Source organism: Rhipicephalus sanguineus, chromosome 4 (genome assembly GCF_013339695.2).
Source record: "Rhipicephalus sanguineus isolate Rsan-2018 chromosome 4, BIME_Rsan_1.4, whole genome shotgun sequence".
NCBI classification, from domain to species: Eukaryota; Metazoa; Arthropoda; class Arachnida; order Ixodida; family Ixodidae; genus Rhipicephalus; species Rhipicephalus sanguineus.
In genome coordinates this window covers 122,540,799-122,829,156 of record NC_051179.1, presented here as the reverse complement: position 1 = coordinate 122,829,156, position 288,358 = coordinate 122,540,799, and the positions used below count along the sequence as shown (strand labels likewise).

General features: G+C 46.6%; 1 protein-coding gene and 3 pseudogenes across 1 annotated transcript; 1 reads left to right on the top strand and 3 right to left on the bottom strand.

The window, feature by feature from the left end:
* Nucleotides 1–4,108: 4,108 nt before the first annotated feature.
* Nucleotides 4,109–5,207, bottom strand: LOC119388979 (uncharacterized; annotated as a pseudogene).
* Nucleotides 5,208–53,492: 48,285 nt separating this feature from the next.
* Nucleotides 53,493–54,512, bottom strand: LOC125758292 (uncharacterized; annotated as a pseudogene).
* Nucleotides 54,513–59,966: 5,454 nt separating this feature from the next.
* Nucleotides 59,967–64,102, bottom strand: LOC119391570 (uncharacterized; annotated as a pseudogene).
* A 62,345-nt stretch (nucleotides 64,103–126,447) lies between these two features.
* LOC119390629 (uncharacterized) lies at nucleotides 126,448–238,198 on the top strand. Its single transcript, XM_037658238.2, has 6 exons — nucleotides 126,448–126,647; nucleotides 212,100–212,200; nucleotides 220,036–220,098; nucleotides 223,050–223,124; nucleotides 227,100–227,153; nucleotides 238,092–238,198. The coding sequence occupies exons 1-6, from the start codon at nucleotides 126,545–126,547 to the stop codon at nucleotides 238,173–238,175; spliced, it is 480 nt and encodes a 159-aa protein (XP_037514166.2). The 5' UTR covers nucleotides 126,448–126,544; the 3' UTR covers nucleotides 238,176–238,198.
* Nucleotides 238,199–288,358: the final 50,160 nt, after the last annotated feature.

Here is a 288,358-nt window from a genome sequence, read left to right as displayed (position 1 = left end):
CCGCAGTACACACTGACGATGAATGGCATTCATATCTTAATTAGCTAAAGTGGTTGCTTGGGCGAGTTGGTACGACATACTTGTCTGTGTCCTTCTTTCTCTTGTCCGCCGTTTTTTAGCGCTGTTTTTTATGTGAAGTCATATCTTAACGTTTGTGAGACATTGAAGTATATAAACTATAAACAGAAATGGATCTGTTGGTGCTGCGCATGGCAGTGCATTGATAAAACTTGAGAAAATACCACATCCATACTGTTCAGTACTGATGCAAGTGTTCACTGTGCAATGAATTTCAGTGACTTCATCAGGTACGACTGTTGTGTCGCCGCCGGAGGTACCGTCCGGCGGAACCAAGAAGACGGCTCCGCTGCTCACGTCAGGACAGGTCGGGAACGGGGAGGGGACTCATGTTTATTCACAGAGAGTGTATAACATTGGTTATCGGAGTTGGTAGATGAAATGCCCGTGGTGTGGCGCTCTGCACCGCACTTGCGAAAGCGAAACTGGTAATGCCCAACACCACATCATCTCCCCCTGAAAAGGAAAGGAGTTGTACTCTGTATATAACAATATACAGTGGCAAGGCACTGAAAAGTTCGCATTAAGTCACACGTTGGCACACAATCATTGAAAATATTGGAGCAAAATTTGCAAAAATAAGTAACATCATTATACAATAGTTATCATTTTATGTTCTCCGAAAACAGCATTATGCAGTAAGTAGTATATGAAAGTAGTATATAAAAATGAGTATTATGAAGAAAACGTGTATATGATCAAGGAACATAGTCCTTGTACCGTGTCGGCTTTTTTCGGTGCCGTTTGGGACGAAGGAGACCGTTAGCTGAAGGATTTGAGCCTTGGTGCTCGCCTACACGCTCGTCGGAGAGTGAATGCAGCAGAGTTTCACGATTTTCCGTAGTTGACATATCTATCCCCCCTTCGATAAGTTTTGCATTGGGGCTGGGCACATGAGCCGATTGTTGTGAAGGTGCCTGCAAGGTGGTTAGTAGAAGTCGCACTAACTGCGGAGCTGCAGAACAACATGGAGGTGGGGAGGAATTATGTTGGTGCATGGACGATGCATTAAGTGGAGGACATGAATTCTGCTGCGGAGTTGCGTTCTGCTCAGCATGAACAATTACTAGCTTTGATGCATTCCAGATGTTGCCATCAATAAGGCGGAAGGAATTGAATTAGGTTTGACTAAGGATTGTATAGGGACCTCTGTATCGGCTGGCCGCCGGAGCGCACGCTGCTCACGTCAGGACAGGTAGGGAACGGGGAGGGGACTCATGTTTATTCACAGAGAGTGTATAACATTGGTTATCGGAGTTGGTAGATGAAATGCCCGTGGTGTGGCGCTCTGCACCACACTTGCGCAATTGAAACTGGTAATGCGCGACACCACAACGACATAACATGAAACTTGACAATAAAAACAATTGCAGAGCAAGCTTACACAACAGCTACGTATGGGCAACCAGGAGTGCCTCACTTATTGTGTGGCACTAAGTGCTCTTCTAAAAATGGTGCTGAAGCACAAAACACATACCAGTTTGGCTCCCGTACAAACATGTGTGGCAGTTCGCAAGTATAGTTGCCACGCGATACATTTGGCCAACATTTTGGAGAAGGATCTTCTGATTCTTTTTGAAGTCAACGAATGCAAACTCTGAAGACATGCCAAACCCTTACTCAACAGCTTGTCAAACTCAGTTCATGCCTGTATTGAGGAGCTGTTGCTGCACTGCGAGGGCAGCACCTCCATAAGGTCGCATCAGCATGAGCTGCAGAGGATAGGCTGGATCGCCATAGATTCAGTACAAGCAGCTGCTTGGGAGCTGCTGCAGTTTGGCATACAGGCCTTTGTTGCTCAGGGTGTCTGCAAACACACCCATGCTTTGGGGTCCATTGGATGGTCGTTGGTGCAGGTGGATGCACAACACTGTGACCATAGTGCATACTTTGTGTGCAAATTCAGTATTTTCTAACTGAAAGTTAATTACATGTGTTGGATTTTGTTCGCCTTTCAAGTTGTTAAACAGAACCGCTTGTAGTGATAGGCAAAGCGGTGACCTGTTTGAGGCATAGCCTGCAAACCTTAAAAGTTTCAAGCGAACAACGCACACTACTCAGTTATGAGGCAGTTGAATATGTGGTTACTTTCACAATGGTTCATTGTATTCGAGTTGGGGCCATTTCGTTCTCTCAGAGCACTGCCAAAGCTTCAGTGCTCTGAAATGAAGAGACCGCTGACCTGCATCATGTCTTTAGCCAGGGAAGAATCCATTCAGCTCGCACACAATACCATTGTCGTCCCTTACCGCCTCATATTTTAAAGTGTCCATTCGTTTGCACCTCAGATTGAGGAACATCGCCGTGTGTGTTGTGTGGCAATTCATGTATGGGGAGGTCAGCTGCCAGGTGGATGCCAACCAGCTTGGCTGGGGTAGATTGTGCAAGGATATATACATGAGGAAACTTGTGGCACACAAAAAAGACACGGACAAAGAAAGTGACGACGTGACATGTCCTGTCGTCACTTTCTTTTTCCGTGTCTTTTTTGTGCGCCCCAAGTTTCACGATGTTTCACCACCAATAAGCCCATTACGTCCTTTCACGATATATAAACTACACATAGATGTATACATCTATACACGAACAAATGCTTTGTGTAGACCTTGCTTATACAAAGACAGTTATGTTGTCCGCCTGGATGCGTTTTCTCCTCTGACGAGAAAGTGCAACCTCGTGATGTCGAAAAACCATATCACTTCATTGGTGATTACTATGCTATGTTTCGCATAGCCAAACATATTCAGCCTATTTATTGATAAGCAGGATATGAGGTCCATAATGCTTCCAGTCTTCAGTTTTTTAAAGCTGAAACAATGTGTGAAGGCTTCTCCTATTGCAGCAATTCTATGCGAGTAGCAAGAGATGGCACACATCATCGTAGAGGTTCCGCCGCATCTGGTGTGTGATCCCGTCCGATCCCAGTGCACTGCAGGGTCTCCTGCGGTCCAGGAGACGAGCGAGTTCGTGTGCTCGGAAGTTTTCATCACACAGGCACATGATCTCCTGCACAAGAACTGCGTCCGCTGGGGCGCGAAGTGACTGGTCGGGCAGTAGCCTCCAAGAGCAGCAGCAGCGAGGCACGGAGGATCGGCAGGCGGCGGTTCAGACACATTGTCAAGCAGCTCGGAAAGTTAAAGGGAGACGCTCCTCGAAACAACTTTTTAACAGCGAAGCTGTTTAAGTTCGCTGTAATTCGTCTGTCGGAAATAGAAATGATGATCATCAGGAACCGTCAAGCACTCTCTACATCCTCTCCTTCATCTTTGTAATCTTCTGCTTCACTCCCAGAATATGTGCACAGATTTCTCTGGCATGGCCTCTAATAATCCTGATGGGTGAGAAAACGAGTACAGAAAGAGAGAAAGAGAAATTCTTCACGAGGTGGGATTCAAACCCGCGTACCTTCGATCCGAAGGCGAACTTTTAACCACTCGGTTATCCAGGCATGCTACCAGAACATAGCATACATAGCCTTGTATAGTATAGTGTAGCAAGGGGTTGGGAAAGGGAAGCGAGCATGAGGAGGAGAAATGAGATGGCGAGAAGGGAAAGGAGGGGAGAGAGAAAAGCATAACATAGAAAGAATGTGAAAGGGAGAAATAGAAAGAAATGCAGGAAGAGAGACTCAAAGAGAGAGATATAGAGAAAAGAATAGAAAGAAGGAAACAACCGAAAAATAGAGAGAAAGAAAGGGATGCAAGAGGAACATAGAAAGAGCAAGGAAGACAAAGAAATGGAGAGGGAGAAATAAATAAATAGAAATAAACAGAGGGAAAAAGACAGAAAGAACAGACAGAAGGGAGAAGAAGAAAAGAAATAGAGGAAGAGAAAATTTGCAAAACTTAACAAATGCAGCAAAAGCCAGGACGACATAGGTGCCCATCAGCTCCGCTGTCTCTTTACCATTGTGCCTCCAGTGCAAGGTATGCTAATTCTCTTTAAAAGTTCTTGTAATGGAGACTTGACAATTCTATTTGTATAGTTTTTCATGCAGATTTCAAATATGTAATCAATCTAAGATTCTCCATCAAAATAACATTATCCTCCACGGCTCTTGTGGTTGGTGTCCTCAATGCAAGCCCACTTCACTGTGTTGCGATGGTGCGCCCTCGCTTGTGCTGTTTGCTTGATGTTCATCTTCGTGACGTGCATGTCATCACATTGACCACCCTGTGTGGCCAAATCTTGTGAAGGAAGAATTCCAATTTCTTCCAGCACTCGTCCAAAGCCCTCGTGGCCTTTATTGTACCAAAGTACAGCTAGAGTGGTGGCCGTCTCCGCAGTAGTTCTGGAGGCAAACTTGCTTTTGGGACATAGCAGCCATATTTTGCTGTTCAACGACTCAACTGCGTTTTGAGTCTTGCCATGAAGGCACCGATTCAGGAGTTTCTCCTCAGTGAAGTGCTTATAAATGGGCATAATTGCCTATCCCTGGGCTTTTGTCAACAGTGGGGTGTGGCGTGGTGCAGACTCGGAGCCCCAGTGCTTCCGCATGCTTGTGCTTGCACCACGAATTCGGTCCCGCAGGGCAAGAGTTGTGGTTGCTGGCGCCATTACTAGAGCAGCAATGAAAATATGAGGCCCATACGGCAGTGTACATGCTTCGGACGCTGGCCTTGCTACTCGTGATGGCCATCTTGTAGTATGTCTGTAGTTTCAGTATAGTCACATGTTTGAGTTTTTTGCCTCGCGGCAGTGGCGTTGCCAATTTCTGCAGGGCAGTTCCTAAGAGCTTTGAAACATGGTTAGTGCATTCTTCTTTCTCGATGGTTGTGTCACCGTATACATTTGCCTCACACACTGCGGTGTAGGCCTTGCTGTTGCCATTGCTTAGGAAGCAGGGGAAGCGCAGTGGAGTCTCGTATGACCGTCCTCTGCCATATATTCACTGCTGCGGCATGTTCCATTGCGTGGGATGAGCAGTCAGTGCTCTTTTCGCAAACTGGAAGATGGAAAGCATGCCACACGTCATCGCCATCCCCAGTCTTCTTGCGGATGCTGCAAGCATGGCAGTAATTGAAAAGAACTTCAATATTGAGGCAGAGCCCAGTGTCCAGGGACACGACTGTGCCCACTCCATTGTGGCTTTTATGGCCCCTTTTTTGCCAGGTGCTGTCAGACATGACTGGCACATCCCTGCTGTCGACTACGTCGTTCGTGATATTTCGTGCCAAGTCCAAGTTTTGGCTTACTACCCTCATCGCTACACCATAAAGCTTTTTAGAAATGCCTTTGAATGTTTTGTGATGCATTGGACTTGGAAGTCTGAGAATCAGCTGGACACACAGCTGCAGATTGTCAGCTGCGTGTCCCCCTCCGCAGTTGATGCAGTCCTCGAGGACTGCAGCTGTCAGCAGCCTGATGTCAGCCACATCTGATGCAGTTGCCAACGTGCTGGCATGCTTCGGCAACGTGCCCGAAGCGGCCACATAGACGGCATTGCAGTGGCCACTGTCTGGCGTGCTGCACTTGTAACTGAAGATCATAGAGGGAGACACGCTTGCGTGGAACGCTGCTGGCAAACCAGAGCTTCACCGTTCTACCTTCTCTGCTCGCCGAAAGCACCATGACACTCAACGAGATGCCCTTGAGCAGCTCAGAGTCCGTTGGCTCTCCGTTGGTGCCGTGCAGGAAGCCGACGCTCGCGCGCTGAACGTCAGGCTCCCTGGCGGTGACGGCAACGCTGTTGAGCTCCTTGATCGTCAGGAGCTCTGACAAACACGTCAGCGTCGACATGTCCACAGCCACGGTGTTGCGCCGATGGTTGATCCATGTATCTTCTGTAGTACTGATTTGCATACCAACCATCTCTTTCGTCGGTAGTAGACAACGGTACATCAGGTAAGTCGGGAAGGACGGATGCGGGGTTAATGCTTGAGAAGTGTTGCGTCTAGATACAGTGAAATCTCGGTATAACGAACTTCAGGGGACCGCGGAAAAAAAGTTCGTTATTCTGAAAGGTCGTTGTAGTGAAAGCCCAAAAACTTACCATAACAATAGAATTTCAGTAACGCAAACGTCCTACCTTTGCAACGGTACGGCCTTGAATTCGTTTCTCACAACAATGCACATGTGAACGTCAGACAAGGCACGTTTATTTGAATTAGTCCGTGATCGTTTTTTGACGGGTGCAGCACAAACTATGCGTCACGAACGATTCTAGACCGTCCGCATTTTTATGCGCCGCTTCGGACGCTGTGCCGCTTTTTTCTATGCATATGCGGAGTTTCCTCAAGTAGTCCAACGCATCTGTGGCCGACACGGACTCGTCGCGATCTTCGGGTGCTACCATGACATCGTCGTCCATGTCATCGCTGCAATCCTTTATCTTTGAGAATCATGGCGATCGTCGCCCGCGCAACTCCACGTTCTTTAGCCACGACAGCTTGTTTCTTCCCGTCTTCTATTTCACGAAGAATGTCTAGTTTCTCACTCAAAGAAAACTGCTTCCGCTTCTTCGCCGTAGGAGGAGTTGAGCTCATGGCAGCACGAACGCCGGGATGCACTTCAAACGCAATAAAATACGCAGAAGAGGGAGGCGAATCCACTTGCTATGCCCCTCAGTCGACTACGGGGTATGAGAAATGGTTTAGAACACTTAGGGTCCTCCAATGAGCTTCGAAATATAGTTTGCGGCTGTTGTCTCATCATTGCCATAAATGTTACTGCCTCGCACGCTGTTCCCGACGGCGCAGCGTGTTAGCATCTGAACCTCAGCGGCAGCCGAGTGATCCAGTCGAAATTATTTGAAAAAGTAAAACAACCGCGCCTACTCAAAGGAAGCTAATGAGCACATTAGTTCGCAGCACAGAACAGGGTTATTCTAAGGCAGGGCTTACCGCTTCCGACCGCCGAAATACAGGGCCTCGCGCACCGTCGACCCTCGAGGTCCCAGTCAACTGCAAGATGCGGCCGCGGTAGCCGGACAGCTGGCCCCCTCCGGTGCCCCTGTAAAGCGCAAACGGGATGTGTAAGATGACCCACTGAGATACAATTGTGCTCGCACTCACCTCTGTTCTTCCCGGAGTCATATGAGGCTTCATGCCGAGGCCATGCTGTGGCTTCATGCTGCTCCCTGCTTCATGCTGCTTCATGCTGAAGCTTCATGTATGAGGCTTCAGTCGTATCAGGCTTCAAGGCGTTATAGCGCTCCTTCCACCAGAACGCCTGCCAATGCGCGAGAGAACTATGCGCAGGGCCTGCCTGGTTTAGGAGCGCTTTAAGCTGATGCCAGAGCTCCTACCGGTCCTCCCTTGTGAACGAGGGGTCTAGTGGGTACAAAGGCGTTGCAAGCTGCGGGTGCTCCTCCATAAAAGCCAAGAGGAGCTCCCTTTGACGCGCCGACACCCGAGGACCAACAGGCTCATTCTGTCTCGACGACATTTTGAAAATATGCGCCACACGCAACTTCCTTTGTTTGTTTTTAGTGTGCGCGACACCACCTAGCGATCACGTTAGAAAAAACTAACACTAATAAATACCAGTACTCAAGCCTATTGCTGTTTGAGCTTGAGAAGAAAAAACAATATTTTTCTGTAAAGTAATATCTATTAAAAGGCGAGAAACGCTTCGTTTGAGAGTATACGGTCCCCGTGCCGATGACACAGGATGCGCGTCTACGTCCGGAAAGATCTCCGCTTCACGATTGGCTGTCCTTTTCCTCTCGGCTGTTCTCGGCAGGAGAGCTGCGACCCTCCTCTCACTTTGGTGACGTAGGCACCATAGAACGAACACGAACGAACAGAGATCTCCGATCGCCTCCCGGCACTCCGCTTACAAAACCTGATGCGTCGTCGCCTCCGCAGCGGAGGGGAAAAAAAGAGTCCTCCGCCCGCGTCTGTCTCCTTTCACGCCATCTCAGTTTTTTGCGGGAGGGTGTCCGCTCTTCGCGCTGCGTTGTCTGCTAGCTTACAACTCTGACTGCCAGGGGCGTAGCCAAGGGGGGGGGGGTTGGGGGGGTTCAAACCCCCCCCCGAAATTTTTGAGTTTTGCTTGCGTATATATACACGCACACATACAAACGCACGCACGAACATACATGAAGTATGGTTGAACCCCCCCCGAAAAAAATTTCTGGCTACGCCCCTGCTGACTGCCATGACCGGTACACGAAATCTAAGAATCCTCGCATTTCGGGATGTAAGTTCGTAGTACTGAGGTGTTGTTAAGATGACACGGGAATTAAATAATGATCGTTATTCTGAAATGTTCGTTACTCTGAAGTTCGTAGTAGTGAAATATTTTTGCATTGAAACTATTGGCAATCGGCACGGGATTTCTTACATGTTCGTTAATCTGAAATGTTCGTTAATGTGGTGTTCGTTGTAATGAGGTTTGACTGTACTATTTACATGCAAAACGTGCATATGTATACACACACACACACACGGCCGGTGGAGTGAGACCATCGGCAGTGCCTTCCCCATCTGCACCACTTGAGAGTAGGTGCCCTGTTGGAAAAACGCCATACGCTTGCGAGGTTCATGATGCGGTGTGTTCTCTTTTGTTTTGAGTGCAAGTATGTTCTTTTCTTTTATCTATTCTGGACAGGAGTATGAATAAGCTGCATGGGGTCCCTTGCAGTTGACCCAGTTCAATGTGTTAGTGCATTCTGCTTCATCATGTTCTTTCTGGCCACATTTTATGGAAGTTGGATTACCACGGGATGACCTTGGTCCATGGCCAAATCTCTGGCACCGGAAGCACCTGCAAAGGTTCAGTATGTAGGGCCTCACCCGAAGGTATAAGTACTACTAAGTGGTTATGTGAGGAAATAAGAAGAGAAAAGTGCCGACTCGTAACTGTCAGTTACGAGGATACCTCAACAAGTCGGCACAGGGATGGGAATAGGGGAATAAAAGATAAGGAATACTGGAAATAAGTGAGAAGTTCTCGTCTAGCCTCCGCCGGAGTCGTTGCGAAGACGACTCGCAGCGGCGGCCCCCAGTTTGTGAGCTCGGGTTTGGATTGCCGCCGGCGATTCGCGAGGCACGATGGGGCGGCTCTTTTTGGTTGCACTTGCTTTAGTGCGTACGGTGCTTGCGTCAGGGTCAGATTCATGAGGAAGATCCTCGGAGTGGGTGTCGGCCATGACTGGCGAAGGTTATGGCCACGTAGGGCAGATAAAACAAAAACAAAAGGAACAAGACAAGGGGGCTACATTTTCTTTTTATTGCTTGATAGCCCTGACAAAGGCTGCACGCAAGGCGCTGTTCAAGTAGTAGAAAAAAAGGACACACGGTTGTGCGGAAATTTCACTAGGAAAAAGAAAGGACTAGGGGACGAGAATAAGGGACGCGTTGACGGTGCGAAGATCAGAAAGGGACTCCGGGAAGAGTCGTGCTTCTGAAGGTTATCACATTCTTCGTCCGTATTCCCTTGTTATCTCTGCGGATGGTGATTGCTCATGTGGCAAGTGCGCCTTGATCCACTAGAGCTTCCTCAATTTCAGCGTCAGTGCACTTGAGCAGTTCTGTGTCTGATATTACCCCTCGTGTGTCACTGAGTGATCAATGAGCCATTATAGAGACTTCATGTTGTCTGATTTTGTCACTTTGTTCTTTGTTTTTGACTTCTGTTTAGAGATCTCCTGAGTTCATTTTTTTTTTGGCACTATAGTTGCTTCCGATGCATCCTTAAATTGCTTTTGCGAACGGGAATGGCGACATATCCTACATTTTAGTTTCAGTCAGAGACGTTACAACAAAAAATTTTGTGCAGACATTTTCTTTGGTGAAAAATTTTTCGGTTGCTACGGTGCAGCCCCTCTTTAGGTGAGCCTGGATAGCGGCGGAGGGTGATGTGACGCCACCCCCTGACACGACGCATCAGCATAGGTTGGGCCGTGAAAAGCCGAACACCTCCTACTTGCTTCTTTAAAGGAGATGTTTTCGCAGACCTTCAGTGAAATTATCTCTCTCCCAGTTCGGACAAGAATGAGAGTATGCAGCATAGTCTCCATCACAGTTCGCGCAATGCGGCGTTTCATTAAGAGGTGTCCGAAGCATGGCCTTTGACACGGCATTATTGTGCAGGTAGGTTGAGCACGGCAGCTCTGAGAGCCATTGCCAAATCTTTGACATTGGAAACGTCTGCGAGGGTTCGGGATATATGGTCTGATTGGTGTCTTTGTGTAGCCAGTTTCAATGCTTTGTGGTAGTTCACTAGCGGCAAAGGTCAGTATCAAGTGTTTAGTTGAGATTTCCTGATTGTTTCTTCGGATGACAATTTGCTTTACATTTATGGCGTTCTGATCCTTCCACCCTTCGAGGAGTTCAGTCTCGGATAGGTCAAGGAGACCTGTGTCTGATAAGACTCCACGTGCGGAGTTCATGGATCGATGTGGTGTTACAGTGATCACATCACATATCACTGCCATAATTTTTTACTTTATACACATACTTTATAATTTTATACGTAATTTTATACTCTATACTGAGAGGTGAATAAGGGTGCAGAAGTCTAGCATGAAACCAATCATATTAGAGGAAGTTGTTCCATTTAAACAGCAATTCCGTTTACTGGGAGTCTACTGTATATGAAATGCACAAGGCAACTGGCATTTCTATTCCCTGTGACAGCTGCTATGTTGACTAGGAATAAACATGTTCGGTCGTGTGCATGGGCACCTCAACGATGCATGCGGTATGTAATAGCAAGCCATGTTTTCACTGGTATTTTATCTGTGCTGCTCTTTTCATTCCTTTGTTGTTTAATGCGATGTGCATATATTTCTCATTAGTAATTAAGACATTAAGTAGAAAGCTAGTTGTTGACTTGTCTGCTATGCTATTCCTGATCCGAAGGCACGGTGTCACGTTTGAGGTAGTGTTCAAGATGTTACGTACATCTTTTGATGCCTCATGCAGCGCAAGAGCAGGCAGCTTGGAGTGACTTCTTCCAACTTTTCAATAAGCTTTGTCGGGTCAGCAGGCAACAGTCCTGGTCCAGGATTGTGCTGCCGATTCCTTTTCCTGCTCCACTCAAACTGAATTTCCGAAAGCGGCAGGTTTCCTTCTAACTTTTTGGTTAAAAAGACAGGTATGAAACAGCTTAATCACTAAAATTGTCATGGTGTGCTCAGCTACCACGTGATTGTTAACAACTGCTGTTTTAGCTAAGCATTTATTATTCCTACTGATGGTGTATTTAACTGTGAGCTAAGCGCTGTCCCTGCCACAGCATTTCTATCTTGATGAATTCACTCAGGAAGTGCACTTTTCAAAGGCACACAGGTGAACATCACTTTTAAGCATTTGCCTGTCACTTTGCTGAACAAAGCCGCGCAAGCTCTCGCAGTGATCGCTTGGTAGTGTGTACATTGATCCTATCGTGAGAGGGCACAATCCATGCACAGGGCACATGTGTGCACATAATGCCCTTGCACACTGTGAGAAGCAAGGCAAATGCATGCTGGCAGCTTCCACTGAGGCTGTAGAAATCATAGTTAAGGTCATAGAGAAGTGTGCAAGGGAGCACACACGAGCATGGCATCCCTTCTTTTCACAGCATTTCACCACTAGTTCATTAACTGCAGTGCAAGTGTTTGGCAAAAGCATTCCTTACAGCAACACCTGACAGTTCCACCTGTCTCGTTGTGCAAACTGGCTGAGGTCGTCTTCTGTCTTCATTTATGACATCATCAAGTGATGTGACACGACATAGATCATTTAGCTGCTCACAAATGTTATGCAGCACACAACATGCACGAATGATGTTATTCACATTCTCAATGTCACATTCGAGGTTATACAAGATGCGAAAGCATGCCTTCAGCCGGCCAAATATATTTTCAACCACACGCCTGGCACTCGGCAGATGGTAGTTGAACATCTGTGTAGGGAAACGAGTTGGGCAAGGGTGTGGATAAGGTTTCATTGTGGTAGACTGTAACACGAAAGCCTCATCGGGGCGCAGCGCAGGGGTGGAAACCGAGTGGGCGGGTTCGGAGATGTGTGATGGCAGTGTGCAGAGAATACAGTGACCTTCAGTTGCCAGGCTGTGTAACAGGAGGGCTTTGCATCGTTTGGGCAGAAAGTGATGCTCTGGAGGCCAAAAAAATGGTTTCCAACGTGCGAGATCATTGCGGCCACGGAACTGGTGGACGGCCCTGCGCGGGCAAGAACGGTGCCGGTGGAGTGAGGTCGGAGAAGCTCATAACGGGGCTGGTGTGGCTACAGGCAAGGTAGCTCTTTCATTAAAAAATTAGGACCCTCTTCGCCATTGTGGCCGCGAAGAAGATAGCCGACCAGCAACCATAACTCAACAAAACAGAATGATACTTTGACGACACCCAAATATATACATGGGAACACCAGCGCTACCGATGTTCACAGGCTTTCCAGACGGTGCATTAAAACCAAAACTGTCACGACAAATTCCTTAGCCAGTGTCATGTGGGTGGACTTCACAGTAATATTCAGTCATTGCCACTACTTGGCGTGCCCATCTGCTTTGCCAAAAACTTGTCGCTGGCATATAGGTTTTGAAAGATTTACAATCCTAGCGATCACTTACAGAATGTCATGAATGTAAGAGAACAGTTCAGTGCCTAAGTTACTTGTCAGAATCTTTTACTCCTTCATGCGCTGAATAGCCCAACATGCACACATGCAGCTGCTGCACTTTGATTTCTTTCGGCATCATGCCTTGACAGTTGCTTGCTTTTACGCAAGAACGGTGGCCTGACCATTTCCATGTGGTAATCAAGGCAGAGCTGGTCAATGAAAAAACCGTTGTCTGCCATCACACTGTCGATGGATGGGAGAAACTTCTCCACGATTTTGCTCTCTTTTGTTATAAAAGATCAATACCTTTCCTGTATACATGCCCTAGTACTAGCTGTAAGTTAACAACTGAGACTCTAGGTCTCTTCGCTGCTGCAGTGGTATCTTGGTGTAATCTAGCCCCGCCCTCACACTAGTGTACTCCTTGAAAGTGCACAGTTAAATTGTCCACAACAGCTTCTTTCCTCGGCCTTGTTTCTGGCTTTGTGTGACTCCCACACAAATTGTCTTTGGCTTGAGAAAAGCTAAAGAGCCCTTCCAATACCACTCACACTGATGCCTACTCGGGAAGTCTCTATGACTCGACACCCCCTGTGAGATCTCTTGAAAAGAGATGACACAAGCTGGTCACAGAAGGTACGTAGATACAACATCACGTTAGCCGATATTTCTTGCAGGGTAGGTGTTGGCAGTCTCTTCACCTCTTTCCACTTCAGTTGGAGGAGTTTTTGAAAAGTGCCGGAAAATGCCCCCCTGAATGCACAGAAACTTCACGTACTCTTGGCTGCTTCTGGCTCTCTCGCATACATACCCCTAATATATTCGTGCACACCTGCTTCTGAGACATCCAAGGTTCATAAATGTCACAAATCACCATACATATATCCCATTTAGGGACAACGTTTCTGCCATGTTACAAGTATGCCACGCTCGCAGCTTCCACCATTTGCAACTGCCTGGAAGTTTGAAAACGAAAGCAGAACTTGTCACTGTGTTCAATTGTGCAATTTATGTACTCATTGTTAGTGCAAAGAGCTTGCCTTTTGCAATAAATATTGACTCAGGTCTGTGAAATTTTGAACCTCTATTTGTTTCACAAGGGTGCTTCCATATCTATTCCTGTGATGATCAAGGGTTGCACAGAGCACTTGATGGGCTGTTGTTGGCATGACCTCCCCTGCACATTCTGGAAAAGTGTCCCACGCAACTTGCTTGCTCTGTACTGTCAAAAGTATTTGGCCTGATTTGGCCCTTGCACCACAAAACACCAATACATCATCATCATGTACTGTCCAAAAATCCGCATACAGCTGATAGCTGTGCAGTTGGTAACATGTCCTCAGCCGGTGCCACATGCAAAGTGTAAATGTCAGGTTCCTGAAGTTCTTTGCAGACCTGGCCAGCTTCTTAAACTGTGGGTGCTTTGCCTCTAACCTCATTGGCCACAGGTGTTTAAGAGGTCCCATCTTAGGCAAGTTGTCTTTGTAAGTCCATCATACAGCTGATAGCTGTGCAGTTGGTAGCTTTGCTTCAGCTGCTGCAGCATGGAAAATGTAAATGTCATGTTCCTGAAGTTCTTTATGGTGTTCAAGAGGTCCCATCTTGTGCATAAATCTTGGATAATGCACAAGGAAATGTAACGTCAGTGTTATTTAACTTCGGCTATAATGCTGCACAAATCTACTCTAGGGACGTTTGCAGCAGAACTCTTGGGTATGTGACATGTTCAGCTGGGATTTCTGATCCAAACACTATCAACAATTTCTCTGAACTGCAGCAGCAGCTCCCACTCTTTATTGCTTTCAGGTATTCTTCCTTCCAGTAGGAGTGCAATCAACCCGAGGATGCACCTGTTGACGCTTTTCCTGTCAGCATGACATGAATAAATCGATGCTGACGCGTGACAGGCTTGTTTTTCAAGCCATCACGGCTGTAATAAATTCAGATAGGTCTGACAAGTCTTGTGTGGAGAGCAAGCTGGAAGAAGCCAGTCTTCTAAAAACTCGAAAAACCACGCACTCTGCTCCACGTCTGGAGGTAGCTGACAGGTCACATCAAAGTATTGAAGTTGCAAAAGTGGGGATACATTGTTTACGTCATAGAGGGCGCCTGTTAATGACGCTGTTTAGAGTTACTGTATATGCTACCTTTAGGTAGCAGAGTTGCGCCTCTGATAGAACTCGCCGCTCGCGCCACCATTCGCCCAGCGCGCTCACGTGCGCAAAAAGCATCCGTTTTAGGGAAAGCCAACTTCACGGCCGCGTGGGTGCTGGCGATCGCCGCGCCACCACCGCTGTATCAAGCCAAATCAAGCCGTCCGGCGAAGCGCAAGCAAGACGCAGACGGTCCAGCTGAATTCGGATTGTTTGTCGTTGTTGTGGTGGTGTCTTCTGCTGTCCGTTTTTGCGAACGTCTGCGCGGCGCAGCGCCCCGACTCAGTGTTGCGAAGTTGCGACAATGACAGGATGCTGCGCTCCCCACTGCACGAACCGAGAAGAGCACGGAAAGGCCTTCTTCTCGATTCCATGTGGCAAGTCTGTCTCCGTCGCCGTCTCAAGTGGCTGCTGCGCATGAGGCGTCAGAAGCCGGCGATAACGAACAGGATATATATCGCTTCTCTTTCACTGGTCAAAGGTTGATTAAAAGTCGAACGGGACAAGACGGTAAAAATATGCGCGAGCGACTGTGTGAAGGAGGCGATGTGTGTGAATATGAACCTTACAGGTCTATCAAAACAGCATGATTCATTCTGAGCACTGTGCGGCATAAAAGTTTGAAGCATGACCGAGTGTTTATTATATGCCACATCTACCTAGACGTACGCGAAATTCTCGTTAGCGTGCGCTATTTGTAAAACACAGTGATAATTTTTGCACTTATTTTCTCGAGCTATTCACTTAATCTTTTGAAGCGCTGCATCAAAAACTACGTGAAACGAATAACTAGACTGAATTTAATTGGTCCAGAATCGTGGCCGTCGCATTATTCCTATTTGCCATAAAAAAAAAAATATTACTTGCGATAGTGTTTCATCTCCACCTGTTCCATCTCAAATTAAATTATTGTTTCTCCGAGCTTTCCATTCTTTTTTTTTTCTTCGAATCGAAAGTCATTGCGCCAGCGACGCGTTATGAACGAACGAGAAAGTACACGGAACCGCTGGGCCGAGAGAACAGCAGCAACAACAGCAGCCGCGTCGGCTCTTACATTCCAGAAAGGTGGCTTTCCTGCTTAGCGTGGATGCCATGGAGGGCAAGATGGCGGACCTATGCGCAACTCTGCTACCTAAAGGTAGCATATACAGTAACTCTAACGCTGTTAACAGCAGTCGCTGTGAGATGCGTCATTCTTGTGTCCCTGTGCATTGCGCAATCTGCACGTGTCTTATGCTTCGTCTGCCGGGTCGTTCTTGAGCACCACACAATATCTACATGCCCTGTCGCTGCTGAAGCAGCAAGAGAAACAGCCAAGACAACTGAGTGACAAATTGTCACCACGGAATCCCGAAACGAGCATTTGAGCACATTTTTGTGATGCACTCAAAGCTGAGGCCATGCTCATACAGATTGTTCAAAACGTCTGATGATGGCTGTCAAGCAATCAGTCTTCACTTAAGTGTAGTGCACAAGCAGTAATAACTAAATGTTCTGCAGTTGTAACCTGTACTTCGAGATTCAGTAACCTGCTGTACACAGCCATTAGCTTGCGAACACGCAGCTGAGGTCCTAAAGGGTTAGAAACCTGAGCCTCATCTGTGTAGAGAAGTAGCAATACGGTGTAACCACTTCCTTCTCGTATTACGTCTTTGGGGTGCTCTATGTACACGATGTCATCAGTACACAGTAGGTATTGTGTACATAATCTGTACACAACAGGTAACGAAACCGTGACCTGTGGGGTGCTGAAATGAGACAAAATGACTGGTGTGTTGCACAATGTGCTCAGCAGCTTTGGTACAGGCATATACGGTCAACTGCATTCTGACCACCCACTTGCTTCTATGGCTTATCATAGGGGAATACTCTCTGGCGTACTTTTCCTTTTGTCGTCTGCTCTTGAGACCTTTAAACAATTGGGGCACAAATGAGCACTGCAGTAGACAATCGAGGTCAGCTGCTACTACTGGTGCTTTAACTGCATACAAGATTTCCTCAGAGTAGGCTTTGAGCATCAAGTTTCATCACAACATGCGAGGCAAACTGTGTTGCTCAGTTAAGGGGGCATGGTAGGGTAAATGCTATATGTCAGTTTTAAAGTACTATTTTAGAAATGGCTAAAAGTATTCACATAAAATTTTATGTGCTGACAAAGGATGCCAGTGCGTACCACGTGACACCCTTTTTTATGCCTAGGTTGCTTATCCTTCCTGTGGCCTACTGCCAAATTTTAAAGTGTGTTCAATTATTCAATGTACCTTTTCTCTGCAGCCACCGAAAAGAATCGAATTATATAAAGCAGTGTTATTTTAGAGACCCATACGGTATATCTGAACTAAAAAAATAGGACATCATATGGAGTTTTTGTGCAAAAGAAACAACAAAATCACTAGATGCACAAAGCCACAGAGGGTGCATGTTGTTGTGCAATTTTTTTAGTTCAGATTATTTCCACCTTGTTGTAACACATGCATGCAATGTCTCATCGCAATCGATTCAATACTTTTGGAGAAAAGGTACATTGAAGTTGAGAAGTTTATAAAAAAACACAATTTGAAAAAAATGAAGTTTTTTGTGCGCATAGTTCTTACGCTTGCACGAAATGCCTCAGGAGAATACAAGTTACTGTTGGCTTTTTTCGTGCTGTCTCCAAAACCCTTTGTGGTGTTCCTTTTTTTTCCGTCGCGTTTCCTTGCTTTCGAGAGAGTCTTAGAACTCTGCCCTGTCCACACGCTCTTTGGCCATCCTGTTCAGGGGATTATCACAATACACACCTGGAACAACTCCAAGGGCTTCCAGAACAGCTTTTTGTGCTGAATTACCATCATTGTAGTAGGCTACAACATCATTAATAGCAGTCTTCAGTTTGTCAGCACTGACAAATGTCGTCTTAGGGCAGCGACACCAATTGAGTTGGTTGAGGGACTCGGCTAAAAAGTCCTGGATCAGACAACGGCGTCCTGATGACGTCCATTATAGCTTCAGGAATTCAGTTTTTGTGGCGGTAAGTCTCGTGGTTTCCCTCAACAAGGCTGCGGTTATAGCCACACCATGAAGATGACCCCTTTGGGCAAAGTCCATGGTTTGGCTTGGCGTCTTTTGATAACTTATGTCTGCATTTTCCTGAATAGCTTTGTCATAGTAAATCCGATGTATGTAGTGTTGATGTCTGTTGATGCTTTTCAACAGAGCGTCGAAAGATTTTTACAGCGCCTGCAGATTCCATTTCGCCAGATGGTTCATTGTAGGTAATTTTACATTCACTCATGTTAACATCTCTGTGAAGGTTGCGGGCACAGAAGTGGCGAAACATAAATTCTACTTCAAAGTCGAGCGCTTTCCTGTGTCAGCCGATATTGCTGCTACGACACCACGCAGTGAAGAATAACCTCGCTTCATCCATGTGCCATCCACTACAGTTTCCAGTTCCCCATCAGGGGTGGATGCCTCTTTCCTCAGTTCTTCGGCAGCTTTTACCATACTGTTTTGCCAAAATGTTCATGGCGGTTGTGGATGCACCAAGGAGTCTCGCATTGTACGACGCAAACTGTTGGCGGTGGCAGCATATTGAGCACAGCACACATGATGCGACCAGATGTCAATCCTTTTCCGCAAGTGCGAAGGCCATAAACGAACCTTTGGTTTACTTCAAATACGTTGCTGGCACTGCGCCTGCATGTCTCGAACACATTGAGAGCATCGCACTCGCTGCAAGTAGTGTTTATGAAAGATGCCAGACTATTTCGCCTGTCAGTAGCTTCTTTCAATGCTATTGCTTCCTTCTTGCACCTTTTACGCACTAAGGAAGCTGCAGAGAAGATCCAAGTCGGTTAGACGGTAGCCAGTCGTACTTGCGTCTGCTACATTGAAGTTTGCAACACCGATTCTTTCACCAAGTTTCGTTCGGCTAGCGCTTCGCCGTGCCGGTTTCTCGGTGCTCTTTTTCCTAGTGAAGCTATTACCTTTAAATGTTCTCTTTCTGCTCCATTTCATGGATGATCGTGCCATCTCCGCAGTGCTACTTTTGAAAAACGAGGCAGAGCTGACCGCAACCGGGTTATTGTGCAAAACGCAACAAGCTATTATGACTTGTTCATCTGGTCCACAAACAGAAAGTCCAAGTGCAGCAGCTGGAAGAACCTCGCCTTGAGATCTCCAAAAGCATTCTCAATTTTCACTCTTGTTGACAAAAAATGGTAATTGAAGGCACGCTGCCTTGCATCAAGGTGACCATAATTTCTGAATGGTGTTATTAGGTGATCCCAAAGCGGGTAGGCAGCGTCCCCGAGAACGTGATACTTCCCGGAAGAGCACACACAAGGCAACTTTACAGCAAGCCTGGACGTCCTGAAGGTTCTCGAATTTTGAATCTTGCTGGGGTGTCCAGTCGTGACACCCCGAAACTTCTTTGTGTGGTCACACACAGCTCTGAGCGTAAGCTGTGTGTACTCATCTCGAAAGGTGGCCCCACAAGGTTCTGTAAAGGCCCCTGGGCGCTCCTTAACCCGCCACAGCCTTGGGGAAATAGTCGAGCATCCGCCGCTGCTGTGGGAGGCAGAGAACTGCTGCCGACGGGTACCTACCGGTAAACTAGGGACAAGCTCACTTCCGGCCTGGTTGTCAGTAGAACGAAGTTCATAGTCGCTTGGGAGGGCACCCACCCTGTGAGAAATTGGCGGCATGGGACCGCCAGACCTAAAAATAAGGTCCTCTTTTTTTTCCCTAACAGAACAAAAAAAATTCTAGCGCACATATAGGGCAGTATCGTACGCAGTGGCAAAACCAGCTGATCCCGAAGGCTTCCTTCCTTTTGCTTCGATGCAACAAAATGTCTGTCTTGTGCAACTGCCTGGTATCTGCCTGTTTAATTAGGTGGAACACACCTTTTTTGCCAGGCAACTTATGTAGGATCCGTCAATGCACCTGATCATGTTGGGCACTCCCGACACCTGTGATAGCGAGAGAAAAAGAACACACTTGTAATGAACATCATCTTAATAGTAATTAATGTTAACACCTCGATGAGTGGTACATTGGTCTTAGTGGAGCTCGGGTTATGTCAAATATGTTTTTACGTGCCAAAACCATGAAATGATTGTGCGGAACATCACAGCGAAGGGCACCAGAAATTTCAACCACCTGCGGTACGTTTAGGTACACTGCAAATGAACAATATACGTTCCTCTAGCATTTCTCATTTGATCATGTGACTTCTGTGACTGAGATAGTACCCATATCTTTTGGAGGAGCAGCTGAGCACCACATCCACTGCGCCCCACGGCAGCTTCACATGCTACTATCAATGAACTACGTGAATATCTTCAAAAGGGAGCTGCAATTTGGCAACTCCTTTGTTTTGTGTGCCATGAAACAGCAAAAAACAACTAAAATTCTTACTTTCCAGGCAGCACGCTGGTATTGGACTGATCTCGGCCCAAGGTTGGCAAACATTTGCAGAAATATTGGTGCTACGTTGTCTTTTGGTGATTTGCTACACCTAAATGTGCATTGGCCCACTAGTGGAAGCCAATGATGGCCCCATGTTCGCAAAAATGGCTCTAGCCAATATTTTCCGTCCAACATATCGCCAATAATGGCAAAGATGGCTGTAGCCAACATTGTCCGTTGTACGTGTCGCCAACATTGTATAAATATTGGCAGCTCCAATATTTTTTGCCAGCCTTTATCGTTGGCTTCGCTATCGTTCTTTCTTTCCCAACGCCGGTTCTTGCCAGCCTTTTCGTTAGCTTTGTCAATATCTATACGACGTTTTCCACTGAATGTGTAGGTTAACATGAGGTAGATTTTTGTGCATATAAATGAATACATGTTGCCCACGCTTTTGCTTTTGGGCAAGCAGCAGGGATCATCAGCGTAGAAAAGCTGTAAGTAAAAGTAAACACAAGTTTATTCTGCATGTATACATATGGTAAAAAGATGCTGCTACTTTTGAAAAGAATTTCGCATTTCGTGCTTTGTTCTGCTGACTGCTTGCTTGCAGACAACTGCATAGAGCCGACACTAATTATTTTGAATAAAGCTCTTATATTACGAATCGCGGAAAAGGCACCACTCTCAAATAAACAGAGCCAAAATGTCTCCCTGTTAGCACCTATTTGAGTTGTCATTCACCGAAGGTTCAAAAGGAAGTGAGTGAAAAGCAAAGTGTGATAAAAAGCGAGTTAGTGAAGTCGGGCTTTTTGGCGCAAAAGCAACTCAGGCTATGTTGCGCCAGCCACAAGGTTTTGAGAGATGACTCTTAACAGCGATCTTGAGCTAGATGTTCATGATGACATTACAGCGAGTGTGAGCGATGGTTATGTGAGGTGGCTGTAAGGGGGCCTAAAATTCCACGCGAAAAAGGCGGGTAAAACATATATGAATAATAAAATCATGAGTGCGACGTGAAATGTGTCTCCTGACAATAAGTGACAAGGTGGTCGTGATTATAAAACTACATAACTGACACCAATATGGTGCTACAAATTGCTTAAAAAACCACATTCTTTCAGAAAATTGAGCACATCAGAAAACGGCACAAGTGAGTCATCTCCTAGAAGAAGGGATGACTGTGGTTAAACCTTGTAAGAATGCAACAACTTCACAACTAACAAAAATTTGAGTGTTACAAATCAATCATTTTTTTGCGAAAACCAGCGGCGAAGGGCAAATGAAGAATAGATGTTTCGCTGGCGCACGACAGCGCGACAAAAGAACAAGACATGCTGGCAACGTCGTTAAAGGCGAGGGCTTAATAACCTACTTCGATGCGCACAGCAAAGCCCACCACATAGGTATTCACAAACAAATGTGAAGAAAATATGTGGTAATGTAGACAGTGATCAATGCAGCACATATTTCACATACGAAAAACACGGAAAGCTAACATTCGATGAAGGCAAGAAATGACTTACTGAACGCGATGCGAACACAAAAATCCAGCGGAAAGTTTGCGAGTTGTCGGAACACATCGGCACTCATCTGCGGATCGCTCGTCAAAAGTGAAAACAATCAGGTCTGAAGAAGCACAGGGCAGCTGCTTTCTCACAGTGGCATCGCCGTAGAATCTCATCCTGTCTCGATATCCGACTCCGTTGTTTCCCTATGACTCCACACTGAATACTGAAGGGCGCTCGCCTGCCGATGCCGGGAGGCGCCTTTACAATTGCTCTTAGCTGCTGCCAGTGACTGCAGGGCCGCGGTGAGTCATGGCGCGAACTAATACGAGTGGCCGAGCGCTAGGTGACCAGTGGTGAGTAGTTGGATTTGCCCAATCTCTGTGGCACATGCCCGTTTATGATGATGATGATGATAGTTTCCTGTTAGGTCACACACACAAATTACGGCTAGCTATACCAGCTTTGCTGTTAAATAGTAACATTGAGCAAAATAAAGTTAATGAGATTTGGCACTTGGAACATTGTCGCAAATGCTCTTTCTCAGTGAGTGTGCTCGTTTTGTTTTTTTTACTGGTCGTCCAGCTGGCATTCTGCTTGAACCGCGTGGCAAGCCAAGCTTTTCGGCTGTACTTTAATTGTTTTGCCACGCCACTTGTGCGCGACAGCAGAAGCCTTCACCCTCAAAAGTGAATCCCGTAGGGCACTTGTGGTTGTGACTCCGCGTAGCTCTGCATTAAGCGAGCTCAGAAGGGCAGCACATGTAGCATCTGTTTCCGCCATTGCACACAGTCGTTTCAGCTATCTATTGTGCACTTGATGCTTGGGTTGTTCTTCCAGGTTCTGCAGAAAAAAAGATAGAAAACATCAGTGGCATCACACACTTGCTAAGTACCCATTCATTGTAGGAGAAAAGTGCCATTTATTAATTTGCCTTTTGTCTAAAATTGTGACATTTTAAAGCACTCGGAAAAAAATGTTTTAAAGGGATCAAGTGATGCTGATAAATTATTCGGGAACAGCGTTTTGCTAATTTTGCCGTTATAGCTTTATTATTTGAAGAGAATAATGGAAATAAAAGTTTCATTTCTGATATGTAAACACCTGAATGTCAGTATGCTGTCACTGGCTTCACAGTCTTTCTATACATAGTTTTCATTGACGTCACCGTGGTCGCCATCTTGGAGTACTATCTGGTTGGGTACTAGATGAGATGCTGCTTGGACTCTTACTCGAACACACGGAGAAAGAAACGATGACATCGGATTAGTGCCGGTTTCCCCTTGGCGTGGATGGTGAACAAAAGAAAACGGGGAGAGCACAAAAGAACTCGGGGACGGAACGACAGTGTCCTCCCCCGCACTGACACTCTCTAATGAGGTAAAAAGTCACGGTGGCCGCCATGTTGGGTACCCAGCACAGAGAACCTGTGTGTGACGTTACATGAAAACTATGTATTGGGTGTTTTGGCAAGATTGGCTCAAACTTGTGATGTTAAGCCTCTGGCTCTTTACAATCTAATTAACTTTTACCAATAAAGAGTTTTGTAGGTTTGGTCAGAAGCCATCAAAATAAATGAAAAAAGCAATTTAGTGCAGGAGCCTTCAAACGACCTCGCCAGCTGCATTTTGTGTCGCTGCTAGTGGTATTTTTTTACTGTTAAGGGGTAATTTGCACGTTGGTCATCATAATCAGGCTATTCTATGTTCATATCAGGATGGAGGCCTTTCCCAATTTCCTACAATTTACCCTGTCCTGTACGAGAAAAATCAATTTTTTTTTTAATGTCCCATTGAAAGAGTCATGGCACAATATTTTCTAGTCCTCATTTTGTGTACATGCAAGCAGTATTTGCTGATCTTTGTTTTTTGTATCACTCACTGCGTGAAGCAGTTCCTGCAAGCTTGGGAAGCACATGCTATAACAACCATGAAAGCTTCTGTTCACACGCATACATGTTATTTAATTCACTGATTCTTAGGACTCTCCTCATATTTTGTGGGACTGAACTGGAACATGAAATACCTCTTGCAGTAAACTGTTGTTGGAAGGCACTTCTGTTATTTCTATTGCTTCAATGGAGATGGGGGCTTGCTTGTGTTGCTGCCATGCTGGTGGGCCCATGATGAGTGGAGGGTGCATACCGTTAAGAAGATCCAAAAGGACCGAAAAACTCTGCTGGAGGGCACTTTTCGCCAAGTGCCAGGTGGCCCAAGTCACTGCAATCTGTCGGCATGAGGGCAGGGCTGTTGGGGAAAGGGCCTCACCAGTTTTGCTGAACAAGAGCTTGATGTTTGCAGAAGGCCTTCCTACCCAACAGGTGCACAGTCCTACATCAGTCCTTACCTCATACGTCCCAGTGCCAGAAGAGCTTGGCACACTGTTAGCATTTTCTTCAATTTTGAATACAGAATTTGGGGAAATCCTTGAGGTTTTTGGAGCTGGTGCTCAAAGTCAATTCTGTGTGAAGGCTCCTGATTATGTGCATGGCGCAGAAGCCTCATTTCAAAATATTTTTTCCATTTGGTAACTTCACGCCTCGACACCCTAAAGTCTTGACGGAACTGCAGAGAAGGAAATAATACAAAGATAAAATTAGGTATCTGTGGTATTATGAAAATAGGGTGTCCCGTGCTTACCTCCTCATCTGTGTACAGCCGTACAACATTCTCGATGAACCCGATAATTTTGGGACATTCGCGGTGGGGCTGGAAGAAAGCTTCCCGAAAGAAGGCTTCGCACAGCATCTGCGTCTCTTCATAGACTTCTTTGTCTGAGCTGGACGAGCTGCTGCTTGAACTGCTCTCGTTGCTAGATAGAAGTTCCACCACAGCAGCAAACGCAGCCATCTTGCGAAGCTCAGCCCATGCAGAATGATGGATGTGATGTATGCTGCCTATCGTGTTTCCACCCGAATCCGTGACTTAGCGGCAGAGCAGTGAGAGCAATCCGCCTCGGAGCGAGTTGCCCCGAATCTACTAGTGAAACGCACGGACCCGCTCCGAATCTACCAGTGAAAAACGCCATAACTCCTCGTCACTGAAAAGGACACGTAGTAGACCCCTTCCATATTTGCAAGCCGCCTCGCAAAAGTTCTCTTCCCCTTGTCATCGTGGCATTTGAAAGCATGGCACCACCGCAAATATGTTGGTGCTGCGGTAACAAAGTAGTGTCATGCTCTCTTTAATTAAACGGTAAATAAACCGGTGGTACTCAATTTGCAACCTTTGCTGCACACCACAAATGCATTGAGCAACTTTTTCGAGTAAACGAACTCTTGCGGTGTTCTCTTCAGTTTCTGCAGGCGTTGCTTGCTCAGCATCTGTAAGCTTATTTCCTAGTCGCTGAAGCTTCTTCAGGATTCTGCAGGTATCTGAAAGATAATGGTTTAAGAAGCGTAAGAGCGAGCATTTCTGCCATGGCGTATGATGTACAGAAGCACCGACTGCTGATGAAAGCTTCTATTGGTGAGAGTCGCAAAGTAATGGTAGGTCATTAGAGGAATTGGTTGCAGCGCGAACTCGACACAAGGGCAAAAGAAAAAAGACAACATACGCAGCACTACTAGCAACACCATTTTTTTTCGACACCCCTACCGCCCTAATTATGCCACCACAACAGCAAACAAAGGTCACGTGGTGATAATGACAGACATGCGCGAGGGAGTCACCCATACAACAGCATTGTAACAGGTGATAACCGGACAGTACCAAGATGTCGGCGTTTTCGCAGCAAAACTTAACTCTTGTTGACAATGATACAGATGGCTAACTAACGCAGGTATCACCAAGAGCGTCGATATGCTCAGCTTCTACAACGGAGTGGCTGATCTCGTCCTTGTGATGACCCAAAACGATAGTCTGGTCAAAGTTTGGCCGACAACCACACGACAGTATGGAGGGCGTGGAAACAGTCAGGTTCCAGCTTAGTCTTGTTGTCGCGTTCTCTTAGCCGCACGCTTACACACCTGCTTGTCTGTCGAACGTAGTATTTTCCACAGGGCAGAAAAAAACAGTGTGGCATCAAGCATTACTTCAGATTCATAGAATGCAAGGCATTCGGCATCTATCGCATCCCGCTGTCCCTTTTTGTTTAGCAGGGACTGCTTATGAATTTCCGTGTGAAACTCTTCTATAGTAGAATAGGAAGGTGAAATGAACAGCACAAGGTATTTTGGCCATCGGTGATATGTATGACTAATGAAAAGGCACATACCAACTCGATCTTTTTGCGCATCAAGCGACTGCTTGAGAGCAGCATTTTCTTGCTGTAGCTGTTCAATTTAGAATAGATGATCATAGCATGGATTTATCTGGGAAAAATTTTGTTGAATTGTAAAAAGGCAACATCAATTCATCCTGAAGGTATGAAAATTACACGTGCATTCTGCAAGAGTGACTCTGTAAGCCAGCTGCTCAACAAAACTTGCCTCGCTGGGGGTACGGTCGCTGGGGGTAAGTCTTCAGGGGAAAGGCTTCATCCCCTACCATTACGTAAGGTATGGGTCCTACAGTTCCCACATTTGCTGGCGGAGGAATTCCAAACAGTCGCCCGTTGAGGCATTTCAGCAAACGAGACCTTAAAAACATTCCACTGTCTCCTTCGCCTCCGTAGTGGCCCATGTCAATGTATGTAAACCTGGAATACAGTGATAGGTAAGATTCTATGGAGTACTCAAATTGTTCCCTCTGTGCAAAGGGCTGGTTTTGCATAGTGAGTTCAGTAGTACATGTACTGGTTATCTGTGTTGCATAATGTGCGAATATAGCTACAACACTTCATGGTACATACAAAGATTTTTTTGCGAAGAAGCTCTGTTAGAAAACATTACTAGATACGTTAATTATGACCATAGGTCGGAAAAAAATGTGGAGCTTGCTCAGACTCACTCATGCAATATATTTCTTCCTTGGAACTCACTCGAACTAGATTCATCAAAATTTTCCTCAAGTGGACTCACTAAAATTTTTCTCAACCGGACTCACTCAGACTCGTTCCTCAATCTGAGTGAATCTGGTGAGTCGACTCATGAGCAAGTTTGCCAACCTGTGATCATGACACAATGATGATTAATAAAAACAATACAGTTGGTACGTGGGCGTCACACGCCTATTCTTCGAAGATAGTGACATTTTCTGTCCTGACCAGTTTCTTAACAGTTCTACAGACAATCATAGAAATCTTATGCTTGCAGTGAAGTAAGCTGTCTACTTATTATCGCCAGTAAAGCAAAAGTGATTCATTTACATCCCTGTAGAGAATATACAGAGACAGAAAAACACTTGGGATCCTGTCGTGCAAACAGCTAGCTGGTATTTCCAAGCAAGCGATCGCTAAAGCATGGGAGGGGGATCGAGGGCACCCTCCATCATGCGCTGTGTATGGGCGCTCGCAACAATCACTCACAAATAAGAAACAATATGTGATGTGTCCCGCGACAGCTGGTGGGCCCTCACCGTTATTTGCAAGCCTCACCGCATCGATAAATGTACGCGCAACGCTTCGTAAAAGCACTTTTCATGGCCTGCGGTGTGAAAACGGCAGCTACATGGAAAGCCTGCGCTGCAGTACGACGTGAAAAGCAAAAAAAAAAAAGGAACGCTTGTCTATGAGTAGTAAAAAGTTTTCTTTTCGCGGCAGCTAGGGGCCGTCCACGCACAAGCAGGAGGGTCGGTCAGTACTCAGGAGTCCCAACAAAATCGAGAGAGTTGGCAGACATGAAACAGGTATCGTGCGTGCGCTGCAATATGAGACGGCAGGTCACTCACTTCTCTGCATAGTGCCCCGCAGGGGCGTCTGTGGAAGCAGGCGTTTGGTGTGTAGCGACACCACGGACCCGAGCTAACGGGGGGGTTTCGACCCCCTCCCACGCCTAGCCGTGCGTGGCTGTGCCGTGTCCGGGGAAAAGGGGATCCTGGGGTTGAGCCGACGCCGGGTGCTTGGACCTTTAAGGCCCCCCGGCTGAGGCAACACACCCCTTTGGCCCTTGCTTCACGTAGACGGCACCCCTGGGCTGACCCACCCAGGGGAAATCGGCGGTCGCCTTTTCCTATCCCTCCCTCTGATCTTTTTCTTTCCTAGTTTCTTTCCTCTCTGTCCTGTCTCCTACTCCCTTCAGTTACTTCCCTGTTTTCGTAGGCGGCCTGGGTTAACCTTGTGCAAATAGCCAACCTCGGTCTATGCGCATTTGGTTATAGTAGCGGTGTACGGCTGGCGTCTGCATGTTTTCGATTCAATGAATCTTGTAGCGTCCCCATGTTGGGCTCCGTGGTGGGTGGCCGCCATCGCTGCCGAATCCAATTCCATTAGTATGCATAGAGCATTTCCCCTCATTAGTGATCGTGCCGCTTCAAAGCGCGTACGCACCGAAGACCTGACTTTCCTTAGCCGACCCATAGAAGTATTCCCACACTATCATGTGGTACACAGCGAGAAGACCGACAAAACAGCAAGAACCATGTCCCCTTTCATAGTATCAAGATCACTGACAGCCACCTTAGGTGCTGGCTATAAAGTTACAAAAATGGCAAGTGGAGACCTCCTTCTAGAACTCCGTGACAAGGCACAATTTGAGAAATTACACAACCTCGTAACCTTTGGCGACATTCCAATCACTGTAACACCTCATAGATCCATGAATTCAGCACGTGGAGTTGTATCCGACACTGATCTGCTTGACCTCACCGAGGCTGAACTACTGGAAGGATGGAAGGAACAAAATGTCACAAATGTAAAGCGAATCATCATCCGACGAAATAACCAGGAAATCCCCACCAAACACCTGATCCTTACCTTTTCCACAAGCGAACTACCGCAGACTATAGAAACTGGCTACACAAAGACACCTGTAAGACCTTACATCCCCAACCCTCGCCGATGCTTTCAGTGTCAAAGATTTGGCCATGGCTCGCAGAGCTGCCGTGGTCGACCTACATGCGCAAAATGTGGTGTTGAAGGCCATGCCTCGGACACCTGCAATGACACACCACACTGCGTGAACTGCGACGACGACCACGCTGCGTACTCACGCTCTTGTCCAAATTGGAAAAAAGAAAAAGATATCATAGCACTGAAGGTCCGAGAGAACATATCTTTCAAAGAAGCACGCAGAAGGTGTTCGGTCTTTCACGGCCCAAGCTATGCTGATGCGACGCGTCAGGGGGCAGCGTCGCGTCGGCCACCGCCACTGTCCCAGCTCACGCAAAGTGAGCCACCGACCGTGGCGGCTGCCCCCACGGTGGCAGCAGTTAAGTCTGCTCCACCAACTAAGCCAGAGATCCCGGCTACTCCAGGAACGTCGGGTCTCACGACCACGCCTCGCCAGGCGAGGTCGGAAAAACAAACCAGCAGCTCGCGTACGCGGGCGTCCAGTGCCTCACACGAGGCAATGGACACAACTCCGGTACCCCTGGTACCGAAAGAGAGGCGTAGCTCCCTGGAGCGCGCCAAGAAAACTAAAAAGCCGATAACAGGGCCCAACGACGGCCCTACTACTTGAGTTCTAACTTTCCGATTAAACAACAGCCACTTCCTTTTCGTACACACAGCACTACACTACCTCCATAATGGAAACACAAATTATACAATGGAACGTCAGAGGACTGCTCAGAAACCTCGACGATATCCAAGAACTTTTACACAAACATTCACCAAAAGTGCTGTGTGTACAAGAAACACACTTAAAATCCAAACACACGAACTTTCTACGCAGTTACATCATTTTCCGTAAGGACCGGGATGATGCCATGGCGTCATCCGGTGGTGTAGCCGTTGTAGTTAGTCAAGGAATAGCATGTACACACTTACCTCTCCAAACGTCCCTTGAGGCAGTGGCTGTTCGAGCGGTTCTGCTGAACAAACTCGTCACCATTTGTTCTCTTTACATACCCCCACACTACCACCTGCAAAAACATGAATTCCAGTCCTTAATAGATGAGCTACCAGAACCTTATCTGGTCCTTGGGGACCTGAATGCACATAGCAGTCTGTGGGGCGATTCTCGCTGTGATGCGCGAGGTCGTCTGGTTGAACAGTTCCTTTTTTCTTCCGGTGCGTGTCTGTTGAATCAGAAAGAGCCAACATATTATAACCTGGCTAACAATACCTATTCCTCCATAGATCTCAGCATTATATCCCCATCGCTTCTACCCTTACTCAATTGGAAAGTAATTATTAATCCTTACGGAAGTGACCACTTTCCGATAGTTCTGAGTGCACCAACAATTAATGAATCTCCTCCACAAGTTCCCAAATGGAACATTGACAACGCCGATTGGGAAGAGTTCCGTAAAGTTGCCTGCTTAAGTTGGACTGATATGTGTGGTTTAAGTACAGATGCAGCAGTAGATTACTTTACAGCTTTTCTCATCGATGCTGCAACTAAGTGCATCCCACAAACAACTGGACTGCCCGGCAAAAGACGTGTGCCGTGGTGGAACAATGATTGTCGAAATGCGCGCAAAAAACAAAACAAAGCATGGAGGGTGCTTCGAGACTCTCCAACAGCCGAGAATCTTGACAATTTTAAAAACATAAAGTCTCAAGGCAGGAGAACGCGCCGACAAGCAAGAAAGGAAAGTTGGCAGAGGTTTTTATCGGGCATCAATACATATACACAGGAGGCTAAAGTCTGGAACATGGTCGGTAGGGTAGCAGGTCGGCAAGCACATTCACTTCCTTTAGTTAACACACAAGGCGACAGCTTGGAAGACCAGGCAAACTTCCTCGGCGAACATTTCGAACAGGTGTCCAGCTCGTCGCACTATACTAAAGCTTTCCAGCGATACAAAACAAGAATCGAAAGACAGAAATTAGATCGCAAGTCCGGAAAACACGAAGCGTACAATGAACCTTTCTGCATGGCTGAGCTACAAGCATCGCTTAATAGCTGCAATAATTCTGCCCCAGGCTCCGACCGTGTTGTGTATGAAATGTTGAAACACCTTCCATCTGAAACGCAAAAAGCCCTCCTTTCCCTGTATAATGCGGTCTGGTTCTCCGGCGAGATCCCCTCGGCCTGGAAAGAAGCCATCATTATTCCTATTCTAAAACAAGACAAGGACCCATCCTCCGTTGCGAGCTATAGGCCCATCGCACTAACAAGCTGCCTCTGTAAACTCTTTGAAAAGATGATAAACCGCCGACTTATACATTTCCTCGAAGCAAACAAATTACTTGACCCATACCAGTGCGGTTTTCGAGAAGGCAGATCTACCTCTGACCACCTTGTACGTATCGAGGCACAAATTCGCGACGCTTTTATCCACAAGCAATTCTTCCTTTCGGTGTTCCTCGATATGGAAAGGGCCTACGACACCACATGGCGCTTTGGAATATTAAGATACCTGTCCCACTTAGGTGTACGTGGAAGAATGTTAGATATAATAGAAAGTTACTTATCCTATAGAACATTCCGTGTTCGAGTGGGCAATGTCTTGTCCCGAACATTTGTCCAAGAAACAGGAGTGCCGCAAGGTGGCGTGCTGAGTTGTACACTTTTTATTATCAAAATGAATTCTTTGCGTTTGTGCATCCCGCGTAACATGTTTTATTGCATATATGTCGATGACGTTCAAATCGGTTTTAAATCTTGCAATCTTACAATGTGCGAGCGGCAGGTTCAACTTAGTTTGAAAAAGTTAACCAAATGGGCAGACGACAACGGGTTCAGCCTTAACCCGCAAAAAAGCACCTGCGTCTTATTTTCAAGAAGGAGAGGCCTCCATCCCGATCCGGACATTCACCTACACGGCCAGCGGCTACCTGTAAAAACCGAACACAAATTTTTAGGCATAATTTTAGACATGAAATTGACCTTTGTACCTCACATCAAAAATCTCAAATACAGGTGTCTGAAAGCTATGAATATCCTCAAGGTTTTGTCGCGAACATCATGGGGCAGTGATACAAAATGTCTGATGAATCTGTATAGAAGCCTAATACGCACGCGCCTAGATTATGGGGCGATAATCTATCAATCTGCGACACCAAGCGCCTTGAAAATGCTCGACCCGGTCCACCACTTGGGCATTCGTCTTTCTACGGGTGCTTTTCGCACCAGCCCCGTAGAAAGCCTCTACGTCGTCTCGAACGAGTGGTCGCTCCACCTGCAGAGATCTTACATGTCCTTTCTATATTACCTCAAAGTGAACGCAGACAAAGAGAACCCGTCACACTCCACAATTAATGATTTGTCCAGTTCTGCCCTGTTTTACAACCGTCCTTCGGTGAGGCAGCCCTACTCACTTCTCGTGAGGAGCTTAGCTGAGGAAATGTGTGTGCCGCTTCTCGAACACTGTTTGATGGCCCCTGCCGCACATCTCCCGCCGTGGCAGTGGCAGCTCATAGAATGTGATGTATCCTTCGTGGAAGTTACAAAACACGCGCCTATAGCACATATCCGTACATATTTCCTCGAACTACAGCACAAATACAGTTGCCAAGAATTCTTTACCGATGCCTCAAAGTCCAATACTTCTGTGTCTTACGCAGCTGTTGGTCCATCTTTTTCCGATGCCGGCATTCTGCACCCGAATACGAGCATCTTCACAGCAGAAGCATACGCCATACTTGCGGCCGTCAAACACATAAAACAATTAAACCTCCAAAGCGCAGTAATATACACCGATTCCCTAAGCGTGGTAACAGCCCTCAAAACACTGAACAAACACAAAAACCCCGTCCTCGTCTCCCTGTACTCACTCCTATGCACAGTCTGCGCACTCAAACAGCGCGTCGTAGTGTGCTGGGTGCCAGGTCACCGCGAGATCCAAGGCAACGTGTTGGCTGACCAGCTAGCAGCCTCCGCCCATGAAAATGCTGCCGCCAATACACTCCTTTCCGTTCCTCCACTGGACTTAAAACATTTCATTAAAAGCAAGCTCAGGGCTTATTGGCAGAACACATGGGACACACACACACAAAACAAACTACATGTTATCAAGCCGCATCTGGGTAATTGGCCGCCAGTAACAAAATCACGCCACACAGAAGTAATACTTACAAGGCTAAGAACAGGACACACACACAGTACACACTCACACCTTCTATCCGGTGGTGAACCACCCATGTGTGAGAAATGTGGTGAACCACTCACCGTGCTTCACATTTTAATTCAATGTACAGAATTAGACACACTACGAAGAAAACATTTTATATTACCCTACCGACAACAATTACCATTACACCCAGCTATGTTCATCGGTAGGGAACCTGTTTTTAAACATCAGTCGCTCTTCGCGTTTTTAAAGGAAGTCCACAGCTTTCACGTCACATACCCAGGCAGTCCGTAGCACGACCTCTGAAAAGAGGTTGGTGCTACGGGAGCTACATTGGAGGAAGCACCTGCCTCCCTGCCTTTGGCCTCAAAGGCCCTGAGGAGGTATTCGTGCTCACAACATACGCTCATTGTTTTATCGTCACAATCACTTGTCATTCATTCTATATGCATATGCCTCACGTCATCTCATAATTTTACTACGTATATGTTTTACCCGCCTTTAGCGCGAGGAATTTTAGGCCCCTTTACAGCCACCTAACATAACCATTGTTCACTTTAGCTATCATGTCCTGGCGCTCTTTGGCCATCACATGGCCCTTGCGCCAATAAACAACATACATCATCATCTCTGCATAGTGGGGTGTGCGCCTCAGCATGTTAAAAATAATGGCAAACAGGGGCTACTTTATTTTGCCTGCATTGCCTGGCGCGCCGCTCCTCGTTGACGATTCAGTGCCGGACACGATCTTCATCCACCTGTCCCTTATGTTTTTAAACTTCAACATGGCCTGCATTCCTGCACGAATCACATACAATTCATTCGCTCTCAACATGCAACAAACGACTCAACGGTCAGTCCAAACAGGGCTCCAATAAGGTCCCACCGGTTCATTTTCTCTTCCTTATCCTTATAGTTGGGGAGTGTCTTATCGTACAGGAAGGGATACAGCCGAACTTCTTCAAGAAAAGCTTTGACGTCCATGTCAACAGCAGAGCACACACGTTTTGAGCACAACGACGGCGCCAAAAAAAGAAAGAAAACGAGCCCTGTGCGTTGCTATGGCGACTACCACGCAGGTCGCTGATTGGCGCTTTGCTTGGGCGGCAGCGGCAGAAATAGCGCAGCGAACGATAGGGTCGGCGGGAAGAAATCCTTCCCGCTCAGCGGGAAAACGAGCAGAAAGAGGCGTCTCGCGCGCGGCGCGCGGGAGAGTGCCGCGCCGCTAGTGTGTTCGTACACTTATGCTCCTACTCAACAGAGGTGTGGATCCACAGTTGCAGTGCTTGCTTTCGAGGTGCAGCTTCTTATTTATACCTGCATAAAACAATAATATAACTATTTCTCTGAAACCTTTACAAACAAAATAACTTCAACATCTAAATGTACCTTTTTTGGTTGCTTGTTCAACGATAGTTTCCATAAATGATGAGCAATAGTAGATGTTTTGTAAGATATACAGAAAAGCTGTGGAGTAATTTTGACCATTCTTATAATCCACCTTTTGCATTGTGCAGTGGCGCCATCTAAGTGCGTGCTGTGAGAAGCAAAATGGGCGGCGTTGGGTGCGCACTGCAGGAAGGGAGTTGTAGTGTTTTTCTTTTTCTGTTTAAAATAGAGCAATGCCTGTACATCCATAAACTTTGACACAGAGTGCAGGCACCTGTGTCTGTTGAACCTGAAGTAACTTTAATATGGAGGTTAATGATAAAAATCGTAGTTATTGTTGAGTTATTTTTCTAAATACATTTAATGCGTGATAACGCATGCGGAGGCCTTCACAGCATTATAGAAGAGTAACACATTTGTTTACATCGGCATGTACTACAGCACATACACGTCACAGTATCTGCACATGCGCGAGGGGGGTAGCTTCCCTTCGCGCGCATCATGTCACCGGAGTGCTTGTGTGTCGTCTGCTAGCTGTTTTTCGGTCTCGGTGGTGATCGTATTTTGATGGCAACTAAAATATAGATGCATTCAGTTCAAACGGTGTGCTTATGCTTGATGTCTCACCTAGTTTTCTTCCTTTTCTTCCTCCTGTGTTCTTTTGGTCGAACAACGAACAGGCAAAGAAACAGAAACATCTGAACTGTTAATTGGCGCACGTTTCACAAATGATTGATACGTTTGAAGAAGTACCGTATTTACTCGAATCTAGGCCGGCCCCGATTCTAAGCCGACCCCCGAAATTCGCAAGACCAGAAAAGTAAAAAACCTATTCATTGTACTCGAATCTAAGCCGACCCCCCCACTTTCGCACATCGTTTTTTCGAAAAAAACATCGGCTTAGATTCGAGTAAATACGGTAGTATAAGTAAACTGAAATATTTTTTTTTGATGTTATATTAGTATTTTTTATTGTCCCCGTTTGCAAGAAACACTGCTGGAATTCAGAGGGTAGTGACGATACAGCGCTGGCACAAAGTTATGCACTCGAAGGTTCTCGCACTCTTAGCAAACGGCTACCTAAGCTCGTCCGCAGTCACCGGGTAAACAGAATATCATACCATGGCTAACATGGCTATTTCATGTATATTGCCACATATTTTCACAAATTTCGTAAAGCACAGCGATCCTACAATTGTCTATGCATTTTCACAACTTTTGCAGTGTGTACCAACGCCACATCACGCTGCACTCTAAGCCAAAAGAGAGCAACGGGGGTATAGGGGTTGCTCCTTTGAGGGAGCAACTGCAAGGGGACGAACCGTTACTCTCCTATCAGTTACTCCTTTAGAGAGATTAAGCCAGTCCCTCCAGTTGCTCCCCGAGGACCAATTGTTACTCTCACCAGTTGATCCCCGAGGACTATAAGGGTTGGTCTTACCAGCTGCTCCTCAAGGGCTAAATGTTTGTCGTTGCATTTACTCCCAGAGACGAACTGCTGATCCTTCTGTTACTCTCCAGGGGATGAATTGTTCAGTCCTCAATGCATATCTGCAGTTACTCGAAATCGCTTTTTTGACAACTGACAAACGAGCAGAGGTGCTTTGCCAAGCTGCTTGTAACAGAAAATATAGAAAAATTTTGAACACCTTATTTTTTGTTTACCGCAGCAGTGTCTGTGCCACACACACTAGAGGTGTTGGCTGCATACCGTTGGAAACTCCAACCATTCAGTACAACAAATCGAAAGTTCTTTGTGCCTTTAATGGAAGTACAATATCGAAGCCCTAGTACAGGGAAATCTGAGATGCCAGGGCGGACACAAGGTCATTTTCGGCAACGGCGACTTTATCAAGCTGTACATGGAGGCCTGTTGATTCAAGCAGGCTGGTGCCCTCAAATGTCACCATAGGCACAGGGTGCAAAACATCTGGCTGCTGCAAAAAGAAAACTAAATTGCGGGGTGCTACATATCAAAATCACGGTAAGATTATAAGGCATGCTGTAGTGAAGGACTTCCCATTAATTTAGGCAACCTCTTGTTCCTTAATGAATTGCTGCAAGGAGATAAGTGAATCCTTCCCAATGTTGAGTCAAACCTTTTCAACACAGTAATTTGTCTTTGTCAGCGAGCAAGTTTTCAAACATCCTCCTAAGTACGAGTACTGTTAATACAATGTTTCTAGGGGTGTGCAAATGGTGAAATTTGTAACCGAGTTGAATACGAACACTAATAAAATACTGTTTGAATGGTTTCCGAATAGTAAGACAACCATTTTCAGAACAGTCTAGAACAAGATATCTTTTTTAAACAAATGTTCACAAACTTTACTGAAGAACATTACGGTTAGTTTTAACCTACAGAAAATACCACAATTATGAAAACTGAAGTAAGCTCATATACAGCAGTGACCAGAGCCTTCGAAATACTTTGTAACTGTAGGTTGAAATACAGCAGTGACTAAGCAATCAAGGCGATACTTTGTCACCTACTTTTAAATAAGATTTACACATCAAAACTAAACAATTTTGAACCGAACACCACGCATTCAGCTAAAGGTATAATGAAACAGATCACCCTGTCATGACAACATGAGCCTCGGCACCGGAAAAAGCATGTAAGCCTCAGTGTTGAAAGCTGCATCTGCAAGAACAGTTTACGCAAACACAACCCTTAAGTCTTGTTATGCATGAAGCTGAATGGAGCCGTACTCCCCACCTCAATTTATTACAACCCCGCAGGGGCGTCTGCGCAAGCAGGCGTTTGGTGTGTAGCGACACCACGGACCCGAGCTAACGGGGGGGTTTCGACCCTCTCCCACGCCTAGCCGTGCGTGGCTTTGCCGTGTCCGGGGAAAAGGGGATCCTGGGGGTTGAGCCGACGCCGGGTGATTGGACCTTTAAGGCCCCCCGGCAGAGGCAACACACCCCTTTGGCCCCGGCTTCACGTAGACGGCACCCTGGGCTGACCCACCCAGGGGAAATCGGCAGTCGCCTTTTCCTGTCTCTCTCTCCCGTCACATCTTCGTCTGTCTCTCTCACTTTGCATCTTTTCTGTCCTCTCCTCTCTTCCATTTACTTCCGATTTTTCTTGGCGGCGAGGGTTAACCTTGTGTATGTGCCCTCTCTTGGGCACATTATATTTGGTTATAGTAGCTGTGTACAGCTGGCGTTGGCATGCCTTCTATTAATATAAGTGCTGTCGCGTCCCCGTGTTGGGCTCCATGGTGGGCGGCTGACATGGCTGCCGAAATTATACGCAATCTATGGCCTCATTCTCCTTTCCACGATTGAATGATCGCCCTGTCACAAAGAGAGGGCGCACCGAAGACACTTTGAATGCCTTGCTGAAACCAAAAGAAATATTTCCACGCTTTCACGTCATCCACTGCCAAACACTCGAAAAGAATGCCAGAACAATCTCTCCCTTTGTTGTGTCCAAATGCCTCACCGAAACTCTCGGCCACGGTTACCAGGCAACTAGAATGGCTAGCGGAGACCTTCTCCTTGAAGTACAAAGTAAACTCCAATATGAAAAACTGTCCAAACTTGTTTCGTTGGGAACCACGCCTGTCTCAGTCACCCCGCATCGCTTTCTGAACAGCTCGCGAGGTGTGGTGTCAGACCAAGACTTGCTCGACCTGACAGAAAGTGAACTCCTCGAGGGCTGGAGCGACCAGCATGTGATCAATGTGCAGAGAATTAAAATCAGGCGTGACGATAAAGAAATCCACACAAAACACCTCATTCTCACATTTGCCACCCCCGCAGGGGCGTCTGCGAGAGCAGGCGTTTGGTGTGTAGCGACACCACGGACCCGAGCTAACGGGGGGGTTTCGACCCCCTCCCACGCCTAGCCGTGCGTGGCTTTGCCGTGTCCGGGGAAAAGGGGATCCTGGGGGTTGAGCCGACGCCGGGTGATTGGACCTTTAAGGCCCCCCGGCAGAGGCAACACACCTCTTTGGCCCCGGCTTCACGTAGACGGCACCCCTGGGCTGACCCACCCAGGGGAAACCGGCAGTCGCCTTTTCCTGTCTCTCTCGCCTCATCTTCGTCTTTCTCTCTCTTTTGAACTTTCCTGTCTACTTCTCCCTTCTCGTTACTTCCGATTTTTCCTGGCGGCAAGGGTTAACCGTGTGTGGCTCCCAACCTTGGGTAGACCATATTAGGTTATAGTGACGGCGTACTGCTGGCGTTGCGCAGACTTTTCGCATGTTCTGCCACGTCCCCCTGTTGGGCTCCGTGGTGGGTGGTAGGCGCCGTTGCCGAACAAGCGACTTTTTCCATGGGACCCTCGAACCCCTCTTCCACCGATCGTGCCCCAAAAAGGGTACGCACCGATGCATCTCAATTCTTTTGGCCCAAAAACAACGACAATTTTCCGAAATACCACGTGGTTCACTGTGAACAATCATCTGAAAAAGCTAGAGCCATTTCACCTTTTCTTGTTGCTAAGTGCTTGAAAGACACCATAGGAACGGGATATAAGGCCACAAGGATGGCAAGCGGGGACCTACTCCTCGAATTAAAAGACAAGGAACAGTACCTTAATTTGTCACATCTAGTCGCGTTTGGAAACATCCCCGTCTCTGTGAGCGCGCACAGGACCATGAACACTGTCAAAGGTGTAGTGTCCGATGAGGACCTGATTGGCCTCAGCGAGGAAGAACTACTCGATGGATGGAAAGATTCAAATGTCACTCATGTCCAAAGGATCAAGATAAGGCGCGACAACACCGAAATACTGACCAAGCATTTGATACTTACTTTTGCCTCCAGCACACTACCCGAAAACATTGAAACCGGCTACGTCAAGCTTGCTGTACGACCTTTTATACCAAACCCGCGGCGATGCTTCAAATGTCAAAGATTTGGTCACGCGTCTCAAAGCTGCCGAGGGCAGCTCACCTGTGCAAAATGCGGAACGACGGGTCATTCTGTTGATGACTGCGCTGGTGATGGGACTCACTGCGCGAACTGTGAAGGTGATCACCCTGCGTACTCGAGGGCCTGCCCGGCCTGGAAGAAAGAGAAAGAAATACTCACGATAAAAGTAAAAGAAAACGTAACGTTCCGCGAAGCACGACAGCGAGTTTCATCATCATTTCCAGCAAGGACATCTTTTGCCGAAGTGGTGCGACGGGGGGCAGCACCTCAACGGCCTATCGCGTTTGCCCGGACCACTCGCAGCGTGCCCAGGCAAACGCCACCCGCCCCCATGGTGGGAGCAGCGAAGGCTGCCCCGCCTACTCTGAATCTGACCACACCGGCGGCCACTACAAGCTCCGGCACCGTAGAGGCCAAGGAGAGCACATCGCCCTCCGGCTCGGTGGCGTCCAAGACTTCGTCACACCAGGCGAAGTCCCCACCTGCCAAGCCAGAGATCCCGGCGACTCCAGGGTCGTCGGGTCTCACGACCACGCCTCGCCAGGCGAGGTCGGACAAACAAGCCAGCAGCTCGCATACGCGGGCGTCCAGTGCCTTAAACGAGGCAATGGACACAACTCCGGTGCCTCTGGTACCGAAAGAGCGGCGTAGCTCCCTGGAGCGCGCTAAGAAAACCAAAAAGCCGATAATGGGGCCCGACGACGGCCCTGCTGCTTGAGCTCCAAATTTCGGCCTAAACAACACCCACTTCCTTCTCGTACACACAGCACTACCTGACATCCAATATGGAAGCACAAATTATACAATGGAACGTGAGAGGACTGCTTAGAATCTCGACGATGTCCAAGAACTCTTACACAAACATACACCAAAGGTGCTGTGTGTACAAGAAACACACTTAAAATCCAAACACACGAACTTTCTACGCAGCTACATTATTTTCCGGAAGGACCGGGATGATGCCATCGCGCCATCCGGAGGTGTAGCGGTTATAGTCAATCAAGGAGTAGCATGCACACATTTACCACTTCGAACTTCCCTTGAGGCAGTGGCTGTTCGAGCGGTTCTTTTGAACAAACTCGTCACCATTTGCTCTCTATATATACCTCCACATTACCAACTGCAAAAACATGAATTTCAGTCTTTAATAGATGAGCTCCCGGAACCTTACCTCGTACTTGGGGACTTTAATGCGCATAGCTGTCTATGGGGTGACTCCCGCTGCGATGCGCGAGGTCGTCTAATTGAACAGTTCCTTTTCTCCTCTGGCACGTGTCTCTTGAATAAAAAAGAGCCAACATACTATAGCCTTGCGAACAATACCTACTCGTCCATAGACCTCAGCATCACATCTCCATCACTTCTGCCCCTTCTAACATGGAAAGTCATTAATAATCCCTATGGAAGTGACCATTTTCCTATAGTTCTGAGCACCCCAATAGTTAACGAATGTCCTCCACAGGTTCCCAAATGGCAAATTGACAAAGCCGATTGGGAACAGTTTCGTAAAATGGCTCTCTTAAGTTGGACCAACATGCGTGCTTTAAGCATAGATGAAACTGTAGACTACTTTACAGCTTTTTTGATTGATGCCGCAATGAAGTGTATCCCACAAACAGCTGGACTGCCCGGCAAACGACGTGTGCCGTGGTGGAACACTGAGTGTCGAAACGCGCGCAAAAAACAAAATAAAGCATGGAGGCTGCTTCGGGACTCGCCGACAGCCGAGAATCTGGACAGTTTTAAAAGCATAAAGTCACAAGGCAGGAGAACTCGCCGACAGGCAAGAAGACAAAGTTGGCAGAAATTTTTATCGGGAATTAACTCATATACACAGGAGGCTAAAGTCTGGAACATAGTTAGTAGGGTAGCAGGCCGACAAGCGCATTCACTTCCCCTAGTAACACACAAGGTGACAGCTTGGAAGACCAGGCGAACTTCCTAGGTGCACACTTCGAACAGGTGTCCAGCTCGTCACACTACACGGAAGCTTTCCAACGACACAAAGCAAAAATCGAACAACAGAAACTAGAGCGCAAATCCACAAAACACGAGGAAGCATACAATGAACCTTTCGGCTTAGCTGAGCTACAGACGTCGCTGAACTCATGCAATAAATCCGCCCCAGGTTCCGACCGTGTTGTATATGAAATGTTGAAACACCTGCCTACTGAAACCCAAAAAACCCTCCTTTCCCTGTACAATGCTGTTTGGTTTTCCGGCGAGATCCCCTCGGCCTGGAAAGAAGCCATCATAATTCCGATTCTGAAGCAGGGTAAGGACCCATCCTCAGTATCCAGTTACAGGCCAATAGCCCTAACAAGTTGTCTGTGCAAGGTTTTTGAAAAAATGATAAATCGGCGGCTTCTACATTTCCTCGAAGCCAGCAACTCACTTGACCCATACCAGTGCGGTTTTCGAGAGGGTAGATCTACCTCTGACCACCTTATCCGTATCGAGGCACAAATTCGCGACGCTTTTGTTCACAAGCAATTCTTCCTTTCGGTGTTCCTCGATATGGAAAAGGCCTACGACACCACATGGCGATTTGGAATATTAAGAGACCTATCCCACTTAGGTGTCCGAGGAAAGATGTTGACCATAATCGAAAGCTATTTGTCCAATCGCACGTTCCGTGTTCGAGTGGGTAATGTCTTGTCCCGAATATTTGTCCAGGAAACTGGAGTGCCGCAAGGTGGTGTTCTGAGTTGCACACTTTTTATTATAAAATGAATTCCCTACGTCTGTGTATTCCAAGGAATATGTTTTATTGCACATATGTTGACGACGTGCAGATCGGTTATAAATCTTGCAACCTTTCAATGTGCGAACGGCAGGTGCAACTTGGTTTAAACAAGGTAACCAAGTGGGCAGACGAGAACGGGTTCAGCCTTAACCCGCAAAAAAGTACTTGCGTATTATTCTCAAGAAAGAGAGGCCTCCATCCCGATCCGGACATTGAGCTGCATGGTCAGCGGCTACCTGTGAAAACGGAGTATAAATTCCTCGGCGTAATTCTAGACACGAAACTAAACTTCATATCACACATAAAGTATATAAAGAACAAGTGCTTAAAAACCATGAATATTTTAAAGGTATTGTCACGCACTACGTGGGGTAGTGACAAGAAGTGTCTGATGAATCTTTATAAAAGCCTCATACGCACGCGCCTAGATTATGGGGCGATAATATATCAGTCTGCGACACCAAGCGCGTTGAAGATGCTTGACCCTGTCCACCACTCGGGTATTCGTCTTTCTACGGGTGCTTTTCGCACCAGCCCCGTGGAAAGCCTCTACGTCGAATCGAACGAGTGGTCGCTCCACCTGCAGCGATCCTACATGTCGTTTCTATACTATCTCAAAGTGAACGCAGACAAGGAACACCCCTCACACCCCACAATAAATGATTTATCTAGTTCTGCCCTTTTCGACCACCGTCCCTCGGTGCGACAGCCCTACTCACTTCGTGTGAGGGGCTTAGCTGTGGAAACGGGTGTGCCACTTTTCGAACACTGTCTATTGGCTCCCGCTGCACAACTACCGCCGTGGCGGTGGCAGCTTATAGACTGCGATCTTTCCTTCATGGAAGTAACGAAACACGCGCCTATTGCACATATCCGTACATACTTCCTTGAACTGCAACACAAATACACTTGTGCAGAATTCTTTACAGACGCCTCAAAGTCCGATACTTCTGTGTCTTACGCAGCCGTTGGGCCATCCTTTACGGATTCCGGTATTCTACACCCTGAATCAAGTATCTTCACGGCAGAAGCTTACGCGATACTTGCGGCCGTTAAACACATTCATCAATTAAAACTACAAAAGGCAGTTATTTACACAGATTCTCTAAGCGTGGTAAAAGCTTTAAAAACTCTGAAAAGACACAAAAACCCCGTCTTTGTCTCGCTGTATTCTCTTTTAAGCACGATCTACGCACTTGAACAACATGTCGTAGTGTGCTGGGTGCCAGGGCACCGCGAGATTCAAGGCAACGTGTTAGCGGACCAGCTAGCAGCATCTGCCCACGAAAACAGGCACAATACATCCTTAGCTATTCCCCCATTAGACCTAAAACACTTCCTGAAAAGAAAGCTCAGAGCCTTTTGGCAGACCACATGGGATACGCATACACGAAATAAGCTACACGTTGTCAAACCGCATCTGGGTAATTGGCCGCCAGTATCGAAATCACGCCACACAGAAGTTACACTCTGCAGACTTAGGATTGGTCACACATACAGTACACACACACACCTTCTGTCCGGTGGCGAGCCACCTTTGTGTGATAGATGTGGCCAGCCACTCACTGTCCTTCACATCCTTATCCAGTGCAAGGAACTCGACGCTATCAGAAAAAAGCACTTTTCATTTCCCTACCAACAGCAGTTTCCACTTCATCCTTCAATGTTCATCGGTAGGGACCCGCTTTTTACATACCAGTCATTGTCTGCCTTTTTAAACGATGTACAGAGTTTTCATGTTATATATCAAGGTGATCCGTAGCACGGCCTCTAAACAGAGGTCGCTGCTGCGGTGAATACGTTAAAGATAGCACTTGCCTCGCGGCCCTTGGACTCAAGGGCATTGACGAGGCAGTGGTGCTGATGTCATATCTTCATAGTTTTATTCTTGCGACCACTTGTCATTAATTCCACTGCACATATTTCACGTCACCCTCATGATTTTAATATATATATATGTTTTACCCGCCTTTAGCGCGAGGAACTTTAAGGCCCCTTTACAGCTACTTACCGCAACCATTGTTCATATCATTGTCTCATGAACTGGCGCTCTTTGGCCATCAATTGGCCCTTGCGCCATTAAACACCACATATCATCACATTTGCCACAAGCACACTACCAGAACATGTCGAAACCGGATACTTGAAACTAAAGGTCAGACCCTACATCCCCAACCCGCGACGCTGCTTCAAGTGCCAGCGTTTCGGTCACGGCTCTCAGAGTTGCCGTGGCCGTCAAACCTGCGTCAAGTGCAGTTCACATGAACACCCTGCTGACAACTGTGTCGAATCTCCACACTGCGCAAACTGCGACGGTGGGCACCCCGCCTACTCTCGTGCATGTCCTTCGTGGAAAAAAGAAAAAGAAGTGATCACACTCAAGATAACTGAAAATATCTCGTTCAAGGAGGCGCGCAAACGCCTTTCCTTCGCACAGGGTCCTACATTCGCGGACGTGGCACGCAAGGGGGCAGTGCCACAAAGGTTCGTGGCGGCCGCGCGTACCACGCAAAGTGGACGGGCGGCAGCGCCATCCGCCCCCTCAGCGGAAGCAGCCCGTGCTGCTCCGCAACCAAAGGGCATGCAGGCCTCCGGATCTGCAGGCCCAGGGCCTTCTGCTCAGGCAGAAAGCCCCAAAACTCTGACACCCGTGCGCGTTAGCCGCGAGCGGACATCCAGCGCCTCTGCAGAGGCGATGGACACAATGGCAAGTCCAACGGCGTCTCAAGCGCCGAAGGAACGGCGCAGCTCGTTGGAGCGCGCCAAAAAAGAAAAAGCCCGCATCACAGGGCCTGGAAAGGGCTCTGTGACATAAGGCAACAGTTCTTCCAGTACACACAGCACTAATTTACACTCAAAATGGATACACAAATTATACAGTGGAACGTGAGAGGTCTTTTAAGAAACCTCGACGATATCCAAGAACTTTTACACAAACATTCACCAAAAGTGCTGTGTGTACAAGAAACACACTTAAAATCCAAGAACACAAATTTTCTACGCCAATATGTCATATTCCGAAAGGACCGGGATGACGCTGTGGCGTCATCTGGTGGCGTAGCTGTTATAGTTAATCAAGGAATAGCATGTACCCATTTACCACTCCAAACGTCCCTTGAGGCAGTGGCTGTCCGAGCCGTTCTCTTCAACAACCTGATCACAATCTGCTCACTTTACGTACCCCCGCACTACCAGCTCCAAAAACATGAATTCGAGTCCCTAATAGAAGAACTTCCAGAACCATATCTGGTCCTTGGAGACTTAAATGCACACAACACTCTATGGGGAGACTCTCGTTGCGATGCGCGAGGTCGCCTGATTGAACAGTTCCTTTTCTCTTCTGGTGCATGTCTCTTGAATAAAAAACAACCAACATATTATAGCCTTGCAAACGGAACATTCTCGTCCATAGACCTCAGCATAACATCTCCATCACTTCTGCCCCTAGTTAAATGGAAAGTTATCAATAATCCTTATGGAAGTGATCACTTTCCAATACTTCTGAACACACCGATAACAAATGAATGTCCCCCTCAGGTTCCAAAATGGCAGATTGAGAAAGCCGATTGGGAACAGTTTCAGAAAGTGACACTCCTAAGTTGGATGGACATGTCTTCCTTAAGCATAGATGCAGCTGTAGAATACTTTACTGCCTTTTTGATTGATGCTTCAACTAAGTGTATACCACAAACAAGTGGACTGCCCGGCAAACGACGGGTGCCGTGGTGGAACACCGAGTGTCGAAATGCGCGCAAAAAACAAAACAAAGCATGGAGGCTGCTTCGCGACTCGCCGACAGCCGAGAATCTGGACAGTTTTAAGAACATTAAGTCCCAAGGCAGGAGAACGCGCCGACAAGCAAGAAGGGAAAGTTGGCAGAAGTTTTTATCGGGCATCAATTCATATACGCAGGAGGCTAAAGTCTGGAACATGGTTAGTAGGGTAGCAGGTAGACAAGCACATTCACTTCCTCTAGTTAACACACAAGGCGATAGCTTGGAAGACCAGGCAAACTTCCTCGGCGCACACTTCGAAGAAGTGTCCAGCTCGTCGCACTATTCCGAGGCCTTCCAACGCTACAAAACAAGAATTGAAAAGCAGAAACTAGAGTGTAAAAGCACAAAAGACGAGGAGGGATACAATGAACCTTTTCGCTTAGCTGAGCTAAAGGCATCGCTGAACTGCTGTAATAAGTCCTCACCAGGCAGTGACCGTTTAGTATACGAAATGCTGAAACACCTGCCCTACGAAACGCAAAAAACCCTCCTTTCCTTGTATAATGCGGTTTGGTTTTCCGGCGGGATCCCCTCTGCCTGGAAAGAAGCCATTATTATTCCCATTCTAAAAGAGGGCAAGGACCCATCCTCAGTTTCCAATTATAGGCCTATAGCCCTAACAAGCTGTCTATGCAAGGTTTTTGAAAAGATGATAAACAGGCGACTCGTACACCTCCTTGAAACAAACAATCTACTCGACCCCTACCAGTGTGGGTTCCGAGAAGGTAGATCCACGACCGACCACCTCTTACGTATCGAGGCACAAATTCGTGACGCTTTCATCCATAAACAGTTCTTCCTTTCTGTGTTCCTCGACATGGAAAAGGCCTATGACACTACATGGCGCTTTGGAATATTGAAAGACCTGTCACACTTAGGTGTGCGGGGAAGAATGTTAACTATTATAGAGAGCTATTTGTCCGACCGTACATTCCGTGTTCGAGTAGGCAATGTCTTGTCCCGAGCATTTGTCCAAGAAACAGGAGTGCCGCAAGGAGGTGTACTAAGTTGTACACTTTTCATTATCAAAATGAATTCCCTGCGTCTGTGCATCCCACGTAACATGTTTTATTGCGCATATGTCGACGATGTACAGATCGGCTTTAAATCCTGCAACCTTTCAATGTGTGAGCGGCAGGTCCAGCTGGGCCTGAACAAGGTCTCTAAATGGGCAGATGAGAACGGGTTTATACTGAATGCACAAAAAAGCACTTGTGTCTTATTCTCCAGAAAGAGAGGCCTTCATCCCGATCCAGACATTGGCCTACACGGTCAGCGTCTGTCGGTAAAAACGGAGCACAAGTTTTTAGGGCTAATTCTAGACACAAAACTTACGTTTATACCACACATTAAGTACATAAAAAGAAAGTGCATAAAAACCATGAACATTCTAAAAGTGTTGTCACGCACTATGTGGGGTAGTGACAGGAAATCCCTGATGAACCTTTATAAAAGCCTTGTACGCACGCGCCTAGATTACGGGGCGATAATCTATCACTCTGCGACACCAAGTGCTTTGAAGATGCTTGACCCAGTCCACCATTTGGGCATTCGTCTTTCTACGGGTGCCTTTCGTACTAGCCCCATAGAAAGCCTTTACGTTGAATCGAACGAGTGGTCGTTACACCTCCAGAGATCTTACCTTTCGTTCGTATATTTCCTCAAGGTAAACGCAAACAAGGAACACCCCTCACACACCACAATCAGTGAGTTGTCCGCTTCTGAACTCTTTCACAACCGCCCTTCGATGAGACAGCCGTACTCACTTCGTGTGAGGAGCCTAGCTGAAGAAATGGGTGTGCCACTTCTCGAACACTGTCTAATGGCTCCCGCTGCCTATCTCCCGCCGTGGCAGTGGCAGCTTATAGATTGCGATGTTTCTTTCGTCGAAGTTACCAAGCATGCGCCACTTGCACATATCCGTACACACTTCCTTGAATTACAATACAAGTACCCACACCCTGAGTTCTTTACAGATGCCTCAAAGTCTAACACTTCTGTGTCGTACGCAGCCGTTGGTCCATCCTTTTCCGATTCCGGTATTCTGCACCCTGATTCCAGTATCTTCACGGCAGAAGCCTACGCGATACTTGCGGCAGTTAAACACATAAAACAGTTAAAACTACAAAAGGCAGTGATATACACGGATTCATTAAGTGTAGTGAAAGCTTTAAAAACTATGACAAAACACACAAATCCGGTCCTTGTCTCGCTCTACTCTATTTTATGCACGATCTACTCACTTAAACAACACGTCGTAGTGTGCTGGGTGCCAGGGCACCGCGAGATACAAGGCAACGTGTTGGCGGATCAGCTAGCAGCATCCGCCCACGAAAACAGTCCCAATACATCTGTAGCTATCCCTCCAATAGACTTAAAACCATTCCTCAAAAGAAAGCTCAGGACCTTTTGGCAGAGCACATGGGATAGGCACACACAAAATAAACTGCACGCTATCAAGCCGCAACTAGGTAACTGGCCGCCAGTATCAAAATCACGCCACACAGAAGTTATACTCTGCAGACTTAGGATTGGCCACACATACAGTACACATTCATACATTTTGTCCGGAGGCGATCCACCTGTGTGTGACCATTGTGGCGACCCCCTCACTGTACTCCACACCTTACTGCAATGCAGGGAACTAGACGCTCTCAGAAAAAAGCATTTTTCATCTGTATACCTGCAGTACCCTCTTCATCCTGCTATGTTCATTGGCAGAGAACCCCTTTTTAAATATCAGTCCCTCTTTGAATTTTTAAAAAGTGTACATAATTTCAACGTTATCTTTCCAGGCGCTCCGTAGCGCTGCCTCATGACTGAGGCTGCTGCTACGGTTTCCATCAAAGGAAGCACCTGCCTCCCGGCCTTTGGGATCAAAGGCCTTGAGGAGACACTCGTGCTCTTATCCCGTTTTTCACTTGTAAATATCATGATCACTCGTCATTTATCCCACAACCATAGATCACACCACTTGTCACTGCCATTATTTTAGACTGTATACACATTTTTTACGCTTCTTTATAGCGCGTGATTTTAGGCCTCTATACAGCCACAATACACCCTATCATCGTATCACTGGTCATCGCTAACACCACATAAAAGACATGGCGCTCTTTGGCCACCCATGGCCCTTGCGCCAAAAAACCCCACTAATCAATCAATCAATCAATTTATTACAAGATGAAGACAGGAACTGATTATTGTGATGCAGCTACAGCGTAGTAAAAACTGAGAAAGGGTGGAATTTTCACAATCAACTCCATTCTTACTAATTCCATCGGGTAATCAATATAGCGTCGGTCGTCTCATAAATGCTTGGGCTGCATTCATGTTGGTAATTTAGTGATTCGTTTGTTTGGGGTTCTCCCGTCGGAGATGATTATTCGAAAACTATTCGGTATTTCGAATATGTACTATTCGATTCAAGTACCGAATCTAGTAGCATGCTATTCGATTCGTTATTCGAAATTTTCGAATATTCGCACACCCCTAAATGTTGCCATAGTCCATCCAGCTTGTCATAGCTAGTTGAACTGCCAATGTGTAACATGCACATCTTAAATATGTGACATATTTGATGCATAGTTTAAGAGACAGGGTAACGAGTCTAGATATTTATACCTATTTTATAGACAGTAGTTCACTTATCTAGGAATGCAAATTTAATAATGAAAGGTCCACTCAAGCACTCAACCTTTCTCCAAATACACACAACAATAAGTGTGCGCCACAACTTGACTCATTGTCTTCATAATGGGCTGCTGAAGTGTCGTCTTTGCTTAGCACGTACTGATGATTATGTTTTTTCGCCAAGAACTAATTAGTTCTCTGTTATATGACAGCACCAAAGCCATCAGAACTCCAATGCACTGTTCTTTCAGGTGTACATTTTTTCGTGAAAATTGGCCGATTTACACGCACTGCAGGTGGCTTCTGCATGCATTACGTGGCCTAATATAGAGTACAAATAAATTTTGCCAGCCACTCCCGAAGCTTATGGGAAGATGAGTCCATCATGCCAAAAGCCTTATCACTATGAAAGTTCCAGGTCATCTTACATAGGGGTGAAAAAAGCCCCATTCCCTCTTTTACAAGGCTTGGCAGAACGCAAATTGAAGCTGTGAGCTCCAGGTGTGAAACGAAAACTTTTCACTGATAAGGATTGAACACCCCAACATCTTAAGCGCAAAGCTCCAGGCAGGAACTTGCAGTGCAATTTATAAGGTACACTGCAATTATAAGTTTACACTGCGATTATAAAGTAACTATATAATCGCCAGTAGTGGCATCCTTTGAGTTATTTTTCTATACAGCTATGCACAGCTAACCTCCTGGTGAGCTCATTGGGTAAAGCAACTGACATGGCAAGTCAGCGGTGCCATGCTGGAACCTCCTGACGAAAAGCAAGTTTTCTCTTTAAAGTAATGAAAGTAGACAGTCAACACACACAAAAGAAACATTACAAAACTTAGCTTAAGCCTATAAAATTCAAAGGTGATCTGTAAGCACTAGCAGGCAAACCTCGCTTCAGAATAAAAAAAATTCAACCAAGTGCATTTTTACCAAGTGAAGCAGGCATTTTAGACAAACGATAAATTCACACCCAGCACCGTGTAAATACACAGGTTCACCTCGTGGAACCTCTCACTATTGAGAAGAAGATCGAATTCTTTTTAACCTGTTGGCATCTTCGGGGGCTCTTGCCCAGAGAAGGACTCAGCGAGGCATTCCTACATAGTTCTCTTAGAACTATACCATGCGTTTGGTGCATAATTGCGTAAGTTGCTTATGCAACATTAAAACCAACCAAACCAAACCAACTTTTCCTGATGAACCATACAAGTTGTGACATATTGAGTGCTGCTCAATCTGAAATGGCATGAAAGGTAAACTGACTTGGAGTGATGCAGTTAATAAAGCACAGTAATACAGTACTCACGCATTCTAAGTGAAAATTTAGAGCTAAGTAATGCACATGCGTTGCAGCTCATAGCGTTTGCGGACCAATGCTGCACATGCTACATAACTGCGCGAAAAAAGTTTGTGTCGTGAACAACAAATCTGGAAGCTCTTTTCAAGTTGTAGAACTTGAAGATGAGTTTGAAAAAAATCGATTTCTCACCACCAGTTTGGAACCAGATTTTATAAGAGGCTCTGTTGGTGTGGTGTCACAAAAGACAACAACATCAGCAAAAACAAATTAACATTCTGAAACGCTGAGTCTCTTAGCCCTTCGCCGTCTACTGGACAGAAGGATGGTGAGTGTCCAGAGAAAGAAAACAAGCGAAAAGGAAGCGCAAGTGGTACGGAAATGTTCATTGACAAGCTCGAAGAAACTGAAAACCGAAACACAGAGAAAAAAGTGACCAGAGAACAGGGTAAGCAGAGGCACAGAGGTGAAAAAGCGAAAAGATGCGGAGAGGCATGAAAAAAAAAAAAATGGATCTCCTATGAGTTGCACTTGGTTTGAATGCTAAGGACAAATAAATCGTTCTTCCTTTCTACCCTCCGCTGCGCAAATGCAGTCTACAAATTCAAGTTTTATTTAACACGTCTTCCGTGCAATTCCTTGTTGCGCGGTCTTACGCGGTGCAGCCGTAGGGAAGGGCCTAAGGTCACTTGGAACAATTCGGCTCGGAGAAGCAGTTGACGTCGAGGCTGATTCATCGACAGTGGGCGTGAAGATATCTGCAGAGGCACTGCGAGCTCTGTTAGTGTTTACCTCGGCGTTTGAAACATTTTCCAGAAGGCTTGCGCTGCTCGTTTCACTGACGATGGTGGCTGTTTGCCGGGACACCTCTCCGCAAGGGGAAGCTACGGGTCTGTCAGTGACTGGCGACATCATGTAGTCATCCACAGTGAAAGGCTCGCTATTGAAAGGCCAAATGCCCGTTTTTTGAAAGCCTGAGATTATGTTCTTTTGCGTCACCGTTAGTACATAGGCGGATCCCACAAGTTCTGCAGCGTTGTAGATGGAGATGGCCTTCCCTGGGTTGTTTGTGAGCCAATCGTTGCAAGCAGCGTTGTACCGCGATTTAAATGGTCCGTATACGTATACATCAAGTGGCTGCAGGCAGTGGCTACAGCGTGGAGGAAAGGTGAGCAATATGACGCCACTCCCTTTGGCCTTGTTAATGGTGCTGACGCTGACGTGGCTTTCATGATTGTCAAGAATTAAAAGAATGGGTTCTTCCGTCGAGCACTTTGTGTGTCTTACAAGGTGTTCTAAAGCCAGTAAAAACAATTCACTGGACATCCATCCTGACCTGTTTGCCAAACCAAGACTTCCGGCTGGGGCACCTTTCAGAAAAAAATCTTTGAATCTCACCCGAGAAAAATTAACACCGGCGGTAGAGCGTTTCCTATCGCATTGACAGTGCACAAAACGGTCTCTAATTCGCCGCGATCTGCTGATGTGACCTGACCAATTTGCTTCTCTCCACGTGCTGCTACTACCTTTGGTGGATTGTGTGCAGTTGTGAAGCCCGTGTCATCACAATTGTAGAGCGGTCTGGAGTAAGCTGGTATTGGCCGTAGACACTCTTCAGGTTTGAAAGAAAGGCATCGACATTGTGCTTGTTGAAGCTTGTTGCCCTACCGAGACTAGTCGCTTCTGGCGATCGAAGGGAGAGCTCAGGATAGCGGTCCATAAAACCCATAAACCAGTCTCTTCCAGCTAAATTGTTGGCTTCCCACGGCGCTGGGCACTTCCGGTTTAAGGCTTTTGCATATTGGTACGCCAGTGAGCGAACCTGCATCCTCATAAGTCCGTAATGCATTTTGCTAGCCTTCAGCAGATATTCCTTCATGAACACTTCATCTTCTGCGGTGAAAATCATTCCGCAAACCAAATTGGACTTGAACAAGATGTTAGCTTATCATGTGAAATAAATAAAAATAACTGCTTGCTGGGCTAATTCAGCTCAACCTTGAAGCTTCATTACTGCTCACAGCAGGAACTTTACTGTGGGGAGGACTGGGACAAAGTCCCGTTCCACCCGCACCTCAGCTGTCCCACTCCTCCCTAGGTACATTACCCAAGGTAAACAACGTTCATCGGCAAAAGTTCGAGCGTTAGGCCTAGAGTTGTTCTTGCAAAAAGTACGACGATGATGCGTGTTTTGGGAGACAAATTGGTACTAGCGACTAAAAAGCAGTTCGTCTCAGATAGCAGATACTCAGATAGCAGAAACTTACTTTTGGCACGTGAAAAAGACGATTTCCTGTCACAGAAAGCGGCACGCGCCGGAGATGTCCACCATTACAGCCAGGCCGTCCGTATGTTAGCGCCATCTAGTGAGTATTTCGCGAGTGTCCCAGAAATAACTGTAGGAGAGATACACGAGTTGTCCCATTCCTCCAACTGTCCCAAACCTTCCGACTCTCCCCTACACAGCACTCAACGAGCTGAAGCATGTGTGCCTGCCAGCCACATCAGGGTGGTGACAAACCAAGAAGGTTTTCATCTGGGTTAGCTTGTGCACATACTGACTGACTGTTTCAGTTGGCTTTGCACTGCTTTCCTCACTCTAGAACTAGAGATTGACACCGTGCTCGAACTTGCATACCCACGCAAGCAGCAATGACACGATCTCCTCCAGAAAGACAAAAATGCCATTCAACGTGGTCTTGCTACATTCACGGGCGGCGTAGAAAACAATCAACAGGTTATTTGCACGGGTGTGAAAAAGGCTGTGCCCTCTTGTGGTAGTGGCTGCCACCAAGTTTTTTATGCAGCCAGTTTATAGTACTAGCCTCACCTTCTGTCTTGCGGAAGAGATCTGAGCCGCCTGACCCAACACAAGCCTTGTTCCCTTCCGTTCCATGGCCACCTGTGATCCTAAAACAATGTTGAATACCAATAATATCAGTGTCATTGAACTTTTTAGAAAAGCATTCTGCATTTTTTCTTGAGAAGTAACAAAGAAATGGATATGTTAAGCATCATGAATGAAGAGATTCGGCGTCCCCTATTTTACTACTATGACTGCCTGCAACTTGATTACAGGGCCAACAATAAAAGAACTATATTTAAGGTGCGAAATGGCAGTGCCTCTACGTAGCAATGACATGTCCTCGTTTGTAGCACAGGCTCAGGCTCTGAGATGCGTTCTGGAGGTGTTCAAGGGGCCACACCTTAGTTCTATTACATAAGGTGTCACAGCGCCAGTTTGATGTCAAGCTGAGAAGACCTGAGAGGAACCTCAAAATGTCCCTGGCATGTGGCAGAATTGCTCCCTTGAACTGGTCTCGCATAACTTCTTGAACAAGAGGTCCGTCCTCAATCAGGAAGCAGTCTCCAGGCTGCACTTGTTGCTGTTTCTTCTTTGCATGGTTCTGGGATGGGTATCTCAGTTCTGAGATCCTCCTGCTTAACTGCGAAAGTGGCTTGTTGGTAGATCGCAGCAACTTTTTCATTCGTCCAAGGTAGCTTTCCAACGGAAATGCACTGAACTTATCTAACGGGCCATGCTCCCGGCACTGGTCAGCAAAGTGAACAACTGTGTGTACATTGTGCACAAGCTCCCTTTTCCCATATAGCTCGCCAAATTCTTGTACAAAGTACATTAGCACCTCTTTAGCAAAATCATTTTACTCAATGTAGAGCTTTGGCGACACTAAAATTCCGGGGGCTAAAATAAACATTAAAAAATGCTTGTAGTGTGACAGAGGCAGAAGAGGCTTCAAGACAATAAAGGCCCCACATAAAGGAGAAATGTGCGAAACTCTGTTGCCTTCCACCGATCAAGTTCTCATGTGCCCCTTGGCTTTCGCTCGAAATTCAGTGGAAAGGCCTTGGATACTTCTCGCAGGCTCTCATTTAGTTGGCAACGATGAGCTCTGCTCAGCCTGTTGCTGTGGCCTTGGCATATCCAGTTTCTGAGAAGCCGTCGCATGACTCCCAGGCAGACAAGGTGCATGTATTCTGTTGGGAAGAACGCAACCATGTCGACATCAGGTGTGACAGAAAAGGTGAAGCAGCATTATGAGGGCATTTGTTCTCTTGAGAACGAAACGATGCATCTCTCCATGCTGGTGCATGAAGTCCGGGAAATGTGACCCTGTTTTCAACGTGCTTTCCTTTTTGGCTGCACCGCTCACAGGCATAATAGCCAGTGTGGCCAAATACACTTGATGTAGCTTCTTGCAGGGGCGTCACACACCGTGGCTCCAATGATCACTTGTACATGAACATCTCCTATGCTCATCCCCTCAGAGTTTAGCTTGGAGACTTCTTGCAATAATGGTAGGAAGTAATCACCTAGACACAGTGGCTTCGCTGCGACACAGTACACACTGATATCAAATGGCGCCGATGCCTGCACATTTGTTATACAGCACAAAATGGGCCGGAAGGCAAGCTGGCTGCTTCTGAACAGTGGCACTCCGTCAATGTTGCCTTGCAGTTTCAGTTCAGAAGGAGCGGTTTGCACCTGACGCAACACTTGACGAATACCTTCTTCTAGGCCGAAGTGGAAAAACGAACCATATTGCTCCACCTGAGCTTTACGCTCGGTTTTCAAAACGGTCCTTGCGTCCTTTGGGAAGGTCAGCGATGTCTCTGCGCCGACAGAAGTCGAGGATATCGTTAATGCAGCCATGCGTCATGTTATGCTTGCCAGCAATGGCTGCGAACTCTTCACTTGCAGGCACTTTCGCAGTTTCAACAGAAAGAGTTGTGCTACAGGTGAGCGCTGCTTCTTCATCTGGCCCTGTGCAGCTGTCTGAAGTGGCACAGTCATCACTCGATACGCGACTGAGATGACTATCTTCGTCACTTGAGCTACACTCATAGCCGCTTTGCACAAGGGGCATCTCTGCAGACCCTTCGTCGCACTCGACAAGAAAAGCATCTTATTCGCAGATGCGGTCGTCTTCACTCTCTGAAACCGCACTGAACCGCTTGGACACAGGCTCACCCGCGTCATCCATGAAAGAGAGAGTAAAACGTTTATTTCTAACAAGTTGAGTCTCTAGTGGCTGGACGTCCTAGTCCGGAAGACCATTGGCTCTTGCCGCCGTCCGGGCTCGGTCGACCAGGGCTTGTTGCTGCCATGGGTCAGAGCTGGACAGGGTCGCTTCCCACTCGACTAATGTAGGTTTATGTTTGGCGGATATATTGGGATTGTGTTGGCACTCCCAGATCACGTGGAACAAGGTGGCCGTCTGGGGACAGAATTTACATAGCGGATTGTAGGCCAAGGGAGTCATCCATGAAAGCTTGACTTGCGAGCCTCCTGCTGCGCAGGGAATCCGAACAAGGCCTCGCGACAAACTGCGTGAGGCCCAGTTCGCTTAGCACCTCGTCGTACTCCTTTCCTCACAGTGCGACATGTCCTCCACTTGGAGGGTATTATGAGCGAACGCGATGACTCAGGAGCCCAGAACCGCAGCGTTTGCAACCCACAACCCGAGCTAACAATTCGACAGCGAGGTCTGGACCAGTGATGCCAACCTAAGACAATGTTTTATCCCTAGATTAACCCCCGGAAATTCCCTAGATTGTAAGACAAATCCCTAGATTGCCTGTTTAATGTCTTTATTGAGGCTAATTCATATTTACCAAAGCATTAAGGTAGTGCGCTCTTTGACCAAATTGTTCTGAATCTTGTTTACCACCTTCGAGAAAAAATTTTACAGTTGCAGTCCGAAAGTTTTAATTATGGTTTTGGCTTGTAGGGCTTAGGTAAAGTGAAACTTTAGAATGATGAAACTGCTAAAAATGTAAAACACAATATTTATAAAAATTAAAATCTGCCAAAATATGCATGTTGCGCCAACAGTCATAACTACAAAATGGTTAGTGCGATTGCAACGCGACTTAGGAGGTACGTAGTGAGGACACTATCCTGTGCATCTAACCTCCACGATCACCCCATTTCTAATCTAAGGCGCGTTATCGTAAAAAGAATGGAAAAGTTTATATTTGACAGGTTTATTTTGCAGACAGTTGTCCATAGTACCGAATGTTCCTGCTTATTTTCAATAATTCTGCTGGATGCACTACTCAACCTATAAAGAAATAGCACGAAAAATTGTATGTAAAAATGTTTATGAGAAGGAAGTTTCGCGTAAGTGTAGGATGCAAAAAATTATGTTTTGAGAAAAAGGACTTTAAAGATTTCAGTTGAATATAATTTAATAAAAAAACATTCAATATGTCTGAAATTCTCCAGGATCATAGCTTGCGACTTCTTCCAAAGCGGCGCATTCTCCTTTTGAGAGAGCTGAATCACATATTTTTTCTAGCTCATTTTGCGTCTCCAGCTGTCTCCCATCTATGTGCACCACAGCGGGTCTACGCTTGGTATATTGATTTCATAGCTTGCGTTGATGCTTCTTTTTTGTCCTATACTTTGCCATATTTCGTGGAGTACTATAACTTTCTCCTTGAAAGGCCACAACTAAGTCCAAGAGCTCGAAGTGGTGTATGAAAAAGCACAGACAGCCGTGCGAAAACGTGCACAATTTAAACAACGGAGTGCCGCAGCCATGTACTAAAAATTTTGAAATAAATCGAAAACATAAGGCGCCACAAGCTTTAGAATGTACTTACACACTTATCATTTCAAAATATGGATAAGGAAAAACATTTATGACGACATGGTAGATGTTGTGGAATCAGAAACCTTCAGTTTCGGTTTCGAATGTGTCTTAGAAGGGTTGCAAAAATTGTCAGAACTGTCGAAGGGCTCAAGATAACTACATAATTCTTTTTGCTAAATACTCTTGAATAGACAAGGAGCTTGAAGATGTCGAATTAAAAAAATCATTTTTTTATCAAAAAATTCGTTTTTGAAGGTGGTGACCTACCTTAACAAACAGTTAATGTCATTTTTTCGACATGTTCTGTGGAGTTGCATATAAACAGCTTGCAGCTGGCTCCATGGCAACTGCAGTTGCTACAGGGACATATTTTACAGTCAAGTTCACTGCGCACTCACGGAAGGCATAGACGTGATCGTTCGAGTCAAGTCTGTAGCGCCTTTCTTGTACTTGCAGCCAGCGAGCTGGCGGTCAATTTCTAATTTTTCGCATTTCCAATCAGTGTTGCACGATTTGCCGTAGATGTACATGGGCCCTTTTTTACTACTGATAGCTATGCCATCCTTGTATACTTTCGATCAGCTTTCCGTATGGCCAAATATTCAGTCCTACTTTCGCTCTGTTTCTCTGTAAGCCTCCTGGTTCGGTGTTATTTCACATGCAGACTGCGCGGCGAAGGCACGCAGCGCACTACAAAGCAAAATTTATCTATTTCACAGAGCAGCAATCACTGAGGGCGCTCATGATGCTATGCGCGTGCATGCTGAACACGTACGACGATGAAATTTCATTTCCTCCAAGTATGCCTCGAAGTCTCAGTACTGTGTCGTAAGCAGCGGTTGGCGCATCCTTTTCGGATGCCGGCGCTCTGAATCCTAATACAAGTATATTCATAGCAGAGGCCTACGCGATACTTGCGGCTCTCAAACACATGAAACAATTAAAACTACAAAGTGCAGTAATATACACAGATTCCTTAAGCGTGGTAAAAGCCCTCAAAACCCCGAAAAAACACAAAAACACTGTCCTTGTATCTCTCTACTCACTCCTATGCACAGTCTACTAACTAAAGCAGCATGTTGTAGTATGCTGGGTTCCAGGACACCGCGAGATACACGGAAACGTGCTGACAGACCAGCTTGCTGCATCTGTCAACGCAACCACTACCAATACATTCATGGCTATCCCGGCACTTGACCTCAAACCTCTCCTGAAACGAAAGCTCAGGGCTTATTGGCAGAGCACGAGGATAGGCAGACAGAAAATAAGCTGCACATTATTAAGATGGAGGAAATAATGTCACATATAACACACCAGCGACACTATGCAAAAAATGTGTCAAAACGAAATGTTGCACTGAGTTGAGAAATGACTAATATAATCTTAATATACAAAAAAGGAGACATCTATAAAAGAGGTAAATGACATAGGCCGATCAGCCTACTTTCAGTGATATGCGAAGTATTCATGAAATAATTTCTAATAGCACAAGGGAAACACCTCACTATATCCACCCTATATAGAGCAACTTGGCTTCAAGAAAAGACATTTCACAATATATCACAGCCATACTGTCAGTCTAGTAATTGAGAAATTTTCTATGTGTAACAAACACCTTTATGTGTCGACGATGTGGGTGCGCTTTGAAGACGCAGACAGCGAAGAGACAGGACACAATGCGCAGTGTGTGTCCCGTCTCTTCCCTGTCCGCGTCTTCAAAGCGCACCCATATCGTCGACATGCAGAACCAACTGGTCCAATTAAGTGCGCTGACAACCTTTATGTAGCTTTCATCGTAAAATGCTTTTTCATAGTCTAAGTAAAAATATTGTGAGGCTATGCATTGCCAAGGGATACCCAAGAAAAAGCTATTATCTACAAAGATTCTACAGCTGGTTCTCCACATGAAGTGCACAAAAAAGGTTCAGTCAAGAAAGGGGCCATTTTGTGCAGCCGGCCTTTAGAATGAGTAAAAGAGTATGCATATCTAGGACAATTACTGAGATGGGTGCATACACGTGAAAAGAAAATTCAACGGAGAACAAAAATGTGCTCAAGTGTGCTTGCAGCAGACATTCCAAAATCAAGACCGAAAACTTGTCACTGTTTAAGATGAAAAGTATACAGTTACTGCATTCTCTCAGTACTAGCACGGAGTGCAGAAACTTGGAGAATAACAAAAAACTACAAGTTAAGGACCATGCAGTGTGCATCAGAATAACAAATGATAAATGTAACAGAGATAGAAAGCAAGCACGATAGATCAGGGGACACATAGCATCAAGTCATATCCTGGTGACAGTAGGCACACTTAAATTGTAAATTGCATTAGTCTGCACATCAACACCATGGAAAGCTTGTAGTGAGATGGTCAACATTAGAGGTGACACAATCAGTCGTGATAGATGACAACTGGACTTCTCAAATAAAAGTTGCTTGATTATGAACATTCACCGCATCCAATACCTTGACTTCATTCGTTTGACATCGCAATGAAGTTTTGGTGCAGTTGAAATCGTCCTTGCAGGCTGTGCGATGCTGTAAACAGTTCTTCCAGTAAACAGTTTGCAGTGTAACACATCACTGATGTCAAGTACCCCGAATATTTCCCACTGCATGGAGTGCTGAGCACCACTGTTATGACTCGACATACAGAGTGCTGTCAAACGTGGTGGGTAAGCAGTCAGGGAGATGCAGCAGAGGAAAGGGGTTAGCACCATGTGGTGAAATACATATGCTCATTAATGTTAGGTGGCCACTGGCTGATCATCGCTGCAATGGTTTGGCTTTGTGAGGCTGTTGTCGACACCAGGTAGGTCTGTGACTAGGATCATTTTTCAGTGATCCTGCGTCCTCTTGCTTCAAAGAAGGGTGCATATGGCAACTGTGGCATAGTGAGGTAAGAGCACTTCAAGGATCTGACGGACAGGTGCTGTCAACACGGTGAGTAGGTGTTGAGGGGAGTGAATTAAAGGAGGAGGTTCAGCCCGGATCATGGTTGACTAGTGGCTGCGGAGCACAACGTTGAAACACATGTGGCACTGGCTGCATATCGATAAATACAAAATGAACAAAAACCACACAGAATTTCCTATGGCAGTTGTCTAAGTAATGCACAGGCACAGACATTTTTTTGCACATCGCAATAACATTCCCATAATCAGTGCTGGGTGGTATCGAAGATACATGTATCTTAGATACTATCTTAGATACTCTATGGGTATCTTGTATCTGTATCGCGATACGTCTCGAAAGATGAGTATCTGTATTTCCGATACATTCGATAATGTATCGTGTATCTTAAGATACAAGATACTTCTATCGCAACACAACTGTGCGAAACAATAATCGCTGGCCAAGCACCGCTTCTCAAGCTGGTACTGGTGTCACTAAGCCATCTGAATAAGTCTAAGGGCAGTGGCGTTATTTTATTTTTACGCCAGAGTCATCCAGTGAGGGTAGAAAATGAGGAAGACAAGCACGCGGACGTCTACGCCCAGCCCACGCACCTTTTGTTTTCTCGATTTCTTTTCTTTTTAGTTGCGCCAATGCCGTGACACTTGCTCTTAGCAACTGTACATGCGCCGCGTACTCCACTGCGTGCGGCGTCTATCGCGCAAATTCTCATGTTGTTACAGTGTCGTTATTGATGATTCTCTTGCGTCTTGCTCCGTAACGAAATGTGATGCGTGCAAGAATGGGGTCGCTTTGCGTCGCGTGGATTTTACATATCAGCGATTTGAAGGATCTCGTGGATGTAAGTTTGACTTGCGTGCAATGAATTAACTTATATGCAAATAAGATTCTAACAACTTTAGCACCACCGGTACTGATGCTAGATCTAATAGAGCAAGCGTTTACCTAACAGAAAAAATCTTAGCGTACCGTATTTTTCACTTCCATCTATATTTATTCCAAGAATTTATGAAATCATTTGTTTACTGGCACAAGCGCTTTCTTAGCGGTCATTTTGCATCACATACTTACCTAGGTCTCTGCACTGTTTTTCTGGTCTGGTCACTGCAATATGTATTTTGTAACGCGCTCCCAAAATGAGATTTCTGCTTTATTCTTCTGTCTGCTTTATTTCTACTACTGTTTACACATTTAGACGTTGCCAAGGCGATTTTGAAAACAAATATATTATTATGTGGGCGTGCCTTGAGTATACAGTACAAAATATTCTGCTTACCGCTTAAAAAAATAGCGAAATTGAGTTTGCATTATAATAATGGAAATATTTAGGAGCCATCTTAAAGATGTTAGGAAGGGGATTCGAGAAACGTTGTTTTAGTGAATGCTCCGATTTATTCATGAGCGTCCCAACGAGCCGTTTCAGGCAATTTTCCGTAGGCACTGAATTTTCTATTCTCTCAACATGTAAGTGTACAATACTTCATGCTCATAGCTATTAAGGGCGTCGTCTGTATTGTCTTTCTGTACTCATTCAATGTGAATGTTTGATACACAACCACCTCTCTCTTTTACTTATATTTGTTTTTTCTGTTTTAGGCAGTCTTAAATATTTTTCCTATCACTAGCCGCCACGTAATAAGAGAGAGAATAAGTATAAAAGAAAGGCGGGGAGTTTAACCAGGGCTGAGCCCGGTAGGCTACCCTGCATTGGGGAAGGGGGGAGGGGGAAGGAAAGTTAGAGAGGAGGAAATGGGAGCTATAAGCGGCAATAGTGCGAATAGCGGCAGTGTCCTGCGACGCTTTGTGCAATTCTATACAATACGTCTGAGACATTTCTATGTTGCACATGTTCTCTCGTTGAAGAAATATTGCTGAAAGATTGCAGGTTAGTGAGCATATCAACAAAGAATCCCTTACGCCAGCAGCTAAGTAGAATCATGGAAATTCATTGCAGTTTTACGTCATCTACGTATACACCAGGGGTCTCAAACTCAGCTTATAGCCGGCGGGCCGCAGTCGCGAAATTTAGCTCCAAGGGCCGGGACAGGGAAGATTGTGGGGTCGGAGAGAGTTTGAACAAAATGACATTGCCATTTGGAAAGATCCGATATCTCATATATAGGTCATTTCTGAAGGGGATTTGGAGTCAGGATTCGAGAAACATCGATACCGATGTACACAACGAGTGAAATCTGGACGCAGATTGAAATGTACATTTTTTGTTCCAAGGTTATGTTTCAGCACATGCTGACCACATGTTCCTCACGAAAGATATGCTTCAGACCAGTCATGTCTGTGTAGCTCACGAACATACTTAATTAGAAAATAAAAACAAATGGGACGGAGACGGTCATGTGTGCCGGCCGGGCCGCTAGCGAACGGTCTCAAACCCCGTATACACCATGCGTTCCCCCCTCCTCCCCCCCCCCCTAAAAAAAAAAGCCGTTACCAGCGTTGTTGCTGCTGTACGCCTGTTCGGATATACGGTATTGTGCAAACCTTCTTTTACGGACAAAGTAAACGTCCACACCGGTATTTGCGCCGTCGTGCGAAGGCTTCCTATTGACGTTATGTGATTATATGGCAACCCGCTAGCTGGTCGGCAAGCTGAGCAGCGACTCCCATCAAATGCAAAAATGACACTATAAAAAGTTGTCCTGTGAAGAAGCTAAAACAAGCCCCAATAAGTTGTTTTGGAAGGAAACTAATTCACTTTGAGCAAGAAGGGCAAAACTTTTGAGATAAGAAGACATTTCATTCAAGTGAAACAAAATAGGTCACAGTTAAGAAAGTTTCCAGCAGACATTGTCGTGCATAGGCGTTTGCTGCTACATTATATGGATAACAAATTTGAGAATGTATCGAAGTATCTTAAGATACAATTGCCAAGTATCGTATCCGATACAGTTATTGCGGCTGTATTTTGTATCTGTATCTCCAATACTTTTTGCCTGAGTATCTTGTATCGTATCGCGATACAATTTCAAAGTATCTTTGCCCAGCCCTGCCCATAATGTTGGTTGATCGGTCCACCGAGAAATGCCAATTTGCTGCAAGACTGATGGTTGTGGTTTTTCAGTGCAGGTGCAACAAAGGAAAAACTATTTTTTTTTCTGTGCCTCAGTTTAAGGTACTGTGTTTTGCCACGTAGGTGTTCAAGTCTCCATGTTTTAACATTACCACTAGCAGCATCACATTTACATATCCGAAGTCAAGATGATTGCAGTGGGACTTTGTAAAAGTTCCTTGGATTTCGTAGAACTGCAGCTTTAAAATTGCTGTCATTCAGGGGCGTAGCCAGGGGGGGGGGGGGTTGGGGGCCCGGGGTTCAAACCCCCCCGAAATTTTTCAGTTTTGCTTGCGTATATATATACGCACACATACAAATGCACGCACGAACATAGATAAAGTATGGTTGAACCCCCCCCCCCCCCCGAAAAAAATTCCTGGCTACGCCCCTGCTGTCATTGATTTCCACAACAACGGCTCGTCCATCATCCAGCAAGAAGCAGTCTCCTGCTTTGAGATGACATGGCCCTTGCTTCTGTACCTTTGGTTTGAAATGCCTCATCTCTGACAGCCTCCTGCTGAGTTTAGCGAGTGGCTTGTTGGAGGATCGCTTCAACTTCTTCATTTTTCCCCAGATGGCTTTCAGATGGGAAGGCACTGAAGTCATCAAAAGGTCCATGCACCAAGCATGTTCAGCGAGATGACTAAGAGTGTGCACATAATCATCAAAAGGTCCATGCACCAAGCATGTTCAGCGAGATGACTAAGAGTGTGCACATTGTACACAAGCTACTTTTCACCGTACAGCTTACCGAATTGCTGAACAAAGTACCACAGCAGCTCACAGGCAAACTGGTTTTATTCTACATGGTGCAGTGGAAATACCAGTATTCTTACTGTCACATGGAGCATAAGAAAGTGCTGGTACTGTGACGCTGGGAGCACAGCTTTAAGCACCACAGGCCCCACATAGAGGGGAATGTGCGAAATTCCGTTGCTTTTGCCAGCTACTTCCAAAGAATGCCAAGGGGAACGGAGGAGTTGGATTGCTCGAAAGCATTTGCACATTCTTGCCAACAATCATTGAGTTTGCAGCACTCAAACCTGCCCAACCTGCTTGTCCTTGGACCCTGCCCTCTGCTCACCCAGTTTCTCAGCATCCGCCGCATCACACCAAGGCAAACCAGATGCATGTAGTCGGTCGGGAAACACTTCATTATATCCAAGCTCAATGATAGGAATGGCGACAGGCCATTATGGTGAATCTCCTGCTCCTGTGATCGAAAGGCGGCATTTGTACGCAGTGGTGCATGCAGGTTGGGAAATATTGGCTTTTCTGAGTACATAATTCGCACGTATGATAGCCAGTATAGCCAACTATGGCTTTGACGAAGCTCCTAACAGGCGCATCACACACGACTACTGTCAGGATCACACCGACACGGGTGCCCTTTAATACTATTGCATTCGACGCAAGGTCCAGCACATGATTTACGAATGGGGCGAGGTAGTCTTGAAGGCTTGGCGGCATGCCGGGTCCACAATAAACGCTGACCGCAAATGGTGTGGAAGCCTTTAGATTTGTGCAACGCAAAAGAATGGGCCAAAAAGATGTTTGGCTGCTCTTAAAGAGTGCCACTCCGTCAATGTTCGCTTCCACTTTAAGATCTTGCGGCAAATGCCCTGGTCCATGACATCACTGCGCCACGCGAGAGGCACTCTGTACTGCTGCACAATCTGCGAGCCCATGTATGAAGAAACTAATGTATAAAAATATTTTGGCAATTAACGCCATCTGAAGAACCACTTTTTGGGGTTACTCGACGGTTTGTATGTGGTTACATTCGTGCAAGTGCGGGGACCAATTTGGCGATCAGTGGTTGGAGCAGTCTGGTAACCCTGCAGTACTATTGTTGACATAACGTCATATCGTTGCCATGCACGTGCTTGTGCTCTTGGACATGCTCACATGCACCGAGCACGATAGCGACGACGGTCGCGTTTTGCTCAACTCAGAGACTGCACCTCCTTCAGCACGCTGCCGACTCAGCGTGAGTATAGGTGTACTTCTTCAATTACCTGGTTATGTGTATTGTCACTGTACGTACTTGTGCCTTGGTCAGTGCATCGTACTAATTTCCGCAACTTGCTTCAAGATATTATTTACATTTTCTTTGTGATGTTCGTTAGTGACACTTACTGACCACGTGCTTTGCATGCTACGGTCACACAAAGCTTATGCTGAGCACCGTAGTTTTTGAGTGCTGTTAGCAGTTACCTTTCTTTCATTATCAAACACGTGCAAAATATGCAGGCTGAATTAATACTCGACTTACACTGGACAATTAATTTTGGTACCTATCATCGTGGAGGCTTTTCAAACATGGACCTCAGAAGTGGCAGAGCGCGGTATCCATGTCCTACGATTTCTAATAAATGAATGCGATTGAGCGAAAATACGGCCAGGATGCCTGTTAACCCCGCGGAGCTTTCCTTAAAATGTATGAATTTGGGCCTGCCTTACGACATTACCAGTCTTTTTACGGAAAACATTCGCCGAACCAAACCACTTGCTCTAATAAATGAGCAAAGTTGAAAACCGTCGCATGCCATGAAACCAAAAGGGCTGCGGACTAAATCTGCATGAAAGCAAGGCAACAACGTGAATTACGGCATCTCCATTCACGGTGGTAATGTTTTCTGTTCTGCGACACTGCGCACACATACGTCCAACGAAATGAGCAAGACTCGGAAGGTGCAACGAATTTCAGTCACCGCTATGCATTGGCTCAAGAACAATCTTTTAAAGGGGTACTGACACAAAAATTTTGGCCTCGCGTTTTTTTTGCTGCAATGTGTTGCTGGGGGCCTGTTAGTCATAACACGGCACATCGTTTGCTGCAGCGCGCGACAGATAATTAATTACAGGCTCCTCATTACCGACCAGTGTCAGTTTCGGTTTCAAAAACGACAAGCCTCCGGGTGCAACTATCACCACCTAGCGGCTGCAGCGCTCGATCACGTCAGCACACAGAAGTGTGACGCACTTCCGCGCTGTTCGCATCGTCTCCTCGCATTCGCACGCTTGCCGCACGTGCTGCGCGATGACGTCGCCATCATCGTCCTCGTTGTCGTCGTCCTCCTCATCGTCGTCTGTTGGCGACGATTTCCTTGAGACACCAACAGCGCAGCGGCGAGCGCGTCAAAACAAAAATGGCGGCTACGACGTCATCACAACTTGTTGTACCGGCTACAACGGTTACGTAGAGGAAGTAGGGGGGTCACCTCGGGTCACCTCCGAGGGTGTCAATGCAATAGGTGCGCCCTATAATGCTGGATCGCGCACACGAACTTCAATATTCATATAAAATACCTTCCAAGCTTTATTCGCTGCCGATATTTCGCAGATGCCCCGCAGGGGCGTCTGCGTAAGCAGGCGTTTGGTGTGTAGCGACACCACGGACCCGAGCTAACGGGGGGGTTTCGACCCCCTCCCACGCCTAGCCGTGCGTGGCATTGCCGTGTCCGGGGAAAAGGGGATCCTGGGGGTTGAGCCGACGCCGGGTGATTGGACCTTTAAGGCCCCCCGGCAGAGGCAACACACCCCTTTGGCCCCAGCTTCACGTAGACGGCACCCCTGGGCTGACCCACCCAGGGGAAATCGGCGGTCGCCTTTTCCTATCCCCCTCTCTGATCTTTCACTTTCCACCTTCTTTCCTCGCTATCCTGTCTTCTAATCTCTTCTGTTACTTCCCCATTTTCGTAGGCGGCTCGGGTTAACCGTGTATATGTGTCCTCTCTTGGACATAATATATTAGGTTATAGCGGCATTGTACGGCTGGCGTCTGCAGCCTTACATGTTAAGTGCTGCAGCGTCCCCTAGTTGGACTCCATGGTGGGTGGCCGCCACTGCTGCCGAAATACAGATACTTACTATGGAAACACCTGCATTTCCACGTCTACTCGATCGTTACCCTCAAAAGAGGGTACGCACCGACGAGCTAACCTCCTTTTGCCGACCTCAAACAACCTATCCGAAATTCCACGTCATTCACAGTGAAAACTCAGAGAAACAAGCCAGATCCATTTCCCCGTTTGTCGTAGCAAAGTCATTGACAGAAGTCTTTGGACCGGGCTATAAGGTGACCAAAATGGCCAGTGGAGACCTTCTGCTGGAGCTTCCCGAAAGACAACAATATGAAAAACTTGGCAGCCTTGTCACATTCGGCAACACTCCAATATCTGTCTCCCAACATAGATCAATGAACAGCTCACGCGGAGTCGTGTCAGAAACAGACCTTCTTGAATTGTCCGAAGATGAACTGTTAGAAGGATGGAAAGATCAAAACGTGACCAGTGTAAAACGTATCACCATCAGACGTGATAACAAAGAAATTCCCACCAAACATCTAGTACTAACTTTTGCATCAAGCACTCTACCACAAGCCATTGAAACTGGGTACATCAAACTAGCCGTCCGTCCGTACATACCAAATCCAAGGCGATGTTTCAAATGCCAGCGATTCGGCCACGGTTCGCAGAACTGCCGTGGTCAGCAAACATGCGCAAGATGTGGAGGACAAGGCCACCCCTCTGACAATTGCACGAGCACACTTCACTGCATCAATTGTGACGGCGACCATGCAGCCTACTCGCGGTCCTGTCCGAACTGGAAAAAAGAAAAGGACATTATCACTCTCAAAGTCAAAGAAAACATCTCATTTAAGGAAGCCCGTAAAAGGTGCTCGCCTTTTCACACTACACCCTACGCTGATGCGGCGCGCCGGGGGGCAACGTCGCACCGGCCTCCGCCACTCCTTCGGCCTGCGCAGGGCGCGCCGTTGGCTGTGGCGCCTGCCCCCAAGGCGGCAGTAGCTCCGACTACTCCGCCAACTCGCGAACAGGGACCGGCGACCTCAGGGTCGTCGGATCTCAAGGCCTCGTCTCACCAGGCGAGGCCCGAAACCCGAACTGCCAGCTCGCGCGTGCGGGCATCCAGTGCCTCGCAAGATGCAATGGACACGACGTCGGCACCCCTGGTGCCGAAAGACCGGCGTAGCTCCCTGGAGCGCGCCAAGAAAATCAAAAAACCGATAACGGGGCCCAACGACGGCCCTGCTACTTAAGTTCTAACTTTCCGCCTAAACATGAGCCATTTCATTTTCGTACACACAGCACTATCTTACTTTCAATATGGAAACACAAATCATACAATGGAACGTCAGAGGACTCCTTAGAAATCTCGACGATATCCAAGAACTATTACACAAACATACACCAAAAGTGCTGTGTGTACAAGAAACACACTTAAAATCAAAACACACCAACTTTCTACGCAGTCACATTATTTTCAGAAAGGACCGGGATGACGCCGTGGCATCATCCGGTGGTGTAGCTGTTATAGTTAATCAGGGAGTAGCGTGCACACATTTACCACTCCAAACATCCCTGGAGGCAGTGGCTGTTCGAGCGGTTCTGTTGAACAAACTCGTCACCATTTGCTCTCTATACATACCTCCACACTACCACCTTCAAAAACATGAATTTCAGTCCTTGATAGATGAACTTCCGGAACCTTATCTGGTACTTGGCGACTTTAATGCACATAGTGGCCTATGGGGTGACTCTCGCTGCGACGCGCGAGGTCGTCTCATTGAACAGTTCCTTTTCTCTTCCGGAGCGTGTCTCTTCAATCAAAAACAGCCAACATATTATAGCCTCGCCAACAATACCTATTCGTCCATAGATCTCAGCATTACATCCCCATCGCTTCTACCCTTACTCAATTGGAAAGTTATTATTAATCCTTACGGAAGTGACCACTTCCCGATAGTTCTGAGTGCACCAATAAATAATGAATGTCTTCCACAGGTTCCCAAATGGAACCTTGACAAAGCCGATTGGGAACAGTTTTGTAAAATGGCTCTCTTGAGCTGGACCGACATGTGTGCTTTAAGTATAGATGAAGCTGTAGAATACTTTACTGCTTTTTTGATTGATGCTGCAATTAAGTGTATCCCACAAACATCTGGACTGCCCGGCAAAAGACGTGTGCCGTGGTGGAACACTGAGTGCAGAAATGCGCGCAAAAAACAAAATAAAGCATGGAGGCTGCTTCGGGACTCTCCCACAGCCGAGAATCTAGACAATTTCAAGAACATAAAGTCCCAAGGCAGGAGAACGCGCCGACAGGCAAGAAGGGAAAGTTGGCAGAAGTTTTTATCGGGCATTAATTCATATACACAGGAGGCCAAAGTCTGGAACATGGTTAGCAGGGTAGCAGGCAGACAAGCACATTCACTTCCTCTAGTAAACACAGAAGGCGACAGCTTGGAAGATCAGGCGAACTTCCTAGGTGCACACTTCGAACAGGTGTCGAGCTCGTCACACTACACGGAAGCTTTCCAACGACACAAAACAAAAATCGAAAAACAGAAACTAGAGCGCTAATCCACAAAACACGAGGAAGCATACAATGAACTCTTCGGCTTAGCTGAGCTACAGGCATCGCTGAACTCATGCAATAAATCCGCCCCAGGTTCCGACCGTGTTGTATATGAAATGTTGAAACACTTGCCTTCTGAAACCCAAAAAACCCTCCTTTCCCTGTACAATGCTGTTTGGTTTTCCGGCGAGATTCCCTCGGCCTGGAAAGAAGCCATCATAATTCCGATTCTGAAGCAGGGTAAGGACCCATCCTCAGTTTCCAGTTACAGGCCAATAGCCCTAACAAGTTGTCTGTGCAAGGTTTTTGAAAAAATGATTAATCGGCGACTCCTACATTTCCTCGAAGCCAGCAACTCACTTGACCCATACCAGTGCGGTTTTCGAGAGGGTAGATCTACCTCTGACCATCTTGTACGTATCGAGGCCCAAATTCGCGACGCATTTGTCCACAAGCAATTCTTCCTTTCGGTGTTCCTCGATATAGAAAGGCTTACGACACCACATGGCGCTTTGGAATATTAAGAGACCTATCCCACTTAGGTGTACGAGGTAGGATGCTGACTATAATTGAGAGCTACCTGTCCAATCGAACATTCCGTGTTCGAGTAGGCAACGTCTTGTCCCGAACATTTGTCCAAGAAACAGGAGTGCCGCAAGGTGGCGTACTGAGTTGTACACTTTTTATTATCAAAATGAACTCCTTGCGTCTGTGCATCCCGCGTAACATGTTTTATTGCACATATGTCGACGACGTGCAAATCGGATTTAAATCTTGCAATCTTACAATGTGCGAGCGGCAGGTTCAACTTGGTTTGAACAAGGTAACTAAATGGGCAGACGAGAACGGGTTCAGCCTCAACCCGCAAAAAAGCACTTGCGTCTTATTCTCAAGAAAGAGAGGCGTCCATCCTGACCCGGACATTGACCTGCACGGCGAGCGGCTACCTGTCAAAACGGAGCATAAATTCCTTGGTGTAATTTTAGACACGAAACTAACCTTCATATCACACATAAAGTATATAAAAAACAAGTGCATAAAAACAATGAATGTGCTGAAAGTGTTGTCACGCACTACTTGGGGTAGTGACACAAAGTGCCTGATGAATTTATATAGAAGCCTCATACGCACGCGCCTAGATTACGGGGCGATAACCTATCAGTCTGCGACACCAAGCGCCTTGAAGATGCTTGACCCTGTCCATCATCTAGGCATTCGACTTTCTACGGGTGCTTTTCGTACTAGCCCCGTGGAAAGCCTCTATGTCGAATCGAACGAGTGGTCGTTACACCTCCAGAGATCCTACCTCTCTTTGTATATTTCATCAAGGTGAACGCGAATGGAGAACACCCCTTACACTCTGCTATCAATGATCTGTCCAGTTCAATCCTGTTTGAAAACCGTCCTGCCATGAGAAAGCCTTACGCGCTTCGTGTGAGGAGCCTAGCTGAAGAAATGGGTGTGCCACTTCTTGAACACCGTCTGCTGGCTCCTGCTGCATATCCTCCACCGTGGCAGTGGAAACTAATAGATTGCGATGTATCCTTCGTGGAAGTTACTAAGCACGCGCCTGCTGCACACATCCGTACACACTTCCTCGAACTCCAGCACAAATACACTTTTCCAGAATTTTTTACCGATGCCTCTAAGTCTCACACTTCTGTGTCCTACGCCGCGGTCGGTCCATCCTTTTCAGATGCCGGCGTTCTGCATCCTAACACAAGCATTTTCACAGCAGAGGCATATGCGATATTGGTGGCCGTTAAACACATTAAACAATTAAAATAGACAATGCAGTTATATATACAGATTCCCTAAGTGTAGTAAAAGCTTTAAAAAGTTTGAAAAAACATAGAAACCCTGTCCTTGTTTCTCTTTACTCACTCATATGCACTATCTACACGTTCGGACAGCATGTTGTTGTATGCTGGGTGCCAGGGCATCGCGAGATCGAAGGGAACGTGTTGGCGGACCGGCTGGCGGCATCCGTTCACGGAAACGCTGCCGATACACCCATGACTGTCCCTGCACTGGACCTGAAGCCCTTCCTAAAACTTAAGCTCAGGGCTCATTGGCAGCACCTATGGAATAAGGAAAAGCAAAATAAATTACATCTTATAAAACCGCACCTTGGTAATTGGCCGCCGATATCCAAGGCACGTCGTACACAAGTAACACTCTGCAGACTCCGAATAGGACACACACATAGTACACATGCATACCTTTTGTCCGGAGGCGACCAACCGTTGTGTGACCACTGTGGCGACCCCCTCACTGTACTCCACATCCTACTGCAATGCAGGGAACTAGACGCTTTCAGGAAAAAGCATTTCTCATCAATATACCTCCAGTTCCCACTCCATCCCGATATGTTCGTTGGCAAAGAACCTCTCTTTAAGTATCAGTCCCTCTGTGAATATCTCAAGGATGTAAATTTCAATGTTATTTTTCCAGGCGCTCCGTAGCGCGGTCTCATCATTGAGGCTGCTGCTGCGGTAATTCTTTCAAAGCAAGCACCTGCCTTCCGGCCTTTGGGCTCAAAGGCCTTGAGAAGGCATTCGTGCTATTTTCCCGCCTCTCACTTGTAAATATCATACTCGCTCGTCATTCATCCCACACCCATAGATCACATCACTTGTCACTGCCATAATTTTATACCTTATACACCCCTTTTACGCTTCCTTAGAGCGCGTGATTTTAGGCCTCTATACAGCCAAAATACACCCTGTCATCGAAATCATTGGTCATCGCCAACACCACACAGAAGACATGGCGCTCTTTGGCCACCCATGGCCCTTGCGCCACAAAACCCCACTAATCATCATCATCCCTTTTATGCACGCTACACACACTCAAACAACATGTTGTAGTGTGCTGGGTGCCAGGGCACCGCGAGATCGGGGGAAATGTTTTGGCGGACCATCTAGCTGCCTCTGCCCACGACAACGTTGCCACCAATACATCAAATGCTGTCCCTGCACTAGACCTTAGACCCTTCGTAAAGCAAAAGCTCAGGGCTTATTGGCAGCGCTCGTGGGACAGACAAACTCAAAACAAGCTACATGTTATTAAGCCGAATCTTGGAATTTGGCCACCATTATCCAAGTCACGGCACACACAAGTAACACTTACGAGGCTACAAATAGGACACACCCACAGTACACATGCATACCTCTTGTCCGGTGGTGATCCACCTGTGTGTGATAGATGCGGTGAGCCACTCACTGTACTACACATTTTAATACAATGCAAGGAAATAGATGCTATAAGAAGAAAACATTTTCCGTTTCCCTACCGGCATCAAATACCATTGCATCCATCCATGTTCATAGGTAGGGAACCGCTTTTTAAATACGAATCATTGTTCGCGTTTTTAAGAGATGTAAATAGTTTTCACGTCATCTTCTCTGGCAACCCGTAGCACGACCTCTGAGAAGAGGTTGATGCTGCGGTGACCACATTAAAACAGCACCTGCCTCGCGGCCCTTGGACACAAGGGCTGTTGCCGAGGCATTCGTGCTCTGGCCATTGCTGTATAGTCCCATTATCACGACCCCTTGTCATTCATTCTCACTGCATACATCACGTCACTCTCATAATTTTAATACCTATATGTTTTACCCGCCCTAGGGTGTGGAATTTTAGGCCCCTATACAGCCGCGTAACAACATCATAGCTCACATCTCTTTCAAAGCATTATTTTTTTGACATTTTTCATGGCGCTCTTTGGCCAAGCATGGCCCTTGCGCCATTAAATCCCACATATCATCATCATTTCGCAGATGGTACACGCACGTACACGGAAATCGATCCAGCAGGCTATCTCGGCCGCGAAATTTTGTGTCAGTACCCCTTTAAGACTGCTCTATTACTAGCATTCTCATAACATGCGCCTTTGCTCGCCAATCGAGATCGTTTGCAGATATTAGCTGTGTCGGGAACATATTCTTGAAGAATTGCTAAGAAAATAAGAAAGAGATGACCGTGTTTAGCGCTGCTCCTTCAATGGCAGATCATGCTTGTTGCTGATAAGTCATCATAACAAAAACGCTATACCGGGTGCTGATGCACGACACGTGAGGCAATACGAAAATACGCCGCCATGCTGCGTAGAGGCGCTAAAATAGTGCGCGTGGCAGTGTTCCCCCATGCCACAAATCAGCCTTATATACTCTCCCTCTTAGCTACTCCAAAGGGGAGGAGATAGTAGAGTGCGCCCTTTCACCTGATGTCGCTGCTGGAAAGTGCGCTGCACCACTTCAGGGGCCGCTCTTGGTCGCATGGTTCGCAATTAAAAAAAAAAGTGTTTTGCGTGCACAAAAACCATGTTCAAATCAACCATATGGCCACTGACCTTTGCAAAGGTTTCAAATTATCGCTAGTTTGACTGTTGCAGCTGTGAACCTTCAATACTGAAACCATGGATGAACATGTTTTAATAGTACTGAGTTTCAAAATGCGCGGTGTTCTATAGGCATGACGTTGTGAAAACTGAAATATTTCTGCTCATGGGAGAATTTCGTTAGATCGAAGTTTAACTTCAATCGATTCACAATCGAATGACTTGCAATGCTACAGTTGGGGTGCACAAATACTCGAATATAAATCCAACTAGTAAGATAGAATGCTTTGCAAAAAAAGTTGCACAATGTGAAGACGAAATTCAAAACAAAACCCTGAAGGAAAGTGATACAAAATAGATTTGTGATTGAATTTCCATCTAGAACAAATTATAACCAGCCATGGCTGTTTATAATTTGTCTCATACAGCAAAGACTCGCACTCGGTCAGCTGTATCTCTAAATGAAAGCAAGTGAACAATTTTAATACATTTTCCACAAGGAGTGATTGCAGCCGTGGAGTCAGTTTTGTTAGGCCTTGCTCACTGTGAAGAATGTACTGAGACGATGCAAGCTATCGTGCTTCTCTGTAGGGCCACCGACAATATAGCGAATTCTGTTTTGTACAAGCTCCAAAAGCGGCTGAGGAGCTGAATGGGGCTACCCGACTGGGCCAAAACGTCCTCGGTGGAGGATCTTATCCTTGCTGACAAGTGCTTGGACATCGGAGCTGGTCAAAGCCTTCAGGCGCACAAATCTGCTTTCTATCATTACCTGCTCTACAATTTGCATAGGACCACCCTTAGAAGATGTTATCAGCTCCTTCACTCGCCCAAAACTATATTCCAATGCTGAGCATGAGTGCGCCCAAAGGGGGCCCTGCTGGGCAACACTCTTGGGCAAATGCAGGAGCTCATGCACATTATAGGTAATATAAGGTAATCCAAAAAGAAACTGGCCATCCAGTACGAACTTTAAGACAATCCATGCTTGTGGAGACATCTGCGGTGCTGACAGTATCCTGCAAGAGCAATGACACAACTCGAACGAGTAATTCAAAGTGGATTAAATACTTGGCATCTGAGAGCCCGTCCATGGGTGGCAGCGCAAAAAAAGCAGGCACTGCTGCCACTCACTCGCGTTCCAGTATCCCTTAGCAAAAGCGAGCGTTGCAACCTGAGGAAATTGGCAGGGGGCTTCACACTGCAAAGTCTCTCATCGAGGATGTTGAGGTGTCTCGGATCACCGATGTAGTACTTCTCCCCTACTCTTTGCAAGAACAACTTGGTGAACTGACGTGTTACGCCTAGCAGCACGCAGTGCACATAGTCAGGTGTGAATCCCCAAACTAGATTAAGATTAGGAAGATTCATTAAGGGACACAGCCATGCCAAGCTGTGCTGCCTTCTTCATGTGTTTCACCATTTTGTCGTGTCTTTCCTTTGCTGCCTCTTCCATAGTATGCCTTACTTCTCCTGTGACAAAAGTAGGAATAATAAATTTGAACTCAAGTTACGTCAATATTAGATTGCACAATCAAAATTAGTAACGAGAAACTGGAAATTCTAGAAGAGAAGCTGACACGATAATTATAAAGAGAACTATTATGGACACCAAAATGTCATTCACGAACCTCTGCGTATAGACGCACAGTATCAATAAACAAACTCACTCAACAATAAAGGAAAATTAAAGTGAAACAATGAATCCGTTTAGACTAATAAATTATACACTAAAAACTCTTTTGTCGTTAATTTCACCGTCATAGGCTCATTAATAGCAGATAAATTCAAGACCAAAATTTCATTTTCGAATTTCGCGCGGAAATCTCCGCACGTGACGCCACGGATTTAAAAAACTTTTGTTCGCATTTCGGCCACAATATCTCAACGAATTTTTCTGAAACTTAGTATGCTAAGTCTATAGACCCCTGAGAGGACAATGCACTTCATTTTTACAGGTTAGGAATTATTAGGAAATACGTAGGCCCTAGTATACGGCGTCAAAATCTATGACGTCACGGCGATTGGTGCGGGAACTTCTTCGCCCCCCGGATTTAATTGTTGCGCGTTTTCTCGTGGCAAGCGTGGTAATTTTGGAATTGTGAAAGAGTGATTCACTAATACAAGAAAAATCGTTTTGCACTGTAGTGTCTCATCGATGAACACCATGCTTTACATGCTGCCAAAATTGAAACATCATTTCAAGTTTCAGAGCCATTTTAATTGCATGAAAATATCTTCGTGAAAACAAGCTTCCTTCACTATATTTTTACCGTGTACGCATTATGATAAAAGTAATGTTACTCAAAATCAACATGGCTTCCTTTGCGTAAGCACCAACTGCAGCCAAAGTACCCATTAAACTAGGTCATATTTTGCATAAATGCCCTTGCAGGGGCATCAGCAGAGCAGCTGAAGCAGTAAATCTGCAAAATGAAAATAGGCATAGGAGATTTAGTGACATGTAAGGTCATCAACAAGCTACGTTACGACACATACATGTTGTTACTTGTCCGACATGAACGTGTGCTCGCACAAAAGAAACTCCACAGCTTTTTTCCCAAAACAAGTAACTGTATTTAATGTTGAAATTCAATACAGAAAGGGCCTTTTTATTTTGCCATAAAATACTGCATGGCTGTGAGCGAACATCCATTTGCTGCTTTGCACATTAAACTTGCTCTCATCCTTAACGTTTCTTCTCCGCACGTTGGGTAGTGACATGGTTGAGAAGTTGGTCAACATTCTCACCGTTCTTTCTTGTAGCTTTGTTTCCACTATCTGGCATTCTTCACAATAAACGTGCCTCAAGTTGTAATCAAGTGCACTTTTCTCTGATGCAGTCAATACTTGCTACAAGCAGCTGCTCTGCAATTTCGATAATTACTTTTTTCAGTTAAGAAGGTGCAGACGTGCCTTGTCAAACAAGGTTATGATATGTCCTGCTGAAATTCGAAAAACCATGCATTAAAGGGACCGACAACCAACCTTTGTGGTACCCGTTTCCTTGAGTGCAACGGGAAGCTTACCGGTCAGAGCTTCTAATCACGGATTGGTAACGCGGAGAACGCCGTAAAACATTTGTAATCATAGTTTTTCGATCTGCAGCGATTATGCAGTCCTAATATCACATGCTGCAAACAGTGAGAGGAGAGCGCGATAGCGATTATACGCCAGCAGTGGTGACAAGTTATGTCCTAAGTATAAAAAGGCATTGTTACGTTTGCAAAGCCTGCGGTACCGCGACTACTGCTTCCTAACCTAATAAATTATTTTACAATAGTTATAGCGTTTTTCTGGGGCTTCTTATAGAGGTACTTCGGTCGTACACAGGTCGCTGTGTCACGTTTTAGTCAAGCCAAGCCAGGCTAAGCTTTCGAAAACGAAACGACGGTTTAACATGTGATCGACAGTTCACGTGGGGTAGTTCGCCGTAGTAGGACGATTAAAGTATGTCGTCGCTGGTCAACTTGAGCGAGCTAGAGAAAGGAATTTTGGCTCGCATGCGAGCTCAGAATTCGGACCCCTATCAAGTAGCGCCAGAACGACATGCTTCGACGGACGACAGTGGCAGCGACGGCTCCGACGGACGGCCACCGACACCGCCAGCAGCGCGCCTCGAGAATGCAGATTGGTAAGTAATTCTAGCTTCACCTCAGTTTATGCTACAATCGTTACATTTATGTGCAGGTGCAGATGCAAGAACTGCATAGTGATGCCCACAGCCGCTTAGTGTGTTTGCTGCTGGGACTACGCAGAAATCAATCGGGATTTGGCGTGCGTGACAATGGAGCCCTACTTCCGCACACTCTGTCTCGACGCACTTGTCCTGAGAATTGCGTTTATCGATGTGCATAACAACGGCGAGGACGACGGTATAGAGGACGATCACAAGTACGGCTCACTGTTAAGGACAGTCCCATTTGAACACACATGTGGTTTAAAATATTTAATTCAGGAAGTGGAGGTACACGTCGTACTAGCAATTTACGAGGTGGATATGTTATTACCGCGGGCGCTTTGAATATATGATATTAAAAAAATTGCTTATTTCAGGAAGTGGAGGTACACGTCGTACCGGCAATTTACGAGGTGGACATGGGGCTACCTGGGGCGCCATAATCGGAAGGTACTACCATCGTGCGTCGTCCGGCAGATTCGTGAACGATTTCCCTCGCCATCATACAGAGGTTTCAGGCCACCTAATCTGCTGTGAACCTTGTGGAATGCAATAAAAGGCACATTTTCTCATCTCATGCAGACGTGTTGGAAACCTGTTTATTAAAAAAAGAAAAAAAACTTACATGGTACGCCAGCGCTGTTCTACCACTTGTAACCACTGCCTATCCACAAACGATGCAAAGGATTTTAAATGAAACGTCGTGCCATTTTTTCATTCATTTATTTAACGTGCAAGAGTGCTATTTTCCATGAAAAATGATGCCAAGTTTATAAGCATACCGAGAAGCATAGTTGATTTACTCAGAAACGTGTCTACAGTTGAAACCTGCGATAACGAAATCTCGAGGGAACGAAATTCTCACCGCAACGAAATATTTTCGGAGCACCGGCGAACGCCCATAGGAGTCAATGCATTTCGTAACTCGCGACTACGAAAGATATTCATACCGCAGTCCCTCATTAACGAAATTTTTGAAACACGAGTGCGCAAATAATCTACTCTCGCAACATCAACTACATTCGAAAACTGCTGAAATGCATTCATGTTACACTTAAATCGTGCAAAACTATCGCTACAGCGCACTTGAGAAGCAGCCGCCATCATTGTTTACAAAAAAACAAAGCTGGCGACAATGATGATGATGATGGCTTGCCGAAACACCTGCTCGTTATCGCGCACTACGTAGCCAAATCCACATTCCTCATGGAGTTTCGTTGGTTGGCTTGGCTCTGTTTTTGGCTTTGTCGCCTTTGCGCGCACATGGTCGCGTGTGTGGAGCCATTTGTGGAGCGTTTGCTTGGTCGCTTGGTGCAACGTGAACGGTGTGTTGCGATCATGTTGCGATTGCTTCGTCCGATTTCGCTGCCTGCGAAGATGCCACCTCCAACAAAAAAGCGGAAGTTCATCACGCTGGAAGATAAGGCTACAATCATCAGTGAGGTAGAAAAAGGCAGGAAAAAAATGGACATCGCCGAAGAATTCGGCGTTGCGTGCAGCTCGCTATCCACGATTCTGCGCTGATCCAGCGGAGCCGGAAGAAGATTCGCCTGTAGGCGCACTTGATGACGGTACTGGTGACAGCGCAGTGCCGCCGTCACTGATTAGTGCATGGGGCGAACTTTGTGCCGTGGCAAACGAGATTCCCGATCGAGAGGCATGAAATTGCTGCATGGTAAGGCCCGCCAAAGCAAACTTACTGACTTTTGGAAATAAATTGTGTTTTTTGTAAAGTCCATGTCTTTTCTGCCGCATTCTCGCGCCAACGAAATTCCCGCAACAGCGAAATTTTGTGCTTTCCCCGCCGATTTCGTTATTGCGGGTTTCAACTGTATTAAAGTTTGCATGAGAGAAAGAAATTATGCATCATTAATACATTTAGCTGGGCTAGTTGGTATTGACCGAATTCTTCCATATTACTAGTGAACACGCACAAGGACACCAGAGAAAGACAGGACTCTGGCTCGACTGAGGGAAACGAAATTTATTTTTGACCAGGCTCTCTGTACCTCAGCCCTAAGGTTGGTGTCCTCCTTAGTTCAGGTAGCCGTGGCTCGCTGCCTAAGCCCTGTTCACCAATCGTAGCTGGTTGTCAGGGTCTTGCATCACTAGCAATGGTCTTCGAATTAACTCTTGTCTGTTTTTGCTTGGGGGTGATGATGGTGATACGTCCGGACTGTTCTTGCACCACTGCAACATGTGGCGCTGCGTGGTGCACGTGTCCCATGGCAGAAGCATAGCCAGAAGTTTTTTTCGGGGGGTGGGGGGTTCAACCATAATTTATGTTCGCGCGTGCGTTTGTATATGTACGTTTATATACACACATGTGTTGTCTTCGGGCGTCGTTGAATACAGGAGGCCTCTTAATAATAAAAGATAATTTATTTAGAATAGGAATACACGAGCCACACAGGTAAACAGCACGAGCGTATCTACTCTTCTACTCCGTCGTCTTCTCTCGACTGGCAATACCAGAACGTGCGCTTCTTAAAAAGGCGCTGCCAATATTCCAACATTCGGCCATTCTGATAGCCCTTAACGTGCTCGTTAAGGCGCGATATTGACAAAGTTGCCTCGACTGACTCTACATACAAGTGCTCGGCCATCCTCTTATATCAACTACTAACTACATGACACTATAGAAACAAGATAAACAAGAAGAAAAACACAAGCAAAAGGCCAAACACTGATGCCCTAAATTCATCACAACACACAGAAATTAGTGAGTTCACAATGTTAGACTATCAATAAGTCGAATCTCCCGGCCGTCTTGGCTGGCTTGCAATATTGCTTGCAAAATGCAATATTGCAAGTTGTGTTCTGCAAGATGACAATATTGTGAGAAAGAATGTAACATACTTTGCAAAACCCTACACCAAACAGGTAAACACACTTCACCTGGCAGACATGACACGTGGCGTGTACGCCACTGACTTCGGTGCAAACCGTATCAGGAGTGCATGGAATGACTCCAGAGACGATGTTTGCGTTTCCGAAGACAACTGTGCAATGTCTTTGAGAAGATGAGCACTTAGCAAAACTGATCTCAACTTCTGATAGACAGGTGATCCTGGTAACATAATGAAGCACAACAATGCGGCACTGCTAAAAGCATGTGCTAGCTATAGTTTATAACGTTGTGTAGTGAAAAAAGGTACATACCAGGATCAAGCCACTCCTTGTGAGGCAATTCATCATGAAGGCATCGATGATATGGCCCTTCATGCTCAGTGTGCACATTCACAATGTGTCTTATGAGGCCTGCAAATAGTGGACAGACTAGTACAGTGGACAGACAAATACAGGCTAATTCAGAGTTATTGTAGCCAGTGTTTACCCAGCAGAATTTTAACTGTGGCTAAGTAATCTACACAAGCGCCATGGAGCATATCGTTACATGAATAGGTAATATTTACATCACTTCCCTCAAATGTCCACCTCAAAATTTCCTAGCAGGAACCCTGAGCTACACTTAGGTAAGATCACTCAGAAGTTAACCAATAATTAGGTGAAGTCATGAACTTACTCGTCCAGATGCTCATTCGAAGTGCTACATCATCTTCTGACATCGTTATGCAGAAGTAAAGGTGGTTGCAAATCGACTGAATCCATCCAGCCAGCGATGCACATCCACGACTTTTCGAAATAGCCTCAAGTCTTTTTCTCAAACCTGCATGTTGAAATATTGTACAATTTTTTTATGTCGAAGTATCCCTGCATACTAAGCACGAAGGCAATATAGTGAAGTATTCTACTACAGAGCGATGCCAGTGCTTCAAACTGCCTCGGAAAAATACCCCGTACCAGCATCATGTTGAGACAACGTGCAATATCGTTGCAGTGTTGGCTATCTGCTTTTATGTAATAAACATTGCATGCGTTCGCCAGCTGTAGTCAAGTGTAGCTCAAATCGGCCGACCACTGCTACTTACGTTAGATCTGTGCACCGCAGCATGCACTTTGCTGCATTAAAACTGAACGTTACATTGGAACATGAGCAAGCTATCTTTATACACCAGTGTAGTCAACGTGCCTGGCAAGCAGACGTTAGGCGCACAACTACTCATTTTACAGAAATACATTGATCCACCCTGTAACGCTTGCTGCAAAGCTAAAATTTCGGCATAAACTGCTACATTGTCTGCTTCACATGAAATTAATTCCCATAATGCATGGAAACTGTCGGATATTTGTTCTCCCGTTTCTTCAGTCTCTTCTTTATTGTGGAGGTTATTTGACGTCTCAGTTTATTTATAGGAATGATACGCTAAAGGCCTCACCGCGCTGCCACCGCACGTCCGTTTCCGCTCCGTTTTTCTGCTCCGTTCCGCTTTTCGAGGCGGGAGGCTTCCGCAACAGTCCTCGGTGGGACCGCACGAGCGGACAGCATGCGCGCGCTGATTGGCCGACGCGATGTTCGCGAAGTGCTGGCAACCGTTCGTCACTGCAGCGGTGTTCGATGGCGGCGACTATCACTAGCAGACGACTCAAACATATACTTTTGCTTATGTGGGTTTAATTTTCCGCATTTTGACGTAAACAAAGCATTTGCACGGTTACGTTCTGTTCTACAGCGGCACGAGTTGCATGGCATGCGGTCATGGACGCCCGAAACGCTGTATAGAGGGGCTTTACGCTGTACAATAGTTGAAATTCAGTTATTGCTGCCGCATCTCAGGCATTCTCAGCAACAATCAGCCCATTTGCGCTAGGTCGCGTTCGGCGCGACATCGCAGCGTTTGAAGGTGTGTGCGCGTCAACTTGCAAGAACACGGCGTCCCCGCACACGTATCTAATGCGATGATTCAGGTAGGGAACGCTCACGACGATCAGGCCATCGATCGCGACGTGCAGACGTGTAGGTCATGAATAAAATTTCTTCCTCTTCATATCATAGAAGTGCGCAGTGCCGGCAATGGGGAGGCGGGCGGGGGGGGGGGGGGGGGGGGGGGGGCGGATGCAGTGCTGCTATAAACTAACGGCAACCCCTGCCACCGAAGACACCGTTCTGAATTGCAATGAAAACAAACGCTCACTTGCACAAATTGTCTGTTTTCTTTCCAGCTAGCACTGCGGAATCTACGCAGTTAGCCGCAAAGGCACGATGCTAAAAAAAAAAACGCTGCAAGTAGGAGAATTTTCACAAGGTTCACTCGTATATCCTAGTTCTCCCAAAGCCGTTCAACCTTGCGTCATAAGTCCGCGGCCATGGCAAAGCACGAGTGCCTGCTCAAATTATTGTCACTGTTCTTGGCCGTCCTTTTGACTGATAGATATATGAGCATAGGCGTGCTCAGGGTTCCCCTTCAGGGGGGGGGGAGGCGAAGGTTCATCGCGGCGCCCTCCCCCCCCTCCATATTAAGTCAATGTATGGGGCAGACTTTGCGCCCCGCTCTTCTTAGGTGACTAGAGGGGGGGGGGAAGCCCCCCTGCCCCCCTTCTGCGCATGCCTACGTATATGAGTTTCTATTTGAAGTTGTAACTTTTGTTAGAAGTTACAGCATCAGACTGGCATCCTCTGCTTTCTAATACTGTGCAAGCCTGTTGAGTAGCTGTGTTCTTTTCTTACTGTGCCCAGATAAAATACATGGATACATGCGATGTCTTTTTTCTTGTTAACAGTTATCACATACTGAGGAAGACATCAAAAGAATCAGTCGCGATGCTTAAGTTGTACAACCAAGGAACAATTGCCCGTACAGCTGGGAAGAAAAACTGGGACCTAGACAGCCCGATAATTGAGGGGAGGACAGGGTGAAACTTATTAGGTTCTGCATGTAATCCATGCCCAGCCCCGCCAGAATCATTAACAAGATGTGGCAAAATCTTTGTGATGATTCTATCATGGCTCCCACCCAGTATCTGATCGAATGCTGGCAAGCACGACAGCCACCTACATAAGTGGTAAACTGCACAGATGGTAATTAATCCCAAAGCCAAGAAAAGAGGTGCAACAAGATAACCTCCAGCCTATTTCAATAACATCGAACACAGGCAAGCTATTATGTAATGCTCATATGACTAAGTACATTCAGATTGCATTAATGTTATTTTGACATGCTGAAATGGTCATACCAAGCCAGAAGCTACGTACGTAGCTTAGGGCATTGATGACCGCGATCTTTGCCTGCATACCGTGATCAGGTTCAGGCCAAAACTGTCCGCACACAACATTATGCTACAAATTGAACCCTACATAATAGACGTGTGATTGCAGATATTGCATACCAAAGCAATCGTTAGAATGAGTCTCACGAAGGCCTTTGACAACATCACACACAAGGCTGTTATAGAGAAGCTACAGAAGCTAAACATATACATACATGTATGTAAGGACAACCATGTGTACCATGTGATGGTAATCGTAACAGGGGAGATCAGATCAGATCCAAAAAAACACGGCAGGAAGTGAAAGATGGAAGCTTGCGATGAAAAAAATTCGTAAACAGGGGGTGGGTGCTCGAGCCGACGTTTCGACAAGTGGACTTGGCTGGAACTGAAATCAGTTCCAGCCTTGAAGAAGACAAGTCCACTTGTCGAAACGTCGGCTCGAGCACCCACCCCGTCTTTACGGAGATCAGATCAGGTGACATAGAATTCAAAAGCTGGCGAACACCTTGGGGATCGGTTCCGTCTTCCTTTGTGCTGAATGTATACGCTTACTGGAAGAACTGAATAGCATGAAAGCATTACAGCATGGCCTGTAAGCTTATGGCATCATGTTGTGGGTAGGTGACAGCAATGGTCAGATAGAAAAAAACTGTGCAATACACCATACACAGGCTAAACCATACGCCAAACAAATCATGTGGCTTAATTATCTAAAGGATATCCGGTTGTCATTCTGCCATGAAAGAGGCCAACTTGGTACGCATAGTGCAGGCCTTCATTATCATGAGCTGTGTGCAACACCGTACCAAACTCCAAATGCCAGGGAAGACTACTATATATAGTGGTCACTAAAGATAGTGCAATATTACGACTCACGCAGAGTCCTATGGGCACACACATACTCAATGAACTTATTGACATAATGAACTACACAGCATGAGACATAAGGGCGACTATTCCCCATAATGTACGCAGATATCTTTAATTACTCCCCCTACCTAGAAAGATTCACCCCAAATCACAGAATAAAAATACAGGAATGATGTGACAATGTTCATAGCTCTTTGCAACGTGTCCATTGTAACAGATGGCGATCCCAAAGTGGGAGGGTAAATGTGTGCTGAAAACGCCTAAGGAGCCGAGGAATTGCCCATTGCATTGGCAATGGCTTCCACGTGAGCCAAATATGTAATCAATGAAAGAAGGGAATTTTAAGGGCTCATTTCTTTGCTTCACACAACCTTAACGAAAACCAGCACATAACGAAGCCAAGGGTATAGGGGACATTAATTATACTGTTTTAAGTGTATCACTGTACAAATTATGATATAGATGTGAAGGAAGTAAAGTGGACAAAATGACAACTTGCCGCCATCAGGGACCGAACCTGCAATCCTTCGGATAACACGCCAAATACTCTACCAATTGAGCTATGGTAGAGCATTGAGCGTGTTATCTGAAGGTTGCAGGTTCGGTCCCTGATGGCGGCAAGTTGTCTTTTCGTCCACTTTACTTTCTTCACATCTATATCACAATTTGTACAGTGATACATTTAAAACAGTACAATTAACGTCTCTTATACCTTGCTTGGCTTCATCATCTGCTGGTTTTCATTAAGGTTGTGTCAGATATGTAATCAGAAACTCCAAAGCCTCACTCTGCAACTTCACCAGGGGTGCATCTCGCTGACCGAACAGCAAATTCTGTCCAAATGATCGGGCACCTGTACACTATACCTTCCCATAAATGAGGCGGCTCATGCCATTGCTTGAGCAATTACATAACGAGCCACCAAGGTGCTCCTTCTAAGGTCAAGAGGGAACTGCACAGTTAACTACAGGGAGATCTAAAGTCATTACAGACTGGGAAGAGCCCAGTATACCCCTAAGCATTCGACAATTGCTATGCAGCAAGTGGGGACCCGGTGCCTCCACTAAACCAATAACGCTTGAACCTGGTGGCTTGAACCTCATGTCAGCCTGGAAAGAGCAACTCTGGGCCATCCCATTGGCTAAAGACGGCCCTGGGCCCATGGGTTACTAGTCACTATTTAGGTGCCCATTTATTGCCAGAAACTGCTGGACACAAGCTAATGTTATCTCTTTCTCTCTTCTCTTGCTGTCATCTTTTTCTTCACATATAAAACCACACAGAGAAACTGCAGCACAAAACAACAACCTTGTGGGAATTTAATTCTTGCAACTTGTAAATTTTCTGAACACAATAGTTCTACTCTACCAGAAACACAAAATCTGTCCACCCATGCCTCAAGTTCTTACTGTGCATAAAAATGTTCTACATACCTAAGTGGTAAGCTTGATGGAGCATTTAAGTGAAAGTAATGTATGCATGAAATTTCTTATAACTTATCTAATGATTGTTATACATAGCTGCTTGTCACACATTTTCAAGAATACAGTACTTACATAAAAGTGAATATTTATATTGATGCCAACATAAAGTGTTTGCAGTGAGCATAATATTCACATTTCTTGTTGAGGTCTCAATGGTTTCCGCTGTCCCTTTAATATACCTAGCCATACTTCACACAACAATTAAACAATGCATAGTACATTATCAAAGTGCACAACAAAGCAGTGCCATGGCGTGTAATCCTGCTCTCAGCAATGATGAAATCCGAGAATGATTGAATAATGACTGTGGTAGCTGTTAAGAGCACCCATGTATGTGTTCTCATTTGATCACTTTCACTACAAAGATTTGCTTGTGTAGGGCAACCAATGTTACTGAATTATATATAGCAAGCTCTACCTAAGCTACTGGCACACCCGAATGTGTCATATAGGTATTAACAACTTGGATAGTTATATAGAGCTATGTTTTTATAAAATGAAAAGAGCATGGCCTGGATAACATAAATAGGTGAGTTGTACCTACATATCATCTGAAAGCCCGCTCAAATCAAGCAACTAAGCTTTGGACTGAGTACAGTGCAAAGCTGAGAACAATGACATGAGTAGGCTCATATGATGCAGGACAAGAAGCAAGACAGAACATTAAGTACCACCTGTCACACCACATTCAGATCATAGTACTGTATATATGCAGTGAATGCATAGTCATTGCATCTCTGTATCTTGTATACTTATATTAGTCTCTACGTATAGGGTGCTATGTTTGCATAATCAACATTAGTTCATTAAATATTCTTGTAATCACCAAATGTTGTGTTCATTCTTCTATTATTACCTAGGCCAAGGTAGGCTGATAAATCGAGAAAACATTTCTTGCAATTCGTCATTTTCATAACAAAACCTGTACTTTCTCGAGTGACGCTTTGAGACTAATGCACTATATGTTCTGTTTGAACCTGCTAGCTGGGCCTCTTTTATAATTACCTAGTCACTACATAACTACCTGATGAAATGAGGATATCCCCATGGGCACTGTGATAGTGAGCAAAGAAGTGCAGAGCCTTAAATTGCTTCAAAAAGAAAACATGCATAAGGGCAAATTTGGCATTCTTTCACAACACCACTTGAATCGCACAGCACACACAATCTCGTTTGTTCCTGTATTGTTTAATATTGTACACACCTTATTGCAGAACTGTGTTTGAATAAAGTAACCTGATGATTATCACAGCCAACCACAATTATCATGTCCAACAACTCTTAATGCATATGAGAAGTAACACATTGAAGTTCACATATTCAAAAAATACCACCGTAATTAGATTCTTTTTACAACTGTACATATTCTTTAAATTGTACTGCATTAGGTATATCGTCATGTTTTCACCAAGCATACAACAAAGATGCCATTATGCCATTGTCTTCTATTATCTTTGTTATGTACGAATATGATGCTATATGCAGTAATGCTCTCTTTTGTACAAGTTGATATTTATTATTCGTCTTTTGCATGTATAACTATTTGCTTTTGCTAGTACATATGCCCTGTAATTGCTCCTACAGTGGGCGGTGCCTAAGTAAACGTTTACTCCATCTCCCATTTTTCACCATTGTGCTTGATTTGCTGAAAAATAAACACGGACTGACTGCTTGAGTTATACGTAGGTGTCAATAAACCAATTTTGCAACTGACTATGACACGTTAACCATGCAATCATGGAATTATATGATCAGGTTACGTCACCAGTATAACTATTCTTTTGCTTCCCACCCATCCATCTATGAAATACTCAGACAAAATAACTTAACCTCATGTTTTGACACAACAAATAAGATAGAATTGAAAACAATATAATTGAAATAAAGACTGCTTGATTACTGAGGGTGGAGCCTGTTCTCCATGGCCCCACTGGCTATTGCAGCTCAACGGGCCTGTTCGAGGGTTACCAATTCGTTTCCAATGACAGATTGAAAAGCCACACCTTCCACGACCCATTGTTGGGTCGTTGTTAAGTAGTCGTAAGGCGGCATTTGCGGGACGCTGTGTGCACTGGTACTGCAAGTCGCTGTCTCCCTTCTGAGGATGAGACTGTATCAGTAAAGTAGATGTTTGCATCCTACTGCCTTCTGTGCAGGGTGGATTCTCAGGCTTGTGGCTGTTTTATTTGGAAGTACGGGTTCATGTGACATGGCACGAGGATTCTTGCTCCTACATCAGGTGGCATAAGTGTGGTTCCATTTTTACATACCTGAGGCATTGAGGGGTAACACAGTCATATTATATTCAATGGAAACATTTTTCCAGTGACTCTAAGTCTTATCAACACAGAGTGCCCTGGTGTGTTGCATTGAGTCCTTTGTGCTGGGCCATAAGTGTGGCCCCAGCAAGTTTCTCAAATGTGTTGGTCATGCCTAGTTCGATGAGGCAGTCTGTGCTCATGTTTTTGGGCAGACCGAGTGCCACCTCGCAGGCAATCAAAATTATTCAATTTGCTTGGTGGATTTCAGTTTGTTGCGCATCTTGGAATGGGAGAGTGCAAGTTATTTTGCTCATGACGAAGGCGTGCCCTACTTTCATAGTGTCTATCTCCATTATTTCCTCTGTTGAGTGTGAAATTCTTAATAAAGTTAGTAACATTATGCATTGTGTACTTCAGTTTGAAAAGGAATTTTTGAATTTTTTTCACATGCATTGCAAGCACTAGCAAGTGCAGACTCCTTGGATAAGTTCTCCATCGAGCAGTAGTAAATGTGGTGGTGGAGCTGTGTTGGTTTAGGGTTCTTGGTGGTCAAATATATTTTTATTTTGATTTTCTTGGAGCGCACTTCATAACAACTTCTGCTGTGTATGATTCAACCTCGTCTAGGGCACGTTGAATTCTGTCCTGTCTGTCACTGTACGAGCTCGTAGTGACTTAGAGTGCAGATTGCCATGCTGAGGTCTCTGTCTTGCTACTGTACAGCAACTTGAACAGAGGCAGTATAAAGTTGCCTCGGGAAGTGAATACATATCCTTTTGCAGTAGCAGGTTTTGAGAACTGTTTGCTGGCATTAGCAATACTGCTTCAAGTTCATCAGCCTGACTATTCTTAAGGGTAGGTGGACCTTTGCCGTGGTTGCAGTCATACATAGGATAGAGTGGTTGCTACATAGATTTCCTACAAGTTGCTCCAACTAACATTTCGTAATGGTGGAATCTGGCAGTGTCTGCAGCCACACTGTTGCCCATCCTTGTGGGAACTCTTGGGGATTTAAGCAGCAGGAACTCATAGGCCTGGGTGGTTCCCTTGTTTATATCTCGCTTCCACCTCCCCCCCCCCCCCTTCGGTGTACTATGCATATGTCCTCAAGGAGAATTAGTCGGTCCCTCTGTGCCATCCAAACTAGCACAACTGTCTACATGTGCTTCACTTAATTAGTACAAATGCAATGTAGTGCATGTTATGAAGCCACGTTACTCATGCGCTATTTATTTATTTATTTCTTCATTCGGTGGCTACATTTCACCAGAGGGCACTGCAGAAAGAGGGTTCCAGCAATAATAACAACATTTGTACTGCACAAAGTGAAACAGTGCTTGGAATCGCAGTGTTACGAATCGAAACGTTGCTTGCGGAACATAATACATGGTCTAAATGTTACTGACCACTTTGAAAAAGAAATATGTAGCATTCAAGTGATAACAAACACAAAATACACACAGATACACTGTTGATTATGGTAGTGGTTGCACACAATATACAGAAATATTCAGCCATAACATTATCTGCAGATAATTCACTGTAAACAAAATCTGTGTGACACATAGCTTGTACAACTTCAATCAGTAGTTTATTCTGGTGATTTCTAGCATGAAAGCACAATAAATTTGGCTAAGCCGTGACCACCTGGGTTTGTTGGTTTAACACAGCGGATGGCAACAAAAGCTATTCTTATTTTGTTAATGATTGCAGGGTGATGAGACATGCCTCAGAGTATGAAGTTATTGATCTCTTTTAACCCTTTCAGACGCCACCTATGAAGAACTGTCTGTAAATGTGTCAAATCGATACAATGTTATTTCAAGGCAATCGATATTATATTGCAACAAAAATAATGTCGCAATAGACCTTATGCAAAATTGCTGCCATCTGTCGGAGGTTTGACGAAACTACCGATTCGGCGCCATGTTGGAGGCTTGTGTCCGAATCGTATTGCTATCGCTGCTATAACTTCTTGCTTGTATCTGCGTTGATAGTCGGCAATCGGGGCATAAAAATGTCAGACGAGCCTGTACACGTTACCGGAATTTCCTAGTTTTTACGTTGGCAATTATTAAGTGTGAAGAACTGCCTCGCAACGAGAAGAAAGTACATGTTTGTCATCGAGTCACATGTAAGCCTGTCGTCGTTGAGAACGAAGCTTTGCTCTTGGTTATAAATTTTGTCTGTTTTTAGTGTAGCGAATGAAGCGTTGTTAGCTATCGGAATACCATGCGTGTAGTGTAGGATTGTTGGGAGGAGGCATTTGCGCGCGACGTGGCTGGGCACTACGATGACGGTAAGAAAGTGCTGTTGACCCATTTCAAAGCGTATTTCATAAGGGACAGCCTACGTCGACCTAATGTATTGTGCATCTTATTTTAAATAAAACGTTCTCCTGCTTGTTATTTCTGAAACAATAAATATTTCTATGCTGTAGTCACTGATGTATGTTTTGCATAGAGCTACCGCACGATTAAAATGTAAGGAAGGTCCGCTTCTCACGCACGTGAAATGTGAACATGAAACGCGTTAGTTACTCCAAGAAGTAAGCGCCGATTAGCTAGTATTTTATTGAATAATAGCCTTCTGACATGTACTCGTAAATAACACGATCCGCCAAGAATATTCGCGTTCACATCGTCCCTTTCGGGGCCTACTCGCGCCTTACAATTTCAACCCGCTGCAGCAAGGCAGTTTTGCGTCGCCGACTGAACGCTTGAGAAACCACCTCAGCGCGTAACCAACGGTAGCCACCCACGGTCGAGTGTAACACATCTGCGGGAACAGCATTTTTTTTTTAGTTTCATACGAAAAGTGTCGCACAAAAGCATCTGTTAATATTTCATAGCACACAGAGGTGGATACAGCATTTTTTCCGAAGGGCGATCAGCGTCAGTTGGGCGAACCTGATATGTGCTCTTCTTGGGTATAAATAAAAAAAGAAAGTAGGGGGGGGGGGGTCAGGCCATCTGGGCCGCCCCTCTGAATTCGGCAGTGATAGCACATGAAATGGTTGAAAATACGCATAGTGAAACAATACGCGCGCAAAGCATCCTACCGAACGCTACCTTGCCAAACTCCACAATCGAAAACAAACTACAAACAACACGTTCCAGCACAATCGGTTCGTTCGCTGAGAATCGATGACGCGGACGAGCTACCTGTCTAACATCTAATTGTTATAGAAATGAAATAAACAAAGTAATGCTATCAACAACAGCGCAGGCATGCACGAGTAGCCGCGATGCAGCTTTGGAGCTCGTACACGAAGCCGGTTTGTCTGTGCCTGCAAGTACACGACGCGAAAACTGTCTCGTTCCGGCATGACATGAAAGAGTGTTCTCTGATGAGTGTCGATGCTGTCACATACCACATCTATTAAGAATGGAGAACGTAAACACGGCGTTAGTCGTAAGCAGTAGCGGGAGCAATGGAACGATCTGCTGCTTCTCGTCGGCCGCAAGGAAATCTAATAACACATGGAGGCTAGTTTCCTGCTAACCTTTTTTCAGTATCCCATTTTCCTCAATCTCAGCAACACGGCACACAAAAATATGTCGGCATTGCCGTTCCTATCAGCCGCCACACGTTGATACGTACGCTCCGTGTGTACACATGCGGAGCGCGCTTAGCCTTCAACATGGCGGAAATGCGCACGGCGGCCGCTAGATGGCAGCAGATTTTGCATAAGGTCTATACGTTCATTTATGTGTGTTATAGTAATCATTCCTAATTACTTTGTAATTAAATATCTGTTTATTCTGAACCGATTCATGCTTTGTTTTTGCATAGATAGAATGAAATCTCAGGCTAGAAATATAGTGCAAATTTGTTTTCGTACCATGTCCATGTTGAACAGAGAAAAATTATACTTTTGACGTTTCCCGCGACCCACGTCACTATCAACAGTCACTTTCGAAAACAATCTGTAAGACCATAGAGCAATGAAAGAACATCAGTGGGCAACCAAGGAAAAATAGGTTGTGCAGAACAAGCAGATGGGACAACTTTTCAAATTCCTTTAGAAAATTTTGTTGAACATGCAGTCGTTTTAAAATCTTTTACATCCAATGAGCAAAATTGTTAGCACTAATACTGGTGTCACACCACACAGTCACTTAATGGTCGCGGTCGGGCCTGATCTGGATCGAATTTCTTTATCGACGTGGCTGCTTTACGCTAACTGTAAAAGGAAGCCAATCACTGTTGCGAAATTTGATAGGGGCATGCGAATAGTGAAATTTCATCTCGAATCGACTTCAAATCGAATAGTGCCAAATAGTAGCCAAAAATCTCCAATCGAATAAAGAATATTTTATTGAAAATTGCAAGAAAAAAACCAAGAAATGAAATGTGCTGATGTTCTCGAGGACCTAACGCGGTGAGTGACTGCTACCCAAAGGGTACAAATTGTCATGCAGAAGCACAAGCTGTTCCATGTGACCTGGCTTCAGGCTCTCTCACTGTGATGTTACAGTGTATGCTGCAGTTGAAAACACATGCTCACTGGGCACCTCAGTAGTAGGGATGGGAAGGTGTCGCAAAGCAATTTTGGAGATTCCTGGATAGCTCTTTCCAGTATTTCGAAGGATCATCCTTTCTTGTGATCAGGGACTCATTGAAGTATTTTTCAACCTCTTGACTATAAGGTCCGAGCTCAGTGTGCTGGTTATTTTTTTACATTAACAGTTCGACAGTCTCACAGACTGTTCCCTGGCCTTCTTTTGCTGGAGCCATTACGTGCGGAAATGACATAATCTCCTTTAAAATAAACATGTGCTCGCTTATGAACCAGGATATCGGCAAAGGTGTTAATGAAAGGCCTACTGTAACGACGTTAGCGTTAGTTTTAGCCACCCCACCCTAAGTTGCACCATTGGCCTTTGTTGTGTTTAGATATTCGTCCTGTTGAATCATTAAAAACTTCGAATACTACCTATTCGAAAGCTGAATCAAATTATTCGTTTTGAATTCAAAACTCGAATATTCGCACACCCCAAAAATTTGATCCCAAGCGGGCTTAATAGCGATTGACCGTGTTACATGCGGGAACACCAACATGAGCTTACCGAGAAGCTTCTGCAACGATACTTCGGGCCCTATAATATACTCTAATATTGTGGTGCACTGAACTATGACGTTTAGCCCAATGGCATGATGCAGTCATAACGGCACTGCACATGGCCTGAAATCCTCCATGTATTGCGGCTTAAACCTTACAGTGTATGCTCATGGACTATGGGACGTTATTTCCAACTTGCTTTCTTAATTTATTTGATTGCATGCATTCACACTTTCGTGTTCTGTTAGCAGCAATGGGACAATGCTTTTTCAGAGGGGAGTACTAACACGTGTACTTTTTTTTCGTTTTCGATGGGACCGCGTTTCACTAACTTGGAACTGTTGCACATGTTTTCACTCGTCGCAAGCGACACCTTCATGTATTGGAACATTCTTGAACGGTTTTCATATTTTAACCCTTTTCCTACCAAAGACGAGCCGAGCTCTTCGACACGGTTTGTACTGCTCCCACCGAAAACGAGCTGGGCTCGTCTACACTGAAAGATACGTTTGGGGCGCTGCAATTAAGATACTCTGATTAATTTTGCTGAGTTCTCTGTGGCTTGAGGAAATAGTGCAGTAAAAAATTTAGAAATGTGCTCATAGAATGCATTTTGATCAAGAAAGGACTGGATTCTGGAAACCGCAATTAGAAAATGGCATCCTCCTCTGTGCGCAAGCAGCGCGCACATGCCGGCAACAGCTCTGTTAAGAAAAAAAACGAAGAAAACGCATGTTTGCCTAAGTTTTGTGAAAAGAATTTCAGTTCTTCTGTGAGTGTGGCGACGACTACACAGAACAGCATACTTTTTTCTAAATTATCAGATTCAGACGACAACTGCTTCTCAACATGTATCGGCAGTGGACACCGACAGATGTAAACAAACCCCCACAGGCGCATCCATAGGTCAGCAAAAAAACTGGAGCTCACTCAGACTCACTCAAGAAATATATTTTGTTCTGAGGGCTTACTCGGGCTCAGACTCACCAAAATTTTCCTCAAATGGACTCACTCAGACTCAAACTCACCAACATATTACTCAGCCTGAGTGAGCCTGAGACGTCGTCTCATGAGTCCGTTGGCATAAAATTAGCTTTATCAATCATGGCGTCAATCCTCTCTAACGCCAATATCTCGCATAATCAGTGCTCATGATATGCATTTTTATCTTGTACCTTCAAATACGAGTTATCATCATATATCATCATTATCATATATTGATCCAGTAAGGACATTTTTAGAAAATACGCGACTCACACGAGATATTTTTATCAACTTCCCATGAAAGAGTTTGCGGAGGGAGGTCATGGCACCCCTTTCCCAACTCACCCCTCTGATCAATAAATATTGAGGTGGCCCATGAATGCTAGTGTGCTGAGATATGTGTGAATAGACTTGAGTATAAACGTAAGCCGATATACGGCTGATAGTAAGGCTGAAGATGAGTAGATAGGACCATAAGTCGGCAACAAAAGGTGGAGCTCACTCAGACTCACTCAAGATCTATATTTTGCGCTTAGGGTTCACTCGGACACAGGATCACCAATATTTTCCTTAACTGCACTCACTCGAACTCAGACTCACTATAATTTTCTTCAACCGGACTCACTCAGACTCAAACTCACCAAAATATTACTCAGACTCATGGCCCGATCTGAGTCTGAATGAGTGAGTGAGTTGACTCATGAGTGAGTTTGCCGACCTATAGGCGCGTCCAAGGCTTTTTCAACGGCTCGCTTGTCCCTGTACATTATTTTTTTAATTTCAAAAAGACATTTTCTGCATCGAAGGCTGGAGAGGTTGGGGCACTTTCTGTGGTGCAGTGCAGTGAAGCCACTCGTCTGCATATTCGCAAAAAATACTTTGGTTGTTGTATAAAGACACGTAGAATCAAAGAGGCAAATAAAAGCGTCGGTATTTTTGCATCGTTTTTGGCCAAAAGCTTGGTAGGGAAAGGGTTAAAAGATTACAAGCACGATGTAAATAGCATAGTACATTACCACATACGGAAGCACGAGCGATCGTGCTGAAATGTAGTGCGACTCATTAATGAAAGCCTGGCACATTTGGTTGCTACATCATACTCTTGACAACTGTACTCTGTACTTATCACTGCAAAGCGTCTTGGTAGCTTAGCAGGCAAAGTGTCACACTGCTAAGTTTGAGGAAACTAGTTTGATTGCCGGTGATGGAGGCTGCATTTCGATGGGGGCAGAGTTCAGCAGCACCAGTGTATTATCGTGAGCAGTATGAGAACAAAATATTTGAAAGAGGCTAGGCCTTTCTCATATATGGGTCATTTTCGAATTACTGAAGGGGATTTGGCATGAGGATTCGAACAACAGGCCAGTCACGTCTGCATAGCCATACCCGAACAAAGCGTTACTAATCGCAACAGATGAGAAAACAATGCGATTGCAATTTAGCAAAGTCACAAAAATTCAGTCACAAGTCATAAAAAATATGGGACAAAGACAGTCACGTGCGGGCCAGGTCTGCGGGCCGCAGGCCACGTATTTGAGACCCATGGTTTAGAGGAACCATGGCGCCTTTTCCACGTTTTACAGCGAAAGCTGTTATGAGATCATTTCACCGGCCGTTTTTGGTGCCGTAGTTGTCCGCCGCCGCCGCCGCCGCCGCTGCCGCCGCCGCCGCCGCCGCCGGTGTCCGTAACCAGTATCGCTCGAAATAAGAAAAAAAACTAAATAAGAAAAAAATTCCAGGATGGAACGAGGTTCGAACCTGGGCCCTCTGCGTGGGAGCCCAGTATTCAACCTCTGAGCCATGCCGGTGCTTGAAACTGCTTTGCAAAAAGGTCCTATACAGGCTTCATGTCGGGAAGGAACCACATTAGCATATGCAATATAGCGTGGTAAAAGAGTAGAATAAGCACCAAGCGTCGCACAACGCGAATTCTGTAACCAGGCGTCACACAATGCGAATTGCGCAACGAGTAGGTTGTTGAATGCTTCCAACCCATTACAAAGAGCTCTGCCATAATTCTTCATCGTCATCACGCACAGCATCAACAAAGTGCGCATAATGCCTTACATGCGTTTAGCAGGTACCACGGCTGTCTGTAGAATGACGAAAAATGGCACAGTGCCTACTGCCCTACTTCTCAAAAATTACAATGATTTATAGCGTAGTGGGTTCCTCGCAGGTGCACTTCTGTTGGTTGCCAAGGAAGCCCATAAGGCTCCCATGATCCATTTCCTCAGGGTCTCAATAAAGTCAATTCTCTCTCTCTCTCTCTCGCTCTACGTTTCTCCGGTTAAAGTGTGTTATAAAGCGTGGTGGGACAGTTAAATAACGACCGGGCGTCACACAATATGCATTACGTAACTAGTGGGTCGTTTAAAGCTTCCAACCCATTACAAAGGGCGCAACCATAATTATTCATCGTCATCAACCGCCGCATCAACAAACTGCACATAATCGCTTACATATGGTACCTCGCTTCTCCGCACAACAACGAATAATGTCGTGCTGGGTGCTTCCCAACTTCCCAAAAATTACGCTTTGTTGCGTAGTGGGTACGTTGCTAATGTACCTGTATTAGTAGCCACAGGAGAGTTTATAACGGGCTCTAGAAATGCCGCTCTTCCAGCTTTCGCTGTGACTGTGCTGCACTTTCCGCGCAGGCCGGGCGTTTTTTTCCGTCAGCTGCCGCTATGAATCGCCCAACAGCGGGTTCAAAGCTATTTGCCACACTAACGATAGTCTAACGATAGTCTGTTATATAGTGCTTATATTTAATTTAGGTGAATGTTAAAGAACCCCAGAGAATTAATCCAGACTACCCCTAACAGTATGCGTTATAATCATTATTGTGGCTTTTGCACGTAAGGTCTCAGAAGATATCTTGCTTTGCTATGCTCACATTTACCCAATAAAGACTTCATTTATACTTTACCGTAGTAAAATGCTTTGCTTGGCGCGTTGGTTCATATAGTCTAAAATAGATTTGAGTGCGAAAGGATGAGACACAAGAAGACAAGACGACTAAACGAGCGCCCACTACGAACTCATTTAGTCGTCTTGTCTTCTTGTGTCTCTTCCCTAGGTGCTCAAATCTATTCTAGACTATACTTTACCGGTTTGGCTGCTGCATTGTTCACAGTCACAACCTCATGACGATATAAAATTTTCGTGAAACTACAATCTAGCTGGCACTCCCCTATGACTGTGACTATCTGAACACCCCTTACTCTGTTCTCAAAACAAATAAGTGTGCACCAAGTCGCCCGGCAATTTGAATGACTGATTTTGACGCTTACACACATGTAGTCTTCTACGAGAACACGAAGATATGTAAAACGTTAAAATTAACTACACAGTCCTCACAAAATAAGTGCTTATCTGCCATCTGCTCTCACAAATGCCTGCACTAACCACCTGCACATTTCGGGTCTGAACATAAAACCATACACTTTGTTTAGTCATGAAAATCTTGTGGTTCAAACTAACATCCCCGTAACAAAAATGAAGGCCACCCAAAATTCCCATTAAAAACACCTCCTACGGGTCGTGTCCAGACCTATCAGCACATGTCCAGACCTATCACCTCACTAAAAGATGTACCTGAAGAAATGCACAAGTAACTTTTCAGGCAGACAGTAAATGTGAGAAGCAGATAAATCCATGTGATAAGCAGATAAATCCAGCTTTTATAGTTTGACACACAGGAACACGTGACTGATTGCTTGCATGGTTCACTTCGTAACACAAACACATTGCACGATGCACAACACAAATCAATTAGCACCTAGAACCACTGCAACACTGCAGATACACATCTAAGGACGCCATTGTTCGCTCGAACACTACACGGTCACCACAGAGCACAACAAACGGCAAAACAGCTCAGACGCAATAGAACATGTACGACGGCGATGAAGAGGCAATGAAAATTGTAGCTACTGAGTGTATCATCACTCACGCCCTTGCAGTTCGCTGAAAGTATCAACATACAGGTACGCATTTGGCTGCGAACACAGGACACACACAAATGGCATGTGCTGGATGCAGCGAGCGAACACTTTTCATGTTCGTGTACGATGAGCATGTGCCATATGCAATTTACACCTGCATGGAATTACCTGCAAAGCGAATGATGGCATGAAACACACGCAATCGACAGCACCCAACGTTCACGTACACAGCACACTTCGCATTTTTTCATTGGCAATCGCACACGTTGATTAGATCTGGAAGCTAGCCCCACCTTGTTGCCTTTCGATAAATATTTCGACGGATGCTGATTAACACTGGTACTAATCACAATAACATCCAAATAAACTCCTTTTATGCAGCTGGCGACTAGGCCACTGCTCCCACTTTGTCACTTCATGCAGGTGTCATGTTTACATCGAACAGACATGAAGACGTCAAATTGTCACTGCCTTTTTTTCAGCCAACCAGTGACAGATACGTGTAACAGCACTAGCAAAATAGCTCACGTGAATGTTTTGCTGGTACGAGTCGTTTTAAGACATTATCCAGCACCAGCTGCAGACAGAATTGGTCATCAGAGTACATAAAGGAGCGTCTAGGCAGACTAATTGGGTAATACGTGTCAATTTTGTTTGCATTACAATGAAGGATCATGGAAAATAGGTATGCCACAAACGATTGAATGAACGAAGGCAGATCTGCAAGGTAGTGGAAAGCTTTGATTTGGGCAACTGCCAGCTTTTGTAACATGACCGCAGCTAGCCTGTGAGGACAAACTGACAGCAAAGTTTCGAGCAAGTTAGGGTGCCAGTTGTATGTCATCGGATTCTACATCGAACTCACAATTTTGGTTAGAGTATTGCTTTACCGTTCTCTTACATGCATAGGGGTTTTGATTATAAAATTGAAATTAGTACATAATTAAAGCATTTCTCCTCCACATGAACATCAGTTAGCAGTTTCTGTGGTTGGGCACCAGCAAGAAGTCGCTCGCATCACGACTTGCTTTATCTGAAATTTTGTTTGCATTATTTCCACATGATAGAAATGAAGGCTACCTGAAGTTGTCATTGATAACTCAGCATTCTCGGGCGTATCTAACGCAGCACTCTATGAAAGCAGAATGTTCAAAGTGCACAAAGAGCTTTAAACAGACTATACGCGAGCTAAACAGCAAATTCAAGTTTGATGGAGCTTCTGTATCGAGGTGGCTGATACACAAGAAAACTGTACTGGCAGCGCACATGTACGGCACACTTCAGAGCACACACACGCCGCAAAGAACACTTTTACGTCTAGCACCGCTGCAGCAAATCGCAGGCTCATACTGCTGCTTGTGAGCAGACTTCGTCAACTGAGGACACGATCGAGCACTTCGGACGCGACGCGCTCACCACAGCGCATCGCAAGCGGCAAAGCAGCGCACTCGTAGCAGAACATGTGCAATGACGGCAATAAAACTTATCGCTATTGAGTGTATCATCACTCCGTACTTCACACAGGACTGGCCGTTCACCCAAAGCACCAGCATACACGCAATACACGTACGCATTCCGCGGGAATGAACCCCGAACACGGAGCACGTACAAATCGCATACGCTGTTTGCGGCGATCGAACACTTTTGACGTTCTTGTACGATGAGCATGTGACACACAGATTACGCCTCCATATGATGACATTCTAGTTCTCAAAGCAAAGCGAACGACGGCACGAAAGACACGAAATCGGTGGCCTCCGATCCTCGCGTAAACACAAGCACACTCCGTCGGTTTCCATCGGCGATCGCAGGCACCGAGGAGGGCAGGAAGGTAGCGCCGGCTTGCTACCTTTCGATGAATATCTCCGTGGATGATGATTAACTCTAGCACTAACCACAATAACACCCAAATGAACTTTTTTTTACGCGGCTGCTAGGCCTCGGTTCTCGCTTCGTCGCTTCACCCGGGCGCCATGTTTCTCGACGAGCCGGCGTGAAGACGTCATAGGTCACCGTTTTTTTTTCTGCCAATCAGCGACCGAGAAAGCGAGCGGGACCGGCGAGTTTGGCTGGTACGAAAAACGGCCGCCGCCTCCGCACTTCGCGAGAGGCGGAACGGAACACGAAAAACGGAGCGGAAACGGACGTGCGGTGGCAGCGCGGTGAGGCCTTAAGCATGCAGCCATCGACAGTGCAGGAAGTTTTCCGCATGTTGCCAGTGTTAGTTACTCACTGGTGGTGTTGAAACAAAGCACGGTGGGACGCGGCACTGTGTATCCCAAACTGCATCACTGTAGGGCCAATGCAGACCAAGGCACACTTTCGCAGTGCTGAAACATGCTACAGGTAGTTACACATTACCACTATTGTTTGTTAGACTTGATTAACCAATCAAAAAGCTCAGTGCTACGCAATGTTCCCCATTTGAAGCACGGCGTCATGTAGCGGGCAAGTATTTGTCAGGCAGAGAAGAGGGACGCAGAAACTATTTTTTGAAATGAAGTGTCTGCACAGCATATGCAGCTGTGACATTCACAGCATGTGATCACTACTGTCTTCCTTACAAATGAAGAATGAGTGGTGCAAATAAATGTCAGGGCCTGTTTACTGGCCCTTTCAATCCTAGAGCTAAATTAAAATCACGAAAGCAGTCACTACAATACCTGCCTTCAGAGAGAGAGTATTTAGCTTTAGAACTTCGCTACATCGTAAATTTATCATGATTATTTACACACATCTTTAACAACATGCCAACTGTCTAGCTCGTGCAGAAGAGCCTGCTCGTGCTCACACTGGTATTTCCTGATGCTGGGGTGCCTGTCTGTATAGTCAGAGATGCCACCTTGAGGTCGTTGAGTCGCAGATGAGCAAGCGCCTTGATTAGGCCAGCTTGCCGACTATGAATGACAGGCAAATTATATTTTAGCATTTTTAGAACAGCAGATCATAAAGAATGGCGCGTCGTAAAACTCTATACAAGCATCTCTTACCTCTCCAACCTGCACCTGCACAAAACGAATAATTTGGGTGGTTTCAGCATCCATCAGGCTATATGTTAAATACTTGGCAGAGTGCCCCGGCGAGTCACACCTGCCATCGCCAAGGATACGAAGGTCACTGGCTTTCGCTCTTTCCATGACGGCAGCCTGTTCCGTTGCCCAACCCTGCAAATGTGATACCGAATTTTATTTCCCTTGTCCTTAGGAACATAGTTACCCACCTTCTTTATAGCTGGCAGGAGACAGCCCCTCTGGTAGACATCATAGGAAGTCTTCGAAAAAACTTGGATGCCCGATGACTCCAAGAGGCGCAGCACCTTAAATGAATGAATGAATGTTTATTCCTGCAAAATACAGGAAATAGGCCTAGAGCGATAAGCTACTTTGCTAGGGCTTGCACAACTGAATAGTATGGCCCCAGCTAGCAGGATATTGCCAGCGGCAATGCTGTTGGCAGAAGGCTGGCTGCACCAAGTAAACTTATGGTCAAGCTTGCACACAGTGGTTACGGTCACCAGTGTTCCACGAGTATGCATCGAACTCTTGCAGCTCTCACCGCAAACACTGCAAGTTCTGAATAGCTGAAGTAAGCAACTTTCGAGAATAATGTATTTTTTCTCAGCCTGCCGTGAGGGTGGTGAGTCTCTGAAAGAAATGTTATTCACCATAAAAAACACTGGAAACATTTAACCATAACTAATAATGCTATCAGATCGTTATTACGCTTACATTTCCATGCTGCTGTCAGATGCTGGCTGGTAGCTGCAGTCATTGATGTCCACAACAGGCATGATTTCAATAGACTCTTCCAAATCACATGCGCCCATTCTCTTCCGTTGCCTTGTTGTGGACGTACTGGTGGGTTCAAAGGTGAAGTCATGCTTTTCGGTGTCGCCTCTTTTGCCGCTGTACTCGGCACACTTGCTCTGACACATGCCAAGGTCTGTTTGGGTGCCAAAGTCCCTTTTTTTCAGGCAGCAATAACAAGTTGACCTGTGTGCCTGAAATCAAGCAAATATAGCAGCAACATGTTTTTTTTTTTCAGTACCCCATTATATAAGAATGCGTGCAATAAGAAAACAGCATAAAGATGAGGGATTTCCAGAAGTCAGAAAAGGCAAACAATGTGACTCACTTGCAGGGACACATCTTTGAGCAGACAACCGAGATGCATAACTGTGCTCTTCATGTGGCTCTCTCTATATAAAAAAAGCAAGCAGAAATATGGGTGTGCACACACGGCAGTTAGTAAAGCATGCTGCATAACCTCAAGAGCCCTAGGCACCAAAAATACAGGCTCACAAACAGCAATTCATTTCTGACTTGTTCCTTCACTCACCAATACAGAAGGCCCAGCAGTAGCATGGACTAGGTCATCCTCTGTTCTTGACGTGGAAAGTTGCAGCTCTAATGTACCAAAATGTGGGTCCTGCAAGCTACGGTACATGCCTATTACAAGGCCATGATTGAAAAACCCTGAGGTTGGCATTGCTGTGTGAATTCAAAATTTACCTAAACTGTAATCTCTTGGGCTAAGAGACGTTCTTGACGCATGCTTGCGTACAGCATTCAATGAAAGTGCAATTAACATTTCTTGAATGACCGGTTTCATTCAAGAATAGGTTGGCAAACTCACTCATGAGTCGACTCACTCAGACTTACTTAAGACTCAGATGGAGTCGCGAGTCTGAGTGAGTCCGGGTGAGCATTATGTTGTTGAGTAGGAGTCTGAGTGAGTCTGGCCAAGGAAAAGTTTAGTGAGGCTGAGTCCGAGTGAGTCGGGTTGACGAAATTATTGGTGAGTCTGAGTCCCAGTGAGCCCTAAGCGCAAAATATAATTTTTTGAGTGAGTCTGAGTCGGCTCCACCTTTAATTGTCGACCTCAGGTCTTATATACTCACCTATCTGCATTATTCTCAGCCTTATATCGGCTTACGTTTATACTCAGATCTATTCATACATACCTGAACGCAGCCCCGCCACGGCGGTCTAGTGGTTAGGGCGCTCGACTGCTGACCCGAAGGTCGCGGGATCAAATCCCGGCCGCGGCGGCTGCATTTTCGATGGAGGCGAAAATATTTGAGGCCCGTGTACTTAGATTTAGGTGCACGTTAAAGAACCCCAGGTGGTCGAAATTTCCGGAGCCCTCCACTACGGCGTCTCTCATAATCATGTCATGGTTTTGGGACGTTAAACCCCAGATATTATTATTATATACCTGAACGCACTAGCGTTCATGCGCCACCTCAATGTTTGTTGATCAGAGGCGTGAGTGGGGGGGGGGGGGTGCCATGACCTCCCCCCCCCCCCGCGAACTCTTTCACGTGACCTTCTTGATACAAATATCTCATGTGAGTAGCATATTTCATAAAAACGTCCTTACTGGATTGCAACCACTGATAACTCGTATTTGAAGGTACAGGATCAAAATGTGTACAGTAGAGCATCGATTATGTATGATATTGGCATTAAAGAGCATTTACACCACGATCGCAAAAGCTAATTTTGTGCCAGCAGACTCATGAGTCGACTCACTCAGGCTCACTCACACTCAGGTCAAGCCATAACTCTGACTGGGTGAGTCCGGCTGAGAAAAAGTTTAGTGAGTCGGAGTACGACCGAGTCCGGTTGAAGGAGATTTCGGTGAGTCCGAGTGAGCTCTCAAAGCAAAATTTATTTCTTGAGTGAGTCTGAGTGAGTTCCAATATTACAGCGAAAGCTGTTATGAGATCATTTCACCGGGCGTTTTTGGCGCCGTAGTTGTCCGCCGCCGCCGCCGGTGTCCGTAACCAGTATCGCTCGAAATAAGAAGTAAACGAAATAAGAAAAAAATTCCAGGGTGGAACGAGGTTCGAACCTGGGCCCTCTGCGTGGGAGCCCAGTATTCAACCTCTGAGCCATACCGGTGCTTGAAACTGCTTTGCAAAAAGGTCCTATACAGGCTTCATGTCGGGAAGGAACCACATTAGCACATGCAATATAGCGTGGTAGAAGGGTAAAATAAGCACCAAGCGTCGCACAACGCGAATTCTGTAACCAGGCGTCACACAATGCGAATTGCGCAACGAGTAGGTTGTTGAATGTTGATGCTGTGCCTGATGACGATGAACAATTATGGCAGAGCCCTTTGTAATGGGTTGGAAGCAAAGTGCGCATAATGCCTTACATGCGTTTAGCAGGTACCAACGCTCTCCGTAGAATGACGAAAAATGGCACAGTGCCTGCTGCCCTACTTCTCAAAAATTACAATGATAGCGTGATAGATAGGAGATAGCGTAGCGTAGTTTATAGCGTAGTGGGTTCCTCGCAAGTGCACTTGTATTGGTTGCCAAGGAAGCCCATAAGCGCATGATCCACTTCCTCGGGGTCTCAGTAAAGTTCTTCGCCACCCACCCCCCGTCTCTCTCCCACGTCAACGTATGTTATACAGCATGACGGGAGAGGGAAATAGCGACCGGGCGTCACCCAATGCAAATTACATAAGTGGTGGGCCGTTTAAAGCTTTCAACCCATTACAAAGGGCTGAGCCATAATTCTTCATCGTCATCAGTCGTCGCGTCAACGAAGTGCACATAATACCTTAGAGACATGTAGCTGGTGCCTCGCTTCTCCGCAGAATGACGAATATTGGCTTAGTAGGTGCTTCCCAACTTCACAAAAAATGTGATTTATGGCGTAGTGGGTACCTTTCTAGTGTACTTGTATTGTAGCCCCAAGAGAGCTTTTTAAATAATTTTTTCTAAGCTACCCGATTCTTGGCCAATCCCCCTGAGTGGGTGTGAGCCAGCTGTACAGGATCTACATCTACATCTACATCTAGAGCTTAACGGGCTCTAGAAACGCCGCTCTTCCAGCTTTCGCTGTGACTGTGCTGCGGTTTCAGCGCAGGCCTGGCGTTTTTTTTTTTCTTGTACAAGACACCACTTCGCAGACAAAATGACAGGAGATTGCGAGAAAGGTGTCGTGGTATGGGAGTGTTGCGTCCTTCTAAATTGTCGATGATTGTGCGAATCTCGGCGTCCTCGTGTTGTCGTGCGATCAAGTCAGTTGCAGTGAGAACTCCGAGGAAGCCGCTGTCGTCCTCAGTGTCGGGATCACAAACTTCAGTAGGTCCACGGGACAACGAATCAGCATCTTCGTGCTTGCGGCCTGATTTATAGACGATGGTAAGGTCAAACTCTTGCAGACGAAGGCTCCATCGTGCCAACCGCCCAGACGGGTCTCGTAAATTGGCTAACCAGCGCAATGAATGATGGTCGGTCACCATATATATAACACGGCCGAATGTTCCACATTTCATGACGCAGCTGCACCATGATGCTGACTCTGGTTATACTTATGCAACTCACCAGCTCAGAAGCTTCATCAGCACTCCCAGTTGCACTGAACTCCACATTCGCCCCTACCACAGCACAGGTGGAAGTGCTGTCTGGGCACATATCATGGTGAACCTGCAGCATGCACCATTGTCACATACAACAGTTATCACTGACGTGGACACTACTAATAGTGACTAAATCAGAGACTGACAAGCGGCTAAATCAACAAAAATTTCATGATGAAGTGCAGTTTTCTCCTTGCTGTGCTTGAAAACAAATCGTTAGTGTAACTTTGCTATGTGTTATTTGAGGGCTCTTGCGCCAAGGCTACACAGGATTTTGCAACTTATGGGCAGATTTGCAATCAAATTTATAAACCTGCTGTTATCATTACTTATGAATTTTGAGAACTTGCGAGGTGTGATACCCCATCACAACAAAATGTACAGCTGAACCACGAAGCATCGGCTGTCGAAATGAACATCGTAGTGATTAACATGGGCTGCCATCACAGCCGATGTTCATCACTACGACAGCAGCACTAATAACCAGCCGTCGAGCACCGGCAATTGCGAAAATTAAACGAGTCTTCGCCACACTAGTAGATGTGCACGAGCGTTGTTCTGGCTGCGTTTGTGCAAGATACAGCTACTTTGAACATTAGCTACATCTACCGAGCACGAATTGTGCTGGCCATTTCCAGATTAACCACATTATACAATCATCCAAACGCAAGCAGGTCGGTCGTTGTGAGGAAGCTCAAGACGGCTAAATGGGGAAGCCAACTTTCTTCCGTGTCTTCGTTGGTGCACACGATGACATGAGACTGAACTTTCCTTTCGCGGGGTCTTCGCTTTCGCGTCTTGGGCATCTTGGTACGCTCGAAGGTGGTCGGCACAGCTGTGCGTTTGAGTCGTCTTCTCTGCCCATAACTTCAACGTTATTTTTCCAGGCGCACGTAGCGCGGCCTCATGACTGAGGCCGCTGCTGCGGTAACTCTATCAAAGGAAGCACCTGCCTCCCGGCCTTTGGGCTCAAAGCGCCTTACAAAGCGCCTCAAAGCGCCTCAAACAGCGCCTTACTAAACGAAGGACGAGAAAATGTGTGCACAGGGTGCAGTGGCGAGTTCAGAGCAGGCAGTGTTCGCAGCATAAACTGGCCTAGCAATGACGTATACATCACCATGCGTTCCCTAGCAAGGTGTTGGAGGAAAGAAAAGTGGATAAATGTAGAGAAGAAGAAATAAAAACTCTCAGGGTCTCATGTGCTTTCACGTAAGACGAGTCGAAGACGAAAGCCGTCATCTTGTTCTTCTCCGTCGTCGTATTTATCCCTCCGAAAGCTATCTGCACCTAACGTGGTTTTGCACATCATCCGTGATAGATCTACATTTGACCAAGCTACAATGTCGTGTGATGACGTTATCCTGTAACGTGACGTCGTGATAACGGCATAACGGCGTCACATATTTTGGCGATCTATGACGTGACATCATATGGTGACGTCATCACGACATAATTTCTCGCGTCACTCGTGCTTTCTCCGACGCCGCGGGACGCTGACGGTAACTTTTCAGCTCGATAAATCATCTAAGGCTATTTTGGCTCAAAAGAAAAAAACGAATTTCTGGGCATGGTGGGGTTCAAACCCAGGGGCCCATGGTCCGAAGGCGACCGTCGTATCCAGAGGAACAAAGATAAACACGACAGCATAAAATTTCGGGCGACATGCAATCAGACTCAAATATCAATTCCTCTAAAAATGTTGGCCGTACAAATTATATGTCTTCAAGCCATGATCAAAAAAAGTGAATACGAGAAGGGTTTGAGAAAATATATTAAAATATATTAAAAACTTTCACTCAGTGAGTGAATGCATGTTTTTGCAGCACTGTGAAGGGTTATAAGCAAAGTAGCTTTTTGTTACTAACTCGAGTTAGTAACTTGGCTGTTTGCGTAGTAACAACACGCCTGTTGCTTTCGAGTTTGTAAATGGTTAGTAACTGTCTCAGAGAGTTAGTAACAGTGGCTGTTACTAACATTTTCCTTCCAGTTACTACCTTTTCACGAACTTTTTTTTAAGAGTGTGTGTCACGCTGCCCGCCGTTGGCGGTGCGGTATCGGGAGCAGGTACGCTGCACGCTGCTGCCGCCGCGGTGACTGGAGCAGGTAAACTGCAGGCTGCTACCCGCGCAATGCTTGGAGCTGTTAGGGCCCGCTCACGCTAGCGGCAAGCCTGCCGCAACGGCGCGGTGCCGCAGAACGTCAGCCGTCGCCGCACGCGCGAGAGCTGTCCTACTTGCACGGCAAGCTTCGCCGGCGAGCCTTCGAAAAACATGGCCGCACTGCTAAAAGCGGATGTCGTCCACCTCGAATCTATCAAGTGACCGCCGTGCGCTCTGTAGCGTGTAAGCTCCGAACTGATGCTTCCATTTGCTTTAGATTCATGTCCTTAAAGGAGCACTGACATCAAATTTACGCATGTCAAGATTTCTGCATCCAGGAGTAGTTATCGAACCCCTAGTAGCGATTCGCGACCCAAAATGCAACTGAGGGAGGAATAACTAACTGTTTTATTGATTTAGATCACCGGTATTTAGCACGATTCAAAACGGCCGGCAAGCCCGCCATTTCATAGCGCTGGCAGCGCTCCCTCGCGGTCAATCCCAGACCGCGCCCCAGTTTACCACTTGTCCACAGAAAGGAGTGACGTGAGGATCAGCTGCTCAGCTAAAATTTCGTCTGCTAGGCGCGCACGTTCAGTCATGCCTTGTCACCAGCGTCGCCGTCAAAAGTATCGACTAGTGTTAAAGACGGCATTCTGAAACTTAGAATCACCGCGATACGCGACGTCGCGAATCATTTTCGCTTCGACCCTTTGCAAAACTGCGATTCAAAAATGGACGCCGTTCCAAGCAGCAACGAGGAGGTGCCCGGGGACGCACGCTTGGGCCATACTCGCTGGTGTGTTTCAATTAGCTATATCAGATAATTTTAGCGTGCGCGGCATTCCGGTATACGCAAGGGGGTCTATGGAATATCGGCATAGCGAATGCACACCAGCGGAGAAATAAAATACGATAGGTTTCTACAATAACAATTCTGTGCTTGCCAGGTTCTTCATTCCGCCGCCAGATGGCCCCACCTATCCGGCCTCTCACGGCTACGGCTGCAGTAACCCGGTATTACGCTAGCGCAAGGAAGTCCACGGACGAACTAACATTCACTAATAGCGCTACATACGTGTTACTTGTTAGCGATGATATTTATCTATAGGCAGCTCCACTTTGATAGCTTGTGGTCGTGTTGGCGTTTACCGTACGTGCAATGAAAGGTCACGCGCTTTCCGCTTTTTCCACGCCTCGACGAGCAGGTCCGTACTACGCAGCGGTTCCCCGACATGCTGGCACGTAGTCGCTCCGATTGATCGCACTCGCGCTGAGGATCACACGACAAATCAGTCGATACGACAAGATGAATCGCAGGCACGGATCGGGACAGCAAGGCGATCCACTGGCTGGGAGTGAGAGCCGGTGAGAGCGTCGCCTGGCGTCGGCGGCACAATAAATACACTCAGATCGTCGGCGTCATTGTTACTAGCGTATCGTCACTCAGGATGGTATTTGCGGAATGTATCACACTTGTTACGTAGCACTAGTGTCGATGTCGCAGCGTGATCAATCTTCCGTTGAGCTTTCGTACGCTGTTTGCCCTCGAAATAAAATTACTTCCACGCGACGGACGCCATTCAAATTTGGCCAAGGATACCAATGCATACCTAACAATCGAATGAAGGGCACATCTCGACTTTGAAATTTGATGTCAGTGCTCCTTTAAGCTTCGACAGCAAAGTATTCGTGCCGATTCGGCCCCGTTTTTGAGAGCCGTAGTCAAATCATCGATGCTGTAGGCTTAGCGAGTCGAGATGGGCGCTTCCGAATGCTCGGAGGACATGGATTACGCGTTTGTTAGTTGTTTCTAATCCTCCATAGCTGGCGCCACTTGACCTGGCGCCTGCTTGGGGACACTTTATTTGGTTGTACGCGACGCTTTCTTTAATGCCGGACAGACTAAAACACTTTATTGACTGCTGAAACCATGCCTGGCAACGACACGGACGACATCCGCACTTTTTGCGTGAAAAGCGCAGAAAAAAAAGCAAGCAGCTCGAAGCGTCCCGCGGCAGACGCAGACGACGCGGAAAGCCAAAAGCAGACGATGCGGCACGCCGTAGTCATGGCAACCGCTCCTCCGTCGCTGATTGGCCACGTCGCTCTGCGGCAGACGGAGGACGGCGAGAAAATGGGTCTCGGACCTATTCTGCGAACGGCAAAGAACGGCAGACGTGCGCGAACGAAATCGCTTGCGCACGGCAGCCCGAGAACGTCAAACGACAAACGGCGAGCTGCCGTGCCGCTAGCGTGAGCGGGCCCTTACACTGCACGCTGCTGCCGGCGACGGGGTCCTGGTCTGCCGCTGTTCGTTTTGAAATATCACAGTCATAACTGCCCTGTCTGCGTAAGAAATAGAAAAATGCTCAGTGCTGGACAACTCAAAAGCGCAGTATATGCCACCGCCGTGGGCGCAACGATGCTGAGCACAAATTTGGGATCAACAGAAGCAGAAAATGTAACTAACACGTGTCTACCGTCTGCCAAACTGCCTCGACAAATATCCAAATTGTCGCGAAATAAATCGCGGCTCAATAAACATTCAGCACAATCAACCTTATACAACGAACAATTTCTTGCCGGTTCAAAGTTCCAAAACAAACACTTCAAGCACACACGTGTTGCACAGAACACGGAGTTATGCGGTTATGCCTAAACATACCTGCAGTCATGTAGGCATAGCCATTTCCTTGGCGGGCGCGGTTCCCGTCTTCGGCCAAGATCGCCGTCAACCTCGTAAGCACGCCGTTTACGGACACACATATTTCGCCTGCTGCCATGGTTGCTTTTTCGCGCAAAATCGCGCGGCTGCTTGTGCACGAGCTGCACTACCTCCAAGCACAGTGCAAGGATTTCTCTGAACTGGCCGTGCACGATGCCTGCACTTGTTTAAAACGAACGCCTCAGCTCAGAGGGCGCCACCTTGCACTGCCAAAACGAATGGCCAAGTGCGGCACCACATGAACCAGTTCAGGCAGTGCAGGTAAATCGAACGGACCTTATATCAACGTGTGAAACACGTTTATGTTGTGCTACATTGCCACCAAGTTTAGCGAAGGTTTTGTTTGAGGTGGCAACAACGTTGTTTACATCCTTAACATTCCTGTGTATTCCTGCGTTAGTACTGTGGGCAGCAAAAGTTTGCGGGATCTCGAGTGCGTGGCCGAGCGACGAAAAACTGCATTGCCGCGCCCTCTGCCGCAAGCCCGCCCGATGTCGAGGCTTATGGCACTTCCGGTCCAGTCATTCTTGGCGCATGCCTGTTTTTCCTTCGATATCAGCCCAGGGTGCGCTTGCCACACGTGTTTGTTGGCTGCTTGATGATGGACGGAGGCCGCAAGCATGACAGAGAGGTCCCGTGCATGTTTTGCGTGGCGCGCTGTGTTTTCTGAATAAATGTTATCTTTCATGACGCGTGGCTGGGCTAACAAGTATTATTCGGCTGATAACGCGAGCTTGATACGCTTTTCTTGTGACCTACATTTTCTGTTCGTCGCGCATTCCTTCTGAAACCACCATTGATGTTAGGCGTGAACACGGATGATGCCGCCTCGCGTTCTGGAGGACCAGAGACGTTACATTGCACGCCTGTTCGTGGAAGGCGTGCCCCAAAAAGAATTATGTCGCCTCGCAGGAAGATCTAAATAAGCCGTAACGCGGGTGGTTAGAGCATTCAGAGACGGAGGAAGGATTGCTTACGCCCCTTGTAGTGCACGACCGAGGGTGTCTCGGTCGTCCACCACAACCACTACTCGGTGTCTCGGTCGAAGACGCAATTATTATTGCCGCTGCCGTGGCTGATCCCTTCTTAAACGCGAAAGAAATTAAGCAAGAGCTCGGCCTTCACATGTCATGTGACACAGTTAAAGGCGTCTTAAGGAAGCGGGCCTGCAAAATTGTGCCGCAGCCCAAAACCCCTTCTTGGCTGACAACCAACGCTGGCAGCGGCTGGAATATGCTAGGGCGTACGAATGCTGGGCTGTCGATGAATGGAGCCAAGTCATCTTTACTGATGAGTCCATGTTCTGCACTAGGTGGGACCAGCAACAGCGTGTTTGGCGGCCTCTCAACTGTAGGTATGGCTGAGGTTCACGTCTTTAACATCACATTTGTAAATATTTATTAGTAACCCATAATTCATAATGAATAAGAGTAATACGGATTTCTTGTTTGGCGAGCAGCTTATTGTGTAATTAAGTGTTCAATAAATCCCCGCCTATTTTGTTTCATCAGCGATCGGAGATAAATTTAGCAACTAATCTAGCAGAATTGTCGTCACCCGGTAGTTTCTTGTAATTGACATTTTTTGTCATTAAAGCACCCATTTTACAGAAGGCAAGCACTCATGAGAATTTAGAAGAGTTTAGATCTTATTTTCGCGAGCCCACTCACATAAGAAAAGTGTTTCTCTCCTGGGCAAATGTTTTCTCGCCGGTGGCGCAGTTCACAACGGCAGTTTTTTCTCTCTCGTTTCCATTAGATACCGACCGGAGTACACGCAGAATGTGCTGTCGAGTGGCCGGTGCAGCGTTTCCGTCTGGGGAGCCATCAGCAAAGATGGACTTGGCCCATTAGTACGCATCGAAGAAACTTTTAACGCTTCACCGTACTGCGACATCGTCAACAAGACCCTGGTGCCGTACGCCCTGGACGGCCCGTTTCCGGATGACTTCTACTGGCTGCAATACGACCGCAGCCCAGCGCATACTGCGCGCCTTGCGGAAGCTGCGCTGGACTCTTGCGGTGTGGTGCGGTCACCATGGCCTCCAAGTGGCGCGGACCTAATTCCTATTGAGAATGTATGGGGTTTGATGAAATGGCGCCTCGCTGCCCGAAGTCGCCGCCTCCCCAACGCGGATGCTCTTTGGAGATCAATTCAGGAGGCATGGGAAGCACTGAGCAGAGAACCTGAAACCTCAAGGGCTCTGTACGCGTCCATGTCGCGAAGAATTGCCGAAGTGATCGCATCAGAAAGCCACTACACCGATCACTGACTGGTACTACCTGCCCTAAAGTTTTTTTCATGCCCTCTTGTTCACTACCGTTTTTTTGTTTGTGTGTTTGAGCAAAGAACACCCATGGAAATTTTGCACCACCAATGAATGGGTGCTTCTTTTTCAAACTTGCGAATGCTTTCGTGTAGTTTAGCGCTCAGAATCATACCTGGCCATGTAATGAATAACATTTCACATCGGGCGCCACTGTGGAGGCTTGGAGGCGTATACATACCACAGTTAAGCATGACGGCACGATAAGTTATAGTGGCATTATTTATTTTGCGGGTGCGGAACGTGGGAGCCCGTGCGCCGTGCGATGAGAGAAGAACTAAATAAAAAATGTCGGCATCTTGCTCTAAGGGCGCTAGGCGCCGCGGAGTTTGCAGCGCGCAAGGCGCCGGCGAACTCCTTGTATCGCATCGGCCACCAGGCGCCTTGCATCGCCCCGGCCGCGGCGCTTGCGACAACAATCGCCCGGCGCATCAGCTGTTTCTGTCAGTCTCAGGAGCGCGCCACTCCGGCATCATGGGGAAGCGAGCGATGAGGCATGAGGTTTTTTTACATGTACATGTGCCTCGACATTGGTCGCGCTTGCGGCAGAGGGTGTGGTAATCCAGTTTACCGTCTCTCGGCCACACTCGAGAACTTTTGCTGCCGACAGTACGTCGTTGTACACATGGGTCTCGAGCTACAAGGCTACACAGCTCGGGCGCTTTTACCTTGCCGAAAACGTTTAGCTTGCCCCTTGTTTACAGTCGCTCTGCGTAATGGAGCATGTTCGCGCTCGTGAAGTTCGTGGAGGATGAATACGATTCAAGGTTCCACATGGTGCACGCAAGCAGCATTGACTTTGGGCCGACAAATGGAGACGACCCCGATAAAAGAACATATATAACGTTGTCTTCACCGTCCAATGAGGACGGTGAAGACACCGGGAACTACGACGGCCATATTTTGATGGTGGCCGGTAAGTACTTCATCTGGAAGGAGCTTGGCATGCAGCTACATCGGAACGGTTGGCTACATGCAGGCAAGGTTCTGTCTCGTGTTGTAGAAGTTGCGTAATGCTTAGGGTACATGAGGTTTTTTTACATGTGCTGCTGCAAGAGGGCACATGTAACCGGCGAACGGAGGCGTTAGGAGAGCACCTGAGATAATAAGGAAGCAGGCGCTGCAGTATCTCCAGGGCACGTAAGGGGAAAAAGAAAGCTATAGAATTCGTTCTGGTCTGTAGACTGGGGCCGAGGCATGCCCAGGAGAGCTCGCATGCATACATGAGTAAGAACGCGTAACTTAAACAGGGACTTCGGAAGTTCCTGTTTCCTATCGAAGTCCCTGTTTAAGTTACGCGCTCGTACTTCGAGTTAACGAATCACTAACTCGCCTAATCAGCCGTTTTGACTCGCATACAAAATCTGCCCTTTGCGATAGCGGACAGCCGATATTCTACTAAGATTAGTACGGGTTCTGGCGTTGCTGTTCTAGAGGCACCGTCAGTGATAAAAAATGGTACATTGTTACAAATACAGTAAATGAAAACTAATAAGCAAATATCAGACTGAGGCGCCATCATGTGACGCTAAATGTAGCTTCCCGCGAATTCTGCAACAGTCGGTCGGTATTGCGATAAAATGACGCCATAGATTAGTTCTCGACTGTAAAGACTATATCGCCTGTTTCAAAATGGATTGCGCGGTATGTTTGTGAATCGTATGTAGTAGAAGTCACAATTCATTCCTTGAAGCTCGACTGCCACAACACATTATGTGGACAATGAATTGAGATGCATGGTGAACAAAACGCAGAGTCAGCATAACCAGCTTTATCAAAGAGTGTCACTAAATTCATTGGCGTTCGTTATTTTTGTATTGCGAAGCACGAAAGAACGTTTGTTTAAAAAGGAAATCGTACAGTTGTGCATTTTCTTTCTGTGCTAGTATTTTCAGCGTCTATCTCAACACAGTTGTACTTATATCAAAAACAGCTCTATGTGGACGACTTATGCTTTGTGGCACAACAGTAATATGCCTTCAGAACTCTCTAAACGAAATTTGCAAACTACAATGTGTACTAAAAGAAAAGGTTGATTCGTGACATTTTCTTTTGTCAACAATGCACATCGGTTGTACAAGTAGTGTTTGCCTCTTTCAGTGATCTTTGTCATTGCTAGCATTGTACAATAAGCTCTGTTCAACTAAACTGTGCAGTGCAGTACAGCATAAAGCGGTGATGAGGAATGTAGCCTTATAGGCCGCCTGCCTTTCATTTGCAGACAACCGTTAGGAGCTGGAGGCCAAGGTGGCAGCAAAATGGGCGCATGTCACGAACCTCAAGCTCGTCCAACCAGCTGTTGATGGCTCCAGTGAGGCAAAGGAAAAAAATGGAAAAGCTGGTATCTAACTGTAATTGCGTAAATATGGCATGCAGTTAATAAGGAATGCATTAGGATCTTTCTAAAAACTTTCATTCTGTGTTGCTTCAACTAGGTATCTCGTAAGCGCAATTAAAACAAAGAATGGAAAGAATACACAGTACAACGAAATACTGGGCAAGCATTTACAGGATGCGCATAAGAATGTGAAAACGAAATCGGGCCATCAAAAGCCAGTAAGCAGTGTTTGAGTTAATAGATGAAAAGGTTAGTCTACAAGGAAGCAAGTTTAACATGACTTGAATGTTTCTGCTTAATTTGCACGGCACAAAACAACTGCATTTCAGTTCCTCAGATGATGATTCAATCTGCCTGGCTTCAAAATTGAAGCATGAAAAGGTGAAAAAAAAAAAGCCTATAAGTAAAGGTCGTAAGACTTCAAAAACAGAATGGTTTGTTGATGGAGCAGGTCGCATTACTGCAGCGCTGTTTGGAGCACTGCTTGTGCTGTCAATGCAGCGCTGCCTGGTGGCAGAAATATTTTATTGTAAGTATGTTACCACCCACGCGAATATTATAAGTCAACCGTGCTATAACTAAGATCCATAGAGAAATTTCATATTGTTAACCCTACTTCCCTTTCTATAGGAGCATTTCAGGAAGAATGTATTAGGCGGCTATAGTTGTACCTGAAATGTGCTTTGTAGACTTAATGTCAATGCTGACAACACAGCAGTTATATAATCTTAAAAATAAAATCAGAACATAAAGACTTGACATAGAAGTGGAGAAAGTCCTGGGTTCTTCACTACTTCAATGTGTCAAATTCTCTTTATGGTAAGCATAGCAATAATGGTCAGTGTTGTTTGGTATTTGATTTCATACTTAACTGCAGGCGTCAAACTTGAGTGTCGATTGCTTCCTTTTACTTTATAGTGGAGAATTGCAGCAAACAGAAAGGTGAGAGCATGTGTTGTGTCGCGCGAGCCCTGGTGACATGCTAAAACACCAGTGCGGTAGGGGTCTCTATTCATGCTACTAGGTTGAGCTGGGTCTCTTCCCTGCCTCTTTGCTATCACCAATCCTCGCTGACCAATAGCCCTTTTCCCCCTCCTTAAAACCACCTGCAATAAACGCGGGAGAGCAGTCTCCCGTTAGTCTCGCCGAAGCTTGGTGTACGCCTCGTCACTACGTGCCCTCCCGTCGTTCGGCCTCTCCGTCCGCCCGCCGCGGGTTACGCCGCGCTCCTGCCCTACACAACAGCATGGTACACAAAGACCAAAGGAATGTTCTTCGTTGTGACAATGAAGGTAAGTTTGATCCTGTCTCAGTGCATATTGTAAAAAGTATATTCAAGGAATGGTGGAGCCAAAAGCAATTCTAGAACGAGGCATGCTAAGCAAACGCTGGCAACATTGTGAAGGTGTAGCTGAAGTGAAAACATCTTACAGTTTTCTGGGTTAATGAACATGGTACTGAACACGCAGCTACAGCAGAGAGCTCTTTCACTAACCTACTGCCGTTGTTGAGAAGGATGACTGCATTTGGGTACTTGATGCATGTGCAGAGCCTCAGGCATTGTGCAGTTCTGTAATGCAACGTAATTGCTCCTTTCAAAGCACTGTGTGCTAATTTTCGAATTCAACTAATATCTGCTGAGATTTTGTGTCTTGTGGAGAAAACTCCTAGAAAAAAAGATAAGTAAATGTATACTAAAACTGGAGTTATACGATAAGAAAAGTAATTCCAAAGTGCATGCAAATGCCTATCTGTGACACTGCTGACACTTACATTTTGACTTTACTGCATCCCAGTGCAGCCAGGGGCCGTATATTCTTGGATAATTGCGAAAGGCGGCCGCGTAGCATTGCATGATGTATAGTCTGACGTTTTCAGTGACTGAATGAACAACTTGTCTGTGACATTATCGTTGCACTGGTCATTGCCGATTGCAAGCGTGTCCCTTGACAAGAGTGAGAGCACTGAGAACTGAGGAACTCAAGTATGGCACTTCCGAGTGTATCGGCTTCTGTGCAGTCGCTAGGCTTGGCTTTGGTTACTTGAAATATAAGAAATGTTGATTGTTCTTCCAATGTTTCTTGTGTAAGAGTTCAAAATGCTGCATAATTGTCAAAGAACGCATGCTTGTGTGAATTGTATTTTTGTTGAGAGTTTAAAATGACGCACTAAGAGTTCAGCTGGCGTGTGCCACCTCAGCGCCATTTTCTCAAGTCAGTGTGCGATAAACCGCGCTACCAGTTCATACTACTGGTATTTTAAACCACAAAGAACACACTTACAAAACAATGATCACTGAAAACACAAAAAGGTAATGCTTGCTGAAAGCCGCAGTGTAAAAAATGCTGCGCACATCCACCAAGGAACAGTGCTATGCTTGGTTAGAATCTAAGAAAAAGAAAGTCAGCTTCGCTCCGAGCCATCGCTGTGTTTGAGATGGTTGACTTTCTTATACAGACAGTTTATGTCGCTGGTTTTAGTTCGAATACTTGAGCGTTCTGGCAAATCTCGTCACGGACTCTGACATCACAGCTCAGCCAAACATAATGTTTCAAGTAATAACGACAAACCTTTCGTTTATAATATGCGTAGTGTTTACAGCAGCGCAGACAAAGTACGTGCGGTTCTAGTGGTAACAAGCTAGCACGACTGCCTTTCACAGGTGAAGAGCAGGTGCCATGCTTCTGTGGGTGGCGCTTACATTTTTTCTTAGGTTATAACCGAGTACAGAAGCGATCGTCAGTGACTGTGTTCTATACTCTACCACGAATCGATGGTGAAAAGGTGTGTTCGTTTATTCCAGGCATGTCAACAACACAGTATTGCGCCTCAATTCAAAATTTGTATCGCGACAAATACTAGATAGTGCCATCAGTTTTCTGGATTCGGTCATGTTTTGCTGTGTTAGTGTACTATTAGTCTACATTACCAAATGAGGCTTTGTAAGCTATGAATAATCATTGTTGATAGTTCAAAGCGCTGAAGGGACAAGGATGAAGTACGAAGAAGATGACATACTTCGTCCTCCTCCCTTTGGAGCTTTGAACCACCAAGAATAAACTGTCACCAAGTAGCCCACGTCTCCATTCTTGTGCAATTAATGATGCCAAAACAAGCAAACAAAGAAAAATAGCGGTGCTATTGCCTTGGGGGCTCCCACAGTGGGTTGCTTCGACGTGGATTTAGAAATATACTTAGTTTGACTAGATTCCTCATCACCAAAAAAAAAAAAAAAAAAAGAAGGGGCAAGGTTGCATCAGTTTATCAAAAATGTGAAGGCTCAGCGTAGCAAATTCTTAGAAATTTAGCTATGTCGATGTAAACAAAAATACTCTCATACTTGCAATGTCACGCATCGCAGCTGAGATTTCTTGCATAAAAATAGAAGAGGTAGCCTTGATGTTCATTTTCTGGTATCATAATCAACCTCTTCCAACTCAATAGAAGTTTGAATGAAATTTTACTTAAGTTAACCTAAATCCTTTTGTGGTGTCCTCTCCAGCTGCCAATAAACCTCCATAACATTTTTTCAGGCACTGAACTGCCTGTTGCTGCTGCAAATGAGCTGCATGTGCCACCCCCCCCCCCCCCCTGTGTTGACATTAGCACAAAATCTGCTTATTGTAAGTACTAGATGATTACAAGTTTTTATGATGTGCAGTCGCAACGGAAAAAGATTAGCACCAGTGACCGGTGGCCGCAGTGGCAGAATTGCTACCCGCTGGCGCTGTCTGTCCCGAAGGGCATTCCATTTTCCAAAGCAAGGGTGGCCGGCGGGAAGCACTCGAACAAACAGCTTTTCCGGGTCACCTGCGATAAAAATACGGTTGATCGCAACTACGGCGGGGGAAAAATCTTGTGTGTAGCCAAAGGTAATGAATGCGCTAGCGTTTATTTAAGATGTTGGCTTTCGGATGGGCCCACAGCAAGATAAGCTGCTTTCTGCAGGCCACCCCTGGTATGGAATTTGGTATGTGCTTGGCATCCTCACTAGCGGCGTGCTAGGGAGCAACAGCGCCGCGTGTCTCACTTTTACCGCTCCGACTACCGGTCACTTGTGCTCATCTTTTTCCCTTGTGACAATGCAATGAAATGAGGGCTCTGACATATCATTAGGTCTATGCCATGCCTTTGTCTATTATTTATAATGTCGTAATTATGAGATTATAAGAGCTCAACAGTGCAATGATTAATTACTTGACATTCAAACTGCAGAACTATAAAAGAAGCCGAGAAATTTACTTACAAATGCGTTTCTGCAAGCTGATCTGTTTCAGTGGACTGATAACGTATTCTGCTAGCTGTTCTGTTTCAATGGACTGATGACGTAAATAGGGAGCAGGGACATTTTGCTTTTAGCACAGCGTGTGTGTTTAAATTTCACATTCCCTCCCAGAACAAAATCTTAAAAAATAAGGAACTGCTATGTTCACATCTATAGTGTTACACACGACAAACGCAGAATGATATTGAATAAGATAAATGTACAGCAAAAACGCACTTTGAGAATAGATTGAGTGCGTATGCTTCCCTGAAATTTCACAATGAAGGAACCAGTCGAATGAATTTCCTTTCACAATGAAAATGAGTTACATACGAGGAATCATAATTGCACTCACTGGCGAATTACATTAGTGACATACTGAAGCTCTGTGTTTGAATAATGAAGCTTTGTTTTTGTGGACGTCATAGCATAGGGTTAATGGTTGTTATATGGATTCGTGTTGTACTAATGCCAGTGTATGCGAGGCCACTTGTAGGAAAACCCAAAATTATAATGTATCACTTCACATTAATTTTATAAAGGGTGTTTCAGCTAACTTGTGCCAAGTATACTTTTCAAATTTCATGCACGCCAAAGAAAAGGTGGAAAATTTTGAAACGGCAGTTATCTTAGCATTGATGAAATAAATCCGACATTGCTAAACATTGCGCTTTTCTATGTAAGATTTTCCGTGGAAGAGGTGGAGTTACTATTTAAAAAAATTATGACGTGCTGCATAGGACTCAAAACAATACTGGGCTAATTCGACATACGTACTGCACATGTTTGTTTCTTTAATACTTGGCGCAAGTTAGCTGAAACACACTGTGTAGCTTTGTGAGCTATAGAAAGGCAGTAGACACGGGATACCATAGTTATAGTTCTTGAAACTGCAAAAGTATTTGAGTGCACAGCAATTAATTCGATTATTGCCATGCAAAGAATTCTCTTTAGCGTGTGTGGTAATTTCGGTACTTGCAAGGATAACGAAATCATAGTTACACACCGAACTGAGAAACCATTCGCAGCTTCATTGTATTTACTATTGCCAGTTAAAACCTATGAAAATATGTCAGCCCCGCTGAGAGCCGTTGCTCTCCCTCCCAGAGAATTCGCATAAATGCTCGATCTAAATGCGCTTACTCATGTTTCGTGACATCAATCACTTGAGTGTTTCTGATAGTTTAGTTTCTCATACAGACGTTTGTGTCGCTGGTTTCTTGGTGGGAAACATGAACGGCCTTGTAAATTTCGTCGGGCATTCTGACATCGCTGTTCAGCCAAACACAATGTTTCATAGTAACTACGAACCTTTAATTAATAATATGCGTAGCATTTACATCAGCCGAGAAAACGTATTTATGGTGTGTGCGATGCCTTTCTTTTTTTGCCAGCTAGTGTCACGTAGCACATGATCTTATTCTGAGCTGGCAGTTGGCCATTAAACCCTAGCATATTGTATAAAGCATGAAGTCTGCCAGAATGAGGCCCTGGTTATGAACGAACGAAACAAGGGGATTGATAAAGAGCTTGTGTCTTTGTTAGGCACAATCTAATGAAACAATAAAGCCAATAAAGGTCGGGAGACATGATTTGTAGCCTTTAACTGTGTTATAGTAATTAAAACATCAATGAAAGGAATAAAACTGAATGAAAAAGAAGCGTGAGGTGCAGTCAGGGATATGAATTATTTCATAATGTTGTACTATATTTCACTGTTTATTGCTGTATATGATTAGCTACCGTGCTTTTCTTTTATTATATTGTGTTGATATTATTGTTTCGTGTAGTTTACTGCCATAATTACATTACAGGTGTACCGTTGTTTTTTTCGTGTACTTGTAGTATTACGATTTCTTTTCTGTAAATAAATTTTAGTATTCTGTTCGTATTGTTTGTAATTAGTAATGTGCTTATCCAAAAATCATTGCCTGTTTCGATTACACGGGTATTGTTGTATGCTTTGTTTATGTAAATAACATTTTTTCTACCATGTGTGTTATATGACTTGTACATTTGTTGCAAATCTTTTCAGCTGTCACTTGTTATGTAATTGGTCTTCTGCGTCCTAGTCAAGCTGTGTTATCCATCCAGACCATCCAGAATGTAATCTTTTCGTTTTATTCTGGAAATAAAAAGAGAGAGAATGAATGAATGAATTAATTAATTAATCTTTAATTGGTATCATGGTGTTCTCTTAATCGTGGAGCTGAAACGTCTCCTAATATTTTTTGCCCACACATTTCTAATAACTTCCTTTCCAGGTGCACTACAGCACTGGGGCAGAAGATCCAAGGTGATGTAACCAAGTCACTTCGAGCAATTCCTCGGCTGCTCACAGAAAATATTCAGGTCTGCCGCAAATCACTCAAAAAATTGAGCGCAGTGTAATGTTTGTAAAATAAACATGTTATGTGTATCCTAGGTCGCTTTTATCTTGCACTGGAGCCCCAGGGAATAAATAGCCCCATCTGGTTGCTTTTACTGGGAGCAGCTGCACGCCACTAGCCATTTGTTCCTAGTGGGACACCATTTGGAACAGGCAAATGGCTCTTATTGAGATCTCATTAAGAGGTCTCAATAAGAGCCAGTTGCCTGTTGCGATCCTATGTCAAAAAGAGGCACTGGGACCCACTGGCAACTGGTCTCAATTGCAAGTGGAAACAACTGGGGCCATTTGAAGTGCTTTATGGTGAAATACCAAGTGGTGACCATTTGCCAGTGGGTCCCAACTGCGACCAGTTCAAGTGGTTTATGGTCAAATGCCCAGCGGGGACCAATCGCCAGTGGGTCCCAGTTGGGCCCCAGTGGCAACTGCTCCCCACTGTTGATTTGGCCATAAATCACTTGAACTGTCCGAGTTGTTTCCAGTGCAATATTTGCACGTGGTTCATAGTCATATAGTGTTTTTAGGACGGTAAACCCCAACAGTTATTATTATGATCGTTAATATTATTGTGGCCTATGCGCATGCGGACGGCTCTCTTTCACTACCCAGTTAGCACAAGGGCTGAGGTGTGGGCACTGGTGGTTCTTTTCCCAGCTCCGCCTGGGCAGAGTCCGAATTCATAACCATATGACTCCCAGCAAAGAGGGTCTAGCGTAACGGCCGAGTCCGTCTACACGCAGCGCTTCTGTGTTTAATGATAGGCAACTCCGACGAGTAAGAATGACTGTACAGATGAGGTTTGGTATCGGTAAATCTGAATGAAGCATATTTCTTTTGCGCATGGTGTCCGCACAAGAAGTGATGAGCACCGTTGTGACGCGCTTTCAGCAAATGCACACGGCTGGGCAGCCAACGAAAGCAGCCGGGCGCACTCGCCGGCGTTTCGCTGACCCACACTTGTCAACTGGTAGCCTTAATAAACTAAAATGATTGCATACTTTCTTGCGCATTCATTTGAGTTTTTAGATGCGAAAGCATCTCTTGCTCGGGGGTATGTCCCGCGGCATGGGCGTCGGCGTCCGCACTCACACTATGCATGCGCAACTCCTTCTTCTTTCTCTCCAACAGCTGCGCGTTACTCTCTCCACTTCTCTCCCTGCACCTGCTTGCGCTTCTCCTGTGTTCTCGCTTCTGCTCTCGCGGCGCATGCGCTACTCTCCTCCTCTAGTCCCCTCTCCTTCAAGCTGGTAGAGCACTGCGCGCGTTGTCCAGCGCTTGCTTCGGTTGACTCCTCTGAAATGCGGGTTCGACATGCCGAAATTCTCTCCTGCGCAACGCCGCGATGAGCGCCAGCACATGCGCGTCCCCTCCTCCTCTCTCTCCTGAACTACGCTGCCCCCCTCTCGCAAGCCTGTCGAACGCGTTCCCCGCTCGCCCTGTGAGAATTAACGGCCAGGCTAGAGGGAAGACACGACGCGCGTAGTGTTCCTCTTCGCGTTCCACGACGCGAGGTCGGTAGCATGCCCAACGAATAACAGAGAGCTGAGCTAGTTGGTACGTATTCATTCTAAAAAGAGACAGGGCGTGCAAACACGGACACATCTCTTTCTTGTGTCCGTGTTTGCACGCCCTGTCTCTTTTTAGAATGCCCAACGAACGCCAACGGAACACGATCGTGCTTGGGCTTCGCATCGCCTCATGGTCCCCTTTAGCGGGAGATGGTCTAACTTTTTGCGATTTGTTATGTATTTGTAGGTACCGATGGAGCTGCAAATCAGTACACTAACGCGGCCGCTGTACTGACCTATCTCGCTTGTGCGAGAAACTACGCGTTATTCAATCAACTGCGCGCATACTTATCCAGCGAATTACAGTCAGCATATACCTTCTCTGCATGCCAACCAGTGGAAAGGGCGAGAAACGGATCTTAAATCCGGCAGTAACAGTCGATAAACAGCAGCTGCTCGTAGGTCGCTTCTATGTTTCCTAAGTAGTGGATTCTAAAAGAAACTTGGTGCTGTTGGCATTAGTGACACGCCATTCGTCGTCGGCATCAGTTTGTTTGTGTCTTATGAAGACGCGCGTTTTAGTTTGAATTTCAACACTAGTTAAGGGTGAAAGTATTTGAGGCCAGAAGGCGGCGCCCCTCGATGACTCGAGTGCACGGTGGCAGCGCGAAGGAAGTGCCGTTCTCCGGTGAGTATACGCTTTATTGCAACACTCAGGCGTCTGCCCGAGTCCAAGCCCGAACCTCAGCTCTCCTCTCACATCCAAAACGTCATCTCTTGAACCTCCCAACAAGACAATCACACATGTGGGTTCACATCAGCACAAGCAATGGCACAAACACTTTCATGACAGACACGGCATTGGTCATAAGCATGTCGCAATCCACAACACTCGAGAGGATCGATTCACTGCGCGGCACGAGTCGTCACACTCTCCCCTACGTTATCACCTGAGTATTAAGCTTGATGTCCGCCGGCACCGGAGGCTAGGCTAGAGCTTGCCCTTGTAACCTTTCTCTACAGACCAGCACGCGCATCAAACATCTCTTGCAAGATGACGCCCCAACAGCGGCGAGAATGCTCCCACGCCGTGGCTGCTGACTGTGGGTGCCCGACAGTGAGATGCTTTGCCATCACCAAGGAAACTCGGTCATTCCGTGCAGCTGGTGGCCGGTTCGCCTGAATGCTCCGAATGCTGCAGTTGTGACCCGAGGGCGATTGTACACAAAAGCATCCCTAGGTCGCAGCCGGCTAAGTGGTCGTAAAAATAATGCCGTTTACTTACGGCATTCTCAAAGGGCGTGCGCGGATGTTCAACACTGAAACCGGTGGTGGTGGTGGAAAACATTTATTCAGCTATATACAGTGAGAGGTGTGAAAGGGGTGAGCTGGATGGGCCCGCCCTTCACAAACACTAGGAGGGATCCCAAGTCCGGTATCCCTGTAGCCGACGCGGTGGCCCGCGCTCTAGCCACCAATGCCTGTGGGGCTTGGAGGTCGGAGCAGCCGAGCGGGACAGCTTCATAGTCTTCTCGGGTGGGGTGGGAGTGGGGTGGGTAGGTAGGATTGGAGGGGCATGCCCACACCACGTGATAGGTGTCAGAAGACTCCTCCGCACAGTGCGGGCACGCGCCCGAGAAGGCCGAATTGAAATGTTTTAATACTGCCGGGCACAGCACAGTATTGGTTTAAAGGCGGAGAAGCCAGCGCTCCTCGGCCTTGGTGAGGCCTTTGTAAACGGGGCGATAGAGGCCATGCGAAGATTGATAAAGAGAGGTGATCTCTCTAAAGGTGGTGGCCAGATTGAAATCGTGTTCCGGAGCTGGCTTCGGATGAGGCGATGCCCGGTAAGTAAGCGCGCGGGCGGCAGCGTCGGCTGTCTCAATGCCCTCAAGACCTGCATGAGCCGGAGCCCACACGATGGTACGACGGGTTGGATACCCCGTTTACTCGCAAGCGTGGAGGATTTTGAATGTGCGGTATGGTATATACCCTTGCTCAATATTGCGGCAGGCGCCCCTGGAGTCAGTGATAATGACCTGGGACTCTGGATCTGCGGCGGCCAGTGCAATGGCGATCTCCTCCGCGAAAGTAATGTTTGGGGCATGGAAAGAAAGGCCTTTGAACTGTAGTGTTTCAGTGGATAACGGCCGCCGTGTACCAATCCCCATGTTGCGGGCCGGCAGCATCCACATAGAAGACACCTGACTTATCACCATATGGTTAAGAGACAGCATCCGCTCTCTCAGACAGCGACCGTCATGCGTGCCTCTAGTGATGTGCGGAAGGGGTCGCACCTGGAGATCGAAGCACCAAGCTTCGGGGATGCGGACCAGTTCTTCCGTCTGTGTAACGGGGGATATATGTAAGCGGATCAGAAGGCGGCTCCCTGCAGGTGTTTTGCTGAGGCGCAAATATTGATTATTAAGAGGAGCTTCTCGTAACTCCCCAAACGTGTTGGGTCATCCCCAAACCGAGGAGACGCTGGTTGGACGTCGTTATGGGGAGATTGAGTGCTCTCTTGTAAACCTTGCGGAGAACTACATCCAAGGCATTCTCATCGCATTTGTGTAGGCGGCCGAGTGTCGTGTTGCCCCATCTCCGCGACTACGCTTCCCATTCAGCTCGAATACCTTCCATTTTGTTTCAAGCGAGGGGGCGGCTTTGCCGGCTCCGATTTTCTGCGGCGCAACCACCGAGTCGCCTTTCGTTCACTGTGTGGGTGTCTTCCGCAACACCTGACGGCACCTCGTGGAAAGAAGAGCATATGATCCAAACGCGCAATGGAATTATGTCGGCTAATAGCCAATAGCATGTTATTCGCTGTTCGACGTCAAACAGCGGGCGCCGGTAGCTCCGAAAAGAGTGAGCACATGCTTCTGTGTGAAAATAGGGCGCCTCACAAAATGGCAACCTCGCGCTCCACTTCTAAACTCTCCTTGCCGTGCACGGCTGCGAGCTTTGGCTGACCTGCCCATAGCAGTGTTTGGTTTTCTGCAGGACGTGTTTTTCACCAAGTCCGGGGGGTTGTTTATGACCCCTTTAATTATATGCGAATGGCAGAACGATCGATAATAATACTGGAAGCATTAGTGTTTCGGATGGATACGTGCTCCGCTGCCTGAATACACAGAAGCGTGTTTTGCAGGCATCGTTCATACACACAGCTGCTGCATCCATTACTATGATACTATAATTCTAGCGTTGTGGGTCGCCTTTGAAGCCATCAACGGTGATGGCTTTTCATCGTATGTCCTTCAAACAAAGACAGATGATCAGTGCATACGCGCGAGCATGTAGCCAACCGAGAGCAGTGGAGTATCCATTCGGAAAAAACTTTCACTTTATAATAAGCGAGCAAGACGACGGCAATTGTGTTATTTTCCCGGCGGCTTCCTTGTCAGCAAAGATGCTTACTGAACTCATCGTGATTTGTGTAGCAGTGATGAAAACGGCTAAACCAGTAACAGCGCTGAATACCCAAATGATACGTTTGTGCGGCGGTCAACTGAGTGAGTATGGTCTTAGGCGTAGCAAGCTTTTGCAGTACACACTCAGAAAAATAGAATACAAGAAACTTACGCGTGTTTTTGGAGAAGAGTGACGCGCTAGTTTATTACCTATTTTGGTGGCTGTGCAGAGATAACAAAAGTTAGCATAAAGAACACAGTTTTATAGTAGATACCAAAAAGTTGTATCTTGGTGCTGCTTTGAATGCAGTGAACTCTTTTTTTTTCGAACAGCTTCGCACTCATACCAGTACCTCTGCACATTATTACAGCAGGCATTCTTCCCATTTCGTCTGGCATACCACTTTTGCCGAATGGCTATTATACGCTTTTCATGTCATCAAACGTTCTCCAGCGAGGACCTTTAACTTGTTTCTTTTGTGGCTGCTTTCTATTCAATTTGGAAGAAAGTAAAAAAAGTCAGCCGAAATGTGGCTTCTATTTAAAATATAAGGCACATTTTAATACGGGCTCTATTTCGATTACACACCACGTTTGAATGAGGTGTAGGATCGAAATGTGGTGAATGTAGCAACACTATGAACAAATCAGGTGCATCGTTATGACCATGCATGCTATTCGCGACATTACTGCATTTTCCTCGAGGCGCGACAGAGACCAAATGACGCTTGTGGCCATCGTAAGCTCCAGGTTTGCTGTCGTAACGCTGACTTTTCTGCCTGTGAACCGAATGTAACGTTCGTGAATACGGAAAACCATTTTCCTCCGTAGTAAAAATAGAACATCTGGTTCAAAGTGTAAACTATTAAGTCGTCAACACCTATCCCTTCCGTCGTGGGAATTATTGGCTGGGACGCATGCGTCCGAGAAATGAAATGATTCATAGATGTTCGCTCCAACGTGCTTGTTTCCCAACTTGAAACAGCACAAGCGAACGACCTTGGGGTTATGAAGAGCGCACATTCTCCGTCGAACTATTGCTATCTCATGAAGCACAATTGAATATGTAATAAGCCTAGCTTGGCTGGCTCAGAACAGTAAAATATTGCCACGAAGTCCATGGCAATGCCACCGCCCCAGGCTGCCACTTGCACTAGCGATGCCAGTGGGCACAGGAGATACAAGCGCCGGAAGTCCCAACTCTAGTGTGAAAAGTTCATCTTTACGTGAACGTTGTCTCGCAAGCAAAACGATGCCAGTCATCGTCTAAATACCTCCATTTATTTATTTGGATATCCTTAGGGCCCGGTGGGCATTACATAGGGGGGGATTAATTGGAAGTGAAAGATACAGTAACAATTCAGGCATACAGTAATTGAAAAGGTAATACTATTAATACAATGCGAAAACGTCTAATTTGGAAGTGAGAGGGGCGACGGCGGTCGTGCCTTCCAAATATTCTGCTAGGCTTCTCATCGCGGCGTTGCGCGGGACAGAATTTCGGCATTTCTAGCCCGCGTTTCAGAGGAAGAGCGGTGAGGGGGAAATGGGAGATTGAAAGTGGAGAGGAGGTGTGTGGAGAGGGTATGCGCATGCGCAGTAAGGGTGGTCATGCCTCACACCACCACCTCGGGTTTGAACTCCGCTATAAGAGGCTTCGCATCTAATAAACAATAGAAATAGGTGTTTTTCTAAAAATGTCAAGGCCTTAGCAAGTAAGCCCCCTCCGAAAACAATTTCCTAGCTACGGGCCTGGTTCGTTGTCACCTGTTGTCGGGGCTGTTCGTGTGCAAAACTATACTTGCTCGCACATTCGCAGTATATATTTTGCAAGTTGTCAATGGCTTATTCGTCGACAGCCATCACCCGCTCCATTGCAACAGTACGAGCCTGTACTACTGTCCCTAGAGCCCGTATGAAGCAATAGCCACGCAGAGGCCGTCAGCATCGGTTTTATTTAGGGGCGAAGCACCTTAGGGTCTCGGCGTCCATCGCGCATCGCCGTCTACTGTCGCGTGTGCATCGTCACCTGCTCCATTTGCTTGAGCGCAAGAGAGGGCGCCACCGCCTCAGCGCTCGCCATGTGGCGAGAGAGAGTGAACGGCGCGCGTTGCCTATGGAAACAATTTTTGTGCGATGAACGCTGAACTACCAGCTCGCAAGGAAGGAGAACGCGCCCTCGCCCGCGAGAGACAACGTCGACGCAGGCAGTGTCTGCTAGCGAGTTTTTAACACGAAAGTGTTTTATGCCGGGGTCCACCAAGACTTCAGTGACGTATTTCCGTCACGGAAATGACGTAGAAAAAATTTACACCTGCAGATGTCAAAGAAAAAAGTTCCGTCATCGGGCATCGAACCCACGACCGCTCGGTCCGCAACAACAGATGCCGGGCACGCTATCCACTGCGCCACAGTCACAGACTGTAGAGGCTTTACAAACGCGCATTTTATATCTACCACTCTCCTGGTTGGCGCGGTGGTGTTGCCCTCTGGGAGCGGTAAAGTAGAGTAATTCGTCATTACTGTGGCCTCCGCGATTAGCACCTGCAACGCGTTACACGTCCGTCCCATTCGGCGCAGTTTCAATAGAAGTTCAATTTTGTCAATGCCTTAACACACCGCGAGGCGGCGATCTTAGACCAAGCGTCTAAGCGTCGTAAAAGCGTCGGCCTCGCTCATACCATCACGCTAATCCAAACCAAAAATAACTCTGCGACGCGCGCCTGCCTCACCTGGCTGTAATACCGCGTTCACCGCTAACGCACTCGCCTCGAGAAAAATCGCGGCTGGGCTACCGGGGCGGCACGACGCGCTTTGCGTTTCCCTCTAGTCCGGCCGTGGCGTTTAATCACATTTTAACATGCCGCGGAATGGCGACCAAGTTCTGCGTCCAATATGCGACGCTCTTCTGGCTATCACACCTCGTTCTCTGATTGCGCTTCCACCGTTAACTACTACAGCTACAACAAGGGTTTGCTTAGTCATTTAACATGGACGTTAGTCGTCGGGATGGAGATGTACGACCAATCATCGAAGTGGGTGCATCCACGTTAAACGGTGCTGTATTATTAATAATATCTGGGGTTTAACGGCCCAAATCCACGATGTGGTTATGAGGGACGCCGTAGTGGAGGCTTCCGGAATTTCGACCACCTGGAATCCTTTAACGTGCACCTAAAGCTAAGTACACGGTAAACGGTGCTATAGCTGCCAGACATCAATATACATTGTGCAAACTCTCTTATATCAATTCAATTACTTCTGTAAACATTCATTTACTTCTGTAAGGGCACGCTTTACTTTCGTGTTATTCTGATTCCTATGAAGGAGGGACCAACCATCTTTATATTGAAAAAACTGACTGCTCGCGCTGCACAAACGTTCACCGGCCACCGTATATAAGCACTGGATCTTTAACTGCAATGTAGTGCCGGTGGCAGATTTCTCTTGTGCGTAGTTGCACAATGAAGGTTTGCCGCCTGCACGTTAACTAAAAGCGGACTGCGGGTCTGTGTCTATTCTTTCCCCTCTCTCTCATTGCCCAGTAGCAATGAATTTGCTGTGGGAAACACCGGCGCACACAGCGTGCTTTCCCACTCCACAAGTTTCGCGTTAATGGAGCTGAAACACCCTTCCCTACATGCTTCGCCTCTCCCCAAATTTTTTTTATAGTGGAGGACATCTCAGGGGATGAATGGGATGGAAAGGAAAGGTGAAGACAGGGAAGCAGCTCTATGGGAAAGCGAGCACCGACTTCCCGACTGTGTGGATGCTGCTTCCGCCGCCCGCCCACTTCGCGTCACGGACATCGACGCGCTGTCGTGCAGCCGCCATGTGGTCACAATCCACCAAAGATATAGCCATATGTTAAAAAATACGCGAAATATACACTGTGTATTGACACAGTCGCGTTTTCCTAGTTAATTCCGATGCTCCCAGTCATTCAAGCTTCACTTGCGTAATTTAGGGAAACGTATCAGCTAGACTAATAACATAGCATACACACAGTAAATGCGGTTTGAAACAAACGTGGAAAAAAGGGGGCGGTGAATTACAGTGCCCATAAGTTTCCTCTTATCAGTTATCAAAATAACAAAGTAGCGCGTCATAGCACATGGCAACCACGAAGAGGAATTGCCTCTCTAGTAAATAACTGTGAACAGGCCTCTTCTATTCGTGGTTAGGCCCTATATTGCTTACATAAATCAGGAAGGCGAGAGGCATCCTTCAAAACGACAAAGTTCTGTGCCATCTCTGATAACAACCTAGTACATTCAGAGTGAGACCAACACGAAAAACAAAATTACAAGCATTGCTTACCAATTTGCGGCTCAATAAATGTTTTGGGGGGCATTGTCGTCAAATGCGAAGTGCTTCATGTGGTGTCCGAATGGAGACTGTTGCAATGGACGCAACTATAAAGTCGCATACCAGTTAAGAAGTCCGGAAAGCCCATGCCCACACTACCAAATACGCCACCCGATTGCCTCCGCGACTAAAGAAACAGTCCAGTTCAAGCATTCAGCACTGTTCTCCAAATGTGGAGTCACCGGCCACCCGGTCGATGACGTTAGTCTGGAGTACGCGCCAATTCGTGCAGGATTGTGCACATCCGCCTCTGATGAGGAAATGCTGGAGACTTCTGAGGTTGTATCCGACGTATAGTGAACTAGAGTATATTCTGGTTTACTGTAGTGCCACGCCCGCTTCTTGTTTTATTTTGTTGTATTCGGGTTTGATCAGCAAGGACGGTTAGCAACGCTCGACGCTGACCGCGCTGCAGTGTTCGAGAAGCTCCGCGATTTTAATAGATCACTTTGTGAAGATTGCGCGCAGGACGCGAATAGTCTAGATTATTCCAGAGCTTGCGCGACCACCAGTGATAAGACTGGAAAGTTGGATGCGTGATGTATAAAAGACGGCGCGTCCCAGCCATGAGCAGTTTATCGACGCCCGACGCCCTGTTCGCCGCCATCAGTTTATAGCGTGTATTGCTGTAGTTTGAGTTTTCATTTCCCGGGCACAAGTCCGGCCAAATAAACAGTTTCACCTTGAACACGCCGACTGCCGTCTTCGTCCTATGCGCCGCCACGGTGATCTCGTGGTTATGGCGCTCGACTGCTGACCCGAAGGTCGCGGGATCCAATCCCGGCCGCGGCGGCTGCATTTTCGATGGAGGCGAAAATGTTTGAGGCCCGTGTACTTCGCTTTAGGTGCACGTTAAAGATCCCCAGGTGGTCGAAATTTCCGGAGCCCTCCACTACGGCGTCTCTCATAATCATATCGTGGTTTTGGGACGTTAAACCCCAGATATTATTATTATTATTATGCCGTCTTCGTCGAAGTCACGGCCACGTGACAATAGTCTGACTATAGCCTCAAGAGAGTGAGAAAGAAATAGATAAAAAGGACAGGCCGGGAGGTTAACCTGGTACTAGTAATCAGTTTACTACACAGCACATCATGGGCGGGGGAGTAGACGTGGGAATAAGGACAAATATATACGAGGGTCGTTTAAGTCAATCCGAAACTTTTCTTCTTTCCTAGTTGAAATGGACGCCTAAGCTGGAGGTACTGTATGCAGTAGAAACTTGCACCTGTGTCCTGTTACTGGTAAACGGCGCTCACTTCTCGCGCTTCTGGATAGACTTTTGTTCAAGATGGCGGACAACAGTGTGAACGTCTACGTGAAACAGCGCGTCGTGATGATGCTTTAGATGCGAAGCAGCTTTTGCGCTGGGCTTTGTCCGTAGTTCCATTGGCGACCGTCCGCTTTCTAAAGCCTACGATAGCCATCTGTAACATACTGAGCGCGCGCTCGCGCCAAGAAGTCTTCTTCGTCTTGTTGTTCGACCGCCTTGATGATGATACGTGGAGACCGCGCGCTCGCGCCAAAGAGAAGTCTTCTTCGTCTTGTTCTTCGACCGTCTTGATGATGATACGTGCAGAACACTTTAGGGGCCTAGGCTGTCGTATAGGGAACCCAAGCTCAAGTTTGCGGCGCGACGACAGCGCCGCGCCAGCCGCGCTGCGGCTCTGTCGGAAAGCTCTGAACCTTCGCGCGGCCGACTCAGCCCCTTTCACGGTAGCGGTAGCGCACGTGCGCACGCGTTCTTCTCTCGGTGCGGGTAACTGGGAGGCCGTCAGCTGGGTACGTTGAACCAAGAGGCTTGCTGTGCGAAGCTGCGCATTTCCACGATGGCAGAAGCGACCCCGCGGAAGCGCAAGCGTGGTCCGAAGTATTGCGGTTTAGTGGCCAGCCACAACAGTGCAGACAAGGCACACGATTCACGTGTTAAACTGTATCGGTTCCCGGGCGTGTCGCACGAGAAATAAAGGCGGCAAGCGTGGATAGCTGGCAGTGCTGTCTTGCCTTCTATTTTGGCTGTCTGAGTTCATCGCTTTCGTTCGTTCCGACTACCTGAATCGGTAAGTAACGGGGCGCATGCACGCAGCGACCACAGTAATGATTACTCGCTGTCTTCTCGCATTGTTAAAGTCCAGTTACGGTTGTAGGTGAAGCAACTTTGTGTGTTGATTCCCCGTGCTCGTGAGACATACCCGTCGTTGTTGAACGTTCACATTCGCGTATACCGTTAGCGTTGCGCGGTTGGTTGAACTCCGCACATTGTCAGAAGTTCGGCGCCTGCATTTCGCGCGTCGGGAAGGCTGCTTTATCACGCCGGAACGGACGTCTGTGCATTTTCAGCAAGCTTTGACATCGTTCTGCAGGTTTGCTTTGTTTTTGTAACTTTATTGGGGTGATATATATTTAAGCCGCTAAATATAACTGGCCCTTAATACATGCTTTGCAATTGCAACCTTGAAGTAACCACCTTCTGACTTTGTGCGATTTTCTAGCCGCGTTCACGCAACAGGTTTTATACGCCTGTCAAGTCGGTATCATAAAATGAGACTGCAAGCATGACGCGAGAGCCGAAAAAACGAGGCGAGCAGTTCATCTTGCTTCACAGTGGTTGAAGCTCAGCTAGCTGCCTCGCGTCTTAATCGGCGGGTGATTCTCCAGCGGCACGGAGGACTTGACTCTAACCTTCTCAGGAAGCAGTGCCATGGCCGTATAATCTTTTTTTCGCACGCCGCAAACGTTTGTTCACGAAAGTACACGGCTGCTACTGTAAGCATGCCATATCAAAACAACAATCATATGATTCGTAGTCCACGCCGCAGAACATCGATAGCGTGTACGGCTTCATTTCGGAGTGCATGTGGACCATTATTCATCTTTAACGTGACAGAATGAGACTTACCTCGAGGTATACGTCCTACACGGTGTAATCGCGACTTGGGAAATGCATTTCGCTTTGAGTCGGGCGTGGTTGTCGTCGATCGTCTGCTCTTCACCGTTAACGTGATTGACGAGCCTTCCTCATTTTATCAAGTTCGCTTTGCGGAAGTGCCAGTCAAGCTTGAAGATCCTTTTGAAGCCGCACTGCACGCGGTACATTGTGAGACGCCGCAAGTGCACCGCGAGAGCTCTGCACGTGCACGGAAGCGAGCGGCAACGCGGTGGCGAGAAGGGAAAACGCTCGCAGATCACGCCCCAGTTTCTCTTTTTCTGCCAGAGATGGCGCTGCCTGTCAAGAGCAGCAGCGCCGCTAAGCGTTGCTTGGGAAGCCTATGCTGTCCTAGCTTGGCGTAACGCAGACAAAAACACGTGTGCTGGCACGCGCTAGCGCGTTTGGGCCTATGTAAGGGGCTGTGTCTCTCCCTGTTGCTCTCACCCTTGCACTGTCTCCGCAGTGATGTGATGGCGTCGGCGAACGAGATTCTGCGGACGCGCGATGAACCAACGCGTTGTATCCTAGTCAGAACGCGATGGCACGGGCTAGCGTGTTCGGGCCTGTGCAAGGGGCTGGGTAAGACGCTGTGGCTTCTCCCCCTTACACTCTCAGCAATAACGTCGTGGCGCGGTGGCGTCGGGGAACGAGATTCTGGAGATGCGCGATGAACCTGCGTGGCGTGCTCCAACAAGAGTTCGGGACGAGTAACAGCAACATCAACTACAGTGAATTCATGGTGTGCTCCACATGCAAAGACGCGTTAACATCGGGCAAGGTGCCCGTGATGAACGGCACTTTAAGTCGACTCATGCGTGCGCTCCTTCGCATCCCCACATGGTTCCCTTTAGTGGGAGATGGTGGGACATAGTGAACGAGGGCATAAAACCTGCTGAAATTTACGGAAGACTTCGAGCTCAATCCGGTGATGAGGCGCTCATTCGCAGTAAGACATTTCAATGCTATAAGCGCTTCAAACATGGCCGTATCTCTATTACTGCGTGATGTGCACGAGAGTTTACGGAAGGAACGTCCGGGTTTGATCAAAAAGGGTTTGGCCTTTTTGCACGATCGCATACCGCTCAACGGACATTTCAAACAATCGAGGAACTTGGCTGGGAGATATTACCGCACACTCCTATAGTCACGACTTAGCACCAAGTGATTTCGACCTGTTTGTGTCCCTGAAGGAATTCCTTAGAGGAAAACATTTCAACACTGATGATGAAGTGAAGGATGGTGTCCTACGATGGTTCCGTTGTAATAATAAATCTTTCTATGCCGAGGCATTCGAGGCGTTAGGTAAACGCTGTGATAAGTGTATAACTGTAGCTGGAGGTTATGTGGACAAATACATCCACTTTCCACACTTTGAAATTTGTTCTTCCATTCGCTTTTTTAAAAAGTCTCGGTTTGGCTTGAACGATGCGAGTATATATATATATATATATATATATATATATATATATATATATATATATATATATATATATATATATATAATCATAAGTGGGTCAGGGAACAAACTGGGGTTAAGGATATCATAGTTGAAATTAAGAAGAAGAAATGGATATGGGCCGGGCACGTAGAACGTCGGCAGGCTAACCGGTGGTCATTAAGGGTAACTGACTGGATTCCAAGAGATGGCAAACGCGTGAGGGGGAGACAGAAAATTAGGTGGGTAGATGAGATTAAGAATTTGCAGGTATAACGTGGCAGCAGAAAGCACAGGACCGTGTTGATTGGCAAAACATGGGAGAGGCCTTTGCCCTGCAGTGGACGTAGACAGGCTGATGATGATATATATATATATATATATATATATATATATATATATATATATATATATATATATATATATATATTCCCGTGGTACAAGTGACGTCGCGACGTGGTCTCCTCCCCTTCTAACAGAGAACAATGGGGAACTCTTTCCACAAAGTACCACGTGACACTCCTTGTACAGAAGATGAAAAATTGTTGAACAAGGAGTGTGGCTGGAGACGGTGTTTCGACAAGTGGTTGTGAAACTTTGAAACAAAAACCGGAAATACATTTTTGATCACTAATTACTTCAAAAGACGACAGGGCTACGTTGACTTCACTTGGAGGAAGAAATCTAAATAACAATGAGCATGTTACAGTTCGCCAAAACCCGGATTCTTTTCCTTTCCTGAAATAGAAATAACGAAGAGGTGCGTCCAAACTCCCTCCTTCGCACGTGTCGTTTTTAAAGGTGTTTGTAACCCTCTCGCCACCCCTTGTGCTTTCACCTTCTTCGTTGTTCCCGATGCTGCGGCGTTGGCTGTACCGTGACCTTTTGTCAGCCGTCATTCACGGAAAGAAAATCGAGTACCGCGCTACCAGGTATTTTCGGCACCGCCCACTACCAGACGCTACAGCCAAACAGAAACATTGATGTGCTTCCCGATCTCTCTCCCTTTTATTAGTACAAGCAATGGACTCAAATTTTTCAGATGCAATACTGGCCTCGTATCGGGTAGTTTCATTGCACGCTGAGGCCGTTGGTCGTTCACGTCGCCGCACATTCCACACCCGAGCGTCACTGCCGCTACTTCCACAACCTCAAGAAGGTGGCAGGTAGATTTGGTGTACCACTCGCCTTCTCAGCCCCGGTCAAGATGGGGCAGCTGTGCTTCCGTACCTTTTAGGACGGGACAATACCACGGGGCTGTGGCTAGAAACACGGTGCTGTGTATACCGAATATGAGACAGGAGTGGTGTACGAGATTCCCCTAACATGTGGCAAGCCCTATGTTGGGCAGACTTGGCGCTGTGTTATTATACGAACCAGGGAACATGAGCTAAATTTAAACGAAGAAAACGATTACGCGCACTTGCCTGCGCACTACAAAGCTTGCAAGTGTGAACCGCGATTTGATAACGTGAAAATTTGTAGGAGCAATAAACAAACGGCTCGTGAATCTTTGGAAGCGTTTTACACTCAGAAGTTTGGGTGAATTGTGCATTAGGGAACCATCATTACAACTGTACTCTTCTGATATTAGATTTCTTGAGCATTGGTTGCCCTGTTAGCTCTGTTTGTGGTTTAGGCGCATGCGTTGTATTTTCAGTATATATTCTTTGTATCCTGAGACAAATAAATTTAGTTGGAAGTGCCGCCCATGTGGTCGTCCTCGCCTTCTTTTGTGTGCGTGTTTTTAGGGGCAAAATATGCGTTCACTACCTCACAAAATAGGCCAAGAACAAGTTCTCATTCTACGGATGCGTTTCGCTCGCTTTCCGTCGTAGCAAAGACAACCACGGCCGCCCCGTGTGTCCCAAGCACGGTGTTCCGCTGTTCAATGAGAATTTCAAGGTTGTGGACAACTCGGACCGTTTGTTCCAGCAAATGGTATTCTGCATAAACTCTCCCTTTAGGCTGTCAGCACCGATGCGAACTAGAAGACCTCGAGGGACACAGTGAGGAAGGCCTTCTGGCCCGGATACCTTGCACTTTCTATGACAAAGACATACCGAAGTGCAACTACCAGAAGCATTACCAGCAGTACCCACAACGCAACCCGCTCCTGGCCAACGATCGCTGGCGTTAGGACCACCGAACAGACGCGTCTCAGCCGTGTTCCGCCATCGCGAATACAACAGCCGCAGCACCATTCTATACGAAGCTCCGTGTTTCCCTGGTCGATGCCAACGTCAAGGCTGTGCACGACACCGGCGACTTGTTCCAGCAAATGATGTCGTGCATCAGCTCTCCATCTGGCTGCTCGCGCCGGTACAAAGTAGATTTCCATGGACACTGTGACGACGACTGGCTACACAGTTAACTGCCCTGCGAATTCTGCGAAACATCGTACCCGAATGCAAGTACGAGCAGCAATGCGAGCAGTGCCGGCAGCGCAACCCGATCGGAGGACTGGCCAACGATAAGTCACGTTAGAACCTACAAAGCTGTCTAGCGGTCCGTGCTGTAATTCAGAAATAACCATGTTCTCTTGCGAACTTGTATGATTACACGCAGGCTCAGGTCGCCGGCAACGGCTTGCACTTGTGCGTGACGAAGGTTTGGCTCAGGGCATAACGCACAGTAAAGGCCCATTTACATCGAAGGCGCGGCGGCCAAATCAGCAAAGCGGAAAGCGGGAAAAATCTCCTCTCCACGCGGCGAAAGTGGGCGGTAAACAAGGCGGCTAGTCGGATCGCTCCCGGACCGATTTTTGGCCGTCTCGTTATCGCCGCATGGTGAGGAGGTTTCCGCCCTTTCCGCTTTGCCGCTTTGGCCACGCCGCCTTCGGTGTGAATGAGCCCTAAATTACGTTGTTACTGGCCACATTCTGACTATGCACATCGTGGGCAATTATTGCAATCGTCAGTTGTTTTGCGGTAGTTTTTGTAACGTTAGCTACACTGGCCTAGCCGAGCCAGTTTCGCTAGTTTCGCGTGGCTCCTCAAGAGCCGTGCTGCGCATGCGCGAGGATCAGTGGTGTTACACGGCTGGCGCATTGGAGTCGGCACCTGCCGCGCACTCCGCCGCTGCCGTCGGTTTCCAAAGGAGTGACGTCGTAGCCTGAGGTACACGCAGCTATTCGCCTTCGCTGTGCTGTCGCCGTAGGACACTGCGCTGGAGCCGCTTGATAGCGCCTCTGACTGGCGTTTGCCAGTGTAGTTTAGCCATGGAGAAGGATAGCGGAAATGCTGCTCAACGGCGCAGAAGAGCGGAGAAGCTTAACTCATCGGATGCCGAAGTAGTTGCCTGGCAAAATAAATATACATGTGCCACATAATATGTATACCATGTGTGTGTCATTGGAGCAGCAGTAGGCTTGATAATCAAGCTGCTCCTAGGCAATCAGGAAAGCTAAGAACTATCAGCTGAGCCTTTGCTAACGCTACGTTATCGTGGCATAGCCGAGCTAAGCCACTGCAACATTTTTTTTATTACATTTAGTGTGAAAGCGTGTTATATAACGAAGCGCAATTCAGAGACGCCTCACGAAGTAAGTGATGAAATACGCAGTTCGACAAGAATCACTTTTAAGAACGCCTTAAAGTACACCGACAAAAACCTAAATGACTTGCTATTTGCTTCGTCATTTATTTTATTTGCGTTATAGGATGGACGCGAGGCCGCTCTTACAGACTTTTCCTGTCTTAAGCTGTTGCCACTTTGCCCCTAAATGTTTCTTTTGTATTTCGACCGCGTTTTTGCAAACAGGATGTGTTCTGTTTCTGATAGAATAATCAACCGTAACCATTCTTCGCCCTTGAGATGTGACATGGGTGTAAAAGGTTCTTAACATGTTCTGGAGTGTCGCGAGGCTCAGCGCGATATCTTGGAAAGCATGACGCCAACGAAAGACACTTAAGCGACACGCTGCCGCAAATGAAAGAAAAATTTGTTCGCGCTCTTGGCTAGTGACGGGAGTTTCAAAGACAACAGTAATGCAAAATTGCGTCCTATTAGAGAGTTTTAGCTTGTAACGTATACTTCTTTACGTTACCGTTACCGGATTACGTTTACCGTTTTACCGGAACTCGAGTTTTAGTACAGTTTTTTAGCTGCCCAAACGTAAACCTTTACGTACGTACGTGAACCTTTACGTGTGCGCGAAACCGATGATGATGATAATGTCTTCACGTAAACTTTATTTATTTTAGATAAGATTCAAAATCATAATAACCTATGATACGTAAAACGATTGATTTTTTTTTTGCTTATATAGAATCACCTAACCGATTAAAGTTTGCTGCGTGCAGTGGTAGAGGTAGCCACCCCACGAGAATTTCAGCCTACCGGTTCAACTATTCAAACCATTAGGCCTGGTTAAACAGCGACTGACCGCATTCGCCATAGTGTTTGGACAACGCCTCTGGAGCAAATAAGTGCAAATAAGTGGTCGTCGCCATGTTGCGGAGTGTGCTGCAAAACCCGTACCTAATGCACCACCTTCCGTGGAAGTACGTTGATGACTTATTGCTGCTAGAGTTGGGACAGCCGCAGCTGCGGAGGCCTCGGACACAACGGCGTGTTGGATATCGACGCCATCGACACAACCACCTTCCGTCGAAACTTCAGAATCCACTAAGGCGATTTGGACGAACTGATCGCTGGACTGCTCATCCCCAGCGAAGTGATGAGTGCGCAGCGCGTCCGAGTGTCAGATCGCGAGGCTTTGTGTATGACACTGCGGCGCCTCGCTTACCCAAATCGACTTAGTGACCTGGAGACGATATTCAACCGCCACAGCTCCGTGATCTCAAGTGAGGTGTCCAAAGTAATGTCCCACATCGAATATTACTTTGGACACCTGCTTGCAGATCTTACGGTTCACAGCTGGATGAACCTCCAGAACCTGGAACTGTTTTCTCAGGTAAGAAAGCATGACTGTCAGTCAAGTCTGTGCGAATATCACTTTTTTTTTTGTTTGAAGCGGAATCGAAGCGTGTTCGAAAAGTAGCAGGGTGCCAGTTAGAAACGGTAAAATTCGCCGCGTTTCAAAGTACGAAGTGTGATTTCGCGGCATTGCGGGCCTACCCAGAATCGGCGATTTCATGGCATAGCAGCCTCATATTGCAGTGATCCGCTCGGTTCATGCCGTAAAATGCGTCTATTCGTTCGTTTTGAATGCTTCGAAGTTTCAGAAATGTTGAGTCCGTGTCGAAGCGAATTCAAAAAATAATATTCGCACAAGCCGAGAGAATACATCTGCACTATCATGTTGAGCACAGATTAAGACACGGGCACACCATGTTGATCACATTAGGTGTAAATGTGGGAGTTTGTGTTGTTTTCCCAGTGTACTTGCCATGCAGTCTTTTGCAACCCTGTTTCAGCTGTGCAAGAAGACAATGACGTCAGAAAGAAAACAAACAGCTCAATAAAACCACAATAAAACCTCGCCCAAAAAAGAAAAATGTTCATGTTTATTAACAATCACCTGTCACTACAACAGCCAATGCCATTTGAAGTCTGTCAGGGACGCACACACCTAGACTGTTGCGGGCATAATTTGTTATCTTGAATGACCGTATTCACTACCTGGCATAAAATGATTTTAAGTTTTGATGCTCCAGAGATAACTATTTTTTAAAAGACGCAGCGAGTAGCTGTGCTTCCTGTTATCGCATGAGAAAAGGGCAAAGGCACAGTTCCCTCCATAGCGGGTGGTGGGGGCAGTAGCGTGAAATCAGCATAACAAAAGCTTAAGGGCAAGTGAGAATGTTTGATTTGGTCACACTTCTTGTTTTTTCGTGATTCTCAGCTGTCTATGTCAATGCTCAAAGACGAGGAGCAAGGATAATGCTTTTACCAAAATGATATCTCAAAACTGTGCTTGTGTATTAACGCTATTGGCAGCTGTTTTATCTATTCTTTTGTTATCATTTTCAGGCCGTGCACCAGGAGGGCGCTCCACTAAAGAACTGCTGGGGCTTCATAGACGGCACGGCACGACGAATTTGTCGGCCGCCTATGCTCCAGCAGGAGCACTACTCTGGCCAGAAGCGGTTTCACTGCCAGAAATTCCAGGCCGTTATGTGCGCCAATGGCATTATTTGCCAGCTGGACGGCCCATTCAGGGGACGGCGCCATGATGCTGATGATGATGATATGTGGAGTTTAATGGCGCAAGGGCCATGCTTGGCCAAAGAGCGCCATGAACAGTGATGAAAGTAGTAACATTGATTCTTGAGTTCTGATTTGTAAAGGATGTGAACAATGATTGTGTTCAATGGCTGTATAGGGGCCTTAAAATTCCTCGCGCTAAAGGCGGGTAAAACATAGAGGTAATAAAATCATGACAGTGACGCGAAATGTGTGCAGTCAGGATCAATGTCAAGAGGTCGTGACAATAAAACTATGTACAGATGGCATCAGCACGAATACCTCGTTGACGGCCCTTGTGTCCAAGGGCCGCGAGGTAGGTGCTTTTCTAGTGTAGCTGCCGCAGGCACTACCTCTATTCAGAGGTTGTGCTACAGGTGCCTGGATAGATGACGTGAAAACTATGTATATCTTTTAAAAACGCGAATAATGAGTCTTGTTTAAAAACAGGTTCCCTACCGATGAACATAGCTGGGTGTAATGGTAATTGTTTTCGGTAGGGTAATGTAAAATGTTTTCTTCGTAGTGTGTCTAATTCTGTACATTGAATTAAAATGTGAAGCACGGTGAGTGGTTCACCACATTTTTCGCACATGGGTGGTTCACCACCGGATAGAAGGTGGGAGTGTGTACTGTGTGTGTGTCCTGTTCTTAGCCTTGTAAGTATCCCTCCCCTGTGGCTTTGAGCATGCTTGTTGGGATGAAAAGGCAAGGTACTTTTGCTCTGCAACGAATCCTTGTAAATGCACTTATACTTAACGAATCTGAATTTTTTTTTCTGAGGCAATAAACTGCTAGAATGGGGTCAGTAAATGATTACCTTAACAGGTGTTGCAGAGCCCCTTTAAGATACATGTTTCTTAGGTTTGTAGTTGCTTTGATGTATAATCTGATAGGAGGTATGTAGTAGGGGTGTGTGAATAGTCAAATGTCATCTCGAATCGAATGCTGCCTAATAGTGGCCAAAAATATAAAATACAAAAGCTTTCATTGAAAATTGAAATAAAGAACAAATCATCAAATTTGCTCATGTCCTCGAGCAATAACGCGGTGAGTGACTGCTACCGAAATACTACAAATTGTCCTGCAGAAAGCTGTTCCACATGACCTGGCTTCAGGCTCTCTCACTGGGATGTTACGGTGTTTCCTGCAATTGAAAACATGCGCTCACGGGCATGTCAGTAGCAGGGATGGGAAGCTATCGCAAAGCAATTTTGATGATACATGTATAAAGTGCAGCTCCATGCTCTGCGGTGCAGCACTGGCGACTGCGAAGCGTGAACAAATTTTCACATGTGAAGCCAACCGCCGAGTGTTTCGCAGACCAAGTCCGTGCCTTAGTTTCTGAAGCGAAGTGGTGAAGGGCTTGACAGTTTTTTCATGTGTTTTGACATAACCTCCTTTAAAATAAGCACGCGCTAGCTATTGAACCAGAATATCGGTGAAAGTGTTAACAAACGACCTACTGCAATGACATTAGCGTTAGGTTTAGCTACTCCACCCTAACCAAGTTGCACCATTGGCCTTTGTCGCATTTTAAATATTCGTCCTGTCGAATTATTTATAAGTGTAATGGAATTACTCGATTAGGTATTATTCGATGGGAATTTGAAACTCGAATATTCGCTCACCCCTTATTTGTAGTTGCTTTGAAGTGTAATGTGATAAGAGGTTTGCATTTCCTTTGATGTATAATCTGATAGGAGGTTTGTAGTTGCTTGGATGTATAATGTGATAAGAGGTTTGCATTTCCTTTGATGTATAATCTGATAGGAGGTATGTAGTTGCTTGGATGTATAATGTGATAGGTTATGAGAGATGTATAGGCTCTGTGCAGGTTTCTGCAGCTGTGTTAAAATAAAGGCTTGTTCAGTATCTTATGCAGCAGTGGAAACAACCTTTGGTGTTTTGAAATAGCAGTAAGTTCGAGCAGGGAAATGATGGTCTGGAGCATAGACTCATTGCTCACTCAAGGTCACAAACTGTGCATGCAAATGTGACATAAAGCAAAGTGCTTAAAAAACATTTGACTTTATTGTCTATCACAAATTTACTGCTCAATTCACTAGAGAGCACCTCAGGGACACTGAAGATTTACTATACATCTTTGTAGAATTTCAGGTACAAATATATCACACTAACATATCACACATAAGCCCACAAAATGGAAACTAGTTAAGGACATCAAAGAAGTTTCATCTATAAAGTGGGCAAGAGAGGCAACATCCAAGCAAATTCTGACGGCAATTAAAATATATTTGACTATATTGTCTATCACATAAGTTACTGACTTAATTTACTAAAGGACACCTCAGGGAGACTCAACATTTTCATACATCTTTGTCGAATTCCAGGTACAAACAGCATCACAGTAACATAGCTCACTTGAGCCCATAAAATGGAAACAGCTTTAGCACAGCAGACATTTGATCTATAAAGTGAGAGAAAGAGGCAACATTTGAATGTCGAGGTCAAGCCTCACAGAAAAAAATCACAGCCCGAAATAAAATCGGGGGAACAATAATACAGCACCGAAAATTCAATAATGCAGAGGAGGCTGTCAATCACAATGCAAGCAGTATATGCAGCCGTAGGCATGATGCATGCTGCACTGGCAGTACGAAGTGATGCATTTTACTGTGGTGTTATAACTTTCCCAAGGCAAAGTTAGGCACTAGTAACTGAAACTGAGGCACAAGTGTTGAAGATAGCAAGTGCACTGACGCCACCCACGTACAAAGGCAATGACCTTTAGTCAAAGAACAGAGACGCCTTGGTCTTTTCAAGCCCGCAGGGGCGTCTGCGCAAGCAGGCGTTTGGTGTGTAGCGACACCACGGACCCGAGCTAACGGGGGGGTTTCGATCCCCTCCCACGCCTAGCCGTGCGTGGCTTTGCCGTGTCCGGGGAAAAGGGGATCCTGGGGGTTGAGCCGACGCCGGGTGATTGGACCTTAAAGGCCCCCCGGCAGAGGCAACACACCTCTTTGGCCCCGGCTTCACGTAGACGGCACCCCTGGGCTGACCCACCCAGGGGAAAACGGCAGTCGCCTTTTCCTGTCTCTCCCTCCTCACATCTTCGTCTTTCTCTCTCACTTTTGATCTGTCCTGTCTTCTCCTCACTTCTTTTGACTTCCATTTTTCTGGGCGGCAAGGGTTAACCTGGTGTAAATAACCAACCTTGGTTAGATATATTAGGTTATAGCAGCGATGCATGGCTGGCGTCTCCAAGCGTTATCCAACCTTGTAGCGTCCCCTTGTTGGGCTCGGTGGTGGGTGGCCACCATCGCTGCCGAAATTTTCACGTCTTATATGGCACATATTGTCCCTTCACCAACTGATCGCTCCCTCAAACGGTGGCGCACCGATGAAACGCTAACCATATCTCAGCAAGAGAAACAATCATTTCCCAAATACCATGTCATACACAGTCAACATGAAACTAAGTCAGCACGAGGGGTGTCGCCATTCCTCGTTGCGAAATGTCTCAGAGAAACAATTGGAACTGGTTACAAAGTCACAAGAATGGCAGCTGGCGATTTACTCCTAGAAGTACGAGATAAGCAGCAGTACGACAAACTGGCACACCTTGTTGCTTTCGGAAATTTCCCGATCTCTGTGAGCGCACACCGAAGTATGAACAGTGTCAAAGGTGTAGTGTCCGATGAGGACCTGATTGGCCTCAGCGATGAAGAACTACTAGATGGATGGAAAGACTCAAGTGTCACTCATGTCCAACGAATCAAGATAAGGCGCGACAACACCGAAATACTGACCAAGCATTTGATCCTTACTTTTGCCTGCAACACACTACCCGAGAACATTGAAACCGGCTACGTCAAACTCCCTGTAAGGCCTTTCATTCCAAACCCGCGGCGATGCTTTAAATGCCAAAGGTTTGGTCACGCGTCTCAGAGCTGCCGAGGACAGCTTACCTGTGGAAAATGCGGAACGACGGGTCATTCTGTTGATGACTGCGCTGGCGATGAGACTCGCTGCGCGAACTGTGAAGGTGATCACCCTGCGTACTCCAGGGCCTGCCCGGCCTGGAAGAAAGAGAAAGAAGTACTCTCGATAAAAGTGAAAGAAAACATAACGTTCCGCGAAGCACGACAGCGAGTTTCATCGTCATTTCCACCAAGAACGTCTTTTGCCGAAGTGGTGCGACGGGGGGCAGCACCACAACGGCCTATCGCGGTTGCCCGGACCACTCGCAACGTGCCGAGGCAAACGCCACCCGCCCCCATGGTAGGAGCAGCGAAGGCTGCCCCGCCTACTCTGAATCTGACCACACCGGCGGCCACTACAAGCTCCGGCACCGTAGAGGCCAAGGAGAGCACATCGCCCTCCAGCTCGGTGGCGTCCAAGACTTCGTCACACCAGGCGAAGTCTCCACCTGCCAAGCCAGAGATCCCGGCGACTCCAGGGTCGTCGGGTCTCACGACCACGCCTCGCCAGGCGAGGTCGGACAAACAAGCCAGCAGCTCGCATACGCGGGCGTCCAGTGCCTCAAACGAGGCAATGGACACAACTCCGGTGCCCTTGGCACCGAAAGAGCGGCGTAGCTCCCTGGAGCGCGCTAAGAAAACTAAAAAGCCGATAATGGGGCCCGACGACGGCCCTGCAACTTGAGCTTTAACTTTCGACCTAAACAACACTCACTTCCTTTTTGTACACACAGCACTACCTAACATCCAATATGGAAGCACAAATTATACAATGGAACGTCAGAGGACTGCTTAGAAATCTCGACGATGTCCAAGAACTCTTACACAAACATACACCAAAGGTGCTGTGTGTACAAGAAACACACTTAAAGTCCAAACACACCAACTTTCTACGCAGTTACATTATTTTTCGGAAGGACCGAGATGACGCCGTGGCGTCATCCGGTGGTGTAGCTGTTGTAGTTAATCAAGGAGTAGCATGCACACATCTACCACTTCGAACGTCCCTTGAGGCAGTGGCTGTTCGAGCAGTTCTTTCGAACAAACTCGTCACCATTTGCTCTCTCTACATACCTCCCCACTACCACCTCCAAAAACATGAATTCCAGTCATTAATAGATCAACTTCCAGATCCTTATCTGGTACTTGGGGACTTCAATGCACATAGTGGTCTATGGGGTGACTCTCGGTGCGATGCGCGAGGTCGTCTAATTGAACAATTCCTTTTCTCTTCGGGCGCTTGTCTGTTGAATAAAAAAGAGCCAACATACTATAGCCTCGCGAACAATACATACTCGTCCATAGACCTCAGCATCACATCTCCATCACTTCTGCCCCTACTAACATGGAAGGTCATTAATAATCCCTATGGAAGTGATCACTTTCCTATAGTTCTGAGCACCCCAATAGCCAATGAATGCCCTCCACAGGTTCCCAAATGGCAAATTGACAAAGCCGATTGGGAACAGTTTCGTAAAATGGCTCTCTTAAGTTGGACCAACATGCGTGCTTTAAGCATAGATGAAGCTGTTGACTACTTTACAGCTTTTTTGATTGATGCTGCAATGAAGTGTATCCCACAAACAGCTGGACTGCCCGGCAAACGACGTGTGCCATGGTGGAACACTGAGTGTCGAAACGCGCGCAAAAAACAAAATAAAGCATGGAGGCTGCTTCGGGACTCACCGACAGCCGAGAATCTGGACAGTTTTAAAAACATAAAGTCACAAGGCAGGAGGACTCGCCGACAGGCAAGAAGACAAAGTTGGCAGAAATTTTTATCGGGAATTAACTCATATACACAGGAGGCTAAAGTCTGGAACATGGTTAGTAGGGTAGCAGGCCGACAAGCACATTCACTTCCTCTAGTAAACACACAAGGTGACAGCTTGGAAGACCAGGCGAACTTCCTAGGCGCACACTTCGAACAGGTGTCGAGCTCGTCACACTACACGGAAGCTTTCCAACGATACAAAACAAGAATCGAAAAAGAGAAACTAGAGCGTAAATCCGCAAAACACGAAGCATACAATGAACCTTTCTGCATAGCTGAGCTACAAGCATCGCTTAATTGCTGCAATAATTCCGCCCCAGGTTCCGACCGCGTTGTATATGAAATGCTGAAACACCTGCCATCTGAAACACAGAAAACCCTCCTGTCCCTATATAATGCTGTTTGGTTTTCCGGTGAGATCCCCTCGGCCTGGAAAGAAGCCATTATTATTCCTATTCTAAAACAGGGCAAGGACCCATCCTCCGTTGCGAGCTACAGGCCCATTGCACTAACAAGCTGCCTGTGTAAACTTTTTGAAAAGATGATAAACCGCCGACTTATACATTTCCTCGAAGCAAACAAATCACTTGACCCATACCAGTGCGGTTTTCGAGAGGGTAGATCAACCTCTGACCACCTTATCCGTATCGAGGCACAAATTCGCGACGCTTTTGTTCACAAGCAATTCTTCCTTTCGCTGTTCCTCGATATGGAAAAGGCCTACGACACCACATGGCGCTTTGGAATATTAAGAGACCTATCCCACTTAGGTGTCCGAGGAAAGATGTTGACCATAATCGAAAGCTATTTGTCCAATCGCACCTTCCGTGTTCGAGTGGGTAATGTCTTGTCCCGAATATTTGTCCAGGAAACTGGAGTGCCGCAAGGTGGTGTCCTGAGTTGCACACTTTTTATTATAAAAATGAATTCCCTACGTCTGTGTATTCCACGGAATATGTTTTATTGCACATATGTCGACGACGTGCAGATCGGTTATAAATCTTGCAACCTTTCAATGTGCGAGCGGCAGGTGCAACTTGGTTTAAACAAGGTAACCAAATGGGCAGACGAGAACGGGTTCAGCCTTAACCCGCAAAAAAGTATTTGTGTGTTATTCTCAAGAAAGAGAGGCCTCCATCCTGATCCGGACATTGATCTGCATGGTCAGCGGCTGCCTGTGAAAACGGAGCATAAATTCCTCGGCGTAATTCTAGACACGAAACTAAGCTTCATATCACACATAAAGTATATAAAGAACAAGTGCTTAAAAACCATGAATATTCTAAAGGTGTTGTCACGCACTACGTGGGGTAGTGACAAGAAATGTCTGATGAATCTTTATAAAAGCCTCATACGCACGCGCCTGGATTATGGGGCGATAATATATCAGTCTGCGACACCAAGCGCGTTGAAGATGCTTGACCCTGTCCACCACTCGGGCATTCGTCTTTCTACGGGTGCTTTTCGCACCAGCCCCGTGGAAAGCCTCTACGTCGAATCGAACGAGTGGTCGCTCCACCTGCAGCGATCCTACATGTCGTTTCTATACTATCTCAAAGTGAACGCAGACAAAGAACACCCCTCACACCCCACAATAAATGATTTATCTAGTTCTGCCCTTTTCGACCACCGTCCTTCGGTGCGACAGCCCTACTCACTTCGTGTGAGGGGCTTGGCTGAGGAAACGGGTGTGCCACTTTTCGAACACTGTCTATTGGCTCCCGCTGCACAACTACCGCCGTGGCGGTGGCAGCTTATAGACTGCGACCTTTCTTTCATGGAAGTAACGAAACACGCGCCTATTGCACATATCCGTACATACTTCCTTGAACTACAACACAAATACACTTGTGCAGAATTCTTTACGGACGCCTCAAAGTCCAATACTTCTGTGTCTTATGCAGCCGTTGGGCCATCCTTTACAGATTCCGGTATTCTACACCCTGAATCAAGTATCTTCACGGCAGAAGCTTACGCGATACTTGCGGCCGTTAAACACATTCAACAATTAAAACTACAAAAGGCAGTTATTTACACAGATTCTCTAAGCGTGGTAAAAGCTTTAAAAAGTCTAAAAAGACACAAAAACCCAGTCTTTGTCTCGCTGTATTCTCTTTTAAGCACGATCTACGCACTCGAACAACATGTCGTGGTGTGCTGGGTGCCTGGGCACCGCGAGATTCAAGGCAACGTGTTGGCGGACCAGCTAGCAGCATCCGCCCACGAAAACAATCACAATACATCCTTAGCTATTCCCCCACTAGACCTAAAACACGTCCTGAAAAGAAAGCTCAGAGTCTTTTGGCAAACCACATGGGATATGCATACACGAAATAAGCTACACGTTGTCAAACCGCATCTGGGAATTGGCCGCCAGTGTCAAAATCACGCCACACAGAAGTTACACTCTGCAGACTTAGGATCGGTCACACATACAGTACACACACACACCTTCTGTCCGGTGGCGAGCCACCTTTGTGTGATAGATGTGGTCAGCCACTTACGGTCCTTCACGTCCTCATCCAGTGCAAGGAACTCGATGCTATCAGAAAAAAGCACTTTTCAGTACCCTACCGACAGCAATTTCCACTTCACCCTTCAATGTTCATCGGTAGGGACCCGCTTTTTACATATCAGTCACTGTCTGCTTTTTTAAATGATGTACCCAGTTTTAATGTCATATATCAAGGTGATCCGTAGCACGGCGTCTAAACAGAGGTCGCTGCTGCGGTGAATACGTTAAAGACAGCACTTGCCTCGCGGCCCTTGGACTCAAGGGCATTGACGAGGCATTCGTGCTGATGTCATATCTTCATAGTTTTATTCTTGCGACCACTTGTCATTCATTCCACTACACATATTTCACGTCACTCTCATGATTTTAATATATATGTATATGTTTTACCCGCCTTTAGCGCGAGGAATTTTAAGGCCCCTATACAGCTACTTACCGCAACCATTGTTCATATCCTTAGTCTCATGAACTGGCGCTCTTTGGCCATCAATTGGCCCTTGCGCCATTAAACACCACATATCATCATCATCATCAGCCTTGGTCTTTTCAAGGATGATGCAGGTCTTGCCTACCTGCCTTTGGTAGCTTGGCACGTAGGGCATCTTGTTTTTGAGCTCGAGAATGTGGGCTCATTTCCCCGCCAGAGTGGCCGCATTTTGACTCAAGTGAAATGCAATAAACACCCATGTGCTTAGGTTTAGATGCACCTTAAAGAACCACAAGTGGCCAAAATTGATTCGCAGTCTCCCACTATGGTGTCCCCAAATCATATTGTGGTTTTAGCACATAAAACCTCAGCAATAATTGTTACTATTATTGCAGGTCTTGTTTCTGGAACTGCAATGATTAACTTCCCTTTTCTTGCTAGAGGTACAATGCATTGGCAAAAGTGTGCGGCGCAGAGGTGGCGGCCAACAGGAGGGCGGTGGCCTGAGCAAGGAGGCGCTAACTGCAGAGCTCATCAAATAACAGCAAAGCATCACCAAGGGCAACTGTTGTAATTTAGCACAACCATAAAATTGTTCATAAAAAAAGCTAAACCTCCATATAACACAGTCGGAAACATCGTCAATTCAATTCGTCATATCGAAGCTTTTTTGCATAGGAAATCAAGCTTCTATGGCGAAATGCTAGAAGCCTGTGTACTTAGATTTAGGTGCATGTTTAAGAACACCAGATGGACAAAATTTCCGGCGCTCTTCACTATGGTGTGGCTCACAATCGTGTCGTGGTTTTGTGACATAAAACCCCAACAACTATTATTATTGTCTATCTGCGATTGAAATTTAGTATGTTTTCTGCTACCACAAAGAGAGAAAGGCAATAAATTGGTACATTGGCTAGTGCCAGTGATCTGAACATGTGGTTTTCACGTTTGTCAAATCGCATTCTGTGCAACAGAGACCAGCCAATGAAGTTGAGGGGGAGGAGATTCTTGTTAGGGATACCTCCATCTCCCTTTCTGTACAGTGCTATTTAGGTGACTTCCCTGGGAGAAACACTTAATACACTGCAATTTTCCCTACTTTAACTCTTTTCAAAATTTACAAGAATCTCCTCGCCCTCAACTTTGTTGGCTGGTCTCTGTTGCACAGAACGCGATTTGACAAACGCGAAAACTGCATGTTCGGATCACTGGCACTTGCAGATGTACCAGTTTATTGCATTTCTCCCTTTGTGGCAGCAGAAAACACAGTAAATTTCAATCACAGATAGACATGCCCTGTTATATTGAGGGTAGAAATACCTGATGTTCTTGGGATGTGAAGTTATAAACACTTTAGTACTTCCTTATATTCAGAACTTTGTTATGCTGGACTTTGTTACATCAAGGTTTAATATGCATCTATTTTTTTATCAACGATTTTATAATCTCCAGCTGCGCTTCCTGGTGCGATCTGTTATGTCTGCGCTCCTCAGCTAGCGCCTATAGCTCTCGCCGCTTTGCTCGAGCTAGAGCTCCTTCAGCCTAAACTTCGCCTCTTGTTCCGCCTGCCTCTGCTGGAGCTCTAGCTCTTTTAGCTTAACCTCTCGTTCGTGTCGCTTCATTTCAAACCGCAGCCGGTCTTCTTCAAGTTGGAGGCGGCGGTTCTCCACAGCTGTTTCACGATCACAGCGGGCCTCGAGGAGGGCTTATGTAGCCTCGGCGTGCCGCTGTGCACCTGCACAAGTTAATAAGGAACAGCTGTCTTAGGTTACAATGGCTGAGCAACTGTAAGAATAAGTGAATAACTAAAACAAGCACTCATTGCGAATTAAATAAAGCTCGGAGGACGCTAGAGCTTCACCTTCAAGAGTGGAACGCCATAGCGTAATCGGGCCCCATGTGCATCGTCTTCAACCGTGCCGTAAGGAGAGGAACGTTGGTGCGTGTAACATTGGCCTTTTCAAAGAATCATAGAATGCCTACTGCAAGTACAATCGCTGAGTGCCCACTACACCATAATTCTTCCTTTTGCAAATTGGCAGAGTACCCACTACACATGTGCAAGGTGCCACGTGCAGCTGCACACTTTGTAATGGGTGGGCAGCTTCAAACCACCCACTCGCTGCGCAATTCACTTGCATGCGTTAAGACTCGTCCCACCACATGCAATTCCTACAGCATTTTTTTACGGAGCCATTTCAAGCACTCGCAAGGCTCCATGGTAGAACCCCTGCTTGCCACGCAGAAGGCCTGGGTTTGATTCTCACTCGGACAGAACATTTTAAAACCACATATTCATCTGCATCTATCTCAAATTTTCACTCGCACATAATGCAGATTTTTCACTCACAACAAACGACGCTAACAATGGAATTTCTGAGAAATGAGCTCTGTAACGTTATTGCATTAAAACTTCTGCAGCATATGACATAAGCAAGCAATGCACTGTATGAAGTACATTGGCTTAGGGCAACAGGTGATACAAAGCACCGAGATATTGAGTTGACCACACGAAGTCCTTTTCGTACATCACTATTCCAAAACATTGGCCTAATGCAACACAGGAAGTTAAATATTGCAATGACAGTGAAGCTGCCTCTGCACACACACACAATTGCTTACAACAAAACATTGCAAATCCTTAATGGGGTACTGGCAGGACATTTTTTTTCTTTTCGTCAAATGAAAGGCCAAGCTCTCAAGAGCCAGGAAAAAGTACTCATACGCTGAGTGCTCTCTGGAAAATAAGTTGGCACACGTTTTTTGAAAGCTAGTTTCGTTTCGTATACAGTATCCTGACGTCAAGACACAGTGCAGCCACATGAGCTGGTGACGTGCTTGAGCAAGATATTGTGATGTTTACACAGCCTTTCCGCAGTCTGTCACATGCAAACGTGGCAAGCAAGGGCACAGAGGAGGATGAAATTTCGTCCTGGTTGGCATCCAGTTGCTGCCTTGGCTGTGGCGCATGGAGTTAACCCACACTTGTAGCACCGGATAGCGCAGGAATCCATGAAATTTATGTCTATTGTTGCCTATTCTGCTAGTGCAAGCTTCCACAGGGCAAAATGTTGATGCCATGGTGAAATATCAAAATAAAATTATTCCCTTGCCTTGTGATAAATTTAGACTGTTCGCATGCACACACGATGACAGAGTGCATATTCGACTTCGTTCACTTCAAAGGTACACTGAACTACAGCGACCTCACAGCAATGTGATAGAGAAAGCGACATGCAAGCGGGCCATATTGTATACTTTGGTATCTAACATCACAAGTAGCCGTTCGGGTGCTTGAAGTCGCCAGAATTTATACTGTAGCCTGACGTCATGTTAGTGTAGATGCCGGTTGGTGCACCATCCAAACCTTATCAGCATTTCCTGAGCCTCATACTTGCTCAGAGCCGTCTCTGTTTACAGGAGATTTGTATAAGACAGCAAACGCAGCTTTGAAAATCTGTGTTGGTGCACCTTCAACTGTCGACATGCATACCTCTGAGTGGAGTAGCTCGTGGACGCACTGGTGTTGGAGTGCTTACTGCAGTCATGGTCCCCACAGCAGGCAATGGTGCGCAAGAGCTACTCCGTGCCCTGCGCTGCTGCGAGTCAACTGGCAACTCTGAAAGGGCAATAAGTAACTGAATCATGTGGATTTATGCAATACATTTCTGAATTTTTTCTTGCTGCCTAATTCTGTTCGATTTCTGATACAATAAAAGCTTGTAAATTCGGACTTTACGGGACTAGAAAAAATGTCCGAATTAATCGAATGCCACATTATCGAAAATATTGAGAAAACAATGAACGTCTGTTATGTCAATACACTTTCATTTTCTTGGATGAATACGAAAATCCTGCAATTATTATGCATAAGAGCAGTGCAAAAGCCGCGATTTTCATCGTTCTGTGACTTGGTTCTAAATGTGACCATGGCGCCAGACTCGTGTGTTTAATTAGCCCGAAACATTCTCTGCATCCCTCCCTTATTACGTACTGCCACCATCACCATGCGCATGTGACAACAGTTCTTTCAAAGGTAAAAGCTTTTTTCTTTTGTTAGATACCTTGCAGAGGCACACGAGTGTTGGCCACCTGTCTGGTCTCACCAGTGTGCACATTTGGGGGGCTCCCATGCTCAGCTGGATTGCCTGGTAGTCGAAGAGATCACAAGTAAACAAGTTAAGAAGGAGGCTGCAATGTGAGGCCTAATGCACACGAAACATTTATTCTCAGGGAGAGAAAAACAAGATGGGAAAGGCAGCAAGGGTAACCAAAAGAAATGCACACATTACCAAACTACTCAACCAGTTTTTTAATGAAGATATTGAAATCCATCAGATCAAAGGTGCGTGTGCAATAAGGACTCAGTATTTCTATTAGAAGATGCTGAAAGATTATCAGTCTGAAGTAATTTCAAGCACATCAAAGCTTGTGTCAATCATCAAATTGACCAAGAAAATAACGAACAGATTGCCATAGTCACCATCCTTAATTTTGATGAAATTGACTTTATGTGTACGTTTTGGACACAGAACAATGATGCTAAAGTTAGTGTTGTAAAAATAAAGGTTGCTTTCCCAGAAAAATATGCAAACTTTGGACACTGAAAACAACTCTTTTGCGAATGCCATATCTTCTAACCTACCAGTTTACTTAGCAAAAAATAGGAAATGGTATGGTTTGCAATAAAAATATTTTTGCCAACAGAGCAAATGAAGTGCCACCTTGAGTATTTATCAGGCTCGTTCATAATAAATTCACATACGTGGTGAATGGGCCAAAATACCTGTAATTGATGATATTGTAACGCGGCGCTGAAAGAAGGAGGAAGAAGAGAAACTGGCACGAGGGATTGCTGACCGGCAGTTTGCGACCGTCTCTTCTGTTTTAACGCGATAGCGTTAAAGAGCTCGTACTGCAGAAATTCCGTCGTCGGCGTCGGGGCCGTTGGTTGTGAGCGAAAAATCATCATCTTGTCCGTGAGCGAAAAATCGAAAAAGCTGCAAATAAAATAAATAATAAAAATATTGGGTCCGAGTGAGAATCGAACCCATGCCGTCTGCGTGGCAAGCAGGTGTTCTACCACACAGCCACGCCTCTGCTTGGAGCTGCACTGAAAGTAACTTTCATGCTTCCCAAAAATGCGCGTTCTGTATACGGCTGTCGTAGTACGAGATGTGACATCGCAGTAATATTGCGTGGTACAAGCGTACATTGCCATCGGGCGTCACACCATGTCAATATCACAACGACTTGGTGGTTTAAAGACAGCCACCCATCACAAAAGGCACACACATTACCGCGCGTATTTCCTTAAAACCACGTAGTGGGTGCATCGCAACTTCGAAAAAGTTTCTCGCGCATAATTGCTCCTGCTTTAAAGCATGCTACCCATTACATAAGGCACACACCTTAGTGCGCGCATTCTGTTAAACACTCGTAGTGTTCGAACTGCGCACATAGAAACAGAATATCGCTATCGCGTTCAACTCTTAAAGGCGAAGCTTAAGCGTCCCCCAATTTTTTCTCCAGCTTCTACTTCGCATTGTAAATAAACCCATCACATCCGTAACAGCTTTGGTGGAGGTGCGGGGTAATCGGACGCCCTGGACAACCCACTCGCAGAAGACTTTCGAAGAAGCAGACGTCTAGCTGGTCTACCCCCGGAAATCACCGACATGACCGACGCCGAAGCAGGCATGCCGACGGGCAACGCCGCTGCATCAACTACTGCCACGGCCTTGGAACAAGCTGGCCGCAGACCAAGACAACCTAACTGCTGGGCGCCTGAACCACACACATTCTCAGGTAAAACAGATGAAGACGTGGATGATTGGCTGAAACACTACGAAAGAGTGAGCTGCTATCACGAGTGGAGTACGCCGGCGAAACTCGTGAACGTAGCATTTTTTCTCGCTGGGACTGCTTTGCTTTGGTTCGAGAATCATGAACACGTGCTCACCACTTAAGAAACCTTTGTCCAGGAATCAAAGACCTCCTGTGGGGACACGAGCTCGAAGAAAAAAAAAAGCTGAGCAAACGCTCTCGCATAGAGCTCAGTTGCCCGGCAAAACGTGCACGACATACATCGAAAAGGTATAGAAGCTTTGCAGGATTGTAAACGCGAATATGCCTGACGAAGACAAAGTTGGACATTTGTTGAAATGCATCGCCGAAGACGTGTAGAATTTTCTGATCACGAAGGAAAACCTGAGCACTCCTTCCGAATTTAGGCAGCAGTGTCGCGCATTCGAGGCTCTGAAGGCCCGAAGAATTATACCGAAGTTCGGGCGCTTGGACAACGTTCCCAGCGTTGCAAGTATGGACGTCGCCTCCTGCGAAGACATTCCCTTGATCATCCGTAGGGTAGTTCGAGAGGAGCTAGGACGGCTCCAAGCGACGGATGCCCACTACGAATGCTCGTTCGACGATTGCCCCGAACCACCATCATACTGGATGCGAGAGCGTCGCGTCGAGTGCAGACCGTGTAGTGAAGAGGCATATTTCAACACGAGCCTCCAGTCTCTACCTGCAGATCACAGTCGCCGCCGTCCATCACCATCCCGGTGGGTTGCTGCGGAATACCACTCAGCACCAACAAGGCGTATTCCTGAAGATTACTACCAGGCGTCACGTGTTTCTGCCGAGCACTACCCAACTTCGCGTACCTTTGCTCCCGCTAAGCCGAGAACTACTTGTTTGCTGCGCATGCGGCCTCCAAGGGCATATTTCGCGTTTCATGACGGACGTCAACACGTCCTTGCGTACGCAAGTCGTACTTTGACGAAGGCTGAGAGCAATTATACAGTAACGGAACCTGAATGCCTCGCGGTTGTTTTCGCTGTCCAAAAATTCAGACCTTATTTGTACGGCCGACATTTCAAGATCGTCACAGATCACCATTCTCTGTGTTGGCTTGTCGGACTACGCGACCCAGCTGGTCAATTAGCTCGTTGGGCATTGCGGCTTCACGAATACAACTTTTCTGTTGCTTACAAGAGTGGTCGTTGCCCATCTCAGAATGTGGGCACTCATGACGACGATTTCGACAACTACCTCGTCGCGATTTCCTCCAACTTCCCTAGTTTGGACGCCTTCGGTCGCGAGCAACATCGCGACCCTTCAGTGAGACAAATTATCCATGCGACCCGCAGCTCTGAATGCGCAGCGCCATTTGTAGTTCATGATGGCCTTCTATATCGCAAGAATTACTCCAGCGATGGCGCCCCACTGCTACTCGTCGTCCCCGAATGTCTGTGTTCCTATACACAACTTAAAATGAGGATGATGAAACTCTGCGCATATTGACGTTTCTATCTGTGCTTTCTTTCAAGATGGCTGTCATGGCTGTGTCAACAGTGTAAGAATTCACGGTAGCATATGTGGTTTACTGTAAAAGCTGAAGTTGCAAAATTACTTTTGTAAAAAAAGGACATTTTAACTTTATTTCAAAATAACCCAGGTTAATGACAAGGACACTGTTTCCTATTCTGCCCAAGACAGACTGGAATTTTGGGCCATTTGCTAAGTTTGAGATATTCGTTTTCTATAAATTGCTTATACTATTAAGGTACTTATTTGCCTATTAATTTATTATTTTGTAGGGCAAAAATATTGTATTGAACAACAGAACAATTTCTTTCACAAACTATGCTCAATGTTCTTGAAATAAGCACTTGGTGCAAGTGTTTTCAATAGCCAAAATCTGAATAAATTTCTTTCTTGGATCACCTAGAATGATTTCTTTGTGTTCAACAATTGTACCTAACGTCACTTTCATCAATCTTAAGAACAGCGACGAGGACAATCATTTTTATGTGGATGCCGCAGCACCAAAAGTAGACATTACAAACCTGCAGCAGTGCTTTGTGAAGGACTTCATGCTGGGGTTTGAGCACGGCGTGGTGGAGGTGTTGCTGAAGCACTTGCAATGAGGTTTGTTGAAGGGCATGGGGCCGCAGGATTGTCTCCAACGTCTGTACAAGACAAGTGAACCAACATAAGAACAATGCTGTGCTTTGGGCTTTCATCCAGCTTCTCTTTTCAATACACATTAGCGATAACTGCTCTTACTGTAAAACCACTGTTAGTTGGAAGGTACGTAGTTGCGTCGTAATAGTGAAACTTGAATTGTGATTATGGTCTCATCACTCTTCAAAAGTGGAGCATGGGGGCCTAATGTCGAGGACATGTCATGACAGGTGAAGCATCTAAAACATGTCAAAGCTACCGATTGAGTCTCTGATAGCCTTTAATACTGCCAAGCAACAAAGGGACTTTTTTGTGATTTTTTTGTCGTTCACACGCAGGTTTATGCATTTATTTTTGGCTTAGGTATTTACCTCTGCATATATATATGTGTGCGCTTTTCGAATAAATTTTAGTTGGAAGAATGCGCTGCGTCCTTGCCCTCTCGCTCATCTTTTGTCTAGTGTTTGTGCTCAATATACCATTATGAATAACATGTTCCAACTCGCCCAAGTAGCAGCGTTGTTGAGTTAACAAATAGGATTAAAGTGAACGAAGCTTCCCTAGTGGAGCCTTAACATATTTTATTCATTTTAGTTTTTCTTTTAGTTGGTGTCGTTCATTTAATTGCCTCCTGTGCTATGTTTGTGCTGATTTAATTCTACACCAAAGATTAGCTACCAACTAGCTCAATAAGAAGTTCTTTTCAGGAAGCAAGGACCCTCTTTAGACAATGAAATAAATGGCAAGAAATAGAGAACAGTGAAGTGAAGGAGGCTTGTAGTGGATGGATTTGGGAGAAGACAAAGGAGTGTGGTGCCATGGTGAGAGAGCAGGGAAGGAGCAGCTGTTTGGATGAGGAATACAGGCTCTCGCCAGTGCCTTACGTGCTGGAGCGTACGGCTCTAGAGCGCCAATGCAATCACTTGAAAAACGTATTGCAAGGTTAAAAGTGAGAGTAGGGATAAAAGCCAAAATTATGCAAACCAAAGGCATATCAGGTCATGGTAACGGCGCACTTGTCTTCAGAGTTTTCAAGTAGCTATGCACCAAATGGCCCAACTAAGTGTGCAGGTGCAATTCTTTGGGGCACTTAACAGAGCACTTACTGCATGAACCCTACTTCCAGCTGTGGACATATGAAATTCATTCGCAGCACACCACCTGGCTACAAAGACTCCCAATGTAATGTCTTAGCACCTACACCTGCGTCACGCACGCTCTGGAATGTCCCTGATACCTTGCATGAGATCATGCTCATTTGCGAGTAATCACTTGATTCTTCTATGTGAACTAAGGATGAACTAGATAGTTAATGTTTAGCGTGCTTTACATTGTATTATATAACATTTTCGGGTATTCATAAATCTCTATGTGTGTGTGAGCAACACAGAACATACGCTTTGTCATATTTCTTAAGATTAGTTCACATTTTATAACTTTACAAACTGGCTACAGTGAATGGCCATGACAGTAGCGAACTGAATCGTGACTTCAAAACTCGCAATTTGCATATCACGAGGTCAGGTCACCCATTTGTGCTGCATTTGATAGGTCCATGTAAATACTTTGAGTTATCACCGTTGGGACTTCTCGAGAGAAATACCAACATAGTTATGGCAAAGGCAAGAAGGTTGTGTACACTTCTGGAGCGTCATTCCCTGTGAACATGAGAGTTCCCTTGAAAAACACAACCAGGGTAATCTAAGACTGTTCTTCACATTTGATGCACTGGTTACAGAAGTAGCAAATTAATGCAAAGGTAAGTAAACATAAATGAAGTTATCAATGTTAAAATTGTTCAGGTGCACCACAGTTTTAAGCCAAACCTATCTTTCATAATCCAGAAGTTTAAGCGGTTGATAAACAAGACAAGATTAAGCAACATAGGCATGCTATAACAGCATCCACTTGTTTATGCAACAGTGTATGTAGCACATACGTAATCGAATGCTTGCAGAGTTTTTCTTACACTGCAATTGATGCAAATGCTGGTTATTTTATTTTCACTTACCGGGGTCAGGCACATCCATATCATATTCTGGATTGTTGCTGATGAGTCCTGGGTCATCTGGCTCCTCATCATTATACAATGAACAGAGCAGTGACGCGGCCTGCGTTGTGCTCGTGCCATCGTCTGGTGAGAAAGAGGAGATATGATATATATTTTTATCGAACTCTACTTGAAATAGCTGCCAGAATGTTGGTTCATTATAAAATAAGTACTAAAAACCAAGGAACAAGAAATAAAATACAGAGAATACGAGCACTTACAGACAACTAGTAGTTTATAAAAAAAACAAGAAATAATACAGAAAAACAAGGAACCACGTGTTAAAAAAAACAGACATATATACCCCAGTTAGGTATTTCAGGTGAACTTCCAGAAAATCTGTTTGTGCCTAGTGCAACGCTACCGAAGGCACATTTATCACATAATTTCTTGATAAAGAAAGCTTTATCAAGTTCACGTGTCACCTTGTGCTTAAGTCAAGCCAGTACCTAAGCTCCAAAGTCTGTCTGACCTAGATTTCCACCATATGGTTCATGAGAGTGAAGTTGTTCTAATCCTTTCCATACACAAAAGGGCAAATGACAGCCTTTTTTGTTGAGACATCGAATCTACAACCTTTGCCAGATAAGTTCAACGTCTGAGCTGGTAAAAAAATTATGTATTTAACTGGTAAAGTGATTATGGAATGGAACGTTGAAATGAGTTTATCATTCACGAGCTCATTCATATCATTCATTTCATTTTATGTCTACTGCAGGATGAAGGCCTCTCCTAAAGATTTCCAATTTGCCTATGTGGTGCGAGCTGATTGCATTTCATGTCTGCAACGTTCTCAATTTTGTCAATCCATATAACTTATGTTCGATGTTCTCTGCGTGACTGTTTTGTGTATGCATGCGTGTTTGAGGGTGTACATATTATTTCTGCATACATTGACCTGCCCCGCCACGGTGGTCTAGTGGTTATGGCGCTTTAGTGCTGACCGCGGGATCAAATCCCGGTTGCCGTGGCTACATTTTCGATAGAGGCAAAAGTGTTTGAGGCCTGTGTACTTAGATTTAAGCTATTTAAGTTAAAGATTTAAGCTAGATTTAAGTTAAAGAACTCCAGGAGGTCGAAATTTGCGGAGCCCTCCACTACGGCTTCTCTCATAATCATATTGTGGTTTTGGGATGTCAAACCCCAGATATTATTATTATTATTATTATTATTATTATGTGTATATTGGCCGTTGTTGAATTTATGTATGTGAAGCGTTATTCATTGTGCCCGCCCTGTAACAACCCTCAACAGAGGGTTGTTACAGTATGACTATATTTAATAAATAAATATGTGATCACTATACATTATGCTAATCACCCGACACCTGGAGTAGCAAGCTAGGTGATAAACCACTCTGTCCTGTTTTCTGCCTGGTCTTCGCGTCTCTTGTTCGTGTTGTTATACCTACGAAGTTATGCATCGCCAACTAGCATGCCAACAAACGTTACCGATAAACCAGGCTAACATCTCCGGAGGAGGAGGAAGGAAAGGAATGAAAGGCAGGGAGGTCAACTAGGCATGTGTCCTGTTTGCTACCCTGCACTGGGGGGGAAGGGACCAGGGAATTATAAAAAGAAGAAAGCACTCTCAGGGTACATGTGCGCCTGTCCATTGCACGCCTACAAGCGGTCGCTTAACCCGGTTGATTTTAAAAACAGTACCTCTGTCTCTCCTTGCATGATAAATACACCCTTAATGCCACTGATGTAACGTTCAACTAAATCTGCCAACAGGCCACACAGTGTGTAGCTAAGCATGTCTACTGCCTTCAGATTTCAAAGGAAAAGCTTGCCACGATTGCGCCTACTAGGAGCATGCATAAAACGAATATTTACTAAATATTTGTCAAGCTTAATGTCATACTCCACTTTCACTGACTCAACCGGTAAAGCACTGTTGTATCAAGCAGCTGGTCAAATGGCATGCCAGTAAGTGCATCGCAGGCCAAGTGCACCGCTCGCTATCACAAAAGCACTGGAAATTTCCAAAGAAGCTCATTCCTTACCAGGAGCAAAACCGTGGCCCGCTGTCAATGCGGCGTAAGCCGCCAATGCGGGTTCCTCTCTATTGTCGACCACGCGACGTTGCTGCGCTGCTCGTGCGCGGGCTGCTTGGTTGCGTTTTGCACCTTTGCCGCCGTCAGCGTTACCGAGCAGTCGCACGGTCGAACGCGGTGGGCTGTAGCCGCACTCACGCGCCAGGTCCGCCACTTGCTGCAGCAAATCCTGCAGCTCGGACTGTTCTTCTTCTGTCCCGGAGCTAGTGCGGGGCCAGTAATCACAATTTTTATAAATTGGAAAAAATATTACAGCAAAGAACACAGAAGTGCAGTACGAGACGCACTTACCTCTTTATTTTCTTCTTTTCGTCCCGCAAAAAAAACGCAGCAGGATTAAATTAAGCCTCTCCTTGACACTGCGAACGCTGAAGCTCCTGCCCATCAGCTCGTACAGCCGATCGGCTATCTTCAGCCAGTTCGCAGGGTCAAGGAAAGGATTTAGGTCTAAAACTTTTTTCGCGATAGCGATGTCATCGCCCAGCGTGAATCTCTTGCACCCGGACATCGATTTTCGAGATGACACCTGATGACACGATGAGAAAGGCTCAAACTACTCAAAAACAAGGTGTTGATGTTCGCGCTTGTGCTTCGGCTTGTCCTGGCTCGGAGCACGACTGGGGGGCTTGACTCTCTGCAAAGCGGATCTCGCGAGTAGCCACCAAGGACGTGAATTTGCGAGATCGGGCCGTAAACGTAAAGCCTATCCGGCGAGTAGTTTACGTTCCGTAAACCTTTACGTTCCGTAAACGTTCGCGCATGCGCAGATTCCATCCGGTATCCGGTAACACGGTAACGTAAAGAAGTATACGTTACAAGCTAAAACTCCCTATTATGCTGAATTAGAGGTGCGATCAAACGTTCTTGTGATGCTTCAAATATTTCAGGTTTGCTGCATCTATTGCATTCTACCTAAGTGCCTAGATGTGTACTGCACCTTCTTTCATCTTCTAAGCTTCTTTATTGTTACGATGCTCGTAAAGTGTATTGAAAAATAATTTATTTAAAATACATTGACAGCGAACTTCCGCATATGGGTAACTGTTGTGCAGTATGGGATGCTCCTAAGGGAGTAATGGATAGTGCTATATACAGGGTGTTTCAAGAAATGTGTCCAGTATTTTTTTAAAAATCACAGAAAGGAGGTATCTGCGTGCTACCTGCGGCGTTACCTTTACTGTGGGAGAGGGCATTTTGAGATGCGTTCAAACAATAATTACGGCGGTAATTATAGAAATTAAGAAAATTAACTTTTTAACCAGTGGAACTAAGTGGTTGAGTCAAATGGGCGAATGGAAGCCCTTCCTAAGAATAGCCCATAGCCGCTTTGAAATCTTTGAAAGGCAGCCACTGGTAATCACCGCGGAGCAATGAAATCTGGCTCATTTTCCTGGCGATACCGAAACCTACGCACCAAAAAGCGCGTCTGCTATTCACTGCGGAAACGCCTTCAGTGACGACACTTTCCCTCGCACGGGGAGGGGGGAGGGGAGGGATGACGATAAGCGTTGTCACGAAACGAAGCATCTGGATCAACGGATGATAACGGCGCTCGCTTATCCTCCTCCCCCCTCCCCGTGCGAGGGAAACAGTGTAGTCACGGAGGGCGTTTCCGCAGTGAATGGCAGACGCGCTTTTTGGTGCGTAGGTTTCGGTATCGCCAGCAAGATGAGCCAGATTTCATCGCTCCGCGGTGATTACCAGTGGCCGCCTTTCAGAAATTTCAAAGCGGCTATGGGCTATTCTCAGGAAGGGCTTCCATTCGCCCATTTGACTTGACCACTTAGTTCCACTGGTTAAAAAGTTAATTTTCTTAATTTCTATAATTACTGCCGTGATTAATGTTTGTACGCATCTCAAAATGCCCTCTCCCACAGTAAAGGTAACGCCGCAGGTAGCACGCAGATACCTCCTTTCTGTGATTTTTAAAAAATACTGGACACATTTCTTGAAACACCCTGTATATTGTACTGAATGCAAATGACAGACGCTTCCCTGTTGGCAAAAGGGCGACGATCGGTGGCTGTGGTTGTCGCTCGCGCTCGCCAGCAGCCATACCTGCCTTACTAAGAGCCTTCCACGAAGCAACGTATAAACCTGCTTGAAGTACAACACCCCCATTTTAAGTAGCGGAGGTGCTGGGGTTCCCTTCACCCTGGAACTTCGCTGTCGGGCGCTGCCATCACCTTTCGTCATGGCTGCTCCTGGCCCTGCACAAGCTGCCGGAACAGCGACAGTCTTCTGTAATGGTGTGCCCCGGCAACGCGACCCATTCGATTTTCGCGGCAACGACGAACACGACGTTGCGTATGAAATAGTAAGCGCTTCCAACAAGTGCGACAACTGCGACAAGCTCACGAACGGGCGCGTATACATCGCTGATATGGCCAGCCTCTGGTTTAAAAAAAGAACACGAATCTGAAATCACCAACTGGTCCACCCTTAAAGCAACCATCACTGAGGTGATAGTTGCGTTCGCGCGGAACAGAGATTGCGTAGTGAACTACACCACAGGGACGAGACGTTGACCCATCTCTCGCCGAAATGAACCTTCGTCCTGCCGTTTGTCGTCTGTAACTTTCGCAGTGGTTATGCGGTACTTTACGCGTGCGACATCTCTGCTTGCCCATCTCTCCTACTACGCGAGTGATTGTCTGGGGAGCCTCGAGACTTTGGATTGTGTTTTCGAAACAATGCTTTGAGACAAGGCCTCGCTGCCAACTTGTGCTATCACTCCTGCCACTGACACTCCTAGGGACATATTCTGCAAAGTCGTCGATTCCCAGCTCACGCCTGTGCAGCAGAAAGAGATTGCCAAGCTCCAGCAGCGTTTTCGAGCCTCCTTCGACTACTATCAACCTTCCTTGGGTCGAACGCAAGCAGTTGTTCGCCATACCTATACCGGGCAACAAGCACCATTGCGACAGTGTCCGCACCGTGTGTCGACTGTCTAACGCCGGGTCATCGATGAACAGGTAGATGATATGCTGAAATGTGGAATAATCCAGCCGTACAGCAGTCCCTGGGCCTCTCAAGTTGTGCTGGTGAAGAAAAAGGACGGATCCACCAGGTTCTGCGTGAACTACCGCTGTTATGATCGGACTTCACGGCTTGGCGCCGCTGGATCGTCGGAATGGTATGGCGGCATCAGCCCTGCTTTTTTCGACCTCAACGTTCCCCGAAACGGACCAGATCCGGCGACAACACTGCCGTTGTGCCCTGAACACTTCCAGGCTGTCAGTTTCCTCGTCAATCGCCTTGGACACGCTTGGCTGAGTTTGACGGTTTCATGGCCTGAATGTGAACTATTTTCATTCGAGGCTGCTCGGAGGAGGCAGTCACTCGTACACTGCTTTGTTCAGCCTTCTGCGAGATGTACCGAACAATTATCCGAGCGCCGGAGATTCCTCATCGGGCACTTTTCCCACACTATGCGGTGTCTGCGACTTTGTGACCCGGCCGGCAGCTGGCCCTCACCTGCGCCGGCGACGCATCGAGGCAAGGAGGGACTTGCAACTGTGAACACACCTGGCATCACGGCCAGTTTTCAGGAATGTGCGCTGCAGTGATCCGTTCATTGTGGGTATGGTTCCTTTGTGGCTTTGTGACCCGACTAGGAGCTGGCCGTCGGCTGCGCCGACTGCGCTATCGAGGCAAGGAAGGACTGCAGCTGACAGCACGTCTGACAACGCAGCCTGTTTCCAGGAATGTGCACCGCCGCGATCCCTTCTTTGTTTGTATAGTGTCTTTTGTTCGCCTCCCAGGCACCGTCCGTCGTCCAGGCGCGCCGCTTCTCTCTTTCCTGGAGTGCGAAGGAGGCGGATGCTTACTTTTCGTTTAGTGGGCGGAGATGGAGCCAACGTGTTGATTCGACTGTCCTGTACTTGATTGTTTTCTCCAACAGAGAATGCTGGGAAGGCCCAGGCTTTATAACACGAGCGTCGAAGGTACGCTAGGCTTCGCTAAGGCTACGCTACGTTGAGGTTACGTCGACGCTACGCGACGACGCTAGCACACGCTACCAAATCATTATGTAAATAAACGTTCCTGTTATCAGCTCCGGCTCCTGAGCTCTACTTCCCCCCGAGACCCGGCTGCTCCCCGGTCCTATGGGCAGACCCCCAACCACATCACCGCCGCCTGAACCGAATCACGCGCAAGGATGTCTATCCTCTGCCGCGCATCCATGATGCCTTGAACTGCCTACAGGGAGCAGGATTCTTCTCTTCCTTAGATCCGCGCTCTGGATACTGGCAGGTACCTATGGCTGAGGTCGATCGCGAAAAAACTGCTTTTGTCACGGCCGACAGCCTCCACGAGTTTTGGAATTGAAGAGCGAAAACTTGTTGATGTAGCACATAGACAAACCGAGGTCAGCGAGGAAAGACGCTCCACTTGCAACTGAGTTGGATAGGAATCAAATTACCCAATCGAAAACGAGTGCGCATGCGCCGGAACCAGTACGCCTTTTGAGAAAAACGTGCCGACCAAAAGCAAAAAATAAAACAAAAATTGATAATATAGATAAATTTGATCTTGTTACATCTAAAAGTGAACAAACAGACCATGACGTTCTTTCTCGGTGAGAGGGTGCTTAGAGTGTAACGACGGAAGGTATGAACATAAAAACAAACGGGCTAAATTTTGGACGGGGTAACAAGGTGGAACAACACCCCAGTCCTTTAAGCCGCCAGGTAAGCTAACTCCCTGCCTGAAAGGTTTACAGAATATACACTAATCCACACGTCTCCAGTTTCATTGAGGTTACAAGCCTGAAGAATCTATCTCTCCAGCCTGCCGTTAACTCTCCCAATCACCTCGGCACCAGAGAAGAGAGCAGAGCACCCGTACTCCCGACAGTGCATCGGGAGGTGAGCACCGTTATTCTGACCCCTCAGGGACCTGGCATGTTCTCTGTCATTCAGACATCGCCCCTTTTTGTCCCATATATACTTTGCCACAGCTGAGTGGCACCCTGTACACCATCTCCATAGCGCAGGAAACGTACGGGTGCGCATGCATTTTTGAGCAGGCCACCGACTTTGATTGTCCAGAGGCAAGCGCCCTCAGCCGTGATGGCTTATAAGGGGCCGTGAAAACAAGATTCAAGTCTTGTTTGTTCGCAATCATTTTCAGGTTGTGCGAACCAGCTTGTATATATGGCATGGCAGCGTAGTTTTTGGTCCATTGGGGGGAACCGTGGAGGTTTTTTAGAAGAAACGCGCTCAGAGAGGCTTTCAGGCGCGTTGCTTCTAAAAGCAACGCGCCTGACAAAGTGCCTGCCCTAATTCCGGCGCTTTGTCCGCAATTATGTTACCATCAGCGCACCTTTGACCAAGCTCCTCGCTGGCCCTAGTGATCTTTCGGCATGGTCTCCCCGCTGTGAAGACGCTTTCAACGAACTGCGCCGCCTCGTCACGTCGCCTTCTATTCTGCGACACTTCAACCCCTCTTCATCCGCTGAGATCCACACCGACGCTAGCGGTGTTGGGCTCCGCGCTATTCTTGCGCAACTGACAGACGGCTTCAAAGAGTACGTCGCTGCCTACGCAAACCGAACTCTAAGCAAAGCCGAAAGTAACTATTCTGTTACTGAAAAGGAATGTCTTGCCATTGCTTGGGCAATAGAGAAATTTCGACCTTACATGTGCGGGCGCCCATTTGACGCAGCGACGGACCACCACGCCCTGTGGTCGTTGACGTAACTGAAAGCGCCAAGTGGTCGCCTCGCCCAATGGGCGCTACGCCTCCAATAATACGATATCCGCGTGGTGCATTGCTCCGACCGCAAATATTCGGACTCAGACGTCCTCTTCCGTTCGTCCCTGCCACCAGACACTGCCTGTTACGAATACTATGTGCGATGCCACTGCCCTGACCATCTCCGATATGCCGTCCGAGCAACGCAAGGACCGGTGACTTGCTTACATTCTGTATAGTCGAACGTCTTCTCCCTCTTCTCGGACGTTACGTTGGCAAGCCGAGCACTTCGCCACTCGTGAAGACGTGCTGTACCCTCGAAAGTACACCCCCGGCGGCCGTAAGTGGCTACTCGTTATTCCGCGTCACCTACGGTACGAAATCTGTTGCATATTCCACGACGACCCACAATCCGACCAAGCAGGTTTCCTTAAGTCTTATTCTCGCATCAGGCTTTGGTATTATAGGCGTGGAATATACCGTTTTATTCGACAGTACGTTCGGGCATGTTCCATATGCCAGAGACGCAAGACTCCCCCTCAACAAGCCGCCGGCACATTATTACCTTTGCCATGCCCCGCCCGCCCGTTCGACCGCGTCGGCCTCGACATCTACGGGGCCCCTACCGAGCACTGCAGACGGTAACTGATAGATTATCGTTGCTTTCGAGCACCTCACACGGTACGCCGACACGTGACTCCTTCCTTCGTCTAAGGCAAAATACGTTGCCACTTTCATTCTTTACAATCTCATCCTTCTTCATGGAGTCCCTAGAGAGTTGCTGAGTGATCGCGGTCGTGTGTTCATTTCAGACGTCATCACAGCATTGCTGCGTGAGTGCGTCGCCTATCATCCTCAAACCAATGCGATGACCGAACGCTTTAACCGCACTCTCGGCGACATGCTATGTACATCTCACCAGACCACTCGAATTGGGACCGAGTGCTGCCGTTTGTTACGTTCGCTCATAACACCGCCATTCAAAGCACAACTGGGGTTTCCCCCTTCTTTCTTCTTTATGGACGCGAACCTTCTTGTACTATGGACACTGTTTTTTTTGTACCAACCCGACGCCTCAGGGTCTACGACACTATCCCAAGCGGCTCAAGAATGCCGCCAACTTGCACGATATTTCACAACACAAGACCAGGGGCGCCAGAAGCACCACCACAACACAGGCACTAACACTACTTCCTATGATCCTGGCTCGCTCGCCTGGCTGCGTGTCCTGTCTACTGCTACTGGCCTTCCCACCAAGTTGGGCCCCAAGTACCATGGTCCATAATGTGTACTTCAACAAACATCGCCGGTGAATTACCTCATCGCGCCACTGGAACCGTCTTCTGACAATCGTCCTCGTGACCGGGAAATTGTCCACGTGTCCCGACTCAAGCAGAGCTACGATCCCCCTGTGTTTTCTGGCCCCTAGATCAGACGTTCCGCTGTTAGGAAAGATGAAGACGGCTATTGGTGGCTGTGGTTGTCGCTGGCGCTCGCCAGTAGTCAGACCTGCCTTACAAAGAGCCTTCCACGAAGTAACTTATAAACCTGCTTGAAGTACAACACCCCGTTTTAACATATTTCATACATTAGTATAGTGGCAGATAATAGTCAAACGAGAAAGAAGGCAACGATACCAGCAGGCAGATAGTAAGCATTAGTAAGTGCTGGTACAGTTGACAGCAAATATGCTACATGTCACGAAAGTGCGGTATGCATGCCACGTTATGAATGCTTTCTTATGCATGTATATTGTGTACTATTGTGAGCAATATGAGCTCAAGTACGCGAGCGCGTGGAGAATAGCCTCGAACCCTATATCGGCCGATTCGCAGCGGCCGCTGTTGGAAACAAAGTGGAAAAGGCGCCGCGCTTCCTATGGCTGTTGACACCTGTTCACACTCTCGCCTTGATATTGCTGCAATACGGTAGCTTGTAGCATGGCAGTGACCGCTAGCGGTGATATCGATTCACATCAACGCGCACAGCTACATCCGATAACCCATCAGGCTATACGTAGCTGCTGAGACATCGGCTGTGACGTAGTCTGTTGTGATACACAGGCCGTGCTTGCATTAAATCTATGTGGTGTTGGCTGAGCATTCTGATACGCCTGGTTTGTTAATCTTTCATTAATAGCGATAACGCAGAGCGCGGCAAGCTGCGCCTAGTATTGACGTGGGTTCCAGTGCTTAAACATGTCGCGAGTGCCTTTGCACAAGCGGGAAGAAGTCGTCCAGTTGTTATTGAAAGGTTACACGCAGCGCAACATTTCTAACTTGACAGGCTTTAATGTTAGCACTGTCAACAGGATAGTGCAAGCATACCGATATCAAGGGCGCATTAAGGATGCGCCGCACAAAAGGCGACCCCGCGTCACATCGATGGACCAAGACCTACAAGTTGTTGCGGTAGTCAGTGAGAAGCCATTTTTAAGTGCGTATGACGTGCGCCGTACTCTCAACCTGGCGTATGTAAGTGACAGCACAATACGACGGAGGCTAAGTGAAGCCGCACACCGAAGTCGCATCGCCGCTCAGAAGCCCCTTCTCATATGTGCCAACAAAACTGCTCGCCTGAAGTTTGCTGTCGATCACCGCAGTTGAGGGTAGAGGTTTGGAAATATGTCGTCTTCTCCGACGAATTTACTTTCTCGAGTCGCTGGGATCAGCAGGAAAGAGTGTGGCGCATGGAGAACGCGGGCTTCTGTCTACAGAACATCCCACACAACAGTCGACATCTTATGCTCGTCCTCAAAAGGTACAAACGTCTTCGTCCGCTTGGCAGCATTCTGAGTACGTCCTCAGGACCTCGTTTGCAGGATTATCCTAAACGTGCTCTCATGCGGACGTGTTCTGGACAGCAACAAGCTTGCGCTGAACTGGGAATTACAACATTTGTGCAATGAACACCATTTGACTGCATGTTATTTTTTTATTTTAAAAAATAGAACATCTTTATCTGGTGACATAATTATGATTGCCGACGGACACGTTTCTCCTTGTTCAGAATGAGTACATGTATTAGTCGCCAACGTGGCGAGGGTAATGCGATGTATTAATTGCTTGTTTAAAAAGCCCAATTTAAGGGAAATACGCTTCGCGAAGTTAAAATTCGGTGGCATATATTTAAATTTCCCGCACTTCGACCGCTGGCAACACTGTGACCCATGTGACCAAAAAAAAAAGTTGCCTCCTGGTGGTCCCAGACTCCCAGCAGTCCCCACGGGCCCACGCTGTGTCTTCACGGAGAGGTTGTGACATGGCGCATGCCGGACTGAATATCGGTGAGTTCGATTCAAGCGTCTTTTTCTTTCTCTAATCATCACCACCACCTTTTTGTGTTCTGGTGATGGCGGAGAGCAGTGAACGACTATTTCGCCGCGAGGGAAAACGCCGCGTCGATGCGTCTGTTCAGCTTGCGAGCATGAACAATGACCTCGCTCAGCCGGCGTGTCGCATTCAAAGTTCGACCGAGTCCCTGCCCGACACCAATTCTAGTGGTCGCGCCCTGCATCAAGTCGAAGGGACTACACGTGGTGTATCAGGATGTTGTAGGGCCAGTAAGTAGTCCGATCAGTGGTGGCTCGCGCGATAACAGCATATACTTGCCGCCGTTGGAGCGACGCCGCCACAGCAGCGATGTGCAGAGTGCAGATTACGACCATGTTAGTGGAGCCATTACGTCTGACGACGAGGAAAGCAATGTGAACTTCCGACAAAGGTTACAAGCGTGGGCGGTTGAATCGCGGTGCTCGCATGCCGCTGTCACGTCACTGCTGTCAGTTTTGCGGAGCCACACTTGTTTTGTGTCACTACCGTCGACTGCTAGGACGCTCTTGCAAACTCCAGGTAGGGTCCTAAACATCAGAGAGCTGGCAGGAGGGAAGTTTCGCCATTTTGGCCTTGAGGCAGGACTGCGGCAAACTCTGCTGGACTGTACACACTTGCCTGACGAACTCAGCCTTTGCTTCAATATTGACGGTTTGCCATTAGACCCGAGCAAGCGCCCCTCTTCCGCCATTTCCACTGTTTCATTCACTGTTTTCATTCTCCCGGCGAGGTTGAATACATGCATTATCATTAAAGCATTTCATTAGCACAGGTGTGCATTCCTTATTCTTAACAGTTCCTCCGCCACCATGTTGAATTTTGATTCATGACTGAGCAAGCGTGCCCCTCTCCAAATCTTGTCGAATTATCCTTCGACGTAGGGACGGCGCCTGCTCGGGATTTTACGGTGGTACCCTCAACAACTGTTATCATCTCCTCATAAAAAATTCTTGACTTTCTTTTAGGATCACCGGAAGGACAGTCAGATTATTCAGCTGAATGAACATCTCATCGAATGCCTCACCGAGCTCATCCCTTGAAGAGTTTTTATGGTTTGCTGGAGGCATCGAAATAAAAATGTATTACCTAGAAACATATTGTTTTTGTGCTTGCTTTAGCAGGTGGCACGGCCACGTACCTTGCATATGCATTTTCTGCATAGGCACCGACACTGTTCTATACTATGTGACATTCCTTATACTAACTAGTCAGTGGTACATAACTGTGCTCTAACATTAAATTCGTGTAAAAGTAAAATCTAAAATCCAGTAATTAAGCATGCAACCAATCTTGTTGTGTAGCCCAGTCGGTACGCTGCATGTTCAGAAATGTCCTGGTGGACCAACTGATCAATATGCTTCAGTCCCCAATAAATCCTGAGATTGTGCCCTGGTGGACCAATTGAGTATGTTTCAGTCCCCAATAAGTCCTGAAATTGTGCCCTGGTGGACCAATGGAGTATGTTTCAGTCCCCAATAAATCCTGAAATTGTGCCCTGGTGGACCAATTGAGTATGTTTCAGTCCCCATTAAATCCTGAAGTTGTGCCCTGGTGGACGAATTGAGTATGTTTCAGTCCCCAATAAATCCTTAAATTGTGCCAAAAATGTCCTGGTGGACCATTTGAGTATGTTTCAGTCCTCAATGAATCCTGAAAGTGTGCCAGAAATGCCCTGGTGAACCGTTTGTGCATGTTTCAAAGACATGCTGAGGCCGGACAATAGTATCTTTCTTGGACTCCATCAAGACTAGTTGAGCATGTTTTCGGGACGTCACAATGTCCTCACGAGAACGTTTTGAAAACGTGCTGAAGATGTGTTACTGTTGTCTGGGATCAAGGAGGTGGCCGCAAGTGAACGCACATTGGTAAACGTTTTGGCAGCTATTTCGCGTGACGGCCTTAGTCCCCTTGTAAGAATCTCTGGGAGATTCACAAGTGCTGCGTATTGCACGCTGCTGGAGCACGAGATGATCCGATATGTATTGAATGGTCCACACCCGGATGGATGCTATCTATTCCAACAGGACTTGTCTCCTGTGCATACAGCAAATGAAGTGGCGCGTATTGTAGACGAACGACGGATAATGCGCTTTGAGTTGCGGACATGAATATTATGGCAAACGTTTGGGCACGTATGAAGGCTAACCTTTCTAGGCTCTCGTTGGGCTTGGTGACAGCTGATGAACTATGAGAAGCTATATAAGAAGAGTGGCAACGTATTCAATTAGACACAGCCTTCATCGAGGCTCTCTACAAGTCTCTGCCAGAAAGGATGGAAGCCGTGATTCAAGTAGGCGGAGCCATAACCCGTTATTAGCCCTGCAAACATGCATGAAAATGGCAAGCCAGCTGGTAAATTGTGTGCATTGAAATTTTGTTATGATTTGGCAAGCACCCAATAAAATTTTTAAACCAACTACAGCGTGCAGCTTTTCTCCGCCCACGAGACCAGATCACAGCAAAATTGTTATAAAGAAACAATAGTGCTTTTTCCTACGCTGGCGCAACGATATCAAGCTGGCATCTCTGCGAGACGTTCTCTGCTGGCCAAAAATGAGAGAGGGGATGATTTGCACCGAACCTAGGCAAAAGATCGCCCCGCCACGGTGGTCTAGTGGTTGTGGCGCTCGACGGCTGACCCGAAGGTCGCGGGTCGAATCCCGGCTTGCGACAGCTGCATTTTCCATGGAGGCGAAAATATTTGAGGCCTGTGTACTTAGATTTAGGTGCACGTTAAAGAACCCCAGGTGGTCGAAATTTCCGGAGCCCTCCACTACGGCGTCTCATAATATCGTGCTTTTCGGACGTTAAAGTCCAGATATTATTATTATTATTATTATTATTAGGCAAAAGATTACCACGTTCTGCATGCTCTAACCGCCTTATCATTGCTAGCGGCCGATAGCACGCAACCAGCTACCGTTTCAGAGCAACGCTAGCGAAGCGGGAGTGCCAACAGTTAGCGGAAGAGCGCCCCTCCTTTCCCCTCCGGTTTCGGCAGCGCCATCCACGTATGACGCTATCTCGGTTTTGAGGCTATGTTCCAAGCGCTGGCGTGTTCAAGCTCATATTGCTCACAATAGTAAATATCATGATATCTCAGGCAAATAAAAGACCAGGACGGCATATTGCCGCTCGTGCCATTCATGCTGATCGTGCTTTTGTCACATATGTCACACACGTTGTGATATACAGGGTACCGCCGCTAACTCTAGCCTGAGTTTAAAATACGGCGACACTTTTTATGACGACGCGACCAAATCCACGTTGCGGACTATTGCATGCAGTGAGTTACACAATTTTTTGTGCTGTTTTATTGCCTAAGTAGGCAAGATTAATGAACGAGCTTCTAAAGCAGCATGTCTGGGCAGAAAAAGATAATTGGAAAGTTGCAGATCGGTTTGAAAAATATTCGACTTGACAGCAACTAACATTCTATCTATGAAGAATTAGTGTTTTTCTGCTACCTGCACATGTCCGAGAATTACAAAAGAAATACCACGTAACATGCCCGAATTGTGCACCGTAATTACCGTGATCCCTAACAAATTCGGGGCCGTTGTAGCAAATCTCTCATAACTCTAGGAACCACAATAGAATGGCGTTTTTCCGCTTTGGCTTTGTTGTCAAGGTATTTTTTTTAAGAAAGGTAACCGAATATTTTGTCGCGGAAAACGAGAGGCCGTGCATGCGTGGCCTCCTCAAAAATTCCGGGAAAGCTGGTTTACTTATCAGCTATACCTAAAATTCCACAAAAGAGTCGATGAGTGACTCATCTTCACCGGCCGTTACACTTCCTCCACGAATTTCCACTCTAACTTGATAGTGGCTGTTGCCCTTTGTTCGAAAACTACTTGGTAACGTGATTCACTGGTTTTGTCGGTGATTCATACTGAAAGAAGAAGGAATCACGGGGATGAAAGGCAGACGCACCGTACGAGTCTTCATTGTCTCCCTTTCTGTCCCAGTCTTTCCACAATTTTTTGCTATCGGAAGTGCAGGGTCAGCAACGCCGTCGCCGTTATTACCCATAATCTCCACGACAGACAGTCGAGCACCGTGTTACCACGTGACCATTTCCGGACGTCCCACTGCACGGTGTTACAGCCGCTCAGCAACCGTTACTGGGCTAGCTTAACCTCTCTTCCTTTTTCTCGTACAAGACGATCGCTCATATCTGAAAGATGCGATATCGGCGCCATATCAGGTACATTCGCTACCCGCTGAGCCCAACGCTAAGTCATGTCGCAACTACTTCTACATCCAAGAACCACTCTGGTGATGGGGCAAACGACGTCTAGCCACAAACATGACGAACGCGGAAGCGGAAACCAGTGTTCGGCTGCAGCAACCAAGTTCTACCCTTTGCTGCGGAGCAGCACCGCGTCCGACACAGACACCTGCAGGTCAGGTTATGTACTGAAAGGATTCGAGAGCCCCATCGTCAGGCCTGAAAGACAAAACATAGGGTATGTGTCCTCTGCAGAGAGGTTCCGTCCCGGGTGATCCCGTTCCGATACGAGCACGTCGGATGTTACGGCTGCGTTGCGGTCGCCTGGCGCCGTCGCAAAGACAAGCGCCGCCGCCTCGTCTCTCCTGATGACGGTGGTGCGCTGATCATTGACAAGGTAAAGGTTGTAGACAACTCGGAGTACCTTTTTGAGAAAACTGTGATGTGCGTAAACTCTCCGTTCGGCTGCCCGCACCAATGCAAACTTGAAAACATCCAGGGCCACTGTGAGGAATGCCAGTTTACCCTCCCTCCCTGCGAATTCTTCGAAAAAGCTATACGCGAGTGCGACTATCAGCAGCATTACCTGCAGTGCCCTCGAAGCATCCTGGCCGGAGGACTGACCTACGATCACTGACTTTAGGACCTCCAAAACTGTCTGGCGGTTTGTGCCGTAATTCAGAAATAAACATTCATGTACTCCAACCATTTCTAATTATTCCATGCGTGCTGAGGTTGCCGGCAACGGCTTCCACTTGTACGTGACGTAAGTTTGGCATAGTGCATGGTACACAGTAAAATAGGTTGACGGCGACGGTCTGACTATGCACATGTTGGCCAATCGTCGCGTTCTTGAATTATTTTGGCGCAAGGCTTTTATATGTTTAATGCTTAGGTCACTCCTCGCTTACTTGTTTTCTTTTACACTATCGCCCTTCCGCTCTTTGGTCTTCCTGTAGACAGCTGTGTATACTTGAAGACGTAAAATAGTTGTAAAGGGAAAGAGGTGGTGCGCGGGTATCTATCACGGGACGGTGTCCTGGTCTTACCGCTTCCCTAATGACGTAGCACCGTGATCCCTTATGGCTCAGGTTGCCAGGTTCAAGCTGCGAAAACTAGCGAGGCAATACAGCAAAGTTGTCAAGGAAGACGCAGCCCACTAAAGAAGTAGCCAAGCTGCCTTCAAGGCCATTCGCATGAGTATAGACACGGCATGGGGCGAATGAAAATCCTCCTCTTGCAATTATTTAAATTATCTTTTCTCAAGTTCTTTAAGATGCCTCTTGTGAAATACACCTATTTTACTTTAGTCAGAAAAAGCAGCCGAAAATACCCATACAAGCGAAGGGTCATCACGAGAGCGGAATATTTCCTGATATTATTCGTCGCTAAAACATTTGGAAAGTAGAATATCATTTTTTAAATATATTATCTACTAGTAAAAAAGGTATCTTCAATGTTTTTTATAGCCTCAGTCAACAATATGACGTATGTTGTATCATCTAATGACTCATTGCACGTTCTCTGCGCCTTAAGATCCGTTACAAGTGAAATAGGTAATTTAAATAAAAAAGCTCAAAGGGTCCCTTATGAAAATGAGTCTTGAGTGTCTAGTGTCGACTAGGTGCGCTCCTAATGAGTCACTAGACAGACATTAGACATGCAAAGCCTAATGTCGTTTAACATTAAGTGTACATCGGAGAGTCAAATGACCATGTGCACTGTAATTTCTGGTGACTGAAGTGTTCAGACTTTCAGTTGCCGTTCCTAATGTCAAAACGCGCATCACAACAAAAAAGTTAAATAACCTTAATCGCCACCGTAAAATCAGTTTATCACAATAGACAAGTTCGTCTTTCAGAGACTACACGCAATAAACGATTTGTGTTGCAATGTACACAAATATCGTGTTTCAGTAGAATGCGTAAATATTTTACATATATCGCCCATGCACCGGCGATCGAAGAATTGCTGACGACCGCAGCAAGGTTCATTATATTACCTGCCGTATATATAGAAGTAAGCATTTCCTTATTTTTAAAAGGCATGAGTCGATCACATATGCAAATATGAACAGATATGATCAAGTGACACTGCGAACACTCGCTCAGCGGCCCGTGTTGCCCATTTGTCCAGTAGAAATTAACGGAGGAGAGTGGGGAATACCCGCACGGCGTCTCGAAGGATTTTGGGGGGCGGAGAAGAATCGGAACTGTGGACAATGGGTGACGTACAGAAAAAAAAGTTCGTTATTGTTGTGATAAAAATTAGAGACTGTTCTTATGCATGGTGCACTTACATATATGTCCAAAACAGAATGTTGTTGGTTGCAAAGATACGCGGACAAGCGTTTTTCCCAACCTCAAACTACTGTCTCTATCTCTCCTCGCTGTTGCAACGCTGGTCAGAAGCAGCCGACAAGCAAAGCTCGATTTGGCCCAACGTCGCGTACATCCTTCTCCCGCCCCGCCCCCCTCGTAATGTCGTCTCCACGCGACTCTCTTCCGTTCTCCACGGCGTCAACTCCTCTCTCCCTTCACTCCTTCCTTGTCCCATTCACCTCCTCTGTGTGCAACGTTGGGTGTCGCCTATCACTACGGTCCCTAGAATGTACTATCACACCCTACCCATTTCCTCCTCCCATCATAATCCCTACCTCTTTCTATCCACGGGAGAGGGCAGTAACTTGAAACAAAAAAAGCGTTTCTTTTGAGTAAGGACTCGGAGATGACCGTCGTCTGGGATGCGAGTTTGAAAACTGCCCATTTCTAACTTCTTTTATTTCCACAAAGCAAAATGTATAGTTGTATAAAAAAATCGAACAGCCATAACACATTCCCAACATGCACACACGGGTGTAAAAAAAGCCATAAATACACTTTTTTTTATGTACAGTGACACGACACTACTGCCACTTATGGAGTTATCTTAGTGTAAGCAAGCAGTTGCAACAGGTCTTCTATACTCGCGGACAACTTTTCTTGGCAATGAAGGGAAGGCTAGAGAGCCGAACTACGCGTGTGCTACCGTTGAAGATTATAGTCCCACAATTGCGTTGTGTTTTCTGCGTGAAAATAAAAACAACAACATTGCTTTATTTTCTACGGAGCGCTGTTTGAAGAGAGGGTCAGCGCGCACCAAGGAGATATTTATATTTGTTTTAATTTATGCAGCGTCATTTCGCGTTTTTGCACTTGTGAAAACGTCGCACCTTTTACGTGCACCTCACAGTCAAAATAGCGCCTTCGTCTTCAAGTGAGCGCTCCTCAACCTCCAGCTTTCCCGACGACTCGCCGAGGGAGCTTCTGACGAATTTCACTAGCAAATGGCTGTATAAGCCTGAGACGACCGCTCGAATAATGAAATGGCCGTCACAGGAGGTACGGAAGGTTCACAAACCAAAACTAAATTCGAAACGCGCGCCGTACCGGACTATTTCGCGGAGCAGTACATGTGCAGTAGCTCCGCCCCCGTAGCCTTCCCTTCATTGCCAAGAAAAGTTGTCCTTAGGGGCGCTTTAGTTGTTTGACGGGTGCGCGGTGCGCGCGGTTTGTGTGTGTGTGCCATGCTGTGTTCTACAATGCTTCGTTGCCACGTTTATGCACGTTGGTTACGTGATTCAATATCAAGTGTACCTTCCAAGACGATCTAGGTCCTAGTCTCGTGACTGACGGCGAGTGCGGACGTACAGCAGCCTTTTGACAAGACTGTCGCCGCGTGTACGGTACATTGTGGACTGTAAAGCTGAAGAGTGCAAAGTGGATGCCTGATTTTGGTAAGTTCTAGAATATTTCTGAATTACACAGCTAGGTTACTTCATTACATGACGTCTTTTACGCAGGAACAGAGTGTGATCGTCTGGGCGGTGTGTTCACTCTGCGGGGATGATGACCAGAGGAAGGATGATAGACAGGTATGTTTTACGCTATGCTCAATGCTTTCTGTGCACTTTATACGGTTGTATGAAGCATTCACCATGTGCGTTCACTACCTGCAATTGCAACGGGTGGATGAAGGCGCGTTGCCTTGCGCGATACTCCGCTCGCTTCTGTAACGCAAGCGTTTCTTGTCATGGCGCTCTTCTTCCTTGGCTGTTTTTCGACTCCAAGAATGCCTGTCGCTCGGCCCGCCCGCTTCCCGCTGCCGCTCCTCTACCCGGGAAGCGCGCACCCGGGAACTGGGTGACCTTGGGGACGCCTGCGCGATGTATGTGTCGCAGGGAGGGCAACACTCGCGTTGCCCTTTTGGGCGCAGGGGACCGGAGGGGGGAGGTGAGGTAGGAGGGGAGGACTGAGAGCATGGCTCTTTCCCGGAGAGGGGACGGGGCCGCGACCGAGCAGAGAGAGAAAGTGGCCCGCTCTTGGCATTCCGCCGCTCAGAAGCGATCGTAAACCGAAGGAAGAATAATTTGCAAGATTTTTTGTAGCCCAGTTGTGATTCTGTAAATAAACTTCTTAGCGTCGTCCAAAGTTATTGAAATCGACTACAGCTGTATACTGCACGAGATCATCGCCTGAAGCTACTTGTACGATGGCTTATCACTTCGGAAATAGAACTGCTTTAAACACAACGTTCATCGCCTAGCCTTCTCATGATGCAGGTACAAATGAAGTAACTCTTCAGGAAACTCAGTAATAATTGGCATGTAGTACGCGGGGAGGAAGATATAAAAACACGCTGCGGCTGCACATACGCGCGCGGTGCTCTGCAGTGGCGTGTGTTTGTGGCTTTCTCCGCGACTACTGCACCGCGCTTGTTTTTGTTAGAAGTTAGTTGCACTATGGTTAGGATTTTAATCTGACTGTGCAAGGTCGTTGCTACGAGAAACGAACTTGCGTTTGGTGAACCCACTTGAAGATAATACAATTCAGTGAATTACGTTATATTCTGGTACTAACACCATGTGTACATTAATTTGAAGTAGCACAAGATGTTTATAATTATCAATTCTAGACAAATATGCAGTTAGTTGCGTTTGGCAAGGTGCCTTTTGTTGCAATATTTGTGTTTGAGAAAAATGATATGAAATATTTTTCCCGTCGTTATATTGTTTCCTGAAGCATACTGGTTTATATTAACAGAAGTTGTTGTAATGGTTAAGCAGCACTGTTCCAAGAGCTTTTTATCCACTGTGCTGGGGTGGCAAAAGCACACCTCAATTATGTGCTTATCTAAAGTTCATGTTTCTTTTGTGAGCTTTTCTTAAGGCAGCATAAAACTGAAAAAGCGCTCTTATTTGCAGGTTGTGCGACTAAGACGTAGCATTCATTGTGAGAGTGCTACTTTAATTTTATGAAGTAATTATTAGGGGAAACAAATCTGAATTCTCATATGTAACTATGTGTGCAGAAGTTAACAGAAGGCTGACAAAAGTGGTTAACGGTTTTTTTTTATGGCTTGCAGCACTACAAATTCAAACCGATATTCCAGGCATTGATTGGCTTTAACACGACTAGAATTACTTTCCTAAACGGCTCAAATTCATCATATAATACAATATGTAAAGCTCAGCATTATGGAGTGTGCACATGGGCCACACATACTCTTATTTTATCAATTTATGCATTTTATATTGTGTAGCAGAGCTGATGTAATTTTCGTCATTTAAATGACCTATATGGTAATCTGCGTTCTCCAACCACATAGTGTTTACTAAGTACATAACTTTCTGAAAGTTCGGCTTGCAATGGCACCATTACAGTTGTCTGCCATGAGCCGTTGCTCAGGTCATACCTGTTCTTATAGCGCAATCTGAGTCCATCATTCAAGGCCCTTGCTGGTATGTAAACATAGACTTGCCTGAATACATTGTATGTATTGTGTGTGAGCTGTAAGGTCTGTGTGGTGCGCCAACTCATGAATGTTTTCTGGTATCCTTTACATATGTACCCGGTGATCTCACCTGTTCGTGGAACTGAAGCAGACGACAGCTTGCAGAAGAAGATGGGAGCGTTCTTCCTGTGAGCCTGGTCGAGTTTATATTTTATGGTAGGCATTTGTTTCGATCTTTACAAAAATCTTGGACATGTTGCGCCTGCACATGAACCTATTGCACCTTTTTTGAGGGAATCCTAAGATCAAAGAAACAAGACCCTAGACGTAACTCCATTAATGTATACTTGATGCTGGACTTGACCTTCTGTGTTGTTTTCCTGTTTTCTAACAGGATTTGCTGAAAGTTTCGATTGGAAATGCGATATAAGATGCAATTTTGACTAACTCTAACTTCACAAAAGTGTTTTTTTGTCAACTACCTGCACGGGGCCTTGGCAGTACATCTAAGTGTTCTAAGGTGCACGATGTGTTGGATAAAGTTTTCTTTGCAACTCTTATATATTTACTGCGATCTTTCGTGCAGGATACACATGCATGGATACACATACATGGATTCCCTACAAGGACCCTGGCATCAAAAGCAATCTGTCATCAATGTTAAGCAGACAGATTAAATGAAACGAAGATATGACAGGTGTACACCATATTTTTCTTTCATTTAACCTCTGCATGTTTTCCAGTCAATAAATGTTTTTATCCATTTTCTTTTGTTGAGAAATGTCTTTGTACAGCACAAGTGTTGTAGAAGGTGCATACATGCACTTTTGTATGATGCTTGGCTGCATGTGTATCAACCAGCAAACACATTGTCAGGCACAACTAATATGTGATTCCGTACTATCATCCGGACATATCATAGATCTTATCATGCACTGTAATAGTTCTGTTTCAGGAATGTTATGAATGTCATTGGCCACGAAGCACAAGCTTGGCCGAGGGTCATTGCAAACAGGATGTTTCATACTCACAAGAAAGTCACTCATAAGGACACATTAGAATGACGGTGGCCAATATGTTTTTGAATGACATTATGAGTACATTAAAACAATTCTGAAGAAATACATTAGAGAATCAAATGAGTGTTGATGTCAAAGGTCGTTTCATGCTCACTAGACTATCACATGTTAATACGCATCAGACTATCACATGTTAATCCGCATCAGACTATCACATGTTAATACGCATCAGAATGACTGGCCTATGTTTTTGAATGGCATTTCAAATACATTACAAAATTCTAAAGGGGCACATTAGAGCGTCAAATGACTGAAATGTCAGAAGTCATTAGACTTTCTTTTTGAACTCGTCTCACATTTTCATAAGGGGGTCCCTTATGCATTCACCTAAGAGGACTCGAAGGCGCAAGCCATCTTCTTTTTCTTCTCATTCGATGTATTGAGCCTTTCCGCCCCCTTGAGCAAGATTTCTGGACCTAACGTGGTTTTGCGCTGCCTCCGTGATCAGCCCACCTTTGACCAAGTGACGACGCGGCCATGTGATGCGACCAGTGCTGCGGAATGGGCGCTTCCATTCCATTCCTGTTCCATTCCGGGGAATTAGGACTTACCAAAATTCCATTCCTTTCAATGCCTCGGAATGAAAAAACTTAGCCCACTCCCACTCCGGGAATGTCCGGGCAGCTCAATTCCATTCCTGTAATTCCTCAATGTAGGAAAGGCACCTTCATAGTTTTATCGAGTTAAGAATGAACATAAAGCTGATGTCATCCGATGCATTAAGAACTGAAAAAGTACGCGAAACACGTTACCAAGGTCAAGTGATAGTAGCTTGGCGACATATCTCCTGCAGTACAACCGCCCTACTAATTCCCGTAGGGGCAGTTCTTCCGCTACCTATAGCATATACATGGTCAGCAAGTTTGAACGAATAGTGATATTAACATTGTTTAAGCTTAAATGTGCGAATTCTAAAATGACGACATAGCGCACTTTTATGCTGACAAAAGTAGTGTTCAAGAAGACTAAGCAGTTTTGGCATGCGTCTGGAGCGCCTAGACAGGGGCACAGTATCGCAAAAGGGTGGGGGGGGGGGGGTATTAGGCGAGACAGCGGGCCAGCTGGTGTATGAACGCTTGCAGTCAGCACAAGCATTGCGCCAGCGTCAATACACATCACAACTTAGAGAAGCGCTTTTTCGAATATGCGTCCGAAGCAAAAACAATGAAGTGAAGGGTGGGTAGTGAGCAGGCACTTGAGGCGCCGCCGAGTGAGTGAGTGAAACAACTTTATTGGGTCCACATGGGAAAAACAGATATCACAAGGCGTATGGGGGGGGGGGGGGGCGTATGAGCACCGTGCATACCTTAGTAGCCGCCACAGTCGCGCGCTGCCTCAAGCGCCAAAGCGGCCACGGTAGCAGATTTGGCGGGATAAGGGAGCAGACGACGCAGGCGGCGGCAAGCTACAGAGCCGTGTTTTGGTGCTTCGCTTGATGCGTTTTCTTTCCCGTTTGCTTCCAAAAAACGTCAAATTGTTAGCAGCTGTCAGAGAACGTAGCGTTAGCGCGTGTGCTTCTTTTCGCCAGGCCTTGTGTGTCCTCAGGCGAACGCGGCAACATAAAATGCATGAGCTGGGGCAAGACAACCGAGGTGACGAGCCCGTTGAGCAAAACTGCGCGCGCGTAACGCAGGCCGTCTCACTGACTAAACAATCACAGCTTATCACCCTCGGGCTAACGCAGCAGCGAACGCGGCGGCAGCTTGAAACTGGCGATACCAGCAATGCACTGTCACGGCCGCTGAATGAAAAAACACTTTCCCTCGAATGGCCATGGCACTGCATTCGCTGCGTCGACTTGACCAGTGCAACCGGGTTCGTCGTCGCCGCTTGTGTTTTGGTGCCACGGCACTGCGACGCCTGCCAATTATTATTACGTTTGGAATCAGAAAGCTACGTGATATAGATAGTTACGTGATATAGAAGCTACGTGATATAGAGGTACCTCCTCGAAGCGAGGCACGTTCACGGCGTCGTGGAAGAGGTGTTGCTCCGCAGATCAACAATCTCGGGCGAATGCACCCCCCAGAAAAAAATACCCTATCTATTCACAAAACTCACTTTTGTCGTCGAACGAGTGTGGTCCAGCGTTCACGGCGATTCCGTTTATATTCTCTAAATGGAAACCAGTAAAAAGGCGTACCCGGAGAAGTCCTGTAGGCGTTATTGCACTCAACAACGCAGCAATTATTCCTAGAGTGCGGCATTCCTACGATCAGCGCAACCGACAAGAAACGAACTGCCCGCGAAAATACGTCGCGCCGTCACAGCGGGAGCGTGGAGCGAGCAGGGGTGCAATCGCGGAGCGATGTTTTATGCTATATTATTCTTATCGTCCACCACCTGCGGCTGACTGATCACATTGATAAAGCGGACGGACCGTCGCTCTGGTCACTGGTCAAGCGCGAAAAGCACGAAAAGTATAGCCATCGTTCCTCGATTTCACCCCATTGCGAGCGCGTCACAGCATGCCGCCAAATCTGCGCTTCTTGCCGCTAGGGACCCCTTCGCTCGGGCAGCGGAGTTACGTCTGCACAGAGCCTATACCGCCGCCGTAGTTCCGCACGATGGATACCAACGGTATAGAGCCGCAGTTACGCGAAGAATAGATAGAAACTTCGGAGCAACACTGTCTATATAAGGACATGATTGTGGTAGGCGCGTTGCTTATAAATGTACGGTGCTTGTAATCAGCCAAGCCATTTTGAAAATACTGCTTTTTTGTAAAATTCGAGACGCTGAATTACTAATGTTTGAAGTTTGAAAAACAGCGCATAGGACGAAAACGTGCGCGATTTTCGGAAAAAGAACCTCAGCTGGTCAAAATTTCCATAGCCCTCCACTATGGCGTCTCTCATAATGATATGGTGATTTTGGGACGTTAAACCCCAACAATTTTTATATAGCTGTGATGAGATTGAGACCCCTGATATAGAGGAACAAAACGAAAGCTCAGACGTTAACAATGTGGGCACACAAAGCAGGCTGGGCATGTCCACCTCGCGTCACATGACCACTGGGAGCTGTGAGAAAGCCAAGGGAAAAAGAACGCGTCTTTATAGTGATTCTTTGTAACGAGACTCCGCGCAGAGCTTTCGTTTTAGTGGACAGCTGAAACTTTCAACATTTTCCTCCTCTGGAGCTCCGTGATCGCTCTTCCGATGATAAGTTACAGGCATAAATTTATTATATCGAATTTATTACTGCTACTACAAAATAACATTTGGGATATAAAATAACGAATGCAAATATAGCACATAATAGCGAGATGATAACTATATAGGCGCCTGGTCTACTTACTTTTAGCTCGCCCATTTCAGATGAATCAAGTAGCCCCATATGCGAGAAGCAAAAGAAGTTCACTACTTCTCCTTCATAAAACTTCTCCAAATAGCTTTCCCCACATAAAAAAGCGTTTTCTTTGTCGAGATAAAATGTGAAACATATATGCATGCACAACGTATGTGGAACAAACCTAAACGGACACTAAAGAGAAAAACAATTTCTCTATCATCAGTACATTACACATTTATAATTCCAAAATCACCACGCTCGCCGCGACAAGACTCTTGGTAAGCGAGGAAAAGCGCACTAAGAAAATACGGGTCCTGACGCCACCTTGAAATTCGTGCAGCAGACAGTGTGACGTCACAGCTCCTGACTGCGTCTACTGAGGCCTACGTAGTTCATACCAACGTTACTAGAACAAACTCAATTTCAAAGCTCCGTATCTCCGCCAGCGGAGGAGGGTGGTCCGAACGGCGGTCGCGAGAACTAGCGGCGCTGCAGTCACGTCTTGCGTAGAGTCACTAGAAAAATTTCAGAGTATCGCATCTGTCTTCCGCGCGCCGCCGGCTACGCGATTGGGTTACTCGCATCACGTGACTTGTCGCCGCCATATCCCTTCCAAGCGCTTTGGGTGCAGGCGCGTTGAATGCAGAGCGCGGCCGGACATTTAGCGGTACCACGGTCCCTAGAAGTACTTCGTCGCTTTTTTAAACTCGTCATGCAGATGCTAGAGAGTAGCTCACCAGTAGCCGAACGTTGCTGGTGAGCTACTCCGGGAATTTCGTATATTTTTGCATTCCGTGTGGGAAACATTAACGTCAAAGAGCGTCGTTGTACGTGGCTGCATAGTTGGCCGCGGAATGAATTAGCCCCCCTCGAAGAACACTCCTTTCTGCAGTGAACTACACAAACTTTGCTGGAAAAGCTCTCATGCAATAGGATACTTCACCTTTTCGGTTCGCTATGTTCAGCGATATTGAAAACTACATACTACATACCTTTCTATTTACTTGGCTGTTTGTATCTCGATCTGTTGAACAGATTATGCATGCATTTCGAGTTATAAGCGTGTCATGCACGAGAGCGAAATCGAAGACTTATTGAAATATTAACTGTGTACTGTATACCTTGAAGGCAATTGTCGCATGATCATTTGCCACTGCGCAAAACTGAAGCGTGGAACTCTGTTGATAAACTTGGTATAAGGCAATGTTATTAGGCGCATTTTATTTATTTCAAAAAAAAGAAATGTTGGTAATGCTACATTGCGCCGAGCGTACCCTTACAGTACTGTTTAGCGGGTGAGAAATAGTCACAGCAAAAAAAAAAAAAAAAAAAATCGGCTTATCCTCCCACGCATTGAGAGAATCGATTTCATGCGAGCCCTAGATCTTTATACATACTGTGTTGCAGTAGCATGCGCGTTAAAAATTTTCGGGATGTGCTATTTCTGATCAAAATAACATAAAGCACTGTGCCGAGGAAGTTTTAACAAGACTGCATTACGAAAAAAGAAGTTGAAAGTAAAAGCAGTGCAGAAACCGAACCCCAGCTGTTTACGCGCTGGCAACGCCAAGAAAAAATAAACTTTGTCGGAACAAAGCAAGATATTTGCAAATGCACTGCAACGTTGGGAATATTAAGGAGACAAAAATAGGAAATGAAACAACTGAGTAGTGACGTCAACCATTTTTGATGGCTTATTTTCTAGTTATCTGTTAGGAAAAGACAACGTATTCGCAAAATAGGATGCACCTTACCTACCGCACGCCGATTCGCCCGTGCGTTCGGCTGCTGGCGTTCCGAACCGAGACAAATACTTCACGCACAACTTCCACTTACCGTACACACACCACTTCTATTACAGATAACACCCAGCTGAACAAGCAGGGTGCGCAGGTAAGGTATGCGTGAGCGATCAGTCGAAGGACGCAATGCTGAATGTTCTCGATGTTCGATAATGTTCTCGAATGCGCTATAAAGTGAACCTGAACACCGACTGCAAAGCTAGCGCAAAGAGTCAACGTTCACCAAGTGTCGAAGTAAATGGCATCTCGGACGGTCATTACGCTAATGCAACTATGTTTACAGCTCCGGGCCTTGCGAACACACCCGGCCGTGAAACGAAAAGAGACCGATGAAGCCACGAAGAGAGTTCGCGAACACATGGCAACATTCGCAGCACGTTTCATTAGCTACACCGCTTACCGCGCAGTCGATTCATGACTGTCGATGACTCGAAATCACTTCTGATATCCTTTTGAAGAAACCCATACACACATATTGCAATTACGCCGAGCGTAACACGGCATCGAGGGGAAAAGATGGGTCACTTCTCAACACACGCTACCAACGCGCCGGACGGTCCAGAAGGGAAATGGCCGCCGCCGCCCAATGTTGCCCGCGTGCAGCCTACCTTTGCGGTACTCTGAAATTTTCCAGTGATTCTAGTCTTGCGCCACTATCGGCGCGGGGAGAGTATTTCGGCCGCGCGTTAAAAAAGTCACGTGGTACACAGAGCTGCTCCGCGCGCGGCGGTCGCGGTTGCCTAGGCGACGAAGACGCGGCCGCGGCGGCACTCCGACCGTCGTAGGGTTCTGCGGCAGTGCCATGTTTCCTTTGGTATTACAACGTATTCAGTGGGCATTGCGATGACGCAGTAACTGCATGAGCTGCACGTCACAGCGCACAAATGCAACATTCAAGGGTAAAATTTAGCACAGCTTCAGTGACTTGGCGTCGCGAAGACTGATGAAACTGCGGAGCTGGTGCCTTTTCCTTGGCTTTGGGGTGCCTTTTTTACTAAGTACTATTATAGGTGTCGACACAGCGATGGTAATATGACGCCGCTAAACGTTCCGTGAGCTCCTGCTGTGGCTACTCGCAAGCCAGGATCGGATTCCCTTCGTTGCTGGGCGGCCGAACGTCTCTCTTCACGGTGAGCTTTGTCGTACAGTTGCCGCGACACGCCTCCCTCACTCGAAACTCGGGGTCGGCCCGTCGTCGTTGGGCCCATGCTCTAGCAAATTCCCATGATATTTCCCTCCGCGCCGCTTCTTCTCCCGAGGACAGAACCTTGTTCGTACTCGCCATACTCGTCGCCGAACGTCGTAATGCTCTGCGCCGACAGTGCACGCTTTTGTACTGCTTTGTTCACGCAAAATTTATTCTTGCAGCAACAACGAAATGAAGCAATGTTAGTGCTGTTAAATCAAGGTGTGCGGCCTAGAGGTAGGGGGCACTCTTGTAAGCTCAGTGCGAGCAGTCCGGCCGCATTAGAATTAACACCACAATTAAAGCACGATATGCAACACGAACTGACGGTCGGATGTCAACAACAAGCATGCACGCTAGCAATAAACAAAGATAATGAAGATGTGCGTCTATCCTAGCCTCTCCTAACTCCATCGCACAGTAGTCAGGGAACACCAAGCCCAGCTTTTTACTCTGCCGAAATAACATAACACTACCGCAGAAGCGGAGCGCATACTACGATACGATAGCCGGAGCCACCGCGTCTACGCGTCTCTGTCTCGCCGGTCTCGCTCGCCGACGCCTGGCATGGCAACGGCCAGACCGGCCACACCGGCCAGACCCCCGCCAACTCCGCGCGCGCTGGCAGAGGGCAGCACAGCCGCACCAACGTTACTAGAACAAACTCAGTTTCAAAGCTCCGTATCTCCGCCAGCGGAGGAGGGTGGTCCGAACGGCGGTCGCGAGAACTAGCGGCGCTGCAGTTCCGTCTTGCGCCACGCCACTATCGGCGCGTCGTCTGCTGTGCTGCGGTCCGCCGCGCAGTTGCTCGCGGCAACTGCGCGGCAACTTTATTATTGTACTAGTTCGGTGGATACTTAGGTGGATATGCATAAGGTCGTCTGTATGCATTGGCCCGCGTGCGTTGTTCATTGATTGGCTAAGAATCGATGTTCGGTCTGTATTGCCACGCCCACTTGTTTTATTTTGATGTATTCGGGTTTGACCAGCAAGGACGGTTATCAACGCTCGACGCTGTCCGCGAAGCAGTGTTCGAGAAACTTCGCGATTGTAGTAGGTCGTTTTGGTAAGATTGCGCGCTGCACGCGAATGTTCCAGCTTTGTCGAGAGATAACGCCGCCACCAGCGATATCGCTTGAAAGTTCGATAGCGCCTGCATAAAAGCCGACACGCTTGACCGCTTGTCAGTTGATCGACGGTCGAAGCTCTGTTCGCCGCTATCAGTGTATTGCTGTAGTTTGACTTTGAGTCTCCCGGCCACAAGTTCGGCCAAATAAAGTTTCATCTTGGACCTGCTGACTGCTGCCTTCGTCGACGTCACGATCCTGTGAGAATATCTGAGCTGTCTACATTGCGCTTAACTTCCAAGCATAGGAGTTTCTAAGCGAATGAGGGTTTTCAGCGAAATTTTTTTAACTACCACCGCAATTTTAACCGCTGCCGTCTTATACAGACCAAGAACAACCCAACCCGTTTGTAAAAGCCTTTACAGTGTACAAAGCGTACTTACTCGAGATACAAAGACGTTCTAGAAAAACAGTACTCATGTTTCTACAATTTATTGAAAAAAACTTTCTCGAAAAACATCACCAATGCTTTGCAATGTTTACAGGACACGTTTTCGCGACGGTTAAAGGGATACTGACCCAAAATCAGAAAATTTTACGAGAACTCGGTAAATGAAATGTCAGTGTGCGATTGCATCGAATAGATGTCGTCTCTGAGCAATTTTTTCAGCAGATACTTGTATTTTCGGTGTCTCATCTTTCTACGTTGCATCCTTCTACGGTGCCTTAAACAATTCGAACAGATCGGCCGTGATGTGAGCACGAGCAGTTATCCGCGCGTACTCTGTCGCTAGAAGAGTCGTCAGTATTCAACTTTAGTTTTTCAACTTCACCGAGCAGATGTTCCATGCACGCAGCACTTCTTATACTGTACAACAGCCGTTTGCGTTTCGTGCTGTAGCCGTTCACTACGCAGTTAAACTGCTCGTCAACTACAATTATCTTTTGCACAAGTAAGCATCCGTTCCCGAAGCAAAGTGTTGGATTGGGCTAGTTGGTATTCCATTATTAAACTGCTCAGCGCAAAAAATTTGACACGGTACACATAGAAAAGACGAGGACCAGCGCTGGTCCTCGTGTTTTCTATGTGTACCGTGTCACATTTTTGCGCTGAGCAGCCCGTTCCCGAGCCGGTGACTCTAAAATATTCCGCACATCTCGTTCAATACCTCGTCGTAAAATCTCTCGAAAATCCACTGCTTTGAAGGCATAGCGACAGCTGACAACTGATCGAATGTCAGTGTGATGCAACTCTCAGTCTCGGTAGCGTATATAGGTAATCGCCTGCCTTTCGTTTTGCTGTTCTATTTCTGGCGGCTCCTCCAAATTGGGCACTGGGCTTTCGCGGGACGCCGTGCGTTTTTTCTTTTTTTTTTTTTTTGGGGGGGGGGGATTTGCGCTTAAACCCCGAACATTTTGGCTTTGAAATGTGGGGTGGAAGTGCTGGGAACAAGCGCGGCACGGTACCTGGCGCGAGTTCCCACTTTCCACGTGGGTCAAAACTTCTTGTCCCGCAACGACACGACGATAGTGCTTTACAATGTCGTCACTCTCAAAATGAACGTCACAGACCTTGCATTTCGCAGTAAGCTTTCTATCTTTGCGATGCAAAGCTTGAATGGCGAGGTCCGAAGAAGTGTCGTGAAGCGGAGTCGTCGTTGCGGTAGCCGCCCTTGCAGCCCGGCGCAAAGCAAGTCGGCATACCGCACTGTGAATCTGTTCGCCCTCGTTACGCTTCGTACATCGTGCACGTGTCTTCGTACAAGACGCTAAGCCTGGTCAAGAACAGTCGCAAAAATGACGAGCTAACAAAGCGCAGACGACGCTGTAACCCACGTGCGCTCGTACATCGGCGGCGCCGATCACAACAAGCGCCAGCCGCGGGAGCTAGACGTGACTGCAGCGCCACTAGTTCTCACGACCGCCACGCGGACCGCCTCTCCGGCGGAGCTTTTAAACTGAGTTTGTTCTAGTAACGTTGAGCCGCACAGCGACGTGTAACACGTGACTTTTTTAGCGCGCGGCCGAAATACTCTCCCATCGGCGCGTCGTCTGCTGCCACGGCGTAACGCGGCAGTCCACCGCACAGTTGCTCGCAGCAACTGCGCGGCAACTTTATAATTGTACTAGTGACAAACGCAAACATTTCTCATTCTTCCAGTCGACTTTCGAGGATCTAATTTGCGGACTACTTAGGTGAATATGCATAAGGTCGTCTGCATACATTGGCCCGCGTGCGTTGCTCATTGATTGGCTAAGAATCGATGTGCGGTCTATATTTGAGCTGTATACATTGCGCTTAACTTCCAAGCATAGGAGTTCCTAAGCGGATGAGGGTTTCCAGAGTAATTTTTATAACTACCACTACAATTTTAGCCGCTGCCGTATTATCTAGACGAAGAACAACCCAACACGTTTGTAAAAGCCTCTAAAGTGTACAAAGAAGTGTACTTACTCGAGATACAAAAACGTTCTAGAAGAACAGTGATCACGTTGTCTACAATTCATTAAAAAAGACTTTCTTGAAAAACATCACCAATGCGCTCCAATGTTTACAAAACACGTTTTCGCGACGGTTAAAGGGATACTGACCCCAAAACGGAAAATTTTACGGGAACCCTGTAAATGAAATCTCAGCGTGCGCGATTACATCGAATAGATGTCCTCTCTGAGCAATTTTTTCAGCGGATAGTTGTATTTTCGGTGTTTTTGTGGGCGCGCGGCGAGCCGCCCGGCCGACTAGAGTTGGAAAGCGTGACGCCAAAACACCCGTCTCGGACAGCCAGCCGGCCGGCCGCAGTCTTTCCAAATGCGCCGTAGGTAAGAGGCACGGCATGAATACGAGTTCTGGTGCCTCAACCTGCGACGAATATACCTCCGACTATGAAGAGAGTTCGAACATGCCAAAAAACATAATCGCTTACGGTTACGAGCATTCGGCGTCTAGCGACGAAGAGGAGCACGCGGCCGTAGACGTGCTGGTGAGGCAGCCCGGGCCAGTAAAGTGGTAGGCTTTTCTCTAGCAAACTCAATGTGTAGCGACAGTACTAGGTAAAATGATATTTCATAGGTTGCAGTTTGGCTGGTTTAAGCTTCGGTAAGGCAGAAAAGCAGTTACTATTTATTTTATTTATTTTTAATTTAGAAGTACCTTACAGGCCCCTGGAGGCTTTGCGTAAGGGGGGTAATACAAAAAAAAATTACATTTGAACAGTGTACAAAATGAACGCGTATAACTACCTAAGAAATACATAAGAACAGCAACAAAAAAAAATGTCACAGAAACATATGCGGGAAGGTGGTGAGCATTACGTTACACAATAACGAGAGGCAAGGAAAAACATACACTTTCCATCACGACAGCGCATTTACACAACAGAATGTGGCACATTAAAATACGAGCAATATAATTAATTAAAGAACGAACGCGACATAACTCTGCTATTACAAAAAAAACATTTAACGTAAAATTTCTCACAAATAAAAATAAGGTTATGAAAAGGACAATGTAATAGGTATGGTATCAAGCATTATTTTAACAAATGTGTGGTAAGTAGATGCTTGAAGTTATCTTGGTTACTTACGGAAGCTATGGTGTAAGGAAGGTCGTTCCACAGGCGAATGGCTCTTGGAAGAGCGGAATAGTAAAATGAATTATTCTTCCCGTAGATGCGCATGAAATTAAATTGATTGTATAAACGTTGTGACCTATATTGTGGAGTTTCAAGTTGCAAAAATGATGACTCTGTCATCAATCGTAGTTTCTCGCTTGTATTTACATATACGCTGTCAGTCTTCGAGCGCTGCACAGTTTCTCCCTGAGCGCGAAGCACGCCAGGTGCAGAATTATTCAGCCGCTTGATAGCTGTGTGCTTGCGGCAGCTACTGTCACAGCCACGCTATAGAAGACAACTGATCGAATGTCAGTGTGATGCTACTCTCAGTCTCGGTACGGTACGCGGTACGGCACCGCGCGAGTTCCCACTTTCCACGTGGGATCAAAACTTCTTGTCCCGCAACAACATGACGATAGTGCTTTACAATGTCGCCACTCTCAAAACGAACGTCACAGTCCTTACATTTCGCTGTAAGCTTTCTATCTTTGCGATGCAAAGCTTGTTCACACCTTTTGAATTGCGTAGGGTCTTTTGCAGGTCCGAAGAAGTGTAACAAGCGCCAGCCGCTGGAGCTAGACGTGACTGCAGCGCCACTAGTTCTCGCGACCACGACGCGGACCGCCTCTCCGGCGGAGCTTTTAAACTGAGTTTGTTCTAGTAACGTTGACCCCCACACCATATCGGTGTGCACTTACCATGTGAACTACCTTAACATATGTACTATGCAATTTGATTGAGTTACTTCATACCAAATCATTGTGGCAGACAAGGTGAACAGACAAGGTGAAAAGTGTGTTTCGTTATTTCTGTTCTCCTGTGATATTCCTGCTACCTGATATCATAAACGGACCAGACTAAAAAGCCATGTTCTGCAGTGGCATGTTTATGTGAGCATTGACAACTAGATGAAAGTTGCAAATACAAGTAATTTATTTTCATACGCACAATTAACGTTTGGAAGCAACAGCACCGGTCCAATATTCATTATCAAGCACATGATAACAGCACAAATGCAGCCGGAAAATTGTTCTAAAATTGTGAGTATTCTACTGGACTTTCTGGAGATATGAACAACATAAGGTGGCAGGCAAACAAACCTAAACCGTAGATAAATTACACAGCATGCATGCTGCGATGTGTATACACCCTACACAAAAATTGACACCCATCCAGTCATTGCAACTCGCAGTAATTGCATGGCAAATAAAAAAGCAAGGAAGGAACACAGAAACATCAACAAACACTTTTAAGAGCCACAACAGTTGAATAAAGAGCAAAGCTAGGTAAATGCTCAAAAGTCCTATTATAATTTGCCAGCACCTTATATTTGGCAGCTTGAATTTTATCGCTGCAAGTTACTATCAAAAACAAACGAACTTCACAGTAATTCCGTGTTTTATGATGCCTCCTATAATTTAAAAATATCATAGTAGAGAAAGATGCTGTAGAAAAATACAAAAGCAATCTATCACTACGACCTTTCATTCGTAATGAAGCATTTAATAATAAATCACACCTTCAGATCAAAATTATAATTGGGGAGCAACACATAATCACTTTATACTCAAAATCTCCCTAAATATTTGCAGATACTCAAATAAACATAGAGAACAGCAAAACAATAATTGCTCAGTTCCGTCTTGCTGGACATTTTTGCAAGGCTTATCTACAGCTGTATTGTGGCATGGTAAGCAATGAATATACATTAAGTAGTTCCTTAATATAAAAACTGAAATAAAAGTGTTCGAGAACAGGTATAGACTGTGCCAGAAATGCTTCATCTCGCCGTACAACAATGAGAATGCTTTGCACAGGCGAGTGCACAAAAAGAAGCATCTACTCCTATTTGTCACATACACTGCGACTTGAACTTGGGTATAATACTGGTGACGTTTGTTCAGCCAAAGCTCACCACCTTTATAAAGGATATAGTTAACAAAGCTGATTTCATTGTCAGCATCGATCAGCACATTGTGTTTTCTCGAGAAAGGGCACTTTATTTCAAGAAGCACAGTTTCGTTGCCTTCTTTGAACAGTCCGTCAGGGCTGGCACACAGCCATGGCTGCTTCAAGTTAATTATTAGTCCGACCTGCATTTAGATTTCGCACCATAATGCAACTTTCTTTACACACTCGTATTTCATTCTCAGTGAAAAGGCAATAAACCCATATCAGACCAAAATAATTCATGCACAGTTGTAGCACAGCTATCGCTACTTTGAGTTCAAAGTCGCAACTAGAAAATGAGAATAGAAAAGAATGAAAGAACGTTGCATTATATATTTTTGCAAGGCACGACCTCTCTTATATATCAGACCAAAACAATTCATGCACAGTTGTAGCGCAGTTATCGCTACTTTGAGTTCAAAGTCACAATTAGGAAATAAAATTAGAAAAGAGTGACGGAACGTTGTATTATATAATTTTGCAAGGCACAACCTCTTAATCCTGACATTTCACTGCACGTGCACAAATATTGCGCTTACTACAACTACTTAGCGCTGTAAAATTAGAGGCTACTCTCTGTAATGATTCCTTGGCGGCAAAATCTGTCCTTGTTTTTATCATCATGTGATGAAAACTGCTAGGGGAACCATTACTGAGGCTTAAGGTTATGTAATTTCAGTTTATTCAAAAAATATATATCCATGTTTTCAGCATGTTTAAATGTACATACGGCATTTTTACTTGAACAGTTTTGAAGAGGCACCAAAATAATCGCATTAGATTAATTAGCGTGCCAGCTAGAAAAGTTGAACCAATGTGCTCTACTCTGCTGCACCACTGAACCGTAGAGAAAGAAAGAGAAGAATGAGATCAGGAAGAAATCATAGACATTGTGATGTCACGCTGCCTCCTGTAGTACATATTGTCACGTGGTCGTGAAGTCGACGAAGACAGCAGTCAGCACATCCGAGATGAAACTGTTTATTTGGCCGAACTTGTGGCCGGGAAAGTGAAAGTCAAAGTACAGCAACACACTGATAACGGCGAACAGAGCGTCGACCGTCGATGAACTGACAAGCGGTCAAGCGCGTCGGCTTTTATACAGGCGCTATCGAACTTTCTAGCGATATCGCTGGTTGTTGCGCAATCTCTAGAATAAGCTCGAGTGTTCGCGTCTTGCGCGCAATCTTAACAAAATGATCTACAATAACCGCGAAGCTTCTCGAACAATGAGGCGCGGTTTGCGCTGAGCGCTGCTGACAGCCTTTGTGGGCGAAAAACCGAATACAGCAAAAGTCATGATAAGAAACGCACGTGGCAATGCCCCCCTCTGAAAAAGCATCGTCCCGATGCTTAGAAACAGAACATGAATGCATGCAATACTAAGGAAACCTAAGCAAGCAAACATTAGAGTCCTCAGGTGGGTTAACGAGCATAGTACGGTTTAAGGCGCACCACGCACGACCTCGGGTCGAGCGTGACGCCTCTGAGAGTTCGTGATGCCGTCGGGGACAACCTCGTAGTCGAGTGCGCCGAGACGTCGAAGTACCCTGTACGGTCCGAAGTATCGTCAAAGAAGCTTCTCGCTCAGTCCGCGTCGCCGTATTGGCGTCCAGACCCAGACACGGTCGCCGGGCTTGTACTCCACGAATCGTCGTCGAAGATTGTAGCGACGGCTGTCCGTGTGCTGCTGGGTCTTGATGCGCACGCGGGCGGGCTGTCGAGCTTCTTCGGCGCGTTGCAAATAGGAAGCGACGTCGAGATTTTCTTCTTCGGTGGCTGTTGGCAGCATTGCGTCGAGCGTCGTTGCTGGGCTCCTTCCGTAGGCCAACGTGTAAGGCGTCACCTACGTCGTTTATTGCACAGCGGTGTTGTATGCGAAGGTCACGTACGGAAGGATGGCATCCCACGTCTTGTGCTCGACGTCAACGTACATGGCCAGCATGTCGGCGATGGTCTTATTTAGCCGCTCGGTGAGGCCATTGGTCTGAGGGTGGTAGGCAGTGGTCCGGCGGTGGCTTGTCTGGCTGTACCTCAAGATCGCCTGAGTTAGCTCCGCAGTAAACGCCGTACCTCTGTCGGTGATCAGGACCTCTGGGGCGCCATGACGCAGAACGATGTCTTCAACGAAGAACTTCGCTACCTCGGCGGCACTGCCTCTAGGTAGGGCCCTTGTTTCGGCGTAGCGGGTGAGGTAGTCGATAGCTACGACGATCCACTTATTACCACTAGTCGACGTTGGGAACGGTCCCAGGAGGTCCATCCCGATCTGCTGGAACGGTCGCCGTGGTGGCTCGATCGGCTGAAGAAAGCCCGCTGGTCTTGTTGGCGGTGTCTTGCGTCGCTGACAGTCTCGGCATGTCATTACGTGGCGAGTGACGTCGGCGGCAAGGCGCGGCCAGTAGTACTTTTCCTCTATTCTTGCCAGCGTTCGGAAAACACCGAGGTGTCCTGCTGTCGGGTCGTCGTGCAGGGCCTGGAGGACTTCCGGCCGAAATTCTGAAGGCACCACGAGAAGGTACTTGGCTCGATGTGGTGAGAAGTTCTTCTTTTGGAGAACGCCGTTGCCTAAGAAAAACGACGCCAGTGCTCGCTTGAACACTTTCGGAACGACGGCGTTCTTGCCCTCGAGGTATTCCATAAGGCTTCTGAGTTCCGAGTCGGATCGCTGTTGTTCAGCGAAGTCGTCGGCACTTATGGTTCCCAATAAGTAGTCATCATCCTGGTCGTCTTGCGGCGGCGGTTCCACGGGGGCACGAGACAGGCAGTCGGCGTCAGAGTTTTCTTCCGGACTTGTAAACGACGGTAATGTCGAATTCTTGAAGTCTCAAGCTCCATTGTGCGAGACGACCTGAAGGGTCCTTCAAGTTAGCTAGCCAACACAGGGCGTGGTAGTCGCTCACAACTTTGAAGGGCCTGCCGTAAAGGTAGGGGCGAAACTTCGATGTATCCCAGATTATGGCAAGGCACTCCTTTTCTGTCGTAGAATAGGGCTTTTAGCTGGTCTTGCTTGTGCTTCGGGAGGCTTGGGTTTACGTCGAAATCGGGTTGGGTTCGTCGAACCGTCGAAGCAGGTTCAGTAGCATCGAAGAGGGCGAAAGCATTGCTGGCGTCCACGAATTCCTGGATGTAGGCGACCGTCGTACCAATGTTGAGTTGCCTATATTCGTGGCTGAAGTTTGTCAGCACTACCTTAGCTTTCCCATCACGCAGCTCGGCTATGCCTCTTGCGACGCAAATCTGACGGTTCAGAAGTAGGTGCTGATCGCCCTCGATGACACCTTCAAGGTCTGCGGGTTCTTGGGTGCCGACGGAAATAATGATGCTGGAGAGAGGCGGAATGGTGACGTGCTCTTCTATCACATTAAACAGGGGGTTTCCTGGCGTCGTGTGTGGCGGCAGCGCTTTTTCTGAGGTTAGTGTTATTGACTCAGACCTCAGATCGATGACGGCGCCGTGGTGGCTTAGGAAGTCCATCCCAAGTATCACATCCCTGGAGCAATGCTGTAAGATTACAAAGCTCGCAGGATAAGTCCGGTTATTGATGGTGACTCTTGCGGTGCAGACTCCAGCCGCAGTTATTAGATGGCCCCCAGCGGTCCGGATTTCGGGACCTTGCCAAGTGGTCCTAACTTTCTTCACTCTTTTGGCGAATGATCTACTGACGACAGAATAGTCGGCTCCAGTGTCGACGAGAGCGGTGACGTTGTGGCCGTCGAATAGTAGGTCGATGTCGCTAATCCGTCGTCTTGCGTTGCGGTTAAATCGCGGCGTCGGGTCACGGCTAGGTCGGCTTGTCCCACTGCTTGTACGTCGCGTCGACAGGTCTTCTTCAGGGACCGAGGTTTCGTCGTCAGGGCTTCGTCTGCTTCACGTCGTGTTCGGCAGCTCTCGTCGCGTTGTCGTCGTCGGCGGCCGCGGAGGATCTTCGGCATTTCGTCGTACAGCAACCGGACCTCCATCGGTTGCTGCCCTTAGTTTCCCGGATACGGGCTAGGCGATTGGACCCGGTTTGGGCCAGTGTGCTGCCGACGGTGCGGTGACATGTAGCGGCCGGGCGATGGCGAGCGGGAAGGTCGTCGGTCTTGCCACTGTGTTCCGGTGAGGTAGTCGTCGATGTCGCGAGGCCGTTCGCCTGGCTGCGGGCGCGGCGCGTTGACGGCGAATCCGCGTAGCCCCATCTGTCGGTACTGGCAGCGGCGGTACGTGTGGCCGGCCTCCCCGCAGTGGCAGCAGAGCGGGCGGTTGTCAGGGGCGTGCCAAACGTCGGTCTTTCGGGCTGTGTAGCGTTGGCCTGCAGGCGGGCGGGATGGCGTCGGAGGTGGCGGCGGTGTCTGGCGACGGAACTGCGGCGGCACGGGGAGTTGGTGATTGCGCAGATTGGCGACAGCATGGCGTGCAACGGCAGCATAGCTCATCGCTTCCGGGTCAGGTTGCGACGGTGCAGCAACTCCTAGCGAATGCTGAAGTTCCTCGCTAACGATGTCGGCTATGGAATGGACCTGGGGTTGCCATGCAGGAAACATCCTTCGCAGCTCTTCGCGCACGACCGCCCTTATCGTCTCACGCAAGTCGTCGGAGCCCAGCGCATGCGCTTCCCCGTAGTTCGTCGTCGGCATTCCCCGTAGTTCCTCGTACGCATTTCTAGGGCCTTTTAAATCGTTGTGGCCTCCGAACTGAACTCCGTGACTTTCTTGGACGGGTTGCGTACAAGTCCGGCAAAGAGCTCTTGCTTCACTCCCCGCATCAGGAAACGGAGCTTTTTTTCTTCGGACATAGCCGGATCGGCGTGCCGGAACAGTCGGGTCATTTCTTCGGTGTACATCCCGATGCTTTCGTTCGGGAGCTGTACACGGGTCTCGAGAAGGGTTTCAGCCCTTTCTTTCCGGATGACGTTCGTGAAGGTCTTCAGAAATCCGGTGCGAAAGAGGTCCCATGATGTTAGCGTGGACTCTCGATTCTCGAACCAGGTCCTTGCGCCATCTTCCAGGGCGAAGTAGACATAGCGTAGCTTCTCGTCACAGTCCCAGATGTTGAACGCGGAGACCCGATCGTATGCCTCCAGCCAGCTTTCTGGATCCTCGCATGGTGATCCGCGGAATGTCGGCGGCTTCCTCGGTTGGTGCATGACGACCGCTGTAGGCGCCACAGCGGCTGTCATTGTGGCTGTTGTCTTCTTCGTTGTGATCCTGGTCTTGTCCGGTAGGGGTTCGTATTGGGGGGGGGGGTGTAGTCCTTTCAGTCTGCGGCTGGCTCGACTGTCGCTGATGGTGTCGGTGTCTTCTTGGCGACGTGGGCTGGGTTCACGGCTTGACGGGGGCGTCCGGAACATGAACGAGCAGCACCTCCACCAGATGTCACGTGGTCGTGACGTCGACGATGACAGCAGTCAGCACGTCCGAGATGAAACTGTTTATTTGGCCGAACTTGAGGCCCGTAAACTGAAAGTCAAACTACAGCAACACACTGACAGCGGCGAACAGAGCGTCGACCGTCGATCAACTGAGAAGCGGTCAAGCGCGTCGGCTTTTATACAGGCGCTATCGAACTTTCTAGCGATATCGTTGGTTGTTGTGCAATCTCTAGAATAAGCTCGATTGTTCGCGCCTTGCGCGCAATCTTAACAAAATGATCTACAATAACCGCGAAGCTTCTCGAACAATGAGGCGCGGTTTGCGCTGAGCGCTGCTGACAGCCTTTGTGGGCGAAAAACCGAATACAGCAAAAGTGATGATAAGAAACGCACGTGGCAATATGTGCAAGCACACAGTTACTGCTGAAGTCAAGACCTGTCTGGGGAAAATGAACTGATACAGCTATCTATGTCAACATGTCATCAAGAACTTATGTCTCCTAATGTAACCCCTACTGAATAACTGTGTGGAGTAGTAACACGACAATAACTCATCTCCTATATGGCATTTGAAACACGGTTCTTCATAAACATAACTACAAGTAAAGCTCACTTAATTTATGCAACACATTTTTGTTCAGTACTTTTGTTTTATAAAACATTTGAGGCTACAAAGTTTATATTAATCTCTGGTTTGCTACGATATATTTCTCAAATACTTTAACAGCTACTGTCAGAAGGAAATCTCCACATGCTTAACTCACCTGAACAACGGATATATGAGCTTTCTGCTCAAAAGCGTTCTTGCCTCAGCTTCTGTGCTCATACCTAAAGTTTGAAAAGCAATCAGGAGCCATAATAATGTTAAGAACAATTCTGTGTAAGCGTCAGCGTGTGCAAACAATAGTGAACATGCTGAATATATGTGTTACCATGGAACACTACGTTCCCACTGAACGGCTTTCTGCGGAGAAGCTGTTGTCCAAGAGACTCAAGTGGCAGCCTCCGAGCCACAACTCTATGGGCAATTGAGCTCGACAAACGTATTCTCCTCTCCTTGTGCCACCTACATAAAAGTAGAGGCCTTGAAACTGGAATTTGTGCATGCTGATCATTACAAGTAATTGCTGATTAAAAAAAACAAGCACAAAAATGATTTATGCTACAATTTGCAAACACAAGAAGATGAGGAGGTATACCTTCCACATCCTGCCTGTTTCACCGTGCTGATAGCAGTCTGTTCGGCACATTCCTGAGTGCACATGGCATTAGAAAAAGTCACAGTTTCGCCTCAAGGGTGAAGCAATGAATGCGATAGAAAGAAATTGGAATGTCACAGGACGAACGGCAAGCAGCTAGAAACTTGCTGCGCGCTGCTCAAGAACAAAGGACGCATCAAAAGAAAACACGCAAGGCGAGTGCGAACAAACGAGTGTCACAGCCCGACACTTCTAGCGCGCTGCTCAAATACAAAGAAGGACGCACGAAAAAACGCACAGGTATACATAGCACGAGTTCGAACTGTCACTGTTGTTACTTCATCTAACCCCTACTTTGGCTCTTCCTGCTAGCAGGTCACTCCTTTCGCAGACGTGGCCGCCGCAGCGAGACAATGACCATCGTGTGGTCTACACACTCCGTTCTCTGCGACTGGCGCCCCACCGCGCGGCCGTCCGACAAGGCAGTCGGCGAGAGCCCGAGCAGAAGCGAACGCTTTCCCGCGCCCGCTAGCACGCAGTTGTAGGTGTTCTGTGACACAGTAATGAACTTGCTGCGTCGTCGGTTGTACCAACAGGTACACGTCGTGCCCTGCGGTAACGACGTTTCACCGTTTCTCAACTCGTCCGTGCTTTATTGAGCAGCGACAGAAGTGGATCACGGCTGTGCGACGAAAAAAGTAAGCTTGCTTCCCGCTCCCTCTGCCGTCACGCGCTCTGCGGTTTTGTTTTTCTTGTGCCGCTAGCATCAGTACATTTCAGCCGTGACGGAACAAACTGGGAGCCCTCTCGGCACTCGAAGATATGCAGTGCACATTTTGTTGGGGGTGTGCCGTCCAAGGATCTGTCGTCCCCGTCGTGCGTGTCAACGATATTTCCTGACGAGTATCGTAAGCGGTCCGTGCTTGCAGAAAATAAGCTTGGACGCTATGAAAGGTGGTAAATCCGCAAAATAGACTCTATCTTTTTAAACTGGCTGTCAGCTATTGACATTAGTATATGTGGTTAGTTTCTTGACGACCCCTTAGCCAATATTTCGTCAGTTGGTGTGCTCGACGGCTCGTACGTGTGACCGATTTACTTTTAGTAGTGAAGCTTGCTGGGCAAGTTGGTGAATCAAGGCTGTAGGAACAGCGCGAACGTAAAGTACGGGACGAACAAGAAACACATACGACGACACGAGCGCTGACTATCAACTGTGTATTTCCTGTTATGTCGCAAACGCAGGAAATGAACAGTTGATAGTCAGCGCTCGTGTCGCCGTATGTGTTTCTTCTACGCCCTGTGCTTTACGTTCGCGCTGTTACTGCAGTCGTGATTTTAGTGATGGCGGAAGCGCAGCTGTTCAAGTAGAGATGCGCTAACTAGGAGTCGATCCCCTTCCCCCGAGATGTTGAGGGACAAAAATGTCGGGTGGTTGCGGCTCTTCGGAAAGATCCTAGGATTAAAGCAGAAAGACTACGGCTGGGGAAGCCCTACGGCAGCGCTTTGCGCACTCGGTAGGATCAATCTAGGACGCAGAGTAACAAAACTTCAGAGTACCCCAAAAAAAAGCGAAGCATTGTGAACGCTGTTGCGACGGAAGCGCAATGTTTGTTTCGGAAAGCAGCATAAACAACGAAAGAGCTTGTAGCGAATGAGGCAGACTGATGGTGGCCGAAGTGACCGTGCCGTCGTCGGCTCCACAACAGTTGAAGCGAAAGACGAAGCGGGGCCGATCGTAACACGTTCTGGCCAATCCCCCACAGTGGGTGTGAGCCATTTATAAAGGTCATCATCATCATCATCATTGCTAGCCCGCACCTCAAACTCTTGGCATGAGCCGCGCGAGCGGCGAGGTGAAAACGATCATGATGAACGATGATGATGCTGCAATAAGGTCGTTGCTACGCGCGACAATTTCAAGCAAAATACTCGGTGGCTGCGAATCGACATGACACGAAGCCACCAACAAATAACCAAGCCGCCCGGCCACTCGCCGAATACTAAAACTTTAGCGCAAAACGAGCACGGCGGACAAAGAAACGACGAAGACAGGCGCTAACTTCCAACTATCGTTTATTAAAGCAACACACATATATACCTGTCACATGTGATTACACAGATAACAAAAAAGGAACTAGATTACTTAAATTCACCCGCACGTGTAGGTCCTGCGTAGTTTTGCTGCTTTTATTTATATAAGTGTCCCCTTTTGCGTTTATTGATATCTGTGTAATCACATGTGACAGGTATATATGTGTGTGTAGCTTTAATAAACGATAGTTGGAAGTTAGCGCCTGTCTTCGTCGTTTCTTTGTCCGCCGTGCTCGTTTTGCGCTAAAGTTTTAGTATTATGGAATACCAACTAGCCCGCTCTCACACCTCACTCGCCGAAGTTTCCAAGTTTCCACGGCGAGTGGCCGTGGAGCCGTCGATAATTCTAAATGTTCTGAGGATATTGCAAGTACACGGGTAGTGGGCATGCACCAATAATATTCTAAGCATGAAAGAATGACAGCTTGTCTCGATATCTATGGAGTAAGCCTCTTTGTGACGCACGCCTGACGCACGCATTTAGCCGTCAGTACTGACGACGCCGTAGCAAAGCGTTCACTCACGTCAAAAACGTGGCCACTCTCGTGCAGGTTTTCCCCCTTTTTAATGGCTGCATCGCGGAAGAACGGTCTCACTACGATATCTTTAAATCCAGCTTGAAGCACTAACGCGCCAGCCACGGGCGCTTGCGCCGCCATAGCTGCCAAAGCAATGAGGCACTGTTGTCTGCTAAGGCTCTCACCGTTGCATGCTCTCCGCACCGCAAGTGGCGCTGCGTGCGTCTTTCAAGGCGCCCTCTGTAGGTCCCGAGCGGAGTGTATAGCTTCAACGCAAACTTTGCGGTGAAAGCACAAGTCGTACAAAACTCCCCACTAAATAGATAAGCGTGCGAGCGCGCTCGACCACGCCCTGTATGTCGAAGTACAAGTCGAAGGCGCACATCCCAACTCCGGCAAAACACTAGACAGTTTTAGAATTGGGGACCCAAGAAATTTCCAAGCTGCCAGGACGCATGCGCAGAACGCAAGCCACTCTCCGACTCTTGCGCTGGCGTTGTCCCAAGACCCTGCAGCGCCTTCCTTTGGGCGGCAAACAAAACTGCAGAGCGCGCGAGCTCAAGAGAAGAAAACAAAGAAGGCGCGTGGCAGTGGCACGTGAAGCCACGGCTCACGCTCCCTGCGGGCGTCAATTCTGGACACTAAGATAAAATTTCATTTGGCTCTAGTTGGTACATATCCCTGAGGCTAAAATTACAGCGCAAACACACTTCTTTGCGCTTCTTTCTCCTCCTTCTTTATCTTTGTCCCTGCACCGATCTGAGTATGATTTCATGTCTTCGCGTATCTATGCACTATCGTCCTTGTTACACGTTTTGGCTTAGGGGAATAGTTGTGTGCGCATGTGCGGTATGTTTGCCTTGGGCTTATATATGCACTGGCGTACAAAAGAATAAAACAGATGTTAGCACTTGTGTCGTACGTTATTTTTTGGGGGAACATAACGCAGAAATTTTGGTCTGTCTGTCTGTCACACGATTCAGCCACCCGGCCAAAGTTTAAGCACTTGCTGAAGGCCCAGCCATCTTGAACTGGTAGCTGCATTCATACTTGTGAACATTGTCTATCAAAAAGCAAATATCACGCATATCTGAGGCGCAACATCAATACGTATTAGCTGGTGTATTCCTTTACTAGAAAATACATAGATACGTAATTCTGAAGACCCTAGTGTTGCTTAGGCTGCGCTGAATTTGCGACGCTATGAGCCAGATGCGGCGATTCAACATAGAGGAGGAGGAGTCATGTAGTACGGCCGGCAGAAAACTGTCGTCTTTCGACGGCATTTGCAGCGAAACTCGCAGATACGCGGCCAATTTTGTTCTTCGTGGATGTCTTGTGCGTTTGCGCTCTAATTTTGGTCGCGTTGTAACATACATACTGTTATTCTGGTTCAGCCGTCTCGTTTCTTCCCTCCTGTGGCATAAGTCTTCAAGAGGCAAAGCCTTCCCACTAGCTCGTGCCACCACGAGCCACGGGACGCTCTTCTTTTTTCCTGGCCGAGTGGCCACGATTGGCGTGGCGCTACAACCCCAAAATGGAAAACTGGCGTGGGTCGCCAGCGATACGACGAAAACGCAGCGCGGGCTACGATGCAGCATGGCCTGCGTCTCGCCTAATTTTAATTTCGCCACATGTGGCGTCCCGTGCGTTTCACCCAATGCAGCGTACGTTTGTATTCTGCCGTTAGCATCCTGGAGAACGACTGAGGCATGGCGTAATTGTCTGAGACAGCGAGCTGCGGAGCGAGGGGTCGCAGGTTCGAAACCCCGGTCGAGCGCTTCAGAATTTTTTCTTCTGAATTATTTTATTTGTGGCTTTGATTTATATATGCATTCATATACATATCCGGGTCATGAAGGCGACGGCAAAAATCCGCCGAGAGTGTCCGGTCCATATTATTGCTATCGCAATAAAACCTCTCAGCGACTGACATATGATCCACTTGTAGGCGGCGTGCAAGGCAGATTGTGGTTGGTGCATTAAGCTGCGGTGACAATTACACGATAAACAGGTATACTTTTGTGCCAAGAGCACACGCAGGCGTGACAGTTCTACTGCCTTGCACACCTCATCGAGTAAGCTGTCAAGCACACTTCGCCTCTTTATCAACCGTAGTGATGGCAGCAAGCTCTTGCATCTGGTTATGTAGAGACAAAATTGCAGGAAAGTGCTCCCATGCATATGAAGGGGCTACTCTGGCTGGCCTTGATCCACCTAGGAACAACTCTTTGTCACTTGATTCAAAAAGGTCAAACATAAATTTACCGAAACAAAGTGTGCAGGGTCTGCCTAAGGAAGGAAAAAAATTCTTGAACATAACAAATCACAGAAGAAACTCACGGCCAGATAGTCCCTCAGTAGACTCTTTGGCATCAATGTCGGGCTTTGACGGACGGCCCCATGCCTATGGCTGCTCTGTGCATGAAGGCAGCTGCAGTTCATTTACGCGCACAGCTACAGCGGCGGCGTGTTTGCATGCGCCACGGCACCCAGCCTTGCAGGTGCACTTTGCAGTTGCAACGCAACGGTCACAGATAACCTGCAATGCGGTGTTCGCAGATCAGTGAAGGAATGTAACGTGCAGGCACACAATAGTATACCTAAAGTACAAGCATATCTCGTTCAAAGTTTGAGGCAATGTGTGCGTGTGTGTGTGTGTGTGTGTGTCCGTGTGTGTTTTAGAATTGTTGAACAATATATGACAAGAATGCAGTGATCTCGGTTCGTCGTTTAAGAAGTTTAGAGTCTCTTTGTTTCTGCTAGGTCCCAAGCCATGTAGGGATACCCCGAAACGGAAAAGCAGATAAATATGCTTCTTTGGCAGTTCACGAAACAGTACCAAAAGTAACGATTCCCCTTAAAGACAGCCATCGAACAATTCGTACATCATTATTAGTTAAACGGCAGCAACTGTGGGACACGTGCACGAACAATAAGATGCATCTAGTAAAGCCCCTACTCGGAGAGTGGAAGACCTATCGTCACCAAGAACTGTTTGTTGGAGTTATGCTATCCCGACTCCGTATTGGGCACACACACCTGACACACAACTTGTTGCTCACAAATGAAGAGTAATAAACATCTGTAAAAATGTCACAGTTAACAGTTATACACATCCTGTGCGCATACTCACATGTCCCCATACTCACATCCTGTCCCCATACTGGTACGCAGAGACGAAAATATTTCAGCCAGCTATACAAACAACAAACGTCTGTCCATCCTCCCTTATTTCTTGGAGATGATCCTCTTGTACCCTTGAGTGCTGTGTTGAACTTTTTAAAAGAATGTGGCTTTGAAAATAAGCTTCAAACGACGTACTTTCACTGTCCATTACTTAACGCCTTTTGAGTGGCGCAGCATGGCCTCAGCTGCTTTAGCGCGTTAAAAAGCGTATTAACTAAATATGTAAGGAGTCTCTTAAAATTCGGACTCGTAACCCGAAGAGTTGGAGGTTTCGGCCCTGCCTGCGGCAAATTATTTTTACGTCCACATTACTTTCTTCACATCTATATCACAATTGTTACAATGCGCTTAAACAGTACAATTAACGACCCCTATACCTTCCTTGGCTTCATTATCTGATGGTTTTCATTAAGTATGCGTCAAACAAAGAAACGAGCCCTCAATATTCCCTTCTTTCATTCATTCATAGCGAGGGTCTCGTTCTGGCAGACTTGATACCTTCAGGTAGTATGCAAGGGCTTGTTGGTCTGCTCTCCGCTCGTTTGTAGAGGTTCGCGTGCTAGGTGACGCCATCTGGCAAAAAGAAAGAGTGTTCCACACTCGCCGTCATGGCTACGAGCGGCGCTGACTAACACTCCCAGGTTTCATGCACGTAAATACCCGATAATGTAATTGGTAAGAGCATCGGGTAATGTAACTGGTAAGAACCCCCTCACTTCCTTGATATATATATATATATATATATATATATATATATATATATATATATAAATGGTTATGCCGAAGGGGCTGTATACGCAGCAGACAATGGTGGTTATTAGGGGGTAACGAAAACTGTACCGTGTGTTTTCCACAATTAATAACGACGTTTTTACTTGCGAGTCTTCAGGTTTGCATGTAATAGTTATATTTCCTCTTGTATGCTTTGATTCCAGCTAGTGTATGTGGTACATTACTATTATTACTGTTATCATTAGCTAGCCCAAGCTTGTGATTTTCGCAAAAATTGTCTCAGTACATCTAAGCAAATTGTACATAGAAGCACATTGAATAATACTATGCTTGTGATAGAAAGGTTGCTGTAAATATGACACTTATATTACGCGAACAAATCGCTTTTTCAACGGCGCCAGCTTATTTTTATTCGTGGGGTCCATCAAACGAGGAAACCGAAACTTATAGCTTGCAAAAAAAAGTTGTGAAGAAGCGCCTTGACATTTGCAGGGAAAGCGTAATAATAATAATATCTGGGGTTTTACGTCCCAAAACCACGATATGATTATGAGAGACGCCGTAGTGGAGGGCTACGGAAATTTCGACCATCTGGTGTTCTTTAACGTGCAGCTAAATCTAAGTACACGGGCCTCTACCATTTCGCCTCCATAGAAATGCGACCACCGCGGCCGGGATCGAACCCGCGACCTTCGGGTCAGCAGCCGAGCACCGTAACCGCTATACCACCGCGGCGGACCAGGGAAAACGTAGTTTTGCGTTAAAATACATCATTTTAGAGAGTTCACTAATCTTAAAGGCGACTTTTTCATCCCATGTCTTGTGTTCTCCTAGGTATATTCATCCGGTTATCGAGAATAATGGTACTAGCTTTTTTATTGCGGTAGCAATTATATGGACAGTCTCGGCTGGATTTTGCCGTCGCCGTCATGCACCGTATATGTATAAGTATGTGTATATATATATATATATATATATATATATATATATATATATATATATATATATATATAAAAGCCCCAAAGAAAAATAATTCAGGAAAATGCTTCCGAAGCGCGGAATCGAACCAGGGACCTCTTGCTCCGCAGCGAGTGGCGCTAACCACTACGCCACGAAACGCAGATCCCCCACGTAGCTAACGGCGAGCGTTATATACACACCCTTTACCACTGAACGGAGTCAGAGACGGCAGGCGCTTAAAATTTCTTCATTACCAGCAAGATGGCGCTAAGAGCGCGACGGGCGCATTTAAGTCGTCGGCGAGCTCGCTCGCTTCTTCTTACATTTGCGCAGGGAGAACCTTGCCCTTCCGCTGTCTGCTCGCGCGGTTTTCTCGTGGTGAGGGGAAGAGGGATGTTTCGATCTTTCACCGTGATGTCCGCGCTGATGTTACGGAGCGTAGCAAAGTCACTCGAGCTCAAGGGACGCTGCTAAACGAACAAACAGAAGATGAGCGCGAACTATCAAGTGTCACAGCTCGACACTTGAAGCACGCTAGTTTCCTTCGCTGCTTCGGCCGCCTTTGCAACAGGAGCGCTGTTCAAACTGAAAGTATTCATTGGCGAGCCTCACTTCGTAGAGCATTAGTTTCTTGCTATCGCATTCATTGCTTCGCCCTCGCGGCGAAACTGTGACTTTTTATGTCATTTAGCTTATTGACTAAGAAGTGTTTTTCGTGGTCGACAAATACCGCCTTCTTTTTCTTGATTTTGATTTTTAAGTAGTTTTGATTAGCACAATAAATTACGCAAGTTATTCTTTGATTAGCCCTTCTTTATAAGTACATATCTAAATTTCCCAAAAGAAATAAACTGGTGAAATCCGCATATAATATAAACTTTGTTATCATTGCTTGGGATCTGGTTAGCTTACAGTGCAAACCGAAAAGGTGACAAAATTGTTACGTAGGGACGCCGTATATTGGAAATTTTTCATTTTTCATTTGAGCATTTCTCTGCAAACATTATAATCTCAGTTGGACTATGTAAGTACGATCCAATTAAGGAACTTCCTGTGCCTCCAACACCGAAAAATTCAAACTTTCACAAATATACAATATGGCTGGCAGGGTGAAATGCTGTGGAGGAGCCTAAAAATAAGCCGATCACAGCGTCCAGACTTTAAAAGTTTTCTTGACCTCTCGTAAGAGAGTAGAGAAATGTTCAGTGATTATAATTTTACGGTAACAGTAATGAATGGGATGCAGAATACTGTACACGTAAACGAATCGTGCCCTCGGACGGTAACACTCCGGCCTCTTACTTTTGACATTGGAGGAAGAAGGGCAGGTGTGCCCTTCCTCCGTTTCCGTAAAAAACTTGGAGGACGCTAGAGCTTCGCCTTCAAGTGTAGAACGCGATAGCGTAATCGGGCCCCGTGCGCATCGCCTTCTAAATTGCTAGCGCTGACTTCGGTTCTCGGTGCATGCCTCGACCGTGCCGTAAAGAAACGAACGACTGTGCGCGTAAGATTGGCCGTTTGCAACTGTCCCAAAACGCCTACCGCAAGTACAGTTGTTAAGTGCCCGCAACGTCATAATTATTTTTGCGGATGAGGAAAGGGCCCATTACGCATCCTCCGTAAGGCAACACGCCAACCTACGCAGCTGCTGACTTGGTTGGTGCTGTTGCTGATAATTATGATTAACTGTTCCCGTGCACTTTGTAATTGGTTGACCTTTAAAGCAACCACTCATTGCGCAATTCACATGCTTTGACGCTTGGTGCGGTTCTATGCTTCTGCATATTACATGCGGTAAAGGGAAGCTGAAGCACTTAAAAAAATTACGTTGCAGTGGGTAATCACAGTATGATCCTGTTGAATTTTCGAAGGTGAATGCACAAAGCATTTCTTGGCAAAAAAAAGAAACTGCGGCTGCAGCCGCAGGGCTTCTTGAGATGCTGAGCGAAGGCCGTGACGTCATCTTCAGTATGCCGCGTCATCTCCAACAGCAGCGCTGTTGAAGCTTGGCCTCCGCAATTCGCTCCGGCAACGGCGCGCAGACGGAGCTGGTCACGGAGGTCACCCTATAAGATACGAAAGTGGTTTGTTCCCGTTACGCTCCGCTGTTTGCAGGTGTGGGAGATAATAAGGCGAAATCCTCAGATGCCTCATGAAGCACGAAAATTCACCGTCGGTGGCGTCGGTGTCCCAAGTTGGCGGCGCCAACGTGATGGCGTCACCATATGACGTCATCATGACGTCCCGTGATGATGTCACCACATGACATCGTTGCTTCGCCAGAAGCGGGCCGATCACGGAGACAGTGCAAAACCAGGCAAGGTGCAGAAAGCTTGCAAGGCCTGCGATCCTGGAGGCAGTGCAAAACTACTAAGTACAGAAAAATTTCAGAGGAGGGCAGGGGAGGATCAATACATTGACTGAGAAGAAAAAGAAGACGGCTTTCGCCTTCGAGTCGTCTTAGGCGAATGCATAAAGGATCCTGTCAGTTTTTTTTTTTCACCGGACATGTGTGTTTATTTGTCAGAGCTGCCATTCGTTTGCGAACCAATTATAACACGGCATTCCTCGAAAGTTAGCGAGATGACAGTCGTGCATGCCAGGGGCGTACCCATAATTTTATTTCGTGGGGAAGGCGGTTCCACTGCGCTTTATATGTGTTCGCGCGTACATTTGTATGTGTGCGTGTATATATACACATGCCAAATTTAAAAACTTCGGGAGTGGGAGGGGGGGGGGGGTTGTACCCCCCTACCTGACTATGCCAGTGGTGCTTGCATAAGTAGGATATTGCTCCTTTGAGTATCTTTTACTTCGTTTTACGCTATGAAAGACTACTATTTTCTGTTTATAATCCAGATCCACGGGACCATGGGAAGGCGATGCAATTTGCTACAAGTTTGGTCTATTCCTGCAAGGATGAATTTCTACGCATCAACATTCCTCCAATCGCATTAAAGGTGACGATCTCATCAAGTCTATAGCCTGGCATGATGTAGTACATCGGTAAAAATCCATAAACTTACTGTTCGTAAGTAAAACGAACGAAACACGGGACAGAGTGCTGCCATCAAAAGCAGACAAGATATGCCTTGTGTATTGTTTCGATCGTGCTGTTTCACTTATGAACTATGCATCACCAACTAGCTTGCCAGCAAATCTTATTGAAGCATAAACTGACGTTATGAGTCACTGACGTGGTAAGGAAGCAGGCGATGGATTATTTGAATTGGGAACTCAATCGCCTTCGGGACACAAGCAAAGATTGGGGCACGTTTGCAAATGCACAGCACCCAGAACAGCCTTGAGCTTCTAGTGTTGGTTTGATTGAAAGGCGCAAAAAAAGCGAAGCTTCCACTAAGTCCACAATGCTTGAAACAGCGAAACTCGACGATTCTGAAGTCTAACCTGGTTGCTTCTAGGTTGTTGCTAGGCTTTAGCTAGGTTAGTCACGACACGGATGTCCAAACTCCAGAACCGAGCGTTCGCACCTCTTATAGATCTATGGGCACATTCGTCGTTGGCGTAGGGCTTCCATCGCTTCGGGCTCTTCTCGCAGGCAGCGTGGCCTTTCCCGTTCCCTAGCACTACAGCTTCGCGCTAGTTGTGCCAAGCCTGAAGGAATAGCGCAGCTAGGTGGCCTTCTTTGTTTCTTATTTTTCTTTCTTTCTTTTTTTATCTTTGTTTCTTGTATCTCTATTTCGTCTTTTTCTATATCTTTCCCTGCATCTTATCTTTTTTGTCTTTATTCACACTATTTCTCTTAATTTTGCTCTCTCTCTCTTTCTGTCTATAGCTTTCTCTCTTTCTCTCCCTTAGTGAACCAGTGGTGAGTAGCGGGATTGCCCAATTTCTGTGGTGCGTTCGAAAAATGGCGCGTTTCGAAAAAGAGAAAACAAAAGGAAGTGTTCAAGGTCGAGACGCGCGCTGACATACTTGATGCAGCTCCAAAATTTCTATCAAATTTGTATTGTTTCTATTCTGCAACCTCCCTTCTAAAGTACTGTAACATTTTATAAAATCACTCAATTCTAGGCCAATCCCCACATTGGGTGTGAGCCGCAGCTGAAGGTGAACAAGAACGCATCGTTTTTCCCCCTTGTAATCCCCCTCCCTGCGTAGCTTTTAGCGCGCTCGCTGGTACGAAAGGAGAGAGAAAGAGAAAGCATTAGGAGCGTGAGGCAAATTCCTGTAACTGCGTTTGCACTTTACAGATTATAAAGATTTTTTTGCGGAGGTCGATTCGTGAGGGAGTAAGCTGATTTAGTGAAGCCATTCCATGACTACTTGACAAAGCGTTGCAGGGCCCCTTTAAGATGGCTCCAAATAATATCCATTTTTTTAATGCAAAGTAAATTTGGCCATTTTCGTTACTTCAGACTTCAGGTGCGCCCAGATTACCACATATTTGCCCTCAACATCAACATGACATAACAATAAACTCAACTGGCGTGTAATACGAAAACAGTAGCAGAAATTACGCACACAGCTAAAAGTAAGAATAACGTAGAGAGCCTATTTTGGCAGCAAGTTACAAGATACACATTGCAGCAAACAGACCGGAAAAACAACAGAGAGACTTAGGTAATATGCTGGATGTAAACGAAGGACACCTAAGAAAGGACTCTTTGAATAATGACAGCAGGAACATTAACATAGGGTACACCACGATGTCTTCCGCCAGGTAAATGCTTGTTCTGTTAGATCTAGTAGCGGTACGAGTGGTGCTGCAGTTCTTACAGTTTTATCTGATGTCATCGCATGTGAGTCGAACGTACATCCACGACATCCTTCATATCGCTGATGTGTAAAAGCGACGTGAAGCAAAGCAACTCCGTTCCTGCATTCTTCAGACTTCGTGCCGAAGCACCGCTCAAGAGAAACTTCGATAACGGCACTGCAGCGGCGTCAGAATTTCCGCAATAGACGCCTACAGCACTGAAGTATGCGGCACAGGAGAAAGTGTAACAGCATTGACAAAACTAAAGAGAGAAAAAAATGGGGGAAGCTTGCACTAAGCACTAAGTCGCGCAAGCCTTGAAACGGCGAAACTGGACGATTCTGAAGACTAGTCTGGATGCTTCGAGGTTGTTTCAAGGCCTTAGCTAGGCGAAGAGGGTTGTTCCTAGGTTGCTTCTAGGTCGTTGCTAGATTTTAGCTAGGTGATGCTAGGTTGTTTCTACGTTGATTCTCAGCGCAGAGAGGTTCGAGTTAAACGACACACAGTCACAGACACGACACGGATGTCCAAACCTCAGAGGCAGAAACTCGTGCTGAACCCAAGCGTTCGCAACTCTCATAGATTTGCGGGCACGTCGTCGTTAGCGTAGGCCGCCCATCGCTTCGGCGTCTTCTCGCAGCCGCCGTTGTCTTTCCCGTTCGCTAGCGCTGCCTTCTTCCTTGTTAGTGGACCAGCGGTGAGTAGTGGGACTTACCCAAGTTCTGCGGCACATACCCGTTTATGATGATGCCAGTTTTCTGTCAAGCGGCACGAGTTTTTGTGGCACATACCGGTTTGTTGGGCTAACTGTTGTCTTCCTCATTTTTATTGGACCAGTGGTGAGTAGTGGGTATTACCCAATATCTGTGGCACATACCTGGTAGGCCACACAGGATAGGCCGCACAAATTACGGCTGCCTTAAATAGCTTGGCTATTAAAAACCGCCAGGCCTGCGAGGAACACGCAGCACTGTTACAGCGGAAGCTGGAAGAGCGGGCTTTCTAGAGCCCGTTGTAAACGCTCTTGGGTCAACTACTACAAGTACACTTGCAATGTATCCACTACGTCCTAAATCATAATTTTTGTGAAGTAGGGAAGCACCCACTATGCAATTATTCGACATTCTGCGGCGAACCGAGGTACCCCCTACACATCTGCAAGCATAGGCGTATCTACCGAAAGGGGGGGGGGGGGCAAGGGGGCGCTAGCTCCCCACTGAGAAATGTCAGCAGGGCGGAGGCCCCCTACTTTCGACAGTGGTCATTAATAATATCTGGGGTTTAACGTCCCAAAACCAGTATATGATTATGAGAGACGCCGTAGTGGAGGGCACCGGAAATTTCGACCACCTGGGGTTCTTTGACGTGCACCTAAATCTAAGTACACGCGCCTCAGACATTTTCGCCTCCATCGAAAATGAAGCCGCAGCGGCCGGCGTTCGATCTCGCTACCTTCGGGTCAGCAGTCGAGCGCCATAACCACTAGACCACCGTGGCGGGGCTCGACAGTGGTCATTGTCGGCTGCAGACTGGGAAAATAACAAGGGAGGCAGAGTTTTACTTGAACGCAGCAATATTGTAATTATGTAAAATAAGTTTCCTACAATTCTGCTGTGACGACTGTCCTCCGTGTCACGACCACGCATTGTAGGCTCTCGCGGTGCGGGCTGCCTATTTCACGCTTTCGGGTATTGCGCTCCAGCACTGCAGAGAAGTATATCGCTCAGCATGGGCTCTATAAGATTACAGCAATCTGTCATGAGTTTATTTTGTCCGGCCTAGCCTGAAATTAAGTAATCGGTGACGCAAATACGGGCGAGAACCAGTAAACGTTTTATAGCCCGATCAAACGCTCTCCTTTTGCAGAAAATTTAGTTTCTTTCTATCAAAACGAATAGCATCGCCACTGCTTCATATCCAAGCTGCTGTGAACGGATGAGTGTGCAGAAGTGTCGAGTATTTTAGTTGTGCCGATCCAGGACAGCTAAAAAAGATTCCCACTTTAGTCTCCAATTAGCCTGCTTCACAAGTTGCTTATCATATGGTAGCCTGCGGCGGTCGCGGCGGCTTGTAACAAGGCAGTGGACTCGGCACATTGAGAAGCCCAGCTTTCAAGCCTGCCCTGTAGCTTGATCTACCTTACCAGGGAGATGATAAGCGTCCATGGTTTTGTGGACTAAGAAGGCGGCCCACCTGCGAAGGATTGTGCCTCTTCCTAATAATGTTTATGTCTCTCTCTACCTATCTGTCAGCAACGACGAGTTCTCAGAGTATACGCGCAAAAACAACTTAACATCGTTATACTACGACTGAAAGTATCTTATACACATATGAATCCCTCTCCACCGCTGCTATAAGTAGCCGCTGCCAATGTGACTGGTGGACAGCCTTTTTGAATTACGTTCAGAATGAGACACTGTATGGCTATTCCAAAAAAAATAGTTATTGTTCAACACAGTGATGCGCTGCTTATTGTGCACACTTTATTAGATGCGTAGCAGTTCTTAGCAGTTCTTTGACTAGCCTGTGTAACGCTGTCCGTCCGCACAAACGCGAGGCAACGCGCTTCCCTCGGCGCAGGTGTTGGAGCAGGGCCAAGTAGATCACGCCGCAGCTGGGCGTTGACGTCACGCACCCCTCGCACGCATCCCTCGCAGGTGCGCGCGTACGTCACTCTCTCCCTCACCCGCCGGAGCGCCGCAGCTGCCGGCTGCCTCCCGTGTCTGCGTTTCAAACAAACGTTTACACCAGTAGACGCTACACCGAGTTTCGCTTCAAACGAATCTTCCAGCGCTCACCGCAGCACCCGCGTTAGCGCCGTTCAACCCGTGACGCCACCCGTGCGCAGCGCTGCTGCTTCGCATCCCATCAGCGTTCCCTTCGGGGAGATGGTCCAATTTTTTTTAGCGCCGCGAGTTTTCGCAGACTTGTGATGTCGCGTAACAAGGAGTCGATTTTATGGCACACCCAAAAATTTAGACTAATAGCGAAGAACCAATGTCGAACGAAACGCCGTATTGAAAATAGTTTATTTTTTTTTTAACATAGTCATGCGTAAGTGGTAATTACGTGGTGGATCACTTACGCGCCATTTGTTGCGTCGTGTTACGAGCAGGTGCTGTGAGCATGGCCCAAAAAATTTCGACCAATCATTAACAGTTAACAACCTATACGGAAGGAAACGATGCGGGGCAGTTTAACATTATAATCGCCCAAATGTTTTCAAAGAATATTTGAGCTTACGCAGAGTGCGTAGGCTATTTACTTGGAGTAGCCGGAGGGGATCAATAAAGAGCCCCTTCACCGCTTTCCCGTTCACCCCCCACCGATGCTGGGAAAAGTAAGAGGGCAAGGAACGACACCTAGCATATAAATTCGTAGTCATTTACAATCTTATAGTATAGACAAGCAGCTCAGTGTGGTTTCTTTAAATATTATTCGACTGAACTTGGTCTTCTTCTTGAGAAAGACTTTATATTAGAGGGCTCTAACAGTACAGAACTTGGCACTCGGCTTATTCTGAAGACTTCTGTGAAGTACCTTTCTTTGTCAGCCACATGTTTTGTTTAATAAGTGAGAATTTAAGGTACTAGAGTCCATAGCAGGTTCTTCATACTCACCGTATTTACAACGCCAAACTGAGACTGAAGTTTGCAGATTTGAATGCGAAGATGACGAACAGGTCAAAGGTGGCTGTACATTTTGAACTTGGCGGTAAAATTACCAAAATGTTATTAAACACTGCTGTGTTGTCGCGGTATAGGGCGGCCCAGCCTGCACAATTTCTTTGTGCAGATTGATTTCAGAATATATATATACTAAATATAGAGTGAGCAACGCCAGCCACCCCACTCGCGGACGAGTTGGTACGCCACTGTCTGCGAGGCGATATATATATATATATATATATATATATATATATATATATATATATATATATATATATATATATATATATATATATATATATATACTAAATATAGAGTGAGCAACGCCAGCCCCCCCACTCGCGGACGAGTTGTTACGCCACTGTCTGCGAGGCGATATGCGCACTTAGTTGAGGATGTGGCTTATGACGATGAAGAATTATGGCTGTGCCCTTGTTCGAATCTTTAAACGACCCACTCTGTACGCAATTCGCATTGTGCGACGCCTGGTTCTTATTTTGCTCTTCTACCAAGCTATATTACATTTGTTAACGCGATTCCTTGCCACACATGGCGCCTACATAGGGTCTTTTTGCGAGGATTTTCAAGTACTGGCGTGGCTCTGTGGTGGAATACTGGGCCCGGGTTCAAATCCCATTGGATCCTGGATATTTCTTTCTCATTTGGCAAGATAGCCGCTACGGAAACCCGCGCGGCGGAAAACCTTGTCCTAGGTCCATAGACTGATCGCACTGAACAATTCGTTAAAACACTTGGCATTGTCTTCAACGCGGTTACGTTAAGGTTGGCTAGGTGCGTAGGATGAATTAATCGTCATGGACGCATCCTATCAGTACAATAAAAAGATTGCTATACGACGAGCTTTTTAATTCCCACCGACGAGTATTGTATTACATACTAGTATGGTATGGAGCACTTAATGTGCCTAAAGTTAGTGTGTTACAAAAAAAAAAAATGTTTCGACTAATTTCAAATACTTCCTTTCTAGAACATACCGCCCCAATTTTGAAACAGCATAAAATCGTAAAAATATCATATCTATATACTCACGAATTACTGCGATTCTACAAGAAGGCAGTACTCCGGACATCGAACACGTTGCTTAAACTCGCGCGCCTCGTCAAGCTGCCCGTGGACAGCTTTTTTTCCGGCCACCTTTTTTCACCGTAAATATTTTTGTGCATGGTGAAAATGAAGTTCTTTGATTGATTGATTGATTGATTGATTGATTGATTGATTGATTGATTGATTGATTGATTGAACTACGCTACCAAAATTGGCTGTTGTGATCTCATAACAACTTTCGCTGCAAAATCGAGAAAACAAAAGGTGGCTGGGCGTAGCGTTCGCGCACTTCTTTGTATGGAGACGTCGCAAGGGGCACCACGAGGCTCTGCTCCATCAATAGGGACACGCAGGCCTCATCGCCTGCCCTCACTGGAGGACTCTGGCGGGAAAGTAAAAGAATGCCACCGTCTCTTGTTTATTCATGTGGCTTAATAGCAGCTGTATCGGCTTGAGAAGCGGAGTTTAGTCAACGACTATTGTTTCGCAGGGTGGCGTTGCGAACGCAGTATCCTTTATTTTAAGACATACGATACGTTATTTTTTGTATCTGGAAAGCAGATACTGATACACGTCTTACGCAACGTATTGCGATAGAGATACAAGGTACACAAACAGTATCTAGCACGCACGTATCTGATACTGCCCAGCACTGGTCCCTAGGAGACAGCAAAGCTACGGATACTCATTGTCTAGCAGTTGATCCTTCGATGGTAATTTTATGCATTTACTGATATATATTTTTTTCATACCTGCCCTTTCACCAGTCACTGCCATGATTTTATTGCTCTCTTGCCTCAAGCGCTTTTACCCAAGGTCTTTTACGCCACTATACAGGCATATATCACATTTAATACCAGTAATTTATCTTAGAGTTAAATTATTATCGTTTGTATGATGCTATTTGGTCATATCGTGCCCGTGCGCCACTAACTCCCATTAGTCAATCAATGAATGAAACTTGGTTTCAATGTGTTGATGGCATTTGTTATTTGGGGCAGCTAGTGAGGAGGCGTGTATTTATTGAGGCTTAGGTTTGGAATAAACGGACTACTTCGCACATCAATATTTACTCCAGAGCTTCAGCAGGACGTTTGTGCAATTCGTTTTCCTATGTGAGCGACTGTTGCGACAATAAAGCAGAGCATTTTATAAAAGCAGACCACAGGGCGTAAACATATATACTGGGAAAAGCTGAGAAAAAAAACCTGGAGGAAGTGTTTAAAGTGCGCTCAATAACCAAGTCTGAAGGTCCCGTTGGAATGAGACCAAAGTTCAATGCGCGGATGCTTATAGTTCCATGAAGTAATAACGCTAAACTGTGTGCTTTTCCATTACCCAGAAAATCGACAGAGTTTGTACGGCGTGGCGCATGTGCTATGCTATCATCGACGACTACACAAACGTAAGCACGAACCTTTCTCTCCTTTTATCATTATTTCTTCTCTCTCTTCTAGAATATTTTAATCCCATTACCGATCCCTACACAGAGTAGCATGCGATCGTTCTTTGTTTTTTTAATAAAGAGTATCTCTGTGAGTATGAACCCAGTAGTGTTACAGGCAAGCCTTGCTAATCTAGCAGCGCAACAAGGGAATCATTCCCCAGAGAAACACACCAAAACGGAGGTCGCGTGTCATTCTTAAAGCACACAATAACGTTCCGTGAAAATGGTCTCTGTGCGGGTAAAATGACGACGTTCGAAATACAGGGGCATATATAGCCAGTGTTCCAATGGTAGAAGCATAGGACTATTTCCCAGCGGTGTTTATAGGCCTGGCTTGGTTTCGGATGAAAAAAGAAAAAAAAAAACATTTTCGCGGAGAGAGAATCAAGTGAGCGTCAGTGCAGACTACACTGATGTTCACATAATATGGCATAATATGCTCTGCTCGGTGTAGTTAAAATTTACACGAGAGTCATTGTTTCATGGTTATCTACGCGCCTAATGCAACCTATGTTGTCTTCTTAAAGTCATGCACGCTTACCGCGTGAAAACACAGGAGCAAAGGCACGTTACTTAACATTAAGGCTAACGTCCTTATAGATATTTTATGAGGCAGCGCTATTCTCTTTTTGCCCTATTTACCCCATTGTAGGTCCACCCACTTTACCTAAATTTGACATGAAGGCGGAGGGTCGACTTATAACCGAAACCGCAGCAAACGCGAAATCAGGCACGCCGTGGCATGGTTACAACATAATGTTTACGTTCCAGCTCTATCTGTTACATATACCGAATTTTCTCTCGTACAACTCGCACCCTTAGCAACGATTCGCAGAAAGTTTTCTTAAAATGACCTCCGCCCAAACCCGCGAATCTAGCTTTCCTGCATGTCTATGAAGGACTGGCGCGAAGCTACCGTTGCACAACGAAATTCAATTTTTTTCCTTCTGTGACATCTTCAATCAATTTTCTTTAAGAAATGTGTTCGCGATTTTTTTTTTTTTTTTTTTTTTTGCCGCGCGACTTCAACGCGGTCGACCTACATCCGAGACGCCTTACAATCGTGTAAATACGGTAACTTCTCATAGAGAAGCTACATATGGCGATGTTCTGGCGGATAGCGTCCGCCGACGAAACGAAACATCGAACAACAATCCGCTTTTTCACGGCGCGCCTGCGCATGCGCTCTCCCCTAGCGTGTCTCATCATCTCGGAGGCTTTGCGTCTGACAATACCGGTTGTCCCGGCCCCTACCAAAACAGAAGAGGGCAGCACAGGAAAATGAAAGAGGCGGATTCTGGCGAGGGGCGGGTGCCGATGCCTCGTTCTCAAGTGTCGCGATAGTAGGTCGTGCCACTTTGCACCAATCGCTGTGTCCGTTTATCTCGTGACAAAGGGATCGCGCTAGCGCTGTCATCAGCAGTCGCCCTTTCAACTCGCTATGGGACGGACGCGTATAGACCACTCGGAGGAAGTGCACCTGTAATTGAAGGAGCGCTGACGTGCACGAGTGGGTGAAAGAAAGGTGGCTGATTCCTCCTTCATAGGAATCGGTATAGCACGAAAGTAAAACGTGTTGTCACAGAAGTAGTTTATTGTTTATAGTGCATTGGTATATGAGAGCTTGTACAATGTCTTTTTTTTAGCGCTAAACCACGATGTTAAGTACAGACACATGTGAGAGACAGGACAGGCGCTACTAACAACTGGTTTATTGCAAGGGTTGCAATGGAATAAATACCACACTGTCTTTTTTTTAGCGCTAAACCACGATGTTAAGTACTCACCAACTCGCCCAACAACAAGTTCTTATTTTGTACAATGTCTGCTGTTGTTTGGCAGATAAAGCATTGCTTGACATGGACGCATCGCACTCACGTTGACGCCTAGTGGCACATCTCCGTACCGACGACAAACGCCCATGATCATGATTTAACCCTTCCGGTAGCTGAAGTTCTTAACATATACGTGGACACCGCATATGGTGAATCCGGCGCAAAGACGGCATCAACAAGCACATAATAAACACTAATCCTCGATATGCACTCCTTCAAAGCATCGTGAAATGCGAAGAGAAACGCTACGCGCGTCGTGTCTTCCCTCTAGCCTGGCCGTTACACAGTTTGCGCAGAGAGCTGAAATCGGTCTTCAAATGGTTCTTGGGACTTGCTTCACCGGCTCAATGCGTTTATACAAAATCGTCAAAACCGTTTCAGGGTCCCTTTAAGTGTTTTCTCTCTAGTCCAGACGAGCGCGTTAGAAGCTTTACACGGAGGAAAGAACCTGCGTCACCGTGAGCGCGCGTCATCAAAGTCATGAAACGCGATCGATCCCTTCCGGTGTGATTCGGCTGCGCGATAGTATTGCAACTGCGTAATTTTAGCGCAGTATAGAGCGCGGCGCCCGGCACGTGGCAGCATCCCGTGGCAAGTAGCGCATCTGATCCCAGCGCCGCACTTAGTTTAGGTCAGCTATCGGCCAGCAGCAGCAATCTTCTGTATTGCGAAAAGTATGTTGTACGAAGCCCCGTCGAAGGGAGTGTCCAAGTATTAAGAGAGGTCACTGGAACAAATGGCAACTTCGGGCTCCGCCTATGAAGTCTCCTAGCCACGCGCGAGTGCAAGATTTCGCTGAGCTACTCGCGGCAGTGTCTCCTTTCCGCTGTATGTGCTTTTTCATCAAGCGCGAGGGGTCGTTCAGGATCACTTGAAAAAAGGAGATGCTCTGAATGTATCGATAGCAGCTGCCTTACTGCAGATGGCACACGATTTAAATTTGACACATCCGTCTGTGGTCGGCAGAGATCACGGACCTACACAGTAGCATGCTCAGAAATTAACGGGGATTAACGCATGTTTCGTGCACGAGAAGGAGGAAACGGACGTAGAATGGACACACCTCTTTTACAGGCAACCGTGACCTATAGCGATTTCTTGTTTATCTGCATGAAGAAGATGACCGAGGCTCTGCACGTAATTTATCCGGTGAGTTCCTTGATATCCTGGCTGTAAGGCCTTGACATTATTGAGTGCCCTCATCGTTGACATTGTTAAGATGGAATACGCTATCGCAGAGGTGGCCACGCCTGCGAAAGTAGCATTCACATTTTAGATAGACCTGTCATAAAAAGTATATATGCGCAAGTAAATCGGGGAGATGAATTAGGGAACGAAAATAAAACCGTATGACAGCTGTTGTGGAGATGAAGCGAAATAGCCCCGATGATGCATGGAATAAACCTTGTATTGCTGTAGTGATTGCTGAAGGTGGTGCCAGGAACGCAGGCGATGTTAGTGGCAGACTGAATTCGAATTATCTCGCCGAGTAGACGCTAGTTACTCGGACCCAGTAGTGCCGCCTGGCCAAGTGTGGGTTCCTATATACCTACTATATACGCTCTTGATCCGACGTGAGTTCCGGGCTGGTAAGTGTGGTCGTCTGTCATTTTGTGCTCTGTATCCCATGGCAGAAAAAGAAATTTCAGGGGTGGGCACGTCGCCGGTGTTCCACCCCTGGCTACGCCACTGCCTCGAGGGGTGCGGACACACGTGCGCTTTAGCCGTTGTTTTGCGTTCGCTGTCTCAGCGAGCCGCAATCCTGGTGCCACAGTTACTTGGGTACTCGCATTTTTCCAGATCCCAAACCTCATGCCACTTTTACGCCGTTCTAGCTTCGAGCTGCCTTATACAATTGGCATCTTGAACCTATATATTTCATCTATATCAGAAGTGGCTTTCAATGAAAAAAAATTCGGCAGATCCCACGAACAGTGGGAATCGATGTAATGCGAATCAGCCAGGAAAGAACTGCATACACCGCCTTGTTTGTCTTTGAGCTAAATGAAATCATTCATGCCATCGCATCTAGTTCACCCTATATCGCATGTTTGCCATGCACGATGGATGCAAAATCTGGTATATACCATGCCAATGAAACGTGTATTCTGGTATATACAATGCATGACCTGTCATTATGTTCATCACGCACTCATGTCATGGCATACCAAATTTGGTATATATCCAGTTAACAAAACGGCCGGAAGCGCACCATGACAGTGTCACGTAAATCATACTGTACATGACATGCGTATCATGGTTTTCATGTTACCACCTGTCATTTATGTTCGTCATATAGTCACATCGCACAATACCAATTTTGGTGTATGTCAAGCTAGTGAAACGGCCGCGAATGCACCATGAGCGTGGCATCTAAATCATGACATACATGACATGCATGTCATGTTTTTCATGTTACCAACTGTTATACATGTTCTTCATACAGTCACATCGCGCAGTACCTATTTTGGTGTATATCAACATAGCGAAACGGCCGCGAGCACACCATGAGCGTGGCTTGTAAGTCATGTCGTACATGACTTGCATGTCATGATTTTCATGTTACGACCTCTCATTTACGTTCGTCATACAGTCGTGTCGTGCAATACTAATTTTGGTTTATATCAAGCAAGCGAAACGGCCACGAATGCACCATTGTGCGTGCCCTGTAAATCATGACATACATGACATGCATGTCATGGTTTTCATGTTACCATCTGTTATTCTTGTTCTTCATACAGTCACATCGCACAATATCAATCTTGGTGTATATCAATTCAGTGAAACGGCCGCGAGTGCGCCATGAGCGTGGCATATAAAGCATGTCGTACATGGCATGCATATCATGATTTTCATGTTACCAAGTGTCAGTTATGTTCCTCATACATAAATGTCTCGTCATACCAGTTTTCGTATATATCCATTCATTTAAACAGCCGCGAGCGCCCCGAGACCATGTCATGTAAATCATGCTGCACATGACATGCGTGTCATGATTTGCACGTTAGGACCTGTCATTATGTTCATCATGAACTTTTGTCACGCCATACCAATTTTGGGATATATGAAGTTAACGGAACGGCAGCAAGAGCCCCAAGGCCGTGGAATGTAACTCATGCTCTTTATGACATCAATGTGATGATTTTCATGTTATCACCTGTCATTTATGTTCGTAATAAGGTCATGTTATGCCACACCAATTTTGGTATACTTCCGATTAACGAAACGGCCAGGAGAGCACAAAGTCGCAGGCGGCTAGATAGATAGATGAACGTAGATGTGCAAGATGTGCTTTTTCAGTTTTCAGCATTAGTCAGTGTTCTTGTAGTCCATGAATCCCATAACACAGTACGTGGGAAGTCGTGCGGGCGCGCGATGTGCTCTTCTGTAACTGAACATTGTCAAATTGGCAATACTTTAAAATAGGGCGCTTTATCCTTTGCCAGAAAGGCGCTGTCATGAATCGCGCGAGCGACGTTCCAGTCATTTGAGGACGCGTCCGCGCCACAGTTATTGCGGAGCGAACGCTCTGAACGCCGTCCTTCACCTGTGTGTTGCTTTCATAGCCAGCGCTGCGCCGTTTGTTTTCGTGCGTCTCTGATAGGTGGCAGCACACTGCAAGCGAGTTTGCTGAACGTTTTGAGAGCGAGATGTTCACCGAGACCAGACGTCTCTGTAATTGTAAACATCGTGACGCGGAGTGGTCGAAGTCTTTCGGCGGCGAAAATTCTTCAGACTGCTTCCTGCAGTGATGTTGAAAGAAACCATCTGGACGACGGGAGTTAGCACTGGAACTAGAAGGCTGTGAAAGCACTGACAGTAACAGCGACGATGAACGATCAGGTGCTAACTCACGAGGAGCGAGTTGCACTTCATGTCTCCTCGTGCGTTAATCTTTTTTTTTCAGGCTCGTAAGTCAATGTATGTATACCATCCTTGAGCGAGATCAAAATAAAAACATAGTTTTTCCTGTGCATTGCATGTAGCGCAACTAATTTTGGGTATCATGGAGCACCGCAAGCCGTCGACACGCTCGAGCTCGACTAGCGGAAGCGAAATGGTTAGAGAGATGAAGCGTGCAGTCACGGCTACGATCCACGCAGGGGCGTAGCCAAGGGGGGGGGGGTTGGGGGGTTCAAACCCCCCCCCGAAATTTTTCAGTTTTGCTTGCGTATATAGGCACGCACACATACAAACGCACGCACGAACATACATAAAGTATGGTTGAACCCCCCCCGAAAAAAATTTCTGGCTACGCCCCTGGATCCACGCCTCTCTGCTAAGTTCACCTGTACTTCACCGGTACCTTCCAAGCGGCATTGTTGTTCAACGAACTTTCGCAACGTCGAATCCTTCGACATTGCGAAAAACATACGTGTGCAATCTTTCAATTCATGTTTCGATCGTGCTGATCGAACATGCAACATGCGAGTGAAATGAATTGCACACGGCTAGAGTCTGAGCATGGCTGTGACACAAGCGCTACTGAATGGGTTGTTAAATGCTTGTGTTCCGTTGAAGAAGTAACTCCGCGTTCCTGACTGCGCAAGCAATGACGACGGCGTAGTATATGTTTGGTAACCATCACCACGTTAAGCGTGCGGTCCCGCGCAGCAGCGATGGCGCTACTCGCTAGCGGCCAATCCGTCAGGCAGCCTCGATACGTACGACCTCGGAGTGCCGTTCAGGTTCATAGGTCACTTCTAGTACATGCAGTTTTTTGTAGCACGCACAGGATTTCGCAAGGCATCGTTGATGCACGGTAACGGAGCCTAAATATAACCTTTCACACCACGGCAAATAATTAGGTTGTGAGTATTTAGCACTTTCCGTCGTTTGGGAAAGTATTTTGGTCTCATGTCCATTTCAGTGCAGCTCGTGACCTCATCCGGTGAAAGTGGCGCGGCCGTACGTCAGCACGTCCTATCTGTTCTCATGCTCACAAAGTGGTTTACCCTCCTCCGGGCGCCATATTGAATCGCACAGTGCGCAAGCTAAAGTTCGTGGGCATTGCTATAGTTAGTGGCCATATTTCTTAAAGTTTGCTCGAATGCGTGATTATGGGACATTGTGAAGTGTGTTCTAAATAATTTCATTGGTGTTCTTTTTTTCTTACATATGAAGCTGTACATACAGCTGTACAAGCTCGACGCGGACGATATCTTCGATTCGTTGAAAGTAAGTTGCAAGATGAAGAACTGCCAGGTGGCCAAGAGTAAGCCGACCAGTATGAACGGACGATAGCTATTTTTTGTGTTGTCGCTGTTTCTTTTACCTGTTTCGGTTCTGTTGTCTTCGTCTCTGCTGGCCTTGCGCTTTGCTGAGATGAATCATTGCTGCTTGATGTTCCGTTTATTCATTCATCTGTCGAAGTGCCTGTGAGCAGCTCTATGCCTTATTGATGAATAATTTCCTACATAAACAGCAGGATGCTAAAAGCGAAACAGTTGTAGACAGAACGCGGGAAATTTAACAAGAAGAAGACGAACTTTTTGCCAGCGAGCGCGTGAGCGCGTTGGCCCAGGAACCAAGGAGCCATCGTGAAGTTCTGGGCTCATGCGGGCGCGTATAAGCATCTGAGCATCTGTGTGAGTTTCTAAGTCCGTGTCGGCTGTCCTGTTTGCCATATATTTTATATTTCACGTCGTTAAAAGCAGGAGGCGACGGCTGGGAGCTACCGTAAAGAGACGTGGCTGGTGGCTACCGACAGGAAGAACAGCCGTGAACTACGAAGGCCTTACAGGTCAGCTGACCAACAAGGACAAGCTCAAGTTGAAGAGCCCACGCGAAGGGCCCAGAACACCAAGCTTACACAAGAGGCAAGTGCGCTACTTGAGAATGATGACGCGACAGTGCGATAGATCGACTCGATGTACGGGAGGCTAAAGAACAACCAGGAGGAGCTGAAGAAGACTGGCGATGAGATGGAGAACCACAAAAGTGCCGAGGCGGAGTACACTACATTTATTGAATATGAGGACAACGCGACCCGCAGGTTAGCGGAGCTCCAGAGCAAACGCCGCGAGTATACCGAAACATCTGCAGCGTTACGCCTATCGAAGTTCGCGACTTGGCGGCGGCTATGGGACCTGCTGAAAGGCCAGGAGCCAAGTTACCAAAGCTAAAAATTATCCTTTCGCTGGTGACTTGCCCAAGTGGTACGAGTTCAGATCAATTTCAATTTATTTGAGACATAGTTACATAACATGAAATATGTCCACGAGGCAAGGCAAAAGGAGACCCGTATGTCTCCTGACGAGGCCTTCACCCCGAGAAATTCTGGGAGCAATTCGATGTGATCATTAACCGCAACGGAAATCTTACAGCTACCGGCAAATTTAACTACCTGGGGCTATTTTTGAAAGGAAACGCGGCTGCAGCTGTAGCGGGGCTGCCTACCACCGAAGCGTGTTACGCAGACGCATTAGACATGCTAGTTTCTGCGACAAAAACCGCTTGGAGCAGAAATATATATCAAGGCTTCGAAGGCTTATTCCTGTGCGTTCTTCTAAGGTAGGGACCAAAATCCGCAAGTTGTATGACGATGCGCTCATTAACACGTGGGGACCGCAGGCGCTTGGCGTTAGCAAATCGCCTTTCTCATCGATGCTACGCGACGTTCTTCTGAGGGCATTGGCACATGACATAGTAGTAGCCTATCACAGATCTTGCGCAACACAACCTGCAAGTTCCGCCAACAATGTTCCGCATGCCACGGAACCAGAACGTCTGCTTCATTCGTGTGCATTGTAGTGGAGAGTCTCGAAAAGAGTGAATTTGGAGAGCAGAAAGGATGCGATGAGGTGGCTCATCCTAACAACAACGAGAATCCTCTCTTTCACAGCGGGACCCCAATGAAATCACTGCTTCATTGTCACGTTTCTACTAATCCTACGAATTTGGGCTGCAATTTCTGCAAATCGACGCAACATTTGATGGAGTCATGCAGTATGAAGTTTCCGCTTCCGGAGAAGGAGAAACTTCTTTCTGCCGACATGCGGTGCTTTTGATACACCAGGAAATGTTACCGCGCATGGGGTTACAAATGGAGAATTACGTGCTTCGGCTGCAGCGGTCGCCATGCGTCTAGTATGTGCGCTCCAGATAAGCTAAGGCGAAAGCCGCGTGAAGAGTTAAAAGTGAGCGGTGAACTCTCCAGACCTGAAAACGAGAAAGCACTGACTACCATAGAAAAGTTCGGGTGGACGTTTCAAGGGAGCACTGAACCCTCATCGTCTAAGACATCTGACTCCCGATTCCTAGACATGGCCAGCCGACCAGATAAGGCAAACCTTACAGAACTGTGCGAAATAATCTGCAAGGAAAAAGGAAGACTAGCGCTATGAGACCCGACTAGGAGACTGTGTTCAAACGTGCGAAAGTCAGAGCCTGGAGCTTGCCTTCCATGCTAACCGTGAGCGAATCATCCAGTAGAAGCATGACACACTGTTAGAGGTACACGCTCACCCGCCACGGTGGTCTAGTGGTTAAGGTGCTTGACTGCTAGAAGAACTGATAGCTGGGCCAGTTGGTGACAATACCTGAACATGTTTAACTTAGCGCAACGACGACGTGGACACAAGAGAAGAGGAGACAAACCACAGCGCTGACTCGCAACTGAATATATATTAGAAGACATGAACGAGAAAAGGACACTTCAACCGTCAAACCCATGTGACACACAAAACCAATGAAACGGCAGGTCAGCTTACATCCTGAACAATAAAGAGCCTCACGCAGACCACGTGTAGTCTCCAACACCAGAAAAGTTAAGATAGCGTGCTATCAAAAACCTAACCTCGCTATCATGTAGGGCAACAGAAGGCAAACTAATGCGCTGTTCTCCCCTTTTTCTGATATTATAAGTTTCAGTTATTTCTCGTGTGGTTTGATCTCGATGTGTCGATAGCACTACAGCCTCATGAAAGATGGGTGCGCAATGGCACTGCGCAACATGCTGGGACACACGTGAGTATACATTCCGTAGCAACGAACGCCTGTGTTCCATCAGCCTAACGTTAATGCATCTACTATTTTGGCCTATGTATACACGACCACATGAAAACGGGAAAGGATACACGATACCCTTCCTACGCTGTACAAAGGGAGTCACGTGTTTAGCCCCACAGCCATCTTTAACGAACGACTCCCGACGCGGTTCTGAAGTTTTCGTTCAACCATTCCACAAACCCTATTCAACTTATTAGGTGACGAAAAAAGTACACTTACTCCTCGTCGTTGCGCAAAGTTAAACATGTTCAAATGCTCGACTGCTGACCCGCAGATTGCGGGATCGAATCCTGGCCGCGGCGGCCGCATTTTGGATGGAGGCGAGAATGGTAGAGGCCCGTGTACTTAGATTTAAGTGCACGTTAAAGAACCCTGGTGGTGAAAATTTCCGGAGTCTCTCATAATCATGTCGTGGTTTTGGGACGTTAAACCCCAGCAATTATTAAAAGTAGAAGCTCAGAGAAGCCTGAATGCGCAGCACACTTCCATGGAAACTAACATAGCAGAACTGCGATTGAAGTTGCGCGAGGAGCAGACTGCTCGTGAGCTGGTGCAGACGGCTCATGCAACCACGCTCAGGAAACTTCAACGCCTGCTTTTTGAAGAAAGAGTTTTTCGTGGGGGAAGCTGCTCAGGCACGCGCGCCGAATGAGTACGAGTTAAAACTGGGGAAGTTGGCTGAGGAGTCAGACGAGGCCCGCAAACGACTTCTTGCGTCAGAAGAATTACAGGGACACACTTATACAATAGTGTTCAAAAATCAGCAGTTCGTCGTCGATCAACGGCAGGATGAATTGGAAAAGGAAAGAAGCAGCAAGGACATACCGTGAACTGTCTGCACAAGGAGACGACAGGAAGAGAGGCGCAGATGGCTAGCCTTGAGTGCAGTCTGGAGAGGCTGCTGAACACAAGATCAGTTGCGAATGCAAGACCGTTCTGCCATCAGCGGCGTCGAGAGTGTCTCTCGCAGCTCGCCCAAGGAAACGGATTCTTAGCTAGTAACGTTGCTTGTTGGGCGAGTTGGAACGAGTCAGTCATAACGTAGTTCAGCGCAAAAAACAGGCAACAGACGAGTAAGAGGACAAGGACACAGCGCATTCTTCCAACTAAAGTTTATTGGATTGGAACGCATGCACTTTAGTTGGAAGAATGCGCTGTGTCCTTGTCCTCTTACTCGTCTGTTGCCTGTTTTTTGCGCTGAACTACGTTATGTCTTAGCTAGTACCGTGGGGACCGGAGCTAACATTATAGAACTGCCTTCCCAGCACAAGAAAACCTAAGCGTGAGGACATCGCTGGGCCCTTTTTCGGCAAGAGGCTCCAGTCTCCACGCCAGTGGCGAGAGAAGCTTCGGCAAATAAGAGTTCGAAAAGTAGAAAGATGACAAAGACAGCTGAAGGCTGCATTGAGGAAACAGAAGGATCAACGCGGGTCAACACAGAGAGCACCTGACCGCACAGACGAGACACCGCTTTGCGGCAGGGAATATGTTAAATTTCCCGGGTTCTTCCTAAAAGAAGAGCACGAGCTTTGTGCCAACGAGCGCGTGAGCGCCTTGGTCCAGGAACCGAGGAGCCATCTTTAAGATCTGGGCTCTTGCGGATGCAGTTCCTAAGTCCGTGTCGGCTGTCCTGCTTGCCATACAGTAAACCCGAAAAGAGAAAAAAAAACGTCGTACAGGCAGGGATGGGCAAAGATATTTTGAAATTGTATCGCGATGCCATACAAGATACTCAGGCTAGAAGTGTTTGAGATATAGATACAAGATACTACAACACTGACGGTATCCGATACGATAGATTCCAATTGTATCTTAAGATACTTCGATACATTCGCAAATTTGTTTTATATATCTATATAATGTAGCACCAAATGCCTATGCACGGAAGTGTTCGCTTGAAAATGTATTAAATGCGACAAGTTTTGTTTCATTTCAATGAATGTGTGTTAGTCAGTATCTCAAAACTTCTGTGCTTCTTGCTCAAGGTATATTAGTTTAATTCGGAAACAACTTCTTGGCGTTGCTTTAGTTATTTAACATGACAGCACTTTATACCCTTCGATGATAGAAGTTTTTGCTTGTCGCTTTTGTAATTGATGGGAGTCGCTACTGTGCTTGCCTACCAGCTAGCGGGTTGCCATATAATCATAAGAACTTCAATAAGGAGCCTCCGCACGATGGTACAAATACCACTGTGGCGTTCTACCTTGCCGGTAAACGTATTATGGTTTTCGCAATAACGGATCAACCGACTGGTGTACGTCACCAAGAACATGTGCCGCCCAAAAACGATTCAGACGTGTTGTGAAGTGGCACGAAGTGCCACAGGACACCGCCGCTATTCAGACTAATGCCACGTATAGCTCCGATTACCTGGTGATTAGTAATAGTGACAAACTTTATGCAAGCCTAAACAAGGAAAACAAATATATCTAAGTAAAATAGAAAAGCGGCTGCGTATCAAGCACAGCGAATAACCATAGAAACACGATACAGGCAGCACCCCAAAGAACTAATAATAATTGTTGAGTTTGACATGTATCTTCGATACTGCCCAGCACTGGGTACAGGAATGCAGCGAGAAAAGGAGAGATTATTAAAGGACATAAATCAGGCCAAAAGAAACTACGAAAGCTAAAAATGTCAAATCCTGTCCGCGGCGCTTGCATTTCGATGGATCAGACATGCTGGAATTCCGTGTAGTGCACGATTTCTGTGCACATTAAAAATCCCCAGCTGGTCGAAATTTTTGTAGGCTTCCAGTACGGCGTCCCTCAAAGGCTGAGTCGCTTAATCTTAATCAACCAACAAAACCAACCTTAAAAGGTCAAGATCATAACATAAGCTATGTTGGTGCTTGCCAATATGCGTACTAACGTACAAGTTGCATTTATCATACTGGAATTAAGGATGACAGGGCGAGGCTCGCAGAAATATGTACGTGATAATAAGCGCGGACATGGCTAGGCGTTGTAAATTAACTTTATTGCGATAACAATTACATGAGCATATTCGAGGCTAATTGCTGACGTCATCGTCCTCGTCATGTTCCCTATAAAGTGCAATTCTATAACATCGCCGCGCGCGTCGTATGTACTATATGCGAGCAAACGCTTACAGAGTCCGCAGACGGGCTCGGATCAAGCAGAGGTGGAACGCGCTGGCCGGCTTCATCGGGCAAAGAAGGCTCAAGGAGTGCCATTGGAGGCGGGGGGGGGGGGGGTGGCCTTGGTCGGGCATCAACTGCGAACTTTGAATGACATCAGAAGGCGGCTCTTACCCCTATACGTGCTGTGCCTCACTGCTCACTTTGCGTCGAGGCACCAGGCAGCACACGAAAACCGCTTCGCTTACACTGGAGCGCCCAGTGAGCGAAGCGGTTTCAAACATGCTAATGCGAGAGCGCGCAATGTCCGGAGGTAGGCTGAAAAGTCATGGCAAAAATATATGTCCTCAATTAAGCTCAATCACATCGGAAAAGTAGTGGGATCGTCAGAAGAAGTTTCGGGGAGACTATTCATCATATACTATTCCTTTACTCACAGGTCCAGGCATACAGACAACACTACAAGAAGAAGCCGACGTTCTAGGCGAACAAATTTATAATATTTCTAGCTCAGCTAGTTACTCTGAGCCATTGTCAGGACCGCATGCATTATTATATGCTTTCCCACGTGTCACTTGTGCCTATGAAAGCTCTACTGAAAATTTTCAGCAAAATATGGGACAGAGGCGTTATGCCAAAAGCATGGAAAAACGCAATCATAGTACTTTTCTTGAAAGCCGGGAAATCACCTACATCTTCCGACAGATACCGCCCCATAGCCCTCACAAGCTATTGGCGAAATCCAATGAAAGCGTCGGAAATACAAGGATAACTTTCACTCTTCAAACACAAAATCTACTTGACATTTACCAATGCGGTTATAAAGGGAATTGTTCAAATGCAGACCATCTTGTCCGATCAAAACACGAAATACGATACTCTTGTCTACATAAACATTGCCTTATATTTGTTTTTGACGTGGAAAAAGCGTACGACACTACATGGAGATCTGGAATATTGAGAGATTTGGCTGATTCGGGGATGTGTGGGAAAATGCTGAAATGTGTAGCCGTCTCTGTGTCAAATCAAACTTTCCTAGTGCGTCTAGCCACAACGCTTTCACGTATATTCATCCTAGAAAATGGTACGCCACAGGAATGTACACTCAGCATAACTATCTTCGTCGTGAAAATCAACTCGATAACGAATACGAATTTCGTGTTTGAAGAGTGAAAGTTATCCTTGTATTTCCGTTATCCCCTCTCATGCATACACAATATGTCGATGATCTTGAAATCTCGTACCGAGGATCGAACATGGTAACTTGTGAACGACAAGTTCAAATCAGAATAAATAAACGTACACAATTGACAACCGAAAACAGCTTTTCTTTCTCTGCCGAAAAAACTGTTGCTCTGGTTTTCTCCCAGAAAACGAGCTTATATCCAGACCCTGTCCTCAAGATGCACAAATCTGTTCTGCCAGTTAAAAACCAGCACAAGTTGTTGAAGGTTATGTTTGGCACGAAGCTCAATTTTCTAGCACACATAAACACTTCGAAAACTAAAGCAAATAAGGCACTGAATGTGCTTCAAGTGTTGTCACGGAAACGCTGCGGCTTTGACCGGAAATGTCTTTTACACATATGTCGATCCTCACTGTGCAGCAAAATAAACTAAGGTTCTGTAGTATATGGATCAGGAATGCAATCGTACCTCAAGAGACTAGAGCCAGTGCATAACCAAAAGCTGCGCTTGGCAACTGGCGCCTACAGCGCACCCCCTGTAACGAGTCTGTACGTCGAAACAAATGAGCCACCCCTAGAGCAAGGAAGAACACAACTTATGGTGACGTACGTGCTCAGTTCGACCGTCACCAGGACATATTAGATATATTGCTCTGAAGTACTGCAACACAAAAACACACCACGCAAATAAACCACGAGCCATCAAACCTCTCAAACTTTGGTACGAAGAAAAGGGTCACGAGTGCAATTCGCAATGCCCATAGACTGTCACGCCACTGAGCGGATGTCAGGAGAACCCCGTCGAGGAGGGTTAGCAGACTACAAACTGACAGCTCGGGCAGCCGCTTCCTTGTTCGTATATGCTAGTCTGATGGTTAACGCGTTGACAGGAAAGGAACACTACGACTTTGCATTTTCCTGCATCGGTGAACGATGCCCTCTTCTATTACTGAGCAGTCTCAAATTGGCTGTACCTTAATATAGGGCGCTTTATCCTTTGTCAGAACAGCGTTGTTATGAATAATCCGAGTGACGTTTCAGTCACTCGAGGATGCGTTCGCTCCACGGCTATTGTGGAATACGGCAGTGATGTTGAAAGAAATCATCTTGAACGACGACAATTTTTCACTGGACATGGAAGGCTGTAAAAGCACCGGTCGTGACATCGACGATGAAGATAAGCTTCCAACTCACGAGGAGCGAGTTGCACTTCATGTCCCCTTGTGCGTAATGTGTTTTCACGCTCGTAAGTCACTTTCGTTGTATTTATTGTAATATATCCTTCAGCGAAATAAAAAAAAAAGTAATAGTTATTCTTGTCCATTGAATGTAGCACAACTTATTTTGAATATTATGGAGCGCCACATGCCGCTGCAAGCTCGACCTCGACCTGCCGAAGCGAAATGGTTAGAGCGGTTAAACGTGGATTCAGGGCGACAATCCACGCCACTTTGTTAACTTTGCCTCTACTTCACCGGTACCTTCCCAACGGCACTATTGTTCGAAGAGCTGTTCGAAGAATTCGCAACGTCAAATTCTTCGACGTTGCGGAAAGCATGCGTGTGTAATCTTTTCGAGATTCGTGTTTCGAGGTGATGATCGAATCTGCAACATCCGAGAGAATTGAACTGCGCACGGCTAGAGTCTGAGCATGGCTGTGACACAAGAGCTACTGAATGGGATGTTGAATGCTTGCGTTCCGTCGAAGAAGTAACTCGGCCTTCCTGACAGCGCAATGAATGACGACGGCGTAACCTGTGTGGATGCCATCGACACGTTGAAAATGCGGCCCCGTGCAGCAACGATGACGCTACTCGCTGGCGGCCTATAACTGCGAGAAATCGAGAAATCCGTCAGGCAGGCTCGGTACGTACTACCTCAGAGTACCGTTCAGTTCATACGCCAATTCTAGTACATGCAGTTTTTGTAGCACGCACAGGATTTCGCAAAGTATTGTTGATGCACGGTAACGGAGCCGAAATATAGCATTTCACACCACGGCAAATAATTAGGTTGTGAGCATTGAGCACATTCCATGATTTCGGCAAGTGTTTCGGTCTCATATCCATTCCTCACGACTTCTCCGGTGAAAGCGGCACGGGGCGTGTGTCCGCACGTCCTATCTGTCCCTATGCTAGCAGAAGGTTGACCCTCCTCCGGGCGCCATCTTGAATCGCACAGCGCGCCACCTACAGTTCGTGGGCATTGCGAATATCCCAGAAGAGGCACTTAATGTTGCAGAAAAGCCATCTAGATTACCTCCTTGGTGCGAGTTCACACGTTTTCGGGACTTTTCTGTGACGCACCTTAAGAAACGGCACCGCACAAGAGCACATAACAATTTCGCTCGGTACAAGAAACATACAGCGCCCCCAACGAGATTTACACAAACTGTTCAAAGACACATGACTACGTGGGATGCAGTGTCGTATGAAGAACATGAGAAGAAACTGCAAGACTCGCGCTATTCGTTTATGTTTTTACAGCTGAATTTGAGGCTGCATGGAGGATGTGCAAGAAGTTGTAACGAAAACACACACACACACACACACACACACACACACACACACACACACACACACACACACACACACACACACACACACACACACACACAAAGCGATCATCTACACGATTACCTAAGTGCTCTCAAAGCCCTCAATTTAAGATCCGAGCGAGAACCTCTCATTGGCGTCATCCTACAAACACTTTAACGTGTAAATCTAAACCACTCAATTCATTTGGCTGGGTCCCAAGTGACGTTGGGATCCCGGAAAAGAAAAAGCGGACATATGGACTGCTAGTGCCAAACATCAAAGTGTATCAAATATAAAAGTACCTTTCAGAGACGGGCGTCAAGCTATTCGCAGAGTTCTGAGTGACAAATGGCAAAGGCAGGGGAACATCAACTATAACAACCAATTGTACCTCATCAAACCGGTACTAGGTTAATAGAAAACCTGCTATCACCAAGAACGCTTGGCTGAGGTTAAAGTAGCCAAACTTGCAATATGGCACACACACCTCACACATAGTTATCTACTCACAAAAGAAGCACAGTCAATATGTGAAAACTCTCACGCTCCACTGAGAGTATTGTACATTCTAATACATACCCACATACTGAAATGCAGAGAGAGAAACACTTTAACGAATTACATAAAACGCACATACCTTTACACCCAACCTTCATTTCAGGGGACGATGCACTTGTGCCTCTTGCAGATATCATGAATTTTTAAAATGAAGTAGACCATCTCAACAAACTTTATATAAAGCAGGTTTTGCCCCTTTACCTTTCACCGCTGTAACACCTTGCAACACAGCCCAAGTCGCTTTTGTGCCAATAAACCCAAACAAACTAACAGCATTGCAAATGTTGAGGTATGATTTATGATCATAATCAATATCAGTCACAGCATTCGCAAAGTGACAACACGTGGAGGGCGTTGAAGAAACCACCTCTCAATATATCATAATGATAATGACGGCTTTCGCCTTCGAGTCGCATTAAGCGAATGCATAAGCGCCCTGTAAGTTTTTTTCTTTTTTCGTTTGACTTACCAAGTCACCTACAAAGAGAAAAAGACACAGGTGTTGTGTCCGTTTATTTATACGAGCTAAATATGGTAGTAGGAACAAGCAACAGCACAATGATGCTCAGCGAACATGTCATGAGGATTTTAGCTGGCGGCAGATATTACCGGTTCCCCCCTTCCCCCCCCCAAAAAAAACATTCGTAGTTGTGCAACAGCTATGTTTGCCATGCAGCTTCCTAGATATCAATACAGCTGTTTTTTTTTTCTCTTTACAGCGCTGCGGTGGTCATCTGCTGCCCAGAGATGGCCGTTACATGATGGCAGCATTTTCTTACATCAAGTATTTCACAACTGGATGAATATTCAGAACATTTCAATGCCAAAATGAAATAATTCTCCAGAGCACTTCGAAAGAGAATAAATAAATTAGGTATGGAACCCTTCACAGTGAAAATGTTCAGTGACCATTGGCTTCTGGCTTGCCTAACTCTTTCGTCACCGTGCCTGTGGATCAACGGTTACTCGAGCGCGCTCAGTGAGAATTTAAAAATACGGACGCTCCTGTTAAAGCCCCTTGATCTTGGGAAATTACCGCTATTCATTGCACTTGCCGCCGCGCGCGCGCCCTCCTCTCTTCCTCCTCGCCCCTTTCGCGCCCTCCCGTTCTCCACCGCTTTTTCTGCGCGACGATTGGTCTCCTTAGCGGTTGCCCTGAGAGACTCGTGGAGCTTGAATTTTGCTGGTATTTTTCTTTCGCTCGCGCCATTTTTCACCGCGGCTCCGCGTAGCGAACGTTGCGGACGCTTTCTTTTTGCGCTGTGTGCTGGCGCTATGCCGTACTGTTGCGCCTATAACTGTAAAAACCAGCATACAAATGGTTATGCACTTTTTATGATACTGCAAGGTAAGCGTGATGGCGTGCGCAAGAAGCAGTGGCTGCACATTATTGGCCGAAAGAACTTTGTTTCGACACAGAACAGTGTTCTTTGCGAGGTAAGCCGCCCTTCTTATCGCTCGTGTCAAAGCATTGCCGAATGCTTTGTTTAAGATATTCTTCTGGCTGCTCATCAACATTCTTTTTTTTCTTGGCTATTTTTCGTTGCATAAAAATGTGGTTCTCAATATGCTGAATATTCTGCTGAGACTCCATCACTTCGCATGTCGGCGACTGTTATTTAGTCTGCAATGCACAATCTGCTTTCCGCTGCGAATAAGCAAATACGTGCCATGATGCAGGTTCTCGATCGCGCTTGTCGTGATTGTTAGGATCCGCTTAACGTGAAGGTTTGGTGGAAAAAAATGGACGAATAACCCTTACTGGCGCTGGCTTCCAAATGAGTGTTTTTTTCCAAGGGGGGGGGGGGGATTCACACATACAAAAAATGGCACAAATGCGATCCGGTGCAACAAAAAAAAGTCACAGTTTCGCCGCACCGGCGAAGCAATGAATGCGATAGCAATAAATTGGAATATAACGCGAAGAACGGAAAGCAGCTCGAAATTGCCAGCGCGTCGCTCGAGCCCAAAGGACGCACGAAAAGAACGCACACAGGACTAGCGCGAACCACCTGCGTCACAGCTCGACATTTGAAGCGCACTGCTCAAACATAAAGCAGGACGTACGAAACGAACGAACAGGCACACACAGGACGAGGGCGAACTGTCACAGTTGTTACTTATTTCTGTTTGAACAGCGCGCCCCTTTCGCAAACGTGGCCGCTGCAGCGAGCGAAGTGATCTTCGTACGCTCTGTGACTTCATCGCCGACATCGCGGGAAAGCACAAGACATACAACCCCCCGCTCCACCCCCGGCCGCCCCCTTCATTCCTCGAGATAAGCGCACGAAGGCGACCACGCCCTGTAGGCCAAAGAGCAACGGCGTTGGCAGGAGCGGGGCGACGATCTTTCAAGCGCTCCAAGCGCGCACATAGCGCCATCTGTGTGATGACTAAGAAAGCATGCTGAAGTAAATGGTGCATATAAATAGCTCGCCGTTAGCACGCTTAAAGACGTTGCTGTTCGTGGCCTAACGTCTAACGCCGCACGCTGGGAAGCGAGAGGTCGCCCGTTCGATTCCGCGCGTCGGAAAGTTTTTCTGAATTTTTTCTGTGTGTCTTTTATATATATGTACACACATATACATATACGGTGCACGACGGCGGCGACGGGGACGGCAAAAATCAGCCGAAACTGTCCATATAATTGCTATCGCAATAAAAGAAAAACAAGCAGTGCGCTACACAAAAACAATAACATCATGATAGTGAAAGTGAGCTGTTATCTGGCAGGCCGCGGCCGAAATGGCTCGTCTTAGTCACGTGTGCATTAACGCGCTGTCCGTCACCAAGAAACTAGATTATCTTTTGTACCGGCGTCACACAGGCAATTTTCATCGGGATCAGTCAATCCCGATCGAATTTTTTGATCGCGATCAGCAATCATCGCTACTTACGGAACAAACTAATGCGGTCGAGTTTAGCGCAAACGTAAGTCAAATCGCAATCTGAAAGCCAGACGTTTATGAGTATGTCGCGATTTTCTCGATTCTGATCGAACCCGATCGCTTTTAAAGTGACCGTGTAGCAGCAAGTGATCCGGATCGAGCCTAATCCGGATCGGCCCTGATCGCGACCAAAAGTGCCCGCGTTACACCGGTATTGATTACGGCGTTGCCTGCTATATGACGATTGACTTATGAATGCCTATGCTGAACGTAAAGGCGCTGCAGTTGACCCTACTAAGCTATATACTCTGAATAGACCTTCGAAAACAGAGCTTGTTTGCGCCACGGGATACCACGCCTACAATGATCACTGCATGTAGACTGTTATTTTCTAAGTGATTTTTGGGCTGTGTCGGATTGTAGAGCTCATAAAATTAGTCGCTTGACTGTGAATGCGCAGCCAATCTCAACTACCCGAATACCCGCATGGAATATTCTTTGCAGAAGGTGTGTCGGCTCAAAAGAATACGTGCTAGCTCTCCTGCAGTGTCACTTCCGAGAAAATAAAGCCGCTGTTTGTAAAGGACAAGTTGATAGTGCGAGATATCATCTTCCGTCCACCTTTTGTCGCAGTGAAATTTCTGTGTCATGTATAAAACGTTGTATATTTGTGCGGTAATATACTGTTACCACTTTTTTTCTTGACATTGTCTTTTTCGACACATTACTACTTCATAACATACTTATGCGCTAGCAACGATTATGCTGCTGAAGACGATGCGATGCTCTTTTTGGTAACATATCAACCAACGAGTTGCGCGTGCATGAAAATAAAATATCCTGCTGATATCGCACTCTGATTATGGCTCTGATAATTTTTTTTGGCTAATAAAAATCATAATTGCAACTCTGCCACTATTGTACCAGCATTTTCGTGTGAACTATCATAATACGTTACTAGAGGCGTTTACTTATCCTCAAGGTACGGAATGTTTCCTCTCACAGGTAAACTGAGTGCTATAGTTTCTTTGACACCAAGGTCAATATACTATTATGAAAAATCTTTCTCCGGCGCTTCTGTTATTGCTATAGATGAGTTACTGTTGGCGCCGCTTGATCGTACTGACACAGCGCAAGCGTCTTGTGCAGCTTGGAGACCACCGCACAAACCTACGTTTACGTCAAGATAACACATGGATGGACAATGTATCATCCACGAAGTCATTACAAGATGCGAGGCTGTAAGTATCGGTGTTGCACATGCGCGCACAGGAGAGGGCAAAAAACCCAGACACAGGCGGACATGACGCAAGCTAAACTATATCAGATGCAAATGTAAAGCATGTTATCACGTGGCAGAAAAAACGTCTGCATGATGGAACGCTCAATATAGCTCCTTTTAAATTAGCATGCACCAATTACACGGCTTTCGGAAGAAACTAATCATTTTTTAAACGTTCATTTGGGTGTTCCCGATCATGTTATCCCCATTTCTGCAAAGTTTTCTACACCACTGGGGCGCGCAAGTGGCTCGAAATCGCGCGCCTCCATTGATTTCTGCGGCGCCTCCGCGGGAGCCGCGGCGAAAAATGGCGCCGGCGGCGGGCGAGCAGAATCGAGGAGGAAACGCGCGCGCGGATGAGAGTGTCGTTATTTTCCTGGATCAATGGTGTGATCTTGTACGCATTTCAAATATGCACGGAGGCGTGGCGCTACATCCAGCCGCACGCGAATGGCCAGTGTGAACCGCGACAGCCGTCACGGCCCTGCAATGACTAATCGCGTGCGGCTGGATGTAATGCCACGCCTCCGTGCTTATTTGGAAGGAGTACAAGATCGCACCACAAGGGGCTTTAGCTCCTGTCAACTAGCTGTGCCATCTAGCACATTCTGTAAACACTGATGTTTGGTTTCTTGCATAGTTATAGCTTTTGCGCTGAGCGGCGGCGATTTTTAACAGCGACACAAAGATAGCGGTTCGCTTGGTTTTTCCACTAAGATGGCAGACGACTCGGTAGCGAGACCCTCACGGAAATGTTGCTCTTTGCACGATTGTGTTGCGCCCGCAAGCGATTTTTTTTTGCTGTTTCTAGCAGAAGTGACCGAGGATGATGTCAAATCACGGAAATATAGTTCGGATAATAAAAAACCGTAGACAAGTTCGGATCGTAGTCAGGTGTTGATCACTACGTATGCCTTTCTGGTATATCAATTTTTTTATGCCGTACAAAATGTCGTGAGAATGTTGGAATTATTATATCTTCTATTTGTAGTGTCTCAAAAGTACATGGTGAAAATTTGGTGACATCACCTTGAGCCAGCACAGAGTTAGGTTCAGACGAAGAAGGGTAGCCGGCCATGACCTCAGAGTAGCGTTGCGCACTGAAGCGATATGTGGCAGAAAGGATATCGGCGTTTTGGGCATTTTCTTCAGAGTGGAAGTAATAAACAAGATTTCTGGTAACAAAAATGAGTATGCGGGGTTGCAAATCCTGTAGAAGCAATCTTATAGCGAAGATGATGGTTCTTGGGAAGTGGTCACGACTGCAACATGGTGATTTTCATTTCCCTGCTTATCTATTTGGGCATCGTCGAGCTTCCATGACTACAGCTGCCGAAAACAAGTACATTCAGGACAAGTCCTACCGATTGGCCCAGCGGAGACGATACAAAAATGGCTATGAGGAAAAGAAACCCGACTACCAGACAAATGCTTCTTGTAAAGCCTGGTTTGGGGCACACCAATAGAGCAAAAAAAAAACTTTCTTTTACATCTTAGAGCTTTCACACATGGCTCCACCTATTTCGATAGTGTCAGACATTGAAATGTCAAGACCGTTTTGTAGCTTAAACGTTTGGAATATTCAGGATGGTTTGGTGCCGTGCTTAGTGATAACTTTTGGTATCTGATTTTTTTACTGTGCTGCTATTTAGCATAATTTGCTAAAATACCCATGTCTCAATAGATAATGTATTCCTCTTTTAATTATATCAAATGTATTACTGTGTTTGGAAAATTTCTGGCAGGAACAAATATAACCGTGTAACCTGATGGAATAACGCAGTTTTCACCAAGTGGTCAAGACAAATTAGTGACTAATACGATTTTTGAGCTAGATCATTTAAACTTTGATCTAATAATGATATCTGTTGGGCAAATATTCTGCACATTTCAGATTATCTTTTGTTTTTTTATGGGGATAGCAATTACATGGACACTTTCGGCGGATTTTTGCCGTCGCGGTCATGTCCTGGATATGTATATGTATGTATATATAAATAAAGTCCAGAAATGAAAAATCAGAAGAAAAAAAATTCGGCAGATCCCGCGTACCGTGGGAGTCGAGGTTATGCGAAGCATGCGGGAGGGAAGGGGACTGTGGCGTAATTTTTTTTACTGAGTGACACGTCACAAAATGACGCTAAAGATTTGTATAAATTTTATACGCACACATATATGTTGAAGAGCCGCATATGTGTTATATAACCAGTTGTTTACAGTTAGGTAACGCTGCCAACGGCAACGTGGGTATTACCAACACCAGAAGCGGTAAGCTGATATGTAGTGCTTATACGTGTCCCGAGAACGCACGTACGTTTCATGAACCCATGTGCATGTGTGGAAGAAGTTTTTGACAGTTCTTGAACAAGGGCATCATCACTGTGACCAGAGAGCACCAGCCACTGGTCAGGACTTGTTATAGGATCCGGTCGTGATCGTGGTGACGAGGGGCCCATGTGTAGTGAAGTATGTGGTATAGTAGAGCTGTTGGAATTCGTGGATGCCTCGGTCTATTCGTCGACAAATTGTCTGTCGATAGAGCCCGCGACATGACGGAACCTGAAGTCACCCTTCGCGTTCGATAGTGCTACTTAGACCAACATCAGTGGATGGTGCTTGTCGTATTCGTAGACTACCTGGGCGTATGTGGCCTACGTAGCCTAGTCTACAAAACGGCTGTCAATCAATCTTGCATCATCTTCGGTCAGCATGAGGCCATCGTCCAGCCTTGTAAGAAAGGAAGAGGACACTGCGTCGTTCTGGCGGACGAAGCGCACTTTACGGTGCGGTGATGTGGATATCATATGCCACTTTCGTTAATGTATTCCTCCGGGACCGAGAAATGCTTCAATATAGCTTGCTGAATCATAGGAATACAAACGTAATGTTTTATTAGACTGCTATAAAGCGGAGCCAACACTGGGACCACAGACGTTTATCCGATATGACGCCTGTATCGTAGCAGTACACATCGTAGGAGTATTCATGTAGTGTTTATTGCTTTCTTGTAAAATTAGATAGCAAGCACCACAACCACAATTGACGTTGCACCGATATTACGCCTGCGTAGGCTGTTTTTCCAAACCAGTTTATAGACATAACGTGGCTCAGTGGTAGAATACCTCAATGCCGCGCAGAATGCCTGGGTTCGATTCCTGCTGGTATCCTAATTTTCATTCTTTCTATTCGTCGAGTCAACGCTGCCAATGTTGGTTTTCCTTAACGCTCTAGCATTTAGGTTACCAATGTCTGTTCTCGCCGTTCCTGAGTAGATATAAACTGTCAATCACCTGTGGCGCATACCCGTACAGCGCGGGCCGTGGTAAATGGGTATGTGCCACACGTGTCTAGTGGAAAGGGTTTGACGGCGGACGCGACAGGATTTTCACGTTATTCATGTCATGACCCGACAGTCATATTCGTCAAATCCTCTTACCCTCCCATGCCAGTTCTGGTCTACACCAAGTTAAGGAGGCGATCATGAGAGCACCCAGACGTAGGCGGTAGATAGATAGATAGATAGATAGATACGTAGATAGAAACGCTCAAAGTGCCAACGGTTCGTTAAGAAATGCTTCGCCTTTAAAATTCAGAAGCGGTCGACCGTGGTTTCGAACCTGCGACCCCTCGCTCCACAGTTTCCTGCCTTAGACAATTACACCTTGCCTCATTCGTTCTCCAGGATGCTAACGGCAGAATACAAACGCACGCGGCGTTGGGTGCAACGCACGGGACGCCAAACGTGGAAAAATTTAGTTATGCGAGACGCGCGCCATGCTGCATCGTTGCCCGCACTTCGTTCGCGTGGTATCGCTGGCGACCCACGTTGGTTTTCCTTTTTGGGGTTCTAGCGCCATGCCACTCGTGGCCACTCGGCCAGGGAAAAAGAAGAGCGTCCCGTGGCTCATGGTGGCGTGAGCTAGTGTGAACGCTTTGGCTCCTGTAGGCTTGTGCCACAGGAGGGAAGAAACGAGACGGCTGAACCAGAAGCATAGTATATATGTTACACCGCCATCAGAATCCCGAGGCTAAAATTACAGCGCAAACGCGCAAGGCGCCCACGAAGAAAAGAAACGTACGACACAAGCTCTAACAACTGCTTTATTGTTTCATACGCCAATGCATATTTATATATAAGCCCAAGGCAAACTTACTGCACATGCGCACACAACAATAGCTCTAATCCAAAACGTGTAATAAGGATGATAGTGTATTGTAGACACACGAAGACATGAAATCATATTCAGATGGGTGCAGGGACAAAGAAGTAACGAAGTAGTAAGAAAGACAAAGAAGTGCGTTTGCGCTGTAATTTTAGCACCAGGAATGTGTATCAACTAGAGCCCAATGAAGTTTTACCTTAATGACCAGAGACGACGCCCGCAGGTAACGCGAGCCGTGGCTTCACGCTCCACTGCCAAGCGCCCTCTTTATTTTCTTGTGTTGAGGTCGCGCGCTCTACGGTTTTGTTTGCCGGCCAAAGCAAGGCGCTGCAAGGTCTTGGAAAAACGCGAGCGCATGAGTCCCGAGAGTGCTTTGCGTTCTATGCGTCCTGGCGGCTCGCAAATTTCTTGGTTCTCCAATTCTAAAACTGTCTAGTGTTTCACCGGAGTTGGGATGTGCGCCCTCGACTTGTACATTGACACACAGGGCGCGGTCGACCGTGCTCGCGCGATTATCTCTTGATGGAGTGTTTTGTACGTCTTGTGGTTGTGGGCGTTGAAAGTTGGCGTTGAAGCTATAGACCACACAAAGGTCACTTTGCTCGCTGCAGCGGCAGCGTTTACGAAAGGAGTGATCTGCTAGCTAGAAGAGCCAAAGTAGGGGTTACTTGAAGTAACAACTGTGACAGTTCGCGCTCATCCTATGTATGGCTGCGCATAGGCGTGCGCAGGGTTCACCATTAGGGGGGGCGAAGGTTCATCGCAGCGCCCCCCCACCCTACTAAGTCCATGTATGGGGCAGGTTTTGCGCCCCCCCCCCTCTTAGGTGACTAGAAAAGTCAATGTATGGGGCAGATTTTGCGCCCCCCCTCTCGGGTGATTAGGGGGGGCGGCCGCCCCCCCTGCCCCCCCTGTGCGCACGCCTATGTGCCTGCGCGTTCTTTTCGTGCGTCCTTCTTTGTGTTTGAGCACCGCGCTGCAAAGGTCGAGCTGTGACAGATGTTACTTCGCACTCGCCTTGTGTGTTTTCTTTTCCTGCGTCCTTTGTGCTTGAGCAGCGCGCAACAAGTTTCTAGCTGCTTGCCCTTCTTCCTGTGACAGTCCAATTTCTCGCTATCGCATTCATTGCTTCGCCCTTGAGGCGAATGTGTAACTTTTTCTTTCATGTTCAGCGCAAGACATTAGAAATTTTCATGATCTGTCCAATAAATCTTGTTTTGCATAAATATTCTTGCATATATTATTTTTCCAAGTGATAACCTTATATTAGTTTTTTCAAGTAATACCGTTTAAAAAGCACAATCACTCAGCTTTATATTGATATATAATATATATATTATACTGTATCTGTAATGTTATTTTTCAGGTGAAGTTTATGCCTTGTATGAATCCGACGGAAAATCATCGCGGGCAAACACAAAAAGGCGATGATATACACCGACTGATTAAGTGTACTGAAAACTGTAGATGTTAAATCCGAGTGTGAGACACTAGGTGGCGACATTGTGTTTTGAAATAACGAGGTAGTTTGTATACGTTTCTGCTGGGTACCAAGCCATGCTGGGATACCCGGCTACGAAAAAGTACGTGAATGCGCCACTTTGGCTGCGCACGAAACACTGTCAAAAATAAATATTTCCCTGAAAGACAGCCAGAGAAAAGTTCTAGCACTGTTAGCAAAATGGCAGCAACAGTGGGACTTGGCGTATAGGTCTTCTATACGCCAGCTCATACTTGGCGTATAGAAGACCTGCCGTCACCAAGAACAGTTTATAGAAGTTAGATTATGCCGACTCCGCATTGGGCACACGGACTTGACACACGACTTTTTACTCAAAAATGAAAAACAAGCAACGTGTCAAAAATGCCAGGAACCGTTAACACTAATACACATCCTAATCGCATGCCCCAATGTTGAAACACAGACAAAAGAACTTCAGCGAATCATACAAACAACACATACTTTTACACCCCACTCTGCTTCTAGGAGATCACCCTTTTGTACCCTTGCCTGACGTGCTGAATAGCATCGGGCTACAGACCAAGTTGATTTTTTGACTAAATAAAAGCCAACCAGCAAATAGATACGAGCTTGCTGTATAACACATGTAGGAAAAGGTTCTTGCATAAGGCAGCGTTGTCAACATAGCATATTTATTTATTTATTTATTTATTTATTTAACAATACTTTAGAAGGCGCAGACAGGAGGGGAAAAGTACAAAGTATGTAGGGAATCTAAGCACAATGTAGTAGAGGAGTTATACTAAGTGAATCTATGAACTTGTAATGAAACACTGAAAAATGCAATACAGAGAGACAGGTTGTATAATACAAAAATAATAAAATGAGAAATACCTAAATATTGTACAAAAGTGTCAACAGACAAATGCAACACTATTTCAAAAGGGAAAAGAGTAAATTTAGGTAGTAATGAATAGGACAAGGTCGCCGCTGATGAGTGTGCTATGAGATAGGCTGTTGCACTCAGTTATTGTTCGAGGGAAAAAAGGGGATACTGATAGACGTTTGTTCTAGCATTATAACGCGGTAATGTGAGGCAGTGTGGCGACGTCTTATTTGGCGGGCAGTGAGTGGTTTTATGTAAGATTCGGTGGGAGACAATTCATTATTATATAGTAAGAATAGAAATTTGAGCCCCTGAATTTTTCTTCTTAGTTGCAAAAACTGAATACCTGCTACGGTGGTCTAGCGGTTATGGTGCTCGACTTCTGACCCAAAGGTCGCGGGATCGAACCCGGCCGCGGCGGCCGCATTTTTCATGGAGGCGAAAATGCTTGAGGCCCGTGTACTTAGATTTTGGTGCACGCTAAAGAACCCCAGGCGGTCGAAATTAACGAAGCCCTTCACTACGGCGTCCCTCGTACCTGTATCGTGGTTTTGAGACGTTAAACCCCAATAAATATTATTATTATTAAAGACTGAATGTTGTGTTGGGTCATTAGGTCACTTGAAGAGTCACTGGAGCGATATCTAGAGAAGAAGAACCTTACTGCCTTACGTTGGATCTTCGCTAACGCGTCCATGTTAGTTTTAGTGTAAGGATCCCATACGATAGCTGCGTGTTCGAGTTTACTTTCACTTTATTTTCTTAAAGGCCCCGAGTGGGGGCATTACATAAGGGGTGGGTGTACAGTAAGGATGCATGATACATGACCATTCAGGATAAGAAGTGCACTTTTACAGCATCAATGAAAGCATCTGGGTTGGTGGTGGCAACGATGGCGTAGGGAAGGCCGTTCAAGTGCACAGTGTGCGTGGGAAAAAAGAAGACGAGAAGGCGAGAGTACGGGTTTGAGGACGAGCGACATTTAAGCGATGACCTGTACGAAGGGATATGCAAGCAGGCGGTGAGAGGTAAGGTGGCTGATTGAGTGAACTGTGGTACATTTTGTGAAGCAGGGATAAGCTGGCAGTGCCACGGCGACAAAAAAGGCGGGCAGGCCAGTTTCCGCCTTTAATGAGGATACAGTAACGTTATACGAATATAATGAATGGATGAACCTGATGGCGCGGCTCTGCACCATTTATAATGTGTCCATGAGATTGATGAAGAGTCCAGATTGCGGGCGCGTACTCAAGTTTTGGACAAATTATACTTGTAGGTTATGAGTTTAACGTGAGGAGGAGAGCTTCCCAAATGACGTTTGAGAAAGCCTAAAGTTTTGCCACTGGATGAGATGAAGTTGGACACATGAGGAAACCAATTGAGATCTTTGGAGATAGGTACACCTAGATATTTGAAGGTATTAACAGATTCAATACGAGTGCTAGCAATTTTGTACGGATAGAGGAGAGTAATCGAGAGCGGGTGACGGACATTGCTTTACGTTTACTGGGATTCAGGACCATAAACCAGCGATCGCACCAGTCCAGGATTTTAGTTAAACTTCTCTGCAGCAAAGCCTGGTTGGAGGTATTTCTTATTGAGTGGTAAATAACGCAATCGTCTGCGAACATTTGAATAGAGCGAGTAACTTGCGATGGTAGATCATTGATATATATCAGGAACAATAGGGGACCCAGCACGTAACCCTGGGGGACGCCGGAGGATACAGGGACGGGGCTAGAAGCTGTGTTATTGATACGCACACACTGAGACCGATTGGTAAGGGATTCTTTATTCCATTGTATATGACATCTGGATGCAAGCCTAAATGGGAAAGTTTTAACATCAAGCGTTGATGTGGTACCTTGTCGAAGGCTTCAGCATAGTTAAGGAATGTTGCGTCTACCTGTATGTTAGAGTCCATGATTGAATGCAGATCATCAAGAAAAAAAGCGAGCTGTGTTTCGCCCAAGGACGGCCAAGAGAGGTCGTGGGGCCAAGCGTAGACAACATACCTTACTCCGCTAATCCTGTTACAAACACGAGCTGTGCGTGTGATTACTTTCTCCCCGGGTAATTACCCCTGTAATATTCTATTTCAGAGAATGCGTATAATGCTGTTTACGGAGGTACGCAACTACAAGATTTCCTGTTTAGTAAATAAAGTATTAAAATACAAACACGCCTCTGCCCCGTACTATTCTCACGTTCCCGTCGTTAAACACAGGACACGCAAGCATCGGTAATCTTAACCTTCCTTTATGTTCGAATGTGTATGGTGAACGACTAATCCAATTATCTGGTGCTAAGCTGTGGAAAAATTTGCCTCGTGAAATAAAACTCGCAAGAAGTTTCGAAATTACCTGCAAACGATACTTCAGGCATTTTCTTCAGTTTTTGTTTATTCTTAAAAATTTTCTCATGTATATTTTTTGTGTCCATGGTAGTTATGTATTCGTTGTTTTTTAGTATGGTTCCTTGAATCTGTATAATACTCCTCGCTTACCGATGATACTTCCGCTATTGTTTCTTTTTCTGCAGAAGACTGCTAATTCATAAACCATTTTTGTATTGAACCCATCACTAGCCACTTAGGCTATGGGTCCAAATATTTGTGTACGCATTTTTCATATTATGATGCAATAAAAAAAGAAAAAATAATAAGCGATTCGACGGGTCTCGGAAGGAGCGTCTTAATTTGTGTCTGAGGTAGCAAAGTTCTTTGAAAGCTTAGACGCAAAGGTGAGAGATGTGAGTTCCAACAGATATTATTAATGATTATAACGCCGAGGTACTTGTATTCATCAACCTCCGTAAGTGGCATAGATGCAAGATTATAGCTAAGTCACAGTTTATGAATTTTTTGTGGCGAGTTTCATAAATGCTGTTGCATCTACGTTAGGCTGCATGTCTCAGCGCACGCACCAAGCTGGTATCTTGCTCGCAGGAAGTTTCATTAAAGGTTAAGCGGTCATCGGTAAATAGTTTTGTTTGTACGGGCTGAGTAATAGTGTCAACAATGTCAGTAATATGTATGTCAAACAATGATGGTCCAAGAACACGTCCCTGGGGAACGCCAGAAGTTATAGGAAGATCGCTAGACAAGAAATTATCAACTACAACGAATCGCCTACGGTTTGTAAGATAAGCAGAAATTCAATGTACAAGATATGAGGGAACGTTTAGATGTTCAAGTTTTTCCATTAGTTTTTGGTGTGATACGGGATGAAAAGCTTTCCTAAAATAAAAAAATATGATGTGTGTTCACGCTGATTTGCCGACACTGCTAGCAAGACTATGAATTACAGTATTTAATTGGGTCACAACGTAGAGGCCCTTCCTAAAAGCATGCTGCATAGTAGTTAGAATGGCTGGATCATCTACAGACCTAGTGATTTTGTTAGCGATAATGTGTTTTAAAGGTCTGCAATAAGACGAGGTTAGTGATATCCGCTTAGTATGGCGGCATTTGCCGCGTGAAATTCTCTGGTATTCCGACAGTCTTGCATAATTGCATAACCTAAAGGGCATAGCAGCGCATTATCGCCTTGCACCATATTTAATTGCTATGGAGCCCAATGTATTCATTTTGTAAAAGTGTTTATTTGACGACACTCGTGACGATACTCAATGGCGATACTCAAGACGGAGCACCGACTCCCAGCACGAGCGGCGTTCTTGTAGAAGGCAGCCGGAGGGGGCGACCTATAACAGAGTTCTTAAGCTTCGCGACAATTTGGGCACTTTTCTTTCTTTTTACAGCGAAAGCTGTTATGAGATCATTTCACCGGCCGTTTTTGGCGCCGTAGTTGTCCGCCGCCGCCGCCGCCGCCGCCGCCGCTGCCGCCGCTGCCGCCGCCGCCGCCGCCGCCGCCGCCGCCGGTGTCCGTAACCAGTATCGCTCGAAATAAGAAAAAAAACTAAATAAGAAAAAAATTCCAGGATGGAACGAGGTTCGAACCTGGGCCCTCTGCGTGGGAGCCCAGTATTCAACCTCTGAGCCATGCCGGTGCTTGAAACTGCTTTGCTAAAAGGTCCTATACAGGCTTCATGTCGGGAAGGAACCACATTAGCATATGCAATATAGCGTAGTAGAAGAGTAAAATAAGCACCAAGCGTCGCACAACGCGAATTCTGTAACCAGGCGTCACACAATGCGAATTGCGCAACGAGTAGGTTGTTGAATGCTTCCAACCCATTACAAAGGCCCTGCCTTAATTCTTCATCGTCATCAGGCACAGCATCAACAAAGTGCGCATAATGCCTTACATGGGTTCAGCAGGTACCAACGCTCTCCGTAGAATGACGAAAAATGGCAGAGTGCCTGCTGCCCTGCTTCTCAAAAATTACAATGATTTATAGCGTAGTGGGTTCCTCGCAAGTGCACTTGGATTGGTTGCCAAGGAAGCCCATAAGCGCATGATCCACTTCCTCTGGGTCTCAGTAAAATTACAATGATTTATAGCATAGTGGGTTCCTCGCAAGGGCACTTGTATTGGTGTCCAAGGAAGCCCATAAGCGCATGATCCATTTCCTCGGGGTCTCAGTAAAGTTCCTCGCCCCCCCCCCGTCTCTTTCCCACGTCAACGTATGTTATACAGCATGACGGGAGAGGGAAATAGCGACCGGGCGTCACCCAATGCAAATTACATAACTGGTGGGCCGTTTAAAGATTCCAACCCATTACAAAGGGCTGAGCCATAATTCTTCATCGTCCTCAGTCTATATTTAATAAAGTTCACCATCCATCCATCAGTCGTCGCGTGAACAAAGTGCACATAATGCCTTGCAGACGTGTAGTTGGTGCCTCGCTTCTCCGCAGAATGACAAATAATGGCTTAGAAGGTGCTTCCCAACTTCACAAAAATTGTGATTTATGGCGTAGTGGGTACCTTTCCAGTGTACTTGTATTGTAGCCCCAAGAGAGCTTAACGGGCTCTAGAAACGCCGCTCTTCCAGCTTTCGCTGTGACTGTGCTGCGGTTTCAGCGCAGGCCTGGCGTTTTTTTTACTGTTCCACCTTGCAAGCACCACCCCAAAGTTGCCAGTGATTTATATTTACGATATTCTGACGTTCCAATGTCACAAGTTGTCGATTTAGTAATCACTTTATGAATTGTAAAGCGTTACGTTCGAACATGATTTTGCTCAGCATTAGCTGAGGTACCCGCCAAACAATACTTACGCGCAGGAATCCCATAACAGCGCCCAGTGATGCTCTTGTTAAATAAACGCAGACGAACCTACATGAACGCATACATCTTTCTTACAAATATTGCAGCCATAAATAATGGATCAGAATGTTCCAGGGATTCCCCAAAATTCATGCGATATAAATGCGGGATTTAGTTCAAAGCTGTTCCATGTTCTGGAACCAATCTGAAACCGGAGAGCAAATTTTTAACGAAATACACAGCATTCTGCAAGCATCGCGTTAATAGTCACCCTGCTGCATGCACTGTGGTAGTTATGTGCTTAAATGTGCTCTGAAGGATGAACGTGGGCTAGTTGGTCACCAGTCGTTTTGTCAAGAGAAGAGTGGAAATTTAAACGAGGACACAACGAAGAGGGTGGTGGTGGTGGTGTTGTCTTTATTACACCCAACAAGAGGGGACCAGTGCGAAAACTGGTTGCGCTGGCTTAGAGAAGGTCGGCTTGTGTCTTTCCTCTGAGCTGTCGGCGGGGATCCCTTGGTATCCCAAGTGATCCCTGCCGACAACGAAGAAGGAAAACACAAGTCAGCGCTCACCTTGTGTTTTTCCTCTTGGTTGTGCGTCGTTTCAAATTCTGCGCTGTTGTAGAGAAAATGAGTGCTCTGAAGGGTAGACGTTATGCTCGCCAGAGAGGGCAGGGGCTCCACAATAACTTTATCCAATCGTCAATCAGTTACAGAGTACAGTGTACTGTACGTTGATCACACATGTAAGATAAGGGACATGTTTGGCAAAAAGGCAATGTAATGCCTGGCAAAGAAAGGAATCTTCGAAGAGAATCTAAAGAAATAATGTCGTGGGCTTTTATATACCAAAACCGCGATACAACTGATTATGAGGGACTAGTGGAGGGTCTCGGAAATTTCGACCATCTGGTGTTATTTCAAGCGCACTGCCATAAGACCATACGTGGGCCTCTAGCATTTTACCTCCATCGAAATGCGACCGCCGCAGCAGGACATCGAATCGTCGACTTTCAGGTCAGCAGCCGAGCACGGCAATCACTGTACCACCGCGTCGGACAGAAAAATCTACTCTCTGATGACAGATGAGTCAAACGTTCACAGGGCGGTAGTCCAAATCGAAATTCATGTGAGGCAAATTGTTCAGGATATTTAACCCTGCATATCTTTGAAGATTAATCCAACTATGTCCTTATTTGAAGCACTCTACACACGCTGAAGAATCTTCGTCGCTGTTTGAAAGAACACCCCAAGCTTCCCTCTCGGCACTTTAATTGTTTTGCTTTGTAATGTGTATTAGCGTATTTTAATTACATTTCGCAAGTGAGCAGACTTGCTTTCGCAGGTGTGCTCACTTTCCGCGTATGAAACGAAAAACCACCACTGTTTGAACAGCATAAAAAACGCTCGATCCAAAGGAAAGTACAAATAAACAACTCGCACGACTCGAAAGCGGCAGCCACATTCTTCTTTTTCCTTTCATTCAATGTACTGAATGTATATAGAGAAAATGTGGGTGGCGACGCCACCTTGAAGTTTGCGTACCAGTCACCGCGACGTCATAGATTTTGATGGCGTCTACTATGGCCTATATACGTAGTTACTAATCGGTAAAAATGAAGTGTCTTGTCTTATAAAGAAGCCATATATTTAACATACCAAGTTTCAGGAAACTTCGCTGAACCAATGTGTCCGAAATACGAAAAAACACTAAAATCTGTGACGTCATCATAAAAGGGGACAGTGTAGCCGACAAAGGTCAAAGTTTTTTGCTCTGTCGACCCATAAAGAGTTGCTCGCAGGATTTCATGAACGGTCGCATCGTCCGCGACGCCCTGGATCTCTCCTCGTGCCTCTCGCTGATCGACGCCCCGTGACGGCTGCCTCGACCGCCAGCCGTGCGCCTCTCATCGACGGGGCCTTCGCCGCCTCGTCACCGACGTGCATCGTGCCCCTGGCTGAATCGTGGTCCCGTCCCTGAACTCTTGTGACCGGCTCCCCATCTTTCCTGTCTTCTTCTCTCTTCGTCGTTCTTGCCGACCATATATCACTTCTTTCTCTTTTCTTTCTACTTTTCTCTTTATCCCCATCCCCCTACCCCTATAGGGCGCTTAGCCGTGTCGCCTATAGGCAGACAGAAATTAGCGCCCTTTTCCTTTTCCTCAAGAACCGCTACCACCACCACCACATCCACCATAAAAATTTGGGGAGGGGCGAAGCATGTAGGGAACGGTGTTTCAGCTCCACTAACGTGAAACCTGTGGAGGGGCGCAGCATGCCGTGTGCGCCGGTGCTTCCGACAACAAGATAACTGCTAATTGGCAATGAGAGACAGAAGAAAGATGAGGCACAGGGACCCACTGTCCTCTTTTAGGGGTGAAGCACCTTAAGGTCTCGGTGTGCATCGTGCATCATTGTCTGCAGTCGGGACGGTCCATTTGCTTGAGCGCAACAGAGGGCGGCACCGCATCCGCGCTCGCCGTTTGGCTAGAGAGCGAACGGCACGCGTTGACTATGGAAATGCTCTTTCTGCGAGGAACGCTGAACTACCAGATCGCAAGGAGCGAGAACACGCCCTCGCCCGTGAGAGACAACGCCGACGCAGGCAGCGTCTGCTAGCGAGTTTCTTGATTGAAAATTACGCATCATCTCCCCCTATGGGCAACCATGGTGGGATGCGAATGCATCGCGGGGTGTGCGCATCGAGTTTCCGTTTCTCTTATGTGACTTATGAGAAGGTGGTTCTCGAGGTCTTTAAATTACCGCTTGCCGACGCTCACGTTTACGTTCGGCTCCCGAGCCTTCCACTGCTCCGCGACGGTGGCGTTGCCGCTGCAACTAGTGCTGACGTTTTTCATGGCGTTTCGCACACCGTTGCACTGAGAGAAAATGACGGAAGCACAGCGAACGTGCGCTATCGCAGCCTCGCAGCTTCGAGATTTCCTTGCCGGCGTTGCCGTTTACGTTCAGCTTCGCGGGCGTCCATAGCGCCGTTGCGAAGGAGAGTACAACGGGAGCGAGCGCGCTCCGCATTATATACGAGCGCATATCTGTGGCGGAGAGAGAGAAACGGGAGAGGAGAAACGAAGCGGAGGCAGCGCTCACGCCACTTCCTCGCGCTCACGCGAGGAGAGGGGGGAGAGTTGGCGCATGCGCAGTATGGGTGCGGACGCCGCAGAACGGACACTGCCCCGAGCATAAGATGCTTTCGCATCTAAAAACCGAGTGCTCGCGCTGCACAACCGTTCACCGCCTACCCCGTATATATAGGCACTGGGTCTTGACCTGCAAGATAGTGCCTGTTGGAGATTTCTCTTGTGCGTAGTTGAACAATAAGGATTCGCAGCGTGCACGTTAACTCACATTTAACCAAAATTCACTCACATTTAACCAAAAGAGTGGGTATCCTTCGAAGATAGAAGAAAATTTAGAGAAAAATCACGGATTGTCTGTGAACATACTGGATACATTTATTGTGCAAACACGTTTGGCTTGTGCTTGGGAATGCAATGCATTCTTATCACAATACAAACACTGCATGGGACACAGAGGAGCCAGTATTTCATGTAAGAGTATTCCATGCTACATTAGTTACATATAAAAAAATAAAAACCAAAGTATACGCACCGACATCCATCACTGCACTCCATGTTTGTGTGGCCGCATTTCTTACTTTTGGAAGTATCTCTCCCTGTGTGGCTTTATGGTGCACTACTGGGCAAAACTGCACAAAAACATCAGCCTGAGGTTTTCCTGGCAAGAGCAAGCAAAACAGTTTTAGCACACTTTGTAATCTTGCGGACTTTACATACTTTGTAATTAGGCACAAATGTTTTGATCCCTTGTGGACGTGTTTAGGGCACTTCGATTGTTTCCTTGAGGTTGTAAATCAGATATCTTCTTTTTTTAGTACCTCCCTTCGATTATCCTCCTGAATGCGAAAGGTTGAAGGAGTCACAAGTGCTGCGATTCGCGTTTCTTTTCATCGCGATAGTACGTACTACATATCACGTTTAGTTCCTGCTCGCGTCATACACAATAATTTCGATCACGACGTGAAACTTCTTCATCGGCACTCGGTAAACGTGTTTGGATGTAGGAGGCGACTCTTCACACTGACGGCCAAGTCACCAAATGTCGCAATTCTACAGTAGCGAATTACTCTACGTACATGGTGTTGTAGGCGTCCGCATCACTACGTCGCAGATATCCATTGCATCTCGCTCGTTCGCAACGTCCGCGCAATGCTGTGTTTAAGAAGGCAGTTTCTCAGATCCAACTGCCCTCAAACCACATGCAAATAAAGAAGAATGACAGACAATTTAACCTACGAACCTTACGTCGTGGACGCTTGGCGAGTACGCCTTGAGATGCGCTGCTTGCTACTGAAGCGGCACACACGCCGAGGTGTAGCGTCGGCACAGCCCCAGCCACAAGAACGGCACGCATTCTCGGGATGCTGTACTCGGACAACTGTGCAGGGCTTATGTGGTAGCAGGCTGCCGTGAAATGCAGCGAACAAATACGGCTGCTCTTTGTCGGCACCCATTCGTCCTTTCCTCCGTTTCGAACAAAATCTATCCATTCTTGTCGGGATCCCGACGGCGGGAAAGGATGAAAGGATATGTTCGCGGCGTTGTCTTTCCAAGGGCACTGCGGCACCGAGCACCGATACCTCGGCATGTCCGATTCGGGCAGTTCGGCGCGAACACACACACGGAGAGCTCACGCTGCCTGCCGACACGTACCGAAGAAGGAGAAGGTGGGAGGTGCAAAGAGCAAACATGCTTCGCAACATACCACAGTGCACCTCGCATATTTCTGTCTGTGACGTCGACAATACTTGTTTTACCTCTGCAACGTCGCAAGGGGCCTAGGTCTACGTCATACTAGTGGTTATCTTGATAGGAGTTCAAAATTGAGATGAGCACTCACGCTTACTTTAAAACCAAATTAAAATATCTTAAAGGCAACACTCGTCACTCATAATCGATCAGAAGTGCCCGCGCATGCAGGATTATCAAACAACGCAAGCATCTCGAGTTTCAAAATTCGGTGTCAGGGGTCCGTTAAACGCTATGCGAAATGGATGCCCAAATATTTACAGATCTTTTTTATGAAATCCTTACAATTTGACGAAGTAACGACCGACTGGAGGATCGCCAGTCATTACACCCCACAAAATTTGGAATGAGCAGAACACCGAGAATTACCGCCCTATTTCATTAACTTCAACTGCATGCTAAATCTTGGAACACATCACTGACAAACACAATTCGGAGTTCCTTGAGAAGCACACTTTGCTGTCCATCAGCGCGAATTCTACAAAGGCTATTCAACAATAACTCAATGGGTAGAAAGAGTGCATGACCTCGCAAATAATATCAACAACGAAAAAGAGACAGACGCCATACGTCTGGATTTTTCTAAAGCTTTCGCAAAAGTATCTATTAAGCCATGCATAAATTAAACAACATTGTTATAACACTGAGGATAATTACGTAACTGGATTTCAGATTTCTTAGTGCGCGTAGTCAATGCGTTGACGGCTATAATAACCTTTCTGTCTACTCTGGCTTTCCCCTGCCAAAGACAACAGAATATCGGACTAAAATGGTTGCCTGCAATTCTTTATAGCAGAATCTCAGAAGGTCGAACGCAATGTCTAGGATGGTCGGAATGGAATGAACCCCGTATGAACTAGCCCAGGTTTCTAGCCTGCTGCTTGTACATTTTGCTACTACAGTTGAAACCCGCAATAACGAAATCGGCGGGGAAAGCACAAAATTTCGCTCTTGCGGGAATTTCCCCGCAGGGGCGTCTGCGCAAGCAGGCGTTTGGTGTGTAGCGACACCACGGACCCGAGCTAACGGGGGGGTTTCGACCCCCTCCCACGCCTAGCCGTGCGTGGCATTGCCGTGTCCGGGGAAAAGGGGATCCTGGGGGTTGAGCCGACGCCGGGTGATTGGACCTTTAAGGCCCCCTGGCAGAGGCAACACACCCCTTTGGCCCCGGCTTCACGCAGACGGCACCCCTGGGCTGACCCACCCAGGGGAAATCGGCAGTCGCCTTTTCCTGTCTCTCTCTCCTCTCATCTTCGTCTTTCTCTTTCACTTTAATCTGTCCTGTCCTCTCCTCTTTTCCATTTACTTCCAATTTCTAGGCGGCAAGGGTTAACCTCGTGTGGGTACCCAGTCTTGGTTGCTTCATATTCGGTTATAGCAGCGTTGTACGGCTGGCGATGGCAGGATTTGCCCAGCATCTCCTGCCACGTCCCCTTGTTGGGCTCGGTGGTGGGCGGCCCGCACCGCTGCCGAAATTAAGATAACTGTTATGTTAAATGCACACTCCTCCAAACCTGATTGTAACCTGAAAAGGTTACGCACCGAAGCAACCACCATTTTTTTCCCAAATGCCAATGAACATTTCCCCAAATACCACGTAATACACAGTGAACAGTCGGATGGAAAAGCCAGAACAATCTCGCCATTCTTGGTAGCAAGAAACCTAACAGAGCAACTGGGACCAGGCAACAAGGCCTCGAAAATGGCTAGTGGCGACCTATTACTAGAACTGAGAGACAAGAAGCAGTATGAAATGCTCCCAAACCTGACATCTTTTGGAAACATCCCTGTCAAAGTCCCCCCACATAGATCTATGAATACCACTCACGGCGTCGTCTCTGACGATGACCTCCTGAACCTAAGTGACGCTGAGCTTCTCGACGGATGGAAAGAGCAAAACGTAGTAAACGAGCAACGAATAAATATAAGAAGGGACAACACAGAAAAACCGACAAAGCACATTATACTCACATTTGGATCAAGCCAACTGCCAGAGCACATAGAAACAGGCTACACTAATCTATGAGTTCGGCCATACGTACCGAACCCGCGAAGGTGTTTTAAATGTCAAAAGTACGGCCATGGATCCCTTGTGTGAAAGGGCAATCCACATGCGCGAAATGTGCCTCGAAAGACCACACTTCTGATTCTCCATGTAATTCTCCATGTCATTGTGCCAACTGCGGTGGTGACCACCCAGCGTACTCACGAGCTTGTTCTGCGTGGAAAAAAGAAAAAGATATCATCTCATTGAAAGTAAGAGAGAATATCTCCTTCAGGGAAGGCAGGAGGAGATGTTCGCCATTTCATGGTACAACCTATGCCGATGTGGCGCGTCAGGGGGCAGCGTCCCACCGGCCTCCGCCACTTGCCGGGCCCGTGCAGAGCGAGCCGCAGGCTGTGGCGCCTGCCCCCAAGGCGGCAGTAGTTCAACCTACTCCGCCAACTAGCGTAGAGAGCCCCGCGACTCCAGGGTCGTCGGGTCTCAGGGCCTCACCTCACCAGGCGAGGTCCGAAACTCGAACCAACAGCTCGCAAGTGCGGGCATCCAGTGCCTCCCAGGAGGCAATGGACACCACATCGGTACCTCTGGTACCGAAAGACCGGCGCAGGTCTCTGGATCGCGCCATGAAAACAAAAAAGCAAATAACGGGGCCGGTCGACGGTCCTGCTTCTTGAAGCAAATTATCTCACATCAACACCCTACACTTCCCTAGTGCTGAACGCAGAACACCTACATTTTCCTCAATATGTCCACACATATATTACAATGGAATGCCATAGGCCTTTTTCATAACCTAGATTATATCAAAGACTTACTAAATGATTATCAGCCAAGAGTGTTCTGTGTTCAAGAAACACACTTAAAGTCAAGCCATCACAACTTCCTAAATCAATACGTGGTTTTTCGTAAAGATCGAAATAGTGGCAATTCCTCATCAGGAGGCGTGGCAATCATTGTGCAAAAGTCAGTTGCATGCCAGCACATTGCGCTACAAAGCTCATTCGAGGTTGTGGCTGTTCGGGCTATTTTATTCGATCACCTGGTAACTGTTTGCTCCATGTATATATCCCCCGGCGAAAGATTCGACAAAATAGAGTTTGAAAAGATGGTTGATCAGCTACCGGAATCTTATGTGAAAGTAGGAGATTTTAATGCTCATAGTACGTTATAGGGTGATTCGAGATGCGATGCGAGAGGTCGCGCAATAAAAAATTTTCTGCTTTTATCTGGAGCCTGTCTGTTCAACAAGGCAGAACCAACGTACTACAGCACCACTCACAATATATATTCATGCATAGATTTAGCTATTGGATCACCGTCACTTATACCTTACCTAGAATGGAAAGTTATTATTAACCCATATGGGAGTGACCATTTTCCTACTCTTCTAGAAACTAGACAATGGCATGAGAGACCACCTTACCCCAAAAAATGGAACTTGCGCGGTGCAAACTGGGTGAGATTTAGAGAGCTATGTACACTGCGCCTCGAAGAGGTGGACCACCTAAGCGTAGAAGAGCTGGCTAACTATATCACCGAATATACCCTCAACTCTGCTAAAAAGTGCATACCTCAGTCTAGCGCAAATAAAATTAATGCAAAACCATGGTGGAATGAGGATTGTGAAAATGCAAAGAAATGCCAGAACAAAGCATGGATCATTTTCTCTCGGTACCCAAGAGTAGAAAACTTGATACACTTCAAAAGCTGCAAAGCTAATGGCAGGCGCATTCGCCGTATAGCCAAAAGGGAAAGCTGGACACGCTATATCTCCTCAATAAACTCTTACACAGATGCCCGCAAGGTGCATAATAGGGTCCATCAACTCAAAGGACAACACCCAAATCCCTTCCCTATGGTCAATGACTCCGGTAACACAATAGAAGTACAAGCAAACAGTCTTGGCGAACACTTTGAGAAAGTATCAAGCTCAGAAAATTATACCGAGAAGTTCATGCACCATAAACGCATAGCTGAAAGTGTACCTCTGCGTCCGAACAGGCCTCTATCAGATGGATATAACCAACCACTAACACTCCATGAACTCAAGCTCGCTCTAGATTCTTGTGGAAGTTCAGCGCCTGGTTCTGACACAATTACCTATGAAATGATCGAAAATCTCCCCAACGAAACCCTAAACTGCCTTTTAGGCCTTTACGACAAAATTTTCGATACTGGCAACATACCCTCTGCTTGGAAAGAGGCAATTGTCCTTCCAATCCTAAAACACGGCAAAGATCCTTCCTCTGTGAATAGTGACAGGCTTATTGCACCCACAAGCTGCCTACTCAAAGTATTTGAAAAAATGATCAACCGCCGTTTAATCCATTATCTGGAATATAACGGTATATTGGATCCTTGCCAATCTGGCTTCCGAAGAGCTAGGTCCACAACTGATAATCTTGTCCTGCTTGAGTCATATGTACGTGATGCCTTTGTACACAACCAATACTGTCTTTCTCCCCGCAGGGGCGTCTGTGGAAGCAGGCGTTTGGTGTGTAGCGACACCACGGACCCGAGCTAATGGGGGGCTTCGACCCCTCCCACGCCTAGCCGTGCGTGGCTGTGCCGTGTCCGGGGAAAAGGGGATCCTGGGGGTTGAGCCGACGCCGGGTGTTTGGACCTTTAAGGCCCCCCGCCAGAGGCAACACACCCCTTTGGCCCCGGCTTCACGTAGACGGCACCCCTGGACTGACCCACCCAGGGGAAATCGGCAGTCGCCTTTTCCTATCTCTCTCTCCCCCACGTCTTCGTCTGTCTCTCTCACTTTTATTCTTTCCTGTCCTCTCCTCCTTTCCATTTACTTCCGTTTTTTCTTGGCGGCGAGGGTTAACCTTGTGCAAATAGGCAACCTTGTTCTATGCGCATTTGGTTATAGTAGCGGTGTACGGCTGGCGTCTGCATGCTTTCAATTCCATGAATCTTGTAGCGTCCCCATGTTGGGCTCCGTGGTGGGTGGCTGCCATCGCTGCCGAATCAGATTCATTTACTATGCATAGAGCATTCCCGTTGCTACAAGATCGTACCGCTTCAAAGCGCGTACGCACCGATGAACTCGCCTTTCTCACTCGAACCAAAGAAGTATTCCCTCACTATCACGTAGTGCACTGTGACAAGACTGACAAAACAGCTAGAACCGTGTCCCCATTTGTTGTATCCAGAACACTGACAGCCACCTTAGGTGCTGGCTATAAAGTTACAAAAATGGCCAGTGGTGACCTGCTTCTCCAACTAAATGACAAAATACAATTTGATAAACTAAAGAACCTCCGAACTTTTGGCGACATTCCTATTAGCGTTACACCACACCGATCCATGAACTCCGCACGCGGAGTAGTATCAGACTCAGATCTGCTTGAACTATCAGAAAGTGAACTCCTCGAAGGCTGGAAGGACCAGTACGTAACCGATGTGAAGCGAATTGTATTAAGGAGAAACAATCAGGAAATCCCAACTAAACATTTGATATTGACCTTTTCCACTAGTGAACTTCCACAGAACATAGAAACTGGATACACAAAGACAACCATCAGGCCTTACATCCCAAACCCTCGCCGATGCTTTCAGTGCCAAAGATTTGGCCATGGCTCCCAGAGCTGCCGTGGTCGACCCACCTGCGCAAAATGCGGTGTCCAAGGCCATGCCTCGGACACCTGCAACGAAACCCCACACTGTGTTAACTGCGACGGCGACCACGCCGCGTATTCTCGTTCTTGTCCAAACTGGAAAAAAGAAAAAGATATCATTTCACTGAAAGTACGCGAAAACATTTCATTTAAAGAAGCACGAAGAAGGTGTTCGCCATTCTACGGTCCAACTTATGCTGATGCGGCGCATCAGGGGGCAGCGTCGCATCGGCCACCGCCACAGCCCCGGCTCACACAAGGTGAGCCACCGGCCGTGGCGGCTGCCCCCGTGGTGGCAGCAGTTAAGTCTGCTCCACCTGCCCAGCCAGAGATCCCGGCTACTCCAGGGTCGTCGGGTCTCACGACCACGCCTCGCCAGGCGAGGTCGGAAAAACAAGCCAACAGCTCGCGTACGCGGGCGTCCAGTGCCTCACACGAGGCAATGGACACGACTTCGGTACCCCTGGTGCCGAAAGAGCGGCGTAGCTCCTTGGAGCGCGCTAAGAAAACGAAAAAGCCTATAACAGGGCCCGCCGACGGCTCTGTTACCTAAGTTCCAACTTTCTGTCTGAACAACAACTAATTCCCGTACGTACACACAGCACTACTTAACTTCCAATATGGAAGCACAAATTCTGCAATGGAACGTCAGAGGACTCCTCAGAAACCTCGACGATATCCAAGAAATTTTACATAAACATTCACGAAAAGTGCTGTGTGTACAAGAAACACACTTAAAAACCAAACACACCAACTTTCTACGCAGTTATATTATTTTCCGGAAGGACCGGGATGACGCTGTGGCGTCATCCGGTGGTGTAGCGGTTGTCGTTAATCAAGGAATTGCATGTACACACTTACCTCTCCAAACGTCCCTTGAGGCAGTGGCTGTTCGAGCGGTTCTTATGAACAAACTCGTCACCATTTGCTCTCTTTACATACCCCCACAGTACCAACTGCAAAAACATCAATTTCAATCTTTAACTCCCAGAACCATATCTCGTCCTTGGGGACTTTAATGCACATAGCAGTCTGTGGGGTGATTCTCGCTGCGATGCACGAGGTCGTCTGATCGAACAATTCCTTTTCTCTTCCGGTGCGTGTCTACTGAATCGGAAAGAGCCAACATATTATAGCCTAGCGAACAAATCCTACTCGTCCATAGACCTCAGCATTACATCTCCATCCCTTCTTCCCCTGCTTATTTGGAAAGTTATCGGGAATCCTTACGGAAGCGACCATTTTCCAATAGTTCTAAGCGCACCAACAGGAAATGACTTTCATCCACAGATTCCTAAATGGCAGATTGAAAGGGCCGATTGGGAACAGTTTAAGAAAATTACACTTTTAAGTTGGTCGGAGATGTGTGATTTAAGCATAGATGCAGCCGTAGACTACTTTACAGCTTTTTTGATTAACGCTGCCACCAAATGCATCCCTCAAACAAGTGGACTGTCTGGCAAACGACGTGTCCCATGGTGGAACACCGAATGTCGAAATGCGCGAAAAAGGCAAAAGAAAGCGTGGAGGTTACTTCGGGACTCGCCGACAGCGGAAAATCTTACAAATTTTAAGAACGTAAAGTCACAAGGCAGGAGAACGCGCCGACAGGCAAGAAGGGAGAGCTGGGTTAAGTTTTTATCGGGCATCAACTCATATACACAGGAGGCTAAAGTCTGGAACAGGGTTAGTAGGGTAGCAGGACGACCAACACATTCACTCCCTCTAGTAAATATACAAGGCGACAGCTTGGAAGACCAGGCGAACTTCCTAGGCGCACACTTCGAACAGGTGTCCAGCTCGTCGCAATACTCCGAGGCTTTCCAGAGGTACAGCACGAGAATAGAAAAACAGAAATTAGAACGCAAATGCACAAAATACGAAGCCTACAACCAACCTTTTTCCTTAGCTGAGCTTCAGACATCGCTAGACTGCTGTAATAATTCCGCCCCAGGTTCTGACCGGGTATTATATGAAATGTTGAAACAGCTACCTTCTGAAACACAAGAAACACTGCTCTCTCTTTACAATGTCTTATGGCTTTCTGGCGAGATGCCTAGTTCCTGGAAAGAGGCTATAGTGATCCCTGTTTTGAAACAGGGCAAGGATCCAACCGCTGTTACTAGCTACAGGCCTATCGCGCTAACGAGTTGCCTGTGCAAACTCTTCGAAAAAATGATAAACTGCAGGCTAATTCATTTCCTCGAAACAAACAAGTTACTTGACCCGTACCAGTGCGGATTTCGAGAGGGGCGATCTACAACCGACCACTTAATACGGATTGAAGCACAAATTCGTGAAGCATTTGTCTATCGGCAATTTTTTCTCTCGGTATTCCTGGACATGGAAAAAGCCTACGATACAACATGGCGGTTCGGAATACAGAGACCTGTCCCATTTAGGTGTACGAGGTAAAATGTTGGACATAATAGAGAGTTACCTTACGGATCGTACATTCCGTGTCCGAGGGGGAAACATTCTTTCACGACCGTTTGTTCAAGAAACTGGGGTGCCACAAGGTGGTGTTCTCAGCTGCACTCTTTTTATTGTAAAAATGAATTCGCTGCATCTATGCATCCCACGCAATATGTTTTATTGCGCATACGTTGATGACGTGCAGATCGGTTATAAGTCGTGCAACCTTGCATTGTGTGAGCGGCAGGTACAGCTTGGGTTGAACAAGGTAACCAAGTGGGCAGACGAGAACGGGTTCAGCCTTAACCCACAAAAAAGCACATGCGTATTATTCTCTAGAAAGAGAGGCCTTCATCCCGATCCTGACATTGAACTGGGTGGCCACCGTCTGTCTCTAAAGACGGAGCGTAAATTCCTTGGCCTCATTTTCGACACGAAGTTAACGTTCATATCACACATCAAGTACATAAAAAACAAGTGTATAAAAACTATGAATATCATCAAAGTGTTGTCACGCACTACGTGGGGTAGTGACAAGAAGTGCCTGATGAACCTCTATAAAAGCCTCATACGCACGCGCCTAGATTACGGGGCAATAATCTACCAGTCCGCGACACCAAGCGCCTTGAAAATGCTGGACCCTGTCCACCATTTAGGTATTCGTCTTTCTACGGGTGCTTTTCGCACGAGCCCCGTAGAAAGCCTCTACGGAGATCCTACTTATCATTTGTATATTTTCTCAAAGTGAACGCAAACAAGGAACACCCCTCACACGCCACAATCAATGATTTGTCCACGTCTCCCTTTTTTCACAACCGTCCTTACTCACTTCACAGCCTTACTCACTTCGTGTGAGAGGCTTGGCAGAGGAAATGAGTGTTCCACTTCTTGAACACAGTCTAATGGCCCCCGCTGCTCGTCTCCCGCCATGGCAGTGGCAGCTTATAGACTGCGATATATCTTTCGTGGAAGTTACAAAACACGCACCTATTGCACATATCCGTACATACTTCCTCGAACTACAGCACAAATACACTTGTCCAGAATTCTTTACAGACGCCTCAAAGTCCAGTACTTCTGTGTCTTACGCAGCTATTGGTTCATCCTTTTCCAATGCCGGCATACTACACCCGAATACAAGCATCTTCACAGCAGAGGCCTACGCCATACTTGCGGCTGTCAAACACATCAAAGAATTAAAACTAGAAAGTGCTGTGATATACACTGATTCTCTAAGTGTAGTAAAAGCCCTGAGGTCTCTCAAAAAGCATAAAAACCCTGTCCTTGTGTCACTCTATTCACTCCTGTGTACGGTCCACACACTCAAACAGCATGTCGTGGTGTGCTGGGTGCCAGGGCACCGAGAGATACAAGGAAACGTATTGGCGGATCAGCTAGCTGCATCCGCCCACGAAAATGCTGCCGCCAGTGCACTCATTTCCGTTCCTGCCCTTGACCTAAAACCCCTCCTTAAAAGAAAGCTCAGGGCTCATTGGCAGAGCACATGGGATAGACAAACACATAACAAACTACACGTTATCAAGCCTCATCTTGGTAACTGGCCACCAGTGTCAAAGTCACGCCACACAGAAGTAATACTCACAAGGCTAAGAACAGGACACACATACAGTACACACTCACACCTTCTCTCTGGCGGCGACCCACCATTGTGTGATCGATGTGGTGAAGCACTTAGCGTGCTTCACATTCTGATCCAGTGTAATGATCTAGACACGCTTAGAAAACAACATTTTATATTACCCTACCGACAACAATTACCATTTCACCCATCAATGTTCATCGGTAGGGAACCTGTTTTTAAACATCAGTCACTGTTCGCGTTTTTAAAAGATGTGCATGACTTTCACGTGATTTACCCAGGCATTCCGTAGCACGGCCTCCTAAGAGAGGCTGCTGCTGCGGTGGTCACACTTAAAGTAAGCACCTGCCTCGCAGCCCTTGGTCTCAAGGGCGCTGACGAGGCATTTGTGCTCGTGCCATATACCCGTAGTTTTCTTATTACAACAACCCGACAATCATTCTCACTACACACACACATCATGTCACGCTCATGATTTTAATGCTTATACGTTTTACCCGCCCTAGGGCGCGGAATTTTAGGCCCATATACAGCCACGTAACACCATCATAGCTCACATCCCTTACATACCATTGTAAACCACCGACCATTGCTACACTTTTATCATTTTTCATGGCGCTCTTTGGCCACGCATGGCCCTTGCGCCATTAAAACCCACATATCATCATCAATACTGTCTTTCTGTGTTCTTTGGTCTCGAGAAGGCGTATGCCACTGCCTGGCGATACGGAATCCTGCAAGACTTATCGTCCTTCGGAATATGTGGTAGGTTGATTAACATCCTAAGAGACTACCTATCTGAAAGGAAGTTTTGTGTAAGAATAGGATGTTTATTATCGCGCACATTTCTTCAAGAAAATGGAGTACCGCAAGGAGGAGTACTGAGCTGCACACTTTTTATAGTCAAAATGAACTCTCTTCGTCATGTAATTCCGTCTGCGATATCGTATTCAGTCTATGTGGACGACATTCAAATCAGTTTCAAATCCTGCAACTTGACCATATGCGAGCGCCAGATACAGCTAGGTGTTCACCGACTTTCGAAATGGGCTGATGAAAATGGGTTTAAGTTTAACACCGGTAAGACTACCGCTGTATTGTTCTCCAGGCGAAGAGGGATACATCCTGACCCTAGCATGCTAACGAATGGACAAAGCCTAATCATTGCTAAAGAACAAAAATTCCTCGGTGTAATCTTCGATGCTAAGCTCACCTTCATTCAGCATATAAAACAACTGAAACTAAAATGCCTTAAGACTATGAACCTTTTAAAGATTTTATTCCATCAATCGTGGGGGACAGACAGATATTGTCTCATAGCTCTGTTTAGAAGCCTGGTTGTGTCACGCATAGATTATGGATGCATAGTATACCAGTCAGCATCAAAGACAGCACTCAAGCTATTAGACCCTGTATACCACTTAGGCATCCGCCTGGCCCTTGGTGCCTTCCGTACCAGCCCGTACAAAGCCTTTATGCAGAGTCGGATCAGTGGCCTCTGGACTATCAGCGCACATATCTAGGAGTCACCTATGCAATCCGAATCATGTCCATGAAGCAGCACCCATGCAAAGCGCTTATAAATGATGTGTCTACAAAACAGCTATATGTAAACCGGCCCTCAATCGCCCCGCCGTTTCCGTTGGCAATAAAACCTGTTGCAGAAAAACTTGAAATTAATTTCGCGGATTTGCAGAAAATTGACCATGCTGAAGTGGTTGCCCCTTGGAAGCAGCGTCCGGTCACTTGTGACTGGTCCTTTAAAGACTTAAAAAAGAAAACTTGTCCAAATGCGCTTATAGAGCAACATTTTTTGGCCCTTGAGCACAAATATCCTTCAACCGCCTTCTTCTCTGATGGATCAAAGTCTTCAACATCTGTATCCTGTGCAGCATATGGCCAAAACTTCTCCAGCACCAAGACATTACATGCACATACCAGCATTTTTACGGCTGAAGCGTTTGGAATACTGCTAATTATTGAGCACATTATACAACACAAGATACAAAGGTCTATAGTGTACACAGATTCCTTAAGCGTAGTTACAGCCTTGTCCTGTGGCAAGTACAGCAAAAACACTGTTTTCAACAAGCTTCTTAATACTATCAATGCAGCCTATAACTTAAACCTTTCTATAGTTCTATGCTGGGTGCCAGGTCACTCTGGGATCGCAGGCAATGAAATAGTGGACAAGAATGCCCGAGAAGCAGCTAGTCGGCACACTATAGATGTAAATTCTGTTCCTGGTGTGGACCTAAAACCTGTTGTACGGAGAGCGCTACGTAGACACTGGCAAGCTGAATGGGACAAACAAGTCGACAACAAGCTCCACCTAGTAAAACCGCGAATAACAAAACCTATCCCACAAAAACTCAACAGATTCACCGAAGTCACCCTAGCACGGCTCAGGATAGGCCACACCTATGCCACACATAAACACCTCCTGACAGGCAGTGATCCACCGACTTGTATGCACTGTGCAGAGAATCTAACCATTCTGCATGTCCTAATTGAATGCCCCGCGCTTCACCAAGAGCGACTGACCCATTTTAGGGAACTTTACAGCTATCATATTCCACCTCACCCCGCGCTATTCTTATCACTCGACCCAATGTTTAACCATAAGCGACTTCTTAAATACCTAGCAAAAACCAAGTTTTTAGAAATGGTATCATTCCATCCTAGTCACCAGGCTGGGCCTCACATGTGAGGTACAGCCTGTTGCCGTGCGTGTTGAAGTACGTCCGAGCCCTCGCAGTTCTTGCGCAGGCAAGAATTCGGCAGTGAGGTACTTGGACCTTGCCGACTCATTTACGGCGAGAACCTGCAGCCAACGAATTCAAGGCCTTGTAATGAAATAGACATTCATTTTTAGAGACACCGTAGTTATATATATTTTATAGATGTGCCCATGTACAGCAATTATCATAACTAGTGATTTTAGACAACTAAACTGAAACTATGACACTTGTACTGGCGCTCTTTGGCCTTAGATCCCCTTGCGCCAATAAAACATAATAATAATAATCTTGCGGGAATTTCGTTGGCGCGAGAATGCGGCAGAAAAGACATGGAATTTACAAACAAAACACGTTTTATTTCCAAAAGTCAGTAAGTTTACTTTGGCGGGCCTTACCATGCAGCAATTTCATGCGCCTCACGATCGGGAATCTCGTTTGCCACGACACAAAGTTCGCCCCATGCGCTGGTCAGTGACAGCCGCACTGCGCTGTCACCAGTACCGTCGTCAAGTGCGCCTACAGGCGAACCTTCTTCCGGCTCCGCTGGATGAGCGCGGATCAGGGCAGAATCGTGGACAGCGAGCTGCACGCAACGCCGAATTCTTCGGTGATGTCCATTTCTTTCCTGCCCTTTTCCACCTTACTGATGATTGCAGCCTTATCTTCCAGCGTGATGAACCTCCGCCTTTTTGTTGGAGGCGGCATCTTCACAGGCAGCGAAATCGGACGAAGCAATCGCAACACACTGTTCACGTTGCACCAAGCGACCAAGCAAACGCTCCACAAATGGCTCCACACACGCGACCATGTGCGCGCAAAGCCGACAAAGCCAAGCACAGAGCCAAGCCAACGAACGAAGCTCCATGAGGAATGTGGATTCGGCTACGTAGTCCGCGATAACGAGCAGGTGTTTCGGCAAGCCATCATCATCATCATTGTCGCCAGCTTTGTTTTTTTGTAAACAATGATGGCGGCTGCTTTTTAAGTGCCCTGTAGCGATAGTTTTGCACAATTTAAGTGTAGCATGAATGCATTTCAGCAGTTTTCGAATGTAGTTAATGTTGCGAGAGTAAATTATTTGCGCACTCGTATTTCAAAAATTTCGTTAATCAGAGACGGCGGTATGAATATTTTTTATTTTTATTTATTTTTTTTTATTTACAGATACTGTCAGCCCTTACAAAGGGCTATAACAGGAGTGGAGAACAATACATAATAACATAACAATCATTGTAGAATCAGAACATAATTAACATGTACAATCAGAACTTACAGATAAAGGGACAAAATGAAGTACACCAAGAAACGCAACCAGATAATAAGATTAAATGCACTAGATCAAGTACAGCCAAATAAAGCTTTGTTAACTACAAATGAGAATGTGATCTATGTGTTTTAAGAATAAATCTACAGATGAGCATGAAACGGCTTCTTCGCTCAAAGAATTCCAATCCTTAATGGCTCGTGGGAAGAAGCTATACTTAAAAGAATCAGTGTAAACCGCAGGAGCACGAATGAACATTGAATGGCGATGTCTAGAAGTTTCACGACGAAGAATATCAAAATAGTCGGCATACCTTATATGAACATGATGATTAATAATCAGGTAAAGATATTTAAGTCTTTCGTATTTAGTTCGAGCCTGAATCGTGGGTAGCTCGGCTAGTGCACACAGTTGAGATGGTGAATCCGTCCAACGATATTTATTGAATATAAACCGGACTGCTAGACGCTGAATTTTTTCAATTTTCGAGATGTTGGTAACAGAGAAAGGATCCCAGACAATTTTAGCATATTCTATGATGGGTCTAATAAGCGTCTTGTAGGCTAAACATTTTGTTTCTTGCGTTGCAAACGGCAAATGGCGCCTAAGACACCAGAGAGACTTGGTGGCCCTTGCACATACATAATCTATGTGATGATTCCAGCGAAGATCACTCGTAAAAATCAAACCAAGGTACTTATGTTGTTCAACTCTTTTAAGTTCATGATTATTAATATAATACGTATAGTTAAAGTAATTTTTCTTTCGAGAGACTGTCATAACTACAGTTTTTAGAGGGTTTAGCACCATTTGTCATTCTTCACACCATTTCCTTATTTTCTCTAAGTTTTCTTGCAATTTTACCTGATCATTCACTGTGTCTATTTTTTTGTATATGATGCAATCATCTGCGAAGAGCCTGATAGAAACGTCTATTTCATTCGGGAGATCATTTATAAATAAAAGGAAAAGAAGTGGTCCCAGAACACTACCTTGGGGTACTCCCGACTTTACAGCTGAAACTGGAGACTTAGTGCCACCAATTTCAACATATTGTTCACGAGAATGAAAATAACATGAAAACCAGTTTGTAATAGAAGGGTTTTGGAACGTAACATCAATTTTTCTTAGTAATTTACCGTGAGATACTTTATCAAAGGCTTTCGCGAAGTCCATGAAAATCATATCCGTCTGTGCACAAGAGTTAATTGTTTTCGAAAGATCATGGGCTAGTTCGACGAGCTGGGATGTTGTAGATAAACCTTGTCGAAAACCATGTTGGCAGTTAGATAATAAACTGTGTTCATTTATATAGCTTAATAGATGTTTCAAGACTATATGTTCAAGCAGCTTTGAACAAGTGCTAGTAATTGAAACCGGCCGATAGTTTGCTACATTGTCAGTACTGCCGCTTTTAGGAATGGGAATAACTTTAGCTTTCTTCCACTCTTTGGGTAAGGAACCACAGAGAAGTGAAGACCTAAAAATTAATGCGAGGTATTTCGAATTCCATTCAGCGTATCGATATAGAAACTCATTAGGGATGCCATCGGGCCCAGGGCTTTTCTTTATGTTCAAATTGAGCAAGAGGTTTAGGACGCCCTGTTCAGAAATTTCGACGTCAGTCACAGGTGGCCTGTCTAATGGTGATTCAATGATTGGCAAAATTCCGTTATCTTCCGTAAACACTGATGCAAAGTATTCATTAAAACTCTCAGCGGTAGGACCCCCCGTAGACTGAGTCAATGAGCGAGCTTTCATTGATGGATTAATATATCTCCAAAACTTATCCGGGGCCTCCCTTAAAAATTTCGAAACTGTGATGCCAAAGAACCTTTGTTTGGATTCCTTCACAAGTGCTTTTATATCCTCACCAAGACGTTGAATGGTTGATTGATTCTGAGCACTAGGATTACTTTTATAATTCTTACGTTTTCGTTTTAATTGTCTTTTTAAGTGTATTATTTCTCTTGTTATCCAAGGGCTTGTATTACTTGTTTTCTTAAGACGTTTAGGTATAAAGAGTTCTATAGAAGACATGACCAAGTTAGAATAGTAACCCCAGAGATAATCTGGGTTCTGGTTGTGCTTGTAATACTCACAAAAACGCTCAAAGGAGCCCTCTAACAAATCCAGAACTCCAACATCATCAGCTCTAGCAAAGTTTAAAACATATTTTCGTGAATGGTTGACAACAGTGGGCAAAAGACTTAAAGAGAGTACAACAAGCTTATGATCCGAGATACCATCACTGGTCTCACAGGCCAGTAGAAAAGGCAACAATTGATTAGACACAAAAACAAGGTCGAGGATAGATGAAGTACGCGTACAGACCCTTGTATAGTCGCTCACCACCTGGCTTAAGCCAAAACAAAAAACAAGTTCAAGGAGCTGTTCACAATTCGAAATTTCTGATACTCCAGGAGAGTAGTCGTTCCAGTTTATTCCAGGTAGGTTGAAGTCACCCAAAAGTATAATATTATCACCATATTGCACGTTGCGATCCATGAAGCACCGGAGACTAGAAAGAACTTGGACTGGAGAACTTGGTGGCCTATATATACCACATATATGCACGACGCGATTCTTAAAAACTGCCCTAATGCATACTGCCTCAATGTCATAAGGAACAGAAAGTACAGTAAACTCAATATTGTCACGAATTAGCAATGCAACCCCCCCACCTCTACCATTCCGGTCTTTCCTGACTATGACATAAGATTTGGGAGTTATCTCGCTATCTAATATATCTTTATGAAGCCATGTCTCCGTAATCAACATAATATCCGGTTCATGTTCTATTGTCAGCGCTTCGATGTCCTCGACCTTATTTAACATGCTTCTAGCATTCACGTTCAATATCTTGAAGCAATCCCTTTCCAAAATTCAAGCAGAATTATTCTGTTGACGAGCTTGACACTCGTAGCGCTCTTTCGTGTTTTCGTTCCACGCGTAAAGGGCATTATTAATTTTGATTTTGTCGTGAAGAAGCTTAACTTTTGCTCCTTTTGACCGTTCCTCCTTCGAGGACGTCCAAAGGCATTTCCTTATTTCAAGAAGCCTCTTCGAATAATCCTCACTGACGCTTATGTTCGTTCCCTCAAGCATTGAACAGTGACTCAAAATTTTAGTTTTATCTCGGAAGTCAGCTAACCTGAGGATTATGGGACGGTCTCTACCTGCAGTCTTTTGACCTAGGCGATGTATTCTTTCAATTGAATTTATTTTAAGTTTCAAGACGCCGCTAAATACATCGTCATTCACCTTTTTCATCAAAATGTCATCAGTTTCACGTCCCTCTTCTCTAATACCTCTTATTATTAGGTTATTTCGCCTGGATCTGTTTTCTAATTCATCAACCTTCCGGTTGAGTGAATCTATATTCCTGTCTCTTTCATTCAGAGTACCCTCAACGTTGGTTAGTCTGTTTTTCACAGCTTCAAATTCCTTCAAACTTCCTTCAATGGTTGATAGTCTGGTATTCATTTGAACCAAGCTTGCTTCAGAAGACGCCTGTTTTTCCTGAATCTCTGAAAGTTTGCTCAAGATTGCCTTCTGTGTTTCAAGAAGTTCCCTAATCATTTCCGCCTGTGTAGGCCCGGGATTTGTTTCAACATCTCCCGATAATAACAAAGTTCCGGCCAGAGAAAAACACTCGCCAATACATTTCACAATGGTATGTGGACACGGCAGCACTACAAGACAAAGGTAATCACTACGAATACCATATTTCTTTTCACTAACCTGCATGTACAAAGGTGCGTGAGCCATCGCTTTCACGGCCGTGCCGCCGTGTCCACTGCAGACCATCGCTGCCGCTGCTGCTTTTAAGTCCAAAAACCAGGCATGCCGGTACTTTTCGGAAGACGTAAAGGTGCTCGAAGAAGGTGCGCAGGAGACGCTGTCCACGTGCAGATTCAACCACGGCGGCTGGCAGGGAACAGCGCTTGCGTTGTGAAAACAACTTGGTTCGTTGAAGAACGAAGGCATGATCACCGACGCTTTCGCAGAGCGGTGCCCGCCATTCACTTGTCCCGCCGATCCGCCGATGACGAAAAAGCACCCAAGCAGGATCTGCATGTACAAAGGTGCGTGAGCCATCGCTTTCACGGCCGTGCCGCCGTGTCCACTGAAGACCATCGCTGCCGCTGCTGCTTTTAAGTCCAAAAACCAGGCATGCCGGTACTTTTCGGATGACGTAAAGGTGCTCGAAGAAGGTGCGCAGGAGATGCTGTCCACGTGCAGATTCAACCACGGCGGCTGGCAGCGAACAGCGCTTGCGTTGTGAAAACAACTTGGTTCGTTGAAGAACGAAGGCATGATCACCGACGCTTTCGCAGAGCGGTGCCCGCCATTCACTTGTCCCGCCGATCCGCCGATGACGAAAAAACACCCAAGCAGGATCTGCATGTACAAAGGTGCGTGAGCCATCGCTTTCACGGCCGTGCCGCCGTGTCCACTGACACGGCCGAGTTACGTGGTCGCGTGTTACGCGACCATGTAACTCGTGGTCGTAACTCGTGGTCGTAATATTTTTCGTGGTCGCGAGTTACGAACTGCATTGACTCCTATGGGCGTTCGCCGGTGCTCCGAAAATATTTCGTTGCGGTGAGAATTTCGTTCCCTCGGGGTTTCGTTTTCGCGGGTTTCGACTGTATTGAATTGTGGAAGTGGTGTTAAGAATTTATCTCGCGACCTCAGCGACGTAATGTCACTTCAATAGATCGTTCATAGCAGCCAAATTCGACAAATAATATTCTTTTGAATGTAACCACCCATGGTCCCGATGCCATCAAATGTTGCACTAATTTCGAAAGCTCCACTCTGGCTATTGTCTGAAATCAATGGATCTCAAAAAACGCAATCTGCGCGTTTCCAAGCGCATCCCAGTCATATATGAATGAAAGAAATGGCCGGCTCTTTGGTAATCGAGAGTAAACGTACGCATCGAATGTATACCGGAAAACCAGATTGGTTACAGGTGACACTAGCCACTATCTTGTGCATGTTCGCAAGGCACACGCCACCAAACTACACGAGACCACATTGGTTCATATGGACGTCATGGTTTCCTGGCACAGTGCGAGACGAATCTTGGGCTTTGCGTCCTAGCGTATACAGCTACGACGCGACACCACGTTGTTGCGCTGCAGACATCGTGGCTCCATCTCTGGAAGCAGGCAGCAAATCGTGCCGCGAAACTGTTGCCTCTACAATTAGCTCTGGTTGCGCTAGTATTTAAAAGAGCACAGGCGCAAAGTATTTGTGCAAATTACAAATATAACTTCAGCGTACCAAAGGTTACATCTTCTGTGATAGTATGAACAATCATTATGAACTCGGGAGCAGTATATTTTCGCGTGGGCGTGACGGTGAAGAAGACTCCAGCAGAACTCGGAAATACGTAACTCTTTAATTGTCCAAACTTGTGGCCGGCAAACGGAAACTCAAACTACAAGTGATACACACTGTGCACTGATGCGGCGCACAGAGCGTCAGCCGTCAATATTCTGGCAAGCGGTAAAGCGCGTCGGCTTTTAAACATGTGCTATCGAAGATTCCAGCATTACCACTGGTGGCCGCGTAAGCTTTCGAATACACTAGACTATTCAAATCTTGCGCGCAATCCTAACAGATTGATCTTAAACAATCGCCAAGCATGTTAAAAATACCGAAAACATCAAAATAACACACGTGGCAATATGTTCTAATTTTGACCGTAAGTAGCGTTTGCGGTGAGGCACTGTACAAAGGGCGGGCAGCCAAAGTCACCATTTAGTTAAATTTTTGCTGGTTGCTTGGATGATCCCGTTTGTGTGCCCCGATAGCGGCGCTGACTCATGGCTAAAGGTCACAGAAGGGCGCCGACAACGGAAGCCAAGATCAGTTCACACTTTAAACAGGCTCGAGAGATATCCAGATTTCGTACGAGTAAAATTTATTGATTACCTCAAGCCGCCAACTTGGCTTTCCATAATTATTGGCTAAATTGTGTGTGACGCATAATCATGCGCGCGAAAAGCATGCTGGGAATGAATAGTACAATGAATCTAATACAGCCAGCAGCGTTAAGAAGTACTATGTGCGTGGCTATCGTGTGACGCTAAATGTTCCTGTTGCTAGAATTTGCGAGCTGAATTTACGGCGATTTGGTGTAGGACGCAGTGTTCACTGATCGACGCATGTATACATCAGCACTCGCCAGTTCACACGCAATTCGAGCCGACGTCCATCGCGATCAGCAGTGTGGTAAGCCTAGCAGAGCTGCCGACTTCCTACATATGCTACCAGGGAACCTTACCTGAAGCGCAAGCCGATTGAAATTCTTTCCTTGTTCCGCTTTATTCTGTGGGAGTCCCGCCCATCGTGCGGCTGGTTCCAGCGGGACACGAGCTGCGCACTAGCGGCGCGCGTGGCGCAGTCGGGCTGTTCAAATGGGGCAGCCGACGCGCTGACCGGACAGTCCGTGACGGACCGGTGTGCGCGCCTGCGGTGTGTGACCCGCCGGGGCGAAGGTTAGCAGGCGGTGTCGTGGCCCGCGATATTCATGGTGTTAAAGTGAGTTTCTTCAATGTTCCTCTATTAATAAATCTTTGAGGCTTTCATCGGCTGCTTAGATTCCTTGGGGCAGACGGCCCGAACCCTTCATCTGGCGCCCAACGGGATTTTGCCGTCTGCTGCCAGCAAGATTGAGACAGCCTTGTAACTATCAAGTGATTGAACGTTGGAGAAACTAGGCAGTCGAACGTTTGAACAGCGCAAGTATAGATGATTGGCAACATTGTACTGGACCTTAGAATGTATAACATGAAAAAGGACAGCAAGATTCCCATAATACAGTCGGCACCATAGGAAATACACGTGCAATTCATTTCTGAGCTGTCATGCCCTTTGTCTTATTTATTTTCCGTAACAGTTGGTGTAAGAGAGCGGGAATGCCAGGATCGTAGGTTTCTCATGAAAAATTAGTGCTGGAAATGCCTCATACGCAGCTCATTTTCTAGGATGCAAGGCTGCCTATTGCTGATATCTATGTGTATAGGTGTCATAAAAAAAGCTCTTAATTTATTTGCTCACTCGTTTTTATTTATTCAAAAATACATTTTTTTGCCGCGAAACGCTGCTTTTAATGAGCTTAAGCCAGCCACAAGCAGCTCCTCGCAGACGCTTTTGTTTCGAATGCTTCCATACCTGATTTTGTTACACTTTTTTTGAAGTGCATCGAAAAATAATAGGCCTTGGCATGGAGATTTTACGAACATTCATCCGCTTATGTAATACCTAATGTACGAAAGTGCTGCCAACATGTAACGGCCATCTCTGGGCAGCAGATGGCCAACGCAGCGCTGTAAAAGAACAGAGAGAGAAGAGCTGTATTAATGTCGCAGTAGCTGGCTCGCAAATGTCGCTGCTGCGCAGCATGGTAAACCTTCTCATGAAAGTTTACCGTGCTGCGCATGACAAGCACCTTATAGTGCTTGTCATGCCTGCCAAGCACTATAATTCTCGGAGCACAATCTGTGAAAACTTCTGCCCTTCTGTTTGCTGCTGAAATCGCTACTGAAGTTGAGTTAGTTTAACAGAATACGACAAATCAAGTTAGTTTATGATGAACAGCATCAGGTATTTAGCAACTGCACTAACATACTTTTTAAAAATGTTGGAGAAATCGCAACGCGATAGTGCTCCGCCTGAGTAGCGAAGTATTCACTACGTGTCTACAAGCTGCTTGCTCACCTGCATAGCGGCATGCTTCGTTTATACTGTGGCTGACGATGGCTGACGATAATGGTGATCAATTATGGCTGAGGCCTTTGTAATGAGTTGGCATGTTTAAACCACCCACTCGTTGCGCATTTCACATGGTCCACTGCCATGCAGGTGGTAACAAGCTTGTCCAGCTCTGTGCGGTAGTGGACAAGACGCTATAAATGCAAAGTGGGGTGAACCATGGGTGCGACGTCGAGCATCGGGAAAAGTTAATTGATTGCGGCAAGAGACTGGTCTATACCATACCTTCGTCATGTGGGAATTGCTACGTCTGGCAGAGTGAGCGTTCTTTAAACAATAGATGATTTATCCACAGGGCTTCCTTCAGTGGACCGCCGTATTCAAATCTCTCGCTCCATTGCAGGGAGTGCGGCTGCGCGGCTGAGTTGACAAAAGGAACTGTGCTCGCAAGATTAAGAAAAAGAACGGCCCGAGAGGTTTTAGAGGCATTGTTTTACCAACAGACTTGGTGAAGCATGTGTGGCGAGGCCCTTAATAGTGTTGCGCAAAACAACACGGATGCGGAAGAGGAGTACCCGTACGCAGCGCTGGAGTATCAACTCAGATTTATTGAATAACACAAGTGCATGGATAGGCACCCATGCAAAGAAACAGAGATCCCAATCCACAGGAAAACAAAAGATTTAGTGATTGGCAATGAGTAAATCAAAGTGAATTGGACGCCAGGTCTGCGCTGAAACCGCAGCACAGTCACAGCGAAAGCTGGAAGAGCGGCATTTCTAGAGCCCGTTGTAAACTCTCTTGGGGCTACTAATACAAGTACACTAGCATGGTACCCACTACGCCATAAATCACAATTTTTGTGAAGTTGGGAAGCACCTACTAAGCCAATATTCTTCATTCTGCGGAGAAGCGCGTAATGGGTTGGAAGCTTTCAACGGCTCACCAGTTATGTAATTTGCATTGGGTGACGCCCGGTCGCTATTTCCCTCTGCCGCCATGCTGTATAACATACGTTGACGTGATAGGGGGGGGGGGGGGGCGAAGAACTTTATTGAGACCCCGGGGAAAGCCATGCTGTATAGCATACGTTGACGTGGGAGAGGGGGGGGGGCGAAGAACTTTATTGAGACCCCGACGAAATGGATCATGCGCTTATGGGCTTCCTTGGCAACTAATACAAGTGCACTTGCGAAGAACCCACTACGCTATAAATCATTGTAATTTTTGAGAAGTAGGGAAGCAGGCAATATGCCATTTTTCGTCATTCTACGGAGAGCCGTGGTACCTGCTAAACGCATGTAAGGCATTATGCGCACCTTGTTGATGCTGTGCCTGATGACGACGAAGAATTATGGCGGAGCCCTTTGTAATGGGTTGGAAGCATTCAACAGCCTGCTCGTTGCGCAATTCGCATTGTGTGACGCCTGGTTACAGAATTCGCGTTGTGCGATGCTTGGTGGTTATTTTACTCTTCTACCACGCTATATTGTATATGTTAATGTAGTTCCTTCCCGACATGAAACATGTATAGGACCTTTTTGCAAAGCAGTTTCAAGCACCGGCATCGCTCAGAGGTCTTGTTAATAATTAACCGCTAGTACAGTTCTTATACGCCAGGACTACTCCTTCGGTAATCACCGATCCAACATTAACATGTTCGAGTATGTTGAATACTGGGCTCCCACGCAGAGGGCCCAGGTTCGAACCTCATTCCAACCTGGAAATTTTTTCTTCTTTCGTTTTTTTTTTTCTTATTTCGAGCGATAGTGGTTACGGACACCGGCGGCGGGGGCGGCGGACAACTACGGCGCCAATAACGGCCGCTGAAATGATCTCATAACAGCTTTCGCTGTAAAAAACAGGGCTGCTTACACTTTCCACAGGCCTGGCGTGCGCCTGCTCTAAAGGATTATTTCGCTGCCGAATAAATCACAAGCGGCGATAGCGCAGGCCGAGAACTCCGCCATAACGCCATGGGAGAAATTCCTTGAATCACTCCAGCCGCGTTGTGACGCACTTCTCGCAATAGGTCGCATTTAAAGGCTATGGTACTGAGTTAGGCTTCACAAATGTCCGTTTCCTGCGTGACGCTGCTTCAGAATCTCTTCTATTCCAGGCAAGTGGAAGTAAAAGTAGGCATCGAAATCCAAGCGAACTTGCACGTATTCTGTACATATAATAAACCATCACGAAAGGTGGAAATATTGCGACTACTTATGTCTGCATAAATATTCTAAAACGTTTGCTCATGTACGCGCTTATTGCCGGCTGCATATTTCTACGTGCGCATACTGACTTGCGCAATCGCAGTATTTTCTGCATGACTTCAATTCGTACCTCTCACATTACTACACATATTCTACCACAGCAAAATATCTGCGGTTGTGATGCTCACATTTTGAGCTTTCCTATCTTTAGGGGCGAAGCTCCTTAGGGTGTGGGTCGTTCCCTCCACTGTAGTATGTATGTAGCCAGCTCTAGTTTAATGAATTGCTGACTAAATGAGCAATTCACTAGATATCATAATTTACAAGACAATCTCGTAGTGTTCCTTGATTTAGTCACACTAAAAGACATAGTTTGCGGGCGATATACTCTAGTGAGCTTTCAACTTTCCGTCTTAATGTACATGATAAGGAAATTATTTCTACGAAAAACGCAAAGCACACATTGAGCAAGATGTTTGGTTTTGGGACGCTTTATGTGCAGTAAACGCCGTGCATTGTTCGCGAAGCCGGAACACTTGCACGATCGCGTTCCGTTGGCTTTCGTTGGGCATGCTACCGACCTCGCGTCGTGGAACGCGAAGAGGAACGCTACGCGCGTCGTGTTTTCCCTCTAGCCTTGCCGTTAATTCTCATAGGGCGAGCGGGGAACGCAGTCGCTCTTGGCGTGCTTTCTCTTTCGCTCGGGAGTGGACACTTTCCCTGAATTTCAGCGATCACAAAGCGGTGATAATGAAGGGACTACATAAACCAACAGTACAATAAAAGTTTGATGTTTAATATATTGTCACGGGGTCGTGACGTCGACGAAGACAACAGCTGGCGTGGTCAAGTTGAAACTCTTTATTTGGCCGAACTTGTGGCCGGGAAATGAAAACTCAGACTACAGAAATACACGCTGCACACTGATAGCGGCGAACTGGGCGTCGGCCGTCGAACAACTGACAAGCGGTAAAGCGCGTCGGCTTTTATACAGGCGCTATCGAACTTTCCAGCGATATCGCTGGTGGCGGCGTTATCTCTCGACAAAGCTGGAACATTCGCGTTCGGCGCGCAATCTTAACAAAATGATCTACTACAATCGCGAAGCTCTCGAACACTGCTTCGCGGACAGTGTCGAGCGTTGATAACCGTCCTTGCTGGTCAAACCCGAATACATCAAAATAAAAGAAGAAGCGTGGCATTGCCCCCCTCTGAAAAAACATCGTCCCGATGCTTGCAACAGAACATGGAAGGGGAAAAGACAAAGACAACAAAAAATTACAATAACAAAGGAAGAAGTAGAGTCCCCAGGTTCGCTAACGCGCAAAACACGGCTTAAGGCGCACGACATGGACGACTTCAGGTCATGCGCGGCGTCGCTGGGAGTTCGTAATGCCGTCCGGGACGACCTCGGTAGTCAAGAGCGCCGAGACGTCGAAGCACCTTGTATGGCCCGAAGTATCGCCGAAGAAGATTTCACTGAGCCCACGTCGGCGTATCGGCGTCCAGGCCCACACATGGTCACCGGGTTGGTACTCCATGTGGCGTCGCCGAAGATTATCGTGACGGCTGTCGACCCTCTGCTGGTTCTTGATGCGCAGGCGGGCGAGCTGTCGAGCTTCTTCGGCGCGCTGCAAATAGGCTGCAACGTCGAGATCGTCTTCGTCGGTGGCGGTTGGTAGCATTGCGTCGAGCGTCGTTGCCGGGCTCCTTCCGTAGACCAGCTTGTACGGCGTCATTTGCGTCGTTTCTTGCATGGCCGTGTTGTATGCGAAGGTCACATACGGAAGGATGGCATCCCACGTCTTGTGTTCGACGTCGACATACATGGCCAGCATGTCGGCGATGGTCTTGTTTAGCCGCTCGGTGAGGCCATTGGTGTGTGGGTGGCACGCTGTGGTCCGGCGGTGGCTTGTTTGGCTGTATCTCAGTATTACCTGAGTTAGGTCAGCAGTAAACGCCATGACGCAGGACGATGTTCTCAACGAAGAACTTCGCTAACTCGGCGGCACTGCCTTTGGGTAGGGCCCTTGTCTCGGCGTAGCGGGTGTGGTAGTCTGTCGGGAACGGCTCCAGTAAGTCCATCCCAATTTGCTGGAACGGCCGTCGAGGTGGCTCGATAGGCTGCAGAAGTCCGGCTGGCCTAGTCGGCGGTGTCTTGCGTCGCTGACAGTCCCGGCAGGTCTTGACGTAGCGAGTTACGTCGGCGGCAAGGCGCGGCCAGTAGTACTTTTCCTGTATTCTTGCGAGCGTGCGAGAAACACCCAGGTGTCCAGACGTCGGGTCGTCGTGCAGAGCCTGGAGGACCTCTGGTCGCAATGTCGAGGGCACTACGAGAAGGGAATCGGCTCGAAGCGGCGAGAAGTTCTTAAGGAGAACACCGTTGCGCAAGAAAAACGACGTCAGTCCTCGCGTGAATACCTTCGGAACAACGGTGGTCCTGCCCTCGAACTATTCCACAAGGCCCCTAGATTCTCGGTCCGCTCGCAGTCGTGTGGCGAAGTCGTCGGCACTTATGGTTCCCAAGAAGCAGTCATCCTCGTGCTCGTCCTGCGGCGGTGGGTCGACGGGGGCGCGGGACAGGCACTCAGCGTCGGAGTGTTTTCTTCCGGACTTGTAAACGACGGTTACGTCAAATTCTTGAAATCGTAGGCTCCACCGTGCGAGGCGACCTGAAGGGTCCTTCAAGTTAGCTAGTCAACACAAGGTGTGATGGTCGCATACAACTTTGAAGGGCCAGCCGTAGAGGTAGGGGCGAAACTTCGATGTAGCCCAGATGATGGCCAGGCACTCCTTTTCTGCTGTGGAGTAGTTGATTTCTGCCTTTGATAGCGACCGGCTAGCATAACTGATGACCCTTTCGAATCCGTCGGTCTTCTGCACAAGGACGGCGCCGAGTCCTACGCTGCCTGCGCCGGTGTGGATTTCCGTACCGGCGTATTCGTCGAAATGCGCAAGTATCGGAGGCGTCTGCAGGCGTCGTTTCAATCCTTGAAATGCTTGAACTTGCGACGTTTCCCACCTGAATTCGACGTCGACCTTCGTGAGTTGCGTCAGTGGCTCGGCGATCCGTGAAAATTCCTTGACGACACGTCTGTAATAGGCGCACAAGCCGAGAAAACGGCGTACGGTTTTCTTGTCGGTGGGCGGCGGGAAGGCAGCGATGGCAGCTGTTTTCCGCGGGTCCGGGCGAACACCATCCTTGCTGATCACGTCACCAAAGAACAAGAGCTCCTCGTACGCGAAGCGGCACTATTCAGGCTTCAAGGTGAGTCCGGAGGTCTTGATTGCTTGAAGTACAACTTCAAGGCGTCGAAGTTTGAGGAAAACACAACGACGTCGACACGAGGCACGTCTGCCACTTCAAGCCGGCCAGTACTGTATCCATAACCCGCTGAAAAGTCGCAGGTGCCGAGCAAAGACCAAAGGGCATGACCTTGAACTCGAACAGGCCGTCTGGTGTTATAAAGGCAGTCTTTTCTCGGTCTCTCTCGTCGACTTCTATTTGCCAGTAACCGGTCTTCAGGTCCATCGACGAAAAGTACTTTGCGTTGTGTAATCGATCCAGGGTGTCCTCTATCCGGGGAAGGGGATACACGTCCTTCTTCGTGACTACGTTTTCGCGTCGATTATCGTCGCCTGAACAGAGTCCCATCCTTCTTCTTCACTAGCACCACCGGGGATGCCCACGGACTCTTCGACGGCTGCATGATGTCGTCGCGTAGCATTTCGTCGACCTGTTTCTTCACGGTCTCGCGTTCTCGCGTCGAAACTCTGTACGGGCTCTGAGGGAGTGGTCTGTCACTTTCCTCTGTTATGATGCGATGTTTTGCCACGGGGTTCTGCCGAATTCTTGACGATGAAGAAAAGCAGTCCTTGTATTGCAAGAGAAGGGGTTTGAGCTGTTCTTGTTTGTGCTTCTGAAGGCTGGGATTGACGTCGAAAGCTGGTCGCGGCGCTTTACTCGTCGGAGTAGGCTCGTGAGAATCGGTGAGGCCGAAAGCACTGCTGGCTTCTACGATTTCTTCGATGTAGGCGACCGTCGTGCCTTTGCTCACGTGGTTGTACTCGTTGCTGAATTTCGTGAGCATAACTGTTGCTTTCCCTGCCCGCAGTTCGGCTAATCCTCTTGCGACGCAAATCTTGCGGTTAATCAAGTGGTGCTGGTCGCCTTCAACGACGCCTTCCACGTCTGCTGATGTCTGAGTGCCGACGGAAATGATGACGCTAGAGCGAGGAGGAATGGTGACCTGGTCTTCCAGCACATTGAAGGCGTGCTTTCTTCGCGGAGTGTGCGGCGGTAGTGCCTTTTCCGTGGACAGTGTTATCGACTTGGACCTTAGGCTGATGACTGCACCATGAAGGCCTAAGAAGTCCATACCAAGGATGACATCTCTCGAGCAACGCTGCAGCACTATGAAGTTCGCGGGATAAATCCGGTGTTAATGGTGAGTCTCGCTGTGCCGGTTCCCTCCGGCGTTACGAGGTGTCCTCCAGCTGTCCGGATTTCGGAGCCTTCCCAGGCTGTCCTAACTTTCTTCAGCTTCGTGGCGAACGGTCCACTGATGACAGAATAGTCGGCTCCGGTGTCGACGAGGACTGTGACGCTGTGGCCATCGATAAGAACGTCGAGGTCGCTAGTTCGTCGTCTTGCGTTGCACTTAGGTCGTGGCGTCGGGTCACGGCTACGTCGGTTTGTTCCGCTGCTTCCACGTTGCGTCGTCAGGTCTACTTCGGTCCGCGAGGTTTCTTTGTCAGCGCTCTATCTGGTTCGCGTCGTGTCCTGAAGGTTTCGTCGTGGCGTCGTCGTCGGCGGCGGAGGATCTTCGGTATTTCGTCGTACAGCAACCGCACCTCCATCGGTTGTTGTCCTTAGTTTTCCGGATACGGGCTAGGTGACCAACTCCGAGTTGGGCCAGTGTATGGTCGGCATTGGGGAGAGACGTAGCGGCCTGGCGACGGCGAACGAGAAGGTTGTCGGGGCGTCCATTGCGTTCCCGCGAGGTAGTCGGCGATGTCACGTGGTCTTTCTCCTCTCTGTGGACGCGGCGCGTCGATGGCGAATCCACGCAGTCCCATCTGTCGGTACTGGCAGCGGCGGTAAGTGTGGCCAGCTTCTCCGCAACGGTAGCAGAGTGGGCGGTGGTCGGGGGCAGGCAAACGTCTGTCTTCCTCGGCGTGTATCGTTGGCCGGCTTGCGGGCGGTATGACGTCGGTGGCGGCGGCAGTGGTGCCTGGCGGCGGAACTGCTGGGGCGGCGCGGCGTCTTGACTTGGGTGAGGAGGGGGGTCGTTGCGTCGGGCTGCAGCAGCATAGGTCACTGCTTGCAGCTGCGGCTGCGCTTACTCGGGGGTGCCGAGAGACTGCTGGATTTCCTCTCGGACGATGTCAGCGATCGACGCAACTTCAGGCTGTGGTGAGGGTAACAGCTTGCGTAGTTCTTTCCGCACGATCGCTCGGATCGTTTCGCGCAGGTCGTCGGAGCCGACGGTATGAACAGCTGGGCTGTCTTGAATCGATCGGCGATTATACTGGCGGTTGCGCATTTCCAGCGTCTTCTCAACCGTCGTCGCCTCTGAGATGAATTCTTGGTCTGTCGAGGGTGGGTTCCGCATCAGCCCAGCGAAGAGCTCTTGCTTTACCCCTCGCATGAGGAAGCGGGCTTTCTTGTCCTCGGGCATGGCTGGGTCAGCGTGTCGGAACAGTCTGCTCATCTCTTCCGCGTACAGCACCACGTTCTCGTTTGGAAGCTGCACACGGGTTTCCAGCAGAGCTTCGGCCCTCTCCTTGCGGACGACACTCGTGAATGTGGCAAGGAATCTTGTGCGAAAAATGTCCCACGTCGTGAGGCTTCGCTCTTAATTCTCGAACCAAGTTCGGGCAGAGTCCTCCAAGGCGAAGTAGACATGTCTCAACTTGTATTCATCGGTCCATTCGTTAAAAATGGCGGCGCGGTCGTACTTCTCCAGCCAACTTTCCGGGTCTTCAGCAGATGATCCGTGAAAGGTCGGTGGTTCCTTTGGGCGCTTTAGCAGCACGGGTGCAGGCGGCATGGTTGCTGTCATTGTCGCTGTTGTGTTGGTCATGGTCGGGGTCTTCCTGGCCTTGTTGGATAAAGGCTCGTATTCTGGAGGTAGTCCTTGTTTCCTGCAGCTTGCTCGCTGCTCGGGGTAGGCGTCGATGTCTTCGTTGCGGCCCGGACTGGGTTCACGCCCTGACGGGGGCGACCGGAGCATGAGCGAAGCAGCACCTCCACCAGATGTCACGGGGTCGTGACGTCGACGAAGACAACAGCTGACGTGGTCAAGATGAAACTCTTCATTTGGCCGAACTTGTGGCCGGGAAATGAAAACTCAGACTACAGCAATACACGCAGTACACTGATAGCGGCGAACTGGGCGTCGGCCGTCGAACAACTGACAAGCGGTCAAGCGCGTCGGCTTTTATAGAGGCGCTATAGAACTTTCGAGCGATATCGCTGGTGGCGGCGTTATCTCTCTACAAAGCTGGAACATTCGTGTGCGGCGCGCAATCTTAACAAAACGATCTACTACAACCGCGAAGCTTCTCGAACACTGCTTCGCGGACAGCGTCGAGCGTTGATAACCGTCCTTGCTCGTCAAACCCGAATACATCAAAATAAAACAAGAAGTGGGCGTGGCAAAATACACAGCGTGTCAAAATCTTTATATGA

What these genes read in the sequence shown, in the direction of transcription:
- LOC119390629 (XM_037658238.2), top strand. Translation starts at nt 126,545, where the DNA reads ATGCTTACTGAACTCATCGTGATTTGTGTAGCAGTGATGAAAACGGCT. An exon ending in TTCCTCCAATCGCATTAAAG is followed by an intron (nt 212,201 to 220,035) that starts GTGACGATCTCA and finishes TCCATTACCCAG; the next exon opens with AAAATCGACAGAGTTTGTAC. An exon ending in CTCTGCACGTAATTTATCCG is followed by an intron (nt 223,125 to 227,099) that starts GTGAGTTCCTTG and finishes TTACATATGAAG; the next exon opens with CTGTACATACAGCTGTACAA.